At 43.1% G+C, this 288,358-nt stretch overlaps 2 protein-coding genes across 6 annotated transcripts; both read left to right on the forward strand.

Moving 5' to 3' along the window:
• The first annotated feature begins 41,966 nt into the window (after nt 1–41,966).
• Nucleotides 41,967–185,263, forward strand: hbs1l (HBS1-like translational GTPase). Of its 5 annotated transcripts, XM_055635958.1 has the most exons (19): nt 41,967–42,123; nt 60,719–60,784; nt 63,293–63,433; nt 66,989–67,183; nt 71,051–71,437; nt 138,384–138,486; nt 143,256–143,500; nt 148,888–149,053; nt 151,377–151,494; nt 154,163–154,309; nt 154,432–154,506; nt 155,528–155,645; nt 155,782–155,850; nt 165,651–165,755; nt 170,999–171,089; nt 173,234–173,342; nt 177,015–177,115; nt 182,817–182,961; nt 184,546–185,263. In XM_055635958.1, exons 1-19 carry the CDS (start codon nt 42,081–42,083, stop codon nt 184,555–184,557), a joined length of 2,436 nt encoding a protein of 811 aa, XP_055491933.1. In that variant the 5' UTR covers nt 41,967–42,080; the 3' UTR covers nt 184,558–185,263. The 5 variants fall into 5 exon arrangements, with proteins under 5 accessions (XP_055491933.1, XP_055491934.1, XP_055491935.1 ...); XM_055635959.1 differs by lacking the exon at nt 71,051–71,437; XM_055635960.1 differs by lacking the exons at nt 41,967–42,123; nt 60,719–60,784; nt 63,293–63,433 and having other exon boundaries at nt 66,993–67,179.
• A 26,963-nt stretch (nt 185,264–212,226) lies between these two features.
• Nucleotides 212,227–252,506, forward strand: aldh8a1 (aldehyde dehydrogenase 8 family, member A1). Its single transcript, XM_055635964.1, is given in 8 exon segments — nt 212,227–212,482; nt 234,697–234,844; nt 238,472–238,530; nt 238,533–238,629; nt 245,006–245,155; nt 245,951–246,207; nt 249,293–249,454; nt 251,209–252,506. Coding segments are annotated over 8 exon segments (1,473 nt in total). The 5' UTR covers nt 212,227–212,335; the 3' UTR covers nt 251,662–252,506.
• The last annotated feature ends 35,852 nt before the right edge of the window (nt 252,507–288,358 follow it).

The raw sequence follows: 288,358 nt of genomic DNA on the forward strand, positions 1-288,358 counted from the left end.
ACTAAGTAGGAACGCGGCGAATCGTCGACCCCCACCACGGTAGCGAGCCTGGAGAAACCGGTAGACGTCTGCAAACGGACGACCTGGCCTGGCAGTAGTGGGGAGAGAGGACGGCTGGACTTGTCGTGCGAGCGGCGTTGGATTTCGTGCTTCTGAGCAATTCGCTGCTGGACGGCAGAAGGCTGCAGGACCCTGGGCACCAGAGTTTGCTGGGCAATCGGCATCGGAGGGCGAATAACGCGGGACATGAGCCGTTGGGCAGGCGATTTCATGGTACAGTCTCTGGATATATTCCGAAGGTTCAACAACCCCTGGTAGAAATCACCATTAGAGAGATAGGACTGTTCAAGCAGGTGCTTTGCACTGCGCACAGCGCGCTCAGCCAGGCCATTGCTCTGCGGGTACTCTGGACTGCTGGTGTAATGATCGAAGTTCCACTTTGTAGCGAAGGCTTTGAACTCAGCGCTGGTGAACTGGCGGCCGTTGTCAGTCTGTAGCCGGACAGGAGATCCAAACGTTGCGAAGTGGCGACGGAGCTTGCTGATGACCATCTCCGAGGTGATGGCAGGGAGAAGGTCCACCTCGAACCAATTTGAGTAAGAATCCACCAAAACGAGGTATTGCTTTCCACGCCATTCAAAAATGTCGGCAGCCAGCGAGGACCATGGCATGTCAGGGGCAGGCTGTTGTAGCAGCGGCTGACGCTGCTGATGCGGGGCAAGAGAGTTGCAGTCCGGGCAGGAGGCCACTCTGGCCTTGATGTACTTCGCCATGCCAGGCCAATAGTACTGTTCCTGGGCATGCGAGACGGTGGCGTCAGCCCCAGGATGCCCCATGTGGGCAGCATTGAAGTACAGGTCGTATAGTGAGGCAGGGACGACTACTTTGTGGCCCTTGATGATAATGCCATCGATGAGCACCAGCTCATCACGAACCAGGAAGAAGGGGTGAACGCCAGCAGGTAAAGAGGTGCGTTTGACAGGCCATCCACGCCTGATGACAGCGGCAAGCTGTTGGAGATCGGGGTCGTCGGCGGTGTGTGCAGCCAGGCATTGGAGCTGCTTGGAAGGGACGAAATTCACGTTCAGAACCTGTAGGTCATCCTGTTCGAAGGGGTGCTGGACATGTGAGGTCCGGGGGGCCCGGGACAGCGTGTCAGCCACATGCATCTCGGTGCCCCTTTTGTAGACGATTTTAAAGTCAAAGCGCTGCAGCTGCAGCATCATCCGCTGCAGCCTTGCTGGAGCAACGTGGATAGGTTTGTTTAGGATCGTCACCAGGGGTTGGTGATCCGTCTCCACAGTGAAACTGTTGCCAAAAAGGAAGTCTCGAAACTTTGAACAAGCGAACACAACTGCCAGCAGCTCCTTCTCAATCTGCGCGTAGCGCTGCTCCGTGTCCGTCATGGTCCTAGAGGCATAGGAGACCGGCTGTAGGGAGCCATCATCGTGCGGCTGCAGGCAAGCAGCACCCAGACCAAAACGTGAGGCGTCACACGTCACCACCACCGGACGCTGCAAATCAAAGAACCTCAGAGTGGGTGTGCTGATCAGCTTTTTCTTCAACAGGTCGAAAGCTTGCTGGTGGTGTGGGAACCAGGACCAGGCAATGTCTTTTTTAGTAAGCTGTCTTAGGGGTGCGCTCAGCTCGCTGAGGTCAGGAATGAACTTGCCCAGGTAGTTGAGCATGCCCAGGAAGCGCTGTAGACCGGCAATATCCGTGGGGGCAGGCAGTTCAGAGATTGCGTTCGTCTTTTGGGGGTCGGGCTTCAACCCTTTTGCCGTGAAAATGTGGCCAACGTACGGGACCTCAGGTACACGGAAACGGCATTTTGACGGGTTCAACTTGAGATTTACCTGCCTGGCGCGGTCCAGGATTCTGCGGAGGTTGAGGTCATGCTCAGCCACATCTCTGCCGTATACCAGAATGTCGTCCACAATAATCGCACAGGGCAGACCTGCAAACAGTTGCTCCATGGAGCGCTGGAATACCTCGCTAGCGGAGTTGATGCCGAACGGCATCCGCAAGAATTTAAACCTGCCGAAGGGTGTACCGAAGGTTGTTAAGTCAGAGGAGCATTTGTCCAGGGGTATTTGCCAAAATAAACTCCTGGCATCGAGGACGGAAAACACCGTTGCTTGTCCGACTTGAGCGGCGACGTCTTCAACGGTCCGCATTGGGTAGTGGGGCCGCTTGATTGCCAAGTTCAAGTCCTTGGGGTTGATGCACACCCGTATCTCATCCTTTCCTTTCTTCATCGTGGCGACCATGGTGGAGACCCACTCGGTGGGCTCGCTGACTGACGCCAGAACACCCATATCGACCATGTCCTTTAGCATAGCCTCCACCTTGCCCTTCATGGCGAATGACACTCTGTGCGGCGGGCGAATTACAGGCATCACGGAGGGGTCAGTTGCAATCTTATACACTAGCGGCAGCTTCCCCAGCTTACCGTCAAAAAGGTCTGGATACTCGGATAGCGGATCCATCACAGCTTGAACCTCGTGAACTGTCCGGTCGAAAGACACCAGACCGAGATCCTGGCAGGTCTGGTTGCTCAGCAAGGTGACACAGTCGCAATCCAGAATAAAGAACGACAGGTCACAGGATGATTTCTGCAGCACACAGTGGAAAGTGGCCCTCCCCACAGGTGTTAGTTCCTCTCCCCCATAGGCACGCAAAACAGAGCGATCGGCAGTCAACAGCTCATTATTTCTTATCTTGTTGAACAGTGATGTTGACATAACATTCACTTTTGCACCAGTATCGAGTTTAGCAGAGAATGACTTGTTATTCACCGTAATGAGCACAGAAGGATCGGGGAGGCTAGAGTGGCTGTGAAGGAGAGTGTAAACACTTGACTCTCCCATGGAATATTCGATCACAGAGTCGTGGGCAGTGTCGGCAGTAGACTGAGAGTCCATCTCACTATCAAGTTGCTGAAGGTTGTTTAGGATTTGCCTAGTAGCTGGTGGAACTTTCCCACGGGAACGGCATGCGGCAGCAAAATGATTCATTTTCTTACAGAAATTGCAGGATTTTCCGAAAGCCGGGCACGGAGACTGCACGGGGTGGGCATAGTTACAATTGGGACACTTAGGTCCCCGCGGGTCCCGAGACGGACGGGCGGGCCGCGGTGTAGGGCGGGAGCTGTCCTGCAAACGTCGTGGCCCTGTAACACTAGTTACACCAGTCAGATTGACAGCGTGGCTGTCAGATCCCCTCACTCCATGCGTAGGGGCTACCACCTCGGCGAAGCGACACGCATGCATTGCCTGAGTCAGGGTCAGGTCAGGTCGTTGCAGCAAATCAGCACGTAACTTCTGGTCTAACATGCCAGTAACTAGAATGTCCCTGGTGAGCTGATCACACATATTTTCGAAACGGCACCGCTGAGCAAGATAGCGCAGGTCAGCGATGAAACACTCGACAGGTTCTTCTGGCTGTTGCTTCCGCGAGAAAAACCTAGCCCGCTCCAATATGCGGTTGGAGGGCAGGTCGCAAATCTCGGCAAATTTACGGAAATGACATACCGGGTCGGCGGCAGATTCAGCTGGCACGACGAGCTGGCCGTTGACATCCAGGACCTCTGGATCATAGACGAAAGCCCGAGCTCTCTTCATGGCATCGGGACCTGCTAGATTAAGCAGGAGGGAGGCACGGACCGCAGCAGGGTCATTTCTGTGCGCAATATTGACGAAGTGAGTGTAGTCCATTACAAAAGTAGCCCATCGCTCCGCAATGTCCGCATCAAAGACAAGGGGAGAGGGTTTCCTGCACGAGGAGGCCATCAAAACTGATAGGGAATACTGGTCAAAATATAAAAGAAAAACCGGTAAACGGGAGGCGCGAGTCTAACTAACTTTCTGACACCATGTAAAGGGACTTAGTCTGACACACTGTAACCTTTACTAGAGTCTTTATTATAGCACATGGCACACACGTCCCAGTACTGGCTGCACCCAGCCTTCAGGCGTACCAGGACAAAATGGAAGGAGGAGAGTGGAGGAGATCATAGTTATACTGATATGAGAGGGCATGTTAATGGTGATGAGGTAGCTACATTATAGGTTGCATGCATAAACCATCTACACTTAATAACTCAGATAGGCGCTGAGTCTCCGTTAATACCCTTATCAGCACTGGTGGCGCTGGTGCCAGCAACCTCCACCTACAGCCCGGTATCTTTTTGTTTTTTTGTTTATTTAGTTATGTATAAGTGTGTTTTTTTGTGGGGTTTTTTGGTGTTTTTATGTGGGGGAGAGGGCACGGTGCGGGGGATACCGTCCTTCAGCCGCTTCCTGGTGAGGACGCGACTATTATTTGAGTCGCGTCCTCGCCCCCCCCTCCCCCCACAGCGGCCTACCTACCTGGATTGGCGCGGCCTTTCCTGCCGGGATCGACCAGAGCTCCAGCAGCGGCGGGACAGCGCTGGAACATCGCGGGCTGGCGATGCCTTACCGGGGGTCGCCGTCTGGAGCCCGGAGTGCTGGACCTGCTGCACCGCCATCCTGGAGCTGCGGTTTGCAGAGCTCCCAACGCGGGCGGCGCTGATGGACAGCGCGGGGACCTGTGACTCTGCCCGGCTCGGCCTGTGGACTCAGGAGCTGCAGACTCCGGCAGCGGGAGGCGGCTGATCAGGAGGTCCGGGCCGCTGAGGAGGAGGATGCTCACCGTCGGGGTTCGGCGTCGGCGTTCCACCAGCCCGGGGTGAGGGCCTGAACATCGGGCCACCCGGGGCGGCGACTGCGGGTGCTCGGAAGGCCCCGACCACGGATGAACATGGAGGGGAGGCTGGCTGGACTATGGTGCCATCCTCACGTTGGTGCCATTTATGTTATGTTGTGTCGTGGACTTTCTGTGTTTGTGCTTTTTTTAAATTTAATTTCAATTTTATTTTTAATATGTTTTATTATTTATTATTTATTCATTTTTTAATGATTTTTTTTATGATACTGCCTGTAAGGGAAATTCATTTCGTTGTCTCAAATTGAGACAATGACAATAAATTTGAATACTATACAATACAATACTTGACTCAGTTAGTGTTTCCAATTCACGTATAGCCTGATCATGTTGATTCACTGTCTCGATAATAGGATCCAACTTGCTGTTAAAATCGAGTTTCAACTTTTGAAAGTTAGAATTTACCTCCACCATATGTTCGTCCATTTTTCCACATATCACGTCCTTCACTGTGGATATTCCTTCCCGGAGAAAAGATGACAATTGTTCCTTCAATCCTTCTTTCAATACTGATGATATTTCTTTACTGATGTTAGTTGATATTTCTGCCTTATAATTCTTCAATTCCTCCTTCATAGTTGGGGAAGTTCTTCCCCAACTATATTTCGAAATTCATCCATTCCGACTTTTCTTGGCTTTACCTTTGGAAGCTGTTTAGAAGCTTCTTCTTGGGCCGACGCTGAAATTGAGGCTGAGGCTTCAGTCGGGCCTGTTCGTCTTGTAACAGTTTTCGACGGGGGGGTGGGACCAACTGGCATTTAAACGGCCGGAGTCACGGTCTGATGATGTCACTCACCCCTCAACGCAAGCTGCCGGTAAGTTTCAGCGGGCACGTCCAGTTTTTCTCCCCTTTTAGTCGGGTTTTCTCTGAGCTAGCTGGCGCGTGGCTTTACCCCAGCATAGCGCCACTGGAATTCCTGACGTTGGTCATGTTTAGGGCTTGGATGAGCTGTTAGATTGTCTGAAGGATGGAAATGTGCAATCATTGAATGTATCGACTGCTGAGATTGATAGTTGTTTGAACTTCATTGATTGCTGTTTTCTTGTCGCTTAAAGAGGACTTCTCAAACTGTCTCAGTAGCTGGGATAAGTTCCCACTCTGGTACAAGGTACAAGGTCCAAGGTCCTGACATTCCAGGTAGCTATTCTCGGAGCAGTTTTGGCAGAGAAGATGTTACTCTTTTTCGGGGCACAAGCGTCCCGGAGGCTTTGGCCCAAGCCCGTCATAATTGTAGAGGGCAAGTTCCATCACGCATGCCGATTTCCAGTATAGTTTATGCTTGCTGTTTCCGTAGCGGGTTTTGGGTTTTACGGGGTAGGGCTGCTAGCCCTACGCCCAACCTTGCTCCTTTAACCAGTGCTTGGGGTGTCCATAACCAGAGGCGGAGTTCGCACATGGAGGCGAACATTCCGGAAGGATTTGGAGCCGGGGACGCAAGGCTATTGAGGGTGGAAGACTCCACACATAACCGAACAGAATGGCGAAAGTTTGCTGCCCAATGCACTCAACAGTGTGGGAGGAACTAAGTCTAGGAGGAAATTAAATCGGGCTTCTGAGAAGTGCTAGTATTCTTTTAAAACAAGAAGTCAAATTTGAAAGTGTTTAAGTTGATTACAAATGGCAATTTATGCAAGACTTACATTTGTCACATAAGATGTTTGCTTATACCTTGATGTGATGTGAATCTCTTGTGACATCTTCAGAGCAATCTTCAATTTAACTTATCTTATACTTTTCTGTTATGTGAACTTAAAATCCCACGTCCAATAAACACATTTGAAAGGTCAGAGAGGTAATCCAGATGCTGGTTGTGTGCTGCACCAGCACATGTGAACCACATCAAAAATTATAGTAGATTCAAATGTTCCATTTTCTACATAGAATTATAAATAGAGACGTACTTTATATAATATACTCTGTTCCCAGTGTATCAATCATATAATATCCATGTTATGTAACTGAAACATTTCCAGAATCTTAAATCGTGCGTTATAATTTGAAATACCAAACTAAACAAACATTTTTAGATCTTCATAATAAGACCCATGGTTGGATATCTGTTGAAAGAAATTTAAAGATTCATACCACCATTTTTAACTTCCACTTTCACCCCAACTTTACCTTTTACCAAGTGTGGCAAGGGTAACATGTTCAGGGCTTCAGTTGGTGCATCTAATAATGCCTTGAAGCAGGAAAGAAAACTAGAGTTAGAGACATTTTGGAGTGAATTCGAATGTTCTTTTAGGTAAACCTATGGGATGAACAGTGAATTAATTCCACCTGAGTTTTGTAGGTTCTGAGGTGGCTGAAGAGTGCAAAGTGGTTCAGAAAATTATTTTTGGCCAATTACACAGAATGTTATGGGTGACTAAATTGAATCGATATGAAACCGTGGTAGGGGTGAGAAACAGATTGGAGTAATTCAGACAATGTTTGAAAAAGAAGGGATTGAATTTGAAAAATTTATGAACATTCAAAGTCGTCAAAGCGGAAAGGAATGGAATAGTTTGCAAGAATTGCACATAATCCTGTGCTTGGTGTCAATAGATAATAGACAATAGGTGCAGGAGTAGGCCATTCGGCCCTTCAAGCCAGCACCGCCATTCACTGATTATCCACATTCAGTACCCCGTTCCTACCTTCTCACCATATCCCCTGATTCCGCTATCTTTAAGAGCTCTATCTACCTCTCTCTTGAAAGCATCAAGAGAATTGGCCTCCACCGCCTTCTGAGGCAGAGAATTCCACAAATTCACTACTCTCTGGGTAAAAATGTTTCTCCTCATCTCTGTTCTAAATGGCCTACCTCTTATTCTTAAACTGTGGCCCTGGTTCTGGATTCCCCCAACATCGGGGACATCTTTCCTGCCTCTAGCTTGTCCAATCCCTCAATAATCTTGCGTGTTTCAATAAGATATCCTCTCATCCTAAATTCCAGAGTATACAAGCCTAGCTGCTCCATTCTATCAACATATGTCAGTCCCGCCATCCCGGGAATTAACCTCGTGAACCTATGCTGCATTCCCTCAATTGCAAGACTTGCTGACTTGAACACCGTGGAGCTGTGGTTTGCGGAGCTTCTAGCCACGGGCGGCGCTGACTTTAACATCGCGGAGTCCTGGGATCTTTTGACGAGGGTCGGCATTGTTGAATCTCCGCCCAGCTCGGCCTGTGTACTTCAGGAACCGTGGTCTCCGGTAAGAAGTGGCCGATTCGGAAACTCCAAGCCACTGAGTGTGTTCTTCCGTTCCGACACCGGAGTTCCGATCATCCGGCGAGAGGGCCTGAACATCGGGCAATCCGTAGCGGCAACTGCGGAGGGCTCAAAGGCCCCAACCATGGGTGAACAAAGAGGAAGATGACAGAACGTTATTGCCTTCCTCACAGTGGGGAAAAGTTAATTCTGCTGTATGGGGATGTTCATGTTAAATTCTATTGTGTATTGTGTTCTTTTATTCGTATGGCTGTATGGTAACTCAAATCCCACTGTACCAATTGGGGCATGTGACAATAAACGTAACTTGAACTTGAACTTGGATGCCACCTCCACTAATAACATCATCAATACTTCAACAAGAGTGTATCTACAGGGCTCGAAATTAGCGGTTTTCCCTGTGCCATTGACCACCCAAAGTGCCGCCGGGCAACCTAAACACTGACTCATTTTGCCCGGCTTGGCACTGGAGATACTGGTTTATACTGAAGATAGAAACAAAAAAACTGGGGTAACTCCATGGGTCAGGCAGCATCTCTGGAGAAAAGGAAGGTGTCGGCTATATTGCGGGGCAAAGATGCTAGGTGCAGGGTGACGAAGGGTCGGAGCGAATGACGGGCCCCGCACAGCGGCAGTGGCAGCTGCGACAGCAGCTCCATCTCCTCCTCCTGCACCCCGCCTGCCCTGGTAAAGGCTGCTACTTGCAAATCCGCTCACGGCGCTTTCAAAACAAACCCTCCTGCACGCTGAGGTGGGGGGGAGGCCTCGGCGTGGCGATATCATGGCGAGCAGAGTGGTCGGAGGAGGAGGTAATGGAGCCGCTATCGCGGCCGCTGCTGCCGCTGTGCGGAGCCCATCATTCGCTCCGACCCTTCTGAAGCAGTTGCACCAAAGATCCTATGGCTATCTCTCTCTCTTGTACGCCCCCTCCTCCACAACCCCCCCCCCCCCCCCCCCCTTATCCTGGGACCCCTCCTCTCCATCCCGTGCTGATCCCCATTCCTTCCTCTATTCAGTCCTCACTGACATCCCCCCCCATCTATTCATCCTGTGCTGATCATCCTATCCACCTGGCATTTTCTCCTGCCACCCCCCCCCCCCCCCCCCCCCCATCCATCCTGCGCTGGTCCCCCAATTCATCCTGTTCTTACCCCTCTTCCCATCCATCCTGCACTTCTCCACAATCCATCCTGTACTGATCCCCCATCTATCCTGTACTGACCCACCCTCCATTTACCCTGCACCATCCCCTCATTCATCCTGTAGTGATCTCTCATTCATCCTGCACAGACCCACACTGTACTGTTTTAACAGCTATTATCATAAAATGCCTATAGAAATTTCCTTGCAACCTGTATATTTTGTTGTGGATAAATTATGTGGGAAGCGAGAGTGTTTCTGTACCAATAGCAATAACGACTCGTGCTATGGCCATGTCATGGTAATTTTCGGTCCTTCACAGAAACCATGCTTGCATCAATCTGTAGTGTGCATGGTTAAGCATATATGTTACCATGGTCCAGGATTTATTGACACAGGTTGATCATACGCTGAATAGTCCAGCCACATTTTAGTTTGGAAGTGGAAAGAACTAATAGAAATTGCATTAATTGCAATGTGTAAAAAGAGTTGAGATACTGTCATAATTTTGCTGCTTGATTGGTGAATATGTTTAGTTTGTGACTTTATTTGAAGCAGAAATAATATGTGAATGCTTCATTGAGCATAATTCCGACTGGTATCTACGCACTTCGTCCGAGCACATTATCGCACGCGTCATGCAAACCGTCCTAAATAACCACCTAAACTGTCGTTTGGCAACCTAAAAAGCTGCCAAGGTTGCCTGGCTGACAACAGGGAAAAAAAATTAAGTGAGAGCCCTACTCCACACTAGCTCTTACACTTGTTATTAACTCTTTTAAAGTTCATTATTTGCAATATTTCAATCCTTTTACTCTACTACATATTCCTTGTAACCTTACAAGGTCATAGAACAGATGTCATCTGCCTCTTGCTCCGCAGTATTATTGTTAAACATTTGTTGCACAGGCAATGTTGTTATTGTACTTAATTTTCCTCTTTATTTCTTCCTTGACGAGAAGGTCCTCTCTGTGTTGGGTGCAATTCCACAAATACTTATGGTCCTGGAAAGAGATTATTTAAAACGGCAAACTTTTATAAATGAGTTGAGCTTTAAAAATAATGAAGTAACTGTTTTAACAAGACGTAACCAGATTTAATTCCCGCCATGTTTTGACGAGTTTAGTAAATATCGTGTAGTTTTCCAGTTTAAACCCGTAGACTAAGATTACTCTAAGTGACATAAGCAGTGTTATAGACAATAGATTTCTTAATTCACCAAGTAAAATAAACCAGACACAATTAGTGAGGATACATGACAAAACAAAATCATTTCAACTTTTGGGTTTTATCTCAGGAGTTCCTTAGGGTAGAATCCCAGGTCTTCAGATGCTTTATCAATTACTTTCCTTCTATCATAAGGGTCAGAAATAGGTATGCAAATCTAGGCCATACTCAGACATGCTGATGTAACAATATGAAGGCAGTGACGTTTTTCAACAAGAAAGTCTAAATGCCTGTCCTTAATATTCAGAAAGGTATTATTATAAAGTCTCCCACCTTCAATATCTTGAGTCACCAAAGGTCGTAATCTCATTTGAACCAGCCACATAAGTACTGTGGCTGCAAGAGAAGACCAGAGTCTAGATATTCTGTGATGAGTAACCTGGCATGCTTAAGGAGCTTGACATCATCTTGGACTACATACCCATATGATAGGGACATGCTGGCACAATAGGTTAGTGCTATTGCCTCACAGCTTTAGGGACCACAGGTATTATTTATGTGGAGTATTTATTTTCTCCCTGTGAAGAGACTTCATGCTGGTGCTCCATTTTTCTTTCACCTCACAAAATGAAAGTGAAGTTGATGGGAATTTGTAAGAGAATAAATTATAAATATGCAAACAAATATTGTGAGGGAAATGGGAGTAATAAAGTTTATTTCCCCCCTGTGAACTGGCAAAACCCTGAGGTGCAGAAGGCCTTCTCCAATCAATCAATCAATCAATCAATCAATCAATCAATCAATCAATCAATCAATCAACCTTTATTGTCATCTTGCAAGCAACAGTTGTACAGTGCAAAATGAAAAGACATTTCCCAGGGAATAGCGGAGCATCGCATATGAAATTTAAAATGTTTCACACATAATAACACTAAAAGCAATCCAGTCCCTGATGGAACAGTATAAATAAATAGTTAAAAGCAGGTAAATCACAACGTTAAAATACAATAAACCAATCATAAAAATGTCCGGGGCAGCTGATTTGAGTGGCCAGTGCCAGTTATTAAAGTGTCCGTGCCAGCTGCAGAATCAAGTGACTGAGTACAGAGTGACTGTTTAGCAGCCTCACAGCCTGTGGTAAGAAGCTGTTTAGCAGTCTTGTAGTCCGGGCTTTGATGCTTCGATATCTCTTGCCTGATGGCAGGAGATCCAGGTGTATGTGGAGGGGGTGCAGTTTGTCCTTAGCAATTCTCTGAGCTTTTTTCAGACAGCGGCTCTGGAACAGTTCTTGTACCGAGGGTAGGGAGACGCCAATGATCCTCTCTGCTCCCCTCACTACCCTCTGCAGAGCCTTCCTGTCCGAGCAGTTGCAGGTGGAGTACCACGTATTTATGCAGTACGTGAGTACAGACTCCACCGTACACCTGTAGAAAGTCCTGAGGATGTTGGTGGGGAGTGAGGCCTGTTTTAGTTTCCTCAGGAAGTGCAGTCGCTGATGGGCCCGTTTGACGGTCCCAGTGGTGTTCCTGGACCAGGTGAGGCTGTCTGTAATTTGCACACCAAGGAACTTTATGCTCTCCACTCTCTCCACTGCAGTGCCACTGATGTTGAGGGGTGTATGCTTTGGCTGCGCCCTCCTAAAGTCGACAACCATCTCCTTCGTTTTGTCGACATTTAATTCTAGATTATTTTTGCCGCACCAGTCCACTAGTTGTTTTACTTCCTCTCTGTACATTGATTCGTCATCTCCGCTGATGAGTCCCACCACTGTTGTGTCATCCGCGAATTTTATGATCTTATTGTCCCTGAATCTGGCAGCACAGTCATGTGTGAGCAATGTGAACAACAGCGGGCTGAGCACACAGCCTTGAGGGGAGCCGGTGCTCAGCATAACAATCCTGTTATGTGTAGCAGGTACCACCCTAAATATTTATTCCCTCTACCATAGGTGCACATTTCTGTAGGGTATATCAATAGCAGAATGCACTGTAATTACTTGTCAGGGCTCATTCAACACTACTCTCCAGTCTCCTAATCGTTGCCACGAAGAAGGACAAGAGCAGTAGGTGCATGGGAATACCACCACCGACAGGAACCCCTCCAGGTCATGGACGATTCTAACTTAGAACTAAATTGCCGTTACATCATTATTATTGGGTTAAATGCTGGCTTCACACCAAATAGCACTTGAAGAACCGTCACCAGAAGCATCGCAGCAATTCAAGAAAATGGCTCACCACCTTCTTTTCAAGGGCAACTGAAGTTGGGCAATAAATACTGGACTTCTCAGCAACATCCTGAAAAATATGTAATACAAACTTCTTATTGTCTGGGCATTCCCTTTTAACTGATAATTAAACAAAATTTGATAAAGCGTTGAAAGTACATTTTCTTCATTAGGAAATTAAGAACACGTTGAACACCGTCACTTCCAGGTATCCCTCCAATTTGTGCACTATCCTGGCTTATTTATATTTGACATGGAGACAATAAATTACAAGTGGTGGAACCTTGAGCTGTAAACAAAGTGTTGGAAGTTACTCAATTTGTCAGGCAGTATTTGTAGAGGGAATGGATAGTTGACGGGACATTTCTTTGGACTTATACTTTACCGTTTTACCTTTGTTACTTAGGCAAAGTTTTCCAGTCCCTTATACTTATACAGTAATGGGAGAATCCTAATCTTAAGAATGTAGCAGCTGAAGGAGCAGACAGAACCAAATTCTAAGGGCAGCTGGTGATAATCAAGGAATGAGGTCTTAACAGCAGCACCCACATGCTGATAATGAATAAATTACAAAAAGTGCATTCCTATGCTGTGGCAGTAGATGGAGCTTCTTCCCCTGTACCATGGAACACGTATGTATTGGATACTCTTAACAGGAACAGTCATAAATTCTCTACCTCACGTAAATGATTTTCCTGGTACATGTATTGTTTTCAATGGACTTCAAATTGTAAATATCCTCTGAATATCCTATAAACTTAATTTGCGCTATTAACAGCTTTCCCTTTATGCTGTGATATGGCAAGGATTTTATCCTAGAACCTGTTTTAAGATATATGTGCCTCATCACTGATACTTAAAAACAGATTTTCTTTCATTTTATGTTTGTCTTTTTATCATGAAATCTAATTTTACTTCTCTGATCTCTGTGCAATCCTGGGTTGCGCTTTCTCTTATCAGCTGTGCATCAAAATTTGTAATGTGGAACTTTATCTCGTATTCCCAAACTATATCTCTACATCACCGTCTATATCTCTCGTTTCTCTTTCCCCTGAATCTCAGTCTGAAAAAGGGTCTCGACCCGAAACGCTACCTTTTCTCCAGAGATGCTATCTGACCTGCTGAGTTACTCCAGCTCCTACAATAATAGTAAAGTTAGCTCTTTCAAATTAGCTGGAATTTTATGTCAGCAGTGAGATTTTATAAAAGGACCAAAAATCTAGGTGTATTTTTTTAAAGGTTGACCAATTAAAATGCATTAATTCTGCCGTATTCCAGATTTCAGTTAGAAATTCAGGACACTGGAATATATTACAGTGACTTCCAGATCTTCTCCATCATTTATATCCATACTTCTCTGCGAAGAGAAATTTGAATATTCTATCTCGGAAAAATAATCTTGTTGATATCAATGAAATACGTATCCCCATGGACTCCTCTGTTCAAATGATAGCTGAGACAGTCTCTTTACTTGACGAAAATTCTTTAATCTTGGCAGCATTGTGGTAATTCTCTCTTGTATCCTCTTTTCTTCTCCAGTCCAACCATATCCTTTCTTAAAGGTAGTGTCCTGAACAGCATGCAGAGCTTTAACTGTGATCTAACTTGTGTTCCCTTCTTTTAAACCAAGAGTGTTATGTTTACTACTATGGCTTGGCCAAAAAGTGAACGTATCTTCTTAATAATCTTTCTCTTCTGCCATGCTTGTCCTCTGGGAACTGCAGACATAAACTTCATTGTGCCATTATTCTACACTTCTTAGTACCCTACCATTTACTGCATATTCCTTTGCTGCATTTGCTCTCCCTAAATGCATTATCTCACAGTTCTTCAGATCAAATTCTTTCCCACTTGGCCAGTCAATTGATAATTTCCTACAGCTTTCTTCCTCACAGCTAGCTTCTATATGATAAGAGTTTGTTTTAAGACCTCCAACGTTTCAGAGTGATACGGTAGTGGCCTGGTACTGAGTCCATGGTCAAGTTCCTTCAGTTACTAATACCCAAAGGCCTTTGCTTCCCACCTCAGAGTCAGTTTTGGATTCCTGCCGTCAGTTTTGGATTCCCACCTTCAGTTCCTATGGATCACTTTTCTGATCATTCTGCAAAGGGGACTTGACAAAACGCATGTAGACTGCATCGCACATATTTCCCTAATCAACCCTATTTGATACCCACAAAAAAAAAATCAACCATCCCCTTAATAAATCCAAGCAGACTGCATTTAATTTACTGCATAAATCTGAGAAATGTTTCCAATAATTTCTCCACACCAGTTCGACTAACTGATGTGCAGTTACTTAGTCTATTTCTTTCCTACTTTTAAAACAACAGTTATGTTAGCAATCTTTCAGTCCTCCAGCAAAACACCTGCAGCCAAAATTAAAATTGGAAATTAATAGTCGGTGCTTGTGCAATTCTATCACCTTCCTATCCACCCCCTCCCTTGCTTATCTTAACAGGCTGTGGTACATATTTTCTGGACCTGGTGAATTGCCTCATGTAAAAGAAGCTATGGTTCTGTATATTTCCTTTGTCATTATGATATGCTCAAATATATGCTAGATTACCATCTTTCTTAAAGGCAATATTTCAACTGTTTGGTTCCATTCACTGTTTGAAGATATTTATCTGTTAGTCTGTCTTAAGTATCTTAAAATAGTAACTCTTTGAAGAGAGAGGGGCTTCAGATCACAGACACTGAGAAAAAAAAGAAAACTATTTGGTAAAAATAACATTTTTATGATACTGCAGCAGAACTGCTCCAAGCTGTATTATTTTGTATTATAAATGGAACTAACTGAACTTAGCAACTGGTGTAAAAATATAAATTGTGTTCCAACTTCTATTCTTCATCAGATTATGTAACACCAAACAAAGTCAAAGTGTTAATCTGTAGCTTTCTGAAGAAGAGGAAATGTCAGATTGCACATTAAAATCAGCAGTGAAGATAAGGTGAAAAAATATTAATCCTGTTCCTAGCGTGATATACTAAATAGTTGGAATGAAAGCTCAACTATAAATAATGAAATTGAGAAACCAAAAATATTCAGAATACAATGTAAGTGAACTCCGAAAATAATACAGGCCTTTTTGAGGAGATGGAACAATATAAGATAAAGCCATGTCCCAGGCTTTCTGTTAAATGCAAAAGCAGGGCATCTGCGTTAAGGGTCAGTGGTAAAAATGACAGACATACATGCAAAACTCAATTTTGCTTGTATCTACTGTATGAACACTGCAGGATTAGAACTACCTGAAATGTTTCCATGCAGAATATTTTGCTTTGCAAATGACTTAGCAGATTTAACCAGGATTGTTTTGATAAAACATTAGCTAAAATATCATTTGGTACAAAGAAATAATTTAAAATTCCAGCAATATATAATTAAAAAAGGAAAATGTAGAAACAGAAACTAAAAACACATAAAGCATCAGGTTCAATAACAATCAAATACACCTGTAGTAGAAAAATATTCAAAGGCCTGCAAAACAGTTTCAATTAATGAGTATAATGAATAAAGTTATTGGATTAAAAATAATTATTGCCTGTGGCATAGGAACATTTTGCATATTTTAATGTTGGGCCACCAAAAGGTTAACCTTTATTCCAGTGAATATGTTCGTGGTATATTAACAATTGTTTTATTAGTCTGCATCATTTTCTCTTTTTGCTAAGACTTGGTAGCTCAGTAGTAAGCGACTTTTAACTTGTTGGATAATGAATGAACCCATGTGAAAGCAATGCCTGGCTTTCTGCATGTCTGTATTCTGCTGGAAGCATTGAATAGATGGGACAGAGGTAGGACAAATGACTTTTGTGTCATTATTCTGCTAGTAAATATTGCTGTTCTAATGTCAAGTGTTGATTGGCAATATGTGGCACCACAAACCATTTCCTCTTTTTCTGCTTGGAATTGTCTGCAGATGACCTGCACTTTCTGACTTGTTCTTCCCACGGGTCAACACTTGGTACTGTACCATGTTGTATGGTGTGTGCCATGGTCATCCTGCAGTCTTTGGGTGGTGCATACTAAAGAGCATCTTAAGATTTGTCTGAGTATGTGAAATGCACGTTGTTCGATTACATCTTCGGTCATTTGACCTTCATTACAAATGTGTTAAGATTCATTGATCAGGTTTCTGGCATGTGATCAACCAAATTTGAACTGGATTCCCTTACCAAATATAAGTCTGTTTGCAGATCTAAATAGTTTGCAGACCTTGAATTTTAGCTAGTTGAAAGTCATGGAGACCTGCCCAAAAATTTAACATCCACTGGCAGAAGTTTATTTTTGTGATTGTATACCAAAATGCACATTGATGGAGAGAAGTCCATTGTTGTACATGAATGTTCACAATTGAGCTAGAGGTACACAGATTGCTACCGGTGTCAAGATGTTGACATACTGCATCAATTGGAAGCCAGCCAGAGGGAAAACCATTTGCTCCTTGTTCCTTTCACCAGCGAAAGTGATATAATTGCCAGTATTGGCATGTCAATAATAATCAATGACTGGCAGAGACAATAACCATCACCTTTGTCATAAGTAATGGTGATATGGAGGGAAGGAGGTGTCTGTTATTATGGCCACCCGTTGAGCTGAAATATTATTTTCTTCCAGGAGGCTTTAGCTGTCCTCTGCTATCTGATGTCACCTCTGACTTGTTGAAGAAATTCAATTTTCACCCATGTACCCTTGCAGCTTCTCCTTCCAACTCTATTGTTCAGGAGCAGGAAAAAATGACTTATTTCTATAGTACTCAAATCCAAATGTACAGTTTCTTCAGGTTAAAATATACCTTTGAAATTGTGACCCTGATCTTTTGCTCTTTTCTGAGTAAGAAGAGGAGACAGCACAAAATGTTGTCGTAGTTTCACCAGATGGCAAATTTCCTAAATATCCAATGATGGCACAGCTGTACCCAACTAGATTACATAAATAGAAACATCTTTCAGTCCATTTTGATACCATTGGCCTTTCATTATTTTGCTAAACTTACACAAGTAACCCTGGAGCAAAATGTACATCCTGTGGCAAAGGGTAGGAATATGAAAAAAAAAAGGAGATAATGTGTGACAGAAAACCTCTACGTCTATCATGGGTTGATTCAAGTTTTATCTTGATCTGGAACTCGGCCATACACAGACTCAGTTCATTGCTGAAAGCTAAAGTAGTCTTATATACATCCTTCCCTCCAATGCAAACATCTGTGTTTTAACCACCACAAATGCATCATTGTATCCTGTTTTAAGATTATCTTCTCCAGAGAACACCCAGAACCAAATAAAATATAAAGTGAAACCAGCTAATTTCCTTAATAATGTTCTGTCCCTGTACTGTTAATGTTTGCTTCCCTGATACTTCCCTATGGTGGTAACAAGTTGCATGCCTTCTGCTATCTGACATGACCAACTGAGTCTCTCATGAGGGAAAGTAGTAAATGAGTTGGTAGTTACTCATCAAGACTCAAGAAACTTCTATATTCAAGTATTTGAAATGAATTTCCATTTAAATGTCTACTTTATCTTCTTGGCAAGTTGAGCATGATTGCATTAAAATGTCTAGCAATTACCCAAAGATATTGCTGCATGTTGGGAGAAAAAAGAGACAGTTTATGAGGTAGTTTGCCTCTGCTAATACCCTTTTCAGAGAAAATACACATTTCTTCATTAAAGTGGACAATACAATTTTCATTATTTAATTGGTCATCTGGTACATTTCTTGGCCATCCAGACTGGGAGCAACGGCACTTAAGTGCTGAAATTTGCAAATTAATACAACCCTTACAATAAATTGCACTCTTGCTCGGATATAAAATGATTATTTAAATAATATTTGTGAGCTTACACTGACACTAATAAAGTCACAACAGGAGCATGACGACCTTGAAGTGGTCCTTTCATGAGCTCAATTCTAAAGAATTATGCTAAATGAGACCATTTAAATATAGATTATGCATGTAATAGTACTAGTGAATTTATTTTTATGGCCAGCTTGATTACATTTCATAATGTGACTCCTTTTTATACAGAAAGCATTTGCAAAGGCATGATTGATGAACATTTGCTGGATTCCTGTCTTAATGATTTGAAATTAATGCAGGGAATTGTCTCTTTTGAGCTAAACGTAATTTTTACAGCTATTATGGTCCCAGCATTTACAGAGTGGGGTTGGGCAGTTTGGAGGGGCAATGGGGAAGCCCTTAATGACAGAGGAACCAGTTACAGCCGGGAAGTAGAGCTAATGGTCTTTCTTTTATTCTCTTTCCTATCCAGAAGTCGGACAATTAGGCAGGACGTTGTGGTTGGCAATCCTGAAGTCATCTGCACAAACATAAACTCGGTACAGGTATAATGAACATTTTGCTTGCAGTAACATCATAGGCATACAAACCCAGACAACACACAAAAACATAAATTATACATAAATTATTCATAAATCAGAAATAAATTCTGCAAGAGTGAAAAAAAGTAAAACAACGACTCCCGGAAACCATTGTTATAATGGACCATGATGGTGGTGGTGGGGGGCTACGATGAAACCATCCTCACAGTACATCTGTAGAGGTTTGTTGGAGTATCTGACGGCATGATAAATATTTTCAAACTTCTAAGACGACGCGCCTTTTTAGTCCTTGCCTTTTTCGTGATTTCGCCCATTAATTTGGAGGGCCGGGATGTAGATTGGTACTGGGAATTTGTGGGGATCTAATGGGACTGGCTCGAGATTGGCTTGGGGAGCCTTGGTGTGGTTGGAGAGAGGGAGGGAGGTTTTGTCTTCCGTTCCACTGCTGAAAAAAGCACTGCTGATATCCAGGACAGAGGGATCTATTAATCAAACATTTCATTTGAAAGAGGTTGCCACACCTCTCAAAAAAAGTATATGTGGGTAATTGAATAATTAAATAGTTTTATATTCAAATTATATAAATATCTTTTAATAGTTCTTAAATATATCTGGATATTGACCATATCCTATTTAAATGCAGTTAGCTGGTACTGTTAAAGCAGAGGGCATTAGCATGTCTTAAGATTCATTCAGATTAAGTATTTTTAACAGCACAATTAAGTAGCAGGTCAATATTACTGGGTAAAAGATTGCAAAACAGTCCAACAATAGTTGGTAACTCATTCCGAGTTAAATAGTTAATTATTTTAATATTGAAAGTATGCAGCCTGTCTTGCTATTGTCATGATTACTCCATTAACCAGGTCAACCTGGGTCCTGGCATTCCAACAGCTATCAGATCTGCACTCTGATTGAACTATTGAGGAAAGAACTCAGATTGGAGAGATATAACCACTGATGTTACTTGTCTTCTACAATATGAATCATCTCAGGTAAGCACTATGCTACAAATTTGTTTTAAGTTGCTTGTGAGCAAGGCCAGCATTTGTTGTCCATCCTTAAATGTCAATGAACTAAGCAGGCGGTTAGTTAGTGGCAGTGACTCACATGCAAACCAGACTGGCGAAGGATGACACATTACTTCGCTGAAGGGCATTAATGAACTACATAGCTGTTGATGGTAATTTTGTAATTACTGTGGGGATCTTAAAAAAAATGTAAATCATGAGTTATTTAATCATTTAAAAAATTCCCCACCTGTTATGATGGGATTTAAACTCAAAACTCAGGCTCAATGGACCAAATCATTGGGCATTAACCACTATTCAACTGCAACCCCTCAAAATAGACAAAAGTTCCCAAGCAGAACCAGGTGAGTTCAAGTTTCTTGCAGCTTTGTGTAGGAGTATGCTGCAATAATAAAAAAAATAATAAAACATTTCATCCTTACTTTGATGTAAACATTGTAGCACCTTACTGAAATGCTATGTACACATAACTTTTTCCTATGTGGGAGGATTTGTTGTTGCTAAAGTTCACTGTTTGGTTTTGTCACATCCTGTAAAAATGCATGATGATGTGTGTCCCTTTCTGTGTAGCTGATATTCTTTCGAGAAGATATTTAAAAAATAGATGAAATAATGTAAAGCAAGAGATCATCATCTGTATTTTGAGCCAGTGCAATAGTATTTCCTTGGTGGTGTATTTATACAACTGTGTCGAATTGTCCATAAAGTAACTAACACAAATACTTTTTCCATTACATTATTGAAATTTACATAGATGTAAAAGCTAAATGTGTGCTATCTAAATGTGAATGGTGAGCTTGGAAATATTCTCATAATAGGTCACGGAAATCAGAAAGTAATGTCATTTTGGCATTGCCAGATAGTTAAAATGCAGAGTAAATGTGAAGTTGCGAACAGTCCACATGTAAGAAAACCTTAATGTAAAATGTTTATTTTTCTATCATATATTTATTTAGCTTTGTATTAACTAACTCCATGCCAATTGTTTCAACAGCTCCCTGTGCTAACCTGTACCACATTCTCACTATAGCCTGAAGACCCTTTTGAATCTACCGTGATACATGATAATTATAAACTACAAACTGATGCTTCACAAGTAGAAATATCTTATTTACATCTATCTTATAAAAATCTCAAATGGCAGATGATTTGAAATTGCCCTTCAACATTCTGAAGAAGCTCAGACAACTAAGACTTTGTAACCTCTGTTTTGTTTCATTATAATAAGCCAAGTGAATATTGTGATTTTACTGTGAGGAAATGGGATCTAAAAGTGGGGAAGTCTTTTGACTACCATTTTTGGAGAGGTGACACTTAGAGGACTGTGTGCTGTTTAAGTTGCTTTATTTAAGGAGGGATGTGATGGAAGTAATCCACAGAAGTTTCACTAGGTTGATCACTGGGATGAAGGGTAAGGATTGTTATATGAGGAAAGCGGATTGGGCCAAACTTTAAATGGCTGAGAGAGCTGCCAAGTAGATGATAGTAGTGTGTTTCCCATTGTGCAAGAATCTAGAACCAGGTGGATCATTTTGGAATAAGAGATGCTCATTTAGAAACATAGAAAATAGATGCAGGAGGAGGCCATTCGGCCCTTCGAGCCAGCACCGCCATTCATCGTGATCATGGCTGATCGTCCCCTATCAATAACCCGTGCCTGCCTTCTTCCCATAATCCCTTAACTCCACTAGCCCCTAGAGTTCTATCTAACTCTCTCTTAAATCCATCCAGTGACTTGGCCTCCACTGCCCTCTGTGGCAGGGAATTCCATAAATTCACAACTCTCTGGGTGAAAAAGTTTTTTCTCACCTCATTCTTAAATTACCTCCCCCTTATTCTAAGACTGTGGCCCCTGGTTCTGGACATGCCCCACATTGGGAACATTTTTCCTGGATCTAGCTTGTCCAGTCCTTTTATATGACTAAATCTCTGATCTTGACCGCTTTGGGCCGACTGTGCTGCAATTTCCGAGAGAACACCGCCACCTACGGCCGTCATTTTCGCCATCTCGCTCAGAGCCCCCCTCCGCTGTATGAGTGCGGAGGATTTTTTCCGTAGATGAAAAATGAGAGAGATATTAATGTTTTTCCAAAATTCCCCATTCTCTCTGCTGCCCCCCGCTGGTGACAGGGGAAGGGGACTATTGAACCAGGAAGTGTCGTGCCTCACTCAGTCTCTGCCAGACCCAGGAAGCGAGAGGGTCACGGCTCTCTGAGCTGCGAATGACACTGAACGCACGTCTACTCCACGGTGAGTCCCCTCGATGCGGCTGTAAAGTGGATGCAGCCCTTTGTAAAAAGTGTGTGTTCACAAAATGAATTTTGGTTGTCGGGTGCCTGCAGCCCAATTGTTTGCCTTGGCTTGGCTTTTAAAATCCTTGCAACAGTTGGATGCCTGCCCATGCATCCATACGGCCCACAATGTCTATACTAGCCCTCTGGAAACCAGTACATTCAGCCCGCAACACCCATACTAGCGCGACAGACAACCCCCCCCTTCACTGTATTGGAATTGGTGGAGAGGTGGAATATTGCGTTGGTGACCAGCCCTCCCGTGAGATGAAGGCCAACATTCCATTAGCTTTCTTCACTGCCTGCTGTACCTGTAAGCCAACCTCCCCCATACCTAACCTAATCCCATTGAGATAATAATCTGCCCCCTTGTTTTTGCCGCCAAAGTGGATAACCTCGCATGTATCGATTATACTGCATCTGCCACGCATCTGCCCACTCACTCAACCTGTCCAGGTCACCCTGCAACCTACTAACATCCTCTTCACAGTTCACACTGCCACCCAGCTTTGTGTCATCCGCAAACTTGCTAGTGTTGCTCCTAATTCCCTCTTCCAAATCATTAATATATATGGTAAACAGTTGCGGCCCCAACACCGAGCCTTGCGGCACTCCACTCGCCACTGCCTGCCATTCTGAAAAGGACCCGTTCACTCCTACTCTTTGCTTCCGGTCTGCCAACCAATTTTCTATCCATGTCAACACCCTATCCCCAATACCATGTGCTCTAATTGTAGTCGCCAGTCTCCCGTGCGGGACCTTATCAAAGGCTTTCTGAAAGTCTAGATACACTACATCCACTGGCACCCCTTCATCCATTTTACTTGTCACATCCTCAAAAAATTCCAGAAGATTAGTCAAGCATGATTTCCCTTTCATAAATCCATGTTGACTTGGACTAATCCTTTTAATGCTATCCAAATGCCCCTCTTTAATAATTGACTCCAGCATCTTTCTCACCACTGAAGTCAGGCTAACTGGTCTGTAATTCCCCGTTTTCTCTCTCGCTCCTTTCTTGAAAAGTGGGATAACATTAGCTATCCTCCAATCCACAGGAACTGATCCTGAATCTATTGAACATTGGAAAATGATCACCAATACGTCCACTATTTCTAGAGACACCTCCCTGAGGATCCTGGGATGCAGACCATCAGGCCCAGGGGATTTATCATCCTTCAGTCCCATTAGCCTACCCAATGCTATTTCTCGCCTAATTAAAATTTCTTTCAGTTCCTCTACCCCCTTAGATCCTCTGTCCTCCAGTACATCTGGAAGATTGTTTGTGTCTTCCTTAGTGAAGACTGATCCAAAGTACCTATTCAACTTTTCTGCCATTTCCTTGTTGCCCATAATAATTTCACCCGTGTCTGTCTTCAAAGGACCCACATTTGACTGCTACTCTTTTTCCCTTAACATATCTAAAGAAGCTTTTACTGTCCTTCTTTATATTCCTGGCCAGTTTCCCTTCGTACTTCATCTTTTCAGCCTGTATTGCCCGTTTTGTTTCCTTCTGTTGTCCTATGAAAGTTTCCCAATCCTCTGGCTTCTGGCTACTCTTTGCTGTGTTATACATCTTTTCTTTTAGTTTTATTCTATCCCTAACTTCTCTTGTCAGCCACGGTTGCCTACTACTCCCCTTAGAATCTTTCTTCCTTTTTGGAATGAAATGATCCTGCGTCTTCCGGATTATGCCCAGAAATTCCTGCCATTGCTGTTCCACCGTCATTCCTGCTAGGATCCTTTTCCAGTCTACCTTGGCCAGCTCCCCTCTCATGCCTTCATAGTCCCCTTTCTTCAACTGCATCACTGACACTTCCGATTTAACGTTCTGCTTCTCAAATTGCAGGTTAAAACTAATCATATTATGATCACTACCTCCAAGCGGTTCCTTGACCTCGAGTTCTCCTATCATATCTGGTTCATTGGACAACACTTAAATCCAGAATTGCCTTTTCACTGGTCGGCTCCATTACAAGCTGCTCTAAGGCATTCTCGGAGGCATTCTACAAACTCTCTTTCTTGGGATCCTGAACCAACCTGATTTTCCCAGTCTACCTGCATATTGAAATCCCCCGTCACCACAGTGGCATTACCTTTGTTACATGCCAGTTTTAACTCCTGCTGCAACTTACACCCTACATCCGGGCTACTATTTGGGGGTCTGTAGATAACACCAATTAGTGTCTTCTTGCCTTTACAATACCTCAACTCAATCCACAGTGACTCTACCTCGTCAGTCCCTATGTCTTCCCTCGCAAGGGATGAATTTCATCTCTCACCTGCAGAACTACCCCCCTCCTCTGCCCACCTGCCTGTCCTTTCTATAGGAGTATAACCCTGAATATTAAGTTCCCAGGCTCGATCCTCCTGCAGCCACGTCTCAGTAATCCCCACAATGTCATTTCTACCAACCTCTAACTGAGCCTCAAGCTCATCTACTTTACTTCTTATACTTCGCGCATTCATATACAATACTTCTAATTCCTTACGCATCTCACCTTTCACATTGATCCCTATTACACTTGGCCATACTCTCCTATCCCTTTGTGAGCTCCCTTTCCCGTTAATTCTGGGGTCATTAACTATCCCTTTACTCTCTGTCCCTCCATCCTCGACTATCCCATTTGACACCCGACCCCCCTTATTCAGTTTAAAACCACCCATGTAGCAGTGGCAAACCTGCCTGCCAGAATGCTGGTCCCCCACCTGTTAAGATGCAATCTGTCCCTTTGGTACAGTTCCCCCTTACTCCAAAACAGATCCCAGTGGCCTAAGAATCTAAATCCCTGCCCCCTGTACCAGTTCCTCAGCCACACATTCAGATCCCTTATCTCCCTGTTCCTGCTCTCGCCAGCACGAGGAACTGGAAGCAAACCGGAGATAACCACCCTGGAGGTCCTGCTTTTCAACATTTTTCCGAGCTCTCAAAAGTCACGCTGCAGAATATTCATCCCCTTCTTTCCGAAATCGTTTGTGCCGACATGCACTACCTCTTCCGGCTGTTCACCTTCGCCCTTGAGGATTTTCTGCACTCTGTCCGTGACATCCTGGATCCTGGCACCAGGAATGCAGCACACACATCGAATCCCGTCTGTTGCTGCAGAAACCCCTGTCCGTACCTCTCACAGTGGAGTCTCCAACTACAATGGCAGAGATCAAGAGGAATTTCTTTACTTGGGGATCCTTGGAAATTGCTATGCCAGAGAGCTGTGGTAGCTGAATATATACAACAATGAGATAGACAGATGTTTCATCTGTAGGAGAGTCAAGGGATAATGGAAACCAGTTTGAAAATTGAACAGAGGCCAAGATCTTAATAAATGGTATGAGGCCTATCCCTGCTCCTATTTCTTATGTTCATTGCACACCAGCAGTGCTTCTGTATACTTTCAGATGGTTTTGTACAATTGATTCACAGGAGACTGGCAATGTGAGTGAGAGAAGGATCATCTGGCGATGATACGATACGATAGAACTTTATTTATCCCAGGAGGGAAATTGGTCTGCCAACAATCATAAAACACACCAAGATACATAAAACATGAAATTAAAGTGATGAGTGGAAAGTCCAGGATTGGGAATGTATAAAAATTGAGGTGGGGGGAGAGATGCAAGTCAGTCTACCCCACGACAGAAGGGGAAGGAGTTGGACAGTTTGATAGCCTCAGGGAAAAAGGATCTCCTGTGGCGTGCTGTGCTGCATCTTGGTGGAACCAGTCTGTTGCTGAAGGTGCTCCTTAGGTTGACCAGTGTGTCATGGAGGGGGTGAGCTGTATTGTCCATGATGCTCCGACAGCGAAGAAGATGCCGCTGGCCACCACTGATTGACAGAATGTGTTAATGTGCAACTTGCCTGAATCATATTAGAAGGCCAGTCACAATATATTTCCATGGTCTGAATTGAAGGACAACTTGTTGATGTCCCTATAAATTCTCAGTTTTGAAGTTGCTGTTGAAAGAAACCCCGTCACAAATTACAGGATTGAATCTTGTAAATAATATAACTTGCAGCTCTATTGAACTTGTGGCGGAGGAGGCACAAGTGTGGTGAATGGGCCGATTAAATTGAATGCTTTGTCCTGGATGGTGTGGATTTTCCTGATTATTATAGGTGCTGCACTAATTTGATTAGAAAATAAGTTTGTAACTCGCGGCAATCTACTTAATTTATAATCTGTTCCTGAAAGTGCAGTATTTATGTATTATGTGGCAGGTCCGTTAAGGATTCTGATCAATTCGTATCCCTCCCAGATATTGATGGTGGGAGACTTGAACATTGTAAGGTTATTGAAAATCATTGCCTGGCACTCGCATGGTGCAGATATTACAAGTCATTTATCAGACTATGACTAAATGCCATCCATGTCTTTTTACAGCCTGATTTTTTAAATGAAGAAATATGAATGCAAACATTCATTTACATGTCTACATCTGATCTAATGATGAGGGAAAATAATGTTATTTCACTTGAACCCCTAAGTTTTACAACACTCCCCGAAATACAACATCATGCATTTATCTGAATTAAACTTCATCTGCCATACCACAAGTGTGATGTGTTGCACTTTGAGAGGTCAAATGTAAGGAGAAAATATTCAATTAACGGCATGACCCTTAACAACATTGATGTACAGAGGCAACACAAATAGATAGAGTGATAAAGAAGACATATTGGATGCCTGCTTTCAAAGGTATTTTATTGTCACATGTACCCAGGGGTAGAAATCGCTATGAAAACATGCGGGGGACCCAATTACCTGGTGGCCGCATGCGCTCGCGCGCGCACACACACACACACACACGCACACGCGAGGCTTCAACCGTGGGCCCTGTGGACGATAACATCGGGAGCTGACCTGGTTGGTGACCGATTCCGAACTCCAGAAACAGCAGCTTCGTCCGCCCCGAATCGTGGGGCTTCAATCGGCCCGTTTGTGGGGCCTTTCATCGCCCGGCATGGCTTAAAACCGGCCACGGGATCTTCCATCGCCCGGCGGGAGTTTCAACATCGGGAGCCTCAATCGCCTCGATGCAACAATTTGACCGCGGGTCAATGGAAGATCCCGCGGCCAATTTTAAGCCACGCCGGACAATCAAACGCCCCGCGAACGGGCCGATTCAACCTCCGCTCTATGATCTTTGCTACACCCGGACGTCTCCCTCCTCCAATCGCCGCGCTCTATCCTCAGTCCCACCCACCTACTACCGCCTCTCACCGACACCTCCCTCCTCCAATCATCGTGCTGAATCATCATGACCCCCCACTGCAAGCTGACCGACATCTCTCTCGTCCAATCAGCACCCTCGATCATCAGTCCCACCCCCACTGTCTCGCTGAAAGCGGAGATTATTAATCGATTTTTTTTTCACCGAATTTCAAAACCGGATTACAAAACATGGAGGGGGGGATTATTAGCCACCTCTCAACACATGGGGGGGACGTTGCCCCCCCCGGGATTTCCGTCCATGCATGTACCAATTAAGGTACAGTGATATGCGAATTACCAAATAGCCATACGAAAATAAAGCAACAAGACACACAACTGCATAAAAGTTAAAATAAATATCCACCACAGCGGATTCCCCACATTCCTCACTGTGATGGAAGGCAAAAAAGTCATAGGTCGGGGCATTGAATATAACAGTCAGGAAGTAATGATGCAGCTTCATAGGACTTTACATTTACATAGGACAGCATTGGGAGTATTGTATGCAGTTCTGGTCACCCCGTTACAAGAAAGATGTGGAGCTTTGAAAAGGGTGCAGAAGAGATTTAGCAGAATATCTGGATTAGTGAGTATTGGCTACAAGGAGGGGTGGAAGATTGCAACCTTCACGTGGTCCGCCCTGTTTTGACTAATGCAATCAACTCGACATGCACAAACGGAAGATCAAATAGAACAAGTTGTCCAACAACTTTAGGCTGTGCACGCCACACGAAAGAAGAAGAAGAAGCTGCTACAAGGAGAGTTGGACACACATGGATTGTTTTCTCTGGAACACCAGAGTTTGTGCGAGACCTGATAGAAGTATCTAACATTATGGGAGGCATAGATAGGGAAGACAGTCAGAACCTTTTTCCTAGGATGGAAAAAAAAATACTAGAGGGCTTAGCTTTAAGGTGAAAGAGGCAAAGTTTGAAGGAGATATATGGGTCGTTTTCTTTTACAAGGGTGGTGAGTGCCTGGAACATGCTGCCATGAGTGGTGGTTGAGGCAGATACAATAGTGGCATTTAAAACCCTTTTGAATGTACATATGGATATGTAGAGGATGGAGGGATATGGATTATGTGCGGGCGAATAAGATTTGTCTTGGCATCATGTTTGAGGCAGACATTGTGGGCCAAAGGGCTTTTGGTTGTGCTTACTGTTCTCTGTTGTTTGTGTGTGGCCCACCTGCAATCGAGGTTCAATTGTAATCTTAGATGGCCTACTACATTGCCCACCTGTGGGTCTGGGTTTGAGTTACAAGGAGAGTTCTATAGGTTTAGTCCTATATCCTGGAGCATAATAACCTGAGGGCTGTAAAAGCACCCTTGTCAAAATGCCAAAAGTTAAATTTCAGCCACTGAAAGTATGTTTACTGATTATTAAGCTTTAACTTTAGCTGCATTGTTCAAATGGGTTGTGATTTGAAAGGGAAATGATTGTGCTAAGTACCCCGTGGGACTGGTCGTCTTTTGTTATGTTCTAGGATGGCCTGCAGAGAATCTTTGCAAGATAAATGTATCATGACAGTTGGTTGGGTGACCTGAACAAGTTAAATATGTCTCTTTCTATTATTTCAGCAAATCTACACTATATGTATTAGTTCTTTCCTGTTCACAAGGGCATCTGAATAGTGCTTGGGTGATTTCAGGGCAGCCTGTTTGCTGTCAGTTAAATTCTGGATATAAGCTATTGTTAGAAATTGACAAGTTCTTGTTGAGTAACTTGCTTAATGCATTTTCTGCAGATGGGGAGAATTGTAACAGAGCATATTTAAAATAACCCATGTTAAAGAAGTCTCTTTCTGAAGACCAGAAGGCCGGTTGCAAAGACTGACGATGTCAGCTTACCTATTCAATTCAATTCAATTCAACTTTATTGTCATTGCACAAATACAAGTATAGGTACAACGAAATGCAGTTTAGCATCTGGTCAGTCATAGTGCAAGATAGTAGAAGTAAAAATACAAAGTTGGCATACAATAAAAGTTAAAAAAAATACTGGTTAACAATGTGTGGATTGTGGATGAATTAAAACTGATACATAGGCAGATAACTGTATACGTGGGAGAGTCTAAGGATGGCTAGCGTCGGGACTCCGAGTTCAGCAGTGTAATACACAGCTGCCTTTGATGTATGGCTATTAATCTGGATTCAAGAACTTGACACTGGATCTTTAAACTCGTTGTGCTGCCTGTGGCTTGGTAAGGGCAGCAGTGAATTTTCTCCTTTAAAACAATTTTAACTTTTGACTAATCTATTAGAATCACACCTATATTTTTGGATGCCATTTCTAATGAATATCACTGTACCTTAATTGGTACGTGACAATAAAAACTCTTTGAAACCTTTAATCGCATTCTTTAACAATTTTTTTCCGCATTTGTTTTCACTTCCTCTCACCTTCAGACCCAGAAAATTAAAAGAGGAATTTTAAATAATTGTACTTTCTCTACACTACTTTAAAAATGGCCAAATATTATTATGTAATATAAATATGGCCAAATGTTATCCCAGAAACACTCTTATTCACATTATTAGCATATTCACTTTATTTGTAACCTCCAGTACATTTGGATTTTTCTTCCATAAATAGGTTTTTGTGTAATATTGAAAGTTACAATTTTTAAACGATTTTGCTGCCAAAGGTTAAAGCACAGGTGAGGAAGGTGGTGGTGGTGATGCTGGGAAGGGATGTTGGGTGGTGGACTTTTTTGAGTGAAAGAGAACTTCTTGTTTCTAAAGCAGTTTAATTTTAGCAATGCATGTAATATTTCTACTCAAATTTGTGCAAAGGCTTCCAGCACCTGGATTTTTCCAAGTGCTACTCTCCTACTGATCACAAGAGACTTCAAGATGGTGGCAGTGACAGATGGAGAAATAGGGTGTTGTCGATGAGCTAACTGGAGGCTCACCTCCCACATCCTCACAGGTGCTTTGGGTGCTCTGAGGTCAGCTGCGGCAGGCGGCAGTCACCAGGGCACAAAGGTTAAACAATGGCCACGTGAAGCAAGGGACTGTGTGTTCGCAGTCCGACGTGCCCAGATCGTAGCATTGGTGGAGTGAGTCACTGGCAGCCCTGCTGCAGCTTGGGCTCGATTGAGTGCTGCTCCAAGAATGCGCAGATTGCACATGGCTTGCAGCATCTCAAAGTGGCAGTGGAGGGATTGAACAATAATGCCTGGTCAGACCAATCCTGCAACTCCAATCCTGTGCTGCCTCTGGGACAAAGGGCCAAGTTGAGACTAACATTTTTAACAACTTTGAACTTGAAAGATACAAGATGGTGTCAGATTTTTGTGTACTGCCTCAGTGTAATCTACTATTCTTAAATTCATAAATCATAGGAGCAGAATTAGGCCATTTAGCGCATCAAGTCTACTCCACCAATCAATAATGGGTAATCTATCTTTCCTTCTCAACTCCTTCTCCTGCCTTCTCCCCAAAACCTGTGACACTCTTACTAATCAAGAATCTGTCAATCTCCACCTTAAAAATTCCCAAAGACAGCCTAGCTGTCTGGCAATGAATTCCACAAATTCACCACCCTCTGACTAAAGCAGTTCCTCCTCTTCTCCTTTCTAAAAGTATGTCTATTTATTCTGAGGCTATGCCCTCTGGTCCTAGAATCTCACACTAGTGGAAACATCCTCTCCATATAGACCTTTCACTATTTGGTAAGTTTCCCCCTCATCCTTTTAAACTCCATCGAGTACATGCACAGTGCCGTCAAACACTCACCATACGTTAACCCAATCATCCCCGGGATCATTATCGTGACCTCCTCTGGACCCTCTCCAATAGCAGCACTTTCTTCCTCAGATACAGGGCCCAAAACTGCTCACAATACTCCAGATGCGGTCTGACCAGTGCCTTATAAAGCCTCAGCATTACATCCCTGTTTTTATATTCCAGTCTATCTCAAATAATTGCCAACATTGCATTTGCCTTCCTTACTACTTATTCAACTTGCAAATTAACCTTTTGGGAATCCTGCACCAGCACTCCCAAGTCCCTTTGCACCCCCATTTTCTGAATCCTTTCCCCATTCAGAAAATAGTCAACACCTTAGCAAGACTTTACATTTTGTACGTTGTATTCCATCTGTCGCTTCTTTGCTCACTCTCCCAACCCATCCAAGTTCTTCTGCAGAACTTCTTTCTCTACACTCTATTCTTACACTCATGTACTTGAGTATGATTTACTGAACTGTATGCAAAAGAAGGAATTTCCCTGTACCTGAGTACATGGGACAATAAAGTACAACTGAACCATTGGAGGTTCTATAGAACAACCCTGGTCATCTAGTCAACCAGTTAGAAATCTGGAATTTACATAGGAATCTACATTCACAAAAATTTTATTTTCTGAGAAGGTTTGGTTGTGAAAATACAATTTGCTTCTTAATCAGCCAACAATCTTGTCCTGGTCTGTTCTCCAGCAATGAAAGGGTGCCAGATGACTTAAATTCAACGATATTTACCTACAAAGATAGACACACAATGCTGGAGTAACTCAGTGGGACAGGCAGTATCTCTGAAGAGAAGGAATGTGTGACATTTCGGGTCGAGACCCTTCTTCAGACTGATATTTACCTCCACTCAGGCTGTTAAGATTTGCCAGTCATTTCCATTCAACTCCATTGTTTCACCAATCTTCGGATCGCTTACCTTGTCGTGGTGAAGAGACTTGCGTGCCCCCATCATTCCGAGAGCGATGCCGTCGGAAGCACCAGCTTCTGGTAGGGCCACCCATGGCGGCAAGGTCGAGGATGAGGGTCCTGACTAAGAACGATCCAACCTACAAGACCTCAACGGTGGACCAGGCGGACTAAGTTATCTTGAACTCGACAGCTGTGAAGGCGGATGAAGGCTGCAACAGATCTATCACCTCCATTCGTCTTGACTCCCTTGCCATTGGAATTAGTTGATTGATTTGTGAAGGACCGTGTGCTTCTTGGAGTGCAACATCAAGTACACGTTAAATAAACACACGGACAGGCGTCTTTGTCCTGTGAGCAGCACAAAACTTCTCAAGAGTTTCGGCAATCGGGGAAGGGTGACGGGAGCAGGCCACATGATGGCTGGAAGCTCCTAGTCTAGAACATGCACGGTAGTAGCGAATACTTGATTCAATCGTTCAACTTTGGACAGAAACGGGAAAGTTGTTCGGTAGCAGTATTTATGTCTGAGCAGCTCTATTTAGGATCCACTCTGCTCATCCTGAACTGGGAAGGGGCTAGAAAAGGTGCCCTAAAAATAGTCTGCTTCGCCTCGTCCTGTCTGGAAAACCGCGTCCAGAGGGATCACCATAATATGGTCGAAAACTATCAAGAAGCGAAACATTGAAACTTGGAACTTGGAATATACGAACTCTGATGGACAGCCCAAACTCAGACCGACCAGAGAGAAGAATCGCCTTTGTTGCTCTAAAACTCCAAAAATTCAGCTTTGACGTAGTTGTTCTGAGTGAGACCTGCAGAGCTGGAGAAGGGCAACTAAAGGAAGAACAAGGTCAATACACCTTTTTCTGGAAAGGCCTTGATCCTGAACAGCCGATGATTCACTGAGTGGGTTTTGCCATCCAAAACAGCCGACTTCAGAAGCTGACAGAGCAACCACTGGGAATCAACGAACGTCTTATGTCTCTATGAATCCAGCTCGTGAAGAACCAATACACCATCATCAGTGCCTATGCTACAACTCTGGACACTGAAGACGAAGTAAAGGAGAACTTTTACCCCCAACTTGACAGCGTCCTTTCCTCTGTTCCCAACAACGACAAGATCATTCTCTTAGGAGTCTTCAATGCCAGATTCAGGAAAGATCATAGGCTCTGGACCAGAACAATCGGCAAGGAAGGAGTTGGCAAAGTCAACGCCAATGGAACACTCCTCCTCACCAAATGTGCTGAACACAACCTGGTAATTACAAACACCTTATTTCACCAGAAAAACAGGCACAAAGTCTCCTGGCAACATGCACGTTCCAAACACTGGCACCTCATCGACTACATCATCGTACAATCCCGTGACCAACAAGATGTACTGAAAACAAGAGCCATTACTGGTGCCGACGAGTGCTAGACAGACCATCGTGTCATCTCGTCCACCATGAGAATGAAGATTTGGCCCAAAAGGAAACATCAAAACCAGAACACCTTCAAGAAATTCATTGTTGACGCCGTTCAACACATGGACCATGTACAGAAGTTTCAACAAAAACTTCAAGAACAACTGCCTCGACAAATCCCACCATTTGTCAAAGAATACTGGAATCTATTGAAGTCACTTTCAAGTCAAGTCAAGTCACTTTTATTTATATAGCACATTTATAAAACAACTCTCGTTGACCAAAGTGCTTTACATTGGTGGAGGTACTAACGTTATACAACAGTGGTTCATAGATTTACATACATAAATACATACATATAGCCCTCCCTCAGAGGATATCAAGAAAGGCTTGAGAGTAAAGATGAGTTTTAAGTTTCGACTTAAAAGAGTCGATGGAGGGGGCAGTTCTGATGGGAAGAGGGATGCTGTTCCACAGTCTAGGAGCTGCAACCGCAAAGGCGTGGTCGCTCCTGAGTTTATGCCTAGACCGCGGGATGTTCAATAACCCCAAGTCGGCCGATCTGAGGGACCTGGAGGTGGTGTGGTGGGTAAGCGGACTTTTGATGTAGGTGGGGGCAAGCCCGTTAAGGGCTTTGTAAACATAAAGAAGGATCTTGAAATTTATTCGGAACTCACAGTGGAGAGAGGCCAGAATCGGGGTGATGTGGTCCCTTTTTTGGGTGCCCGTCAGGAGTCTCGCTGCGGCATTTTGGACCAGTTGCAGGCGGGACAGAGAAGATGCCAGTGTAAAGGGAGTTGCAGTAATCGAGACGGGAGGAGATAAATGTGTGGATGGTCTTTTCGAGGTCGTCAAACTGGAGGAATTGTTTTATTTTATCATCCGAAGCTGGGAGAAGGTAGCTTTTACCACGGCATTGACTTGTTTGTCAAATTTCAATGCTGAGTCAAATATCACGCCAAGGTTTTTGACGTGAGGTTTGAGTAATGGGGTAAGGCTTCCAAGTCTGCCTGCTATCATTTTGATTGAGTCCGAGGGGCCGAGAAGGATGACCTCAGACTTACTCTCGTTTAGTTGGCGGAAGTTCTGGACCATCCAGCACTTTATATCCTCGAGGCAGTGGATAAGGTTGATCGGCTGTTGAGCTTAGCAATGGAAGGAAATGCCGTGCCTTTGAATGACTTGACCTAAGGGGAGCATATACAGGGAGAAGAGAATGGGGCCAAGGATGCAACCGTTGAAGAACACTATCATCGCAACCTGCAAGGAAACAATTGGGTTCAGGTAAAAAAAACATCAGGATTGGTTCGACGATAATGAAATAACAACTCCAATAACTCATCGGTGAAAAGAGAAAAGCTTTCATCACCTTAGAAAATGACAAACAGTAGGCTACCAAAAGGAAGTGCTATGAGGAATGCAAGGCTGCAGTCCAGAAGAGCACCCGAAACCTGAAAAACCAATGGTGGAGGAAGATAGCTCAGGAAATCCAACAACTAGCAGACGCCAACGACCTTGAGGCTTTTTCAATGCAACCAAGCCATTTTTGGTCCATCCACTCACGGTCAAGCCCCTCTCAAAAGCAAAGTTGGGTCAACCATCCTGAAGAGCAATGCTGACATCAATTCTAGATGGAGGGAGCACTTTGATGATCTTCTAAATCATAGCGCCTCATTTGACAGGAATGTGATCAACAACATTCCAAAGCAGCCCATTGACGACTCCCTAAGCATAATACCCTCACTTGAAGAAGTCAAGGAAGCCATCAAAACCTTGAAAAACAACAAGGCAGCTGGACTCGACGGAATACAAGCTGAGGTCTACAAAATTGGAGGTAACCTGCTACATTACCAACGACATCAACTTCTAATCAAAATCTGGATAAATGAAGACGGACCAGGAGACTTTAGAGACTCAACAATCGTTACCATCTACAAAAGGAAAGGCGATCGATCTGAGACTCCTCCACGATGACATGCTTGCCAGTCATGGCCAGCAACAGCAACTGTGAGCTGTTTCAAGTCAGATCAGGAGCGAAACAGGGATGCGTGATTGCCCCAACACTGTTCACCATCTTCATTGCTACAACCATCCACATCATCAAGGACAACCTATTCCCAGGAATCAAAATCGTCTTTAGAACAGGTGGCAGACTTATCAAACTTGCCCGTCTCAAGTCCAAAACTAAGACATCTATGAGCTCCCTCATCGAGTTCCAATACGCAGACAATACGTATTGCAGCTCTCTCAGAAAATCATCTGCAACAGATTCCATACACGAAACTTGGACATCAACTCCAAGAAGACTCAGGTTATCTACCAATCGTCAACAACTGAGCCAAATCGGAAAGAACCATCAATTCAACTTGGTGAAACAACCCTGGAAAATGTGGATCACTTTTCGTACCTTGGAAGTCATCTCTCCTCCAATGTCGACCTTGATGACAAGATCCAACATCGTCTTAAGTCTGCTGGAACAGATTTTGGACGTCTTCGAATGAGAGTCTTTCAAATCGTGACATCCAAACAGACACCAAAATGTTAGTGTACAAAGCAATGGTGCTTCCAATGCTCCTGTATGCATCAGAAACCTGGACAACATACCGACGGCATCTGAAAAGTTCCATCAACAATGCCTTAAAGGGCTTTCTCACGGTGCGACCTGAAGCAAGACTTTTTTTAAAAATATTTATGTTTTGTTTATTTTATTAGAAGTTAATACGTAAAGTGGAACCTAATTTTAGGTGACTACTATGTAATACCGTAATCCATTCTATGTACAACCTCTAGTTTTATGTTATGAGAAGGAAGTAAGCAAGACAAGAAAAAGAAAACAATAGAAAGAGGAAAAAGTGGAGAAATAGATGGTAGAAAGAAGAAAAACGTGAAGTATGTATATAAAAAAGAAAAAAGAAAAAGAAAAAGTGGAAAGTAGAAATAGAAGAGAAGGCCCCTTAAAAGAGAATTTTCAAATCTGTATTCGGAGATGTAGATCTATCCGCGTCATGAACTGAAATCAGCAATCTTTACGGTACCGCTGCATCACATGATTCCAAAAGGTCGATGAAAGGAGACCAACTCCTTAAGAATTGGTCATATTTATCTATTAGTCGGAGTCTCATTTCTTCAAGGCGTGCTATGTCCATCATATTCCTAATCCACATTTTAACAGTTGGTATGGTTGTATTTTTCCAAAATTTAAGTATCAATTTCTTTCCATTTATTAACCCATAATTAAAAAAACCATTTTGGTCTTTATTTAAATTGGTATCTTCTCCTATTATTCCAAATATAATCCATTCCGTTTTGGGTTCTATTCTTGACTTGAAAAGCTTTGTAAATATATCAAATATATCACTCCAAAATTTATTCAACTTTGTACATCCTACAAATGAATGTGTTATATTAGCGTTTTGAAACAAACATTTATCGCATCTGGGAGAGACGTTTGGATAAAATTTATTCAACCTCGTTTTTGAATAATATAGTCTATGTAATAATTTGAATTGAATTAAATTATGTCTTGCATTAATAGAACAGTTATGTGTATTCATCAAATACTTTTCCCATCTATCCTTCGAGATCTTTATCATTAGCTCATGTTCCCAATCTTCCCTTAGTGCTTCTGTTGAGGGCGATTCTCTATTTAATATATTATTATAAAAGTATGATATTAATTTTTGTGAATCAGCCTTAATATTCATTGCTTCTTCTAAAGGGTCTAAAAATATAGTTTGAAATGTGTATATTTCTTGTGAAGTCACATACCTGTATATATTTAAAATATTGATTATCCTTCAATTTAAATTTTAATTTTAATTGTTGAAATGATAACAGTTTGCCCACTTCATACATATCCCCTACTTTCCTAATCCCCAGTCTATCCCATTGTTGATATGGGTTGTCGATGAGAGAAGGTTTGAATGCGGGGTTGTTCAATAGTGGGGTTAGTACTGATAAATTATTTAATTTCAAGGATACTTTTATTTGTTTCCAAATTCTTATTATATTGTGAATAATCTTCTTATATATTATACTATTCAATTTTATCAGTGAGAGCAGGATCGTTCCTATATCGTGCGGATAGCACTCCTCTTTCTCCATTCTTATCCACTCCAACTGCTGAGTGGAACTATCCAGCCAGTACATTATGTTCTTAATATGCACTGCCCAGTAGTAATACAAAAAGTTAGGTAATGATAAACCCCCAACTTCTTTAGATTTGCACAAATGCTTTCGTTGAATTCTAATGGCTCTTTCTCACGGTGGCCTCTGGCATCCTGCTTCCAACGCTCTGATACCTGGAACTGAAAAGGATTTGCACATAGAACTCAAGACACATAAAAACATAAATTACATAAAACATTTAAAAAAGCCAATGCCAAAAAATTTTCAAAGGCGTAAATCTGCTTCTCGATGGCCTCCTTTCAGCCGGTGTTGTGCTCAACCCATATTACCGTTCGCAGGAGTTCCCACGGTACCCGCAAGAGTCATTACGGATATCGCACTGGCATCTGCGTTCATACAATGTTGCAACGCTGCTCAAATCACTAATGTTTGAATTTTCTCCCGACCTTAACAAGTTACACGACTACCTGCCGTTAGCGCCACGGAGGTCCTCGGTGGTCCACGAATGCCGTACTGTTATCGCAGGAGGTTCCCACAATGTTAAGTCTTGTTAAGTCTTGCTTCAGGTCGCACCGTGAGAAAGCCATTAGAAGCAGCTTAAATATCAGCTGGGAAGACAGAAGAACCAACGTCAGCGTGCTGAATGAACAAAAACATCTAGCATCGAAACCTTCGTCATCAAGAACCAACTAAGATGGGTCGGTCATGTTGTTCGGATGGAAGATGAGCGTCTACCGAAGCAAACCTTCTTCTCCCAGCTTTAAGAAGAAGAAAAGAAATGCATGAAGAAATGTGAAATCGACATTGACAGTTGGGAAACCAATGCCAAGGACAGGAAACTATGGTGAACCATCATCCAAGAAGGAACAGCGACCTTCGAAGCCAACAGATGCGCAGAATTAGAAGAAAAGAGAAGAAAAGTGAAAGAGAGGCAGCAACAACCAAAGCCCGATCTGCCATCTGGAATTACCTGTCTTGAATGTCGAAGAACTTTCAAAGCCAGGATTGGACTCATAAGCGACCTGAGAGTCCATAAAAACAATGGAACGTGGACCATCATCCTTGACCTCGAGGGATAGCCACGACGGAAGTGGGCAGGTGCTATAGACCAGCACAGGAAGATAGATGCTCCCGCCCCCATGAGTCACGGGCAGATGGGGCTCATCAGCCTGGGCAGGCAGTCCATCTAGAAGAGGGAAAACTGATTTAAAATCTCCACTGCCTTGTGGCCATATCCAGTCATGGAAAAGGCTCCAGGAGTAAACCTCAAGAAAATCCGGAGTCGCAGCCCCTAAGGCAGTTCGTCGTTGTCTACAACCTTGCTCTGGCAGCTCCTGTGACAGTGCTGGTGCCAAACTGTAACGGCCATGCTGTTCCTTTGGATCGATCAGCGAAGTGGAGAGGGGGGACGTGCTGCATGAGCAACAGCCTGTCCTCCATATGACATCGCCCAGGCTTGCATCCAACCAGGATGCATCACCCATGGCCAGTCATGACCGAAGGGGGTCTAACTACTAATCCTGCAAACAGTGGTCCTTGTCTTTACAATTGCAAAATGTTAGAAATCAATGAAAGAATCAAAGGGTATGGCGCGATAATATAACAGTACAGGTAAGAAAAGAAAAAAAAGACATTTATGGAAAACTAAAATAAAACTAGGGACCGCTGGAATATTCACCAGGTTAGTCAACAGAAGTAAAGAGGGGAGGATTGGACATCATAAATTATTAATAATGTAGCATAACAAATATCAAGAGAAATGAGTTGGAACAGAAGGACAGCCATAGACAAGATCAATAGTACAATTACAGGAAGGTGGCACATGACTTCAAAAATATTAAACTATACTAACAAAATATACTAAATGGCTTTAAATTAATAGAAAATGCTCAAAATACTTAGCAGCTCTTGATGCATTTGTAAAACTTAATGTTTTGGTTTGATAACTGATTAGAACACTTGAAGCTGTATCTCTAAACTAAACCTACCTGAAAGACGTTGAAAATAATCTAATTTTAAGATGGATAAAGATGAGAGAGTAAGTGTATAATAGGGTAGAATGCATGAGAGATTAAATTACAAATGGGATAAAGGTACTAAATGTAGCAAGTGGCTGTGCCTGTTGGATTTAATGTAAAATCATATTGGCTTGAAGAATAATACGATACTGACAAATTGAAATTTTAGGCATGGCTTTGTCAAGATGCTCAGAATGGTGGATCAGTGTATGGTGATGTTGCAGCAAGATACTTTGGGAGCTGGGTAAGATTACCTGGCCGCCAAGGTATCTTTCAGCTGATTCATAAGGAGTCACAGTCTTTGGAGTCCCTCAATAACTCATTTATAAAAGCCAACCACATTTTGTTTGGAAGTGGAAAGAAATAATAGAAATTGCATTAATTTCAATGTGTAAAAAGAGTTGAGATACTGCATTATAATTTTGCTGCATGTCATTGTGGTATATATCATGTCTTGATTTAGTTTGTGACTTTATTTAAAGCAGAAATAATATGCGAATGCTTCATTGAACATAATTCCGACGGGTAACTACACACTTCGTCCGAGCACATTATTGCATGTGTCTCTCTTTCTCCCAGATCCCCCATTCCAACTGTCGACAAAGTCTGACTGAGATGAGAAAAACATTAGTTACACAGAGTGGTGAATCTCTGGAATTCTCTGCCACAGAATGTAGTTTAGGCCAGTTCATTGGCTATATTTAAGAGGGAGCTAGATGTGGCCCTTGTGGCTAAAGGGATCAGGAGGTATGGAGAGAAAGCAGGTACAAGATACTGAGTTGGATGATCAGCCATGATCATATTGAATGGCGGTGCAGGCTCGAAGGGCCGAATGGCCTACTCCTGCACCTATTTTCTATGTAAGCACTTACCATTGTTTCCAGCGTAGCGGGCCCGTTAAAACCCACCGAAATTGTCAATTTGTGCGCTGTAAATAATTATGGAAATCAGGATAAGTGTGAGAGACATTTAGCCTACTTCAGAATTCCAAAAATGAGGTGAAATGACGGTAGAGGCGAGAGCTGAAGGGACAACAACAGCCAAAGTGCTTGGTGAACATTGGCCGTTTGCTCACTGCATTTCATCAACTAAGGCATTATTTTTGTTTTTTCTTGATTCCTTTGGCATCTAAAAAGTTTCAGAAGTAATAAATCTGGCTGTAAATTTTTTAAATCGCTCATGGTTCTCAAGTGTGTTTTTACATACAAAAAGAAAATGCCTCTGAAGCAAAATTTACAGCCAGATTTATCACTTCTGAGACTTTTTAGATACCAAAGGAATCAAGAAAAAACACAAATAATGCCTTAGTTGAAATGCAGTGAGCAAATGCGAAAATTCCCAATATTTTCAATTCCGATATCTGCACTGCCAATGTTCGCCAAGCACTTTAGCTGTTGTTCTTTCAGCTCTCGCTTCTCTTTACCTTCATTTCGCTTCACTTTTGGAATTCTGAAGTTGGGTACATGTCTCTCACGCTTGCCCCGACTTCCACAATTTTTTACAGCGCAAAAATTCAACATTCTGGCGGTTTTTAACAGGTAGGAAAGTACGCGTTTTGTGTATGAACAATATATACCGGAAGCTGCGATGTCCTCCAGATGGATTGAGCGGTTCCGTGCGTCAAGCCCTGTGACCTTACGTGCAACCCCCCTATTGAGTCAATAATCTAAATAGATACAATTGTGGATTTGTGCAGCCTGCAGTATGCTGTGGCCTACTGCTGACATATTTGTCAGATACATTTATTTATAAATCTCATTGAAATGAATACGCAGGTCTGTACACACACAGCTCAGCTGGCGAGAATATTTATTCCGAATGACCCATGACCTGGGCATGCGCAGTTGAAATACCGAACTCACTTATTAAGGTGCAACCCGTCCCTTTTGTACAGGTCACCCCTGCCCCAGAAAATATTCCAGTGATCTAGAAATCTAAATCCCTGCCCCCTGCACCAACTCCTCGGCCACACACTCGGGTCCCCTATCTCCCTGATCCTACCCTCATTAGGTACTGGCTACTGTAGATACACGAGGAGGGAATAAGTTTAGTACAGGGTCGGCGTGGACTCAGTGTGTTGAAGTGTCTGTTTCCATGCTGCATCTCTGAAAATAAATGCTTCATTCATTCATTCATTAATGGCCAGGCATGTGTCACTCACGCTCTGGGAGCGCACCGCCGCCGGCCGCGCGCGGTCCGCACTCACTCACTCGCGCGTGCGCGCGCGCCCCTTCCCTGAGAGCGAGAATGCCACGTGATGGACATGCGCACAGGTAGTTGGGAGAGCTGGAGGTGGCCGGGGGAGGGCGAAGCTGCGCGTGCGCGAGTGGAGGAGGTTGGGTCCGTGCGCCTGGCGACGGGAGTTGGTGGCCACGCGCGTGCGCGTGCCCGGCCGCTTGGTGGCCTGCGCATGCGCGTCCCTCTGGTCCGGGAGACATGGCGACAGCGGCGGCCTGAGCATCTCGCAGTGTGTGTAAGCCGAGAGCAGAATGGCGCGGCATAGAAATGTTCGCGGGCTCAAGTACGATGAAGGTATTGAGCACTAGGAGTGTCGTGGGCTGGATTTGTTCTCCCGATCGCCGGCTGGCAGAGGGTGGTGGCGGCAGCGGCTCCGGGCCCTGTGTCCGTTTTACTCGAAGTGGGAGGGGAAGCTCGGCCTTGGGTTTTACATCCAGCACTGATTTGTGTAATTAAAGCTACCTTAGTGAATTGCTGCAAAATAATAATTAATTGAATTAAATTATTTATAAAACCTATCATGAGGGGATGTTAAACACATTTCGAACTCGGTTTTGATTTTGTGCACAACAAGTAAAGTTGTTGCAAACCACATTTTCCAAGTGGTGGATACAATTAAAGAATTGCTTGCATATATCACTTTGATAACTAATAGGATAACTGCTTTTGAGACTGCAGTTTCATTTAATTACTGGATACTATATTTGCTAATTCCTGCAAAATCTGTTGGGATTTGACTGCATACTTTATTTCTTAATTATGATCCTTCATAGCACTGAAACTTATCCTGATGTTTAAGGTGTAATTTTAAGTGTAAACGCGTGTTCAGTAAAGTGATACTTTACTTTTTTTTTTTAAATACTCTGCCAATGATAATCTCAGTGTGGTACCTTATTGTAAGGGTGCTGTGAAGTTGATTACATTTCCACATGTCACACAAATGTTCTTAAGTTTGACTCAACTACTCAAACAACAACCCAATTGAATCAATATGTATCTATGTTTTCATATGATTGCACTTTAACTGATGGACTTAACATAGGAAGATGTCCTGAATGATGATAAAAATGTCCAAAGATGTATACAAGCAGAGTATCTTAGTCAAGAGTGTTTAATTGTCATATGCATCAGCAAAGTAAGAATGAAATTCTTACTGCATTTTATAGGTCCAATAATGCACATAATTATACAATAATCAATAACATAATAATAATCAGTAAAACTGAACAACCAAACTGTAATAGTGCCAAACTGAAGGATAAAGTGCAACCAAAACAAAGTCCAAGCAGATCATTGTTGTTGCTGAGGTAGGATTGTGTTTAGTGCTGTGCAGTGTTCAAGAGCCTGATGATTGCTGGGAAGAAGAAGAAGTAGTGGTCATGATTTCTCCTGAACTACCTTCACGATGGAAGAAGTGAGTGTGGTTCTTTGATGTTTAGAGATGCAAACTGGAAACAAGCCCCACAGCCATGCTGACCATTGATCACCCATTCACACTAGTTATCCCATTTTCTCTTTCACTTCCTACTAGGGGCAATTTAGAGGCCAATTAACCCACAAATCCGCACGTCTTTAGTATTTGGGAGGAAACCGAAGTCGACGGAGAAAACCCATGCAGTCCAGGGAGAATGTGCAAACTCCACAGAGACAGCACCCGAGATCAGGATCGAACCTGGGTTTCTGGCGCTGTGACACCTTTACCAACTGCAGCACAGTGCTGCCTACTGTATTAGCTGCCTTTTTCAGGCAGTGCTTCCTATCAATGGTCGGGAGGACAGTACCGTGATGAACTGTGCAGTGTCTACCACTTTTTGCAGCCTTAGTTCTGAGCGTTCGAGTTACCGAACGAGACCATGATGCAACATGTTCTCTATCTTCAGGTCAAGTCCACACACAAGATTAGTTGTTCAGCCAGAGCTGCATACAATGGTGTCTGTCTTGTGCTTCTTGTGCGTGGTGGTGGAAAGGGCCACGATGTGAATGCTCTTTCCTTCACCCCATGTTCTCTATAATAGAGAAACAAGGAACTACAGATGGTGGTTTACAAAAAAAGGCACAAAGTGCTGGAGTAACTCAATGGGTCAGGCAGCATTTTGGAGAAGAAGATAGGTGACTTTTCGGGTTGGGAAATCAAAATGTATTGTCTTTCTTCTGACTGGTTAGCATGCAACAAAAGCTTTTCGCTGTACCTCAGTACACGTAGCAATAGACTAAACTGAACCAAACTGAACTGGGATTCTTCTTCGGACTGATCGTCTTCAGAGAAAAATTGAAAAGAAAATCGGTGCCAGAACCGTGAAAGACAGAAAATACTGGTTCGTGGAAATCTGAAATGAAGAATTCTGCAAAAACCCAATGGCTCGGGTTACATCTGTGGAGAGAAAAAAATACTGAGTTGCATCATAAATAGTCAGGGATTACAAGGCAAAAGGAATCTGAAAAAAAAGTATGCTGGAAACACCAAACAGGTTAAGCAATATCGGCAGTGAGAAGAATAGAATTAGCACTGACTGTCAGTTACTCCAAACGCAGGGCTCCTTGATGAAATATCTTCGATCTGAAATGCTGACTATATTACTGCTTCCCAAAGATGTTGACCTTCCCACTAAGCGCACCAGCATTGCCTGCTCTTGCACTGGAACTAGCCAGGTCTGACACCGGAAATGATGGTTAGATGAATTGTTGAATTCGCTGTTGAACTGTTAATCTCATGAGATGAGATTGTTATTCTTCAAACTTCCTTTGGGATTCATTGGAAATAAAAGTTAGATGCCAAAGTTTGGTTCAGAGCGTACATGAATCTCAAATTCTCTGACCTACAGTATCCTCCATAATGTTTGGGACAAACACCCATCATTTATTTATTTGCCTCTGTGTTCCACAATTTGAGATTTGTAATGGAAAAAATCACATGTGGTTAAAGTGCACATTGTTAGATTTTAATAAAGGCGGCTAACCAGTGGTTTGCATCTTGCAGTGTAGCCTCTGTATTTCTGTTCATGAAGTCTTCTGCGGAAAGTGGTCATTGACAAATCCACACCTGAAGAGTGTTTCTGACAGGTGTTTGGGGATTTTTCTTTATTATAGAGAGAATTCTTCTGTCATCAGCTGTGGAGGGCTTACTTGGCTTGCCAGTCCATTTGTGATTAGTAAGCTCACCAGTGCTCTCTTTCTATTTAATGATGTTATAAACAGTTGATTTTGGTAAGCCTAAGGTTTGGCTGATGTCTAACAGTTTTATTTTTGGTTCTCAGTCTCACAATGGCTTCTTTAACTTTCATTGACACAACTTTGGTCCTCATGTTGATAAACAGCAATAAAAGTTTCCAAAGGTGATGGAAAGACTAGGTGCTGAGAAATCTCTTATACCTGCATGAAGGAGGCAATTAAACACACCTGAGCAATTACAAACACCTGTGAAGCCATGTGTTCCAAACATTATGGTGTCCTGAAATGGGGGGACTATGTATAAACATAGCTGTAATTTCTACATGGTGAAATCAAAATGTATAAAAATGGCCTTTATTAAAATCTGACAATGCACTTTAACCACATGTGATATTTTTTCTATTACAAATCTCAAAGTGTGAAGTACAGAGGCAAATAACTAAATGATGGGTCTTTGTCCCAAACATTATGGAGGGCACTGTATCTTTGGCCTCAAAGATGAAAGGCAATTAGAAGCTCAGGACGGTGGAAATGTTCTACAAAGAGTTCATTCAATTCTGTGTTTGGGGGATTTCTCCAAAATAGAGTAAATCACATTGTGAGCACTGAAGCGGAAGGGCTAATGAATCACCCCTTCACCCGTAAGCCGTATTTTGGTCCATGGATGGTGTAAAGGAAAGAGATAAAAAGTCCAGGTTTACATCTCTCACGGCTGCAAGGTGTGCCTGGAGAAGGGGAATGGTTGTTGGCAGAAGTGGAAGAGCGAACCAGGAGTTGGGAAGGAAAAGTCTGTGTGAAATGGGGGGGGATGGGGGGGGGGGGGGGGGGGGGGATGTCATTGCAAATCTTGGAAATTATTGATTTGCATGTGGAGGCTGATGGGGTGAAAGGCAAGAGGAGATTCTTCTCTTGGTCTAGGTGAGATGAAAGAGGGTGAGAGTAAAAGATGTGGTAATTTGAACAGACTTGGTTAATGCCCTATCTGGTGGAAGGAGACTCTTTTGTAGAAAGCGTTTTCATTAGATCAAATGTGATGGAGCCGTGGAAATGGAATGGAGTCTTCAAAAGCTGTGTATGAGGGAGTGTCAAGATATTCTAACAGGAGGCAGGGTGGGAGAAGATTACATTAGCTTTTAGTTGCCTTGTCATTTTAATTTTCCAACCCACTCCCACTCTGACCTCTGTCTTTCATTTCTCGTACTGTTCCAATGTAAGCACGAAAAATAACAACTCATCTGATGGTGAGGTTTACTATAGCTTTCACGGGTCAACAAATTCAGCTATTTTGGATAATTGTCCTTTCCAGCTTGTTGGAACTGGCCCATTGTAGTGTAAGTACAGGGAATGTTGGCAGTTTTCGAGGGATGGATGCCAATTTTGAGAAGGAATGATGGGTTGGCATTTGGGGTCAATGACCTGTTTTGGTGAGTGGAGTCACTGGCTCTATTTCTCCCTTGATGGATGCTGCCCAGCTTGCTGTGTGATTTTAGTATGTCCCTTTTTTCAGATTTGCATGATGTTGTAGATTTTCGCCTTTCAAACTAACATATGTAACCTGTCCTGCATAAGCTGTATTCTGTATCTCACACATTTTCGCTTGGTTTCCATTTATCACAGACCTTCCCTTTGTCTCTCCACTCCTTTTCTTTCACTGACAGGAAATATACCTGCATTTGTTAACCCAGTTCTGATGAAAGGTCATTGGAGGCAATCTTGCCGTAAGAAATCTATTTTCTTTTTTTATCCGTGATGTGCCTTTCTAAATGAATAATTTATAATTGATTCTAAAAATTTCCCTTCCTCTAAACTAACTGGCTTGTAATTACTTGGTTTGATGATTTTACCAGTCGTCCAGTTATAGAACATAGAACAGTACAGCACAGGCAATAGGCCCTTCGGCCCGCCCACAATGTTTGTGCTGAACATGATGCCTAGCCAGGGCTTTCACTTCACTTTTTTTCCCTGTTGCCAGCCGGGCAACCTCGGCAGCTTTTTAGGTTGCCAAATGACAGTTTAGGTGGTCATTTAAGACAGCTTGCATGACGCGTGCGATAATGTGCTCGGACGAAGTGCATAGTTACCAGTCGGAATTATGGTCAATGAAGCATTCACATATTATTTCTGCTTCAAATAAAGTGGCAAACTAAACAAATTCACCAATCAAGACATGATATATACCACAATGACATGCGGCAAAATTATAATACAGTATCTCAACTCTTTTTACACGTTGGAATTAATGCAATTTCTATTATCTCTTTCCACTTCCAAACAAAAATCTGGTTGGATTATTCAGCGTATGATCAACCTCGATGACATCAAGTGCAGGCTTGGCGATCGCTTCGCACAACACCTCCACTCAGTTCGCAATAACCAACCTGATCTCCCGGTGGCTCAGCACTTCAACTCCCCCTCCCATTCCGAATCTGACCTTTCTGTCCTGGGCCTCCATGGCCAGAGTGAGGCCCACTGCAAATTGGAGGAACAGCACCTCATATTTTGCTTGGGTAGCTTACACCCCAGCGGTATGAACATTGGCTTCTCAAATTTCAGGTAGTCCTTGCTTTCTCCTCCGCTTCCCAGGTCTCCCTCAGCCCACTGTCTCTGCCTCTTCCTTTTTTCTTCCCGCCTCCCCGCACCCTCACATCAGTCTGAAGAATGGTCTCGACCCGTAACGTCGCCTATTTCCTGCGCTCCATAGATGCTGCCTCACCTGCTGAGTTTCTCCAGCATTTTTGTCTACCCATTCAAACAAGTTCGGTTATCCCACTTTCTTCACCCACGTCCTGCACATTAGGGGCAATTTTACAGCGACAAGTTAACCTACAAAGCCAATGCATCTTTGGGATGTGGGAGGAAACCCACATGCTTGCAGGGAGAATGTGCAAATTCAACACAGTGCCCAAGAACAGGATCAAACTCAGATCTCTGGCGTGTGAGGCAGCAAGTCCACCAGCTGTGCCACTATATTTTATTTTCCAACACACAAAAAATTTTAAGTTGATAACTTTGGTTACTAAAAAAAAAGAAACCATCCATTTTCAGTCCTAAATCTCTAAGTGACGCTATGTCCCCCTTTACAGCTACTGTATGTTTTAATTCAGTTCAAGACTATGGGGCAATAGATAGGCCATAAAGTTGCGGCCTAAAATTGCCAGAGACCCGGAATTGTACTGAATAACACCACGCTCCATTTCTCATCAGTCCAATCTTTATATTTCAAGGCACATGGGTGTCCAACACTTAAGTTGCTTTTTTCATCGGTCTGGCTATACAATTGGCTTCAATGAGGCTCTGGTGCATGGTGCTTGAGCTTATTGAGACTCCTGCTGCCTCAATCTATTTTCAGGACATCACTTGTCTTACTCGGATCCTTACTTTCTCGAATCAGCAAGGCCTAATCTCTTGCAGGTGTCTTCCTTTTGCATCTGATCAGCCCATCCTCTTGGGCATAAGTGATCTGGTTTGATCCCTTGCATGACAGTCCTGGCTACAGAAGCTTAGTTCGCCCCTACCAAATTTTTCTATTTCTGTTGGGATTCCTTCATTTACAGTGTTCTGATTTGGTGCTGTATTATCTACACATTACTAAAACTATTTGTTTGCTTGTATGCGTGTGCGTGAGTGACGTTGCAGAACTCCGCCAGAATGGTACACGATAGCGCTACAATTTTTGGCCCACCTTACTTGCCGTTGTCCTGGGATGTAAAAGAGACAAGTTTTCTTTGGATTGATGGTATATTTTACAAGTTATTGACATTTGAAACTTTACAAAAGCCACTTTTCCACTTGCCATGCCCTTCAGCCGCGTCACAATGACGTCACAATGGGCTCCCGAATCTCATTTACTAAAAAATCGCGATTTCCAAAAAAACTCAGTTTTAATCAAATTCTTCCATTTTCATTAATGTTTTGGTTTTTAAAGAAAAAATGTGATTTTCATTGAGAATTCCATTTAAGAAAATAACGTTATTTTCATTGTGGGTAGGGGGGAGGTGAGGTGTGGAGCAGGGGGATAGAGGGAGAGGAGGGGGTAGGCAGGGGAGAGGGGTTATGGAGGGATTGACTGAGGGTACGGGAAAGGAGAAAGGATGAGGGGAGGGAGGATGAGAGGGAAAAGAACAGGGAAGGTAAAGAGGCCTGGCATGGGCCAAGCCCCGGGGCTGCAGCCGGGCTTTCGGCGCTGGGGAACGGACACAGACACGAACTGGGCCCTGAGCTCGGCTCCAGGTCCTAGGCTGGGGTTCGAGCCGGTCTGGGGGCTGCTGCTCCGGGCTCGTGGGAAGGGAGAGGAGCGGGACCCGGGGCAAGGACTAGGCCACAGCCTCGGCCTCCCCCTCCCAAGGCTCCAGGCCGCTCGGCACGTCCCCCCCGACAGCCTCCGCCTCAACTACAACTTAATTGCCGACGTGGTGGAGCAAATGGGGCCGGCGGTGGTTTACATTGAAATACTGGGGAGGTGAAGAGGGAGACTGGGGGGATCGAGGGAGAGGTAGGTGTAGGGAGGGGGAAAGTAGGGGAGGTGAGGAGGGAGAGGAGGGTGGATAGAGGGAGAGGTGGGGGAGGAGGGGGGGAGTAGGGGAGGTAGGAAGTGGGGGATAGAGGGAGAGGAGGACAGTGGGGAAGGTGAGGAAGGAGAGAGGTGGGGCGGGATGGGGGGAGGTGAGGAGTGGGGGATGGGGATAGATGAAGAGGAAGTGGGTAGGAAAGGGAGAAGGGTACTGGAGTGAGGGTAGGGGAAAGGAGAGGGAGGGAGAGATGAGGGAGTGGGGGAGGGGAGGAGGATAGGGGAAAGGAAGGAAGAGGGAGAGTGAAGAGGAGGGGAGGGAGTGCTGGGGATGAGGGGAATGGAGGAGGATAGGCGTAGGAAGAGGAATTGTGAAGTAATGGAGGAGGAGAGGGTGAATATAGAGGAGGGGAGGGAGGTAGTGAGGGGAGGAAGCAGAAGAGGGTGGGGAGAGGGAAGGTAATGGAGGAGGGGAATAGGGGACTGAAGAAGGAGAGTGAGATGTGTTCACATTGATATTATATTTTACAAGTTATTGCCAAACTTTAAAAACGTCGCACGCCTCGCTCTCACTTGCTGACCGCGCCTGCTCAGTTAGGTGAGTGTTACTGGGGGACTATTGCGTTGGGGAACGGGACCCCGTTAAAAAATAAAAAAATACTAGACCAAGTGGGCCAATACTAGACCTGTTCCCCAACGCGTCCCACTTGGCCTAGTATTTATTAATTTTTTGTATACGCCACTTGGATGATGCAATCTTGCATTATTCATCCAACAAGTGAAATTTCACATAAATCACTGGTAATGAATACCGAGAGAATGACAAATGACTACAAGAACTTTGTCAGAGAAGTTTTTAGAGATTCAGACAAATGTAAGAATAAATGGTACGTTTAGGAACTCATTATATGAAAAAAATAGCAACATCAGCCTGTGTTTCAATTAATTTGTACAAAGATGTATTTGTATAGACTCAGGATCAGTTCCTGTGGATTGGAGGGTAGCTAACGTTATCCCACTTTTTAAGAAAGGCGGGAGAGAGAAAACGGGGAATTATCGACCAGTTAGCCTGACATTGGTGGTGTGGAAGATGCTGGAGTCAATTATAAAAGATGAGATAGCCGCACATTTGTATAGCAGTAACAGAATCGGACCGAGTCAGCATGGATTTACGAAGGGGAAATCATGCTTGACTAATCTTCTGGAATTTTTTGAAGATGTAACTAGGAAAATGGACAAGGGAGAGCCAGTGGATGTAGTATACCTGGACTTTCAGATAAGATCCTACATCGGAGATTAGTGGGCAAAATTAGGGCACATGGTATTGGGGGTAGAGTGCTGACATGGATAGAGAAGTGGTTGGCAGACAGGAAACAAAGAGAAGGGATTAACGGGTCCCTTTCAGAATGGCAGGCAGTGACTAGTGGGGTACCGCAAGGCTTGGTGCTGGGACCGCAGCTATTTACAATATACATCAATGTTTTGGATGAAGGGATTCTAAGTAACATTAGCAAATTTGCAGATGGCACAAAGCTGGGTGGCAGTGTGAACTGTGAGGCGGATGCTATGAGAATGCATGGTGACTTGGACAGGTTGGGGGAGTGGGCAGGTGCATGGCAGATGAAGTTTAATGCAGATAAATGTGAGGTTATCCACTTTGGTGGCAAAAACAGGAAGGCAGATTACTATCTAAATGGCGTCAAGTTGGGAAAAGGGGAAGTACAACGGGATCTGGGTGTCCTTGTACATCAGTCTATGAAAGTAATGCATACAGGTACAGCAGGCAGTGAAGAAAGCGGATGGCATGTTGGCCTTTATAACAAGAGTAATCGAATATAGGAGCAAAGAGGTCCTTCTGCAGTTGTACTGAGCCCTAGTGAGACCACACCTGGAGTATTGTGTGCAGTTTTGGTCCCCTAATTTGAGGAAGGACGTTCTTGCTATTGAGGGAGTGCAGCGTAGGTTTACTAGGTTAATTCCCGGGATGGCGGGACTGTCATATGCTGAGCAGCTGGGTTTGTACACTCTGGAGTTTAGAAGGATGAGAATGGATCTCATTGAAACATATAAGATTGTTAAGGGCTTGGACATGCTAGAGGCAGGAAACATGTTCCCAATGTTGGGGGAGTCCAGAACCAGGGGCCACAGTTTAAGAATAAGGAGTAAGCCATTTAGAACGGAGACGAGGAAACACTTTCTCACAGAGAGTGGTGAGTCTAGAATTCTCTGCCTCAGAGGGTGGTGGAGGAAGGTTCTCTGGATGCTTTCAAGAGAGAGCTAGATAAGGCTCTTAAAAATAGCGGAGTCGGGATATGGGGAGAAGGCGGGAACGGGGTACTGATTGGGGATGATCAGCCATGATCACATTGAATGGCGGTGCTGGCTCGAAGGGCCAAATGGCCTACTCCTGCACCTATTGTCTATTGAATAAGGATACCTCTCATTCTAACTTCAATAAATACATATGTGATCAGTATGTCCAATTGGTTATTTTGTTCATATTTTATTGGATTGGATAAACAATGAGTGCAGCCCAAAAAGTTCGAATATTCGAAAGCCTTTTGCTTCTTTTTAACAGCAATGGTGTTTGGATTTTTCATCCGAGCTATATTGTATGTTCATGTAAAGTGGCAAATGTATTTCTGGGACTATCTATTACTGCTAGGAAGGTGATGCCATTACATCAGCTATGGTTGTCATAGGTTGGTTGATAGCCCTTTGGCTTTTTGAGTCAAAAAGTTGTCGACTTGAGTTCCACATCGGATGCAGAGGTAGAAATATCTGGTTTGACACTTCTTCACTGAAGGAGTCCTGTACAGTGAAGGTGTCATTTTTTATGACATCTTAAGCCCCATCTTCCCTTGGGTAGTTATAAGAGTTCCAATAACACTCTTTGAAAAATAACAAGGATTTATCTCCAATTATTTAATTATGTTCTGGGTCATATTTATCTATTAATGAATTTACCCCCAGAATATTGCAGTGATTATTATATTGTTGTTTGTGCAAACTAGCTCCGGTCCTTTATTTCCGTGCAGCATTCACAGAGGCCATTTCAGGTCATCGCGCCTATATTGCCTCAAAGGTCAACCCAAAATCTGTTTATTTTCACAATAACATTAAGAGTTTCATTATTCTGTGTTTGGTTCATATGACAATTCATTACTCTTGACTCTTTTACCTCTATATTTCTTTCAACTTTTTATTGCCCATCCCATATTCCACCACTCCATATGTAGGGATAAATATACAGTGGTGAATTAATCAACCACATGTCTTTGTGGAGGAAACCCTTTAGATCACAGGGAGAAGATACAAACTCCATGCAAACTTCACAGCTCAGGTTTGCATCAAGTTTGTGGAACAGAGGCAGCAGTGTTCCTCCCTTTGTTGTTTTGTATCCTGTCTCTCTACTTTTACTTCTTGTATTATATCTAAGGCTCAATCATGGCATATTATGTTCCTATACTCTGACACAACAAATACAAAAGCAGATTAAAAATGGACCATATTTTGTGGGAGTAAAATTGGAAAAGACAGTAACTATAAGATGGAGAATGATGGGAATAAACATTTGATCTTTCAGCAACTATAAAAGGAAAAGTCAAATGTTGGGACTGAATTTGAAAAAAAAGAATAATATTAAAACTATTTAGACGTTTGTGTTTTCTGTGGTTGGCAGATTGGTCAAACGTTTTTACCCAATTAAAAAAAAACGTTTTGTATCACTTTAGCTTGAAAATTAACCTGCTTATTTTCAATTGAACATTTTGTTCGGCAGATGATAGTACTGCCAGGGTATTTTATTAAAGCTAGATCATAGGTTTAGATCGAATGTTCCAAAGCAGTAATTATATAATTCCATGTCAGGATCATTTATAACGTGGATAGGAACCTGCTGGTGGCAGTGTTCCTGCACAACTGCTGCTATTCGCATTGCAAGCAGCGATTGTGGGATTTTAAAGTTGCTGTTAGAGCTGTCTCGGTGAAAAACAGGAGTGCGTGGAAGAAGCGAAAGTGCTGTATGGTTGACGAGATAACAGCTAAGTGGACTGCTTTGTCTTGCATGACATTGAGGCTGGTGTAACTGCACTCATCTGGGCAAGTGGACAGTAGATTGCGTTGCGTGTAATAGCTATAGATATACTAAAATTAGGAAGAGAAAATATATATCTTGGAAGGGGTGTATAGTTGGTGTACCTGTGGGAGAGACCCTATGAAAGGATAGATTGAAGTAGTAGAAATTTGAACGGGGAATATAGATATAGAGGAAATTTGAACGGGGAATATAGCGGTGGAAATGTGTTTGCTGCTAACAGTTGAAGTGGATAGAAATTGGGAGAAAGTGATTTGATGTTGAATTAGATTGTGGAAGGTGAGGACAGGGAAATTGGTGCATTCTCTTATTTTGGCATATTTGCTGTATAACTAAAGGTGCTGTGGTCTACAGGTTCTTTGGTGTTATCATTGCAGATTGTAAGTCTACCCAACTCTACAGCATGCTGAGTGGACCGCACACAACAAAAAACATTTAATTGTTCCTCAGTACATGTGACAATGATAAACTAAACTAAGATATCCAAGGTTATGTAGATTTTCAGTGGACAATACATTAAAACATTTTCTAATATCCCATTAGTAATTTATTTTCATTTTTTGCCCTAATTCTAGGCTGAGCAACCGGGCATCCTCGTTGTAAAGAACAATATGGTGCGCAATCAAATTGCTTGATTGCGCACCAGGTTGTTCTTTAGAACGAGGATGCCCGGTGTGCTATGTTCCATGATATAATATTACTTATGTTCTGTAAAGAACTCTTCACTTTTATTGTTGTGGAGAGGTTCAATTTCTCATGATTCAATAAAATCTCACCTGACAAGAGTTTATAAATTATGGTCTCCACCGCTCAGCAAACATTATTTTAAAATGAGAGAAAAAAAAACTAGAGTACACATCTTCCTCGGGCACATGTAAATTTCAGCTTGTATATTTCAGGTTGTCTAAACAAGCACAGTTTGCTTTTAATTTATCCTCACTGGGTGGAAATTGACTTCTCTTCTGACTTTTCTGACCAACCATGGTAACTGGTATCCCCAAAGAAAAATAAAGCTTTGCTTGGCGTGAGCATTTGCATAATGATCTTTAGTAATCCTTTCTACTAATCCCTTTGTTATGGATGAAGGCTTGAAGCGGGATAGTTTTTGATAGTAGGTTTATGTTGAACATGACATGAAGGTCTTTTTGCTTGTATGTTGAGCTTGATTAAAATCACGTGGGAAGATTAGGTCAGAATGGGATGGGGAATTATTGACATGCAGCTCGTCGCTCAGTGTATGTTTGCAGACAGAGCAGACCAGAAAGAAATTAAGGGTGCCTCTACATTTAAATATTTTAAATGTTATGCTTTGCATAACCGCAAACACCCATTTTTAACACTGACACAACTCTGGCAAAGTATGGAGTCTTATTCCTTAGCATTTTATTATTTGTAAAGATTTTAAAATTATAATTTTACTGTTTACTTCCTCCTCTATTATATTATGTCACTACCTCATTGTTTTTTTATTTGTTTTGCTTTTTGAATTTGAATTACTATTGGCCTGCACTTACATATAAGATAGAAAGTTCCAGGCAACAATTTTCTCACAGCACCAGCTTCTCCGTCAAGTGGGTACCTTTTCAAATTCTACCTGCTATACCTATTCATGAAATATCGACTGTGTTGACAAGCCTGATATTTATTGCCATCACTGATTATAGGACCATCCATCTTATTATATTACTAAATGTCTAACCTTGACCACTTCCTATTGTTCTGTGTATTGATTTTAGAAAAAACGCTGCCACTTACGGCTGTGATTTTTGGCCATCTTACTTAGAGTCCCCCTCCGCTGCGCAGGACAAGAGGATTTTTCCCATCAATTAAAAATAAATGAGTTATTAGTGTTTAAAAAATGTTGAGAATCTCCCTCCTGAAGGCCACGCCCCATCCGGAGGGACTATAAAAATGTTCAGTGCCTCAGTCAGTCTCTGCAAGATGGGGGAGCGAGAGGGTTACGTCTCTCAGTCTGAGTTGTGAATAACACTTCTTCTTTTCGTATCTTTGAAGCTGGTTGGTTATATGACAGTTTCCCATTCCTTTACACAGTCCTTTGCGTTTTTATTGAACACTGCAAGATCCTCTGGGCTGCACTGGTTGGGTAGTAGGGGGCAGACAAGGCAGTGCTGCATTGTATGACCCTCTTCTCCACATTCACAGGTGGTTTGGCCAGTTTCATAGCCCCATCTGGCCATGGCAGCTTTTGATCGCCCTGTTCCTGTTCTCAGGCGGTTGAGTGTCTTCCACTGGATCCATGGTGCTTCTGAGCCCGGAGGGAGGGCTTCAGAAGGAGGTATACCCATGTCAGTAGGAGGGGGGTCGTCCTCAAGCCTTTTTGTCCATAGTTGGAGTCTGGTTTCTTCCCGTGATGCTATTAGGGGCTGGACATGGCTGAGAAAGCTTCTCCTGGACTTCAGCCGTTGTGCCGGGGGTATACGTCCGTAGAGGAGGTGGCGTTCATCACTGGTGGCCTTGGTCATCTCTACTCGGCTGGCGACTTCCCGTCTCACATCAGCAGGGGCAATGCCAGCGAGGAGGTGCAGGTTGTTTATGTTGGTGGGCTTCAAGCAGCCAGTGATTGAGCGGCAGGTGTTATTCAACACTGGGTCTAGTTTCTTGGCATGGGATGATCTCTCCCAAAAGGGACACCCATACTCCGCAGAGGAGTAGCACAGGGCCAGAGCAGTAGATCTTAATGTGTGTGCTGTGGCTCCCCATTTGGAGTTGGTCGGCTTCCGAAGGATGTTATTTCGGGAGTTAACGGGAGTGAATAACACTGAACACATGTCTACTAAACTGTGAGTGGTTTTACTGACCTGTCAGTGCCCTTAATGTGGTTTGAAAATATGGTTTGGAAATGCTAAAGCTGTGTTGCCTTTGGTTTGGAAATGCTAAAGCTGTGTTGTCTTTGGTTTGGAAATGCTAAAGCTGTGTTGCCTTTGGTTTGGAAATGCTAAAGCTGTGTTGACTGATTAAAGTTGCCTTGCCCAATTAAAGTTGCCATGCCTAATTAAAGTTGCCTTGCCTAATTAAAGTTGCCTTGCCTAATTCAAGTTGCCTTACCTATATAATTAAAAGTCTAATCTTGACCACTTTTTGTTTGCGCTTACGGCTGTGCTTTTTGGCCATCTTACTTAGAGTTCCCCTCCGCTGCGTAGGACAAGAGGATTTTTCCCATCAATGAAAAATAAAAGAGTTATCAGTGTTTAAAAAATGTTGAGAATCTCTCTCTTGAAGGCCACGCCCCATCCGGAGGGACTATAAAAAATGTTGAGTGCCTCAGTCAGTCTCTGCAAGATGGGGGAGCGAGAGGGTTACGTCTCTCAGTCTGAGTTGTGAATAACACTGAACACATGTCTACTAAACTGTGAGTGGTTTTACTGACCTGTCAGTGCCCTTAATGTGGTTTGAAAATATTGAATTGAATTGAATTTATTGAATTGAATTGAAGTTATTTGCCACACAACCAGGGTCGGTGGTATTTGGGTTGTCAGCAGCGGTACAATAATAAAGAACACACAACCACAATAAAAATGTAACACAAACATCCACCACAGCATTCATCACTGTGGTGGAAGGCACAGAACTTGGCCAGTCCTCCTCCATTTTCCCCCGTGGTCAGGACCTCCACCTTCTGCAGCCGTTGCTGCGGGCGTCCAGATGGTAAGGAACAAAGTCAAGGCAAGTCCAGGATCAGCTCTTCCCCACCGGAGACCGCGGCTTCAGGCTGGTGTAAGCCGCAGGCCGGCGGTCGAAGATTTAAGGTTCCCGCCGCGCCGCAGCCAGAAGCACCACAGACCGCAGGGCCGATGGTCGAAGCTCCCCTCCAGGGGTGATGGTAAGTCCATGCCGCACCCGCGGTAGAAGTTGGCCGCGGGCCGGCCATGATGGCTTCTTCTTCCCCCGGGTCCCCCACGAGGGATCCCGGGCTGTGGACGCCGCGCCATCTGGAGCTTTGTAGACCGCGGCTTCAGGCTGCCGCGAGCCAGCGAAACGGAGCGCTCTCCTCCAGCGAGGGCTCGCCCGCTCCACGCCGAGAGTCCACGCTGCGCCCGCCGATGAAGCCCCAGGCGCGTCTCCGGAAAAGGCCGCGCCGATCCTCGTTGTTAGGCTACGGGGCAAGCGACCTGGAAAAAGTCGCCTCTCCGTGGAGGAGGCGACCGAAGCGGTTTCCCCCTTACCCCCCCACACAAGACACACAAAGGAACATTAAAACAAACTTTTAAACATACTAAAAATTGAAAAGACTAACGCGCTGCTGACAGGCGCAGCCGCTGCAGTGCCCCCTATATGGTTTGGAAATGCTAAAGCTGTGTTGCCTTTGGTTTGGAAATGTTAAAGCTGCGTTGCCTTTGGTTTGGAAATGTTAAAGCTGCGTTGCCTTTGGTTTAGAAATGCTAAAACTGTGTTGCCTTTGGTTTAGAAATGCTAAAACTGTGTTGCCTTTGGTTTGGAAATGCTAAAGCTGTGTTGCCTTTGGCTTGGAAATACTAAAGCTGTGTTGCCTAATTAAAGTTGCCTTGCCCAATTAAAGTTGCCATGCCTAATTAAAGTTGCCTTGCCCAGTTAAAGTTGCCTTACCTTCTGTATAATTAAAAGTCTAATCTTGACCACTTATTATTTGCGCTTTATATTGATTTTAGAAAACACACTGCGACATACGGCTGTGATTTTTGGCCATCTTACTCAGAATCCCCCTCCGCTCATCAGCTACCAAGGATTTTTCCCATCGATGAAAAATAAAGGAGTTATGTGTTTTAAAAATGTTGAGATTCTCTCCTGTCAATCGCGCCATGAAGGCCACGCCCCATCTGGTGGGAGGGGGCAGGGATTATAAAACCTAGAAGTGTGGGCGTGGCTCAGTCCCTGCAAGATGGAGGAGGGAGAGGTCATGATTCGCTGTCTTTAGCGGCCTTGCACCCTGCTTCAAATGGTATGAAACTGCACTTGAATTTGGTGGCCTTGCACCCTGCTTGAAATGGAATTTCAAGAAATAGCCGTGAGTCAACTGCCAGCCCACCAGCCGTGAGTGAGTGAGCTGCCAGCACAACAGGCTTGAGTGATTGAGCTGCCAGCCCATGAATCCATTCGGCCCACATTGTCCATACTAGCCCTCTGGAAAGCCCCCCCCCCCCCGCCACTGGCTGCCAATATTGGAATTGGTGGAGGTGGAATATTGCGTTGGAGGAACCAACCCTCCTATGATGCTGGGACCCAACGGATCCCACTTAGTCTAGTATATTACTAAAACTCTCATCTTGTTTTTTTGTTTGTTTGTTTATTCGTATGTATGTGTGTGAGTTCTGGAAACTGCGCCACAATGGTATTGTCCTGGGGTGTGCATTAGCCAAGTTTCGTTCAGATTGATGTCATATTTTATGTTATTGACATTTTAAAATTTACAAAAAACACCTTTCCACTTTGCCCGTCAGCAGCGTTCAATGTCACAATGATGTCACAATGGGATCCCAAATCACTTTTTTTTAAATTATCGCGATTTTCATTTACATTGATTTTATTCTTTAAAAAAAACCTTTTAATCAAATTCTTCCATTTTCATTAACAGCTAACATTGTGCTTAGGTTATTTTAAAGAAAAATGCAATTTTCATTGAGAATTTCATTTATTTAAAAAAAATCGCTATTTTCATTGTGGGGGGTTGGGATATGTGGGAGGTGAGGAGTGGGGGAGCAGGGGGATAGTGGGAGATGAGGGGGGGGAGGGTGGGGAGGTGAGGAAGGAGAATGGGGGAAGAGGGGGGATAGAGGGAGAGGAGTGGGGGAGGTAGGGAATGGGGATAGAGGGAGAGGAGGGCATTGGGGGAGGTGAGTGGGGAGGGTGGGATGGGGGGGGGTGAGGAGTGAAGGAGCAGGGGGATAGAGGAGGGGAGTAAGGAGGGAAGAGGAGTTAGGAAGGGAGTGACGGGGGAAAGGAGAGGGAGGGAGAGGTGGGATGGAGTGGAGGAGGAGAGGGGAAAGAAGGGAGAGGAAAGAAGAGGGAGGGGATGGGAGTGCTGCGGGATGAGGGGGAATGGAGGAGGATGGGGTAGGAAGAGAGATGGCGAAGTAATGGAGGGTGGGGAGAGGGAGAATAATGGAGATGGGGAATAGGGGATTAAAGAAGGATAGTGAGGTGCATTCTCATTGATCTTATATTTTAGAGGTTATTGTCATTTCGAACTTTAAAAAAGTCGCAGTCAGGCCCCGACTTGCTGGCCGCGCCTGCGCAGTTGTGGGAGGGTTGCCGTGACCCGCGTCACAACGAGGATCTCTGGCGTCACAATGGGAACCCGACAGCCGCGCCTGTGCAGTTGTGGGCTATGGGTCAGTGGTGGAATATTGCATTGGGGGACGGGGCTCAACAGGTCCACAACCTCTTCCGCCAAGGGGCCAGGACACGTGTGTGAGCGGATAGCAGGCACATGGATCCCGCCCCGGATGGCAGGCATCATACTCACTTGTTCCTGGCCTACTGACAATCCCGATCCCGATAGCGAAGCCCAGACACAAAAGGTGCGCGGCCGTGCCGGCGGCTTTGCACAGGATGCGGTACCGCCAGAGCTCGGCACTTGTCTATTGTGGCCGCCAGCGCAGGTTTCCTTGCGTCACCGTGCCTGGGCCGGGAGGAGGAGCCCGGCCTCACGCAGGGCGATGGGCAGCACTTTTTCAGTGTTTCACCCTACCCTCGGTCCAAAAATCACCTTCCAGGTACCGGAGGTAAAAAAATATGCTGGAGAAACTCACTCCAGCATTTTTTTCCACCTTCAATTTTTCCAGCATCTGCAGTTCGTTCTTAAACATTCCAGGTACTGGAAATGACGGAAGTCTGTGGACCGGATGATTGAGGATAAAAAAACGCCTGCGGGCCAGATGATTTTGGGTTACGGGCCAGATTCGGCCTGTGGGACGTAGGTTGCGGACCCCTGGTTTAGTGTGTTAATCGAGTGCTGCCTGAAAGCTCTTAACATCCTTGTAATGGCTTCATGAGCATCATCTTTTAGTCTACTGTGGCCGGAGGGGGTGGACTTGTAATTACAATGTCAGAATTCTGGAAATAATATTTTTTTGTGTTTGGACTCTACAACATTTCTGAAAATGAATGCTGTTTATTTTTAGACTTTGAAGATGATGATGTCTATGGCCAATCAGTGGAAGACGACTACTGCATTTCACCTGCAACAGGTTTGTCAATATTATCACCTATCTTAGAATTGTAAAAACAGGGTAAATCTGATAGTCATTTTTCTTTATAACCAAAAAATAAGTCTCTTTGCTAGCATATTTTCATATGTATGTTTGTGATTACATATCATTTAAGATACTTCTCGTTTTAGAAGTGCCCTGACTAATCTATCTATCTTCTACATATACTTAAAAGTCTGATCTTGGATGTGTGTGTGTGTTTATTTGTTTGATCACATCGTCTCGAAAAAACGACGCGCTAATGGTAAAATTTTTACATGTTTCGGTAGAGATTTTTCCCTTGGAGTCCGAAATCGCCTTATCTGAAAATTTCATGCTTTATTTCTCGAGTTATTTCTGAAAATGTTCAAAAATCTGACAAAACTTTGAATTTAAAAACTACTGTCTTTCGCTGATGACGTAGAAAATGGGTCTGCACGCCCCGCTGCCGAGTCCCTTCTTCCTCTCACTGCTCAGTGACGTCACCCCCCCCCCCCCCCGTCCCTCAGGTCCTCTCAATCTCACTCCTTCCCCCCCTCTCCTCCCCCCCCCGTTATTCAAGACTGCTGCCTGCACCGCTCCAAAAGACGCAGACGTCTTGTCCCCCCCTCTATGAGCAAGTCTCTGGCCCCCCCCCGCTCGCCGAGTCCTCTGTCCCCCTCTCTCTGCCCTCATTGAGGGGACGGGACCAAGCTGTCCCGGGTCCTCGGGTCTCTGCCCCCGAGTCACGTCTTCTGCCCTCCCCCCTCTCTGCCTCTCTCTCTCTCTGCCCCCCCCCTCTCTCCCCCCCCCCTCTCTCTGCCCCCCCTCTCTCTCTGCCCCCCTCTCTCCCTCTCTTTCTCCCCCTCTCTCTCCCTCTCTGCCCCCCTCTCTCTCTCTCTCTCCCCCCCCTCTCTCTCTCTGCCCCCCCTCTCTCTGCCCCCCCTCTCTCTCCTCCCTCCCTGCCCCCTCCTCTCTCTGCCCCCCCCTCCTCTCTCTCTGCCCCCCCCTCTCTCTGCCCCCCCTCTCTCTGCCCCCCCCCCCCCTCTCTCTCTCTCTGCCCCCCTCTCTTTCCCCCCTCTGCCCCTTTCCCTCTCTCTCATTCTGCCCCCCTCTCCCCCCCCCCCCTCTCTTCTGCCCCCCCCCCCCCTCTCTCTGCCCCCCCCTCTCTCTCCCCCCCCCCTCTCTGCCCCCCTCTCTCCCCCCCCTCTCTCTGCCCCCCCTCTCTTTGCCCCCCCCTCTCTGCCCCCTCTGCCCCCCCCTCTCTGCCCCCTGCCCGCCCCCCCCCCCCCCTCCCCCCCTCTGCCCCCCCCCCCCTTGCCCCCCCCTCTGGCCCCCCTGCCCTCTGCCCCCTGCCTCTCTGCCCCCTGACCTGCCCTCTGCCCCCCCCCTCTCTGCCCCTTGCCCCCCCCCCCCCCTCTCTGCCCCCCCCCCCTCTTTGTACTGTACCTGCCCAGTACTTTGGTTCTGTCTTTACTAAGGAAGACACAAACAATCTCCCAGAAATACTAGGGAACCGAGGATCTAGTGGGAGGGAGGAACTGAAGGGAATTCACATTAGTCAGGAAATGGTGTTTGGTAAACTGTTGGGACTGTGACATCTCCAGTTTGCAGATGACACAAAGCAGGGTGGCAGTGTGAGCTGCGAGCAGGATGCTATGAGGCTGCAGGGTGACTTGGATAGGTTGGGTGAGTGGGCAGAAGCATGGCAGATGCAGTATAATGTGGATAAATGTGTTATCCACTTTGGTAGCAAGAACCGGAAGGCAGATTATCTGAATGGTGTCAGTTTAGGAAAAGGGGAGGTGTAACGAGACCTGTACATCAGTTACTGAAAGTAAGCATGCAGATACAGCAGGCAGTGAAGAAAGCTAATGGCATGTTGGCCTTCATTGCGAGAGTATTTGAGTTTAGGAGCAAGGAGGTCCTACTACAGTTGTACAGGCCTGGTGAGACTGCACCTGGAGTATTGTGTGCAATTTTGAAGAAGGACATTATTGCTATTGAGGGAGTGCAGCCTAGGTTTATCAGGTTAATTCCTGGGATGGTGGGACTGACATATGATGAAAGAATGGGTCGACTAGGCTTGTACTCACTGGAATTTATTTGGATGAGAGGGGATCTCATAGAAACATAAAATTCCTAGATGATTGGACAGGCTAGATACAGGATGTTTTCAAGAGAGAGTTAGATTTAACGCTTAGGGCAAAAGGAATTTAGCTCTTGGGGCTAACGGAATCAAGGGATATGGGGAAAAAGCAGGAACGGGGTACAGATTTTAGATGATCAGCCATGATCATATTGAATAGCGATGCTGGCTCAAAGAGCTGAATGGCCTTCTCCTGCACCTATTTTTCTGTTTCTGCACCTATCCTATCCATGTACCTATCTAAATGTTTCATGGACGTTGCGATAGTACCTGCAAATGTTTTTAGCAACCATAGAATTATAATCATTTGTATAAAAGTTATAAATTCACTTTTGCTATATTATTGAAAACTATGCTTTTGTATCTATTTTAAATTGCAGCTGCGCAGTTCATTTACAAAAGAGATGACCACAACACCAGAGCCTTTGCAGAGGAGCCTCTGGAAGAAGGTGATGAGTGTCTAGAAGAAACGATTAAAGAGTCTTCCCACAATAACCAGCCTACAAGCACAGTTGACCAAGGTACATTAAATAATTTAAAATGGGTTTTTAATATTTCAAATATGAATACTATGTTGTACTTTTAAACATCAAGTTAAGTAAATAAATGAAAATAAAAATGCCATAAGTCTTAGTAATGATACCGAATTGAATATGTGCATTCAACTAAGTTGAAAGCATGGAATAATCTCCACCCTACTATAGTTACCCAACCAGATGCAACTAAATTTAAAGTAGCTCTTTCTTCCCAATAACCCTTTCTGGCTTAAGTCCTCCCTCCACCACCTCCAGTTTAAATTCCATTTGGAATATTTTGGAGGACTTTACACTCTTATTGGGGGATTGGTGTGCTGATAATCTTTAGTGGGGGCTAAGATTATCATTATATCTGAATTTTATTCTAACTCGTGCATGCATTTTGGCTAGCCACAAGAAAGGAATAGTAGTGGTAAAGAAGAAGGACTACGAGCTCCTGGAGTATACAATATATTCTAGTCCTTCCATTATTTGCGTGGAAACTGGCCCTTCGGCCCAACTTGCCCACACCCAGATGCACTAGTCCCATCTGCCCACATTTGGCCCATTTCCCTCCAAACCTGTCCTATTCATGTACCTGTCCAACTGTTTCTTAAATGTTGGGATATGCCCTGCCTTAACTACCTCCTCTGGCAGCTTGTTCCATACACCCACCACTCTTTGTGTGAAAATGTGACCGCTCAGATTCTTATTTCAATATTTTCCCCTTCACCTTAATCCTCTGTCCTCTGGTCCTCGATTCACCAACTCTGGGCACAATACTCTGTGCATCTATCCGATCGATTTCTCTCATGATTTTATACACCTTTATAAGATCACCCCTCATCCTCTTGCGCTCGAAGGAATAGAGTCCCAGCCTACTCAACCTCTCCCTATAGCTAGGACCCTCGAGTCCTGGCAACATCCCCATAAATCTTCTGTATACCCCTTACCAACTTGACAACATTTCTATAACATGGTGCGCCAAACTGAACACAATATTTTAAATGCGGCCTCACCAACGTCTTCAGATTCAAACTTTATTATCATTGTGCAGTGTACCGTACAGAGACAATGAAATGCTGTTAGCATCTCCGTAGAAGCGACATAGAATATGAGCAATAAATAAATATATTTACGTGCATTCAGTCATAGTAGTGCAATTCTTTTTTTCCTGGTGGAAGGAGTGTCCGGGGGGGTGTGTGTGATTGGCAATCATCGAGGTACAGTGTTGAGTAATGTAACAGCTGCAGGGAAGAAGCTGTTCCTGGACCTGCTGGTCAGGCAACGGAGAGACTTGTAGCGCCTCCCGGATGGTAGGAGGGTAAACAGACTGTGGTTGGGGTGAGAGCAGTCCTTGAAGATGCTGAGCGCCCTTCGCAGACAACGCTTGCTTTGGACAGACTCAATGGAGGGGAGTGAGGAACCGGTGATGCGTTGGGCAATTTTCACCTCCCTCTGCAGTGCTTTCCGGTCGGAGACAGAGCAGTTGCCATACCATACTGTGATACAGTTGGTAAGGATGCTCTCGATGGTGCAGCGGTAGAAGTTCACCTGAATCTGAGGAGACAGATGGACCTTCTTTAGTCTCCTCGGGAAGAAGAGACGCTGGTGAGCCTTCTTGACCAGAGTTGAGGTATTGTGGGTCCAAGAGAGGTCATCGGAGATGTTAATCCCCAGGAACCTGAAGCTGGAAACACGTTCCACCTCTGTCCCGTTAATGTGAATGGGGGTGTGCGTGCCGCCCCTAGACTTTCTGAAGTCTACAATGAGCTCCTTGGTCTTCTTGGAGTTAAGGGCCAAGTTGTTGTCAGCGCACCATGCTGCTAGGAGCTGGACCTCCTCCCTATAGGCCGACTCATCATTGTTGCTGATGAGGCCAATCGCCGTTGTATCATCTGCATACTTGATGATAATGTTAGTACCATGTACAGGTGTGCAGTCGTAGGTGAAGAGGGAGTAGAGGAGGGGGCTCAGCACACAGCCCTGTGGAACGCCAGTGTTCAGGGTGAGGGTTGAAGAGGTGTGCTTGTCTAACCTAACAGACTGGGGTTTGTTGGTTAGAAAGTCCAATATCCAGTTGCAGAGGGAGGGGTCGATGCCCAGGTCACCGAGTTTGGTGATCAGTTTAGAGGGTATAATGGTGTTGAATGCTGAGCTGTAATCGATGAACAGCATTCATACGTAAGTGCCTCTGTTGTCGAGGTGGGAGAGGGCGGAGTGAAGTGCCGTTGAGATGGCATCCTCCGTACTCCTGTTCTTGCGGTAGGCGAACTGATAGGGATCCAATGTGGGGGGTAGGTAGCCTTTGAGGTATGCCAGGACCAGCCTCTCCAAGCACTTGGTGATGGGAGTAAGTGCAACTGGGCGGGAGTCTTATAGAACTGCAACATGACCTCCCAACCTCCGTACTCAATGCTCTGATGAAGGCCAATGTGCCGAAAGGCTTGTTACCACCCTATCTACTGCATCTTCAACGAACAATGCACCTGCACTCCTAAAGTCCTCTGCTCTACAACACTCCCCAGAGCCCTAGCATTCACTGTGCTTATACAGTAGCCCTTTATATTTTTATCTTCCAAGTACAAATTTAATTCCCATTGAAGGTACATTATAATCTGTCTTCACCTTCTGGGTTCCAAGAATTAGCAGCAATTTAAAAGAAAAAACATTTCCATGTTGCCTTTGGTTCTTTTATCAGTTGCCTTAAAACTCTTTCACCAGTGGGAATAGCGTACTAGGCTGTCTAAACTCTAGAACAAAAAAGCAAGTTAATAGGTTGGTCACTCAGCATTTAAGGAGCACCATTTTCTCAAAGAGTGGTGCTTACATGGAACAAGCTGCCAGACGAAATGGTACAGGTGGGTATCCTACACCCACTAGGGACAATTTTTACATTTACCAAGCCAATTAACCTACAAACCTGTGCATCTCTGGAGTGTGGGAGGAGTGTCTGTTGAAACTGAAGATCTCGGGGGGAAAAACCCATGCAGGTCACGGGGAGAATGTACAAACTCCGTACAGACAGCACCCGTAGTCTGGATCGAACCCGGGTCTCCGGCACGGCATTCACTATAAGGCAGCAACTCTACCGCTGCACCACCGTGCCGCCATTGAATTGCATTGAATTTTCCACTCCCTTGTCTCAGCTCTCCTTATGATTCCCCTTTGGTCCCCCCATCTTTGTTCCTTTTTCCCACATCCCATCCTCCCATCACCCTTTTTTGTTTCCTCTCTCCCCAACTCCCCCCCCCACCTTCCCCCATGCCCAGGTTTCATCCATGCACTACCCAGTCACACACTTGAGCTCCTGTACTACCTTCCCCATTGTGGGAGCAAGATGAGAACATGGTCAAGGTGGTGCAGATATTTGTTATCAGTTGCTGTCTTGAGCCAGTGCTTTCCGTAGATCCATTTGGTGGGTAGGTCAATACCCATGATAGAACAGACAATGTCCACCACCAACACATTTTTACTCACTTTTGTATTGAGATGTTCACTTTGCATTATTCTGAAGAAATCTGAACCAGAAACTTTTCTGAACACACTTCTATATTTCAGTTCGTTTGTATGCCTGCCTGGATAAAATGCGCGAAGTTTTGGGAGAATCTGTATCGGAGCAAATAATGGTGGATGCTGTGCTGAAATGTCAGTACGATGCGTGTAAAGCCCTTGAGCTTGTACTTTCTGAGGAATGCAAGCCAACCCCAGAAATAAAGAACCAAGTTGCAGCCCCTTCAAAGAAATCCACAGTAGGTATGTGAAATATTGGGTTATTTTAGTTTGTGATTTTTTTTATGAAGTGCCTTACTGACTTAAATTAGTAAAGTACTAAATCATATCATTAAGTTGTATACTGTGTGATGAAGAATGAAACTGAACTTATTTCAATATGAATATTGTTATCACAGTTAGTGTTATTTCAATGTAAAATTGTGCCAATGCATGCTATATGCAAGTGCATAAAATAGGGAATTAATCATTCCAATTATTTTTGCTCAAATTTCAATTGATTAGATGATTATGATAATGAGCATAGTCGAAGGTAGAGTTTTTGTTACCTAAATCCATACTTTAGCTAAATGTTTTGAATTTTGTTTTGTGGCTCCTTAATGGCAAAGAAGTGTGTTTATACTCTTGAGACTGAAGTGCCATGAATTGGGATCAATTGATGAGATTCAGATTCAGATTCAACTTTAATTGTCATTGTCAGTGTACAGTACAGAGACGTGTAACAGAATGCATGTGTAATAAAGGCAACATTTGAATTTATCAGTCATACAGCATGGAAACAGGCCCTTTGACCCAACTCGTCTGTGGCGACCAAGATGCCCCATCTAAGCAAGTCCCGTTTTGCCCATATATCCCTCTAAACGTTTCCTACGATGACCTCTCAACGTGTATTTTTAATGCTGTTATAGTATCTGCCTCAACTACCCCCTCTGGCAGCTTGTTCCATATACCCATCACCCTCTGAGAGAAAAAGTTGTTCCTTGGGTTTTAATTAAATATTTCCTCTCTCACCTTAAACTTGGTTGCACTTGGGACTTTGGACTTTATTTTGTTTTGTACCATATTGTTTTTTATTTATTTGTTTAACTTTATTTTGTTTCTTTATTATCCACTGAGTACTATGTTTACAAACCTGTTGTGCTGTTGCAAGTAAGAATTTCATTGTTCTATTTTGGTACATATGACAATTAAACACTCTTGACTTGAACTCTTTCTTGCTTAATGATATCCTTCCTACAGCAGGCTGACCAAAATTGAACACATTACTCCAAATGCAACCTCACAAACGTCTTGTACCACTGTAACATGACGTCCCAACTTATTTGCTCAATACCATGACTGATGAAAGCCAATATACCAAAAGCCGCATTTACCACCCTATGTGACATCCCGTTTAAGGAATTATGTATCTGTACTCTTTGATCCGCTCTACAACACTCCCCAAGACCCTACCGTTCAACGTGAAGGTCCTGCCCTGTTTTGACTTCCTAAAATGCAACACTTCGCACTCATCTGCAATAAATCCATTAGCCATTCTTCAGCCCACTTGCCCAGCTGATCAAGACCCTGCTGTGAATTTTGATAAACCATCATCACTGTCTAAGATATCACCTAATTGCTTTGAACTCTCACCATCACACTTTTATAAGCATCCCACTATCCCCCTAAACTTATCCATAACTATTTTAAAGCTAATAGAACTGTAGACTTTTACCAACTGCTTTGATATCTTTTAATTTATGCCATTCTTTTTCTTTTAAGGAATTTATTTAGGCTCAGTACAACTGCGAGTGCATTGACTTTTTTTTGCTTTGGCATAATAATGATTAAAAACCACACTAATCATCATTAATCAATTTCCAAGATGTTTGCAGATTTACTGAATAAAAACTTGATAGTAATTATTTGTAACTATATTTGCAATCAAACATATCTTTTCAGCTATTGTTTGTAGTGCAAGAATATTATTCAGTTCTCCATATTAGCCATCAGTTTCTGACATTTTCCAGGTGTTTCATTATGTCAATGTTGCCATTGGTCATCAATTAGCTTTTAGAGTGAGAGAGGCTAATATGCAAAATTTTGTGTCAGAGCACAAGTGTGTTATCAAATAATCAATATTAACACCACACTTCAAAACCCTCACAGATACTTTAAAGATGGCACCACCATCATGACATCAAACTATTTTCTTAGTTGGACCTTGTTTTGGAACTATTTGTTCTATTTGAAAACTTTGGCACTTACACCATTAGTAGTTTTCCAAAAGTTCCCAGTTCTAGAGATCTAGAACATAAGTCTTGACAAGCTTGCAAGTTGCAATCTTGAAATGTAATGACAAAAGTGAAATAAATATTTCCAGTTTCTATTGAATGATAGTGGGAGCGAAGGTGATGACTTGCCATGGCTCGTTTAATCTAAATAAATGGGTGGACAATAAAGCAGTTAACTTTTCAGATTGATGAAAGATCATTCATTGACTTAACTTTACAATTTTGGCAAATGATGTCTGACATGAATTTACAGCATTTTTTAATTTACATTGGGCACATGAACTTGGATTCTGAGTAGCACATTGTTAGCTTTGCAATGAGCAGAAATTCATTGAAACGTTGTCATGTCATTTTCTGTAGCATTCTTCAAATTTTCACTACATTTAAGAGACCAGGGCCTCGTGTTGCACTTTTTAATTAACTCCGATTACAGATTAGTATAAAAATGAAGCAGTGGAGTGTTGCTTTACAGTTGAATCAATTCATTGTATCATGTATGTCATAAAGATCGACCTTTATGTATTAGATGGTTGTTCATGATTTTTGTGTGTAAAACCATTACAAGGCTTTTATACTTGGGCAGTTACTGAGAGTAAGCCTGCATGTGTTTTCTGCTATAGGCATCCAAACCATTAAAATAGTTGTCTTGAGTTTTTGCTTTTCCTTTGTTGAAGGCAGCTGCCTGTTATGGGAACTTTGGTTGTTCTGCATTTGGTAGATATTATTAACTGGGGACTAGGTAGTTAAAATTATTAAGTATTCATTGCTTATATTGATAGGTTGCAGATAATTTTTACAAAGGCTTCAGTCATTGAGGCATTGGTCAATAGAATGAGAAATAAGATGCCACTGTACATTCACCTGCTTTACTTCAGCACTTTGTTTTTCCTTTCTGGGTAGTTCTGTTCCTTAGTAATCAAGTTTTATTCCTTATTTTGTATATTTGCCTGGAGGGTGGGATGAAGCGGGGATGTTAGCTTCATATTAGAACATTAGATCACACCAGTATTACCAGTGCCCAAGAAGAGTAAGGTGACATGCCTCAATGAATACTGACGGGTGGCACTAACATCTGTGGTAATTAAATGCTCTGAGAGATTGGTTATGGTGTATATCAACTCCTACCTTAGCAAGAACCTGGACCCACTACAATTTACGTATTGCCACAGTAGATCAACGGGTGATTCGATCTCGCTGGCTCTTCATTCTGCACTGGACCTCATGGATAATATAAACACATTCGTCAGGCTGTTGTTCATCGACTACAGCTTGGCATTCAATGTCATCATTCCATCCAAACTTGTTACCAAGATCAGGGAACTGGGTCTCTGCACACCTCTTTGTAACTGGATCATTGATTTCCTCATCAACAGAACACAATCGATATGAATTGGCAACAACACTTCCTCCACGATAACCATCAGCACCTCAAGGTTGTGTGCTCAGTCGCCTGCTGTACTCCCTCTAGCCTACTGTGGTAGGTTCTCAGCTCATTTGAGAGAGCAACTGTTTGGAGATTTAAAGATCAGGCAACTGTTAACAAAACAAATCTAGCGATTAATTGATTTTAAATTGGGGTGAAGTTGGTATTTCCATTAAAAATTTTGAGAAATATTCCATAATATTTAACTAAGTTATATGTGATAACAGAATGTTTTATATTTAATTGGATTTTAGACTTTTTTAAATACTTGATTAATAACAAATGCCTTTTCCTTTTGCTTCCCTTGTGGCTCCATCTTCTTCCAATCTGATGAAATTGGAAATTGCCATTGGGCTCCTGAATTCCTATTTGGTTTCTTGTCCATCTGACCATTTCTGGCTATCGTAAGGTAAGGAGACCTATTTCACTCATCAAAATTAGTAGCTCAGAAACATTCAGATTCATGTTTACCAATGACATTATTAGATGATACTGATAATTCTTCAACGTTTGTTACTGATAATTCTTCAACTTTTGACTTGAGTATCCTACTATCGACTCAGTCTGAGCCAAGTTATACGTCTGCTCCCATGATTGCTTGCGAATCTATTAATAATGAAAGTGCAAATGAGGGTGAGGAAACCCGAACACAGAACATTTCATTATTGGAAATGATCAAAAAATCCCCAAATGTGTTGCAGACACATACAAGGGCACAAAATGGCCCATTTGCTGACCAGACTACAATAAATTCACACCAAAGGGGTATTAATCTTGCAGACCTGATTAAAGATTGTGAAGGTAATAACAAACAAAATTTGAGTCCAACTATTTTACCTGTGATGCCTAATGTGATGAACTCTGTTAAGCCTGTCACAGACATTGCACAGTTGTCTTTTTTGGCACAAAGTAAGACTGAAGGAATCTTGCAACCTTCCCTCACAGAATTGCCTTTTAAAATAGTGGATCCAAATTATAGCCAATCTAGCTATTTAACCTTGTCATCAGAAAACCTTGGCAATCTACCATCTTCACTTGAGTGTTTGCATCTAGCTGAACAGCTAAACCAGAAGAAAAGTAATGATCTTCATGATACACTTGATACAATAGATCAAAGCAGTCTGAAAGGTGTAGTAGAAAAGCATAAAAGCTTGTCCTTTCATCCATTTGGAAGTCCTTCACTAGCAGATCTCATCGAAGAACATAAAAAAAGTAGTTCAAGCATTTCTAATTCTCCCTCGGTTCCTCATTGTAGCTCAACGGACAGTGTAATATTACCATTAGGGTCTTTATCATTAGCACAGTTAGCCGGTGAAAGTCAAAATAAAACTGCTGGGCCTTTGTCATCTTTAATAAAATCGAAACCTTTGAATACTTCTGAATTGGGAAATATGTCACTCTTTGATTTAATAACAGAAAATATTCAACAGGTATCTGAAAATTCAAAGACACAATGTGTTCATTTTAGCTCATGTAAAAGTCAGCAATCTAAAGGAAAAACTATTGGGCAGCAATCTACTGATTCAAAGGGGATCGTCAAAAAGAAATCCTTGAAAACAACGATTATTGAAAACTCTACACTCCAAAGTAAAAAAACAGCAAATTTGTATAAAGCATTCAATGGGAATGTGAGCATTCGTAATCGTAAACCTTCAAAGAGGACAAGGACCACTTCATGGACAAAACGTTGTTGTGCTGAGCCATCTTGGTTTGCTCTTGCTATGTGTTTTCAGAATCCTACGAGGAAAAATAAAAATTCATTGCTTATTCATAAATCATTTTTATATAGCAGACAAGTTCCAGAAAGAATAGGAAAAGATCAGGATACTTTATTAGAAATACAACCATTTGACTTCAGTACACCTTCTCCAGATGATATTGTAAAGGCCAGTCAGAAAAAAATCTTTCATTAGAGAATAGAATCAGCATAACGCTGCCTCACTTTGTATTGATATTGAATTGTGAACTGAGTCATCAGAAGGAAAGATTTGAGCATCAAATGATTACTTTTGATTCGCAAATATTGGCCATATTTCAGGATGTTAATACAGATTGAATAAATTTTCCACTGTAGAACATTGGATGTTATTGTAAAATCTTCCGAATAGTGAATTCAACCAGTAGTCATTGCCTGTACACAGTTGAACGTTACCTCAAAAGCTAACAAAGTTTTAAAGTAAAGCTTTGTTCTTCTGAAAATATGGTTACATTTCTCAAGACCAATCTTTATTAAGCTTAAAAAGTTTGTTTTTATTTTTCTAACATTCTTGGGCATATATTACAGAAGTGCAGCTTCTATGTATTTTTAATCTTTGTATATGTTCAGTTTTTTATTGTAATAGCAAAAAAGTTTCCCAATTTTCAATAATTTCTTTGGTTTAAACTGGCAATAATAAGAAAAGATAGACTATTATTGCAGAAAGTTATTTGTAGTTGCTTTTTGTATCAAGAACACTGCATCAGACTTTAATTGAGCTATTTATTTATTTAATATTTTTAAACTAAGTAAATAAAACCAGCCAGAAGAGTACAGCTTATGGCATTTTTGGTGATGATAGTGAAGGGATAAACTGGTTGTGTTTTTCTGTACTTTTCCTATTTAAATAGGATTTTTCCTATTTATATTACAGCTGATGAACACGCAAACATATTTTCACTGACAGTATTTTCTATGCAAGTCTAGAGTGGTTATTTTTAAGATCATCACTTAAATTTGTGGCAATTACTGTCAGACTTTCAATTCTAAGATGACTGTCACATTGTCATACATCTTGTGCTCAGTTTGAGATCATATTAAATATTTCGTTTTATATCGGTGCCATTTGAGCCTGTAAAGAAAATGCTGGTATATGTACTATGCATGTCCTAGCTTATACCATTAAAGAGAGATGAATCTACTTATTAGTAACAGTGATCTAGCCTTCTCCTGTTTCTCTCCAGTCAATTCTTAAGATGTAATTATGGTTGAAGTAGATTGAGCTCTTAAATGTATGATTTCCTCCTGTGATGCTGTGTTTACTGCCATTTTTCGTATGCCATATGTCATTCCACTGCTTAAAATTCTCATTGGACCTAATGTATTTGAACCTGAAAATTATTCCAAACCTGAGATTTTAAGCTTCAACTCTTTTTCCTGCTGTTGATCTGAGCATATGTTATGCTTCAGTCTTAATGTATTGACAAAAGGAATGACTTTTGATGAAAATTGGAAAACTAAGAAATAAATATTCATAGAACAAGATTTTTAAATACATGCACATTTGAAAAGATTTATTTCACTTGCTAGTATGTGTATATGTATATATTGTGCATTTATAAATGTTAAATGAGTAAATTCAGATGGTGATCTTTTTCTTTTTTGCATTTTGAAATATTTCAATTCTAGTGCAATTGCAATCACCCTTTTTAATTCTGGACTGAATGAATAAATTCAATTAAAAAAAGAACCAGCATTTGTGTGGGAATAACGATGAGGCTAACAGTAGTTATTGTTTTATCTGGTGTGTGTGTGTGTGTGTGTGAGGGGGGGATTCAAGATTCAAGCCATATTCGTACAAATAAAGGGCTGCTGAGTTGCCAACAGGTACTCCAAGCAGACACCTCATCAATTGGATGTAGAAGAAATCTGTATAAATCTCTGGTACATAGCAAACGTTGAATGAGTGCATGTTCAAGAAGGCTGGAAAATCGAAGGTAGACAAAAATGCTGGAGAAACTCAGCGGGTGCGGCAGCATCTATGGAGCAAAGGAAATAGACAATGTTTCGGGCCGAAGCCCTTCTTCAGACTCTTCAGAATTCAGATTCAGAATGAGCGCATCCATGTAAATGATTTTTAAATTGTAAAAACAATTACAACTTTCTGGTCCTGAAACTTTAACCATGCAAGTAGAAAGCCTTGTTTCTTGAGAACGTAGTATTGGAGATTTAACAAACCTTTCTGTCAATTTGTTTCATTTTTCTTTTTGACTTCTTGCTTTACCGATCTTTATTTCTCTTTTCATTATATGATTTATGTCTGGTTTATAATTAGTTTGGAGTGTCAGTGTTTATGATTAGTTTGGACAGTACATTTCCTGCTAAATGCATATGCCACTGGCCCCCTGTAGATAATGTTGTACCGGATTAGTGAATCAGTGCTTGCAAGAATGAGAAAACACTTAAATAACTGTCAGTGTGATTTATTTTGTATCTACTCTTCTAATACCAAGCTATTGTTGTTTGGGGATTTTGGGGATGAAATTCCTCCTCCGTTGTATGAGCTATACGTCGATTGCCATAACGAGATGTGCCTTTTGCTCCGCTTCTCAAATTCACTTCCTTTGGCTTCGGTGGAACTGAAATTTGTTGGCTGAATTCAATACACAGCTGTTACTATATTTCACATTTACCATCAATTACTAATTTTTTAGTTTCAACTATTAGTTAACTAAGAAATTATTGTTTTTTTAAAAGGCGACTTTGGATGAGATCAAGGGCTTGCGTATATGTAATCACCTCCACCTCAATGAGAATAATTGCCAACCCCCAGTTACCCACATCTCAGATAAATAAATCTCAAAATGCATACCTAACAGTATCCGGGTAGATTATGTGTATCTCAACATTAGTTTGTATAAAGATTTTGTAGATTGGTTTATTTCCAAGCTGTTTCTAAAATAAAGAAAAACAGGTGCCCTATATCACTAGCATAGCATAAATCAACGTTGTTAAGCTTCTAATGCAGGGGCCTCCGAACTTTTCAGCATGAGGGCCACATTAAATATTTGGCACATTTTTGCAGGCCGTAGGAATAAATAAAGAAATCACACGCACACGCACACACACACACACACACACACACACACACACACACACACACACACACACACACACACACACACACACATGGCACACACACTGGCACGCACACAGTGACATACACACACACACACACACACACACACACACACACACGTGGACTCCCACATACCGAAACATATACAGACACGGAGCCGCACACCGACACCAACACAGACACACAAACACAAGACTCACACAGATTCACGCATACAGCCTTTTTCACACTTTATCTCTCTCTCCCTCTCATACACACACACACACACATGCACTTTGATCACCCCTCAGGCATATTAACAGACCCACGCATGCATAATGCTCACCCATCGGGCACACACTCACAGAGCCAGCTACCGATCGGCCGATCTCCGTAGGGCTGGCGAGAGAGATGGAGGGAGAGAGAGGGGGGGAATGACAGAGATGGGGTGAGAGAGGGGGAAGGAGAGAGATAGAGAGGAGGGGAGGGCAGGGGAGGATTCCCCTGGCTGCACCAGCACGCGTCGGCAGAGACCCGGTCAAAGGGTCCAGGCCAGTATGGCGCCCCGGAGCGGGAGCTGTTCACGGGTCACCCTCACGGGGGGGAGACCGCTACACGCCGACCCAGCCGCCAACTAGCTCACCCCCCTCCCCATTGCTCCACTCCCCACCCCATGCTACCACCTCGCACAACTTGCCTTTGCAACACAGGAGCAGCTGCACGGTGGTGCGGCAGTAGAGTCGCTGCCTCACAGCCAGAGACCCGGGTTCCATCCTGACTACGGGTGCTGTCTGTACGGAGTTTGTACCTGCATGGGTTTTCTCCGGTTGCTCTGTTTTTCTCCCACTCTCCACATTTGCAGGTTCATTAAATTTGGCCTGAGTGTGTGTGGGATAATGCTAGAGTGTACAGGCATTGCTTCGATGGGCTGAAGGGCCTGTTCCCACGCTGTATCGCTAAAGCTGCGCTACTAAAAAAAACCCGCCCGTCGCACAGAACGTGTTAAGAGCTTGCTGCAGGAGCAGGCCAGATAAAATCTTGTGGCGGGCCGGATGTGGCCCGCGGGCCATAGTTTGGAGACCCCTGCTCTAATGGAACAAAGAGAACAAGGGCATCATATATAATTACATGGCATTATTTGTTTGTGTGCAAATCTTTGGTTTCAACAAATATTTACTTTCAAATTGAAAATATTGCATGTAACATAACACTAATAGAATTTCTAACCAAAGAAAAATAATTCAAACACAAAATAGGTGTCTTTAAAACAACTGTCCATACATAAATATGAATAAGGCAGTTCCTTGAGGAAGTTGGAGACCAATGAATAAGTAAGGGAAATTAAAACAAAAATTATTCGGCTTGTATGATCGTGTACTAAACGTTTCGTAAAAGCTTATATTTATCATGAAGAGAGATGACTAAAGGTTTAGCATGGACAAAATGAAAGTAAACCCCAGAAATGTTCAGTTCTAGTGTTTTATTTGTTATACTAATTATATTTAAAAATACCCAATGTAATATGTGGATTTCTATTTATGTGATAAGAAATCACTTGTTAAAAATCGCTTGTTGAGCAAACACGCCTAGATTTTCCTGAATTATGTTTATTTGCTGTTGGTTTCCGAGTCCATGTAATTTAAGTCAATTTTCGAGAAAGAAAAAGCTGCTGCAGCTTGCATTTGATTACAATGCTTTCTCTGACTTTTTTGTATTCCCAATCCTTGTCATTACCTACCTTCACCCAATTGTGGCAGCTCTGGCTCACTGTCCATTCCTTTTATTTTCCATGTCATTGGAGCAGAATTAGGCCATTGAGTTTACTTCACCATTTGATCCGGAAGTGGCGGCGCTGTGAAACGGCTGCGGCTCGCCTGCAGTCTGTCTGTTTTTCCTTTTTTTGTGTTGTTTTTTTTGTCTAGTTCAGTTAAACTTTTGGTTATTAGGTGGTGTTTGTGTGTGGGGGGCTGAAACAGGGCTTTCTGTCTCTCCCTTCGGGGGAATGCGACTTTTTTGTCGTATCCCCCTTCTCTTCCCCCGCCTGAGCTGAGGCCTAATGGCTGAGCTGGCAGCCTCCAACCTGCAACCGACCTCGAGGCTCCGGAGGTAGACCCAGCCAGGACTTACCAACGCGAGGCTGGCCTTCTTCGAGCTGCGGCGACGTTCGGGCAGCGGCACGACTCGGCGCTCCAGTGAGGGCGGACGGCGCGGGGCTGAGACACTCCTGTGTGGGCGGCCCGGCTACCGGCTGGAAGGCGTTCCCGTGTGGGCGGCCTGGGTCCCGGCTGAAAGGCACTCCCGTGTAGGCGGCCCGGCTCTCGGCTGGAATTCGCTCCCATGTGGGCAGCGCGGTGCGGGGCTGAGACGGTGCTCAGGTGGCTGAGGCGGTGTTCTGGCGGCGGCGACCTGAATCCGGGGCTGGCCGCGGGCCAGTGGACGACATTGTCGGGAGCTCGCAGGTCACACAGGCTGTTTTCCGGAGCTCCCGTGGCAACAGCTGCGTCCGCTGGACTGGAGGGCGGCAGCTTCGACCATCCCCGGGCCGCGGAGCTTGAACCGCGGGACTTACCATCGCCCGGTGGGGTATCGCCTCAGCGCAGAGGGAGAAGATGAGGGAAGAGACAGTAACTCTAAGACTTTTGCCTCCATCACAGTGAGGAGGTGCTTGGTGAACTCACTGTGATGGATGTTAATTTGTGTTTATTGTGTGTTGTTATTATTACGTGTATGGCTGCAGGCAACAACATTTCGTTCAGACCGAAAGGTCTGAATGACAAATAAAGGATTCAATTCAATTCAATTCAATCACACCTGGAGTATTGTGTGCAGTTTTGGTCTCCAAATTTGAGGAAGGTCACTCTTGCTATTGAGGGAGTGCAGCGTTGGTTCACAAGGTTAATTCCCAGGATGGCGGGGCTGTCATATGCTCAGAGAATGGAGCGGCTGGGCTTCTGTACTCTGGAATTTAGGATGAGAGTGGATCTTATTGAAACATATAAGATTATTAAGGGTTTGGACATGCTAGAGGCAGGAAACATGTTCCTGATGTTGGGGGAGTCCAGAACCAGGGGCAACAGTTTAAGAATAAGGGGAAAGCCATTTAGAACGGAGATGAGGAAACACTTTTTCACACAGAGTGTTGTGAGTCTGTGGAATTCTCTGCCTCAGAGAGCGGCGGAGGCCGGTTCTCTGGATACTGTCAAGAGAGAGCTAGAGAGAGCTCTTGAAGATAGCGGAGTCGGGGGATATGGGGAGAAGGCAGGAACGAGGTACTGATTATGGATGATCAGCCATGATCACATTGAATGGCGCTTCTGGCTTGAAGGGCCAAATGGCCTACTCTTGCACCTATTGTCTATTGTCTATTTTTCCCCCTCAGTCCCATTCTCCCCGCCTTCTCCGTGCAACCTTTGATGCCCTTACTAATCAAAAACCTATCAATCTCCACTTTAAAAAATACCCAATGACTTGGCCTCCACAGCCATCTCTGGCAATTAATTCCATATTCACCACATCCTGGCTAAAGAATGTTTCCTGCCCCCCCCCCCCCCCCCCCCCCCCCCCCCAGGAAACATTCTCTCCACATCCACTCCATCTATGCTCTAGCAAAGAGTAGCAATAAATGGGTCCTTTTCACAATGGCAGGCAGTGACTAGTGGGGTACCGCAAGGCTCAGTGCTGGGACCCCAGCTATTTACAATATATATTAATGATCTGGATGAGGGAATTGAAGGCAATATCTCCAAGTTTGCGGATGACTAAGCTGGGGGGCAGTGTTAGCTGTGAGGAGGATGCTAGGAGACTGCAAGGTGACTTGGATAGGCTGGGTGAGTGGGCAAATGTTTGGCAGATGCAGTATAATGTGGATAAATGTGAGGTTATCCATTTTGGTGGCAAAAACGGGAAAGCAGACTATTATCTAAATGGTGGCCGATTGGGAAAGGGGGAGATGCAGCGAGACCTGGGTGTCATGGTACACCAGTCATTGAAGGTAGGCATGCAGGTGCAGTAGGCAGTAAAGAAAGCAAATGGTATGTTAGCTTTCATTGCAAAAGGATTTGAGTATAGGAACAGGGAGGTTCTACTGCAGTTGTACAGGGTCTTGGTGAGACCACACCTGGAGTATTGCGTACAGTTTTGGTCTCCAAATCTGAGGAAGGACATTATTGCCATAGAGGGAGTGCAGAGACGGTTCACCAGACTGATTCCTGGGATGTCAGGACTGTCTTATGAAGAAAGACTGGATAGACTTGTTTTATACTCTCTAGAATTTAGGAGATTGAGAGGGGATCTTATAGAAACTTACAAAATTCTTAAGGGGTTGGACAGGCTAGATGCAGGAAGATTGTTCCCGATGTTGGGGAAGTCCAGGACAAGGGGTCACAGCTTAAGAATAAGGGGGAAATCCTTTAAAACCGAGATGAGAAGAACTTTTTTCACACACAGAGTGGTGAATCTCAGGAACTCTCTGCCACAGAGGGTAGTTGAGGCCAGTTCATTGGCTATATTTAAGAGGGAGTTAGATGTGGCCCTTGTGGCTAAGGGGATCAAGGGGTATGGAGAGAAGGCAGGTACGGGATACTGAGTTGGATGATCAGCCATGATCATATTGAATGGCGGTGCAGGCTCGAAGGGCCGAATGGCCTACTGCACCTAATTACTATGTTTCTATGTTTCATTATTCGGTAGACTTTAAGAAGACCCCCTAATTTTTTTTTCATCTTCCCCTCAATACCTTTATTCTCTTCCTCTAGCACTTTTTATTGGACTACTTTTAAACTAGTTTGGCATGCAGATAAAAGCCTCAAAGGGAATTCGGGAAGGAGAAATGCAAAACTGGAAGGGGAAATTACAAAAACAGTAACTGTAAGAAACAAATGATAAAAACAAAGAGGGTGAAGGTGCAATAAAATGTTGAAATAATTAGCATTTAAAGAAATAATGCATGAGTTGCAAAACAAAATATATTTAAGGCACAAGAACTAACATGTTACAGTTTTGGGACGAGACCCTTCTTCAGACTGATATGGGGGGGGGTGTCAGGAAAAAGAAAGGAAGAGGCAGAGACAGTAGGCTGTGGGAGAGCTGGTAAGGGGAGGGGAAGGAAGGAGAAAGCAAGGACTACCTGAAATTGGAAAAGTCAATGTTCATACCGCTGGGGAGTAAACTACCCAAGCAAAATATGAGATGCTGCTCCTCCAATTGCGGTGGGACTCACTCTGGCCATGGGGGAGGCCCAGGACAGAAAGGTCGGATTCGGAATGGAAGGGGAAGTTGAAGTGCTGGGCCACCGGGTGATCAGATTGGTTAGTGCATACCGAGCGGAGGTGATGGACGAAGCGATCACCAATCCTATGCTTGGCCTTACCGATATAGAGCAACTGACACCTAGATCGGATGCAATAGATGAGGTTGGAGGAGGTGCAGGTGAACCTCTGCTTCACCTGGAACGACTGCTTGGGTCCGTGAATGTAGTCAAGGGGGGAGGTAAAGCGACAAGTGTTGTATTTCCTGCGGTTGCAAGGGAAAGTGCCAGGGGAGGTGGTGGTTTGGGTGGGAAGGGACGAATTGACCAGGGAGTTACGGAGGGAGCGGTTTCTGCGGAAAGCCGAAAGGGGAGGAGAAGGGAAGATGTGGCCAATGGTGGGAACCCGTTGGAGGTGGCGAAAATGTTGGAGGATTATCTGTTGTGTACATTTGTTGAAGTCAATGTATTTGCATGTATATGAATTGGAAATGAAGGACTGGTTTTGCACTAACTGAAGGATTTTTTTAAATTCACAATAAAAGCAGTAAATTATACACAAAATTAGCAATTTGAGATGCGAGTGCTTTGCTTGGCAGTAAAATTTAAGTGACAATAAGCTGAATCTTCGGTTCAAAACTAAACAATCTATGCCACCACCCTCTTTAAAAAATGAACTTGTTGAGCACCTTTATAAGGTTTCCTGCTTTAGTCAGCAGATGGTGAATCTGTGGTCTTTAGTCAGAGGGTGGTGAATCTGTGGGATTTTTTGCCAAGTCAGTGGATATTTTTAATGCAGAGATGGATAGATTCCTGATTGGTACAGGTGTCAGAAGTTATGGGGAGAAGGCAAGAGAATGGGGTTAGGAGAGATTGATCAGCCATGATTGAATGGCGGAGTAGGCTTGATGGGCCGAATGGCCTAATTCTACTCCTATTCCTTATGACCTTATAAGGATTTATTTTATTTCAAAGAGAATAATAGAGGAGTGCACAGAAGGATAGCCAGTGATCCCATGGAGATTGTGCTGCTGCCGAGGAACACGTTTTGAGGCTGTATTATATTCATACCTAGTGCAGGAAAATGGCACTGACTTAAGAGATAATGTGATCTTTTAAAATGATAGACCGCTTTGCTCTTACCATTGCTTATTTTCTTTGATCTATTATGGAATTGAGGTGTATGAATTATGTGCAGGAAGAGGAGATTAGTTTATCTTGGTATCATGTTCGGCACAGCTATTGTGGGCCAAAGGGCCTGTACCCATGTGTACCTTTCTATGTTTTATATTCTGTACACATTCATTCACTGCAGACATTATCTTGGAATTTGATTTGCAACGTGCACATTTTGTACAATGGAACGCCTAAATGAACTATTGCATGGAACCAGATTTGAATGGTCTTTAAAAACTGAAACAAATGTAGAAATGTTATGCATTGTTAAAATGCATTTGATCGAAATATTAATATCAATTTTTAATCTCTAACCATTAAGTAATTTATGCTACTCATTGACCACCAAATGTTCTAAGTAATTTCAGTCTTTGAATCCAAACTATCGTGTCATAATGTTAAAAATAGGGTAGAGCAAAACATATAACTATTTTTGCACAATCAGTCACACTTCTGATTGTTATTGCACAATATTGCAAGATAATTTTTGCCCCCTCCATTGAGTCTGTCCAAAGCACTTCTGCGGATCAGCATCGCCAAGGACTGCACAATCACCCCCAAATGGACTGTTTACCCTCCTACCATCCGGGAGGCGCTACAGGTCTCTCCGTTGCCGAACCAGCAGGTCGAGGAACAGCTTCTTTCCCGGCCTGTCACTCTACTAAAACAACGTACCTCCTGCCCACCACCCCCCCCCCCCCCCCCCCCCCCCCACTTATTATTTTTTTTTAATTCAATCGTTTGCTATGTCGCTCTTCAAGGGAGATGCTAAATGCATTTCGTTATCTCTGTACTGTACACTGACAATGACAATTAAAATTGAATCTGAATCTGAATCTGAGCTCCTCCTCCTTTTTCCTTTCTTCTCCCCCCCCCCCCCCCCCCCACCCCCCATCAGTCTGAAGAAGGGTTTTGGCCTGAAACGTTGCCTATTTCCTTCTAACCATAGATGCTGCTGCACCCGCTGAGTTTCTCCAGCATTTTTGTGTACCATTGCAAGATAATTGTTTAGTTGGTAATTAAAACCTTTCAATTCATATTTCAACTTCCACATAGTTTCTCTTTGAGCATACTTGAATTAGTATTTCATTTGTATTATTTTCAGCTATGTAGTGTTGTAACACATGCTACTTTATTGTTAAGTGACAGAGATCAGCCCTCAACCCTCTTTTCTGAACCAGATTGATAGAATGTTGTTCCTGTCCGGAAATTTGGCCACAAACTCATTTCATTTCAAGACTGAAAGAATAGGTGGATCTTATGGGAAACATAGCAGTGGTTATTAATTTATATGCTGTGCCTGATATGGACTTCCATTTACTGTATATAACAAACACCATTCTGGTTGTGCACACATTGCACCGTTCCCATGATGAATTGCCACTCCTTCCTTTCTGTTCTCCAATTTGTAGATCCTTGGCTGATGCTCTCACGTTGGCCAGCTGCAAGTATTCTGCAGGTGTTTGGAGTCAGAAGTCTTTTTAGGTTATTAAAAACATGTCCAAAAATATCCTTTAGTGTAGTTGCTGGGACTATAACAATTAGATCAAAGTGATAGGGCTCAGTAGAACTGTTCCTCTTATTGTCGTTCAAAATTTTACACTTCTGTTTATTTTGCTGGAAGGTGAAGGTAACATCTCTGTTCTTCATTCACTTGCTCTGCTGTGCAGTGGATCCATCTTTAGCAGACCACTGATGTTTACCCTTATCTGAGGGGGTATTACAACTTAGGCTCTTCTGATTGTTAGGTAATAAAATGCTTATTTAGTAAAACACAAAACGTTTTGTTCTGGGAATGTTTCTCGCTGGTCCGGCTGCAACTGGAGAATATGGATGGGCGGCGTTCCGGGTCGGAATCCTTCTTCACACTGCAGTTCCTGTGTCTCCAAAATATTTATGTACTTGATCTGACTGGCGTGTTCTTTGTTGAACAATACACCCTGGTGTGAACAATTTCTTCATTATAAAATTGTCCAAACTATGTTACTGTAGATAATATTTTTCCCACCAGCATCTAATAGTGAATTCTCAGTTGCTATATGTGCATTTTTTAAGATTTATGTCTTAAGTTCCTGGGCAATTGATTTAGCACAGCAAGGTGGGAGAAGGCAATGGAATTAATTGAATCTTGGTGTTCAGCCTGTCTGGGTTTTTGTTCAGGAAGTGGTTCTTCAGATTCAAAGAAAAAAAGTATGCCATTGACACATTGTCACTTTACTTTTTTACACCTACATCGGAAAAAATGTAACACTAATTTTGGCTATTTTTGGAAAGAAGAAACAACTGACGCAGACGAGGTCCTTTTATGAATCCTTGTACAAGGTTTGTTTTGTTGTTGTACTGGAACTGCACCACTGAATTCATTGGTACTGAATTGATCTTAATCTGCTCAGGAACTATGTTGTGGACAACTTAGTTTTCACTTTAAAGTCATAGACACAGAATAATTCCCCTGTAAGATAGGATCTGTTAAAAGTTGAGCATAAAACTTCCGTGTGTTCAATTTAAAAACAAAGCATGCAATCTTTGTATGATTTAGAATATATTATGCAAAGAAAAATGAAGCAAAGTGTTAAGAAGGAGCTTGACCCGAAACGTCAACCACTCCTTCTCTCCAGAGACGCTGCCTGAGTGGCTCCAGCATTTTGTGTCCACCTTCGATTTGACCCAGCATCTGCAGTTCTTTCCTACACAAGTAGATTTTTTAAGTTCTTGGAAATGGCACTGCACGATTAGATTTTTATGCCGACAAATACAAAAAGTGTGTGTGCTGATATGCCAGCTAGGAAGGTAGATAATATGTTGGCCTTTAGTGGGGAGGGCTTGTCCCTGAACACAATATTCCACCACTCACTCATAGGTCCCTATACTCACCACTCCCGAGAGAGGGAGGAGTGGTAGAGAGGGAGGGGTGGTAGAGAGGGAGGGGGGTGTAGAGTGAGAGGGGTGGAGTGTGACGGGGGTAGAGAGTGAGGGGGTATAGAGAGGGAGAGGGAGGGGAGTAGAGAGGCAGGGGGAGGGGGTAGAGATGGAGAGGGGCAGAAGGAGGTGGGGTAGAGACCCTATCCCATGTCCCTCCTCATTTCCGTCATCCTCCTCCCATCTCTCTCATTCCCTGCCCCAGGACCTACCCAGGTCGTAGAGCATTGCCAGGGCCTAGAACTCGGCCTGGTTCTCGCACTCGACCCGGCTCGGCCCTGGCTGTAAACCCAGGCTCGTCCTTGGTTCCAGCGGCAACCTCCAGCCGTCAGCTCGGCCACCGCCTGGGCCACGGTGCAGGTTCCGACTTCACCATCTCTGACCCTGGACCTAGGCTCGTCCTTGGTTCCACCAGCGGCTTCTTTCTCGGCCCCAGTCACGGCCCCAGGCTCGGCTCCAGCACGGGCCCAGTCGCTGGGCTCGGCCCCGCGGCAGCAGCCTCCCCACCAGGCACCGGGCGGCCGGCAGCCGCCTCCAATCCTCATTTACTGTGACCGTTGGAGTGCCACTCCCTCCTGGAGTGTCCCGTCCAGCCTTGCGAGTGCATCGTGATGTCAATCGGGGTTTTTTTTCTCTCAAAATGTGTGGGTTTGGGCTGTTCAGAAATATAGGTGGAGGTGCGACGGGAAGATGTTTATCGCCTGCAGGGGAAAAATATGACGTGTGAAAATGGGAAGGTTGTGGCCTAGTGTTTGGAAGAAAATAGGAATTAACCAGATTGTGCCCACACACACACACACACACACACACACACACACACACACACACACACACACACACACACGCGCGAAGAGTTTTAGTAATATAGAGAGATGCTGAGAATGTTTGTTTAGGGTCGTAGGTAAAATACGGCTGGTCACTTGTGTGACATCACACGGAAGCATTATACACTCTGAATTTTAAAAAGCTAGAATGTTCATATCTTTAGCAGACATGCATTATAGTTCTATAGGTAGGAAAATAGCAATGAATAAGACTCATCTTTTACAAGAATTTTTTAATGTTGTCTTTTCTGGTCATTTCAAGTCAACTCATCCATATATCAAAATTCCCTTTATCTTAATTACACAATATATTTTCCTTCTTTCTGCAGCTTTGGTGCAAATGTATCTGCAGCCTTACCCAAGGACATAAATTTGTACAGATGCCAAACTTTTTATTTTGCAATGCCCCACTGAAATACTTGAGATGTTTTACCATGTTTAAAACACACTTAATACACTTTTATATTGCTGTAGATCCCACATGCCTGTCCCACTTAGGTGATTTTTTTCGGCGACTGTCAGCGACTGTCACAGTCGTAGCAGGTTGCCGAAAAAATGGCGACTGGACTACCCCTTACGACAGTGTCTACAACAACCTACCATCTAGTCGACGGCAAGCTACCGACAACCGGCGACCCAAACATCGCGACTTAGGACATCCACCTACGACGACCTACCACCACACAGGCGACAACCTACCACCACCGAAGTCAACCTACTTCCACAAGCTACGACAAGCAACGAATCTGTCGGCGACAACTGAAGACAAATCAGTCACCGGTACCTGCTGCCGCTTGACGTAGGTAGTCGCCAATGGAATTCACCGAAGTCAGCACCGACAACCAACGTCACCTGGCATCATCCTGGCGACAACCTACTACAACACCTACGACAGGAGAAGACAGGCAACGTCAAGCCCACTGTCGCCGAAAGGCTTTGAACATTTAAAAATCTAACGGCAACAAACAAAAAGTTACGGCATTTGAGGAGACAACTCACAACAATACAGGCGTCATCTCGCGACCATGTGGCGACAGCCTATTTTCCGGCACTCACCTAAGTTGGACAGGCCGTTTATGTTCCCTATCACACTGATTTAATAAATATTTGTTGTGTCAAACCCAGTACGGCTACAAAGTGAACACTAACTATCTTAAAAAATATGTAAATTGATTCCAACATGTTTTCAGCCTTATTGCAACAAATTAGCCGCTGAATTTCATTGACGTGGGAGAATATGCTAAACACTAAAATGCATGGCAATGAAATGCATGGCAGGTCATAAAACTAAAATATCTCTTTCTTTGAATATTACTGAAGCAGAAAAGATGATTATGATCCATTTAAAAGGCTGGTGAAAAATGGTCCATTTGAACAGGCTAAGTTGAAAAATAGTATTGGTATTACTTTATTATTGTCACGTGTACTGAGATACAGTGAAAACGTTGTTTTGCATGTTATGCAAATCATACCATACATATAGTAGGTAGTGCAGAAGAGAAAATAAACAGTAAAGAATATAGGTGCAGGCATAAAAAGTATCAGGGCCACTGTGAGCTAGATTGGAAGATCAGGAAAAGATACTTTGCCAATGAGAAGTCTGGTCAAGAGTCTTTAAAAACAGGGATGAAGCAATTTTTTAATCTGATGGTATGTGCTTTCAAGATTTTATATCTTCTGCCTGACAGAAAAGAATAGAAGTGAGAATAGCTAGAGTGTGAGTGGTCCGACATTCTGGCAGGCAGGTTTGCTGGTGCTATTCGGGTGGGTTTAAACAAAAACGGGGGGGGGGAGTGCAGGAAAGGTCACGATTAACTAACGGGGCAAGGGGATGGGACCCAATGCAAAGAGACAGAATGCCATAAAAGAAGGACAGAAGCAAAAAGTAGAAGGAAGAAAAGAAAAACAAATATGAAAGCTTTGTGCCTTAATGCGAGGAGCATTCACAATAAGGTGGATGTATTGAATGCACAGTTAGTAGTTAAGGGATATGATATAGTTGGAATTGCGGAAACATGGCTCCAGAGTGACCAAGTCTGGGAGCTAAACATGAAGGGGTATTTCAGGAAGGAAAGAGAGAAATGAAGAGGTGGGGTGGCATAGCTGGTTAAATAATGCAATAACAAGGAGAGACATTAGCTTGGATACTGTAGAATCGGTATGGGTAGAACTGCGGAATAGCCAAGGGCAGAAAACGCAGGAGGGAGGTTCGGGGTAGCATAAAGCACAAAATTAGGGATTCGCGTAGCAAAGGTACAGCAGTTATCATGGGTGACTTTAATCTATATATAGATTGGGCCAACCAAATTGGTAACGGTGCTGAGGAGGAGGATTTCCTGGAATGTATACGGGCACTGGATTTCCTCACCAACAGACCACAGTCTGTTAGGATGAATAACCTCACCTCCTCCACTCTAACACTGAACGCAGGGCTGTGTGCTCAGCCCTCTCCTCTACTCCATACTAAGTATGGCTCCAACGCCATCATAAAATTTGCCGATGACACCACGGTGGTAGGACTGATCAGCGACAACAACGAATCAGCCTATAGGGAGGAGGTCCAGAACCTGGCAGCCTGGTGTGCCAACAATAACCTCGTCCTCAACTCTAAGAAGACAAAATAAATAATTGTTGACTTCAGGAAGAACAGAGGGGGCAGACATACCCCCATCCACATAAACGGGACTGAGGTGGAGCGCGTCTCCAACTACAAATTCCTCGGGGTACACATCTCAGAGGATCTGTCCTGGGCCCTCAATACCACCAAATTGATCAAAAAGGCGCAGCAGCGCCTTTACTTTCTGAGGAGGCTCAAGAAAGCTCACCTGTCCCCCCAGATCCTGTCCAACTTTTACCGCTGTACCATCGAAAACATCCTGACCACCTGCTTCACGGTATGGTACAGCAGCTGCACCACAGCTGACAGGAAGGCACTGCAACGGGTGGTGAAAACCGCTCAGCACATCATCGGTGCCCCGCTCCCTGCTATGGATGCCCTCCACCGAAAACGGTGTCTGAGACGGGCCGGGAAAATCATCAAGGACCCCTCTCACCCTAACCATGGACTGTTTGCCCTCCTCCCATCAGGGAGGCGGTACAGGAGTCTCGGGTCTCGCACAAGCAGGCTGAGGAACAGCTTTTTCAATAACACCATTACACTGCTGAACTCGGAGTCCCGACGCTAGCCATCCTTAGACTCTCCCACTAGTATACAGTTATCTGCCTATGTATCAGTTTTAATTCATCCACAATCCACACATTGTTAACCAGTATTTTTTTAAACTTTTATTGTATGCCAACTTTGTATTTTTATTTTTACTTCTACTATCTTGCACTATGACTATGACCAGACGCTAAACTGCATTTCGTTGTACCTATACTTGTATTTGTGCAATGACAATAAATTTGAATTGAATTGAATGTAGAGGAGCCGACTAGAGGGCAGGCCATCTTAGACTGGGTATTGTATAATGAGGAAGGATTAATTAGTGATCTTGTTGTGTAAGGCCCCTTGGCCAACAGTGATCATAATATGGTGGAATTCTGCATTAGGATGGAGATTGACACGGTTACTTGAATACAAGGTCCTGAACTTGAATAAAGGAGACTTTGAAGGTATGAGACGGGAATTGGCTAGGATAGACTGGCAAATTATACTTGAAGGGTTGACAGTGTAGATGTAATGGCAAAGATTTAAAGACCGCATGGATGAACTCCAGAAATTGTTCATCCCTGTCTGGCTAAAAAATAAAACAGAAGGTGGCTCAACCGTGGCTGACGAGGGAAGTTAAGGATAGTGTTAAAACCAAGGAAGAGGCATATAAATTGGCCAGAAGACGCGGCAAAACAGAGGATTGGGAGAAATTTAGAACTCAACAGAGGAGAACAAAGGGGTTAATTAAGAGGGGGAAAAAGAGCATGAAAGAAAGCTTGTGAGGATTATAATAGAAATAGTTCCAGGAGTAGGCCATTCGGCCCTTCGAGTCAGCACCGCCATCAATATGACCATAGGCTGATCATTCAGTACCCCTTCGAGATCTGACACCGCTATCTTTAGAGCCCTATCTAGCTCATTGAAAATATGACCATCCGAGGCAGAGATCACAGACTCACACAATCAATGGCTTACCCCCTATTCTTAAACTGTGGCCCCTGGTTCGGACTCCCTCAACATCGGGAACAGGTTTCATGCCTCTAGCATGTTCAAACCCTTAATAATCTTATATGTTTCAATAAGATTTCCTCTCATCCTTCTAAATTCCAGAGTAATCAAGCCCTGCTGCTCCATTCTCTCAGCATATGACGGTCCCGCCATCCCGGGAATTAACCTTGTGAACTGCACCTCCTCAATAGCAAGAGTGTCCTTCCTCAAATTTGGAGACCAGAACTGCACACTATACTCCAGGTGTGGTCTCACTAGGGCCCTGTACAACTGCAGAAGGACCTCATTGCTCCTCCACTTAACTCTTATGAAGGCCAACATGCCATTTGCTTTCTTCACAGCCTGCTGTACCTGCATACTTACTTTCATTGACTGATGAACAAGGACCCCAGATCCCATTGTACTTCCCCTTTTCCCATCTTGGCACCATTCAGATAATAATCTGCCTTCCTCTTTTCGCCACCAAAGTGGATCACCTCACATTTATTCACATTAAACTGCATCTGCCCACTCACCCAATCTGTCCAAGTCATCCTGCATTCTCATAGCATCCTCCGCACAGATCACACTGCCACCCAGCTTTGTGTCATCTGCAAATTTGCTAATGTTACTTGTAATCCCTTCATCTAAATCATTAATATATATTGTAAATAGCTGTGGTCCAAGCTTTGTGGTACCCCACTAGCGAGCTTTGTGGTACCCCACTAGTCACTGCCTGCCATTCTGAAAGGGACCTGTTAATCCCCACTTTGTTTCCTGTCTGCCAACCAATTTTCTATCCATGTCAGCACTCTACCCCCAATACCATGTCCCCTAATTTTGCCCACTAATCTCCTGTGTGGGACCTTATCGAATGCTTTCTGAAAGTCCAGATACACTCCATCCACTAGTGGACAAGTGTACAAGGCTCTCCCTTGTCCATTTTCCTAGTTACATCCTTAAAAAATTCCAGAAGATTAGTCAAGCATGATTTCCCCTTCATCCATGCTGACTCGGACCAATCCTGTTACTGCTACCCAAATGTGCCGATATTTCATCTTTTATGGTTGACTCGAGCATCTTCCCCACCACCGATGTCAAGCCAACTGGTCTATAATTCCCTGTTTTCTCTCTCCCGCCTTTCTTAAAAAGTGTGATAACATTAGCGACCCTCCAATCCACAGGAACTGATCCTGAATATATAGAACATTGGAAAATGATCACCAATGCATCTACGATTTCTAGAGCCACTTCCTTAAGTACCCTGGGATGCAGACCGTCAGGCCCTGGGGATTTATCAGCCTTCAGTCCCATCAGTCTACCCCGCACCATTTTCTGCCTAATGTGGGATTTCCTTCAGTTCCTCTGTCACCCCAGATCCTCTGGCCACTAGTACACCAGGAAGATTGTTTGTGTCCTCCTTAGTGACGACTGATCCAAAGTATCTGTTCAACTCATCTGCCATTTCTTTGTTCCCCATAATAAATTCACCCTTTTCAGTCTTCAAGGGTCCAACTGACAGTAAACGTTTCTTTAGGTATGTAAAAAGGAAAAGATTAGTGAAGACAAATGTAGGTCCCTTACAGGACTAGACAGATGAATTTATAAGGAATTGGCAGAACAGTTAAACGAGTGCTTTGGTTCTGTCTTCACTAAGGAAGACACAAACAATCTGAAATATTAGGGGTGCGAGGATCTCATGGGAGGGTGGAACTGAAGGGAATCCACATTAGTCAGAAAATGGTGTTAGGTAAACTGGTGGGACTGAAGGCAGATAAACCCCCAGGGCCTGATGGTCTGCATCCCAGAGTACTCAAGGAGGTGGCCCTAGAACTCATGGATGCATTGGTGATCATTTTTCAATATACAGTTAATACAGAAAATATACAGTTAATAGCAAAACCCTTAACAGCTTTACAAACCTGAAACATTAGTACAGAGGAATCTTGGGTCCAACACAAGATGGAATTTCTTTAGTCAGAGGAATTCAGTCAGAAGGCTGCGGAGGCTATGAATGGATATTTTTAAGGCAAAGATGGATAGATTCTTGATTAGTACAGGTGTCAGGGGTTATGGGGAGAAGGCAGGAGAATGGGGATGAGAGGGAGAAATAGATCAGCTATGATTGAATGGCGGAGTAGACTTAATGGGCCGAATGGCCTAATTCTGCTCCTATCACATGAACTTATGAACTCCATTGCTCCCTGAAAGTGGCAATACAAGCAAATAGTGTGGTAAAGAAGATGTATGATGTGCTTTTCTTCATTGATTGCGGCATTTGGTATAAGGGTCGGGAAGTTATGATGGCATTTTTGCGGAGCTTTGTTACGCTGCATTTGGAGTATTGCATATACTTTTGATCATCCCATTATAGTCTGTGGAGGTTTTGGAGCGAGTGCAGAAGAGGTTTACCAGAAATCTGTCTGGATTAGAGGGTATTAGCTTTTAGAAGAGGTTGGACATACTCAGCGTCCCAGTACTAAATGGCTTTATTTCTCATTCTAAAACTGACTTCAGGTTCTTGTCTCATTAGTCAGCGCAAACATCCTTGTTCAACCAGCCTATTGATTCCTGTAAGAATTTTGTACATTTCAATGTGATCTCTCTTTAAATTCTGAAGAATGCATCTTGTAACAACATCTCAGATATTATAGGAAACAGAGGATGAATAGAAAGGATATCAATACTGACCAGCTTGATTTTCTTCATCAAACCCACCATTTTCGCAATCAGTTTTGTAATAAAGGCCGTCACACATTTGTCTTCCCGATCACTTGCTGACGTGGACGTTAGCTCTCAGTCGTTTGCTTAGATCAAAGCTTGGTCCCTTTGTATTTTCAAATCTCTCGCCATTTCAAGAAAAATCTGTTCTGTATGTCCTTGGCCTAAAACTCGGTTTATTTGTATACTCTTGAAACTACTTCACATCTTCGCCTCTCTCATACAGCGTGGAACCTGACCCTTTGGCCCAACTTGCCCACACTCGCCAACATGTCCTAGCTACAGTAGTCCTACCTGCCTGCATTTGGCCCATATCCCTCCAAGCCTGTATCATCCATGTACCTGTTAAGCTATCTATTAAACATTGTGATAGTCCCTGCCTCAACTACCTCCTCTGACAGCTCGTTCCATACACCCATCACCTTCTCGCCTAGTTTTGTGTTTGCGTTCCATATAACCAATACATAATGCAATGTACAGAACAAGGTGGTCCTCAGCTAATGAATCAAAGCTCTTCAATCCTTCAACATTGTGTCATCAGTGATGGTGGACAGTCAAAGAGCTAGTGGAAAAAGGTGATTCCAAGAACATTCCCAGAGCTCATAATAGATCATAGTTGCAGAGGTACGGTTATGGTTAGTGTCCTGAGTGTTAAAGAGCCTGACAAGAAGTTTTTCTTGAATCTGGAGGCCACAGTTCTTGGGCTCCTGTTCTTTCTTCTTGATGGTAGTAGCAAAATGGTTTGGGTGAAGTGGAACTTTGTTGATATTAACTGCCTTTTGAGGCAGCCAGTGCCTTCTGTCTACCCCCATTGTTGGGGAGGTCAATAAGCATGCTGGACCAGACAATGTTTTCTATTTTTTACAGTCTCTTTCATTTTTACATTTGATGAATGTGGTCACAATGAACCCTAGTAAAACTAAAGTCAGTAGGCCTCAATGGTTGAGGTCATAACTCAAAAAAGAAGATATTTATGTTTGCTTATCAGCTATTCCAGCCCCAGAATTTCCGAATTTGCTCATGATATTGTTATTCACCTGCTTCATCAAGAACCTTATCATCATCTGTCATAAAGTAGGAGTGTTTGTTAGTGATTGCACAATTATCATTTTGAGCACCTCTTAAGCAAATGAGGCAGACCATACTTGCATTACTAAGGGCCAGACTACCTCAGGCACAATTTCCCTGTGCCGTTTCAGCCAGGTCATTACCATAATAATAATACATTTTATTTATGGGCGCCTTTCAAGAGTCTCAAGGACACCTTACAAAAATTTAGCAGGTAGAGGAAAAACATGTCAGGGGAATGAAATAAATAGTAGAGACATGACTAACACACAAAGTAAATACAGAATTCAATACAAAACACAATATGAGGCAATTAATGCACAGATGAAAAGGGACGGCACGTGGGGCTAAGGATAGGCAGAGGTGAAGAGATGGGTTTTGAGGCGGGACTGGAAGATGGTGAGGGACACGGAATTGCGGATCAGTTGGGGGAGGGAGTTCCAGAGCCTGGGAGCTGCCCTGGAGAAGGCTCTGTCCCCAAAACTGCAGAGGTTGGACTTGTGGATGGAGAGGAGACCAGCTGATGTGGATCTGAGGGACCGTGAGGGTTGGTAGCAGGAGAGCAGGTCAGTGAGATATGGGGGGGGGGGGGGGGGGGGGGGGGGGGGGGGCAGATGGTGGAGGGCTTTGTAGGTGAGGATCAGGATTTTGTAGGTGATCCGGTGGGAGATGGGAAGCCAGTGAAGTTGTTTGAGGACTGGAGTGATGTGATGCCAGGATTTGGTATGGGTGATGAGTCGGGCGGCTGCGTTCTGGACCAGTTGGAGTCGGTTGATGTAGGTGGAGCTGATGCCAAGGAGAAGTGAGTTGCAATAGTCCAGTCAGGAGGAGATGAAGGCATGGAGGAGTCTTTCAGCAGCAGGGCGGTATGAGAGAGGGTCTGAGTTTGGCGATGTTGTGGAGATGAAAGAAGGAGGTTTTAATGACATGGCGGATGTGAGGCTCAAGGGAGAGGGTGGAATCAAAGATCACACCAAGGTTGCGGGCCTGGGGAGGCAGTGGTGCCGTCGATGGTGAGAGTGGGGTTATTGATTTTGTTGAGTGTGGCTTTGGAGCCTATGAGGAGGAATTCTGTCTTATTGCTGTTGAAATTGAGGAAATTATGTTGCATCCAGGTTTTTATAGCTGACAAACAGGAGTTGATATGGGAGAGTGGGGGGGGGGGGGTTGTGGGGGGATTTGGTGCCAAGGTAGATCTGGGTGTCATCAGCGTAACAGTGGAAGTCCAGGTTGAAGTGGCGGAGTATCTGACCAAGGGGGAGGATGTAGATGATGTAGAGGAGGGGGCCGAGTACGGAGCCTTGGGGAACGCCTTGAGTGACTGTGGCTGTAGCAGAGGTGTGGTTGTGGAGAGAGATGAAGTGGGATCTGTTGGAAAGGTAGGAACGGAGCCAGCTGAGTGCAGAGCCTTCAATGCCGAGGTCTTTGAGTCTGGTGAGCAGGATGTTATGGTTCACTGTATTGAAGGCTGCGCTCAGGTCGAGGAGGATGAGGATGTTGAGGGAACCAGTGTCAGCAGAGGTGAGGAGGTCGTTGAGGACTTTGAGGAGAGCAGTTTCTGTGCTATGGAGGGGGCGAAAGCCAGATTGGAGGGGTTCAAGTAGGTTATACGCAAGGAGATGTACAACAATACACAATCTCACCACCCACAAATCAGTCACCCCCTCCTAATCATCATCATCTGTGATGATGAGAGTGTGTTATCATTGATCAGAAATGCAAATGGACCACAAAAAAGCTGGAAGCTGCATATATACTATGGCTACATTAGCAGGTCAGATGCCAGGAAACATTCAGTGAATGTTTCACCCCCAGGCATTTTAAAGTTTATCTGTAAGGCACAAGGATGATCGTTTCTTACCTGGATGAGGTGTTGGAATGGCTTAATCAGGTGATAAGCTTTTCTGTGACAGTTTTTGGAGATGTGGCTTATTAAATCTCCCATCTCCCAAACCTGGATAAAGCATCATGTCACTTATATTGCAAAAAGCAATCATGCTGTGCAAGGCCTCATTGTAGCAAGTTTGGGTTGGAGAAGGAGGTCAAAGTCAGAAGCCTCTTGAAGTCAAAAGCATGCAATACTGAAACATCATTCCATTTGTCATTTATTTTTGCACTTCAGTCTGTTGATACATTCCACAGTGTGTAACTTCCTCAACTTAATCATATTGGCAATTCTCATAAGTATCATACAAATAGTTGATTTATGCAATGATAACTGTTGTGCAGCAGTTAAATTATTGTACCTATAATTTAGAAGTCTGGCCTTAAAATAGGAGGTATGTTTAAATTAATTTGCATAATTAAAATTGAGCTTCAATAATTTTGAAAATGCCAACACCACTCAGGACAGTTTGAAGAAGGGTTTCGGCCCGAAACATTGTCTATTTCCTTCGCTCCATAGATGCAGCTGCACCCGCTGAGTTTCTCCAGCATTTTTGTGTACCACTCAGGACAAGACAGGAGTCTGAAGAAGAGTCTCCACCCGAACATTTTTCACACAGAGAGTGGTGAATATCTGGAACTCTCTGCCACAGAGGGTAGTTGAGGCCAGTTCATTGGCTATATTTAAGAGGGAGATGTGGCCCTTGTGGCTAAGGGGATCAGGGGGTATGGAGAGAAGGCAGGTACGGGATACTGAGTTGGATGATCAGCCATGATCATATTGAATGACGGTGCAGGCTCGAAGGGCCGAATGGCCTACTCCTGCACCTAACTTCTATGTTTCTATGAAACGTCACCCATTCCGTCTCTCCAGAGATGCTGTCTGTCCTGCTGAGTTACTCCAGCATTTTGTGTCTACCACCCAGGACAATGCAAATAACTGGATTGGTACCTCGACTATTAATCTAAATATTCACTCTCACCTTGACTCTACTTCCTATGCTGCAGTGCTGCCATCTAAAAGATGTATAATAATGAATCACCAAGGCTGTTTTGACAACATCCTAAACTTGTTCTACATAGGATAGCAATAGTAGACACAAATGGCCTCTGCTACCTTCAAATTCCCCCTCACACACCATCAAAACCATGCCACAGGTGAGAATTAGGATATTTGCTGATTTTTTGAGTTAGCGTGTTGCTCATCTATTTCTCCAGAAGCTATATCATTTAATGTTATTCTTCACTTTGTTCTATTTTCTTTGCTGCCACCACTTTGTAGTAGTACAGCCATTAGTATAATTCAAGCTTCTTCTTAAATACTTATGCAATTTCTGATTCAATTGTTGGTGTTTAGATCATCCAAACACCATATTATGACCTTTACTAGAAAGTTTAGTGTAGTTTACACTATTACACCTTCAGGGTTCTCACTTAATTTTTTTCCCCTGTTGCCAGCCGGGCAACCTAAGCAGCTTTTTAGGTTTCCAAATGACAGTTTAGGTGGTCATTTAAGACAGTTTGCATGACGCGTGCAATAATGTGCTCGGACGAAGTGCGTAGTTACCAGTTGGAATTCTGCACAATGAAACATTCACATATTATTTCTGCTTCAAATAAAGTCACAAACTAAACATATTCACCAGTCAAGACATGATATATACCACAATGACATGCAGCAAATTTATAATACAGTATCTCAACTCTTTTTACTCAATCGCTCAGACCCTTCGTCACCCCGCACCTAGTATCTTTGCCCCGTATACAGCCGCCGCCGACATCGTCACGTTCCTTTTCTCCAGAGATGCTGCCTGACCCGCGGAGTTATCTTTGGTATAAACCAGCATCTACAGTGCCAAGCCGGGCAAAATGACTCGACGTTTAGGTTGCCCGGCGGCACTTTAGGTGGTCATTGGCACCCGGGCAACCGCTAATTTCGAGCCCTGACCTTATACAAAACAGTATAAGGTACACTAAACATTTTAGCGAAGATCAAAATACATTTTCTCACTGTTAACTGCTGAGGCAAAGTGGAAGAATAAGATACAATTCGAGTATGTTGTCAAGCTGGAAAGGGTACAGAGATGTTTTACGAGGATGTTGCCAGGACTGGAGGGTCTGAGCGATAAGCAGAGGCTGAGTAGGCTGGGAGCCTATTCCTTGGAGCGCAGGAGGATGATGTGTGATCTTATAGTGCATATGATCACAGAGTAGGTGAATCGAGGACATAGGTTTAAGGTGAAGGGGAAAAGACTGAATAGGAATCTGAAGGATAACTTTTTCACACAAAGGGTGGTGGATGTATCACATGGGTGGAAATCCCGGGCGGGGGTTTTATCCCCCTCATGTTTTGAGAGGTGGGGGACAATCCCCCCCCCCATGTTTTCTTGTATGTCGAAACGTAACTTAGGCCTATTCTCTGGCCCCTTTACCCCCCTAAGTGCTCACACCCACCACGGAAGGAAGCTAGCGCTATACTCTTCCCAATTAAGCCAGTGCTAACTGCAATTACCGTATCGTACGTACGTATGTGTACATCAGGGGTCTCCAAACTATGGCCCCCCAGCCACAACAGGCCCGCCACGAGATTTTATCCCGCCCGCAGCAAACTCAGCGCAGGACGGAGCGTGTGTCAGGCGTCGAGTCGATGCGAGTCGGGGAGCACGGCGGCCTGGACCTGCTCTTAGTGTTGTTACCGGGTAGGTCCCTCGAATTGTCAGAGCCAAGCCGTCACAGGGCCTCCGTGAAGAAGGGTGCAATTGAGGGGGAGTGGGGGGGGTGTTGTTCGGCGGCGGCCAAAATGGGTCTGCGGCGGGAGGGGTCGTTCGGCGGCGACGGTCAGAATGCGGCATGTTATAATGTGTGATCGTTCCTCTCTGCCCTCTCTCTCCCCTCTATGCCCTCTCGCTTTGTGTCCCCGTCCCCCCCCCCCCCATGTTTTCAAAGCGATTTCCGCCCATGGTATGGAATAAGCTGCCAGAGGAGGTAGTTGAGGCATGGACTATCCCAACATTAAGAAGGGGTTAGAAAGGTACATGGATAGGACCGTTTTGGAGAGATATGGACCAAATGCTGACAGATCGGACTAGTGTAGCTGGGACATGTTGGCTGGTGTGGGCAAGTTGGTCCGAAGGGCCTGTTTCCACACTGTATCACTCCATGACTCCATAAGTTGAAGGCGAGTGTCGTTGCAAACTGTAAGGTTTTTAATGCACATGTGTGTTTTAATTTTGTAATGAGAAAGAGAGGCCAAAACGGTACAAAAAAGCAGTTCAAGTCCATGTTATCATGACTACTGCTTGGGTGGAAGTGTGGATCTAAAGACTTGTTTCCAAGCTGCTATTTCTAAAAAACTACACATTGTTTAAACTTTCTGATATGGATGTTTTTGCTGTTATTTATGGTGAATGGTAGAAGCAATGTGTAAGCATCCAAATATTGTATTTTAAACAACAGGAAAGATTATTTACAAGGTGTCTTTTTTAAATATTGTATATATTCTCACAACTATTATCTTGCCTATTCAGTTGTGGTTGGATTTAGCATGGCCTTTATGATGGTACGGACAAATTCTGAGGACTTACCAAATTGCTGACAGGGACAATAGTCTTAATGCGTCACAAATGTCATAATTTTAATTGTTATTTGCCAAGCTCAAAGAATGCAATTTGTGAGGAATCTTCCCAAGGGGACCAAACTACTGAAGGAGAAAAAAATTAAAAATTCCACAATGAAATTGCAATCTGAATGTGCATTTGGAAATGATCTTTCTTGTTGATAATTATTAAAAAAAAGTGCTCGGTACAGTTAGAAATTTGTAGATTCTATGCGAACAGTATGATTGCAACTTTATAGGAACTGAAATTATTTTGGGGGAACTAATTAAACAGGTGTAGTGATAAAACGGAAATATGTGTGGTGTGGTTTGTCCATTTCAGACTTATAACCACCCTTATGTAAGGTTTGTAATACTATTAAACGGAGATGAGTGTTTAAATCTCCAAAGTTATTTATAAGCATATTTAACAAGCTACAGAAGGTTTCTGAAGGTTTGTTTTTAGTTTCTCCCAAAAGTATTTTCATTCTATAGACTTCACCTGCTTTTTCTGGCATAATTATGTGGAAAGTACTCATTCAAGTTTTTTTAAATTCATTCCAAGTACAGAGTAAATGGCATTTGTCTTTTTTAAGAGTAAATGCCTTTCGATAGACTTGAGTATAGATTACACCTGATGTTCAGGAACAGCACCTAGGGTTTGCCATTTCCCGCGTAATACCATCACAGACAGGCCATCGAAACAACTCTGGTCCAGTGAAAAGCACAAAAGGCTGTCAGGTGAACCTCTGGAAAGCATCTGGCCCTAATTATATTCCTGACCGCATTCTTAAAAGCTGCGCAGAATAAATAGCTGGAGTTTTTACAGGCATCTTCAACCTCTGACTACTAATGTCCAAGGTCCCTACCTGCTTTACAAGGAAATTCATAACCAAGAAGAGCAAGGTGATATGACAACTGATAAACTCAAGATCATATTTATGGTGCTTTGAGAGGTTGGTTATGATGTATATTAATTCCTGCCTTCATAAGGACCTGGACCCACTATAATTTGCCAATCGCACAACAGATCAACAGTGGATGCGATTTCACTGGCCCTGCACTCTCCACTGAACCACTTGGACATAATAAAATGCACGTCAGGCTGTTATTCATTAATTACAGCTCAACATTCAACACCATCATTCCCTCAGCAAAGAACTATTATGAACTTTGTTTACGTTGCTCTACATACTTCAGTTTTGCACTATAATGGTCTAAAAACCCTAGTATTAATTTATTATATCTTTGATCATTGTACATTTATTTGTGTCATTTGCATTAATGGTCCCGTGAAGGTGCAGCAAGGAAGAATTCCATTGTTCCATTACCTAGTAGTAGTGCGCCCCCCTCGGTCATGACTGACCATGGGTGATGCATCCTAGTTGTTGGCTGCTTGCTCCAAACCTTGGCTAGAGCAGCGTCGCTTCTGGCTAAAGTGTCATTTGCATTAATGGGCCTGTAAAAGTGCAGCAAGTAAGAATTCCATTGTTCCATTACCTGTATGTATGACAATTAAACACTCTTGACTTGATCAATATTGTCAGGTACCTGGTGAAATCGCTACATAGGACTTGCTTGTGTGCAAAAGCAACATGTACAGAGCTAAAGATTCCACAACCGTCAGACCAGTCATGTGATATCTAATCATCTAATCATGAATGGTTATGCAAGAGACTGCAGATGCTAGAATCTTGAAAGAAAAAGATCAGTTGAAGAAAGGATCCGATTCAAAATGTCATTTTGTCCATTTCCTGCCTGACCCATTGACCCACTCCCCTACAGTTTTTTTTTCAATCGCAAATAGTGATGGACTGTTAAGCAACTGATAGGAGGAGGTTGTTCCACAAATAACCCCATTCTCAACAATGTTAGTGAATGAGAACAGATAAAATAGCTGCGGGATTAAGCCACCTGGCCTCTCAAGCCACCTTTGCCATTCATCAAGATTGTTTGCTGATCTTTACCTTATCTCCAGTTTCCTGTGCTATCCCCATATCTCCTGATTACCTTAATATTGAGAAATCTATCTGCATCTGCTTTTAATTGACAACTTAACTGAATATCATAAGGAATAGGAGTAGTATTAGACCATCCGGCCCATCAAGTCTACATTCAATCATGGCTGATCTATCTCTCCCTCCTAACCCCATTCTCCTGCCTTCTCCCATAACCTCTGACACCCGTACTAATCAAGAACAGGTACTATCCATAACTCTACGGGGCAGAAAATTCCAAAGACTCACCACTTGCTGCATGTAAAACAAAATCATATTGGGATTTAGCAATCATTCCCTTATTCTGAAACTTTTTAACTGTTAGTATACACTTCAGCCAGGGGAAACATCTTTACAACATCCAGCCTCCAATGTCTTGGAAGCATGTTGTCACTTTCAGTGAGATATTCTCTCATCCTCTCAATTCCAGACAGGCCAAATCTACCCAATTTTCTAAATGTCAGATTTGCCAGCTCTGAACCCTGCTAGTGCATTGTTGCAGCACTCCCTGTTTGGCAAGTATATCCTTCATAGAGAAGGAGCCAAAAAATGTCAATAATACTCCAGGTGCAATCCCACTCTCAGTTATCAGGAAAGTGATTGAAAATGACCTTGACTGTGATATCAACTGGCATTGATTCACAGATAATCTGTCTATCAATGCTTAAATAGGACTTGCCAGGACAACTTGACACCAAAACTCTTTGTAGCCTCAGTGCAGTGCCCTAGCTCTTATGTACAGGTTATTTGTGTATTTTGTAATAAATATTCTGCAACTCTGCATCATTGATGAAACATGCAATAGTTGCCCATCCTGAATTGTCCTTGAGAAGATGGAGATTAATCACCTTTTTGAGCCAATGCAGTCCATAAGATGAATGTACCCTTACAGTGTTGCTGGGCAGGGAATTCCAGGATTTATACTTGCTATCTTTGTTCCAAGTTATGTTTCCAAGTCAGGATGATGAGAACCTGGTATTAGTGTTCACACTTGCTCGGATTAAACCCCATCTGCCATTTCTCTACCCATTTCTGTAGCAAATTTATATCCCGTTGTATACTATGACTGTATCCACCTGTATACTGCTTGTAACCACAATATTTATATATTTTTTCCAGTTTAGTTTCTGGTCAACGATGACCTCCAAAATATTGATGGCATGGGATATGAAAATGGTATTCGTTGAATGCCAAAGTTAGGTGGTCTGATTCTTAGTTATTGGAGATGGTCTTTATCTGGCATTTTGTTGTATGGATATGCCAATACTGTTGTTTAGGTCTTTTTGCTGGCAGGCATAGGCCATGGACTTGCAAATACAGCACATATATGGAATTGAACAAGTGAATTGAATATCCAGAAATGTATATATAATCAACACTTAAACATCCAAAAGGTTTTATTTTGAACCACAATAAAGATTATTTAGCCACAGCCTTTTCTAAATATTAATAATTGTTCCCTGATCTCACAACATTGGTCTTACCTCTCCAATTTTGTTTGCATAGCTTTAATAACGATCAGGACAAAGTCCAAGTATTTATCAAATTGCTGAAAGGGTCACTGCAGAGTAGACTACTTGGGAAGGGTAGATTGCATGGGACCCAGGGAGAACTAGCAAACTGGATTTAGAATTGGCTTCACGGTAACTAGTAGTGTGCCTCGGATCAGTGCAGGGCCTTCTGCTGTTGGTCATCTAACTCAATGATTTGGATGACAACAAATAAAGCATGATTAGGACGTTTGCAGATAACGCTAAGATAGAGGGTATCGTTGACAGTGAAGATGGTTATCAAGAATTACAGCGGGATCTTGTGCAGCTGTGGAGTGTCAAATGGAAACTAATTCAGGTAAATACGGGTTGCTGCATTTTGCAAAGTCAGGCCAGGGCAGGACCTTCACAATGAATAGTAGGATCATGCGGAGTGTTGTAGAACAGAGTGATCCAGATGTCAAAGTACATAGTTCCTAAAAAATGGCATTGCAGGTCGATAGGGTGGTGAAGAAGGCTTTTGGCACACTGAACCTTCATTAGTCAGGGAATTGAGTACAGAAGCTGGGCCTGTACTCGCTGGAGTTTAGAAGGATGACGGGGCACCTCATAGAAGCTTACCAAATAGTGAAGGGTCTGGATGGAATGGATGTGGAGAGGATGGATGTTTCCACTAGTGGGAGAGTCTAGGACCAGAGGGCACAACCTCAGAATAGGATGTACCATTATAAAGGAGATGAGGAATTTCTTTAGTCAGCAGTGAATCTGGAATTCATTGCCACAGACAGCTGTGGAGGCCAAGTCATTGGTTATTTATAATAGACAAGAGACAATAAATGCAGGAGTAGGCCATTCGGTCCCACGAGTCGGCCCCTGAGCCCCTCAATGTAATCATGGCTGATCATCCACAATCAGTACCCCGTTCCTGCCTTCTCCCCATACCCCTTGACTCTGCTATCTTTAAGAACTCTGTCTAGCTCTCTCTTGAAAGCATCCAGAGAACCAGTCTCCACCGCCCTCTGAGGCAGAGAATTCCACAGACTCACAATTCTCTGTGTGAAAAGGTTTTTTCTCATCTCCATTCTAAATGGCTTACCCCTTATTCTTAAACTGTGGCCCCTGGTTCTGGACTCCCCTGAAAGAGCTAATAGTCAAATCTATTAGTCAAATCTAAAATGGAGTAATTCTTCTACAAAAGCATGGACTAGTAGAACAAAAGAATGGCTCAGTGCCAAGTTGGAATGACTTTGTAAATTGAATGAACACAATATGGAGGACAGGTTATCTTTTCAATAAAGACATTAAGATGGCAGCCTGCGGTAATAACATGTGCTTCTTTTCAAGGCTATAAATAAGCCATTATTGAAAAAAATAGCTGACGCTCCATAAATAAGTAATAACTTGTTATTGGAAGAGCTTGATTTCAGTCATGCCATATTCAGACTTCGCAGGAGTGTTTTACTGATAAGAAAACATTATAATTGTGCTAACTAGCCTTTGTTCTGAGAGTGGAAGCCTGAGAAGCACTGAGCAACGTTTGTGCTCATTATAGATCTATTGCCACTCCCGTCTGACAAATCAATTAAAGATTGCCATGGTTTTACCTTTAACAGTTTTTGTTGGTATCTGCTTTTAAGAAACAAACTATGACATTTGGCTGGAGTCGGCAGGGATCTAGGTGGGACCAGCAACAGATGACTGAGTAAGAGGGTGCAGTTGACTGGGATCTGAAGGGGAGAAAACTGAGCTCTAGTTGGACCCTTTGAGTCTGGCCTCCCGAAGAAGCTCCCAGTAAAAAAAACTAAGGTCCCTCTGAGGTTGGCCTGGTTCCAGAAAAGATCCTTAGAAGCAGACAGCAAAGGTAAGACCACGTGTAAAGGATTGGCGTGTGTTAGAAATGAGTAAAGGATTGGCTTGTGTGTTGGAAATGATTAAAGGATTGAACATGGCAGACTACAAAGTTTTTGTCACTAATGTGTATTGGAAAGACGAGGTGTCTTGAAAAAATGTGTATTGAAAAGATAATGTGTCTTGAAGAGACAGTGTTTTGAAAAGACTTGTGAATTTGCTACCAGAGAGAGTAGCCAGATTGGCCTTTACAGACTGCAAAGGTTTGTTACCAAAAAGGATAGGGCTTAACAGGCTGAGAAAAGTTTGTTACAATTTGTCTACTAAGTTGTGTACTAAGAAGTGATTGGATAAACATGGAAATAATTTGGATAAGAGTGACGGAAAGACGGCTGTACAACACATGTGTTATTTGTTTCATAGAACATGGTTTATAGAATTTTGAATTAAAAATTGACCAAACGTTTGAGTAATGTGTCTTGACCAGTAGGAGGCATACGGAATGTGGAGACTATTGAAGGCAGAGAGAGAGAGTGAGGCAGAAAAGAAGTGGGTGGAAACGCGAGATAGTAGTTAGATGGATTATGCTTGTAAAAGAGGAATTGAATTGTGGAATAAAGACAGTACCAATAAAAGAATGGAAAGTACTTCAGATGGAATGCCAGTGGGCAGAGGAATAGGAGATAAGGGCTGGCAGAGAAAGAAAGCGCTGATAAGAGTTGAGAGACTCAGAGACTGCTGCTGTCCTTTTATCGGTGCTCCATTGAGAGCATACTAACATACTGTGTATGCGTGTGGTACACCAGCTGCACAGCGGCTCAGAGGAAAGCGCTCCAGAGGGCCATTGACAACGCCCAGAGGATTGTCGGCTGCCCTCTCCTTACCTTGGAGGACTTGAGTTCGCTGCACCAAAAGAATCCCAGAATATCGGACATTTCCCACCCCGGACACTCCCTGTTTAAGTCGGTACAGATCTACGAGGTCCTAAAAAACTCGAGACCCTAAATGTCAAGGGCAAGGGGCGCGACTAAGGGACCCTGTACACTGTGAAATCGACAGAAGGATGGGGTTGGGGTGTGGCCTTTGTTCGTGATATTTATTTGTTGATCTTTTAATATTTTACTGTATGTATCAGCAGCTTTGAACCACTGACATTTTAAATTTCGTTTTGTTCAACATTATAAAGAAACTATTCTAGAGCCCATCATTACATTGAACCCTATACTCCCTTTGTTCGACCCTGTTTAGAAGAAGGGGGATTCTCACAATTTGGATCACTGACCAACAGAGGACCACTCCTATTTTTTGCCCACCATTTTGAACTACTCCCTTTGTTCATTTTAAATTCTCACTCCAACAGAGGACGACTTTTGCAATTTAAAAGCCAAGCCTTAAACCTCCCAGTCCTAGTTCACAAATTCTGCAAATTGGTTCCCATAGAAACAAAGGTTATTTTAAACAGAACGGCTTTTGTCAGATAAGGGAGGGGAATGTCAAATTAATACAGAGAGACGTCTCTAATGTTTTACACAATTTTTTTTGGAAACGAACGAGGGGGGCTAACTGCTCTCGGATTAAATTTGTGTATTTTGCCTGTTTTTTTTGTACTCGTTTTCTTTCAATGTTCGAAGGGTGGTATGTTTTCAAAACCAAAACCAAATGCTCTCTAAAAAGGTATTTTAAAAGGTTCTTTCAAGCTATCACTCATCCAAGTTCTGGCTCTTACCTGATTACTCAGATCTCCATGTTCTTTCGAGTTGTCATTCATCCAAGTTCTGTTTCTTGTCTAACTAGAGTGCTCAGTGTTCTTTTCAAGGCTATGCTACCAAGATACTAGCAGCATCATTTTCCTGTGTTCAAGATTTTGCTGTCTCTTTAATTTCTCCCAAAGCCTATCGGGATACTTGACATTGAGTCCCAGGCTATATTTATATATTCATATATATGCCCCTTTTGATTACATGGTCCATGTCAGATGAAATAGGATGTCATTGAATGAGCTTGCAATCTATGAAAATGAATTGTTTATTCTTTGTTTTCTCTTAACTTTAAGTTTTTTTTTCCTATTTCTTACCTTTTGAATTCAAATAGAGACCTGAATTCCACAATGGTCACGTGGCATACAGCTAGATGTGTTAGATGAGATTGGAGATGTCTTTATCTCAGAACAAACATCTGTTAATAATGATCTATTTTTAAAGAGTCAGCCTTCTAGATAGTTAAAGAGTGATCTCACATCCCCCACCGCCCGTAGAATTCTGGATTAGTGGAGGGAATGAAATGGACACTAAAGAGTGTGGAAGTTAGTTATGACCTACAGGCCTACAGCAATGAATTAATTACAAATGAACAGCAATTAAGCACAACCTTAACAGTCTTGCATTGACAGGGGTTGAAAACGTAGAAGCCACTGCCAGTTGAACACAGACGCAGTCCATACTTCTGGGATCGGACAAAATTGGGACTATGTTGGAGGGGACTGTACCAGGTGCTACTACGACACCAACCGCCGTGAAGATTGAAGATTACTCCCGTTGGGGACATCTGATTGATTGACTGTAAATGGAGGAGAATCCAGAAAGGACAATGGGGCTATTGACCTACTTTTTATCCTGAGGTTGGCCCATGATGGACTGGACTTGGGGAAACATCCCCTGCACCAAGACGTTCCCGAATAAGGCTGACAACTGTCCTTACGTTTGTAACACTGACCACGATGGATCCATTACCACAGGTTCTTGAAATAACCAGAAAAAGGTGACAGCTTATCCTGGAGCTACAGACCGAGCTGAAAAAGATGAGAAATGTGCTCACCAATGCCCAGTCTGAAAATGACCATCTCGCTTCCATCACACAGCAGCTGAAGGAGAGTAATCAGGTTGTGGAGGTGAAAAGCCTTGATTTTGGAGTGCAACTCAGTTACAGAACTGAATTGAGGTAAATCCCAGCTGGGATCAAAGTGAGGAGCTGAGTTGGGATGAAAAAACAACTACATTTTTGAAAAGAAGCTACATTTGTGATGAATGTGGACAGACTTTCAAACAGCGGAAACAACTGTCAGTTCACCAAATGCGCCATACTGGAGCAAAAACTTTGCAATGTGAAGTTTGTGGTTTCCAGTGCAGGTAAAGAGACATCCTTGAAATACCATATGACCAAACACATGGCAGAAGCTGAACTTGGATTTGCTTGTGACCAATGTGAGAAGCGGTTCGAGAAGGCTCACAATTTGAATGTTCAGATGTTCATGGTTCACCCAGAATACAGATAGATACAAACCTATTGAAATTGAATCGTCAGCTAAGTTTGGAGACATTAATTAAACAGGAACCCAGTTAATAGTTATTCAACAGCTAAATGATGAGTCTAAAAAATCTTGCACCCTTTTTCAATGTCAGCATGACACAAAGGATTAACATGAATAAATGTAATCAAGCTAGGCTCACCTAAAATAGGTAGAGCAAAGGAAAGGTTAGTGTGGAGAACATGGTTCTGAGCATTATAGCATACCAGTTCCAGAGACAAAGCCCCATGTCAGCAATGGGGTGGAGGTGCATCAGGCAGAATACTAGCAATTGGAAGGACTGTTCAGAACTCTGATAGCAGAGGGCCACAGTTACATCCTAGACGTGCATTTAAATCACAGCGTTATTTTGAATGAGGGACAGTGCCCATCCAGTAGAAATAAGGACTCAAATAGGGGAAGTTTTGGATGGTTCAATAACCCTTTCACATTGGAATGGTGCAGTGACTGAAAATGGTGAGGGTGATAATGTTGCGAAGCATCAACCTGTCCTAGTGTTAGCAGCCTTTCAGCCTTGTACATATAATGGAGCCACTTTGCGGCCGGTAAAGAAAGTGCAAGGATGTGGACAACTGGGAATCCCCATTGAAGAAGGATATGATCCTGAATATACAGAGTGCTCTTGGGAAAAAGTTCAGGTACAAGATGTAACTCATCCATTAATTGTGAAAAAAAACACAGTTAACTGCAATGAAGCATCTTGTTCTATAAGAAATGATGTTGTGGATGGATTGGAGTCCAGTGATCTTTCTGAATGGTATTTATCAAGTGAAGATGACAGAGAAACAAAAGTTAAGAATGGCTCTTCAGATGAGTCTTTTCAACCATATTGGAAGAAGAAGAGTAAGTTACCAGTTAAGAAGTGCAATATTAAGGATGTGCAGAAACAATCTGGACAAAAACATGGCTGGAAACCAAAGTCAAACTTGGAAAGGGAAGATTTCCCCACCGTGTATCGATGTCAGTATAAGGGTTGTGGTGCTGTTTACAGAAGAGTTGACGGACTTAAGAAACATATAAAAGAGCAGCACGAAGACGTGCGTGAAAGACCTTGCCCCCACCCAAGATGTATCAAGGTGTTTCTGATTGATCGCTACCTGCAGCACCATGTAAAGCTGATCCATACGGAAGAAAGAACATCTTTACAGATCAGGAGGAAGTGCAAAGCCTTTGGTCACAACTTCAGATAGGCAAACCACATTTGACAACAATCTTGAAGCATTTTGAGCTCTATCGTATGAGAGTGAGAGGGTCTAGAGAGTGAGAGAAGCTGGACATTTTGAAACAGATGGACCTCTTGAAAGAGATTATGCCTAATCCTATCCAGGAAGACAATCTCAGACCTGGTGGGTAATCAGTGTGATGACAATCAGGACATTGATGAGGATGGCAATTATGGCATTATTGCCGTTTTGTTCCCAACCCCAACCAGATCGATGCCGATGGTGACAGCAGAGGAGACACCTGCAAGGACTTTGACAACAACATCCCAGATATCTATGACATGTGCCCCGAGAGCAGCGCCATCAGTGAGACTGACCTGAGGAAGTTCCAAAGGAGACGATACAGATCGTTCCTTACTGGGTAGTGCGCAACAAGTTACTGCAGACCGCCAACTCTGACCCTGCCTTGCTGTCCGATTTGAGGAGTTCAACGCCATCGACTTCAGTGGCACCCTCTACATCAACACAGAATGCAATCTAGGCAGGCTTTGTCTTTGGCTTCCAGTCCAGCAGCCGCTTCTACATGGTGATGTGAAAGCAGGCCACCCAAACCTACTGGGAGGAGATGCTGTCCAAACCCACGGATACGCTAGCATCTAGATCAAGGTGATGAACCCACCACAGGACGAGAGGGGAGGGGGGGGAGGGAGTGGCATCTCACCTGTGTAACGATCTACAAAGAGACTGGCAACACCCTCAGACAGATGCAAACTTTATGACACAACCTCAATATCAGCCGAAAGGATTACACCACCTACACATGGCATCTGATCCATTGACCCTAAACAAGCTTTATCAGGATGGTTGTCAATGAAGAAAGTGAGAACTGGTTGCCATACCATTGGTTTGATGGACTTTGGGGTACTATTGAACTGGTAGCCATACCTTCGATTTGGTGGACTTTGGGGTACTGTGATACATTATGGCTCGATCATTCAGCTAATCATTGCTCTAATACTTGGGACCATTATGTGTACCTACCGAGGACTGTGAATGTTATCACGTTTGATAAAACAGAATGAAAGAGCTAAAAGTCAAATTTAATAGTGAAATCTAATAGTCAAATATAAAATGGAATCGTTCTTCTACAAAAGCATGGACTAGTAGAACAAAAGTATGGCTCGGTGCCAAGTCTGAATGACATTGTAAGTTGAATGAACACAATATGGAGGACAGGTTGTCTTTTCAATAAAGACATTAAGATGGCAGCCTGCAGTAATAACATGTGCTTCTTTTCAAGGCCATAAAGAAGCCAAGATTGAAAAAAATAGCTGACGCTCCAGAGATAAGTAATAACTTGTTATTGGATGAGCTTGATTTGGAACCAGCTTTCCTATATTGTGAAAGGCTACAAAATTTTTCAGTCATGCCATATTCAGACTTGGTAGGAGTGTTTTACTGATAAGAAAAATGTATAATTGTGCTAACTCGCCTTTGTTCTAAGAGTGAGAGCCCGAGAAGCACTAAGCAACGTTTGTGCTCATTGTAGATCTATTGCCACTCCCGTCTGACAAATCAATTAAAGATTGCCATGGCTTTACCTTTAACAGTTTTTGTTGCTCTCTGCTTTTAAGAAACAAACTTGGACATTCCAATATCGGGAACATGTTTCCTGCCTCTAGCGTGTCCAAACCCTTAATAATCTTATATGTTTCAATAAGAGTACCTCTCATCCTTCTAAATTCCAGAGTATACAGGCCCAGCCGCTCCATTTTATCAACATATGACAGCCCTGCCATCCTGGGAATTAACCTGGTGAACCTACGCTGCACTCTCTCAATAGCAAGAACGTCCTTCCTCAAATTGGAAGACCAAAACTGCACACAATACTCCAGGTGTGGCCTCATAAAGTAGAGATTGACAGATTCTATATTAGTAAGGATGTCAAGGATTATGAGGAGAAGGCAGGGGAATGGGGTTGAGAGGGAAAGGTAGATTAGCCATGATTGAATGGTGGAGTAGATTTGATGGGCTGAATGGCCGTGTTCCTATGATGTATGAGCTTACAAAGTGATCTTGTGTATACAATCATGATGGGAATAGATAGGTCTTTTTCCCATGATAGGGGAATCGGGAATTACATGGCATAGGTTTAAGTTGAGTGGGGAAAGATTTAATAGGAACCTGAGGGTCAACTTTTTCACGCAGAGGCTGGTGGACATATGGGATGAGCTGCTGGAGGAAGTAGTTGAGATGGGTACAATAACAACATTTAAAAGACATTTGGACAGGTACATGAATAGGAAAGCTTTAGAGGGATATGAACCAAACACGGGTGCATAGGACTACCTTAGATAGGGCATTTTGGTCAGCATGGGCAAATTGTGCCAAAGTGCCTGTTTCCATGCTGTGTGATTATGGTCACAATATAAGTTGTGGCAAATCTTTACAAGGGGAAGAAACTACTGAAGGAGAAAACTATTAAAAATTCCAGAATGTGATTTGCAATCTGAATATGCTCTGGAAAGCCATCTTTACAATTAATAATTGTAGAAAACTGCTTTGTAGGGTTAGAAAATTGTGAAAGTCTGCAGATTTTATCTTAGCAGTTTGATTGCATCTTTACAGGAACTGAAATTCTTTTGGGGGAACTAATTAAAAAGGTATATAGATCAAACTGAAACCTCTATGTTGTGTGGTTTGACCATTTCAGACATTACTATCATCCTCGTAGGTACACATAAATGCTGGAGAAACTCAGTGGGTGCAGCAGCATCTATGGAGCGAAGGAAATAGGTAACGTTTCGGGCTGAAACCCTTCTTCCCGAAACATTGCCTATTTCCTTCGCTCCATAGATGCTGCTGCACCCGCTGAGTTTCTCCAGCATTTTTGTGTACCTTCGATTGTCAAGCATCTGCAGTTCCTTCTTAAACACTATCATCCTTGTGTATGGTTTGTAATGCCTAAATTGGTGGCCATTGAATTCAGTTTTACAAGACACTTTGATATTGCCATTGGTCAAATGTAGTCTTGATGCCAGTCTCTAGAATTCAGTTCTCTGATCTGTGGTGAGGTCTGGAGCCAAGTGATCCCGGTGGCTGCCAGCTGGGCTGAGTAGTAGGTTATTGATGTTTAAATGCCACTTGATAATACAGTGGATGCCACTGTGGTAACATGATTGGAACCACTTGGCTTGCAGCACCGTTAGTTCAGAAATTCAAGTCTTTGGTGCTACAGCTGGGACATTGCCTGATCCCATAGCCTTTGTTCTATCAACTCTCAACAATTTCTTGATGCCACTCGGAACAAATCAAATTGGTTGGAAATTCTGCTCAATAATGGGTCTCTTTAGAAGAAGCTAAGATTGAGTTTATTGTCACATGTATCGAGGTACGGTGGGGAAAAAATATATATAAATCATCAGTTTGGCACTTCAGACCAAACATAGTTACAAATCCTTCACCTTTTCTTTGGTACTCAGTTCAAAGGTTCATTTATTGCCACATACACCAATTGGTGTAGTGAAATTCGAGTTGCCATTGCAGTACATTAATAAGAATACAACATAACATAAAAAAGAAATTTAACATAAAACATAAAAACATCCCCCCACAACGGTTCCCACTGTGAGGGAAGGCACAAAGTCCAGCCCCCATCCCCTTGTCGACCCATAGTCGGGCCTATTGAGGCCTCCGCAGTCGCCGCTACGGGGCCCGATGTTTCAGGCCCTTCTCGCCGCATGATGATGCTCCGGCGTCGGGATAATCCTCTCAGCGGCTTGGGATGCCTGGAACGGCCTCTTCCTTACCGGAGACCGAGGCTTACGAAGCCGACAGGGAGCTCCACCACTGGTGATCTCGGCGAGAGATCACAGGCTCCTGATGTTAAAGTCAGCTGGCCGCTCCACAGACCCGCAGCATTGCGATGTTTCATCGACGGTCTCAGCATATGGAGCTCCAGCACGGCGACCCGGGCAAGGCATCGCCCGCTCCGCGATAGCGCTCCAGTGCTGTGCCGCCGCCAAATAAGTGGTTCTGGCCGGAACCCTCAGGAAAGGCCGCTCCAGACCCGATGGTAGGCCGCGAGGACGGGTTGAAGAACCCCCCCCCCCAGAGGAAAGCCGCCTCCCCCCCCCCCTGGTAGGGACCCCCCCCCCCCCCCCCCCCCCCCCCCCCCCCCCCCCCCCCATTCCCCGCATAAAAAGACTAGTCCTCCAAAAACAAAACACTATTTAACATACTAAAAATGTAAAAAAGAAGCGAAAAGACAGACAGCTGTAGGCAGGGCAGCCATACCCAACTGGACAGCGCTGCCATTTTACATTGAAAAAATCAGATAGAGATTGAATTACTATATTGGAGATCGTCTCTGTTCAGTCAATATGGGTGATATTAAGCCTCACTTAGTTGAACGTCACTTTAATTCTTCACCCCATTCCCCCTCAACGTAAGCTTGAATCATTTTCTATCTGAGAACAGTGCAGCCTTGTGCTCCAATATTGAATAGAAGGGATCCGATCTACAACGTCACCTTTCCATGTTCTCCAGATATGGTGCTTGATCTGCTGAGTTACTCCAGCCCTGTGTCCTTTTTTTTGGGATAGAACAATATTTGTTAACTAGCCTTTTCCAGTTTATTTCAGCTTAGATCAAAGAGACTGTCAATGTTTTCTCAGTGTTTCTGTGAACAAACATTACCAGGTAAGCACTCATGATAAATTGAAGGATTTGCAACCATGTTGAGTATTTCTTACATTCTCTTTCCTCCATTCCCCCCATTTGCACAATCTACACAATCTACAACCCTTAACAATCTCTCAGAAAGCACTGACATCATCTGTGTCAGCTGAATTTGCATGATCTCCATTTAATTTCAGACTTTTACTCTGTCCTCTCCATCATACATACAGAGACTTAACAAATTTACGTTTTCTCACTTTGTCCAATTCTGATAAACTGTCATCGACCCCAAATCTTAATTCTTTCTCTCTTCATAAATACTGCATCACATGTTGAGTGTTTTCACCATTTTCTGTGTTTATATCAGTAAGTGGAGATGTTGTCATTCAGTTGTATTTAGCTCCATTATTTGCTGGAGAGAAAATGAAGCAACACGTGTCTGCATGTCGCAGGAACTGGATAACATTCATCAGTGGGCTGATGATTGCCATGTAATTTGAGATTATCATTTAGAATTTCCTATCTATAGCATCCTGAGCCTCATCATTGCTCATGAACTCAGCAGGCTCATAGTCATGCAGCACGTAAATAATCCCTTTGGCCCAACTTTCCCACGCCAACCAAAATGCTCCATCTACTCTAGTCGTACCTGCCTGAGTTTTGCCCATATCCCTCCAAATCTTTCCTATCCATGTACATGTCCAAATGTCTTTTAGATGTTTTTTTAGTACCTGCCTCAACTACCTCCTCTGGCAGCTCATTCCATATACCCATCACCCTCTGTGTTATTCATTAAATAAATATTGTGGCTGCAAAACCAAGTCATAGCAACGCATCAGATACCCTAACCTTTTCTACCACCCCAGGGACATGATTGAATGCACTCCACTTGCCATGAATATTTGAGGAACTCCATATCACCCAAGCCAAACTAGTCCATTGAATAGCCACCACATTTAATGCTTTGAAGAGCACCTCATATTATATTTGGGTAGCTTACAACCCAATGGTATGAACATTTAATTATCCAATTTCAAGCAGTACCACCCCAAACCCCACTATCTTTTCTCTGCTCCCACCCCATTGCGCACACATTTCCCCTAACACTAGTCGCCCTGTTTCTTTATCCTCCACCGAGCACTCATCTCCCATTCCCGTCCCATATTAACCCTTTCATCTCCCCCTCTGTCCCTACCACCCATATCCTTCTAGTTAGATATTAGAGTTTGATATAGCTCTTCGGGCTAACGGAATCAAGGGATATGGGGAGAAAGCAGGAATTGGGTACTGATTTAGGATGATCAGCCATGATCATATTGAAAGGCGGTGCTGGCTCGAAGGGCTGAATGGCCTACTTCTGCACCTATTTTCTATGTCTATGTTTCTCCCCGGGTTATCTGACCTATATTTTTGTTCCCTTTTATCTCGAGCCTATGTCACATCTGCCAATTACTTGAACCCACCTATCACTCGCCAGGCTTTGCCACACCCCTGCCTCAGTTTTCCAACTTCCTCCCCACCTCCCCTCCCACTCCCCCCACCCCCCATCAGCCTGAAGAAGGGACCTGACTCGAAACGTTGTCTGTTCTTTCCCTCCACAGATGCTGCCTGACCTGCTGTGTTCCTCCGGTTTGTCCTTTGTATCACTTTGAACGTTCACATCCTCCTATATTGCCACACCATCTGCAATAGGCACATCAGTTTCCTGTGGATAAATTGGCTGTAGCACACCTGCTGACCCACCATTCAATATGATCATTGCTGATCTGTCAGGCTTCAGCTTCTCTGCTAATTCTCCATAGTCCATGATTCCGCAATCTTTGAAGAATTTACTGACATCCACTTTCAATACCTTAATTCATGATTAATTTAGTTTTAGTTTAGAGATATAGTGCGGAAACAGGCTCTTCGGCCCATCGAGTCCACACTAACCAGTGATCTCCGCACACTAACACCATCCTAAACACTCAAGGGACAATTTTACATTTATACCAAGCCAAATACCTACAAACATGTACGTCTTTAGAGTGTGAGCGAAAACAGGAGCTTCCTGGAAAAACTCACGCAGATCACGGGGAAAACGTACAGACAAGCGCTCATAGTCAGGATCAAACCCAGGTCTCTGGCGCTGTAAGGCAGCAACTCTACCGCTGTGCCATCACTAACGTCCTAATTTGTTTATGATATTTCGGGTTGAGACCCTTCTTCAGTCTAGACCCGAAATGTCATCCATTCCTTCTCTCCAAAGATGCCCCCTGTCCCGCTGAGTTACTCTGGCTTTTTGTGTCTATCTTCAGTTTAAACCAGCATCTGCAGTTCCTTCCTACACATTACATTAATGTTAATCTGATTGTTTGTTTAATTTGTAAACTATTCATTTTTTTTTAAATTGAGTGAATCTCTCACTACAAATGGTAAACTAGTAAAGATTTTTTTCTTATTTGGATATGTTAATCTTTATGGTTGAATAAAAACCACACGTTAAGGGGGTAAGAATGCAAATATTAATTTTCCCCCAATCTTAATTTTGATTTTTGTTTCTTGCCCTTTACCTGTGAGAGAGAGCAGGTTAAAGGCCAGTTAATTGTGGCTTTCAAATTCTCTTATCGAATAATCCTCGGAGTGAAACAGATCATGTCCTGTATCAGTTTAACCTAACAGAAAAATGTGGTTACTTCAGTTAAGCTGAATTTGCATCTTCTATCAACTTGACTCAAAAAATGCATTTGCTTAATTGGAAAGTTTATATTTAAATATTATTATTCTCCTTTTACAGATTAATCGCTTTAATAAGGCAAGACAGTCTAGGGTATTTGGAAAATGTCATTAAACACATTTTATGGCAGCCAACTGTTAATTTTGTGATTATCCTCTGCTGTAAACCATTGTTGTGAATAAGGCACCATGTGCAATAGAATAGGGTTTGCCCGCACATTGCACTGATAATGCTATCAAAATCCTTTCTTTTGACTACTCCATGCTGGCAGATTGAGCAGAGAAACTGGGTTATGGTTCTGCATTAAGTTTGGTTGAGGTCTGCGGGAGATGACAGTGGGGGAATATGATCAGGAGGTTTGGTGCTTTATTTGGAAGATGGGAGCAAATTGAGTTGAGGCATCAGGAACATTGATGGGCTACCGCAGCTGAACATAAGTCAGCTGCTTGGAGATCAATAGGGTGAGATTGAGTAAATCTTGTGAGATCAGAACAAGAGTGGTGTCAAGAAATACATTTGATAACAAAATTGATTTGATTCTGACTCCACAACATGAGACCTGTTTCTACAGGATTCCCTTTTGACGTGTAGAATTATGTCTTATTATGATGATCTCCTTCTGCGCAAGTGCTCCTTGTTTCCAAGTGAATAAAAACAGCGAACGTGTAATCCAGACAGGCAATACACATATTCATGGGCATCAATAAGTGAATAAAATGAAAATAGTGGCCTTTGCAATGCAACACTGATTTCAGATAAATTAATAGAGAAAACAATTGCATAGTGCATGTATGTTGCACTATCTGTAATTCTAGGTCTAAATTCCTTTTTGACTACCAAAAATCTAAATTTCCCAAAATCTTAAGAGTAGTGTTTCAAAATAATGTTCCCCTTACGAGGTGAGCTGTTCTTGATTTGGATTTTTCGAATTCTCAGAGTCCGAGAACAGGCTTTGATTCTGACCGTAGGTACTATTTGTGTGGAGTTTGCACGTATTGTCTATGACTGAATGAGTTTCCTCCCACATCCGAAACATATGCTGGTTTGTGGCTTAGTTGCCCTCTTGTAAAATTGCCCCGGTTGGTTAGGGAGTTGGTGAGAAAGTGGGATAACATAGAACTAGTATGAACGGGTGATCGAGCGTTGGCATGGACTCGGTGGGCCGAAGGACTGTTTCCATGCTGTATGTTCAAACTAAACTGAGAAAAAGTCCAATTTTGAGGCGAATCGAGGACCAGAGGAGATAGGTTCAAGGTGAAGGGGAAAGGATTTAATAGGAATCTGAGAAGTAACTTTTTTACACAGTGGTGAGTGTATGGAATAAGCTGGCAGAAGAGGTAGTTGAGGTTGGGACTATCCCAACGTTTAAGAAACAGTTAGACAGGTTCATGGATATGACAGGTTTGGAGGGATATCGTCCAAGCGCAGGCAGGTGGAACTAATGTAGCTGGGACATGTTGGCCGGTGTGGGCAAGTTGGGCCGAAGGGCCTGTTTCCACACTATCATTATACAACTGCTTTCTTGCTTTGTAAGGTTGCTGGAAAAATGAATTGCAGACAATGGGTTAAGTCATAACTCTGTTGATGAATCACATTTTGCAACCCTTTAGTAACAATATGATATATTTGTTAATAATTTTAGGTTATTTGAACAGAAATTCGATTGTGATAGTTCAATGAGGCTATGGCCTTGTGATTATCTGAAAGGCCTTTGGGTCTTTGATTGTGGAGGTTCTTCATTGGTAACAAGTGGCTTCAAACGAGTTGTTATCAGTTTATCGACCCCTGCACACCTGTATCTATATATCCCTTGCTAGCTCTTGCCTCACCCTACCTCTACTTCTTTTTCCTGGTTACATTATCTCTACTCTTTCAGTGTAGATAAAGGATATTGACCGAAGATGGACACAAAAAGCTGAAGTAACTCAGCGGGACAGGTAGCATCCCCGGAGAGAAGGAATGGGTGACGTTTAGGGTCGAGATCCTTCTTCAGATGTTCGGGATATTGACCAACGTGTCAACTGTGTACTTCCTTCTGCAGATGCTGCCTGACCACCTGAGTTCATCCAGCTGCTCTTTTTTTCTTTGCTGTACACTCTAGCATTTGCAGTTTCTTGTGTCTCCATTATAAGTAACACATTGTTGCACTTCAGTCAAATGAACCAAAGTAGTTAGTTTATATAAGATGTTACACATTTCAAATCTACTTATCCTCTCTTCCATAATTCGCAGCCCAAATTGCCAAACTTCTGATAAACTTAAATTGCTGGAGTTGAAATTAATATTGTCTCTGAGAACACTACCTTTTACATAAAGTTGATGATGCGATCAACATTATCAATGTTCTCTTCATAAAAAGAGAAGGGCAAAAATCTGCAGATGTGAGAAATCTGGAAGAAATGCAGGAAATATGCAACAGTTTCTAGTTTGCTGACTTTTGAAAAATACATTGTTTTGAGTTGCAGAAAAGGATATGCACAGTTTAAAATTGCAGACTGACTTTGTAGCGGTCATAATGTCATTTATTTCCCCTTCAAAACAGCTTTTGTTTAATTTTAAATTTACACAACGATTGACTGATATGTGCTCCAATCTGTAATGTTGGCAGTAAACAGTTCCCCTGTTTTGTGCATGAGAGTGGACCTGCAGATTTGCCCTCTCCTTCAAAGTAGTTATGTTTTTTTATATAACCAAGGTGAAGGGCCATATTACACACGCATCAATGTCGATGATGAAAGACTGGAAGATCAATTCTGAATCAGTGATTCCAAATGCCAAATTCGAGTTTTAAAAGCTTAAACTTTGCGGGAGATAAATACTGCAGGAGGAAGGAATTGTGTGAAGAGTTGCTGTGTTTGAGAGAGACTTGAGAATAAGTTTAGAGGTCTTTGGGGTGGAATTTTTTATTAAATACCTTGTACGTGTATCCCAAAGAAAGAGCAAAGATTTAGGGATAACATTATGAAATCAAGAAAAATCATAGAAGACAATATTTGGAAAGAAACATTTTCCTTTAAGCTATATTTGGTTCAGCTGTGTTGGAATGGTACAAGAAGATACACTTGGAATTTTACAGCTTTTCTGCAGAACTGTGCTGTTGGGGTAGAAAGCAGCATTTTGCATAATAAAGGTGACAAACTTAGTTTTTAGATTTAATTAAAATAAGTAATAAAGGAAATGTGGAAATAAGAATAATACTTTTAAACATTGCGATAGAATTGATAGGTTTTTTTTTAAACCACTGTAAAATGTAGAAGAAACAAGATATTTATTGCTATGTTAACAGCAAAGTGATTTTGAAGATATAGGGTCAGGTTTGATACTATCAGAACTGAACTTAATTCGAGATGAAATAAAGGAGACAGCCAGTTCTACACGAAAGTGAAAAAATTGCTGATAGAGATGTTGTACCTTCCCCTATTCTGGTTTTGGCATTTATATATGTGGGTGTGAATGTGTGATAGTTGTGTGACAGATACCCACTAAACATTGCAGACTGAGTCCAGCCTTTTCACTTGAGAATGTGAGCATTCAATGACATGCTGTCAAAATGACTGCTAATTCATTTCTCCATCATGGAAAAAATTGTTTGCCCTCCCATGTTCTCAATCCTTTGCATTTTAATTAATATTAACATTTTCTTAATCCAATACATTTTTGCTTATTTATCTATGTTTATTCTTTTTCAGTGTTAATATTGCACTCTGTACGCTATGTGCTCAATTAGTCATCGTCATACATTGCAGAAATAACCCTTTCACTCAACTCCTCCATATCGACCAAGCTGTCCCATTTAGGTGAGACCCATCGACCCATATCCCTCAATCTTTCCTATCATATAGCTGTCCAAAATATAGCCTTGGTTCAAAAGCTTATAAAGTTTGTGTAAGTTGTCAGTAGTATTGCTGTTCACTGCAAAATTCAGGGTGCGGTATTTATTGCTTGATAGGATTTTGGCATTGTTCCTGAACCACCTAAAATGTGGTTCTCGATTATTCAGAAGATTGTAAATGTTACTATTTATTTGGTGTTGTATGCAGGTAAGGGTGATAGAATTCGTCTTCTAAAGAATTTAGAAAGCAAATTAAAGCACTAAATGCCTAAGTAACTCAGTGGGTCAAGCAATATCTCTGCATGGGTGACATTTTGGGTCAGGTCCCTTCCTCAGACTGATTGTGGTGGAGTAGGAGGCTAGTGGGGGGGGGAGGCAAAGCTGGAAGAGAAAAGGGGCAGGACAAAGCCTGTTGAGTGATAGGTGGATACAGGTGAAGGGGTTTCTGACAGGCAGATAGTTGGACAAAGGCCAGAGATGAAAAGATAAAAGATATGAGAAAAGGTTAGAAGATCAGGAAGTATCCCAACCTGAAATGTCACTCATCCATGTTCTCCGGAGATGTTGCCTGACCCGCTGTGTTACTCCAATACTTTATGTCTTTTTTTGTAAACCAGCATCTGCAATTCCTTTGGTCTATATTCATATGCATATAGTTTGTTACAATTAATTTTGGGGGACAATAAGAATCTTCCTTTGTGCCATCTAACTCCAGCCACAGGAACGTTTTCACCCTTGATTCCTATTGACTTCAAAGTTCGTCCCGTGCAGCTTAACATTATTTGTTAATATTTCCGGCTTCCAGGTCGGTATGCTAACAGTAACAAGGGTTAAGAGTGAGAGATATATCAGCCATGATTGAATGGTGGAGTAGCCTTGATGGGCCGAATGGCCTAATTCTATTCCTATCACTTATGATCTTATGATATAAACACTACTTTTATACAGTGGCGGACTGGGTCTAAAAATATTGGTTGCCAGGAGACAAAGGGGGCCCACTTCATCAGGAGCCCGCTTGATATAGGGGGCCCACTTCATCAGGGGCCCACTTGCCAACGGGCAAGCTGACACCCTGGCCAGTCCTCCACTGCTTTTATATCATTCCCATCTGGGATCTGGCTCTTCTATTCCAGTTTTGCCATATGCTGTAAAGAAATGTCAGTTGTATTTTTATAAAACGAGCATGGCTTCTCCTTGCCTTCTGCCTTAAAATTGCTTGTCAAAATCATTGGGCTGCAGACCTGGAGCAGCACCTTCAAGCCTATTTCCCCAGCATTAATACTGAAGAGTTCAGCATGACCCTGATGGACTTAAAAGGCTGAAGTAACTCAGCGGGACAGGCAGCATCCCTGGAGAGAAGGAATGGGTGACGTTTCGGGTCAAGACCCTTCACGTCACCCATTCCTTCTCTCCAGAGATGCTGCCTGTCCTGACTTACTCCCACTTTTTGTGCCTATCTTCAGTTTAAACCAGCATCTGCAGTTCTTGCACATCAGCGTGATCCAGGACTGACTTTGGACTTCCTGGGAAATACAGCAGCAGAGCACGTGGGAGGGTAAAAAGCATGTCAATTATTGCTGAATAAGGTTTGGACTTCTATTTTTGGCTGTGTTTGGCAGGTGTCCCAGACTTGTTAGACTTTAAACAAGTAAAAGATCAGTGTTTAAATTCCCCGGCATTCATCAGCAAAACCCTTTGTGTCATAATTGATCTGTCAGTGAGAATTGTTGGTCTTTTCTAGCTCTATTGAAAGTCTTTGCTGTTTTGAACTAGGTTCATATCATTAGTGGGAATAAAATCTGATGATTACAATGAATGAATAGTTATGTTTGGACAGGCTTGGCTGCCAATGCCATCCACGACCTACAGTGCCATCCTGGCCACTTTCAGGCTGGTATGCTGACGCCACCCCCGGCCCGCACTGCTGATTTTCACTGCCAGGCCGGGCTGCTGGCACTGGCCTGGCTGCTTCCAGACCGGACCCATGATCACTACCGCTGACTCTCACAGCTTCCTCGACTGCTTCCAGGCTGTGCTGACAGCGCGCCCCCACCAATGCCACTCCCACCGCCGACCCTTACCTGCACTCCGGCTGCTCGTGACCTACGAACAACAACTCTGACGATTCTCGCCTCTCCATGGCTGCCAACAGGCCGGGTTTGTCGACTCACCTGGATTCCAGGCACAGATCCAGACCGCAAATCTCAACCTGAAACTTCACCTTCCATGTTTTCCAGAGCTGCTGCCTGACCTGCTGAGTTGTTCTAGCACTTTGCTTCCTTTTGTGTATAACCAGCATATGCATGTTCTTCGTTTCTACTACTTAGTATAAATATTCCCTTACTCGGTTAGAGCAGACAATTAGCATTAATGGACACCTCCACCCCCCCATGATCCATTATAATGTGGGTTTATTGTACTGTCAAAAATACTTGACTGGTCGGGCAGCATCTGTGTAGAGCGAAACAAATGTTAATGATATAATTACCAAAAAACACAGGGGTCATTATAACACATTAACATTTGTTTAGGTGAATTAAGGAATAATGCTAAAATCCTATCAAGCAATAAATAAAAAGCACACTTTTAATTTTGCAGTCAGTGGCAAACAAGTACTGACATCTTATATAGTCGTTGTGAGCTTTTGCATCATCCCCATTTCGTTGTCTAATGCATTTCGTTGTCTCTGTACTGTACACTGACAATGACAATTAAAAATTGAATCTGAATCTGAATAAAAGTTTTAACATGCTGTGGAAGTGTATGGGATATGCTCCACATGGAATCCGACTGAAATTCCACAAATGTACTTTTTGTTGCGGACAGGTTCACTCATATATGATCTTGAACTGATACCTCAGAAGCACCGTCATTTTTTCTTAAACCTATCCTGGTCTAGATGACCATGTTATACTGGGTCCCTTTTAGCACAAAGCTTATTTTCTTTTCATTTGAAAATGCTATGTTCTAATAAAATGTTAACACCTCACACTGCAAATGCAGCTTGACCCGTTGGTTAGTAGGATCAACTCTAGTATTTTGATGTTGTCCTTAAAATTAGAATTTGGTGCAGAAAAATGAGCAAAAATTGTCAGATTTTACTTTTGCAAATAAAACTTATAGATGGGGGAGTGGACAATGAAAGATTGCATACGTTTTGAGAGTCTTAGTTCAGGCTTAGCTACTAATGGGGGAGAACTTAGTCATTGTTAGTTCAATTATATAAGTGGCTTTAATGGTAACTAACATAAGTTGCTTCCATTTAATAAACAGAATTATTTAGTTTACTCAATGAAAGACTTGGATGGATAATGGGGCAGAGTCAATGTTGCAATTCAGGGAAGCTTTGAGCACATCCTTGAATCTTTACTGTCTGCCAGGTAAACTCTTCCAATGACAGAGTTCAAAATAAAATATATGTTTCCAATGTCGGGCCTGCCAAGGATACTGCCTGTGCAGTAGAGTGAACGGAGACCATGTGGGATCTTGTTGCTAAGGTTGTTGACCCTAGCGTGAAGGCTGACTGGTTAATTTTTACTTCCAGTTACTTCGTAGGATTTTGGGGAGATAGCGTTGATGTATTTTACAATGCCTTGAGAAGGGACACAAGTGTTGTCTGTCTACTGAAGATCAGCTACAGTCATTTGGGTGACCTTGATTGTCGAATGCAGTTGCCATAGACAGTACAGTTTTCCCTTTAGCTTTGAAGAATAGCTTCAATTCCACTGGAAGTACGTTGGGACATTGTAGTGAGAATGGTTGAGAAAAGTGTTGGTGCAATGCTACAGCCTTGTATGACATTGGCCTTCACTGAGTTTTGGTACTGTGATAGATCCACCATTTAGTGATTGTGGTTTGTCTACCTTTATGAATATCTGTGGGCATGAATTTGAGGAAGTTGTTCCATGGTCCCTCACAGGTCACTGAATCAAAGCTTTAGAAAATAATAGCTCAAACTTCTCTTAAGAGTTATCGTATTGTGGAGATCAAGTCCATTTTGCTCTGGATGGATAGGATCCACACAATTTTGTGGAACAACTGATATGTGATATGTTACTTATAACTGATATGTGTTATTCGGCACAGAAAAGTTATTTCCTTCGCTCCATAGATGCTGCTTCACTCACTGAGTTTCTCCAGTATTTTTGTCTACCTTCGATTTTCCAGCATCTGCAGTTCCTTAGAATATATTTCTCTTCACTGATGTGGATGAAGAGATTGTGGATCAATGACTGAAGCTTTTCTCCATCACAGAAAACCGTTCCCATACTGATCTTTGTCCAGGGTTGCCTCCTTTGCCAGAATGAGGTCACATGCAAATTGGCTCATATTCAGCTGTGCAACCTAGTGGTATGAACATTAAATTCTACAATTTTAGGTAACTACCTACAAACATCCTTTTTTCTCCTCCCCCCACTCCCTTCCCCCTTCCCTGTGCGCCACCTGGCCTCGCACCCATTTCTCCACTTCCCATCCCCTTCCATCTATATTCCCTCCTCTGGCATCACAATTCCAATCTCTTCTATCCTTATGGTAGACACAAAATGCTGGAGTAACTCAGTAGGTGAGGCAGCATCGCTGGAGAGAAGGAATGGGCGCCGTTGCGTGTCGAGACCCTTCTATCCTTATCTCGCACACCTTTTGTATTTACCTTACCTTTATCTTACCTTTATCTATCACTTGCCAGGCTTTGTCCTACCTCTCCCCTCTTCCAGATTTCCCCTTCCCCCCTCCACCACAATTAGTCAGAAGAAGAGTCCTGGCCCGAAACATCACCCATCCATATTTTCCAAATATGCTGCCTGACCCACTGAGTTACTTCAGCAAGCACTTTGTGTCTTATTTTGCAAACCAACATCTGCACTTCCTATATCTATAGGGAATTATATTATTGTTTGACATCAATCAATAGAGTTGCTGTGTATCTGTAGGTGCAGATTAAACTTCTATTTCCTAAGAATGGTTGTTTTGTCCAAAGCCTCTTGTGTTGCTTTTTAAAAAAACAAATTACAGACTTATCCTTTGTTGAAGCCAAGAAGTCAGAGCTTCTTAAGTTTTAGGAGCAGAATTAGGCTATTCTGCCCATCAAGTCTGCTCCACCGACTAATCTATTCCTCTCAACCATATTCTCCTGCCTTCACCCCATAACTCCCAACACATTTACTAATCAAGAATCTGTCAATCTCAGCCTTAAAAATATCCATTGACGGCCTCTACAGCCATCTGTGGAAATGGATTTCACAGATTCACCAACCTCTGACTAGAGAAATTCCTTCCCATCTCCTTTCTAATGGTACGGCTTTTTATTCTGAGGCTATGGCCTCTGGTCCTAGAAGCTGCCACAAGTGGAAACATCCTCTCCACATCCACTCTGTCCAGGCCTTTCACTATTCGGTAAGTTACAATGAGGTTTCCCCTCATCCATCTAAACTCAAAACTCAAGCAACAGTATACCACAATGATACTGTCTGATACCACAATGTATCAAGATCATACTGTGTAGTACACTTAGTTGCTATATACTTTGCAGTGGTGATTTCTGATGGGTAATTAGTTGGTTAGTGTAGATTTGAGAAATATGTTTCCTTGATAGTGATGGAAAAGGTGTAGCATCATGCACATTAGTAATACAGGTGGGCAATATTGATAGCCGTTGAAGAAAGGTGGGGAACAGACATTTTAGTTGATCAAGGCCGAAAGCAATTTTATTAAATTAAAAATTATTTAATAGGTATTTACAAATTCTTTGCAACAAATTGGTTTTGTGGAAGCATGGAAAATTGTGATGCTTTGGTTTCAATGGAAAATGCAATGGGATGATTGACAAATAGAAATATGCAAGATTTCAAGAACTATCAAATATTATTGAAGCATAGGTTTAAAGCAGCAGGTAAGCAGTTATATGTGTTTGAGATCACTAATAGCATTGTACAATTGTTTCCTCAGGTAGAGGCCATTAGGCTTATTTACTGGATGCCCAGCGTTTGGTAGAGAAATCCTGTCGCTCCTGTTATGCAAGAGTCAAGAGTATTTTATTGTCATATGTCCCAGATAGAACAATGAAATTCTTACCCGTTTCATTTCCCACTCAACTCATTTCCCACTGATTTGCGTGTTATTCTGCTTCAATCCTTTTCTCAATTGCAAGTCTGTCTCCGTCAACTAAATATGCAGGCTCAGATCATACATACTCGATAAAAATGTTTTCTCTCATAAACCGCTTGTATCTATTACCACAGATTTTAGATTGTGCATTCTGTTCACAACATAGGAACATCTTCCCTTTATCCTATTTACAACTTTTTATACCTATCAATTAAACTTTCGATGGAAGAAAAATGGAAAGGTCATTTCATTGTTAAAGCAATGATTGGGAAAGTAATGGTCTTGACATAGAAACATAGAAAATAGGTGCAGGAGTAGGTCATTCGGCCATTTGAGCCTGCACCGCCATTCAATATGATCATGGCTGATCATCCAACTCAGTATCCTGTACCTGCCTTCTCTCTTGACCGTGTATCCAGCATCATTGACAGCACTTCAGGAGGCTTCCTCAAGTTCTGTCAATCTGATCTAACCTCAGACTTTTTGTTTGGTGCATTATATTCCTTTCACATTGGGCAGTAATAGAGTTGAGCGGCAGGATAGCTGTTGCAAAATCAAAGAACAGAGTAGATGCAAATAGAATGTTGCAGAAGTATAAATGGTCTCCTGACAAAAGATGATTCTTTTAAGACATTCAGATTGTCTTAAAATGTTCATTGGCTAATTTACAGAAATTATATCTGCCAATTGCTCAGGTATCTTCCATATTTTTTATGGTCGGATTAGAATTGAGATATTATCCATTTTGTACATCAGAATTTTTATTTATTTTTCAATGAGACGTACGAACATTTGTGCAAATACATAACATTTCAATTATTTGAACAAAAATTTGACTCTGAATTTTGCTCAATGTGATGACAATTTAATTGTGTTTTGTCTTATGCCACCTGTTGTCACCAAAACAGTCGCACTTCATCTTTGTTGGTTTTACAAAATGTGCCCTGGATTTTTTGTTTTCATTTTATGCCACCTGTTGTCACCAAAACATTCTCCATCAAATTGTTCTATTTCTTCACATAATCCATGTAGTAATGATTCACACTGCAAATTGTTTTTTAAATGACAAAGTGAGAACAAATAGTCAGGGGACAACTCGCCTTCCTCCACTGACACCAATTAATAAGAAATAAAACCATCTAATTGTGCACCAGTTTACTAGTCTGCTTATCAGGCAAACACAGGAGGATTCATATTGCATCACTCTACTTCAGATGGCTTCGGAAGGAGTAAGAGACTAACATGTAGCTGGCTGGAAATCCCCTGAGATATATTTTGTGTGCAGGAAATAACCTTGTTTATCAGTACCTAATCTTCCCAGTATTTTCTTTGGTTGGCAATAGGGTGTAAGAGGCCTTATGGCCAGTTTAAAGGCGAGATCAAGTTATAGTACTAAGCTAATCATGAAGAATGGAACAAAACATGTGCAATTTCATTTTGGACCATGTTTAATGGAAAACATTGTTTTTATGAACCATATCCTACAAATTGCTGCCACCGATGTACATTAAACCAAATAGCAAACCTCTTTCTTTATTGTTTTTGGTGATCATCAAGATCAGTCAATCTGCTACAGCTTTGCAAAAATGCCGTGGAGATTATTATTTCTACATTCACCAAATTAAATTCATTTTTTATTAACACTTTTTCAGGGCAGGTCGGCGGGAGTTCCCCCCGCCACGGGTACCATGTAATCTCATGCTACCTGCTCCATGGTCGGATAGTCGGCGACTAAACCGTCTCCCCCACCTGGTTTGCCAGGTGATGCGGGAGCAGTAGATCCCCAGCAGGACCAAAAACAAGACCTATCAAAGGGCGGATAAGCTTCTAGTGAGCCACCAGCCATCCACACTTCAGTAGAAGTTGCAACCACTGTCATACATAGCATTGTAAGGAAAGATGATAAACAACACACACACCAAAATCTTATACTTCCAGTGGCGGAAGTCCGCAGGAACTGGACGACAGGGATGTGTGGTGCTTCCGCCACCGTTCCAATTGGAAACCAGCACCACCGCGTCGCTAATGTTTTCAACGCTGAAAGAATGAATTATTATCACTTCCATAATTAATTTCCAAATATTTTGTTTTAAATAACTTATTGATCAAAATCATGGAACATTGAATTCAAAAGTGTTCATGATGTCATCAATTTCTAAAGTAGTGAAAAGAAAACTCAACCAGTCTGGAAATTTACAATCTTTTGTATATTCTTGTGTTGCCAAATCAAAGGTCCCACTTTAGAAGCATTCTTGATTCACCCTTCTAAACACTATTATAAATTCATTGTTTAATATTTGTAAGATCTTTTGTAATGCATTTGTTTTGCCAAATATACAAAAGTGGTATTGATTGATGTGTGGTTTTGTACAGTTCAAATGAAATAGCACCTCCATGTGAGCATTGAGAGGATTGCTTATAACGTGAAAGCTTCCAGTAGTAGAGCTCTCAACATTCTTTTTAAATTGACAACAATAAATAACTTTCCCCAAAGCATGTGGAATTTTTTTTTCAGAATTTGAAGACAACGTATACCTAATTAGAGATAACATTCTAAGTGAGTTAAAAATAGATCAGCATGGTACTTGAATGTTAACCTGTATTTTTAAATAGATAGACTGATAGCGCAAACAATGAAAATGATAGTTTGTGTACACACTATTTTCTGCAAAACAGTTGTGGTTTACAGCAATGAGCTTTTGTGTTATCTGTGATAAATGAACATATCAAAATAATGAATCTACAAACAACACTTCATAATATTTTGGTTAAACCTAACTATTGTTTAAGGCTCTAATGGCACATATGTTTACTTTGTTCTGAATATAAGCCAAGGTTGGGATTCTTCACAGACGATAGGTTTTCAGTGTGAATTTTACAGAGCAAGGGACTCTGTGGTATTTAATTTCCCCCACCTGAAGCATATCTCTAACAACTTTGACCACAAGCCGAGCCTATGCAGTGGTTGGTATTGTGGTTTGCAAGGTGTATGGTAAATTTTTGTGAACCTTGTTACCATTTGGGTTTAGTCTGCAAGTCCTTCCTGACAAGGTGCGTGCAAGAGATCTTAGTTAGAAAAAATAGTTTTCAGAGGTGATGCTTGTTGGAACCAAATCACATAAATTCACCAGAACAGTTTGTACGAATGTGTTTTGATTCTAGGTTATCAGTATCACGAAGGAAATACTGAATTTAATACGTTTGGCAGGAGCAAAAATCATGATACCATGTATTTAAAATGAGAATCATTAATGCGTTTGACACTTTCCCCCTTTACATCTGTCTGTTTTGGTTTCATTAGTGGAAAAAGCCCCAAATCAGTTGACATTTCTGCATGTAAAATCATGCATTTTGGGCTTCTCGAATCCTAAAGTTGCAGCTGAACTGTGACAAGTATATTGGCTATTTGGATAACTGTGCAGCATTGGCTCTACTTTTCTCCTTGGCTCAGCACATCCTGATCAGTTGGACATATTGCAGTACCCTGTACTTCAAAACTTTGATGCTCTTTTGTTTCGTATTCTTAGTATTTAACTGCCTTCATGTCGTGCCTTGTGTTATTTTTCTTCCTCTGTCGGGCAGCACAGTGGTGCAGCAATAGGTGCTGTTAAAGCAGAGTTGTACGTTCTCCCCGTGACCGCGAGGGTTTTCTCCGAGATAATTGGTTTCCTCCCACACTCCAAAGACGTATAGGTTTGTAGGTTAACTGGCTTGGTATAAATGGGTCGCTGGTCGATGTGGACTCAGTGGGCCGAAGGGCCTGTTTCCGTGCTGTATCTCTAAACTAAACTAAACAGCCTCAATAAAACCCAATCAACTAGATGACCTCCATCACTTATCTTTCTGGCAACTCTGTTTTGACCCACACAGAAATATTCCTAGCCCAATTTATTCACCCCACCCCCCTCACATAACAACAAAAATAATTAGTTTTCTCTCTTTTTTCCAATTCTGACAGGATTTCGATCAGTGTTTCTCTTGTCTCAGTGGTGACTGACCTGCTGAGTATTTATAGCATTTTGTGTTTTTTTTCAGATTCTCAGCATATGCATTTTTTATTTGCTCTTAAAACCTGTGAAGCTTTAACCACGTCACTCAATTTTCACCTCAACACTATCCAGAATGTGCCCACTTGACAAGCACTCCATCAAGTCTGTGCATGATGTCTCTGATATATCCTGCAGTTCCTCCCAAAGGCTACTCCAACACCACCTCCCAACCCACAACCTCTACCACCAAGATGCTTGGATGAGGGCAATAGATGCTTCGAGCATCACTGCTTGCAGGTTACTGCTTGCAGTTGTACACCATCCTGACTTGGAAATGTTTAGTGAGTCCTTCATTTGTAGGTCTAATTCTTGGAGTTCCTGATCCACAGCACATGGGAGCATGTTGGTTTAGGCAAGAAATGCTAGGTTGGATATTGATTAATCCACTGCCACTCAGACCAATCAATACCAATGTAAAAGTTGACTTTTTCAAACAAAAAAAGCTCTTGAAAATGCCCAGATCTTAAAAGTGAAGTGTAATTTAGGTTAGAGATACAGTGTGGAAACAAGCCCTTTGGCCCACTGAGCACGTGCCGACCAGTGATTTGCCCGTACACTAATTCTATCCTACACCCAATTTACAGAAGCCAAATAACCTACCAACCAGCATGTCTTTGGAATGTCGAAGGAAACCAGAGAACCCAGAGGAAACCCACGTGCCAGAAACCCATGAGGGAGAACGCTCGAACTTCACATAGACAGCACCCAAGGTCAGGATCGAACCCGGGTCTCTGGCACAGATAGGCAGCAATTCTACCGCTGTACCACCCTACTGTCCTATTTAAGAAACATTATTCTGACTATCATGATCCTTTATCTTTTACAGTAATCATTAAAGTCAAAGTATACTTTATTGTCATTCAGACCTTTCGGTCTGAACGAAATTTCGTGCCTTGCAGTCATACATATAATAAAAATAACAAAAACACACAATAAACACAAATTTAACATCCACCACAGTGAGTTCACCAGGCACCTCCTCACTGTGATAGAAGGCAAAAGTCTTAAAGTCTTTGTCTCTTTCCTCCTTGTTCTCCCTCTGCGCTGAGGCGATCCAGGCTTCCGATGTTGTGACCCCGCCGGGTGATGGTAAGTAAGTCAGTCCCGCGGCTGAATCCGAGCTCCGCGAACGGGCCAGTTCAAACTCCGCGGCCCGGGTGGTCGAAGCTGCCGCCCTCCAGTCCAGCGGACGAAGCTATTGTTGCGGGAGCTCCGGAAAAACAGGTCACCAACCTGTGACCTGCGAGCTCCCGACGATGTCGTCCACTGGGCCCGCGACCGAGCCTCCAAAGTTGGGACGTCGCCGCCGGAACACCGCCACAGCTCTGAAGTCGGGTCTGCCGCCGGAACGCCGCCACAGCCCCAAGGCCACCAGCTCCGCCATAGACCTCAATGGAGACGGGGGACACGACAAGAAAAAAGTTGCACCCCCCCGAAGGAAGAGACTAAAACAGTGTTTCTCTCCCCCCCCCCCCCACACATACCCAACCTAATAAACTAAATTTAACTAAAACAGCCAAGAAAACAACAACAAAAAAGAGAAAAAACAGACAGACTGCAGGCGAGCCGCAGCTGCCAGGCAGCGCAGCCACTTCCAGTTTTTCCGGAAATTCAATACAAAAAAAGATGCACCCCAGTAGAGGACATGACTTCAGAATTAAGGGACAGAAGTTTAGGGGTAACATGAGGGGGAACTTCTTTACTCAGAGAGTGTAGCGGTGTGGAATGAGCTTCCAGTGGAAGTGGTGGAGGCTGGTTCGTTGGTATCATTTAAAAATAAATTGGATAGGCATATGGATGAGAAGGGAATGGAGGGTTATGGTATGAGTGCAGGCAGGTGGTACTAAGGGAAAAAAGTTGTTCGGCACGGACTTGTAGGGTCAAGATGGCCTGTTTCCGTGCTGTAATTGTTATATGGTTATTAGTACTAACTTCAAAGAACACTCCTAAATTTTTCAAGCATGATTTTCTTTTTTTGTATCTTATTTCTAACAGTATTGAAATTCATTTTTGCAGGAGGGTGGGGGGGTTGTAGGGGGCAGAGGGGGGTGGAGGGAAAAGGATTGGAGACAATTTTTAAGAAGCCAGAGATACACGGCTGTGAAGCTCGGCGGACATTAATATTACCGGTAGGTTATCCTTGGTTCTGAAAACTACTGCTTACGTTTTTTTTTTCCAACGAACCAATGAAGTTCACTGGTCAGCACCAGCTACAACCTATGAGAACCTTCGACCTGCTGGCAACCAACTAGGACCTCCTGGCAACCCACCTACAGCATGAGAATTCTCGCTACTCTCCATGACGGCTTAATTCTGGTTGCCGTTCATTTTTCATCATGTTGAAAAATTTGCAGCGACCATATTGAGGACGCGACTAGTTCCCAGAATGCGGGAACTCCTCACGACCATGAAGGCGACTCCCCACCAACCATCCGCGAACATGTGGTGACTGCATAGTCTCCTGCAATCGCCTAAAATGTCGCCTTAATGTGACAGGCCCATAAGGCTCTGTTTTAGTCAATTATTCAGTTGTGATGTATTTATTCACTAGAGAACATTAGATACTTCTTATATCAAGGATACATTTGGCAATGATATTTAATGATAGATTTTTCACCAAATCTATCATTAAGTTTATTTTTACTCATTAGTGTAAGGATTTAAATATTTTTTAGCTTTGGCAAATTAGTGTTAGGAACATTGTTGCATTGTCGGATAAATAAATGTAGGTTAAACATCCAGTGCAGAAATCCACTGTTGCTTCTGATACGGTAATACTTGACTGGTGATCTTCTTTTGCTATTCTGTTTAATATTTGCCAAAGTTACTATGGTGTTGTGATTGCCAGACATATTTCATGTTGGATTATTAAGCCAGCAAACGGAAGATCTTTGCAATTCTGGACTGGATCTGAACTAATCCATTGCCATCCAGACATCGATGCTGGATATTAATCATAAACCTCGTACACAAAGCTGAAGTGAATTTCACTTCTGCCATTGGGAAGAAGGTGTAGGAGGGTGAAAACTAACATCCAGGTTCAAAAACCGCTTCTTCCCAACAACTATCAGGCTAATGAACACCACAAACTCCAACTGAATTCCAAACTACCGTAATTGCACTGGGGACTTTGGGCTTTGTTGTGTTTTGCACTATGTTGGATATTTTGTTATTGAACGGTGCGCTTGGTCTCATCGATGTAGAGCAGTTGACACCTGGAACACCGGATGCAATGGATGAGGTTGGAGGAGGTGCAGATGAACCTATGCCTCACCTGGAAAGACTGCTTGGATCCTTGGATAGAGTCGAGGGGGGAAGTAAAGCGCCAAATGTAGCATTTCCAGCGGTTGCATGGGAAAGTACTAGGGGAGGGGGTGGTTTGGGTGAAAAGGGACGAATTGACCAGGGAGTTACGGAGGGAACGGTCTCTTCGGAAAGCTGAAAGGGGAGGATGTAACCAGTGGTGGGATCCTGTTGGAGGTAGCATTTGAAATATCCGAGGATTATCTGTTGTATGTGACGGCTGGTAGGGTGGAAGTTGAGGACAAGGGGAACTGTCCTTGTTACAAGTGGGGCGATGGGGAGTGAGAGCGGAGCTACGGGATATATGGAAGACCCTGGTGAGAGCCTCATCTATAGTTGAAGAGGGGAACCCCCGTTCCCTAAAGAATGAGGACATCTCCGATGCCCTGGTTTCTCTTTACCTCCCCCCTCGACCATCCAAGAACCTAAGTAGTATTTCTAGGTGAGGCAGAGGTTCACCTGCACCTCCTCCAACCTCATTTATTGCATCTGCTGTTCCAGATGTCAACTGCTCTACATCGGCGCAGGCTTGGCGATAGCTTCGACCAACACCTCCGCTCAGTTCGCAAAAACCAACCTGATCTCCCGGTGGCTCAGCACTTCAACTCCCCCTCCCATTCCGAATCCGACCTTTCTGTCCTGGGACTCCACCATGGCCAGAGTGAGTCACACTGCAAATTGGAGGAGCAGCACCTCATATTTTGCTTGGGTAGTTTACACCTCAGCGGTATGAACATTTACTTTTCCAATTTCAGGTAGTCCTTGCTTTCTCCCTCCTTCCCCTCCCCTTACCAGCTCTCCCACATCCTACTGTCTCTGCCACTTCCTTTCTTTTTCCTGACCCCCCCACCCCCCCATATCAGTCTGAAGAAGGGTCTCGACCCAAATTGTCGCCTGTTCCTTCACTCCATAGATGCTGCCTCACCCGCTGTGTTTCACCAGCATTTGTGTTTACAAACCTGTTCCTTTGCAAGTAAGAATTTCATTGTTCTGTTTTGGTACAAAGGACAATAAAACACTATAGACACTTGATGAATATCACAAACAGCAAAGATCCTTTCCATTAGCATGGATCCCTTCAGAATACCACTGGCCACAGAACTCCAACCAGAATCACATTCTACCACCATGTCACTCTGATCCTATGGGTAAACCAGTTCTGAATCCAAAATAGCAAGTTACCATGAATCTTATGCATCTTACCACAACTAATTTATTGTGCATATCTGCTGAATAGGTTCACTTTAGAACTTTTGCTCAAACATAATTTATTTTGAAATACCAATAAATATCAGAAGATATGTTAATTTTTATAATACAAAGGATGCTTCCCACATTTCTATGGTTTCTGACAGTCATTCAAAGGGACTATCATGGGAGATTAATTATTTTGAAAATGAATAGCTGGTGCCTTAATTATTGTTGAATATTCAGCTTATTTTTTACTATTATTTACAATAATATAGTTTTTAGTTTAGTTTCCTTCCTTTAGTTTTTCAACAGTCTTGTGGTCCTGTACACAGAAAGAAATTGAGCGTATAATATGTAATTTTTCGAAGCAGGTATGGACCTGGTTCAAGTACCATCTATCATTGTTCCCAGCTGCATCAATGGATAGGGAAGTGCTACAATATGAAAGTGAGATGTTCTTTTTTTTTTGCCCTCGTCCACGATGCCTGATTTAAATTTCACTTTCTAATAGTTTAACAAAGAGATAGTCGTTACAAATAAAACCATAATATTTAAGTATTGTTAATTGATATTGGCCAGTGGGAAAATGAAAAGAATCTCCAGATACTATACGTTTATCTGTGGTTACTCTTTTTTGGTTTTCCTATGTTTTTGGACAGTATCAATGTGTAGATATACTATATTACTCATGCCAGTGTGTGTAAAGTTTCAAAACAAAGTCCCACATTTCCATGACAGGATTAGAATTGAAGACCTCAATAGGGGGAAATGAAACTTGAAATGGCGGTTTTACAAAGATGACCTAAATCCTTTTTCATCTGAATATGTTCCGACATTATAAAAAATGTTAAGTGTGACAAGTTTGCTGCTAAAGTTGAAGCCCATAGTTTTCTAGGAATTCTGCATGGGCTAACTTTTTTTGAAGTTTAGATGGGTTTAAGTAGCTGATTCTTGTGCGGTAAAAGTAACATGCAGTGAATTTAAACAACGCGTTAGGTAGGGCATTTTTAATTAAATCACAGGCTCACTTTCAGCTGCAATATCAAGCAGAGCCTCAAAGATAATGAAACTCACTCAAAAACATATTTTTTAAGGAATAATAAAGGTGAGAGTTGAAGGGAAACAGAAGTTTAGGGGGATAATTTTGAAGCTTTGGGTAAGGAAAATCATGGATGTTGGTGTAAAGTAAAACTGACCAAAACTGCAAGCCAGGGCTGCAGAACTCTTAAGATTCACAACATTGATGCTGGAATCTTGATCTAAACACAACGCTGGAATTCCCGCCACGTCTGATCCTGCTGACTTCCTCCACCAGTTTATCTTTCAGAATTCTAGTCTTATGCGGAGATCGGGGCAAATGGGGACATGGTCACAAATTGAGGAGATTAATACTAAGGCATTGGCAGATTGATGAGCAGCATTTGTTTCAATGTGGGAAAGGAGTGACGGAGCTTTTGGTCGGCTCAGGCTGCTGAACTCAGTGTGGCAAACTTTGCTGCAGTGATTCTTATTCCTGAAGCCCGAACAGTGATCCTTCATGAAATCATGTGTTTGATATTTGAATGTCAGAATTGCCACACACACACACACACTCGTTAAGGGCGGCTGTTAATTTGTGATAAGAAAAAATTGCAATTCTGTTAACACATGGAAAAACAAAGTAGAAATGTAACTTTGAAACAGTTTACCAAAATTTAACAGGTTAAATGAAACAAAATGTTATGTTTATAAGATAAGATCTGGTCATAAATAAGATCTGGAAAGTTAGTTAATTAACTAGATAATTTGATGTATGGGAGAGGGACACATTGAACCCTCGTTATAATTGACCATTGGTGGGGAGAGGGGGTGGGGGGCGAGGAGAATGGTGTCTGTTATTACCGATTGTCCACTCCAACTGAGTAAGGGGTGTAAATGTGTGCAGTAATTGAAAAACAGCCATTAAAATTGCACTGAACAAGACACACAATAAAACACTGCCGTTCTGTTGATGCTGTTTGTTGCGATACTGTCGAGCCGTGGCTACCACCAGTTACTGTACACATGGTATATCGTGTGCTAGCACCTCTATAAAGTTATAAACTAAACATTGTTAATATGAGGGTGGCACGCTGGTGCAGCGGTAGAGTTTCTGCCTTACACCTCCAGAGACCCGAGATTGAGCCTGACTACGGGGACTATCTGTATGGAGTTTTGTAAGTTTCCCGTGACCTGCGTGGGTTTTCTCCGGGAGCTCCGGTTTCCTCCCACACTCTAAAGACGTACAGGTTTGTAGGTTAATTGGCTTGGTATAATTGTCCCAAATGTGTGTAGGATAGTGTTAGTGTGCAGGGATCGCTGATCGGCATGGACTGAGTCGACCGAAGGGCCTGTTTCCACACTATCTCTAAACTAATCAAAAAACTAAAACAGTTACTGAAATTTAAAAAAATAATATTTATTAATTGCTCTTCTTATCGAGTCAACACATAAGATTAGAAGTTGTTCAGCCAGAGCTGAACACACATCTCTGCATCTGCACACAATGGTGTCTGTCTTGCGCTTCTTGTGTGTGGTGGTGGAAAGATTGGTGAAAACAGGACCGCGACGTGAACACTCTTTCCTTGACCCCATTTATTAAATAAATTAGGGGGTCAGGTCCTTAGGCAGCCAATCCAGCGTATAGTTCAACGATCTGCCAGAGACACCAACGAGACACCAACAAGAACAATATGCGTGCCGGCAACTTTTGTCCACAAGGCAAGCACTGGCTACTGTATCAAGTGTCCTATGTGTATTTTTTGACGTGTTAATATCTGTAAAAGCCGAACCCGTTTGTAACCCGGGATGCCCGTGTGGGCTACAAAAGGTGTAGAACTCATTTGCATCCCAATATAGTGGCGGGAGCAACACAAGGCTGCTGCTTGTTGCCTTTCCAACGGGACACTGGTAAAGTGAGGCAGTTGATCTCTGACCCAGTGCTCAGCCTTTGTTTCCGATATGATTGGACGCCTCAGTTGCAACAGATTTTGTCCACTACAACCAAATTCCGTTACAATCAAATAAAGAGGTCTGTAATGACTAGGGTAGACGGTAGGAAAATATCTGAAAGATCAAGGAATTCAGGGTTGAGGGGAACTATCACAGGAAAGTGGTTGAGGCCAATATAGATTGACCATTATCAGCTTTAATGGGAAGCAAGCTTGAGGGGCCTGGTGGCCTACTCCTGCTCCTTTTTCATGTGTTCTTGTGCATGTATGATAGTATAGTATGATAGCAAAATGTTTGTCTTGTGTTTACCTTCTGGTTTAGGGCCATTTAACACTGGTGACAGGATTAAAAAACGTGTAATAGTAGTTCATGAAATGTAAAGCTCTTTCAGACCAGGTACTTTATGATTAAAACAGAAAACGCTGGAAATGCATCTATGCTGTTCAGGCAGCATCTTTCGAGAGAAAGAATGAATGAGAGAAATAATCATTACTGTCCTATGATCAGGTGTGAGGCAAATTTCTTTTGAAGAGGCATTGCTTAGCTTGAACGCTCATTAAGAACATGATTCCATATTTTTATCCAACTTTTGTATCAGAAACTATTGAAACAGTTTTGTGAAAATGCAAAAATTGGTTGTCATAATGGCATTTTTACTTGGTGTGCTTAATTTTCACTACTCCTTTCTGATTTCATTATGTTTGTACCTTAGGCAGAGCAAAGGAGCAACCAGCTAGAGTTGATGCGGACATCATACCAAAAGTAGCAAAAATGACAGTATCTGGAAAACAAATAACAGGCTTCAATATACCAAGGTACCTTTCTTTATTCCCTCTCTTGTACTGTTTAAATGTGCTAAATCGCTGCTCTTGGAAGAGCAGATAACGTGTAGATATTTTAATAAAAATGAATGTTTTCGACATGAGTGTCGTGGGAAGTACAGCACAGCGATAGTTTGCAGAGATAAGTAGTGCTTATCTTGATTAGAGCGAGACTGTTTTTAAATCCGACCAGTCTTGCTGAAATAGTTAACATTTCACTTTTGTTTTTGCTAAAATGGTGTGGGAAGGGATATGTGTAGAAACGGACGAACATCTGAAAATGTACAGAATGTTGTCTGACCTTTTCTTAAAAAGGTAGAGAATAATCGTGCAGCAAAATGTCACAAAAATTCTTCTGAAAGAGAAGTACTCGTTTAAAGGCTAGGGGAGTAAGGGTGGGAGGGCACGGCAGAATATGAAAAGAACCAGAGTTCAAACTTTCTTGATGCAACTAAGTTATATTGTTAATAAAGTTTAATGTACTACAAAAATGTTATGAGCCTTAATGCTTTTTCATATCTGCAAGACCTATTTCAGTGTTTTTTTGAGGTATGGTAACCGATACTATGTCTTGGCTGCATGGCCAAAAGAAGTACCAGTTTTACTAAGCAGTTATGTGCATTTGAAACACAATGTAAAGATTCTGAATCATGAGTAATATTGAGAAACTGTTGTCTTTACCATCTTCCTAATTGAAGTTGATTTAGTGACCTCATTTTTTTTGTATTTAAAATGTGCAGATTGGTTGCCATGGGCACAGGTTACTCTGCATTTATAGTTATTGTGTAACTAAAGAATGAGTGTAAAACTCAGCATCAATTCAAGTCAATTCAAGGATAGTCCGAGGTTCCCCGATAAGGTAGACTGCAGTTCAGGACTGCTCTCTGGTAGCAGTAGGATGGATGGCAGCTATCATTGATTAGATTTTACGGGCTTTACCTTGCACTAAATATTATTCCATTATCATGTATCTGTACACTGTGAATGGCTCAATTGTAACCACGTATTGTCTTTCTGCCGGCTGGTTAGCACGGAGCAAAAGCTTTCCACTGTACCTCAGTACGCGTGACAATAAACTAAACTGAAACTGTATTTGTTTTTCATGTGCACAATTACAATGAGATACGGGTACAGTGAAAAGTATTGCATGCAACACCATTGCAGGCATATCGACTCAGACAATGCATTAATTATACAGAACTGGAAATAGAAGACAATCGCCATCGCCAGCCGGGGGCTTTGACTTTGACTCTGACATCGGGGGGGGTGGAGAGTGCAGTGGAAAACATAAGTTTTTTTTGGCCTTCCATCACAGCTATGTGATGGATGTTTTAAAATTTATGTTAAACATCATTGGTGGTGCAAAAGGTGATCTGTACTGTTCTGTGCTGAGGTAGGATTAGGTTTCTGCAAGGAAGTGTCAAGAATCTGATAGTTATAGGATAGCAGCTGTTCCTAAACCTGATTGTATGGGACTTCAAGCCTCTGTCGGGACTTCCTGCCCGATGGTATCAGCAAGGAAAGGGCATGTCCATATGGTGGGGATTCTTGAAGATAGATGCCGCCTTTTTAAGGCTGCATCTCAGAGAAATGCTTTTGATGGCGGGGAGGGCTATGTCTACCACTGTCTGCCTCCTCTTGCATTCCTGCAAAAAAGTAACAATGGTAAAGGAAGCTGGCCATTGTTAGCTGTTTGTTAGTTGAAAACGAGAAGTTAGTGTGAGGTGGGTGGGGTTGGGATAGAGAGAGGGAATGCCAGGGTTACTTGATGTTAGAGAAATCAATATTCATACTAATGTACTGCAAGCTGCCCAAGCGAAGTATTGCCTTGCTCTTCTTGGCCACCGGTATTATTGAATCCCTTCTAAAGCAAGTGGAAACTTTGGTCCTTAAGGCTGGTTCTCACGTTGTGAGTTGAGACAAGAGGTACCCCGAGTGAAAGACTTGTGGTTGTGTACGTGATTGCAAGTGTATGATCAAGAGTTTAACCGAGTTCCCACGGGTATGACAAGTTTGCCGTTTACTTCTCATTTCTGCGATGTTCCAAGTTCGTCTCCCGGGTTACTCTTGAGCCAATCCTGATTGAAGGTTTGTTTTAATAAGCAACAGTGTTATGTTTTAATAAGCAACAGTGTTAAAGAAGACCTCTCCATCCTGTGGCTTTGTTTTAAAGATATAATTCAGAGCGGCCGCATCTATTGATGTGACCTACAAAGGGAAAATGCGCACCATCCAGTGCCAGAGCAGTTATACTTATGATTTGTTTGAAACACACAGGTTTGATATGTTTTAATTGAATTTACTGCCATGTCTACACACTGCGGGGAGACGGGAGATTAAATCTTTGAATGTGGACGGATGTGCACATCAGATTGTTGTGAGACGGAGCTCAGGGTTCGCCTCCTGAGTTGCTTCGGTGCCCAGGCGTGAGTTGAGATGGAGAGAGGTTGGGGGGGGGGGGGGTCATTAATCTGTCTGGGGTGACATGGCTCTTGGGTTAGGCTGGGATCATTCTCTGCGGGATGATCTTAGTGCGGGAGACAAGTGCAGGATAGGTGTACTGACTGTGTGGGCAGAACTTTGGAAGTGATTGCCCACCAGTCTCAAAAGCCGCTGTGTCTCCCTGTCCCTGGGATAGTAGGGGGCGATCAAACAGCACAATACCCCCCTCCCCCTCCACGCCAACACGAAGGGCAACGATCCCAAGGCTTTAGCGTCAGAAACAGCGGGCAGGCGACAATCACCTGCCATTACGCGAGAGAGATCATGCACTGTTGTAGGTCTCCTTTGCACGTCGGTGTTTCTGTCTTTCTCCACTCATTGTTGGCCCTATCTATCACCACCCCCACCTACACCCCTCTGCTTCCCGGCCATGTGTGTGACCCCTTCCCTCCCCTCTCCAGCTCCCCGCCCATTGCACCGGTGCGGGGGCTTTGCACTGTTTCACGTCGACGATGCCAGCAGGTCGATGCCAGTCGCACCAGGGCAGTCGCTCCCTTCAGTTTCCCAGGGGGTCGGGACAGGACTGGAGTTTGGAGGGAAAGGTGGGTGGTGGGGGATGGGTGGGTTAGGTGAGCAGGAGAGTGGGGTTGTTTGCAGTTGCAGAGGGAGGGGGCAAGGGCGGTACAGTTCCCAGTCTCAGCTCCTGTCCAGGGGGGTGGCCGGAGACGTCAGGACCAACGGGACACCGACCCCCAGGCCCTCTTGCAAGAGTCGACAAGTTACACGAGTACCTGCCGTTAGCGCCACGAATCTCTAAGTTGCGTCCACGAGTTCCGTACGTTAATCGTACGTTATTACCACGGGTTTTAACTCGTGTTACCTCTTGTGTCAACTCACAATGTGAGAATCAGCTATTAGTATTGAAAGGTTGAAGATGTCCACAAAATCTCCAGCCAGTTGGTCATGAATGCCTGGGCTTTGGGGAGCCCCACTCTTCACTGCAGGTATGTGCTCGTTTTGATTCTGTCTGCTCTTGCAGCTGAACGGAGAAAAATATAATTTTTTTCCTGCTTGTGAATGGATCTTGAATAATTTGCGTATGAAACTGAGAAGTGGCAGTGGCAGTCTGGAATGGTTCTGAGAATAGGAAACTGATTGTGATCATTCCCCTTACCTCCAGGGCAAAGCAGAGTGGTACACAAGGATTGTATTTGAGGTAATGGATTTCACTGAAGATAAAAAGCTCAATTTGAATGCTGGCACTTTAAGTCGTAGAGTTTAGGGGCAATAGAGGTTACACTTTAGAGACATACAGCCCCTCGGCTCACCAAATCTGCGCCAACCAGCAATTACCCCGTACACTAGCACTATCCTGCACACTAGGGACAATTTACAATTAACAGAAGCCAATTAACCTACAAACCTGTACATCTTTGGAATGTGGGAGGAAACCAAAGCACACAGAGAAAACCGACACGGAGACAGGGAGAACGTGCAAACTCCGTAGTCAGGATTGAACTCAGGTTTCTGGCACTGTAAGGCAGCAACACTACTTCTGCGTCATTGTGCCGTTTAATAATAACATTTAATAAAAAGGTTAAAATTTGGTTTTGGTGTGTAATTAACAGCAGAGGGTTTGAAAACTTTGGATAGATTTTGTATTTGGCACCAGTTGAAATGCTTTGAGCTTGCAAAATGTGCAAGTGTGAACAAAACTCTTACAGGTTGGATGCGTTTTATTATTAAGAAAGGCAGGCATCTATATATAGCTATTATGATCTCTGAACATCTCAACATTTTACAGCAATGAAGCACTTTTCAAGTGTTGTTTTCCATATAATGCAGGATATGCTCAGCCAACGTGATTTCCAAACATGACACATTACATTTTACATGTTGTAAATTTCCATCAGTAAAAAGCAATTTACTGATAACCATGTAATCTATTTCGAGATATTAATTCCTAAAATATTGTCCAGATTAGAGGGAAACTTAGTCCACCTTCTTTGAAATAGTGTCATAGAACCTTTAGAAACAAGGATGCTGGTTTACAAAAGAAGACGCAGAGTGCTGGAGTAACTCAGCAGGTCTGGCAGCATCTCAGGAGAACATGGTGAAGTGATGTTTTGGAACGGGACCCTTCTTCAGTCTTGGAGATATTGTTGAATGTAATTAATGTGAATTTTGTTCACTATCACGGGTTAGGTTGGACTTGCTTTCCAGTCCTCAATGTGCATTACGTTTGAATGTGTTCTAGAACTAGAAATATGAGTGTATTTGGAAGTGTGTGGTACTAATGCTGTTTACTTCATTGGTTACAGCGCTAACACGGATGAGAATGACCATCTCCGAAAGGGTGCAGTGCCTAATGAAGTTTTTCCATCTGTAATGCCGGAGGCTTCACCTAAGCCAAATTCTGCATGTCCTGGTCCCTCTTTAACTGAAGAAGCAACAGCGGTTCAGACTCCAAGCAAAGTCTCTACCAAAACGAGACAGCAGCTTGATGTAAAAGCCGAGCTTGAGAAAAGGCAAGGGGGAAAACAGCTGCTTAATCTTGTTGTCATTGGTAAGGAATCGGACATGCAGTTTACTGCTGGAATAGTTGTTGGAATCTTTATTACAAATGAGAATGCACCTTATCAATAATTAGGTAGAAGGTTATTGTATTTAGCAATATTGTATTTAACTTTGGATACAGTTGGAGTGTTGAAGTTTGTTTCTTGAATTCCAAAAACAATATTTAAGATTACAGTGAGGCTGGAGGCAATTTGGTCTATTAAGCCTGTACCAGCTCCTTGCCTCATATTCTGCTTGGGCAGCATTTTACCCAATGGTATAAACGATGAATTCTTCAATTTTTAGTAACGAGCTAACCTCCATCCCTTCACCTGACTTCCCATTTTGCATCTCTTCTCTCCTTATCTCGTTCTCTCGCAGCCTCTTGTCATCTTAACCATCTCTGACTTTTGTCCACCCATCAACCAATCAAACCTCCCCCTCATTCACATCCACTTATTATTTGCCATGTTTTGTCCCTTCCACACCTCTATTCCAAGTTTCTCTCTTCAATCAGTCTGAAGAAGTGTCCCGACCAGAAATGTCAACTATCTATGTTCTCCAGCTGGACCCGCTCAGTTGCTTCAGCAACGTGTGTCTTTCCTTGCACAGTAATCTCTCAATTTTGTTCTGCTGCTCTGAAGTTATGCAAGATATTTTCTCTCAAGTGCCTAAGCTTATTCTTTCTGTCAAGATGTCTCACTTCCAAATTCTCTGTATTAATTAGTTTTTTTGCTGTTTGTCTGCCACTTCTGCGTGCCTGTCCATGCTCGGCACAGCGGTAGAGTTGCTGCCTGTCAACGCTTGTAGCTCCGGAGACCCAGGTTCGATCCTGACTGCAGGTGCTGTATGTATGGATGTTGTACATTCTCCCCGTGACCGTGCGGGTTTCTCCGAGATATTCAGTTTCCTCCCACACTCCAAAGATACATAGGTTTGTAGGTTAATTGGCTTGGTGTCAGTGTAAATTGTCCCTAGTGTGTATAGGATAGTGTTAATGTGCGGGGATCGCTGGTCGATGCAGACTCGGTTCGCCGAAGGGCCTGTTTCCACCCTGTATCTGTAAACTAAACTAATCATGCCCTCAATACTATTGATGCTACCACGATACTATTCAAGCATTAATGTACAGACAAAGAACACATGTATTAAAAGAATACTCATTAATGCAGAAGCTTACTGTAATTTGCAGAACATTCCATTTTGAATGCAAATTTGATTCAATAAATGTAACTCTTGGCTGTATCAGCAGTAATTTGGGAGTTCAATGTGCCAACTCCACAAGGCACATTATATTGTGGTGTCATCACAGGCTCACCAAGATGAGGTCCTTGAGTCATTTTTCTGCCCAGTCAGTCAGATTTGGGTTTTTCCTTTGGAATATCGGTTTAATTTTTAAAAATCTCTTGCATGTCTTCCAGACAGTGGGGACTAACATAAGATCTATATAAACAAACACAGTCATTCTGGAGTATAGCTCGCATAGAGTATAGCATCTTGCATAGTTTATTTGCAGTGACCCATGGTGAAGTTTTCACGCATAGAAGGTTCAGGAGCCTGAAATCTGCAACATCCAGGTTCAGGAACAGCTTCTTCCCCACAGTCTATTAAACACAATTTCAAACAAACTCTGAACTGTAACAGCCTATTGCACTTTATCTGTTTATTTATGTGTACATATATGGTCTACGGTATATAGACACACTGAACTGTTCTGTATTTATGCCTACAATACTCTGTTGTACTGCAGCAAGCAAGAGTTTCATTGTCCTATCTGGGACACATGACAATAAACCTCTCTTTTCTCTTGAAATACTGACTGTTAAACAGTCAGATTGAAAATACAGACATGTAATTGTTAATTTAGGAAGTACCATTCCTGCAACCAACACTATTGCAATAAGCTTGAATTGGGTCTGCCTTATCTTGATGCCAATGAATTGCCTACAAACCTCGATTTCTACAGATCACTGTCACAGCCAGAGGAAACTTTTTCCGTGTCATCCCACTTCCTAAATCCTGGGATGTCAGGACTTTCATATGAAGAAAGACTGGATAGACTCGGCTTGTACACGCTAGAATTTAGAAGATTGAGGGGGATCTTATAGAAACTTACAAAATTCTTAAAGGGTTGGACAGGCTAGATGCAGGAAGATTGTTCCCGATGTTGGGGAAGTCCAGAACAAGGAGTCACAGTTTAAGGATAAGGGGGAATTCTTTTAGGAGGATTTTATGAGGAAAACATTTTTCACACAAAGAATGGTGAATCTGTGGAATTCTCTGCCCCAGAAGGTAGTTGAGGCCAGTTCATTGGCTATGTTTAAGAGGGAGTTAGATGTGGCCCTTGTGGCTAAAGGGATCAGGGGGTATGGAGAGAAGGCAGGTACAGGATACTGAGTTGGATGATCAGCCATGATCATATTGAATGGCGGTGCAGGCTTGAAGGGCCGAATGGTCTACTCCTATTTTCTATGTTTCTATGTTTCTCCTTTGTTTTGTTGATAACTGTCAGTAGTGGCAATAAAAAGGATGGGGTTTTTTTCAAGTAAACAAATTTGCACGGGGAAAAAGATTCAGCAGAATTTTCTTGCACCTGGAACATTCCGTGCATGGATTGCATTCAGTCAATTTTACAGACATGTCCATGTAGAAAGTTACATTTGTTGTTACTTAAATAGTAATTTGCTTTTGCTAGTAATGGAAACTGATTCAAATGAAACTTATGGTTTCAGGTACTATTTTTGCATGTCTTCCTTTCACATTTACATTTAAGAAAAATATCCCTGTGTACAACACATCACTTTGTTTGTAGTGGTGTGTCTCTAGTAAATGTATATTGCTCACTCATTTAATCTTTTATCGAAGCAGAGATTTGCATTTACTAATTTTGAAGAAAACTTCAAGGATAATATTATGCAATCAAATTTGATACAGAAATGATTTATTTTGTTTAGTTTCATTTACTCTACCGTAGAATAGAATTAGATTCCGTAGATTTCAGCCCTCTATTCAGATTCAGATTCAGAAAACTTTATTGTCTGTCGTAACAGAAAATCTTCTTTGACGTGGCTCAACATATATGTAACTATTTCACTGAGAGAAATAAAGCCAAGCTCCCCTTCAGCAGATGTTGGGATTCCAAATTGACAATACAGTCATCCAATGCCCTTTGGTCCCACTTGTCCATGCTGACCAAGATGTCCCATCAGACTACCCCTATTAGCCCGCATTTGGCCCATATCCCTCTAAACCTCTCCTATCCAAGTACCTGTCCAAGCGGCTTTTAAATTTTGTCACATTACCTGCCTTAGCTACCTCCTCTGGCAGCTTGTTCCATGTACCTACCACTCACTGAGTGAAAGGTTTGTTATTAAATCTTGCCCCTCTCACCTTAAGCCTATGTCCTCTGATTTTTGATTCCCCTACCCTACGTGAAAGACTCATTCACCTTATCCATATCCCTGAAGATTTTATACACCTATATAAGATAACCCCTCAGCCTCCTGCATTTCAAGGAATAGTTCTAGCCTGCTGAGCGTCTCCCTAATGGGCCTTTTTAGGCAACTGCAGGAGACTTTGCAGTCACCACATGTTCATGGGTGGTTGCCGGGGAGTCGCCCTCATGGTCGTGAGGAGTTTCCACATTTTGTTGCGGCCTCATTATGGCCGCCGAGAATTTGTCAACATGTTGAAAAAATAGCGGCGACTGGAATAAAGTCGCCATGGAGATTAGCGAGAATTCTCGAGCCATAGGTGGGTCGCAAGGAGGTCCTAGTGGGCTGCCAGGAGGTTGAAGATTCTCGTAGGTTAGAGCCCGTGCTGACCGGTGAATTTCATTGGCTCATTGGGGGAGAAAAAAGGTAGGCAGTAGTTTTCAGAACCAAGGAACCGACCGGTAATGTTAAATGTCCTCCGAGCTTCACAACCGTGTATCTCTGGCTTCTTAAAAGTTGTCTCTACTCCTTCTCCCCCCTTTCCCCTCCTCTTTTAAAGGACTTACCGTACACTGAGTTTTAGTTGTCTTAATTACAACGCCAACCTTCCTGTTCATCGCGGTGTGGGCCTGTATCACCTTGGCTTTGCACCGTGGGAATTTTTTAGACTGCGCTCTCCCGCTTGCCCTGGCCCCCACCTTTGCGATGTGTGGGTGTGTGTTCCACTCTGGCAGTCGTCTTTCCAGTTCCCGGTTTTTCAGGCGACTGCCGGCAACTTGACAGTCGCCAGCAGTCCGCTGAAAAATCGCCTAAATGGGACAGGCCCATAAGGCTCAGCTCCTCGAGTCCTGGAAACTTCTTCGTAAATCTCATCTGCACTTTTTCCAGCTCAATGACATCTTTCTTATAACAGGGTAAAACCTAAACTGAAGCTCCAAAGCAGTAGTCTAAATGTAGCCTCACCGACGTCGTGTACAACTCTAAAATAACGTCCAAACTCCATCTCTGAGAGCAATCTTAATAACATCAAACGATGTGGGTTAAATCATATGGATAATAAGATGTAGGTTTGAACACAGATATATGGTGCAGTAACTGGTCTGATCTAGCATGGATGAGTTCATGACAATTGGTACATGACTGGTTAAGGAGATGAAAAGAATGGAGTTTAAGAGGGAACTGCAGATGCTGGAGAATCGAAGGTTACACAAAAAAGCTGGAGAAACTCAGCGGGTGCAGCAGCATCTATGGAGCGAAGGAAATAGGCAACGTTTCGGGCCGAAACCCTTCTTCAGACTGATCGGGGGCGGGGGTGGGTGGGGACAAGAAAGGGAAAAGGAGGAGTAGCCAGAAGGCTGGGGGATGGGAGGAGACAGCAGGGGGGCTGAGGAAGGGGAGGAGACAGCAAGGACTAACAAAATTGGGAGAATTCGATGTTCATGCCCCCGGGGTGCAGACTCCCCAAACGGAATATGAGGTGCTGTTCCTCCAATTTCCGGTGCTGCTCGCTGTGGCCATGGAGGAGACCCAGGACAGAGAGGTCGGAGGCGGAGTGGGAGGGGGAGTTGAAGTGCTGAGCCACCGGGAGGTCAGCTTGGTTATTGCGGACCGAAGGTGTTCGGCGAAACGATCGCCCAACCTCCGCTTGGTCTCACCGATATAGATCTGCTGACATCTAGAGCAGCGGACGCAATAGATGAGGTTGGAAGAGATGCAGGTAAACCTCTGTCGCACCTGGAACGATTGCTTGGGTCCTTGAACGGAGTCGAGGGGGGAGGTATGGATGTTGTTTCATGGATTATTCTTATCAGCTAAATTTGAAACCTACAAATTGCTCCATTTTTCATTTTCATGTAATTTGCAAAATGTGAGTACAATTAGTTGCCTTTAGCAATGCAAAACATTTAATTTGTTGAAAATAAAAACAATTCATAAATTCAATCATAAATGTTTTCCAACCCAGGTCATGTAGATGCTGGCAAAAGTACTTTAATGGGCCATGTACTCTATCTTCTGGGAAATGTAAACAAACGTGTCATGCACAAATATGAACAAGAATCAAAAAAAGCAGGAAAAGCCTCATTTGCCTTTGCTTGGGTTCTGGATGAGACAGGCGAAGAAAGGGAAAGGTAAATATATTTTTCACACGGAAAAAAAACCTTTTATAAAATATGCATTTTTCAGACCACTTTGTATTAACTATGCATTTTCAAAGGATATTTGGCTGCAAGTAACAAACCTTCACTGTTTTTGCATCTGTAACCATTACCATTTTCATTATTTAGTCTCTCTTGGTCTCCCCCATCAGACATATTCTCTTTGTTCTTATCACTCCATCCCCTTTTATCCAACTGTAAAACATTTTCCAATTCTGATGCAAGGTCATCAACCTGAGATGTCAACTGCTTCTGTTTCCATGGATATTCCCGTACCTACATTTTTGTTTTGTATTTCTCACAGAATAAAACAGGATGAATACTATGACATTGTAGGTCTTGGATGATATTTTCTACCAACATATTTTTGGAATATGTTTTAAGTCTTATTAGTGTTATAAACATAAGATCTTGATATAATCTCAGTTGTTCTGAAAACATTGAACCTAGTTTTTTAGGCTCTACTAATTAATACACCTGAAGCAATTAGAACAAAATAAGATTCAGTTTGGACCAGTAAAATGTTATGGCCCAGAGCATTGGCATAGATCATGAATTAAGACTCTGTCCCCTGATTTGCTTAGCTGCTAATTCCAGTTGTTTAATAGTTGCAGATTCCCATAACCTGCACTAATTCCATTCAAAAGGGCACAAAGTAAATCAGACCAAGGTATGTTGAAATTGAATATGTGGGAAGGAACTGCAGATGCTGGTTTACACCAAAGATAGACGCAAAATGCTGCAGTAACTCAGCGGCTCTGGCAACATCTCTGGAGAAAAGAAATAGGTGATGTGTCGTGTTGAGATGAAGTCTGTAAAAGGGTCACGACCAAAAACATCACCTATTCCTTTTCTCCAGAGATGTTGACCGTTGAGTTACTGTAGCAAGGTACCCAAATGAGCATGAGTTTGTAAATATCAGTAAAAATGTAAATGTCCTTGTTTTATCGCTATTTTAGTTCAGTCAGTTTTTTAAAAATTTGCACATACCATATTTCCCGGCAATGAAGACGCACCTGCGTTGAAGACACAACCCCAATTAAAGTTGCTAAATTTTGAAAAAAGGATGGCGGGACAGGATCGAGGGTTTGGTTTAGTCCAGGGGTCGGCAACATCGCCTGCATGCCCTGGGATTGGCTGCAGTTTCCAAAACCCCTTGATTCCCCGGGTCTAACTGCAGTTCCCAGATCGCCAGCCCCGGGACTGGCTGTAGCACCAGATTGCCTGCCCCGGGACTAGTAAAGAGAGAGAGAGAGAGCCCGGGACGGAGCAGCCCGCCTTCCGCCCAGTAGCTACCCGCCAACCGCCACTTCCACCAGTTGCGCCTGTGCCGATGGACACCATGGCTGGCTGGCGGGCCGGCCGGTAGAAGGCGCTGAGGTGGCGGCTGGTTCCGCTGTCTTGTCCCGGCGGCCACTTGCAGCCACCTGAGCTAGTTCCCTCCATGGCCACAATCCGGTGGCTCCGCGCCCGTTTCTGTGAGTTGAGTGAGTTGCTGACATGATCCCCGACCTCCTCCTTCCCAATGCTCCTGCCCTCCCCACAACTTTACCCCTGGTGGCCCAGCCAATTTGTGCAGCCCAGGCCGTGCTGACCCGGGCCAGACTCCCCACACGCTGTGAAAGGAACGCTGTCCTTTTACAGCCGTTTCCCACTTGACAGCCGCTTCCCATCAGCTGCCAGCAATGAGGGATAGACTTGGCTATATCTCAGTACAGCAACATCGTTCTTGATGTTGAGGGATAGCCAAGTCTATTTTTACTGTCTAATAACCTAACCTTCGGTCTCCAAGAAGCAGGTAAATTTCCGTGCCTTATTTTTGGGTAAAAAATAGCGTCTTCATTGTTGGGAAATACGGTAGCTTAAGACATTTGTCTTACCATACTAAACATAGGCATTGAATGGAGAATTTTATCTTGTTCCCATCAAGTTCAGTATTGAAATTTGATTGTGCTGAAGAGTCAGAGCCAATCGTCCTTATGTATTATCAGTCTCATTCCTAGGGGCATGAATCCACAATACAATACTGGTGCCAATCAGTAACAAATTCACAATCTCAATCAGAGAAGTCGCAGTGCAACCTGTGCTGAAATACAAACTGGTGCAGTTGTGGGTTATGTTCTGGGGTTGTAGTTGAGAGCAGTTATGACACCTGTAAGTATTGCACAAGAATACAATGCCATCCTCCCCATACACCTTGCAACATAGCATTAGATAAAAGGTGTACATCGTGATGCATTGTATAGCATTTCAACATTTAAAGATTGTTTTTAAATGACATTTTTGTGAATTTTAGAGGTGTAACAATGGATGTAGGAATGACAAAGTTTGAAACAAAGACGAAAGTGATCACTTTAATGGATGCACCAGGTCACAAAGACTTCATTCCAAATATGATTACAGGTGCTGCACAGGTAAGCAAAAGTATCTGGTCATACTTTTAGCCTGCTGCCATCCATTAAGTTTATATTAAAACTTGCACTGATTTTTTAAAGTTTATATTTGATTTAACCCTTCAAAATCCCAGATTGTTTTTTTCTAAAGCTCTTAAGTATTTATAGATTGTTTGCCCTTGCTTGCAACGGAAATTAAATTTATCTTTTTTGATCAAATGATTCCTGTGCTGCTCTGGGGTTTTTTTGCCAAATTAATTCCATGTGATCACAGATTTCTGTCTGTTAAGCTGCCATGTTTGGACCAATGATCCAAAGTGCTCATGTTGCTCTCTCCTATGGGTGGCATAGATAGGGTAAACAATCAGACCATTTCTCCCCAGGGTGAAAATGTCCAACACTCGAGGCCTTAGCCATAGGATGAGATGGGGAAAATTTAATCGAGATGAGTGGGGTAAAGCTTCTTTTTTACTCAGTCATAACCAAGGTCCTTTGCTTTTGGTAAAACTGTGCTAGCTTACACACTTGCTGCTTTGACGGAACATCGCATTTCTGGGCTCACTTCCTTGATGACTTGCAGCATATTCTGTTTGATTAACTTTCCCTGTGAGGAGAGTTTGGCCCTCACTACTGTCAGCTGAGACACTCAGTAATTGGCATTAGCTGAGGCAATGTTTTCACCTAATTATCTTTTCAAGAGATTGTGCTGGCCTGCAAGGGATTTTTTTAAACTATTCAGATTTTATCCCATATAATTGGAGAACCTGTGTTAGTGTTTTGTCACATAATGTCTTCTACTGTCATATTGCTCGTACACTGCAATGTTTTTTTGGCATTTTGGGCAAATGTTTTTATCAATAACAAGGGACATGTAAATATTATTTCTAACTAAAATGGCAAACTTTTGCATGATGTGAGAGTGGGAGAGGGAGAGGGAGAACGTATTAAATGAGCATGGGAGAAGGCGGCCTGGGAAATGCAAAAGAAGCTTGGGAAAAGGCCCAAGAAGCTTTGGAGAGTAAGAGAGAGCGACCTAGTGAGTGTAAAGGGAGGCAGCAGAGATCTGGAAGTATAAGTGAACGTGGTAAATTGACCCTTTGAACATGGGCATTTCTGATGGAGAAAGATGGTGACTGCACATTCAGATTTATACCCATTTTCTCCAGTATGAAAAATAATTCTCTACTAAATAACTTAAACTCGTATTTTCTTTTATGTCAAGGAATGTCCTAGATTAACTACTTTCATTCATTACAATATTTCAATATCTCACACTTCCTTTACAGGCTGCGTTGTAATGTTGCAATACAGAGATACATAGGTTTTATTTATGAATAAATAAATTCTAATATTTATTTCCATCATCGTTTGCAATATTGAGTGAGGATCTTGTGCCATGCTGTGAGGGTGCCATTGGCCAATGAAGCAAATTATTTTGAACCCCATTGCACACCTTGGGACTCGCTACCTCTGTTTAAGATGTTTAAGATGATTCAAAATATACTTCAATGATACACTTGCTTTCTTTAGCAAAAGCAACACTAAATCTGCCTAGTAGAAACAAGGAACGACAGGTGCTTGTTCACAAAAGAAGACAAAAAGTGCCGGAGTAACTCAGCAGTCAGGCAGTATCACTGGCGAACATAGATAGCTGACACCTGCAGTCGGGAGCCTTCTGCAGACTAAATCCACTAAATCTACCCAGATGGGTATAATTTTCATCTACTTTATAAAATGTATGTCAAAATACAGATTTATTATTTTCTGTTCATACAGGTTTGTAGATTGATTGGCTTCGTAAAGGTTATAAATTGTCTCTAATGTGTAGGATAGTGCTAGTGTATGGGAATCGCTGGTCGGTGCAGACAGGGTGGACCAAAGGACCTATTTCTGCTCTGCATCTCCAAACTAAACTAAACTAAACTAAACTAATGTTTTGTTAACTGCAAAATTAAAAGTATTTAAAAGCTGTTATAAAGGTTCAAAGATCTTTTATTGTCACATGTACCAATTAAAGGTACAGTGATGTACGAATGTCCATACAGCCATACTAAAAATAAACAACAAGACACACAACTACATAAAAGTTAACATAAACATCCACCACAGCAGATTCCCCACATTCCTCACTGTGATGGAAGGCAATGAAGTCCAATCTCTTCCTCTTTATTCTCCCGTGGTCGGGGCAGTCAAACCATCCATTGGGGCGATCGAAGCTCCCGTAGCCAGCGGTCAAAGCCCCCGCGTCGGGCTGATCAAAGCCCCCTCATTGGGGCGATCAAAGATCCCGCGTCGGGGAGGTCGAAGCTCCTGCGGCTTGGAGTTCCCAAAGTCGGTCTCTAACCAGAGACCGTGAGGTCGCCAATGTTAAAGTCTGCAGGCACCCGCGATTGGAGCCCCAAAGTCGATCCCTGACAGGAATCACGAGCTCCGTGATGCTAAGTAGGCTCCTGTGGTGGAGCTCTTGAAGTTGGTATCCAGCAAAGGCCGGCAACTCCTTCATGTTTGGCCGCAGTGCGGACGGAGATACGATACGGAATCTCCGTTGTGGTAAGTGATTAGAAAAAGTTTTCCCCAACTTAAACGTTAAATTATTAAAAAATGTACATTTAGCTGTTAAGATTGTAAATACATTATCTTGTGAATTTTGCAGAGACTTTGTAATTTCTTTTTTGTCTCCGTTTTCTAGGCTGATGTTGCAATCCTAGTGGTAGATGCAAGCCGTGGAGAATTTGAGGCTGGATTTGAGGCTGGTGGGCAGACAAGAGAACATGCGTTGCTAGTTCGCTCTCTTGGTGTTACACAGTTGGCTGTTGCTGTTAATAAAATGGATCAGGTAACTTTAATGAGTCGACGTCTAGCACATTATCTCGGTTCGGTTTATACCACAGTTTCCTGTATCTCATGAGAAAATGGTTACGTCGCCCAACTGTGACAATCTTTGGTTGATTTTTGCAGGTGAATTGGCAACCTGAAAGATTTAAAGAGATTTCTAACAAACTTGGGCAATTTTTGAAGCAAGCAGGTTTCAAAGTAAGTAATAAGATTGCCATATTGATTTATTTTTTTCTCTCTCAGACTGAAGAAGGGTCTCGACCCGAAACGTTGCCTATTCCTTCGCTCCATAGATGCTGCCTCACCCGCTGAGTTTCTCCAGCATTTTTGTCTACAGCCAATTCCATTTGCTCATTTTGAATAAAGAAATGGTTGGCAGTGCATGAAGCAGATGAGGCAGGGTGGCCAGATGACAACACACTTGTTGCAGTAAAGGCTTCTGTTCAATATTAGCTGCACCTTTATCTAAGCAGAACTAATACAGTTACAACAGGGGCATCTAACTGACAAAGTGGAAAATTGCCCTGATATGTTCTGCTCACTAAAGCCACGACAGATCCAATGTGGCAAATGGGCCTATCAGTCTATTGTCAATCATCTGAAAAATGTCAATAATTCTGCCAAGTGCCACTTATACTCCTACTCCCAGTTTAGATTGTGGCAGAACCTCTCCAAACCAGACCTCATCACAATCTTGGTCCAAGCATGTACACTGTCCATGCTAGTAGACGCAAAATCTAGGAACCCCTTATCTTGTAGCACTATGGACGTACCTATACCTCAGAGACTGCAGTAACCCACATACGTTTAGTACGGCAATTTGGGATGGGCAGTAGCTACAGTGATGTCCACCTTCCATGAAGGAATAAAAAAAATTGCTTGGAATAACATTATGACATTTATTTCTCCCCCTTGTTTGAATATTAGCATTTTTTTAGAATTAAAAATGATTTTATTTAGGTGCTCAAAGAAAGAAAATAATTAGTGTTTTATAAAAATACCTGAATAGGAATGAATATTTTTGTTAATGTTTGTAGGTATTTCAGTTTTTCTCATTCCATCAGAATAGTTATAAGTAAAACAATTTCTTTAACTTGTTTAACTTGTAATTAAATCATAGTATGTTTTTTGAGTGCTAATTCTTCCATACGTTTTTTTGAAAAAGAAAGATGGTATGTTGAACTCTAGTAATTAACGTCTGTACTTCTGTATCTATCAGGATTCTGATGTTGCTTACGTCCCCACAGCTGGACTGACTGGCGAGAATCTAACCACCAGAAGTCAAGTCCCTGGGCTCAGAACCTGGTACAATGGACCTTGCCTGTTGGAACAGATTGGTCAGTATTATGTGATACTGTGACTACATTTATACCTACATCCTCGTTTAACTATAATAAAATTACTTTGATAATCATGATCATTTTAGTGGAATAATTTCATTACTACATTTAATTCACTATTTTTTTCTTTTAGATTGTTTTAAGTCACCTCAAAGACCGGTAGAAAAACCATTTAGATTGTGTGTGTCGGATGTTTTTAAAGGTATGTATTTAAAAAAATAATAGATTGTTCTTCCTGGTTATCTTTCGATCTAGTACCACTTTATTTGATGATGCAAGGTCAAAAGATTTAAATTTGCATGTTTCTTTGTTATTAGCTAGTTTGATTAATAAGGGCAGAGTGATCATTCCATATGTATAGTGAGAAGCCTAGGTCTGAAAATTGTCTTAAATTTTAGCAAAGGCAGTTGTGAAGGTATTTAGACACAGTTGACTAAAGTGGCACAGAGAAATAGATTCAAACGAGATTGCAGATACAAGGAGATATTTTAATAATTCTCAAAAAAAATGTATTTCATGGGAAAATTTTTTTTATGAATTATTCATAAATGGCCTTCTGTGTCTGACTGAAAATTAAGATGATATAAAATCCAATGATAGGTTACATCATTGAATGTAGTACTTTGCAGATTCAGTCGAATGCTATGTAAAAGGTGTTCCTCATTTCACTCCAAATTCTCTTTATTGAACACCTGTGATCTTTACATTAGCATTTAATTCCCTCGTCCATCTATTAATGATTTGGATGAGGGAATTGAATGCAATATCTCGAAGTTTGCGGATGACACGAAGCTGGGGGGCATTGTTAGCTGTGTGGAGGATGCTAGGAGACTGCAAGGTGACTTGGATAGGCTGGGTGAGTGGGCAAATGCATGGCAGATGCAGTATAATGTGGATAAATGTGAGGTTATCCACTTTGATGGCAAAAACAGGAAAGTAGACTATTATCTGAATGGTGGCCGATTAGGAAAGGGGGAGATGCAACGAGACCTAGGTGTCATGGTACACCAGTCATTAAAAGTAGGCATGCAGGTGCAGCAGGCAGTGAAGAAGGCGAATGATATGTTAACATTCATAGCAAAAGGATTTGAGTATAGGAGCAGGGAGGTTCTACTGCAGTTGTACGGGGTCTTGGTGAGACCACACCTGGAGTATTGCATACAGTTTTGGTCTCTTAATCTGAGGAAAGACATTCTTGCCATAGAGGGAGTACTGAGAAGGTTCACCAGACTGATTCCTGGGATGTCAGAACTTTCATATGAAGAAAGACTGGATAGACTCGGTTTGTACTCGCTAGAATTTAGATGATTGAGGGGGGATCTTATAGAAACGTACAAAATTCTTAAGGGGTTGGACAGGCTAGATGCAGGAAAATTGTTCCCGATGTTGGGGAAGTCTAGAATAAGGGGTCACAGTTTAAGGATAAGGGGGAAATCTTTTAGGACCGAGATGAGGAAAACATTTTTCACACAGAGAGTGGTGAATCTCTGGAATTCTCTGCCACAGAAGGTAGTTGAGGCCAGTTCATTGACTATATTTAAGAGGGAGTTAGATGTGGCCCTTGTGGCTAAAGGGATCAGGGGGTATGGAGTGAAGGCAGGTACAGGATACTGAGTTGGATGATCAGCCATGATCATATTGAATGGCGGTGCAGGCTCGAAGGGCCGAATGGCCTACTGCACCCTATTAGTTCTTGACCCTCCAGCAAAGTGAACCTCCTCCCACTGTCCACATCGTTGAAGCCCCGAATTTTCATTCCTCTAATTTTATATACACCTATCAAATCTCTTAGGTAGACACAAAATGCTGGAGTAACTCAGTAACTCAATGGGTGACGTTTCAGGCCAAGACCCTTCTTCAGATCTGTTAGTTTAGTTTATTATCATGGGTACCGAGGTACAGTGAAAAGCTTTTAAAAAGTCTCTATCTCTTTAAATCTTTATCCTCATAATTGTAGTCCCCCCACCCCTGGAACAAAGATTGTAATTTTTTTTTTTGGATCCTTTCTAATGCTTTCATATCCTTCCTACATAGTGGCAATCAGAATTGAACACACTGCTTCAATTGTGATCAGACTGGTATTTTAATATGACCTCCCCATTTTTTATTCGTCGCTTCTGTTGATAAAACATAAAATTCTTAAATTGCCCTACTTCTTTAAGTGATTTGTGCTCCCATCCCCAGGGGTCACACTGCTCCTCAACTTTTGTCAAGATGAGTATCCCTTTTCATTGTATGGACTCTCTTCATTCTCCTTACTGAAATAAATCACTTCCCATTTCTCCACATTATATTTCATCTGTCGTGCATCTAACCTTTCCACCATTCATTCATTCATCATCGTTGAAAACATTAGCGATGCAGTGGTGCTAGTTTCCAATGGGAACGGTGACAGACGCACCACAAATCTCTGTCTTCCAGTTCCCGCGGTCTCCCGCCATTGGAAGAGTAGGATTTTGGTGTGTGTGCTTTATCATTATTCCTTACAATGATATGTACGACAGTGATTGCAACTTCTACTGAAGTGTGGATGGCCGTTGGCTCGCTAGAAGCTCATCCGCCCTTTGACAGGTCTTGTTTTTCGTCCTGCTGGGGATCCACAGCTCCCTCCTCACCTGGCAAACCAGGTGGGAGACGGCTTAGTCGCCGACTATCTGACCATGAACTACCCTTCCACCAGCCTATTGATATTTTTCTGCAGTTCACACAATACTGCCAGTCTTATGCTGTATGCAAATTTTCAATTGTAGCTTGCATTAGAAGTTGAGGGGCTTACAGTACAAAAAGCAAAGGCCCAACATCAACTATTTTATCGCCTCGATTCACTTTACTGCAGTCCAAAACCAATCATGCACTGCAGCCTACTTCATCTGTAAAAGTCAAATTGCAGGAGGAGGCCATTCAGCCCTTCGAGCCAGCACTGCCATTCATTGTGATCATGGCTGATCATCCCGTATCAATAACCAGTGCCTGCCTTCTCCCCATATCCCTTGACTCCACTAGCCCCTAGTGCTCTATCTAACTCTCTCTTAAATCCATCCAGTGATTTGGCCTCCACTGCCCTCTGTGGCAGGGAATTCCATAAATTCACAACTCTCTGGGTGAAAATGTTTTTTCTCACCTCAGTCTTAAATGACCTCCCCTTTATTCTAAGACTGTGGCCCCTGGTTCTGGACTCGCCCAACATTGGGAGCATTTTTCCTGCAACATGTGTTTCATCCTTACTGATAAGCCAGCATGTGCCACCTTGTGTAAAGCCTTTTGGAAGCCCATGCATGAGCCTCACATGAACTGCATTACTTCATCAATTCTGTCTGTTATCTCAGTAATATGTTGTATCATCAGTTAAATGTGATTTGCCCGTACAAAATTATCTTGTCTTTCTTTAATTTATCAATTTTCTGCCAATAATTTTTATTCCTGTCCCAGATCAATGTTTATAAAAGCTATCCCAGTATGACGATTGAACTGACCAGCATGTAGTCGCAGGGCGTTTTCTTACTCTCTTTTTCGACAAGGGAGTAACTTTCACTATGCTCCTGTACCCAAATGCACCTCTCATATCTAAAGAGCATCGGAAGATTATGGTCTGTGCTCTTGTGGTTTCGTCACAGGTTCTCTTCAAATACTAGGATGCCCCATGTCTGGTAAAGGCAACTTACCTACATAAAAATTAAATAGCTTTAAAAAAATTATTAATGTACCTAGTGTCTCAACCATTCCTTTCCTTCGCTGGTATTTTTGATGCACTGCACCTTACAAAGTGCTCAGTTAGGTCGCTGCCCTCAGCATTATGTAGTAGTTCTAGTTTTGTCGTTGATTAGCCCGATAGAATAATGAGAGGGGGTCTTATTGAAACATATAAGATTATTAAGGGTTTGGACACACTAGAGGCAGGAAACATGTTTCCGATGTTTGGGGAGTTCAGAACCAGGGGCCACAGTTTAAGAATAAGGGATAAGCCATTTAGAATGGAGACGAGGAAACACTTTTTCTCACAGAGAGTTGTGAGTGTGTGGAATTCCCTGCCTCAGATGGCGGTGGAGGTCGGTTCTCTGGATACTTTCAAGAGAGAGCTAGATAGGGCTCTTAATGAAAGCGGAGTCAGGGGATATGGGGAAAAGGCAGGAATGGGGTACTGATTGGGGATGATCAGCCATGATCGCATTGAATGGCGATGTTGGCTCGAGTGGCCTACTCCTGCACCTATTGTCTATTGCTTAATGTTTCACTTTGTGTAGAGCTATACAGCATGGAAACAAGCCCTTCAGCCCAACTTGTTCATGCCGACCAAGATGCACCATCTGTACGAGTCCCACCTGCCCGCGTTTGGCCCATATCCCTCTAAACTTTTCCAATCCAAATTTTTTTTTTAATGTTGTTATAGAACCTGCCTCAACTATCTCCTCTGCCAGCTTGTTCCATATACCCATAATTAATTACCATTCATGTTATCAGCTAATCTTTTCCTGTGTTCTCACTTCTCTTTTTATTATTTTGTAATCAGCCTGGTTCCAGATGGTATTTGCAACCTCATTCTTGTCATATACTGCCTTCGTGTCAAAGATTAGAATGCATAGCTTTAAAGAAAATATCAAAGAGGGCATAGCTTTGAGGTAAGAAGGGCAAAGTTTAAAGGAGTTGTGTAGGGCAGGCTTTTTACATAGGCACGTGGATATGCAGAGAATGAATGGAAGGATATGGATTATGTGCATTCAGAGGATATGAGTTTAATTTAGCACCATGTTCAGCATAGACATTGTGGACAAAGGGCCTGTTACATAGCTGTACTGTTTTATGTTCTAGGTTTAATATATTTATATTTTCATCTGTATTTCAATTGTCATCCAAGAATGAAGACATAATTTTCAAAATGTCAGTGATCAGATTGAAGAATGGGAGAACTTTAGAAACCAGATGAGGAAGATTAAAAAATAAAGGAAGACCAGATTTAGAGAGCAAATGAGCAGGAAATATTAAAAAAAAAGGGGATAAGAATTTTTACATGTATATAAAAAGGAAGAAAATGGCTTAGATAAATACTCATCTCCAAGCACGAAACTAGAGAAATCTGGAAATGGCAGAACTTTAAACAAATATTGTGTATTTTTCTTCAATGAAGGAGCACACTTTAACCAGTCTAATTCATAGTGGGGACAAACTAAAGGGGCTAAATTCTTACCAGACCCTAATAACATGCAAACACGGGTCCAAAGAAATAATTGCAGAAGTTGTGGATACCTTGTCTTTTGATCTTCCTAAATTCCCTAGATTCTGCAAAGGCTTCAGTGTATTTGAAACCTACAGCTGTTTAACAAAGGCAGGAAACAAAGCAGGAAATTCTAGGCTAGTTAATCAAGCATCTGTCATTTGTAAAATGCTGGAGTGCATCATTCAGGAAATAATTATGGGATATTTGGAAAACCATAACACAATTGAGCAGAGTTAATGTTTGTCAACTTTCTGATCTATGAGAATGCAATGACTGGGATGGAAAAATGAGAACTAGTGGCTGTGGTGAATTTGGATATGCAAAAACATTTGTTAAGGTTTCATATAAAAGGCTGATTATGCAAGTTAAGAGTTCATGGTTATATTCATCTTGAGAGTTATGATAAATGGTGCATTTTCAGATGGACAAAACTAACTGGTGAGATCCATAGTGATGAATGCCCGAGTCATCTGTTCACAATATATATCAATGCCTTGATGAATAGACTGAGCGGCCAGATTTGCTGATATTACAATGATAAGCACAGAATACACTGTGAGAAAATAGCATACACTGTGAGAAAAAAGTATACAGTTCTGGTGACCCCATTATTGGAAGAATGTGGAGGTTTTAGGGAGAGTGCAGAAGAGGTTTACCAGAATACTGAGCAAAAGACAAAATGCTGGATGGCCTCAGCATGTTAGGCAGCATCTGTAGAGGAAATGGACAGACAAAAGTTAAGGTTGAGACCCTTCTTCAGACAAATGAAGTAGTGGGAGAAGAGTTGGATAAGAGAGGTGAGGGATGTGGAAAAGCCTGGCGTGACACTCAGTCTGAAAAAAAGTTCAAACCCAAAACATCACCTATTCCTTTTCCCCAGAGATGCTGCAAGACCTGCTTAATTACTCCAACATATTTATGCCTATCCTGGCAAGTGATAGGTGGATACACATTAGGGGGGTGGGTGGTGATTAGCAGATGGGTGGAGTAAATGAGAAAGGCAAGAGGCGAAAAGGAGACAAAGGCATGTCAGATAAGAAAAGAAGTGAAAGAATTACATGTAAAGCCGGAGGGATAGATACAAATTAGGTAGCAAACATTTCTAAATGCCTATTTTTGCTTTTTTTAATTATGGGGTATTGTGTGTAGATTGATGATACAGGTGCACAACCTTTTATCCGAAAGCCTTGGGACCAGATACTTCTCGGATTTCGGGATTTTTCGGTTTTCCGAACGGAAGGTTTTTAGCGTAGATTTTAACATGTGGCTCAGTGGTAGAGTGCTTGGCTCGTGGCCGCAAGGTCGCGAGTTTGCGCCTCGATCCTCGCAGTTACCCCGGTCAGGGCCGGCCTTTAGCCGATAGGAGCTATTTCTCCCAATTGGGCCCCGCGCCTAAGGGGGACCCGCGCTAGAGTAATCAAATCAATTGGAGCTAGGGTCTTATAGCGCGCAAGAATGTCCACTCCTGCGAAATACAATGAACTGATGCGTAGTCCGCACCGGAGCGTAACCTCCGTCATTTCAGTAACCCCGACCCGACTTCAATTATGCCTCTCGCAGCGTTGCGGGGGAACAGTTTAGGTGTTGTTAAATGGTTTTTATCACTTCCTTTTTAAACGGCACATGCCTTGTACTTTTTAAACGGCACATACTGCAGATGCTGATTAAACCGAAGCAGACACAAAAGGCTGGAGAAAATCAGCGGATCAGGCTGCATCTCTGATGAGGAATACGTTATAATAGGAGGAAATAGGTGATATTTCGGGTTGACTTTTTCAATAGCTGCCATGAGGGGAGAAGCGCCGGCACCAAGAGCGAGCGACAGCGTGGATGGACGGACGAAAGCAACGTTCATAGAACGGCGTTGGTAGACATTTCTGGTCGAGACCCTTCTTCAGACTGATAGTCAAGGGAAAGGGAAACGGGAGATATCGGCATATCTTCCATTCACTTGTCCTTAGTACCGTCCATAGCTCTTGCTCCTCTTTCCCCTGAGTCAGTCAGAAGAGGGGTCTCGACCCGAAATGTCACCTACAAAGATCTTTGGTCACCTATTCCGACCTATGATTGTTGCTTTTGCCCGTTCTGTCCGCACGTTGGCTCGCTCTTAGTGCCGGCGTTTCTCCCCTGAGACTCTGCCAAACAAACACACACACACACAGCATGTCCGGCAGATCGCTGCGGGCCGAGAGAGAGTAGAGAGGTAGAGGGGGAAGAAAGGGGTAGATTGGGTGGGGGGTGTGAGGGGGGAATGGAGAAGGGGGAGGTGCCCTCACGCTCCCGGGGCAGCTCTCCCGTCCCTCTAGTCGCCGTGCTTCACGCACGCAGCCTCGGCTCCCGCCCTCCCCCCTCTCTCCAGGAAGACGTGGTGAACAATACACGGAGGGCCGGGCCGGGGGTTCCAGCAACGTTTACAAACCTCGGCCACAGCTCACGCCCGGACCCAAGCATCCGTTCCCGCCGCTGGACCTCTCCCTCCCTTCCCTCCCTCCCTTCCTTCCCTTCCTTCCCTTCCTTCCCTTCCCTCCCTTCCCTCCTTCTCTCCCTTCTCTCCTTCTCCCCTCAGACTCCGCCAAACAAACACACACACACAGCATGTCCGGCAGATCCTTCCTCTCTCTTTTCCCTTCTCTCCCCTCCCTTTGCCGAAACCCTTCCTCAGACTGATAGGGGGGACTGCTAGGGCAGTCTGAGGAAGGGTTTCGGCCCGAAGCGTCACCTATTTCCTTCGCTCCATAGATGCTGCTGCACCCGCGGAGTTTCTCCAACATTTTTGTGAATCCCTAGACCTAGTTCAGTGAGCATCCACCGAGGGTCACCCGGAGAGGTGACTGCGGAACCTCTCTCCGGGCGACCCTTGGTAGACGCTCACTGTACTAGGTCTAGGGATTCCTACTCTCCCGGGCAATATACCCTCCCTTTTTTCCAGGACCGAAAATGTCCGATTTTCTGAGCTTTTCGGTTTCCGGAATTTCGGATAAAAGGTTGCGCACCTGTAATAAAAATGAATTTAATCCATTTTAGAATAAGGCTGTAACGTAACAAAATGTGGAAAAAGTGAAGGGGTCTGAATACTTTCTGAATGCACTCTATGTGTGGAAGGGCATGAAGGGAGGGGGAAAAGAGGGATAAAAGGGAAATATGGGACACCAAGATTAGTGCATACCTGAAAAAGAAACAAGGTACAAGGATAGCGGGAGAAATGTATGCACACCGAGTAGGAGGGTGGCAGGGAAAAGAGGGAGAGTATTACTCAAAAACTGGGAATATTATTTTCATCCTGATTGTAGGGATGTGGTTGTTCTTCCAGTTTGTGCGTGATTTAACTCGTAATGGATCAGGCTAAGGACGGAATGGTCAGTATGAGGATTGGAAGGGCAGTTAAAATGGTAGTAACTGGAATGCTGCCTAGATAAGAGGCTATCAGCCTTAAGAGGAGGTTGGATAAGCTTGGATTATTTTCTCTGGAGCATCAAAGGTTGAGGGGAAACCTGATAGAAGTATACACAATTATAAAAGGCATAGATACGGTGGACAGAACTATTATCCCAAGGTAAAAATGTCAAATAGTTGTGGGATTGCTTTAAGGGTCATATGGGGAGCGTTTTGAAAAATACATGGCAAGTTTTTTTACATAGAGAGTGGTAGGTTCCTGGAAATTACTGTCAAGAATAATAGTGGAAGCAGACACAATAGTGGCATTTAAGAGGCTTTTAGATAGGTAAATGACTGCAAGGAAATGGGAGGCTCTGGATCACTGCAGGCAGAGGATATTAGTTTAACTTGGATGCTGAAAACAATATTTTGTATGAGTTGCTGCATCTCACTGTACTTGTGCATATGGCAACAAACTCAACGTAATTCAAGACCTCTTTCCAGCTTAATAACATCATTCCTGTATCTGGTCTTGTACTGTTGTAACATGATGTCCCAACTCTCTTACTCTTTCCCTGAGAGATGAAAGTATGTGTACCAAACACATGTTTCACCACCCTGACTACCTTTCAGGGATCTATATACCTGCACCCCAGGTATCTGTTCTAAAACACTCTCCAGTGCCCTACTATTTACTGTGCAAGTCCTACCCTGGTTTAACTTTTCAAATGACAACACCGCACTTGTCAGTTAAATCTTGATCTAATTTCTTGTTTTTTTTGCACAGTCTTTTTCTTTTAATTATCTTGTCAAAATTGTGTGCGATGTGTGTGTAATGTATGTTTTTGTGTATTGTCTCTCCATGTAGTTGCAATGCTGCTGCAAGCTAGATTTTCATTGTCACTGTATGGCACCTTACTTGTGCATATGCCAATAAGCTTTGCTTGGTCAGAGGAACTATTTTTGGTAAAGAAGACGAAATCCGTATAACGGCTTGTGTAATACTTGTAGGGCGGCGCAGTGGCAGAGTTGCTGCCTTACAACACTAGAGACCTGGGTTCGATAGTAACTACAGGTACGGAGTTTGCACGTTCTCCCTATGATGGTGTGGGTTTTCTCTGGGTGCTCCGGTTTCCTCCCACATTCCAAAGACGTGCAGGTTTGTAGGTTAATTGACTTCTGTAAATTGTCCCTAGAGCATAGGATATAACTAGTGTATGGAGTAATTATTGGTTGGAATGGATTTGGTGGGCCAAAGGGCTTGCTTCCGCACTGTATCTCTAAACTAAACTCAATAAAAAGACTTAAGGATGGAGAATTTGAAGGAAAAAAAAATGATTTTATAGCATAGAGAAGGTTACTTTCAATTCTTACTGATCATGGTTATTTATACCACAATAACTCTAATTTTGCAGATCAAGGATCAGGATTCAATGTTACAGGTAAAATTGAAGCAGGATATGTTCAAACTGGAGATCGAGTTCTGGCGGTGCCTCCAAATGAAACTTGCACAGTTAAAGGTACGTGTTACTGATTTTATTTTTGTTTGGCCCCAACAGGTTCTTTCCTGAGTAGGTAACAATAATAAGCAAATATTTGGAATTATACATGTGCTATAAATATATATTTGTATTGTTGTTCAGGATAATTAACAAATTATGGTAGTATGCTGGGATCAGTATAAATGGACATCACTATAATTTTTGCTTAAAGCAAGGATGAAATAATGAATAAAATGATTTCTAATTATAGTGAAACTTTATTTTACATTATATTAATACAAATTTTGACAGCTGTATGACTAACCCGTATTAAAAGATTAACTTGAAACAATGGCCTCAAAGTATTTTATTTGATCAAATTCAAGCAGGTAATTGAATTTCAAAAAATATGTGCATCTGAGCTTTATAATTTAGCATTCTTGTATGCTTGATGAGAAGTATACATGGCTGCATACTTAGTGCAAGTAATAAGTGTGCAATTGTTTTATTCATGCAAGAAAATATTCAGTAGCAGGTGTAAAGCACTTAAAATTAATTGAGGTGAAAGGCAAATTATTAGAGTTTACAAAGGCGCAGATGGATGTATGTAATCTCTGTAAATTATTTAATTTTTAACTTAAATCATTGGTATCACCTACCTTTTTTTCAAGACAATTGACACTTTGCTTTTCTCTTGATGGTGAACTGTTTTAGCCATGGTTCACCCGAGAATACGATTTGGTGCAGCTTTTCAAACAATCTCTTAATGTTTATTTTAGCTCTATTATAGTCAAATCTGTAATTTCCTTATAGTAGCTAATAACGTTATGGTGTTGGATTTGTCCTTGTTTGTATATTACTTTCCCTTACATTTCCAACAAAGAGTTTTTGCCTAACTTTGTCTATTTGGCAACTATACCTTTAATGATCAGTGTGGAATTCTGTTTACACTTTGATCAGATCGTTTTTGCTCATTCACAAAATTTAGAGCAGACAGAGAGTAAAGTTCAACCTCTGCTATTCATGTGTGCGTTTGCATGGACATGTTTTGATAAGTTCAGCAAGCATCTTTTATGTCCATCAATGTTAATACAGCATTGAAACGGAACTGTGGCACTGAGGCAAATCCTGATCTTTTCTTTACCAGACATCCCTTTTGGGTATGAATCCCAAATAAATGTCAGGAATTGTGCTCTCCAGCCTCTCGTGGCTGAATAGAAACATAGAAACATAGAAAATAGGTGCAGGAGTAGGCCATTCGGTCCTTCGAGCCTGCACCGCCATTCAATATGATCATGGCTGATCATCCAACTCAGTATCCTGTACCTGCTTTCTCTCCATACCCCCTGATCCCTTTAGCCACAAGGGCCACATCTAACTCCCTCTTAAATACAGCCAATGAACTGGCCTCAACTACATTCTGTGGCAGAGAATTCCACAGATTCACCACTCTCTGTGTAAAAAATGTTTTTCTCATCTCAGTCCTAAAAGATTTCCCCTTTATCCTTAAACTGTGACCCCTTGTTCTGGACTTCCCCAACATCGGGAATAATCTTCCTGCATCTAGCCTGTCCAACCCCTTAAGAATTTTGTAAGTTTCTATAAGATCCCCCCTCAATGGCTTGGTACCTTCTCACATTGTTCTCTGATGTCTGAATACTTCACGGCATTTGTGTTTTTAATTTTGACGGTAATCTAGTGCACACACTGTGAATTCATTGTGTTCAGGAAAACACAGTCATCTCAGTCATTTCCACAGAAGGTTGCACTATGTTAGTTAGCTGGAAGTGGGAAATACAGGCTAAGAAAACACATTTTTTCTTTGTGTTTCATATAAATGTGAGAGAAGTGCGTTGTTATTTAACATCACCAATATTTTCAAAGCTAAAATCTTTAGTGGAGTATACATGCATATATGTCTCTGTCATTTCAGTTCCTTTTAGCAGCAGCGATTATATATCGGATTATGCATTCCTTTGTGGTGAGCTGCTGAGTATGGTTGTTGCTGATTCTTTAACCATTCTAGGAAGTGTTGATTGTGGAAATTGCTGAACCAGTTGGGGTTAAATCGCACTGCTGTGCTATCACAATGCTTAATCAGCTTTCATTATTACTTTTTTTGACGTACCTTTTTGTCAGTTCTATCACAGTTGATTCCATTCATAGCTATCAGGCTGAGTTATCTCAGAATTACATTATTTGTACATTAGAGTTTATTTTAACGAGTAACCTGCTGAATAGCACTTTTGATGTGGAAAATCACCCTTGATTCAATTTTACCACATCAGAACTGTGGACTGGCCATTCCAAAATGGTGATCCATCATTAAATACACAGTTACGGAACACTTTGCAAATCATTCTGGGTTCTATCTTGCTAGTATTTACAGCAGCTTCAGCCTAAAACGTGATTGGAATATATGGGTTATTTTCAGGTCAGTGTACTATTCCTAGTCATAGAGTCATACAGCACGGAAACAGGCCCTTAAGCCCAACGTCCATGCCAACCAAGATACTGCATCTAAGCTTGCCCCATTTGGACCATATCGCTCTAAACCGTTCCTATCCATGTACCTATCCAATGTTACAGGGAAGGATGCAGGTGAAGTATAATGTGGGAAGCTGTGATTTGGAGAAATAAAAAATCAAAACATTTTTAAACAATGAAAAGATGAGTAAATGTAGGTGTACAAACAGTCGTCAAGTTTTGTGTCATATGCACGTGCAGTGAAGTACATATACGATGAAACTCTTGCTGTGCTGGTTCATGGGGTTCAAAGTAAACGGTAGATACAACAAGCAGTTAGGAAGGCAAATGGTATAGAGTCATAGAGTGATACAATGTGGAAACAGGCCCTTCGGCCCAACTTGCCCACACCGGCCAACATGTCCCAGCTACACGAGTCCAATCTGTCCTATCCATGTATCTGTCTAACTGTTTCTGAAACAGCCTCAACTTTCTCCACTGGCAGCTTGTTCCATACACCCACCACTCTTTGTGTGAAAAAGGTTGCCCCTCAGATTCCTATTAAATCTTTTCCCTTTCACCTTGAACCTATGTCCTCTGATTCTTGATTGTTGTCCTTAATTGCAAGAGTTGGAGTTGAAATATAAGTCGCATTGGACTTTGTGAGATATCTAAAGAGTACAACATACAGTTTAGTCTCCATACTTAAAGGAGGACATACTTGGCATTTGGGTACTGCAATATGCATCAACTAGACTGATGACTTGGATTAAGGAGAGTGTGTGTAAAATTAGCTTAAACTTGCTAGAGTCTAGAACTTATATCCTGTCAATGAACCATTTCAGATTCCAAGCGGAAAATGACAGTGTAGATTGCGAGAGGTTTTTTGCTCTCGCTGAAAGTTATAGTTAGGGCTGTGGTCACATGATAATTTAAGACTGAAATGAGAAGACATTTCAGTGTGGAGACTATTGCAAACTTTTTGAATTCACTGTTCCTTGGGAGAGTTATTGATGCTTGGCCATTGAGTGTATTCAAGGCTGGAATCGATAATCGATGTGCTTGAGTCGCAGGATGGAGGACCAGGCGATAGACACAGAAAGGGACGGGCAGCATCTGGATAGAAGGAATGGGTGATGTTTCGGTGATGCTTCAGTGTGAATATTATAAAAATGGAGGACCTGGTGTGGGGGGATCGCTGTGTGGAAGGGGGAGGGGTGGAGAACAAAGGGGGTACATTGTTACTTTGTAAGCCCCTTTATGGAAGACTATTTTCATACCTTGGGTATGCAAGCAAAGAATTTCACTGTGACTTGTCATATGTGACAATAAAGTATTCAATTCAATTTTATTGAATGGTAGAGTGGGCCTGAAGTCCACGTGGCTTGTTCCTGATCTAACTCTTATTTTTGATATCCGTAGCAAGCAATGATCATTACACGGCATCTTGTCTGCACTGATCCAACGTGATGACATGATTCTCCAGTCTGAAGAAAGGTCTCGACCCGAAACGTCACCCATTCCTTCTTCCTGCCTGTCCCGCTGAGTTACTCCAGCTTTCATGATAAAAACAAATTGAATTTGCTGATCGATACACAAAATACTGGAGGAACAGCGGGTCCAGTGGCAACTGGGGATGAATGGAAAACAATGTTTGGGGTCAGACTTTTCATCGGTCTGGTGAAGGTTTCCGAGCCGTAACATGACTTGTCCATTCCCTCCCCAGATGCTGCCTGACCCTCTGCGTTCCTCCAACAGAAAGATTCCAACATCTGCAGTCTCTTGTGTCTCAGATTTGGCGATGTTGCATAATTGTTCCAATATGAATTTGAAACTGGTCCAAATGATTTAAGAAATATGAATGATAAGGATGTGGACTAATCTATCTTTTAGGTGGATAACTGGATTAAAAAGAAGATTGAATAATTCCAGTCTTTGTATGGCAAAATATTTGGAGTAATTTGTTAGCAATTAACGTTATCATAAAGATTTACACTTCAGCTTTAGTTAAATGTTATTAATTTTCCAAAACAGAATCAATATTTTGCCCACTTGGATTTGAAGCACTTCCATCCAAAACCAGTAATAGCAGCTGCTTGAAAAATCTAGGAGTCAGAAATATATTATTTAAATATCCAAAAATTATATTATCTGTTAATAATGTAGATTTAAATACAAGTGGATATCAAAGGTACTTACTTTAAAGAGGTTTGCTGCTGGTCTAATAATGGTTAGTGATTAACGGTGTGAGGTTTGTGGTATCAAGTGTGGTAATGTGCACATTCACTTCGTATTAAAAGTGGTGAGCTTTCATTGGGGTTACTCATTTGTACCATAGCTCCATAAACGCGCATGTATTAAAACGTTTAGTGGTATTTTTTTTACATACTTGGAAGATGATACTTGCAAACAGTTTGGCCTAATGAAAAACAGAACAGAAAAGTTGTCTTGAATATCAGCCAGGAAACGCTGCGTAAGAACGACTGAGATGTGAAAAACAGACTAACGAACAAAAAGTGGTTTCACGAACTGTTCAGAATTTGGTAATGAATTTGACCACTTTCAAATTCATATTGGGAGCATTATGCAACATTTGCAAATCCGATGTGCTTTTCTCATGTCAGATCGGAACAGACAGGATGCTGTGTAATGATCGTTGCATACCTCAATACTGCTCATTCATGTTGAGAAATTATGACTCAGATTGGTGTCAACCAAAGTTAAAAACAATTTTAAATACACGTTTCACTCATATGGCATTCCGTATCATAACTCAAAAAGCTGACAATGGGGGTTACAAATTTACTCACTTCCAGGAATCACCTTGCATGAGGAGCCACTCGATTGGGCTGCGGCAGGAGACCACGTCATTCTCACTGTCACTGGCGTGGATATTATAAAAATAAAGTAAGTTTCTGCTTGATTTAAATTTTCCTTCTAAGGTGTCAATTGTTTTTTTTACTTTGGTACCGCAACATTCCATTCGCATGAACAGTGCAGTGAAAAGTATATATTGGGTTTTTCCTGCTTTCAATAAATGTACACTTTTCTCAAAACTGCATTAAAACATATATTCTAAGAAGCGAGAACAAACAGGACATAAACTGCTGAGGGTCGAACGGCATCTGTGTGGGAAAAGAATTGTGGCTGTCTTGGGTCAAGACCATGCAGCAGGTTCTGGTGCAAAATCTCAACCTGAAACATTGACAATTCCCTATCTCTTCTGATGCTGCTCAACCCGCTGAGTTTCTCCAGCAGTTTGTTTATCACTCAAGATTCCAGCATCAGCATTCTCTTGTGTCTCCAACAAGCCAGACATGATGGATGAATAAAGAAACAAAAAGCAAGGCATCTGGTGAGAACAAGGTCAAAAAAGGAAAGGGGGACAAAAATGGAAATTAAAAAGTTTTGGAAGGAAGTTTAAATCGTTAGTTTGAAAGGCTTGTTTTTTAACCAGATACAAAGTGAACATTACGTTTGAAAAAAAGTCACAAAGGATAGCAAATTACATTTTGCACGGTAACAACAAACATGATGAACTGGATAAATGATTCGACTTAATCAACTTGGGGCGGATAGAACACCAGCTCCTATTAGCAACAACTATCAAAGGGGCGTTGGAACCAATTAATGCAAAAGTTGACTTGTTATGTCACGTTAAGAACAATATTGGAATCTTTACTCAAAGGTTAACTTTAAGCCATTAGACAGGAACTTGCTGACATCAAACATTGAGTCAGAAAAAGGGTCTCCATCTGAAACATCACCCACTTCTCTTCAGAGATGTTGCCTGGCCCGCTGAGTTACTCCAGCATTTTGTTTTTATCCAGGTTTGTAGTGACATTGATTGTGAAAATTAGTCTCTGAAATAATGCAAAAGAAACGTTGTTATTAAAAACCAAGCAAATATTGACCAGTGAGAAATGCTGGAAATACCCAGCAAGTCAGGTCACAACTGTAGGAAAAGAAACAGTTGACATTTTAGGTTGGAGAACCAACTCTCACATAAACTATAAACATATTGCTCGATTCCCTCCCCTAACTCTCAGTCTGAAGAAGGGTTTTGACCCAAAACATCATCTATTCCTTTTCTCCAGGGATGCTGCATAATTGCGGTTCTGCAGTTCCTTCCTACACTTGCTGACATTAATTGAACAAGGTTGTTTGCAGGTAAAGGGTCATCGGAGTAGTGGGAGAGTTTTAAAAGGTTGACAGAGAAAGTGTAGGTAGAACGTATTCCAGTTTGGGGTGAAGGGCCAAAACTGGCAGGATTAGGGAACCGTGGATTAGAGAACTCTGGCTAGACTTCTGGAAGCCCTGAGAATGATAAAACTTCTAATATCCACCTAAAAAAAAGTTAAGTATAAATATGTAGGATGGAACTGCAGATGCTGGTTTACACCAAAGACAGACACAAAAAGCTAGAGTAACTCAGCGGGACAGGCAGCATCTCCGGAGAAAAGGATAGGTGACGTTTTGGGTCGAGACCCTTCTTCAGATTATTTCTTCAACTTTAAACACACCAGCACTTTCATTCTGAGTGTTTAATATAAAGCAGTGTAACCATTAAGTGGGCGGAAGAAGAGTCTCGACCCGAAACATCACCCATTTCTTCTCTCCAGAGATGTTGCCTGTCCCGCTGAGTTATTCCTGCTGTTTGTGCCTTTCTTAAGTATGATAGATGATCTAAGTATCAGTGTTCAGGAGATATAAGGAACTGCGGATGCTGGAATCTTGAGCAAAACACAGGTGCTAGTGTCAGGCAGCGTCTGCAGAGGGAATGAACAGATGACATTTTGGCTTGGGGCCCTTTTAGGACTGGAGTAGAGAGGGAGAATGCTGGGAAAGAGAAATGTGGATGGGACAAAGTGTTAAGGTTTTTTTTGTAATAATATCTGATTCCTTCCTAAATAAAATCATAATTGATCATAAAATGTAAAATGACAATTTCTGGCAACACATTGGGATAAATTACAAATGTTGTTTGTTTTCAATTGCAGTCTGAGGCTGTCAAGTTCTGCTGACATGTCTTTTATTTTTTTCCCCTCTAGTGTGGGATGTATTTTTTGTGATCAGAAAGCTCCTATAAAAACATGCACAAGGTTTAGAGCAAGAGTTCTTATTTTCAATATTGAAATTCCAATCACTCAAGGTTTACCAGTAAGTGCATTTTCATTTCTTCTGCCACATAAATTTAGAATTTGCAATTTAGAATTGCACCTGGAAGCACAGATTACATATTTGAGGTTGTGTTTTAATCTATATGCATGGGTTTAGTGTGGAAACAGGCTCTTCGGCCCAACTTGCCCTCACCAGCCAACATGTCCCACCTTCCTGCGCTTGGTCCATATCCCTCCAAACTTGTCCTATCCAAGTACCTGTCTAACTGTTTCCTAAATTCTGTGATAATCCCAGCCTCAAACATCTCCTCTGGCAGCTTGTTCCATACAACCACCACCTTTTGTGTGAAAAAGTTACCTCTCAGATTCCTATTAAATCTTTTCCCCTTCTCCTTGAATCTATGTCTTCTAGTCCTCGAATCCCCTACTCTGGACAATAGATGAAGGCCTGACCTTTGATATACCGATGATAGTTTCTGTTCCCAAGCCTACAGTGTTAACTATGGTGTTCCTCAAAGATCTATCATTTACCCTACCTTTCCCGCCCTATTCACCCTCCTCTCGCCTTTTTTATCCACCTGCTGCCCTTTGGCAACACCAGGTTGTTTCCAGGTATACACTGTTGTCACACAACCTTGCTTTATCACCACCTTTTTTCGTCACTACATAAATAATCAAATTACATGACATTAAGTGTTGGATGATCAAAACTCAATTCTGACCCTGCAGAGGATGCAGCTTCTAATATCCACTGACCTGGCCTCCACAGCCTTCTGTGGCAAAGAATGCCACAGATTCACCACCCTCTGACTAAAGACATTTCTCCTCATCTCCTTCCTAAAGAAATGTCCTTTAATTCTGAGGCTATGACTTCTTGTCCTAGACTCTCCCACTAGTGGAAACATCCTCTTCACATCCACTCGATCTAAGCCTTTCACTATTCTGTATGTATTTTAGTAAGGCATTTGATAAAGTCCAACATGGTAAAATGATCCAGAAGGTTAAAACGTAAGGATTAACAGTGACTTGTTCATGTGGACTCAGAACTGGCTTACTGACAGAAGACAGGGTTGTGGTGGAAGGACAATATTCAGGCGGGAGATGTGTGATCAGTGGAATTCTGCAAAGATCTGTGCTGGGACCTCTGCTCTTTTTGATATTTATAAATGACTTTCTTGTAAATGTAGACGGGTCGATTAGTAAGTTTGAAGATGACACCAAGATTGCTGGAGTCATGGACTGTGAGCAAGGCTCTCGATATATACGACAGGATATAGATCAGCTGCAGAAATGAGCAGAGAAATGGCAGATGGAGTTTAATCCAAGCAAGTGTGGGGTACTGGACTATTGGAGGTCAAATGTAATGAATGGCATGACCTTTAACAACATTGATGTACTGAGGCAGCACGTGTAGATAAGAGTGGTAAAGAAGGCTTATGATATGCTTGCTTTCATAGGTCAAGGCATTGAATATAAGAGTCAGGAAGTCATGATACAACTTTATAGGACTTTGGTTAGGCCCCATGTAAAGTATTATGTCCAGTTCTGGTCGCCCCATTACAGGATAGGTCTTGACCCGAAATGTCACTCTCCAGAGATGCTGCCTTTCCCGCTGAGTTACTCCAACATTTTGTGTCTATCCACAGGATAGATGTGGAGGCTTTGGAATGGGTGCACGAGGTTTGCCAGAATGATGCCTGGATTAGAGAGTATTAGCCACAGGAGAGGTTGAACAGACTTGGAATTTTTTCTCTGGGATGCCAGAGGTTGCAGGGAGACCTGTTAGAAGTATATAAAATGATAAGTACTCTGTTCTATGGGATAACAGCGATAGTTGGAATGGGCCTGTCTCCATGCTTTATCTCTAAACAAAACGAAATAGGATGTTGGCAACACAAAAGCACAAATATTGAAGCTTAATAGGTGTCTAATTGCCAGAATAAGTCATTTGGAGTCACTCAATCAGAGGTATTCTCATTGTTCTGCCTCTTCCTTCCTCACCTTCTCTGCATCTTGCAATTCGCATGCTTTCTCTCTGATAAAAAATCCTGGACATGAAATATTAACTATTTCTCTTTCCACGGATGCTGTCTGACCAGCTCCGTTTACAGTATTGCTGTTTTTATTATCTCATGATGTGAATTGATATCAGTAGTTTTCTGTTTGTTAAGTCAATTATGCAGACCCTTGGGATATTTATTCAGCATAACTCAGATGTACAAATAATTAAGTCACTAGATTTTTTGAGCAATAAAGTTCCAAGTTTGCAGATGGCAAAAATTGGCGGGATGTGAATAGCAATGTTTGCAAAAGGTGAGTGGAGCAAAATTTAAAGATGTGCAGTGCAGGCTTTTTACACTGAGAATGTTGGGTGCCTTGAACGTGCTGCCAGGGGTGGTGGCAGGATAATGATATTTAAGAGGCTTTCAGAGAGGCACATGGATTTGCTGGGAATGGAGGGATATGGATCATATGCAGATAGAGAAGATTAGTTGAACCTGAAATCATGTTGGGCACATATTATTTCTGTGCTGTACTATAGACAATAGACAACAGGTTCAGGAGTAGGCCACTTGGCCCTTCGAGCAAGCACCACCATTCAATGTAAGCATGGCTGATCATCCACAATCAGTAACCAGTTCCTGCCTTCTCTCCATATCCTTTGACTCCACTATCTTTAAGAGCTCTATCTAACTCTCTTTTGAAAGCTTCCAGAGAACCGGCCTTCACTGAGGCAGAGAATTCCACAGACTCACAACTCTCTGTATGAAAAAGTATTTCCTCATCTCCGTTCCAAATGGCTTATCCCTTATTCTTAAACTGTGGTCCCTGGTTCTGGATCTATGTAGAAACAAGGAATTGCTGTTGCTGGTTTATTTTTTTTAAAAGACACAAAGTGCTTGAGTAACTCCACTGGTCAGGCAACATCCCAGGAAGATATGAATAGGTGATGATCTGGGCGGGGTCCCTACAGTCTGAAGAAGGGTCCTGATGCATCACCTATCCATATCTTCCAGGGATGCTGCCTGACCCGCTGAGGTACGCCAGCACATTGTGTATTTTTGGTTCTATATTCTCTGTTCAATGCAAGGACAGTTTGAAAAAAAATGTTTGTTTTGGGAAAAATAACAATTAAGAGCTTTTTTAAAATGGTTTTAACTGTGTTTTGCTAAAATTAGTTGTAATATTTAAGAAACATTACAACTAATTAAAGATGAAATTCTAGGTATCAGCCTCTGAATGGTCCACTAAATTGCTGATTCTTAAACAGACTTTTGATGGTTTCAGAATTTAAAGGAGATTTATTTTCTCTCGCTTCTCTTTCCCAAAATTAATAAACCTTTGCTTTCATCATTAGGCTTAGACCTCAGTTTCCTCAAATCTTGGTTATGGACGCATTTATGTTTTGTATCATTCATCGTGTAATGAGTTTGAAACCGTGCTTTTTTATCAATCATTGGAAAAATATTGAGTAAACTGAGAAGCGATGATATATTGACTAAAGGCGAACTTCCTCAAATAGAACAAAAACAGAATGCAATGTGCTAAGTGGATAGGAAAGGTTTAGAGATGGGGCATCTTGGTCAGAATGGATAAGTTGGACTGAACGGTCTGTTTCACTGCTGTGCGATTCTATGCTTTTTCTTTCAAAAATATGTATATGCCTACTGCTGTGGGATGAAGTTAAAGTTTACAATACCTTTATCAACAGGTTTTGTTACACTACCAAACATTAACTGAACCATGTTCAATCAGAAAGTTGGTGAGCATTCTGCACAAGAGTTCAGGGGAAGTGCTGAAGAAAAGACCAAAGTAAGCAATGTTTATAATGTATATATTTTTAATTATTATCCCTAACAGACCATTTGTATTTTTCCTGTAACTGGATATATCTGACAGTCCTGGACTTAAAATTGTTCTTTTTTCTATATTTTTTTCTATTTTAATAATTGGGTAATAGTTAGAATTTCACTGCCTATTAAGAAATTGTACTGTTTCCAACATTAGTTATGAGTCCATTTAATAGTTGCCAGTTCTGAAGCATGCAACCCTTTCAGTATCATTGTTGTTAGCAGCACTGAGATTGGGACTTTCCCACTCAAATTAGAGCTGAGGTTTTGGTGGAATAGTGTGAAATTGGAATTGGTCATATAACATTTCATGTAGAGAAGTTAAAAACTGAAGTATAAGTGCAAATTGAATAATTGCATTTTAATCTAATTTACACCCTGCATTGAATAATCCTGCTGGTACCAGCCATTGTATGCAGATATCTTTGATTATACTCGACCTGCACTTTGATTAAAAGATACAGTATGGAAACATGCCCTTCGACCCACCAAGCCCTTACCAACCCTCAATCATCCACCTTTGCATCTACTCCCCATGCGCAAGGACATTTTACAGAGGCCAGTTAACCTACAAACCCGCACGTCCTTGGGATGTGGGAGGTGACAGGAGTATTTGGAGAAAACCCACAGTGAATGTGCAAACTCTACAGAGGCAGCGCATGAGGTCAGGACTGAACTCGGGTCTCTGGCGCTGTGATCCAGCAGCTCTACCAACTGTGCCACTGTGCTGCCTATAGATTTCTTTCCACAAAAGGAAACAATTGTCTAATTGGAATCATTACAAAAAATTCAATTCAATTCAATTCAATTCAACTTTAATGTCATCGCACAAATACAAGTATGAGTACAACGAAATGCAGTTTGGCGTCAGTCCGTAGTAGTTGTGCATAAAGAAATTAAAAAAAATAGAAAGAGAGAATATACAGAATAATCAAAAAATACATAATAATTAAACAATGGGGACGGAGGGACCAGAGAAATCTATCGGCGGGACTCCGAGTTCAGCAGTGTAATTGTATTATTGTAGAAGCTGTTCCTCATCCTACTAGTACGTGACCTGAGGCTCCTGTACCTCCTCCCTGATGGGAGGAGGGCAAACAGTCCATGGTTGGGGTGTGAGGGGTCTTTGATGATCTTCCCAGCCCGTCTCAGACACCGTTTTCGGTGGAGGGCATCCATGGCAGGGAGCGGGGCACCGATGATGTGCTGCGCGTTTTTCACCACCCGTTGTAGTGCCTTCCTGTCCGCAGCAGTGCAGCTGCTGTACCATACCGTGAAGCAGGTGGTCAGGATACTCTCTATGGTACAGCGGTAAAAGTTGGTCAGGATCCGGGGGGACAGGTGGGCTTTCTTGAGCCTCCTCAGGAAGGTAAGGCGCTGCTGCTCAAAAGCATTCTTCCATTTTGGTAAAAGTGCAAAAATAAAAGCATATTTGGCTTTCCTACATAGTTGCTGGTCATGGCTGCATTATAGCTGAATACATGCAATTAGCAATGGTAGCTGTCCTTCGGATTTTGAAAAAGGCGGCACAGTGACACAGTGGTAGAGTTGCTGTCTTACAGCGCCAGAGACCCGGCTTCCATCCTGACTACGGGCGTGTCTTTACGGAGTTTGTACGTTCTTCACGTGACCTGCGTTGGTTTTCTCCGGGTGCTCCGGTTTCCTCCCACACTCTAAAGAAGTACTGGTTTGTAGGGTAATTAGCTTGGTATAATTGTAAATTGTCCCGAGTGGATGTAGGATAATGTTAGTGTGCCAGGGTCGCTGGTCGGCGCTGACTTGGTGGGCTGAAGGGCCTGTTTCCGCGCCATGTCTCTAAACTAAAACTATACTAAATGAAATAATCTAGATTTCTACTGAAAATTTTAAAGAGTTCATTTACTCTTAATGTTCAACATACTGATATGCAAACCAATAATTTTCTTTGACGTGATATCAGACTACAATTTTTTTGAAAGATTTTATACTATCAGCAACATTCAACAATGCTTAAGTAACAAGGCTTTTGACTGAGGCTGTCCAATTCATCCATGGTGAAGCCCTGCAGGGCCACAGAGGCATGAATGCACAGGTACCAGCCCTGCTAAAATGAAAAACACAAGCAGACAGGTAGAAAATACATACTGGCCTAGGTGTCAATTATGTCAAAGTATTTGAATGTATCTCTCATTTGAAAAGGTTCCAAATTTCAAAATAAATCAAGCAAAACACTGAGTAAATATTATAATATAAATAAGATTAACTAAGTAGTTACTCCAAAGACCTACAGGTATGTAGGTTAATTGGCTTGGTGTATGTGTAAATTGTCCCTAGTGTGTGTTGGATAGTGTTAATGTGCAGGGATCACTGGTCGGTGCGGACTTGGTGGACCGAAGAGCCTGTTTCCACGCTGTATCTCTGAACTAAACTAAACTAAACTTAATTAATTCAAATGAATGAAGACACTTCCCAAGGGATTCCTTGGAGTAGTGAAACAGTTCAAGTACCAACTCCAGATTCTTTGTTGGAGCAATTAAAGTCCAGACAGTAAGGTGAGGACTTCTGCACTTGTGCACACTCACGGGACATCCACATCTGGAAGCACTTGCGCAGGCAATGGAAACGTCAGTATTTTCACATACGGCGTCTTCACATTAAATATAAATTGCAAAATAAATTGGTTTTGGGGTGCATGTGAATATCTAAATCAATTGTGAGGTTTTGCACGTAAGGGGAGAATACACAATTAATGACTAGACCATTAACAGCTTGATACGCAGAGAGGCCTTGAAGTCCAAGTTCATGGTATGTTAAGGTATTTTATTTGCCGCACGTACCGAGGTACAGTGAAATTAATTTTTGTACACAGTTCAGTACAAGTATCACTATACATAAGCACTTGGGTACATATTAGATAAGCATCTCAGATACAGTAAAAGTGTATAGCGGTAGTACACTGAGACAGTACCCAGAGTCACCAGTATGGTGCTATTTTCAAGTCCCAGTTGTTGTAAGTGCAGGGTTCTTCACCTGACCATGAAGGTTTATTGTCCTGGCGGCGTTGCAGGGTCGGCCTGGCCAAGTGTAGACGTGGTGTCCTCTGCCACTGCTCCACCACTGAAGGCAGTCTGGTTCATGCGTTCGATCTCTTGGAGTGGCGCCCGGTCCAGCCGAGCCCCAGTTTGTTGCAGGGCCTCCAGCGGCCCACTCCACCGTTGAGGCTCTGCTCTCCCTCCCACAGCCGGTCTGCTTACCGGCCCACCAGGTGGGCTGCTGTGAGTCCACCACGGCGGGTTAGCCGGGCCTTCCAGGCGGGTCCACGTGGCGGGTTCACCGCGGCGGCAGCTCACTGAAGGTGACGGTACAAGTAGGGTGGTATAGAAGGCGTATGGTATGCGTGCCTTCATTGCTAGGAACATTGAATATGAGCCAGGAAGTTATGATGCAGCTCTATATGATTGGTTAGGCCACATTTTGAGTATTGCGTGTAATTCTGCTCGCCCCATTACAGAAAAGACGTGGAAGCTTTGGACAGGGATATCCCTGGAGTAGAGGGTGTCAGCTACAGGGAGAGGTTGAACAGTCTTGAATTGTTTCTTCTGGAAATTTGAAGGTTGAATGGGAGGCTTGCTGGAAGTCTATAAAATTATGAGAGGAATAGATAGGGTAGGCAGTGAGAATCTTATCCCAAGGTGGAAATACCTAGAGGGCATAGCTATAAAGTGAGAGAGGGAAAGTTTAATGGAGATGTGCAGGGCAAGTTTTTTTACACTACACTGAGTAGTGGGGGATTGGAACACATTGACAGGGGTGATGGTGGAGGCAGATATGATAGTGGCATTTAAGAGGCTTTTATATGGGTACATGGAAATGCAGGGAATAGCGTGATTTGGATCACGTGCAGACATATGAGATCAGTTTAACTAGGCAACATGTTTGGCACAAACGTTGGTTTACAAAGTATTACTAAAATCCTATTAATTTAATTGGAGAATGGTGCTTTCCAGAAGATCATTGCTCCATTTAGACCTCAATACAATGGGTTTACCTTTCAATGTCAATGTGTTCCAATTGTGCAAAGGCAGAGGTTCATAATCATAATAATCATAATCATAAAAATACTTTATTAGCCAAGTATGTTTTGCAACATACGAGGAATATGATTCGCCATACAGTCATATCAATAAAGAGCAACAAGACACCCAAATACATTTTTAACATGAACATCCACCACAGCGACTCCCACATTCCTCACTGTGATGGAAGGCAAAAACAGTTCAATCTTCTTCCCTTCTTTGTTCTCCCGCGGTTGGGGCACTCGAACCTTCCGTTGTCGGGGCGATCTTGGCTCCCGCAGCCGGCGGTCGGGACCTTCGCGTCAGGGCGATCAAGCTCCCGCATTGGGGGGGATCTCAGCTCCCCCGCGCCGGGCGGTCGGTCCCTAGGTCGGGACTGGTCGAACCGTCTTCGACTTTGGGAGCTTCCCAACATCAGCCTCTACCCGAGACTGCGAGCTCCTTGATGTTGAAATCCGCAGACAATCCATTGGAGCGTCGATCCCAGGCAAGGAATCGCAGGCTCTGATGGTAAGTCCACGGCCCCACGGTGGGGCTCAAAGTCAGTCTTGAGCAAGGCCTCCAGCTCCATGATGATAGGCCGCAGAGCGACTGGAGATACAATCCGCATCTCCGGCAAGGTAAGAGTTGAAAAAAGTCTCCCCCACCCCTCCCACATCCCACATAAATCAAACCAGAGAACATTAATACATACTTTCAAAACACACTAAAATACCCAAAAAGACGAAAAGACAGACTGTTGGCGAGGCTGCCATCGCTGACGGCACCACCCGGTTACGAGTAAATTCAGTGATTCCTTTATTGTCACTGTACCAAGATACCATGAAATTAATTTTTTGCATACAGATCAGAAGATTATTGTCATTCATTATCAATGACAGGAAAAATCTACTTTGAAGAACATAATTCCAAAAATCTAAAAATTCTTGCAATAAAATTAGTTGCCGATTGATTGTCAAAATTCTTAATGCAGAGTTGTGGGTGCAGCCCAGACCATCACACAAAGCAACTTCCCTTCCATATGCTCCATTTACAACTCATGCTGCCTCTGCAAAGCCACCAGCATAATCAAGGACGAGTTGCACCCTGGCCACCCTCTTCACCCCACTCCCATCAGGTAAAAGGTATGGAAGTGTGAAAAAGCACACCTCCAGATTCAGGGACAGTTTCTTCCCAGCTGTTATCAGGTAACTGAACCATCCTACCTACAACTAGAGAGTAGTCCTGAGTAGTGACTACTATCTACCTCATTGGAGACCCTTGGACTCTCGTTGATCAAACTGTACTGTACTTTTATCTTGCACTAACCCTCATTCAGGTTATTCCTTGTATCATGTATCTGTATGCTGTGGATGGCTCAATTGTAATAGTATTGTCTTTACGCTGACTGGTTAGCATACAACAAAAGCTTTTCACTGTACCTTGGTACACATGGCAGTAAACTAAATTAAACTAAATGATGGATTGACACAAAAAGCTGGAGTAACTCAGCGGGACTGGCTGACAGCCTGAAAACATTTTGAATCTTGTTCAATCTTGATTAATGAACACAAAGATCTTATTTCTGATATCTTACTGTTTCCATATTTTGATTATGATCCTCTTCAGATGTTTGACTAAAGGGCAGAATGCCTTGATCGAGCTGCAGACCCAGAGACCTGTTTCTCTGGAACTCTACAAAGACTTCAAAGAACTGGGTCGTTTTATGTTACGTTACGGCGGCTCCACGATAGCAGCAGGAGTGGTCACTGAGGTAACTATGGATTGAAATTTAAGGATATGGCCTTTTTTACTGTATCGTATTAACATTTATGTTTCACGCAAAGGAAAATCATCTTCATCAATAAGCGTCATAAGTGATAGGAGCAGAATTAAGCCATTCGGCCCATCAAATCTACTCCGCCATTGCATCATGGCTGATCTATCTCTCCCTCCTGAACACCATTCTCCTGCCTTCTCCCCATAACCTCTAACACCCGTACTAATCAAGAATCTATCTATCTCTGCCTTAAATATACCCATTGACGGCCTCCGCAACCTACTGTGGCAAAAAAATTCCACAGATTCTCCACCATCTGACTAATGAAATTTCATATCATCTCCTCGGACTAAAGGAACGTCCTTTAATTCTGAGGCAATTACCTCTCGCCTTAGATTCTCCCACTAGTGGAAACATCCTCTCCACATCCACAGCCTTTTTAAGTCTAATTGATTCAGTTCTTCATAGCTGGGGGACTTCCCCTTTTTATTTGAAAAGGAAAGCCTGAGGGCCAAGTTAGCATTCTTTCATTGTTCTCCTCCATACTTGAATCTAGATAAATAGATTGAATCTTTATAAATAGAAATCTGTTCTGTTGTTATGAGTTTGGGCAGCATCTGAGCAGTGCTCAGTGGGTGCTTGTTCACAGAAACTAACTATTGCCTAATTGGTCATAATTTGCAATCTTTCTCAACAGATAATTCATTTTCTACGTGGCACGTTATGGCAATAGGAGATTTAGAATAGTTGATGTTCATGTTCCAAAAGAAAATTGGTGGATATTTGTATGCTTCTGCTAATTAGCACATCGCATTTCACCCACGGAACAGACGTTGGCCTCAGCAGGCTTTTCTTTCCATTAGGTTTCTTACTTTTTTCCATTAAGGTCTTTTTTTCATATCTGAAATATTTTGAGACCTTGTCATATATAAAACTTTAGTTCACTGGTTTTCGGACAAATGTCTTAATTTTTCATTCAGTTTTCTATCCTGGAGAGATGCCTGAGTTGTTGGGGTACTATTCTTATAGCTTTAATAGCCTTGTGGCACACAATCTTAGTGTAGAAAGGAACTGCAGATGCTGTTTTATACTGAAGATAGACACAAAGCACTGCAGTGACCCAGCAGGTCAGGCAGCATCTATGAAAAAATGGATTGGGTCATGTTTCAGGTCTTGTCTGAAGAAAGGTCCCAACCCAAAACATCACTCATCCTTTTACGGCAGAGATGCTACGTGACCTGCTGAGTTATGCTAGCACTCTCTGCCTCTCTACACTATCTTAGCGCCTGTTCTTCATACTTGCTTCTAGGCAGCTGAGTCACTCATTCCATTATGTGCAGCTCTTTATTTATTTGTCAAAAGGCTCAAAGTATGACATAATTTTATTTTTTTTGCTTGATGACTTATAACATCCTTATTTGATTCAGTTCTGTAGACTGAAAAGTATTTTCAGTGGTTTTAAAACTGAAGTGGAATTACAAAGTTATAAAATTATTTTAAGTGAATTAACATGAAATAAGTTTTCATTCTCTGTGTCCTTCAGTAATCTACAAGTACAATTTTCTCTCTTTGTTACAGATAAAAGAATGATTGTAGAGAGGAATTTCCTACTTCTCGACCGGCTTTCCATCCTAATTAAGAACTGGTCAATGTGATGAGCTCCTGCAATTCTAAAGGCTGCAGGAACTGTAGTTGACAAAACAAAGTGCAATTTATAAGAATCCAAAATGAACTCCAACTAATGTGAATTAGCCCTTCTGCAATATTGTATTCAAGAAAGCAACTGACGGAATGATCTTCTAAATGTATTGACTCATATTGCCAACAATACCTCCTCAAGCACAGTTGCACTGCATCTGCCAAGCATCTCTGCAGCTCTGCATAATTGATTTTCTTGATTTTTATCAATATCCTAGAAAATGTGCATAAAATGCATTTTTTTTTTAAATATCGACTTGTTGTCTGCATGAAGACCTGGTTGAACGTTTAGTGGTCCAGAGTGGACAAATTCTACATCTGTTTGCCTGCCTCCTGTTTGTATCTCCATTAACGTGCCATGATTTCTCAGTGTATTTATGATGATCTGCTGACACTGACAGATTGTCATTGACAGGAACTGTAAGTACCGTACTTACAGCCAGCCCTGTTGGGTGGGGGAAACTAATTTGCAGTACATCAGGTAATCCGATGTCATACTCTAACTCCCCACTTTCATATCAGTAGAAAGTGTTCCAAAAATATTTATCAAGGTGCAAGTCATTGAAGCCGGTTCTGAATAAAATATGGTTAAAGCAAAGCATTTACCTCAAATAACGTCTTTTATTCCCTTCTTTATGCTTCCGACAGGATTGTGCAATTGTCGCATGGTTTATATCAGCTCAAAGTATTAACAGTTTTAGCTGCAAGAGGTTTGTTTTTTCACATTGTACAGTAGTTTCATTCTGATACAGATGTCCCTTTTTGATAATAGTACTGATTCTAAGTACCTGAATAGTCATTCCTGTAGTTTGTTGCTCTAGTCTGGTACAGTAGACTTTTTAAAAGCTCTTGAATTGACCAACCAAGAGCTCCTAAACTTTAAATTATCCATGTAAGGTGCCACTTCATGCACTGTTTAGGCACTTCTCAATTTCCTGTATGGTTCAGTGCAGAAACCCAGAATGTTTGAAAAACATATATTTTGGTCCTCTCCTCCACAGATGGCTCATTGAGTGTCATTTAGATAAAACATACGCATATGCGGAATATGCAAAATATGATCCCAGACCTTGTTTTGAAAGATGGTGGCAATAATTGATCTTGAGGCGCTGTTTGGTGGGGAGGAGAGCATTATATACATCTTTGATGGCAATCCACTAACCTCTACACATAAAGGTTTAGTTTATTATTGTCATGTATATCAAGGTACAGTTAAAAGTTTTGTTTTGCATACTTTCCAATCAGATAAGGTAATCCTATACATAAATACAATCAAGTCAAACTCAAGTACCATAGGTAGAGCAAAGAGTAAGATACAGCCTGCAGTTAGTTCTCAATATATTTTGAACATAGTTCTCAGCATTGTGGCTCATCAGTTCCATAGACTGAGTCCAATGTCTGCAATGGGGTGGAGATGAATCAGACAGTACAATAGGCAAAGGAACGACCGTTCAGAAGCCAAATAGCACAGGGGAATAAGCTGTTCCTGAGTCTGGTGGTGCGCATCTTCAAGCTTCTGTACCTTCCGCCCAATGGGAATGTGGAGAAGAAGGAATAACCGGTGGTGGGACGAGATTTTGATAATGTTGGCTACTTTTCCGGGGTATTGTGAAGTGTAGATGGAGCCTGGTCTGTGTGATGGACTTGGCTGTATTTACAACTCTACAATTTCTCACCGTTTTGGGCAGAGCTGTTCCTAGAGCAAGCATAGTTTAGTTTAGAGACAAGGCATGGAAACAGTCTACAGAGTCCATGCTGACCATCAATGACCAGTTCACAATAGTTCTATGTTATTCCACTTTTGCACGAATTCCCTGCACACTGTGGGCAATTTACAGAGGCCAATTGACCCACAAAACCCACACATCTTTGGAATGTGGGAGGAAATGGGAGCACCTAGAGGAAACACATGTGGTCACTGGGAGAACATGCAAACTCCACACATACAGCACCCGAGGTTGGGATCATTCCCGGGTCTCTGACATCTGCAACGGTGTGCTGCCAAGCTGTGACGCAAGCCAACCGTATGCTTTCTATCAAGCATCTGTACAAGTTTGTAAAGGGCCTGTCCCACTTACGCGACCTTGGCTCGCAAATTAGGCGACCTAGTGGTCGCTTGAGGCGTACGGGCACCGTATGGCCGGTCCCACTTAGAAGTGCGGAGTTGTGCGGGGCTGGTCCTGACATCGCGCGGGGCTCCGAAATTCTGTCAGTGGCCGAAATCTCCGCGCGCCAACGGCCAGTCGGCAGGCAGGCGCATTGCGGTTGTACGCAGTGTCTTGACGGCGTACGCATCGTCTTCACGGCGTACGCAGCATCTTGACGGCGTACACATAGCGTGTGGTGTTGCGTGATGACGTCACCGCCCGCCGTGGCGTTGCTTGATGACGTCACCGCCCGACGCCGTGCGACGCCCAAATTCAGTCGGCCTGCCTCCTGCCCAGCTGATTGGTAAGCATGACGCAAATTACGTCTAGCGCGAACTTCGCGTGAACTCTTAGCGCGAACTTAGCGCGAACTCTGCTTCCGTTTGGTCGCGCCAAACACACGCAATCGCATGCAAGTGGGACAGGCCCTTAAGAGTCATTGGAGACCTGCTGAATTATCTCAGTCTCCTGAAGAAATAGAAGCGTTGGTGTAACACCCAGGAACTTGAAGCTCTCGACCATGTCCACTCTGGTGCCATTGATGCAGGTTGGGGAATATATTCTCGCCAAGCTTTCTGAAGTCGATAACTAGCTCCTTCATCTTGCTGACATTGAGGGAGGGGTTAGACACAAAGTGCAGGAGTAACTCAGTGGGACAGGCAGCATCTCTGGATAGAAGGAATGTGTGACGTTTTGGGTCTAGACCCTTCTTCAGAGCGAGGGGATGTTGCCCTGACACTACAGTTCTTGATCTCCTTCCTGTACACTCTCGTTACTGTTTGATTCAGCCCACACAGTGGTGTCATCTGCAAACTGCAGAAGGAGTGAGAGCTGAATTTGGCCACACGGTCGTGAGTGTACTGGGAGTATAGTAGGGGACTGACAACAACTCCTTGTGGACCCACTGGTGTTGGGAGTTATTGTGGAGGAGGTGTTGCCACCTATCCTCACGGATTGTGGACTATAAGTCCGAAGGTTATGGATCCAGTGGCCGAAGGGGGTGCTGATTCCTGGGTCCAGGAGTTTGGAGATGAGTTTGGATGTGATTACGGTGTTGAGGGTGGAGCTACCATCGATAAATAGTATAGTCTAACGTATGAGTTCTTAATGCCTGGACATTACCAAGGCATGGGTGAAGATGGATATAGCTCGGCTATAATTTAAAAGTGCTTGTAAAGCCAAGACAGAAAGCTGTCGGCCATTGTGGGGACAAGTATCTAGATGAGTGCAATGAGCGTTGTTGGATAAATGCCCTATTTCTGTCCTGTATGACTATCAGTCTCTATGATGCTCCTTGAGAAGTTCACTTAGTTAGGAAAGAATAAAAACTGACAAAATGATAAAAGGATTTAACATAGAAAGTGGTGGTGATGATCTTTGGAATTCTGTCAATAAATGGTGGATCTCGGCCATTTTCTGAGAACAGTCGTATTAGTTTTCATATATAGAGCAAGCTGAGCAAAGAATCCGCAATAACTGATTGCCCAATGCAAGTAAACGTAACCCAGCAAATAAGCCAAGGCGTTACAGATCAAGTAATGAACTTTTTCACTTGCAGGAGTAGGCCCTTCGGCCCTTCGAGCCATTCAATATGATCATGGCTGATCATCCAAAATCAGTACCCACCCCGTTCCTGCTTTCTTCCCATATCCCTTGATTCCGTTAGCTGTAAGAGCTATATCTAACTCTCTCTTGAAAACATCTAATTAAATAAGATGGTGGAAGAGTTGCGAGACAAACTTCTCAAGCTAATTCTGTGGAAAATGACCAGAAACTGCACTACGCTGTAACACAGTGTCATAGCAAAACTAAATGTGAAATTTGGGTGTTGTGATAAATGGTAACACAGCAGACCAAAACTTCATGACAAGGAGTGAAGTTCATTCTTAGAATAGGGGCGTCATTTCACAGGATGGGAATTTCTCGTTTATCCTTAATTAACTTTGAGCAGGTAGTTTTAGACTTTTGATGTTGAACCACTGAACTCAGTGTGGTGAAAATACTCTTTGACAAATGACTAGGTAGGAGGGTACATTGATGATGAAAGACTGATGTTGTATGTCAAGGCAGTGAAGTGTGTGACTTGGAAGTAATGTTTTACCTCCGACCCTGCTGCCCGAACCCTCTTGAAGGTAAAGACTATGGAAATAGTAGGCTACTCACTGTCAATGTCAAACAAATCTTGCTGAATTTCAGCACAGCCTTCTGTAGATGGTACACCAGTGGCAGAGGAAATGAATGTGTCAAATGGTGAATAGAAAGCTGATCATACGGATTGCTGTAATCTGAATGGTTTTGAATTACTTTGCAGACTCACTCAATCTGGCAAGTTGAGAAAATTCCACCGCTGCAGTTTCTGGAAATCTGAAATAAGAGATGGTAATACTAGTACTTTAGACTTTGGAAATGTGGAAACAGGCCCTTCGGCCGACCGAGTCTGCAGTGACCAGCGATTACCCCGTACACTATCACTATCCTATACCACACACTAGGGACAATTGTTAAAAACCAATTAACGCTCAAACATGTATGTCTTTGGAGTGTGGAAGGAAACCCGAGCACCCAGAGAAAATGCACGCTGTCAACATACAAACTCCGTTCATACATCACCCGTAGTCAGGATTGAATTAGGGGGCCACTGTGCAGTTCTAGTGTATAGGGGGCAGAGCATGAGAGTGCTGAATGGCAGGAGGTGGTGATGCTGGTGAATGGTTCGTAAATTGCAAATTATCTACTAGCAAGAGTTGCATGAGAACAGAGGAGGTAGAAAAACAATTCTATTTGCTGGCCTTTGTGCAACTATTTCCATCTCTGCTGACAGATCAGCTGCAATTGATTTGCCTTCACAGGCTTTTCTCAGCGAACAACACCAGCATTTTTCATTTAGTTTGTCTGTGATTGACTTTGTTCCCCCCACCCCTACCCTTCCTTTTCAAATTAAAATATGAATATTTTCTAGTTCTGAAGAGAAGCAATTTACAATGTTGATGACATTTCAGGGTCGTGGGTATATAGATCAATAGGAAAGGTTTGGAAGGATATCGGCCAAATGTGGGCAGATGGGACTAGTGTAGATGGGACAAATGGGCGGCATAGACAAGTTGGGCTGAAAGACCTGTTTCCGTGCTGTAGGACTCAAGGACTCTATGACTACGTTAATTTATTTTTTGTCCATTGCTATTACCTGAATCTTCCTTGAAGATGGATGCAAAATATTCACTAAATTTCTCAGCCTTTTAATCAACATTAAAATTTCTTCTGTCTCAGTCTCGGGATCCATGTTTACTTTTACTAATCTTTTGCTTATCTACAGAATCGCTTACAATGTGTTTTTGGTTCGTGCAAGTCTACTTTCATGTTCCACTTTCTCTTTCCTTATCAGTGCTTTGGTCCTCCTCTGCCACTCGCATGCAATTCTTGATAATGAACATTGAGACCCCTCAGTTAGAATACATTGTTCTCCCTGGTACTTTATGCTTCAGCCAATACTGATAAGGATTGATTGAACAGCTGAAGGAGGGAAAAGGAAGTTAAATTAACAGGAATGCGTGGCCACATTTTAATTAACAATCTCTCATAAGACACTTAGACTAAAGTTTTGTTTAGTCTTTTACGCTATTATGTGGTTTTCCATCATTGTTCTGGATGTCAGATCTACAAACAGCCAAATATGTTGAAAGTCGGAGAGACCCCTTCTGAAGGTTACCTTTCATGATCAGTATTGAGTTAGAATTGAAAACAACAATTAAAGTATATCAATCAATAGGTGGCTCTTTAACTTTGAAATACAAACCCATCACTGTATAGCGCATACTACGGAACGTTGGTAAGTGAAGCCCACTGTGAAGATGTTCAGTGATCTCCGTTAGTTGTTGGGCTTGAGAGGCTTTTCAGCCCCCAGACACATGGTATAACTTATTAATGTTCCCTGACCTTTCGGTCTGAACGAAATTTCGTGCCTTGCAGTGTTAATAAAAATAACAAAACACACAAAAATTGAGGGCAGCATCCCGTGCAAGAAATCCGCGGCTCAAACTCCCAGCCCGGTGGGAGTCCGCAGAACGGGCCGATTTCAAACTCCATGAACTGTCGCCCTCCAGACATGTCGTCCACTGGGCCGGATGAGAGTGACATCGAAGCCCCAAAGCCCGTCTGCCGCCGGAACATCTGGCGGTAGAGTTGCTGCCTTACAGCACCAGAGACCCAGGTTCGACTCTTTTGACTACGGGTGCCAACCGCTGTTTGTATAGAGTTTGCACGTTTCTGCGGAGGGCCTGCATTGAGCCCCGCGTTCTCAACCCAAATCGGTTTTTTCTTCAGCACAGTCCTCTAGTTGCCGGAACGCCATCAGCCAGCTCCTGGTACCTTACTGCCAATCCCACGATCGTTTTTCCATGCCAGCTCCGCCAAAAACGTGCACTGTCACTGATGGGGGACATGACAAGAAAAAGTCGCATCCCACCATAGGACTAAGAATAAAACAACAACAAAAGAAAAAATACAGAAGAGCCGCAGCTGCCAGGCAGCGAGCCATGCCTTTTTTTGGCATACGTGGGTGAGTGGGGTGTAATGATCAGTTGTATAGGTTTTTATGTTCAATTTTTGATGTACAGCAATTTTATGGGATTGCTGCAGGCGTGGATACTTGTTTCATGAAGAGCTGATCAATGTGGATTGGAAAAGTTGACACTTTGGTGTGAGGTGGGGATTGGAAGCCAGAGTTAGGTGAGGTAGTGTTCCGACTGGAAGATGGCCTCAAGACCACCACAGAGTTGACCTAAACCACATCTGGTTTATAGGCCTGGGGAATTTATTATGAAGCTCATTTAAGTACTAAGGCTTAGAAACATTTCTGAGGATTATGCAGAATATTAGTCTCCGTGAGGCTGGCAAACTACTTGATAATGGTTGATGTTTCATTTCATATCCATCGCGTCGAGTGATGTGCGTGTAAGTGACCCATCAAGATACAGCTGGAGAAAATCTGCCTTAAACCCATGACCTAGTCCGATTTCTGATGAATGTCAGTGAATGCATCATGCCTGTGGTTAACAAACACACAATCAAACACAAATTTTTGTGTCTATCCTAACTCCTTACTGTCAGTTAACTTTATGGGGATGAACACCAAATGTTGACAGTTTATCAGTGAATCTATAAATGAATAATGTTTTGTAAAACTCGCAGCTTTCATGATGACATCAGAGTTTCCTGACGGATTTGAGGAGCCTGCAGAGATGGCAAACTCTTGATCCGACCGGAAGGCATGGTTGATGTTTCATTCATATCCATTCACGATTTCTATCCAGCACTGTTTATGTGGTGGTGACATCTGTAAATGATAATTTTAAAACTCGTACATCATGATGACGGATTTGAGGAGCCTGTGAGATCTCAGGATTCACCTAGAGCAATTTATGTGGTGTGTTGATATTCTGTTCACCTGGTCTGCTGCTCCCCCTAGTGGGCGAACAAGGAGGGAAGGCTGATTCTGTTTCCCATCATCTCTTCACACTTGGCTGGATTCAGAAAACAATCTCACTGTCCAGTCTGAAGAAGGGTCTCCACCCGAAACGTCACCCATTCCTTCTCTCCAGAGATGCTGCCTGTCCCGCTGAGTTACTCCAGCGTTTTGTGACAATCTCACTGAGCCTGACATGACACTGTGTTCTACAAGTGGTTGATTACCTAATGGTACCGAAATGACATCAGGAATATACAAACCCAAAGGGAAGATCAACGAGTGTGATCTTGGAAAGTCCTGCCAACCAATATGCCCCAGCTTAGCAAGCCCCAATTGTCTGTGTTTGGTCCATATCCTTCTAAACGGTTCCTATCCATATACCTGTCCAAGTGCTTGTTTTTTAATGCTACTACAGTACCTCATGTAACTACCTACTTCCATATACTCACAGCCATCTGAATGTGAAGGTTGCCCCCATCAGGCCCCGCCTACCTTCACATAGATTATTAATTGATTGCTCTATTCTGAGTTTCTGGTTCATCCTATCCCTATTTATTCCCCTCAAGATTTTATACACCTCTATAAGATGACCCCTTGACCTCCAATGCTCCAAAGAATAAACTCCTCACCAGCCCCTCAAGTCCTGGTAACGTACTTCTAAATACTCTCTGCACTCTTTCCAGCTTAATGGCATCCCTGCCACAACAGGATGACTGAATACAGTAACTCCAAATCTGGCCTCACCGATGTCTTGTGCAACTCCAACTTCTCATGCCAGCTAGTGCACTCTTGTTAACACAAGTAGCTCAACAGTGCTCAAAAGTATGACAAATTCTCTCCCCATAACTCCAACTATGCAGGTTATTTCAATGATCAACCTACACCAGCTAATTGTGGGGTTTCCCCATGGTGGAAATGTCAAAGACTAGAGGCCACAGCTGTAAAGTGAAAGGGGGCAAAGTTTGAATGAGACCTGTGGGACACGTCTTTTTTTACACAGAGGGTTGTGGGTGCCTGGAACACACTATCAATCAAGGGTGGTGGTGGAAGCTGATATGATAGTGGTGTTTAAAGGGTTTTAGATAGGCATCAGGGTATGGATCAAGTGCAGGCAGATGAGATTAGTTTATCTTGGCACCATGTTCGCCACATACATTGTGGGCCAAGGGGCCTGTTCCTATACTGTACTATTCTACGTTAACTATTTGCAGGTTATTAATATTATATCAAGTGTGGTTGCTCCAGTTACATGGGGCTTGAGTTGCTTTCTTTTATTGGTTCAAGGCCCCAGTCATCTGGAACCAGTGTGTTGTCTGTGCAGAAGTACTTTTTTAATGAACACAAGCAAAATAAACAATTGCACCCAATCATGGGTCACCTGGTCAAACATCCATTGGGCACCCAGAAAACAAGGAGGCCTTGCAGGGCAGGGTCAGCTCCCAGCAGGGGTTGGAGGAGGAGAAGGAGGAAGCCATTGTCCCCCAGGGCAAAGATGAATTGGAGAGTGGATTATTGGATTGGCAGGCTGCCCTGGCACGACATATTATTGAAGGCCAGAATGGTTGCAGGCTTGAGTTCCTGTAGCAGCAAATCACTGACTAATTGGAAAATGTTCACAGATGTACTGTGGAAAGTATTCTGACTGGTTGCATCTGTAGGGCGATTGCAATGTGCAGGAATGCAAGTGGCTGCAGAGAGTTGTGGTCTCAGCATGGTCTCTCACGGCCACAAATCTCCCCTTTGCCAAAAGCATCTGCATGCGGCACAGTCTGACGAAGGCAGCATCTATTGTCAACAATCCCCACCATGCAACCATGCACTCTTCTCGCTGCTACCATCAGGCAGAAGATACTGAAGCCTGAAGTGCTGCACCACAAGATCCAGGAACAGCCATTTTCCTACAACTATCAGGCTCTTCAACTGCCTAATCCTACCTGAACAGTGGAACACTACGGACCACCTCTTGCACTTTCATGCGTTTGCTTTCTAACGCACTCATTTCTTCTTGTTGTTTTGCAGTTTTTTGCTTTTCACTCTCTTGTAGAATATTACATGTGATGTATGTATCATTTCAGTATAATCAATGTTTTTGTTTGTTGTCCAAAGGGCCTGTCCCACCTAGGGAATTTTTTTGGCATCTACAGGCGACTAGACTGTCGTTACCTGGTCGCGGGGTGATGCCTGGATGGTCGCGAGTTGTCTTATCAAGTCGCCTACAGAGTCGTAACGTTTTTCTGGTCGCCACTGGATTTTGAAATGTTCAAAACCTTTCGGTGACAGTGGGCTTGACGTAGCTTGTCTTTTCCTGTCGTAGGTGCTGTCGTAGCTGTGCCAGGATGACGCAGGTTGTCGCCAGGTGACGCAGGTTGCCAATGGGTGCTGACTTCGGTGAATTCCATTGGCGACTACGTACGTCACCCGGCGACAGGTATCAGCAACTGAATTGTCCTCAGTTGCCTTCTGTTGTCGCCGACAGGGTCATAGCTTGTCGTAGCTTGTCACGGGTGGAACGTAGGTTGACTTTGGTTGTCATAGGTTGTCGTATGTGTCATCGTAAGTTGTCGTATGTGTTATCGTAGGTGTGATCGTAGGTGGACGTCCTAAGTCGTGATGAATTGGGTTGCCAGTTGCGTAGGTTGACGTCGACTAGATGGGAGGTTGTCGTAGACATTGTCGTACGGGGGGGTCCAGTTCTCGTTTTTTCGGCGACCTGGTACGACTGTGACTGTCGCTGGCAATTGCCGAAAAAAACGCCCGTCAGACAGGCCCTTAAGTCTATGTGCCAGTGTTGTTGCTACGTGCATGATTTTCATTGTATCTATACTTCACCGTAATTATGGTTATGAGAATAAAATTGCTGAATAAAAGGAGGCGGCACAATGGCGCTGCAGTAGAATTGGTGCCTTACAGCGTCGGAGACCTGGGTTTCATTCTGACTACTGGTGCTGTCTGGATGGAGTTAGTACTTTCTCCTTGAGATCACGTGGGTTTTCTCCTGGTGCTCCTGTTTCCTCCTACACTGCTAAGACATACAGGTTTGTAGGTTAATTGGGTTTGGTAAAAATTATTAAATTGTCCCTAGTATGTAGGATAATGTTATCTTATTTCTGATAGTGTTATACTAAGGATCGGCGCAGACTCGGTGGGCTGGTGGGCCTGTTTCTGCACTGTATCTCTAAAGTCTAAAGACTTTACAACTTGCCATCAGGCAGGTGCTGCCTATGCAGCTGATATCTCAGCTGTCACACCATGCAGCACCATGAAGCAGAGTTGGCTCCTTAGGGACGGCATCTGTTAGATACTGGAAAGAATATGTCCTCTTGGATGCCTCGGTGTGGATTAATGACTATTCTCTCATGCCTTCTATTTGCATCGACCATTTTGTAATGGAAACCCATCAACTTCCTTTTCGAAGATTGTTCTGGCCTTACCTAGCTTCCAGTTCCCTCCCCTTTACATTCAGTCTGTAGAAGGGCCCTGACCCAAAATGCCACCCATCCTTTTTCTCCAGAAATGCTGCCTGACCCGCTGAGATACTCCAGCACTTTGTGCCTATCTTAGGTATGCATACACCAGCATCTGCAGTTCCTTTCTGCACAATTTCCTTTCGCAGCCTGGCACAATAAAAATCTCACTTGAGTTGTGTGCATCAGAACCAGTTTGTGATCTTGTCCTCTGGTGAGCTGCACCTACTCTTTCCTTCCCTTTGGCTGGTGTCTCACCTGCCCTCTATGTTAGGCATTAACTCAGCACCATTGGCTGAGTCGGGGATGCAAGAGGTTGTGTGGCTCTGCTGAGGTACAATTCTGGTCTCGAGATGGATTATATCCAAGAGAGAGAGGGAGAATTAGAAATGCATGGTTGGCCTTTCTCCAGCCTTTCTCCAATCTGACTGAGGGATAAGTGGAGATGTGAAATGAGAAGGAGATTCAGGGAGATAGATTCTCTCGTCCTCAATGGACAATGGCCACAAACTCTTCCAGTAATGACCAGCACTCTCTCCACCATATATGTAAAAAACAATGCACACCTCCCTCCCCTGATTGTTCCCATTAACTCCTGTTGATGTTTCCACCTCCAAAAACAAGAAGGAAGTGTGTGAGTGATGTGTAATGTTTGAGTCTTGTGAAATGTTTGGGTGACATGCCTGTCCGTGTTGTGTAACTATCAGAAGACACAGACTTTGAATTGTGGTTTGTGATTTTCATCACAACTAACTCTTGTGTTTTCGTGAAGTTGCATCCATGAATGTTGGATAAGCCCTGTGACAGAGATTGATTGTAGGCGAGTGGTGGGGCTGTAAGTACATTTGCTGACCTCAATAATTCTTGTGAGATCAAGAAACATCTTCCTGCACTGGCGACGACAGACGTAAGGAGTGGGTAAGGACGGTAGCAGAGTGGTATTGGCTCCAGCGGTTGCCTTGGGACACAGGGGCTGGCGGTCGGGTGAGGATAGGGGCGACGGTTGGTGGGCCAAGCCAGTTGAGGGCGATGGAGAAGGCCTTGCAACAGCCTGGGGCTTAACTGGATCAGGAGTTACCTGGATCCAGGGCATCCAGCATGTGGCCCAGACTTTGGACGTTTTCTTTTACATTTATAATTTGGGCCAAAATATGGTGATAGGTGACGATAAGAAACTGTTGATCCAGATCGGTGAGCTGCATTCCTGGCCTCCCCTGTTCTCTCGTGCCACACTCCCTTTAACTACATTCTGGCTCTGCTCAAGATGCAGGTCCTCTTTCCACTTCTTCCATCATTATCTCCAGCGCACTGCCCCACGCATGGCCCACGCACTGCCCCACGCACTTTCTCACGCATGGCCCCACGTACACGGCCCCACGCACACGGCCCCACACACGGCCCCACACACCTCTCATTTCCAGCCACGTTCCTCCACAGTATGATATTCAGGATGATCCCAACACCACTATTAGTCGCCTTCCACCTCCTCGTGAATGGTTGGGCCAAGTTTGGGGGTGTTAGGCCTGTGAGGTTACGTGCAACAATGAGGCATGGTTCCGTGCTGTATTTCTAAACTAAACAAAGTACCAAAGGGTGTATGTGTCCATTGAAAAAATGTATCCTTGGCCACCTGTGCTCAAAGGTAATAGTCAATGAGCTTGTGCAAAATATATAAAAAGCATTGCATGATAAACCCAAGCAGAACACAGTGAATGGCCTGGTTGATCTATAGGATCCCGGAACAATAGATTCCACTAAAAACAAGATGATGAAATCACATCGAGGAACAAAGAGAGTTGAGTGGAAAACTGAGGGTACATGAACACTAATGAGAGGCTCAGAAAAATAAAAGGACTGTTCGGAGCAAAAATAAAAAATGGTAAAGAAAAGAGCAACTATGAAATTATATAATCAAACAAACTAAAATGTAAAATATGCTATTGCCATATCAATAAGAGGAAGAATTTCCAGATAGGATAAGACCACTAAGCATTGCACAAGGTAGGTTTGTGTAAGTACAATTGTTATTGTTCCGTTTCGGTACATGGGTGGTGGGTGTATGGAACAAGCTGCCAGAGGAGGTAGTTGAGGCTGGGACTATCCCAACGTTGAAGCAGCAGTTAGACAGGTACATGGATAGGACAAGTTTGGAGGGATATGGGCCAAACACAGGCAGGTGGGACTAGTGTAGCTGGGACATGTTGGCCAGTGTGGGCAAGTTGGGCCGAAGAGCCTGTTTCCACACTGTGTGACACTGGCACTATGGGACAATAAAACACTCTTGAGCCTGGACACTCTCCATACTTAGTGACAAATGAACAGCAGAAAAACTGAAATGTGACTTTACTTCAGGTATTACAGGAGTGGGCATGACATTAACGGAATTCAGAATGATGCCAAGTCTTTTTCAGAATTGAATAAAAATCAATCAATGGTTATGGATGAGTGGAAAAATAATCCTTAGTTTGGACATCTGTACGTGCTAAAAGTTGCTACTAAGGGGAAATCGAATTTCACTGTACCTTAATTAGTACGTGACAATAAACAGACCTTTGAAACCTTTGATAGCAAGAACATTTTAACTTTAAAAAAATCATTAAAGGATACTAAGGCATCAGGAGAATGATGGACAAGTACTGTTGGTCCCTTATTTTAAATTGGAGCCTATACAAGCCCAGCGATGTATAAATCAGTGGGTTTAAGATGATGGACTCTCTATCCAGAGACGTTATAGAAAAGGGTCCAGAATGTAAAAAGCTAAGAGGTTGGCATGGATTTCAAAAGGCAGGATAATGCTTGTTGTTGAATTCTTTGAAGCAGTAATCGAAAGAGAAAATAAAGCTAATGCAGCAATGTAATTTATTTGGACAGTAAGAGTCCATTGATATGATATTGTATAGTGGACTCTTAGTAAAGCAGATAGTCAGTGAATAATGAGCAGGATGTATGACAAGCTGCTAAACCAGAATGGCGAGAGTAGGCATTATGTGTGTGAAGGAACTGCAGATGCTGGTTTACACCGAAGATAGACACAAAATGCTGGAGTAACACAGCGGGACAGGTAGTATCTCCAGAGAGAAGGAACGGGCGATGTTTTGGGTCGAGATCCTTCTTCATACTCAAAATAAACATCCCGAGGATTACAAGTGAAAAATATGAACCATTCTCTGGGTAAACAAGCTCCTCCATTTTATGGAGTCGAGTCGTGCAGCACAGAACCAGCCTTTTCTGATAACCTCAATGCTTTGTAGTTGGGTGATGAAAGTGAATGGGTGCATTGGTTAGAAGATCAGAGACTGAGGGTGTGCTCTCATGAAGTGGTTACAACCCTTGCATTGGTGGCACTAGAGGAGATCACTGGTGAGCTGTTAGGTGGAGTGGTTGGATGTGGGTACGAGGCTGTAATCTTCATCCTGTTGAGCTACTAATCTTAGCCACATCTTTACAAAAGGACTGACTGATGGTTACGCCTCTCCACGTTACACTGAATCACAGCGCAGAAACAGGCCTTTATGTCCAGTGTGATCTCGGCCCCGAATCAACCTCCTCTCCCTCTAATCTTACTCTAACAACATCTTCCACTTCACTCTCTCTTCCAAAATACTGAAGTACATTCACAACTTCCTGTGGTAGCCAAGTTCCACATTCTAACCACTCTGTGCAAACAGCTTTCTCCTTCGTTTTATAGAGTTATAGAGTGATAGTCATGCAGCACAGACTCAGGCCCTTTGGCCCACAGCCTCTACGTTAAATGACAGGCATTAACTTTCCCTTTGAAATGTTGGTATATTCCCTTCTATATGTTGCACTGCTCTTAAGCTCCACTCTGCCCACTCTCCACCCATTGACAAGTTGAAATACCTTCTTGACAGTTTCCCAACTAAATGATTGTATTAGCATGACGATTTCTATAAGCTATCCCTTATCTCGGGACATCCTAGGCTGATCCTTTTGCTCTTGTATTTTGTTTAATTCACATGTTTAATCAATAATGTTTTATTATTAATGTTTAATGTTTTATTTGTCATTCCTAACTGTCACTGTATGTCATGTATGTCATGTTGTCACTTGCGGGCGGAGCCCAAGGCACATTCCTTGCACATGAATACTTGGCCAATAAACTTGTTCGTTCATTTATTCATCTGTCTTTCCTGAAAGCTATAATCTCTCAGTTTTCATTTCTTCCTTACCCATATTCTCAAATGATCTTATAACCATTCCATAATCTGGAGATCAGAACTATGTACAGGATTCCAGATGCTTTCAACCAAGGTTCTTTACAAATTTGACAGTCTTTCTGATTATCAATTCTAATTTGCTATTTACATATGTTTGCTGCAACATATAATGGCGTGGTGTGGTGGCGCCGAACGGCAGCGGCTCGACTGCAGTCCGTCTGTCTTTTTTTTATTTTTGTCTCGTTATATGTATGTTTTGATTCCAGTTTTATTATTTTTTTAGCTGTGTATATGTGAGGGATAGCTGTGGGGGAAACCGTTAATCTCTTCCCTGTTCGTGGACCCGACTTTTTCCCTGTCGGGTCTCTGATGTCATTGGGCCTAACATCGTGGAGCCGGCGACAGCCTCTGGCCGGGACCAACCTGAGGGCTCCAGTCGCGGAGCCTGCGGACCTGCCATCGCGGAGCTGGCCGACTTTGGAGCGGAAGGAGCTGTGGTGGCGCGTGGCTGCGACCCGGTTTCGGAGCTTCGGAGGCTCCGGCTGCAGGCCTGGTAGACGGTAACATCGGGAGCTCGCAGGTCCCTGGTGGGAGACCGCTTTTCGGAGCTCCCGCAATGGCAACTTCTCCCGCTGGAATCGCGGGGTGAAATGACTTGGAGCGGGGCCTAACATCGCCCGGCGCGGCATAATGGCCACATGACTTACCATCGCTCGCCGGGGGCTTTAACATCGGGAGCCCCAGTCGCCTCGACGTTGCAGTTGGACTGCTGGACAAGGACAATTAATGCCATAACACGCAAAAATCCTTTTTTTTTTTTAGACTTTGTTGATGAAACCTCAAATGGCAAAATTTTGTACAGAACTTGGAATGGAAAGAGTATTTTTATTGCCTACTTGTATTGGTTATATTGTAACATGAAAACAGAGATCATATTGTGTGTAGCAATTCTCTCCCTGTTTAATCAATCCGCAGGTGAGATAAAGCCCCAGGCTGATTATGTCGAGGATGTCGTTTTTCTTAGCAGCTGCAATCTCCTCAACCAGCAGAGAATACTGGTCGGACATATAGAAACGTAGAAACATAGAAAATAGGTGGAGGAGTAGGCAATTCGGCCCAAGCCAGCACCGGCATTCAATATGATCATGGCTGATCTTCCAAAATCAGTACCCCGTTCCTGCTTTCTCCCCATATCCCTTGATTCCGTTAGCCCTAAGAGCTATATATAACTTTCCCTTGAAAACATCCAGTGAATTGGCCTCCACTGCCTTCTGTGGCAGAGAATTCCATAGATTCACAACTCTCTGGGTGAAAAAGTTTTTATATATATATATAGCAAATCGTACGGACTTAGAGGCGTTAATGCACTGAGGGACCTTGGAGTGTAAGTTCAAAGCTCTGAAAATAGTGCCACAGGTGGATAGAAAGGTGAAGAAGGCATTAAGCGTTCATACCTTCATAGACAAGGGTATTGAGCATAGGAGTTGGAGCATCAGGTTACAGCTGTACAAGACATTGGTGGGTGAGGAGAGGGACATTGGTTCACGGGACGATCCACTCGAAGGCAACGGAGGAAGGCCCTGCAGGAACTGCTCCCGTAGACTGATTGGGCGGATGGTCCGGACTTTGGACTTTGGAATTGGCGTCGAAACATGATGGTGCCTGCAAGTGTAAGTATGCAGAAAAGAATGTCACTGTGAGAAATGGAGCACCATTGAACCATTGGTTAGGACACACTTGCGGCAGTTCTGGTGAGCACATTTTAGAAAAGATTTTTGTCGAGCAAAAATGAGTGCAGAAGTGATTTACCACGATGTGGCTTGGAAAAGACTTTTAATTACAGTGAAAGTTTGGACTACTATCTACCTCTGATGCCCCTCGGACTATCCTTGATCAGACTTTGCTGGCTTTACCTTGCACTAAACGTTATTCCCTTATCATGTATCTATACACTGTAAATGGATTGATGGTAATCATGCATTGTCTTTCTGCTGACTGGTTAGCACGCACCAAAAATGCTTTTCACAGTACCTCAGTACACGTGACAATAAACTAAACTGAACTAGATTATACTTGCAGGAGTGCAGAAGTCTGAGGGTTAACCGTATAAAATTATGATGGGAATGGATAGAAAAGGTGGCCAGTCTTTTTCCAAGGAGAAGTGACTCTAAAACTAGACAACAGGTTCAAGGTGCAAGAGGAAAGATTTAAAAAGATCTGATGGTCAACTTCTTCATACAGAGGATTGTGGAGGAGGTGATAAAGGTAGATACATAGATGCATAGACAATAGGTGCAGGAGTTGGCCATTCGACCCTTCGAGCCAGCACCGCCATCCAATGTGACCATGGTTGATCATCCACAATCTGTACCCCGTTCCTGTCTACTCCCCATATCCCTTGATTCCCCTAGCCCTAAGAGCTCTAACTCTCTTTTGAATGCATCCAGTGAATTGGCCACCACTGCCTTCTGAAGCAGAGAATTCTACAAATTCACAACTCTCTGTGTGAAATTATTTTCCTCATCTCAGTTCTAAATGGCCGACCCCTTATTCTTAAACTGTGGCCCCTGGTTCTGGACTCCCCCAACATCGGGAACATGTTTCCTGCATCTAGCGTGTCCAATCCGTTAATAATTTTATATGTTTCTATGAGATATCCTCTCATCCTTCTAAATTCCAGTGAATACAATCCCAGTCGCTCCATTCTCGCTTCTCATATGACGGTACCTCCATCCCGGGAATTAACCCCGTGAACCCAAGCTGCACTCCATCAATAGCAAGGATGTCCTTCCTCCAATTAGGAGACCAAAATTGCACACAATACTCCAGGTGTGATCTCACCAGGTGGCACAAAGCAGTGTCTAAAGAGCTTTTGGACAAGTATATGGATAAATAAGGAATAGAGGGATATGTGTTAAACGTGGTAAAATGGGATTAGCATGGAAAGGCACCTCTGTTGTTACAGAGACGTTGGGCCGAAGGGCCTATTCATTCTATGAGCAATGTGTAAGATGGAACTGCAGATGCTGGTTTAAACCGAAGATAGACGCAAAAATCTGTAGTAACTCAGCGGGCCAGGCAGCATCTCTGGAGAGAAGGAATGGGTGACGTTTCGGATCGAGACCTGAAGAAGGGTTACTCCAGCTTCTTGTGTCTACTCTAGGGGCAATCATTTACAGAGGCCAATTAACCTACTGACCTACAGATCTTTTGAATGTGGAAGGAAACTGGAGCACCCACAGAGTATAAGGGAGAACTTGCAAACTCCACACAGATAACCCCAGAGGTCAGGAATGAACCGGGTGTCTGGGCCTATGATTTTACCAGTTGCTTCACTATGCCACCGTAAATCCATGTATTCAGAGAATCATAACATGGCAGCCCGGTGGTGCAATGGTGGTGCTGTCTTACAACATCAGAGACGGTTCACCAGACTGATTCCTTATGGATGTGACGGATGAAGTCAGGTTCAGATTCAAAAAACATATGTCAGGACTGTCTTATGAAGAAAGACTGGATAGACTTGGTTTATACTCACTAGAATTTAGGAGATTGAGAGGGGATCTTATAGAAACTTACAAAATTCTTAAGGGGTTGGACAGGCTAGATGCAGGAAGATTGTTCCCGATGTTGGGGAAGTCCAGGACAAGGGGTCACAGCTTAAGGATAAGGGGGAAATCCTTTAAAACCGAGATGAGAAGAACCTTTTTCACACAGAGAGTGGTGAATCTCTGGAACTCTCTGCCGCAGAGGATAGTCGAGGCCAGTTCATTGGCTATATTTAAGAGGGAGTTAGATGTGGCCCTTGTGGCTAAGGGGATCAGAGGGTATGGAGAGAAGGCAGGTACGGGATACTGAGTTGGATGATCAGCCATGATCATATTGAATGGCGGTGCAGGCTCAAAGGGCCAAATGACCTACTCCTGCACCTAATTTCTATGTTTCTATGTTTCTATGACTACAGCTGCTGTCTGTATGGAGTTTGTCCGTTCTCCCTGTGACTGCGTCGGATATTCCTGGGTGCTCCAGTTTCCTTCCACTCTCCAAAGACGTACAGGTTTGTAAGTTAAATTGACTTCAGTAAAAATTGTAAATTGTCCCTAGCGTGTAGGATAGTGCTAGTGTACAGGGATCGCTGGTCGGCGGGGACTCGGTGTACCGAAGGGCCTGTTTCCGTGCTGTAACTCTAAGCTAAACATGATAATCTAATAGCAAAAGGCAATCAGCTGACATTTGCATCTCAGCCTACAGCTTGAAAACGAGATGATCTCATTGCTGTCAGTGGCTCTCACTCTTGTAAATGGTGCCAAAATGGCACCAAAATTGTGCATGCTCACTGTGACTCATGCACGTGTGACCTATACAGTGCACACATGACCATAAAGCACCATTGAACCAAACGGATCCTCACATTTGCCTGGATCCGAGTGACTACACCTCAGAGGTTCTTAGGTTCTGGGATACTTTGGGTCACCTTATGGATGTGACGGATGAAGTCAGGTTCAGATTCAAAAAACGTTATTGTCATTGTGCAGTGTACAGTACAGAGATAACGAAACGCATTTAGCATCTCCCCAGAAGAGTGAAGATATAATATGAGCAATAAATATATATATACGTACATACAATCGTAGTAGTGCAATTATTCTGGGGGAAGGAGTGTCCGGTGGGGGGGGGGTGGTGATTGGCAGTCACCGAGGTACATTGTTGAGTAGTGTGACAGCCGCAGGGAAGAAGCTGTTCCTGGACCTGCTGGTCCAGCAACGGAGAGACCTGTAGCGCCTCCCGGAGGGTAAACAGTCTGAAGAAAGTGGCTCTTTATTGCCGCTCATTAATCTTTTCTGGAACAAGTATATTGCGAATGGTGTAATGATCAAATGGTCTCATTTGAAGTGTGTCCACCTGCTCGACCAATAAATCACTGCTTCCATAACCAAAGTGATCAGTCAATTGGTTCGAGTGCAGAAGTAGAGAACCCTCTAACTTCAGAGGAAGTATTCAGGAGATCAGATGAGCACAAGGTAAAATTGAAGCTATTTTTTTCCATGAGAAATAGTGAACCTTAGACCAAAGGCTGACGGTAAGGGTTGATGTTAAAAACCCACACCAGTAAAAGGTGCTTACCAAAGTGCCGATGAATGTAAATATTTCTTCTGTAGTGATAAGGGCCCTCAAAATGGTCCAATATTACCCCGTGATTGCTTTCTAAACTTGCACTGCTACTCACAGTGTTCTATCACTCATTGAAAGAAATGTGGTAAATGGAGCTGTATTTACAATAGGTTGTCATATGGGCCGCAGGGACAAATGAGGAAGGGTCAGAGGTGATAATACCTACTACTTTGAGAGAAACGCTTTTGGTGAAACTTCACGCAGAGCATATAGCAGCGGAAAGTTTGAAAGCAAATCGACCTTGGATTACTGATAAGTAAATGAAATATTTGTCAGCATTGCAGTAACAAGTTGACAAAAGCTCCTTTGCACTCATGATCATGACCTATGAGATATTGTTAGAGTGTACATGTGGATGGTGGAGAACAAAGAAATGCCAGTTCCCTGCATCCACAAAGTAGAAACAAACGCTTGAAAAAACGCACCACCAGATTCAGGAGCAGTTTCTTCCGTATAGTTATCAGTAGAGCCTGGATATTTAGGCACTAAAAAAAACTGAAATAGGCAGGCAAAAAGGCATGATAAAATTACTAAAAAGGCATCTATTTACCAAAAAAAAAAAATAAAAAGGCATGTTTTTTCACCACCAAAATATGGTTAAAATTGATAATATAAAGGTATACAACATTAAATGACCAAAGTTGCCTGGTTGAACATAATTACAAGCAATTTTTCCAAATTAACTGGTGTTTAACTATGCCGTCTGTCAGACAGAATATGCTTCAGATGTGAAAAACTTCTTTCTACCTCAGCTGAGGTCACTGGTGCATATCCAAAACAAGCTGCAGACTCTATATTCATGTCGATATCTTGTGCATTACAACTACCTTTGAGAACTTTAGCTATGTTTTGTATTTCTTTGTTTGCTAAAATGACTCACATTTTCCTTGTACCTGTATGTCTTTACCTACATCACCAGGAACTTTACAAATATTGTCAGTTACTTTGTTGAAAACCTGCAAGATGTTCACTAATGTTTCGCCATGTTTCTCAAGGGAAGTGGTAGCTTGTGGGAAGATTGCAACATTGGAAGCAATAAATAGATTTTGGAGACTGAACCAGCGGGCAGCGGCACGAATGAATGAACGACCGACGGTGGCATCCCGGTTTCCCCCCAGTGGCGGAAATGTTCTTGTAATTAACACGTTAATAATAACATTAATATTAACGTGTTAACATAGAAAATGTCATTGTAATCACGGTACAACTAGAGAAAATGGCACGACCTTTAGCAAAACGGCAAAAAAAGGCTGATTTAGGCACGATTGTGAAAAAGGCATTATCTTGGTCATCAAAAAAGGCATGAAAAGGCACATGGTAAAATCCTGGCTCTAGATTGGATTGCTGAACGGTCCTCTCATTCACTAAAGTGTAGTCTCAATTTCCCAACCTACCTCATTACACACCTCGCACTTTGATTTTATTTGCAGTTTTCTCTGTAAATGTGATGCTATAATGCTGCAACATTATATTCTGCACTGAGTTTTTAGAGATTAGTTTTAGAGATACAGGGCGGAAATAGGCCCTTCAGCCCACCGAGTCCACACCATCCATCGATCACCCGTACACTAATTCTATGTTATCCTTCTTTCACATCCTACATACTACGGGCAATTTACAGAAGTCAGTTAATCTATAAACCTGCCTGTACAGATCATGTACAGGCAGATGGGATCATTTTAACTAGGCATCATGTTCAGCATAAACATTGTGGGTCGAAGGGCCCGTTCCTGTGCTGTACTCTTCTATGTTCTCTGTTACATAAGCACGGAACATCTGGATGAACCACAGTAGGTTTTGTAATGAAACGCCACCGAGTGGCTAACAGAAATGTTGCTCCATATGATCAGACTTCAAAAAGGCCATCTTTTGACTAAACATGTTGGACTCCACATTAGCCAGCTATAATCATAGCTCTTATACAATTCCAATCACGAGTGCACGTGTTCAGTGAGATGCAATGAGAATCTTGCTTGCAGCAGCATCACAGGCACATACATAGGCTTTTCTGTTTGTCCATTATGCCCATTGGTCTCCCATCTGATGATGATGATCTTTCACCTTCCCTCACCCACTGCTCCACTTTTCCTGCCTCTGTATTTCCTTCTCCTGACACTTCTCCTAATTTCATCCAGTTTCGACGTGAGGGCAGGACTGCAAAATCTCCCACTTTGTGTTAGCAAGATCCTTTTTTTGTCTGCACTGAATTTGGATCCTAGTACCCCTTCCTGCCCGAGTACCTTGGGCACATAGCCAATTTGTATTCCATATCCTTACCTCCTCCAGCTAGTATAAGTTTATATTCATTCTTGTAGTGCCCTAAAGAGTGGTGATATTATGTACTGGATGGCATCATTATCAGGCACACCCAGCTTGACCTTTGCCCATGTTAGACCCTGCAAGTTATCCATAATAATCACAGAAACATGCTAGCCCCCAATAGCAACCCACATGGACCATTATGGATAATTAGTTTCCATTGTGTCTTCCTGCCCAACATCCCTTGTTATCTGTGTTTCTATAGCGACTTGGTGCAAGCTAAAGTTTTGCCATAAATCTCCTGGGCATGTACCTACCTGGTGAATCCGCCTGCATTGCATGAGAGTGTTAAATGTCTTCCTGGTAATCAGTTGGCTATGTCCTGGCCACATCTTAGTCACTTGTTCTGTAAACTCCTCCAACAATCCATTAAACCAGGGATGTTTCCTGCATCACCCGATTCATTATGAGCGATACAATGGATGATTTCCTAAAGTATTGTGATCTGAGGAAATTTATTTTCTGTGAATTTTTGGAGATAAAAATATTCTGTTAATCATTGCAGAACATTCTGATTTGTTGTGATTTATGATTTACAGATGGGAATAAAGGTTTATTGCAACAAGAACTGATCATTGCCCCCTTGAACCTGCTTTGCCATTCAGTGAGATTATGACAGATCTGTTATCCAACTCTCTGATTATTTTAGGCAAACAAAACCTATCAATTTCAGTTCTAAAATTAACATGTTAACTTCCCAGTCATTTCTATGTCAAGCTGACTTTATCACTGAAAGGCCTGGCTCTAAAGTTTAGCCTATGCTACCTAGACTTCAAGCTTGTGAAATAAATGCTCTATTCATCCTGAGCTTCTTGAAGGTTTAGTTTAGAAATACAGCATGAAAACAGGCCCTTCAGCCCACCGAGTCCATGCTGACCAACAATCACCCCATACACTAGCATTACTCTACACACTAGGGACAATTTACAATCTTTACTAAAGCCGATTAACCTGCAAACCTGCACGTCTTTGGGGTGTGGGAGGAAACGGAGCAACCGGAGAAAACCCACACGGTCACAGGGAGAAAGTACAAACCCCATACAGACAGCAGCCGTAGTCAGGATCAAACCCGGGTCTCTGGCGCTGTAACGCAGCAACTCAACTGCTGTACCACTGTGCCATCAGACTAACTCCCTGTATGGTAATAATCTTGCAGATCTGTATGCAAAACAAATATTTCACTGTACCTTGGTACATGTGATAATAAGAAATCAATGGACTATTGAACCACGAAAAGTCTCTGTTAAAACTTCATTTTTTTCTTGAAATAGGGTCTGGTACAATATGCATTGTTGGGATACAAATTCTTCCACTGACCTGGCCCCGTACTTATCCCATGCAAGAGTCAATGGAAATTACAGAGGTGCTGATTCATAGCTGCAGAAACCCAGGTTTAATCCTCCCGTGCCATCTGAAATTGATTAATTGAAGGATACAGCACGGAAGCAGGCCCTTCAGCCCATGCTGACCATAGATCATTAGTTCACACTCATTGTGTTATCCCACTTTTGCATCTAGTCCCAATTTACAGTGGCTAAATAACCTACAAATCCGCGCATCTTTGGGATGTGGGAGGAAACCGGAACACCCTGAGGAAACCCATGAGTTACTGGGAGAACAATATAAACTTGATACAGGCCAGGATCCAACCAGGGTCTCTGGTGCTATGAGGCAGCAGCTCTATCAGCTGCACCACTATGCTGCCCATATTTTAAAGTTAATACTTTATTTCATCACACATTATGGGATTCCATTTGACAGCATCCATATGTGAAGTTTACATTAAGTCCCTGTGTAGAATTTGCAAATTCTCCCTGTGAATTAATGGTTTCTCCCAGGGTGATCTAGTTTCCTCCTTAATTTAGTACATTCAGAAAGTATTCAGACCCCTTCACTTTTCCACATTTTGTTACATTACAGCCTTATTCTAAAGTGGATGAATAATTTATTGTGTCATCAATCTACACACAATACCCCATAATAAAATAGCAAAAATAGGTGTTTTTGCAAAGTGATTAAAAAGAAATAACTGAAATATCACATTTACATAAATATTCAGACCCTTTACTCAATACTTTGTTGAGGCACCTTTGGCAGCGATTACAGCCTCAAGTCTTCTTGGGTATGACGCTACAAGTTTGGCATACCTGTATTTGGGTAATTTATCCCATTCTTCTCTGAATATCCTCTCAAGCTCTGTCAGGTTGGATGGGGAGTGTCGATGCACAGCTATTTTCAGGTTCCTCCAGAGATGTTCAATCAGGTTCAAGTCCGGGCTCTGGCTGGGCCACTCAAGGACATTCACAGACTTGTCACAAAGCCACTCCTGCGTTGTCTTGGCTGTGTGCTTCGGGTCGTGGTCCTATTGGAAGGTGAACCTCCGCCCCAGTCTGAGGTCCAGAACCCTCTGAAGCAGGTTTTCATCAAGGATCTCTCCGTACTTTGCTCATTTCATCTTTCCCTCGATCCTGACTAGTCTCCCAGTTCCTGCTGCTGAAAAACATCCCCACAGCATGATGCTGCCACCACCATGCTTCACCATATGTATGGTATTGGCCAGGTGATGAGCGGTGCCTGGTTTCCTCCAGACACTTGGCATTCAGGCCAAAGAGTTCAATCCTGGTTTCATCAGACCAGAGAATCTTGTTTCTTATGCCTTTTGGCAAACTCCAAGCAGGCTGTCATGTGGCTTTTACTGAGGAGTGGCTTCCGTCTGGCCAATCTACCATAAAGGCCTGATTGGTGGAGTGCTGCAGATATAGTTGTCCTTCTGGAAGGTTCTCCCATCTCCACAGAGGAACTCTGGAGCTCCGTCAGAGTAACCATTGGGTTCTTGGACACTCTGAGTCCTGGTGGTTCCAAAGTTCTTCCATTTAAGAATGACATAGGCCACTGTAATCTTCGGGACCTGCAATGCTACAGAAATTATTTTATACCCTGACCTGCCACAATCCTGTCTTGGAGGTCTACAGACAATTCCTTCGTCTTCATAGCTTGGTTTTTGCTCTGACATGAACTGTCAACTGTTGGACCTTATATGGACAGGTGTGTGCCTTTCCAAATCATGTCCAATCAATTTAATTTACCACTGGTGGACTCCAATCAAGTTGTAGAAACATCTCAAGAATAATCAATGGAAACAGGATGAACCTAAGCTCAATGTTGAGTGTCATGGCAAAGGGTCTGAATACTTGTGTAAATGTGATATTTCAGTTATTTCTTTTTTATTATTTTGCAAACATTTCTAAACCTGTTTTCGCTTCTTCATTCTGGGGTATTGTGTGTAGATTGATGATAAAAATGAATTTAATCCATTTTAAAATGAGGTTTTAACGTAACAAAATGTGCAAAAAGTGAAGGGGTCTGAATACTTTCTGAATGCACTGTATAGTTTCCTTCCTTTCTCTCTCAGTATGTGTTTGTAGACTTGTAAATAATGAGAGGTACATGTTCATAGGTTCTAAGAGCAGAATAAGGTTATTCGGCCCTTCAATTCTACTCTGCTATTAAATCATGGCTGATCCATCATTCCCTCTCAACCCCATTCTCCTGCCTTTGCCCCATAACCCCTGGTCTTCTAATCAATAATCTGTCAATCTCTGCCTTAAAAATATCCATTGACCTGCCCTCCACAGCCATCTGTGGCAATGAATTCCACATCTCCACCCTCTTACTTAAGAAATTCCAACTCATGTCCTTTCTAAAGGTATCCAACACCTTACTCCTAAAGGATTAGGGTAGGATTAGAGTCATAGAGTGATACGGTGAAGAAGCAGGCCCTTCGACCCAACTTGCCCACACCGGCCAACGTGTCCCAGTTACATTAGCCCCACTTGCCTGCGTTCAATCCATATCCCTCGAAACCTGTCCTATCCATGTACCTGTCTGTTTCTTAAACGTTGGGATAGTCCCAGCCTCAACTACCTTCTCTGGCAGCTTTTTCCATACATCAACCACCCTTTGTGTCCAGTGTCCAGTTTTTAGGTCTTTATTGTCATTCAGACCTTACGGAAATTTCGAAATTTCAGGCTTCCAGTCTGTCAAAGAATTGATTTCAAAATATTACTGTTGGTTTATAAAGCACTGAATGGTCTTGGGCCAAAATACATTTCTGATCATCTGCTACATTATGAACCACCCAGACCTCTGAGGTCGTCTGGGACACGTCTGCTTTCCTTTCCAGTCAGAACTAAACTTGGTGAAGCAGCGTTCAGTTTTTATGCACCACATATATGGATGAAACTTCCAGAAAAATGCAGGTCCGCTCCAACTCTCAGTTCTTTTAAATCGGAGCTGAAGACATTTCTGTTTGACACTGCTTTTAATTAAATTAAATAATGATTCATTTCTTACACTGCACTGTAACTTTTATTCTTGTATTTTATACTTGTCTCATTCTATTTTTGCTTGTTTTTATTTTCTATTCGTTTTAATGACAGTTTTAATTGCTTTTGATTGCTTTGTGTAAAGCACTTTGAATGGCCTTGTTGTGGAAATGTGCTATATCGATAAACTTGCTTGCTCAGATTCCTATTAAATCTTTTCCCCCTTCACCTTGAACCTGTCCTCTGGTCCTCGATTCCCCATCTCTGGGCAAGAGACTCTGTGCGTCTACCCGATCTAGTCCTCTTATGATCTTATATACACAAGGTGCATCAGTGCAGGGATGAGTGTCTGCCGGCTCTTGCTGCCTTTGGGCGATTCTCCAAGACTCTGTGACAAACCTCAACCTCTCGCTGAGCTAGTGGGCGACTGACGTTGGCGGCTGAGGGCCGTGGGTCTGTGATTGGAGGCGGCGAGCGTCAGTCAGTGGCTTTTGCAGGAGCCGAGCGTTTTACAGGGGGCGGTCGCTGCGCTTGTCAATGTTGGGTTGCATTGTATCGCCGGGTCGGTGGGAAACAGCAGCAGCAGCAACAGCAAGGAATCATGCCCAAGATGGCTCACCAGAGGACACATTTAGTGCTGGAGAATTACATTGGAGGCAAATTTGTGCCGTGCTCCAGACACATTGATTCCTATGACCCTTCGTCCGGGGATGTGTACTGCAGAGTACCAGACAGTGGGAAGCAGGAGGTGAGACCACAGCACAGCGGTCGGCACAATATGTCTGTCAGCACCTCGAATATTATTTCATGTAAATCGGAATCAAAATAACCGGCTGAAATGGGTGACTAAAATATCGCATATGATCTGAGGGAGGGTTGATGCAGCTCAGATTTAGCTGATTCTTGATTTTTTTTTAATGTTGCTGTTGCAATTGCTGTTTATTCCCAGGACGCGTTCAGTCATGTATTTACTTTCCTATCAATGTACATTGAATACAAACTTAACCACGGTGGTAGTGCATTCGTGGCCTAAGCGTGGATAATGCAGCTTTCGTTTCAAACATGAACTCGTTTTTCATTTAATGATGCCTTTAATATGTGAAAACACAGACTCATGGACGGTCAGGCTTATAGTAAAGTTTTGCAGTCTAAAGCTGTTATTGTTTGGGGAGGATAATTAGCAAAATAATTGCAATCTTGCTGTTTATTTTGTGTTACCAGCGTGATTCTGAGTAGAAGATGTGATTTTGCCCCGTGCCCGCCGTCGTTTTTACTGGTTCGTCGATTTCAGTGGCAACATCTGACAGAGAGGGGGAAAGAAAACTATAAATCGGTGGAGGTGCTCCCTTTAGCATGCACACCTGCTTTCTGGGGCATTGTCAAGGAATGGCAGTCTATGAAAGTAAGCATGCAGGTACAGCAGGCAGTGAAGAAAGCGAATGACATGTTGGTCTTTAGGACAAGATGAATCGAATATAGGAGCAAAGAGGTCCTTCTGCAGTTGTTCCGAGCCCTAGTGAGACCACACCTGGAGTATTGTGTGCAGTTTTGGTCCCCTAATTTGAGAAAGAACATTATTGCTATTGAGGGAGTGCAGCGTAGGTTTACAAAGTTAATTTCCGGGATGGCGGGACTGTCATATGCTGAGAGAATGGAGCAGCTGGGCTTGTATACTCTGGAGTTTAGAAGGATGAGAGGATCTCATTGAAACATATAAGATTGTTAAGGGTTTGGACAGGCTAGAGGCAGGAAACATGTTGGGGGAGTCCAGAATCAGGGGCCACAGTTTAAGAATAATGAGTAAGCCATTTGGAACGGAGATGAGGAAACACTTTTTCTCACAGAAAGTGGTGAGTCTGTGGGATTCTCTGCCTCAGAGGGCGGTGGAGGCCGGTTCTCTGGATGCTTTCAAGTGAGAGCTAGATAGGGCTCTTAAAAATAGCGGAGTCAGGGGGTTTGGGGAGAAGGCAGGAACGGGGTACTGAATGTGGATGATCAGCCATGATCACATTGAATGTCGGTGCTGGCTCGAAGGACCGAATGGCCTACCCCTGCACCTATTGTCTATTGTCAGCGAAGATGGTTGTCCCACTATCTACCAGATACCCTGTAACCAGGGTTAAGGCAGACGGAGATAATGGACGGACTTCCTAATACAGAGACATAAATCTGAATCTCAGCTTTGGGCATTTCCGCATTTCTCAGTCAGAGTGGTGGTTGTGTTGTGAAGTGAGAAAATAATTCTCCTGCACCCTAGTTCAGAATAAAACAAAATAACACTGATGTTAGTGATGAGGGGGAAAAGAGTGACGGATTGCCCTGGAACAGGGAAAGAACTGCACCTGAACAGTTTAACGCTGATTTTTTTTTTGGGAGATGCCGACAGAGTAGCCTAGTTGAGTAAGTTAAAGTGGGTTTTGTAGATATACGGCCATAGTCATTATGTATCACTGGTGTATGGAATGGACGTTCAGAATGGTAGATGGGACACCAATCATGCTTTAGCCTGGATTGATGTTGATCATCTTGAGTATTAAACATAGAAAATAGGTGCCAGCACCGCCATTCAATATGATCATGGATGATCATCCAAAATCAGTACCCCGTTCCTGCTTTCTCCCCATATCCCTTGATTCCGTTAACTAAATCTAACTCTCTCTTAAACATCCAGTGAATTGGCCTCCACTGCCTTCTGTGGCAGGGAATTCCACAGATTCACAACTCTAGGTGAATTCTCAGTATTCTCAGTGCTGCAATGATCCAGGTTGGAAAGTATTCCAACACACTTCTGAGGGGGCCTTGTAAATGGAGGAAAGTCTTTAGGGGTAGACACAAAATGCTGGGGCAATTCAGCGGGACAGGCAGCATCTCTGGAGAGTAGGAATGGGTGACGATTTGGGTTGAGACCCTTCTTTGGATTGAGAGTCAGAGGAGAGGGAAACTAGAGATATGGAAGGTTGCAAAGAGAATGCATTATGTGAAAAGGACTGATCAAAGCAGATGTTGATCAAGGAAATGTAGAATGGTTGAGGGGAAGCTGACAACGAGGCATACAGATAGTAGAGTCTTAATCAGGAGGACAGTGAAACGAGTCGGAGAACTAGGTTGGGGAGAGGGATGGAGAGAGAGGGAAAGCAAGGATTACTTGAGGTTAGAGAAATCAATATTCATACCGCTGGGTTGTAAGCTGTCCAAGCATCGTCAGTGTAAACCAGCATCTGCAGTTCTTTCCTACACTCCAAAGGCTTTTGGGTGTCAGGAGGTGAGTCTCTCAACATAGGATTCTGAGTCTCTGAGCTGCTGGGGTATCTAAGTACAACATATGTGGCTAGTCCAGATGAGCTTCAGGACACCGATGACCCTTAGAACGTCATTGTGGGGTCTCGGAGATGGTAATATCATTGAATGTCAAGGCTGGGTGGTTAGACTCTCTTGAAATGGGGAAATGCCCGGCAGGTTAACAGTGCATGTGTGACTATCCTCTTATCTGCTCATGGCTGAACATTGCCCAGGCCTTGCTGCCTGCAGATACCCTCACTATGTCTTGCAATGAGAGGAAAGCCAGTGATGACTGTACCTGAGCCTAGCACACTGCACTGTAGATCTCTCTTGCATTGACGTCCTGGCACTGAGATGTTTGATCTCCATCAACCAGATCCATAGATGTATGAGCCGTAACTCCAAACATTCCAGTGCTCTCCCCTTGATGTCCAGTGATTCTAGTTGTACCACAGCTCCTCTATGCCACCCATATGCCCCGGTCCCACTTTTTTAGGTGACTACAGGCGACTAGACTATGGCCACATTGTCGCCGGGGTGTCACCTGTGTGGTCTTCTCAGCCGCATAAAGAATCATACCTTTATTCTGGTCGCCGCTGGATTTTGTAATGTTTTAAACTTTTTTGGCGACAGTCGGCACCCGTGGGATTGATGCCAACGATTGTAGCGTGACATAGTGTTGTCGCCAGGATCACTTAGGTTGTCGCCAGGATGACGTAGGTTGTCGCCGGTGTCGACTTTGGTGAATTCCATTGGCGACTACTCACGTCAATCGTGACAGATACCGGTGAATGAATTGTCCTGCCTTGTCGTTGCTTGTCGTGGGTGGACGTAGGTTGTAGTAGGTGTGATTGTAGGTGGATGTCCAATGGGTTGTTGGTAGCTTGTCTTCAACTAAGAGGTAGGTTGTTGTAGACATTATCATAGACATTGTCGTAGGGGGGTCCAGTCGCTGTTTTTTCGGTGACCAGCTACGACTATGACAGTCGCCGAAAAAATTGCCCAAGTGGGACAGGCCCATTAGTCAAATGCTGTCTGATTGCGACTAGATTTCATCGCACCTCTGGAATTCAGCACCCTATTTGGGCCACGGCTATGATGATTTCTGGAACAGTGGTCCAGTTAAAATCTCAGATTACTGCTAAGAGTCCCTCTGTTAACGGTTAACTAGACTTTAAAAAAAAAATCATCTTGCCGATGATCGAGAATTAACTCTTGACAGTCATTAGGAGAAACAAGCAACTGCAGTTGCTGAAATCTTGTGCAAACTACAAAGTGCTGGAGTAATTTAACAGGTCAGTGAACATCTCTGGAAGTCATGGATGGGCGATGTATCGGGTCAGCACCCTTCTTCAAACCGATAGGCGCGATTTTGGGTGGGGACGGTTGTTCAGACTCTGATTGTGTAATTACCCAGATTAGATTTGTTCTGCTTTTTTGTTAACAGGAAATACTTGAGCAATTTTCCACATTGGTGGTTTAGATGTACCTACACTGGAACAGATCACTCATTTGGCAGCTGGTTCTGGAGTGAAAACCTTCAGCACTACAGCTGGTGTGTTCATAGGTTCATAAGCTCTAGGAGCAGAATTAGGCGATTCGGACCATCAAGTCTACTCCACCATTCAATCATGGCTGATCTATCGTTCCCTCTCAACCCCATTCTCCTGCCTTCTCCCCATAACATCTGATACCCTTACACATCAACAATCTGTCAATCTCTGCCTTAAAATATATCCATTGACTTGGCTACCACAGCAGTCTGTGGCAATGTATTCCACAGATTCACCACCCCCAGACTAAAGAAATTCCTCATCTCCTTTCTAAAGGTACGTCCTTTTATTCTGAGGCTATGGCTTCTGGTTCTGGCCTCTGGAGTGTTGTCTGACCCTACAGCCTTTGCCATATTAAATGATCTCAGCCTTTCCCTGATTTAACATGGACTGAATTAAATTGACAGATTTCTATTTTGGGCTGGATCATGATTTCAAAGGATCATTGTCATAGAGAGACATAGGTTTGAGAAAGAATCCATCCTGAAATGGTCGTAATTGAAACCATGTTTTGCATTGACATGTAAATCATAGCAGGAAGCCCATGATAAAAGTTCTCACAAATACACTGAAAGTCATGGGTCATCTTCATCTACCAAATAAAACGCGTGTGTAGTTTTTATACCTTGCATAAAGGTGGGTGTTTTAGATAGGTTAAAGCTGTATTACTTTATTTTGGCCACTTGAAAGACGGCCTTAAAATGTGTATGAAAATGGGTAGGAAAGAACCGCAGATTCTGGTTTAAATCGAATAAAGACACAAAATGCTGGAGCAGCTCAGCGGGACTGGCAGCATCTCTGTCCTGCCTGTCTGTTTCTGTCTGCCCCGCTGAGTTACTCCAGCATTTTGTGGGTATGAAAATGGTTTGGACTTTACTATTCCAATATTTTTGGCTGGCCTTTCTTTTACTGATAATTCTGCTACCTGTGTCCTAACGTGTCCAGTCCCACCATCCCAGTATCTCTATTCTGCTGATTGGTTAAGCAATGCCTTGTTTTTAAAATTCTCACTCGTGGTTTTGAATCGCCCAGTGATGTTAACCCTCCCTATCTCTGTAACCTTTTCCATCCTGACAACCTCCTGACAATGCTCTCATCCAATTGGGATAAAGCGCAGAATGCTGGAGTAACTCAGTGGGTCTGGCTGGCGTGGGAGATTGCAACCTTCACATGGTCCGTCCTGTTTCCACGAATGCAATCAACCTGGTGTGCACAATCAAATAAAATCAAATCGAACAAGTTGTCCTACAACTTTAAGCTGTGCACGCCTTACGCAAGAAGAAGAGTGGGTCTGGCAGCATCTCAGAAAGGTCTAAAGAAGGACCTCAATCCAAAAGTAACCTACTCCTTTCCTCCAGAGATGCTGCCTGACCCGCTGAGTTACTCCACCATTTTTGTGTCTATCTTCAGTGTAAACCAGCATCTGCAGTTCATCCCTACTCATCCAATTGGCCAGTGTAGTTTAGTTAAGGATAGAGTGCGAAAACAGGCCCCTTGGCCTGCCGAGCCAACGCCAACCAGCGACCCCCACACATTAACACTATCCTACACACTCGGGCCAATGTTTACATTTATACCAAGCCAATTAACCTACAAGCCTGTACATCTTTGAAGTGTGAAGGATCCCGGAGAAAACCCACGCAGGTCCTGGTGAGAACGTACAAACTCCGTAAAGACAACACCTATAGTCAAGATCAAACCCGGGTCCCTGGCGCTGTAAGACAGTAACTCTACAGCTGTGCTGCCCCGTTCATTCCCATTTTAAATCAGTTCACCATTGCCAATCATGTTTTTAGGCTTTAAGGCTTTAAACTCCGAAACATTCTCCCTAAACCTCTGTGCTCATATATCATTCTTTCTAACATTTCTAACACTCTAACATTTCCCCCTTTCACAAAGGTTTTTATTTATCTGCTATAATAACTCCTGATATGCCTTAGTGTGAAATTTTCTTTGGTCCTACACTTGTGAGGTGCTTCAGAATGTTTTTTTTTTAATGTTAAGCTTGCAATATAAATGCAAGTTGTTTAAGCAGTAATGAAGTATATCAGCCTTCATTTCAAGCATGGAGATGCATATTTCATGCTGAATGATTCTGTTATAATAAATGACTGAACTGTGATACATAAATTAGCGTAGATAAAAGACTGAAATATAAGCAGCATTTATGAGTATAATATTAATTATGAAAAAAATGAAATCATATTTTAATGTTAGATTGCAATCTCAATGAGAACATGTACTTATTACATATTTTGCAAATTATTGACAGAACAAATTTAAGAGAACTTGTCAATAAAGACATCGTAAGGATAGTGAGGATGGGCCTGGGAAGTGTTACCGAATGCAGCTTCCTTCCCTCTTTCAGATTCTGTGAGAACACCTTGGTCGGGTAAAGAATATTATTTGAGAAGTAAAAATTGTTTGGATCAGAGGATATTGCTGGATATTTTTCATACAATTTTTTTACAGGATGTTGAGTCAGTTACAAGGCTTTGAGGTGCAGCTCATTCCTAATTAGCAATGTGCTGGTGAGTGGTCTCGCTGGCCTTTGGTGCAGGCACCGTGGATCAGTGGATATTTTTAAGGCAGAGATAGATAGATTCTTGATTCAAGGGCAGGAGAATGGGGTTAGGAGGGAGAGATAGGTCAGCCATGATTGAATGGTGGAGTAGACTTGATGGGCCGAATGGCCTAATTCTACTCGTATTCCTTATGACCTTCACATTGGAGAATTCCAGAATTTTGATCCAGTAACAAGAATGTCTTTCTAAACTAAGATGGTATTTGACTTAGAGAGGGACTTCACGAACGTTTCTGCCTTTTGTTCTTATTGGTGGTGACGCTTGTGGGCTGGAGTCTCCACTGACGAGGGTTGGTGAATTATTGCAGTCGACCTTGCAGCTGTGTCACACCACAGCCAGGGTGTCGATGATGGAGGCAGTGAATGGTTAGGGTCGTGAAGAGGTTGCCATTGTGTGGTATGAAGATTATGGTATGAAGATTTTGACTTGAAACAATGCAAGCTGGTGAGGTTTAGTATTTTGAAAGACTAGGTAGGGCTTGTTGCGGGTGAATATGTGGGCAATAGAAAGTAGATGTGTTGAATTTTACAGAGCGCTGAATGGCTCATGATGGGGGATGAGTAGATGATGCTCTAGTAAATCTGACCCTCGTGTCAACAAAAACTGGGGAACCCAGCTCCCTGTCTTTAATTGTATATCTGATGGTAATCTGATGCAGCAGATCATAAAATCATATGTGATTGGGGCAAATTTAAGCCATTTGGCCCATCAAATCTACTCTGCCATTCAATCAGATGTGAGTGTTCCTTTGTGAATAGTTTCTTTGTATGTTCAGTGAACTAAAGTAATGCTTAAAGATAGAGACAAAATGCTGGGGCAGGCCGCATCTCTGGAGAGTAGGAATGGGTGACGTTTTGGGTCGGGACCCTACTTCAGACTGAGACAGGGGAGAGGGAAACTAGAGATATGGAAGGGTACAAAGGGAATGTACTGTGCGAAGCAGACAATGCTCAAGGAAAAGTTAAGTAAGGCTTCTACACTGGCTGCAGACTGGGTTGAAGGCATGAGGCCAGCAGCACAGAGATTGGGGTGGCACAGCTGTTGCATTGCAGCACCAGACTGGAAGGCCAATCCTGGCCTCAGGTGCTGGTCTGTGTAGAGTTTGCACATTCTCTGCCATTGCACGAGTTTCGTCTGAATGTGCCCACATCAAACGGAAGAGAACTATGTGAGTTTAAGTCGTGATACATGTGACAGATTCAAGGTTCAAGAGAGTTTATTGTCATGTGTCCCAGATTGGACAATGAAATTCTTGCTTTGCTTCAGCACAACAGAATATAGTAGGCATAAATAAATACAGAACAGAGTGAGTCCATATACCATTATATACATATATACACACATGAATAAATAAACAGACAAAGTGCAAATAAACAGATAATGGTCTATTAATGTTCAGAGTTTTGTTTGAGTTGAGTTTAATAGCCTGATGGCTGTGGGGAAGCAGCTATTCCTGAACCTGGACGTTGCAGTCTTCAGGCTCCTGTATCTTCTACCTGATAGCAGGGAGATCAAAGTCAAAGTCAAAGTATCCTTTATTGTCAATCAGACCTTTCGGTCAGAACGAAATTTTGTTGCCTTTCAGCCATACATATAATAAAAATGACAAAAACACACAATAAAAACAAATTTAGCATCCACCACAGTGAGTTCACCAGGCACCTCCTCACTGTGATAGAAGGCAAAAATCTTAAAGTCCTTGTATCTTCCCTCCTTGTTCTCCCTCTGCTCCGAGGCGATCCACGCTTCGGATGTTGTGACACCGCTGGGTGATGGTAAGTAAGTCTGTCCCGCGGCTGAATCCGAGCTCCGCGAACAGGCTGGTTCAAACTCCGCGGCACGGGGTGGCCGAAGCTGCCGCCCTGCAGTCCAGCGGACGAAGCTGTTGTTGCGGGAGCTCCGGAAAAACAGGTCACCAACCTGTGACCTGCGAGCTCCCGACGATGTCGTCCACCGTGGTCAGGTCGCCGCTGCTGCTGTCACCGGAACGCCACAGCTCCGATGTCATGTCGCTGCTGCCGCTGCCGCCGCCGCTGCCGCCGCCGCTGCCGCCACCGGAACGCTATTAGGCCTCGCCGCAGACGGAGACGGACACGGGGGATATGACAAGAGAAGATGCATCCCCCCGAAGGAAGAGACCAAAAACACGTTTCCCCTCCCCCCCCACCCCACCCACACACATACACAACATAATAAAGTAAAACCAAAAAATGAACTAAAACAGGACAAAAAAACAAAAAAAAAAAGAAAAAACAAACGGACTGCAGGCGAGCCGCAGCTGCTAAGGCAGCGCCACCATCTTGGTGGCCAGGATGGTGTGGGTCGTTGATGATGCTTCCAGTCTTTTTGAGGCAGCGACTGCGATAAATCCCCTCGATGGTAGGGAGGTCAGAGTCGATGATGGACTGGGCAGTGTTTACTACTTTTTGTAGTCTTTTCCGCTCCTGGGCGCACAAATTGCCGAACCAAGCCACGTTGCAACCGGTCAACATGCTCTCTACTGTGCGCCTGTAGAAGTTTGACAAACCGACTCTCCATAATCTTCTCAGGAAGTAGAGGCGCTGATGTGCTTTCTTTATAATTGCATCAGTGTTTTTGGACCAGGAAAGATCTTCAGAGATGTGAACGCCCAGGAATTTAAAGCTCTTGACCCTTTCCACCATCGACTCGTTGATATAAACGGGACTGTGGGTCCCCATCCTACCCCTTCCAAAGTCCACAATCAGTTCCTTGGTTTTGCTGGTGTTGAGGGCCAGGTTATTGCGCTGGCACCATATGGACAGTTGCTCGATCTCTCTTCTATACTCTGACTCGTCCCCATCAGTGATACGTCCCACAACAGTGATGTCGTCAGCGAACTTGATGATGGAGTTCGCACTATGATCGGCTACACAGTCATGAGTATAGAGTGAGTACAGCAGGGGGCTGAGCACGCAGCCTAGAGGTGCTCCCGTGCTGATTGTTATTGAGGCTGACACATTTCCACCAATACGAACAGACTGTGGTCTGTGAATGAGGAAGTCGAGGATCCAATTGCAGAGAGATGCGCAGAGACCCAGTTCTGCGAGTTTGGTAACCAGCTTGGAGGGGATGATTGTATTAAATGCCGAGCTGTAATTAATGAATAACAGCCTGACATATGAGTTTTTGTTGTCCAAGTGGTCCAGAGTGGAGTGGAGGGCCAGTGAGATCGCATCCACCGTTGATCTGTTGTGGCGGTAAGCGAACTGCAGTGGGTCCAGGTTTTTGTCGAGGTTGGAGTTGATTTGCTCCATGATCAACCTCTCAAAGCACTTCATCACCACAGACGTTAGTGCCACTGGTCGATAGTCATTGAGGCACGTCACCTTGCTCTTCTTGGGCACCGGTATTATTGATGCCCTTTTAAAGCACATGGAGCCTCAGACCTTGGAAGTGAGAGGTTGAAAATGTCCGTAAAACTTCCAGCCAGTTGGTCCGCACAGGTTTTTAGAACACGACCGGGTATACCATCAGGTCCAGGCGCTTTCCGAGGGTTCACCCCTCTGAAGGATTTCCTGACGTCGGCCTCTGTGACTGAAATGCCATCACAGCGAATGGGGGCTCGAGAAGGCACATCAGTATTCTCCCTATCAAAGCGTGCGTAAAACGCATTGAGCTCGTCAGGGAGTGATGTTTCGCCGACATTCGAGCTACTTCCTGATTTCGCCTCATAGGAGGTGATTGTATTCAGGCCCCGCCACAGCTGCCGAACATCTGTCTCATCCTGCAGCTTGGTACAGAAGTCCCTTTTGGCCTTTTTGATGACCTTACCAAGGTCGTATCTGGACTTCTTATAAACCACTGTATCATCAGACATGAATGCCCGGTGTCTGGTCTTCAGAAGAGTGCAGATCTCATAGTTCATCCAAAGCTTCTAATTGGGAAACACTCGGAAGGTCTTTGTAGGTAATACAGACACCTGTATAAGCACTGTTGTGCCTGATTTGGGCAATTGGAAGAACACATTTATTTCAACTTGCCTCTGAGTATGCATTGGCCAGATGAAGCATGAATCCAGTGTTGATCAGATGTACTGAAGTTATCAGCTGAAGCAACAAACCTACCTGTACATTTAGAGTGGTGGTGCAGGAACTACCAGCCAAATAGATGGGTCTCGACCTGAAACATCACCCATTCCTTCTCTCCAGAGATGCTGCCTGTCCCTCTGAGTTACTCCAGCTTTTTGTGTCTACCTTCAGCCAAATAGATCCATGCTTTTGAAGAAATGGGGAATAAAACGGATTCATAATGGCACCATAGTGTTGGTGACGCAGCACTAAGACTAGGGCGGCACTTTGGTAGAGTTGCTGCCTTACAGCGAATGCAGCGCCGGAGACCCGGGTTCGATCCCGACTATGGGTGCTGTCTGTACGGAATTTGTACTTTCTCCCCGTGACCTGCGAGATCTTCGGTTTCCTCCCACGCTCTAAAGACGTACAGGCATGTAGGTTAATTGGCTTGGTAAATGTAAAAATTGTCCCTAGTGGGTATAGGATACTGTTAATGTGCGGGGATCGCTGGTCATCGTGGACCCGGTGGGCCAAAAGGGCCTGTTTTCCCCGCTGTCAAAAACAGGAATGTAAACCTGTTTCGTTTATTTCCATTTGAAAGATGTAAAGCTGCTTGGAGAGATAAGCACTGAAGTATGGGGTGCCAGGGCAGGGGTGAAATCTACAGGCACCAACATGTTCAATGACAGAGGTGGGATGTTTAGTAGCAGTTTGCAAGGAAGTACAGGTAGGTTGAGATGCAAGTGGTGAGAATGGTTTTGAAGGGGTGAAGGATGCTACTTGAGAGGCAGCTTATCCAACGACAGTTGGCATGGGACCCACACAGAACAATTAGTAGGCAGGCAGTTTAGTGAGTTAAAGGAATGTGCAGATAGCTCATGGAGGGAATGAGATCAGAGAAGGTACCGAGGGGGGCGCTGTCGAGCATGGCTGCTCTGCCTGCAGCTATCTGTCCTTTTCACCCTTTTTGTTTTTGTTTTTAGTGTCTTAAGAGTTTTTTGTTTTGGAGGCCTCGTCTTTTTATATGTGGGGTAGGGGGAAGAGGGAAACTGTTTTTTCTGAAAGTGTTCTCCAGACGCCGGAGCTCCATCATCCGGCGAGAGGGCCTGTAACATCGGGCCGCCATTGCGGCGACTGAGGAGGCCTCAATAAGACCATCTATGGGTGAACAATGAGGAAGAGGACTGGACTTTGTTGCCTTCCCCCACAGTGGGAACCATTATGGGGGGTTGGTTTTATGTTTTATGTTAAATTCTTTAATGGTGTGTTTTATTTTTATTGATGTGCTGCAAATGGCTCGGAAAACATGGCTGCTGGAAGCGAGAGTGAACGCTGGCGTGATTGGCTGCCGCTGCTCTCTCTCCGATTGTGTATTGCTGCTGTATATGTTTCTGTTTCATGCTTGTTTTAATTGTATGGTGTCACGCTTGTTTTAATTGTAAGGTGTCCTTGAGAGTCCTGAAAGGAGCCCTATAAATAAAATGTATTATTAGTATTATTAAGGTCTCCATTCTAGAGATAAAATCCTTGTTGGCTTTTTGAATAATCCTGCAGGAATCGTGGATGTGCAGGTTTTGGACTTTGCAGTCCGCAGTTCTTTCATCAAGGTATTTCCAGAAGTTTGTGGGGGGAGAGGGGTTTATGGAAATGTTTATTTGTGGAGAAATGAATCCAAGGGGTAGTATCATTTTTCTCTGTTATCTCAAACCAATAGAATCCTAGGCTTGTACACACACAGGAATCAGGCCCTTTGGCCCATTGTGTAATGCCGACTTTATACACATCTACACTAATCCTATATATATATATTATCTGATGAACATGGCTTTCTAGGTCCACTAGCAAAATTTAATTTTCCACCAGCCTGTGGATTTTGAGCTGTTGTAACAAATATCTAGTCTAATTCTCTCGCTCCTCCATTTTAAATAATGTTTAATGCAAAAGTAAAAATGCTTGAGTTCAGACCAATAGTATCTCAGTCGTGTTCAATACGTTTGAGTGAAAAGTAAGCAAAAGGTTTTATAATTTGCTGCAGTTATCTGAAATTGTTGTATAATAATCCATGTCATAATCACAATAATACTTTATTAGCTAAGTGTTTTGCAACATACGAGGAATTTCATTTGCCATACAGTCATACCAATAAAAAGCAACAGAACACAAAATACATTTTAACATAAACATCCACCACAGTGAGTCCTCCACATTCCTCACTGCGATGGAAGGTGGAAAAAAGTTCAATCTCTTCCCTTCTATGTTCTCCTGCGGTCGGGGTCCTTGAGCCTTCCGTTGATGGGGCGATCTTGGCTCCCGTAGACGGTGGCGTTTGGACCCTCTGCGTTGGGGCGATCAAGCTCCTGCATCGGGGGGGGGGGGGGGGGGGGAATCTCAGCTCCCCCACACCAGGCAACGTGACCCCGAGTCGGGGCTGGTCGAACCTTCCGCGTCGTATGGAGCTCCGTCATCGATCTCTACCTGAAACTGCGAGCTCCTCCATGGTAAAGTCCGCAGGCCACGGTTGGAGTGCGATCCCAGGCAAGGGATTGGCTCCAATGGTAAGTCCACGTCCAAGAGGTGGGGCTCAAAGTCAGTCTCGAGCAAGGCCTCCAGCTCCATGATGTCAGTCCGCAGAGTGACCGGAGATACGACCCGGAAAACAATCGCATATCCGGCAAAGTTAGAGATTGAAAACAAGTTTCTCCCGTCCTCACCCCCCCACATAAAACAAACCAGAGAATATTAACACAAACTTTTAAAACACACTCAAAATAACAAAAAAAGATGAAAGGACAGACAGACTGCAGGCGAAGCTGCCACCGTGCGGCGCCCATCGTCAATCGCCCAATCAGTAGGAAGATTAGAAGTCATGCAAGTCTCAAGGCCATTTCTTGTTCCTTTTATCAAATAGCATTTGAATTCCAAACTGGCTGTCTATTTAACTGTGTACTCTGAGGGAATGATTAATTACAAAGCATTGACCTGGTACAAAGGGCCTCTTCTGTTGACTTCAGAAGTGATTTATTTGCTTTTAATAAGTTTGTTATCAATTAAGGTAAAAATTGTCAAAGTAAAAAGCAAACATTGTAAAATAAAAGTCACTACCTCGGGAGTGGCCTCCATTCTGTATGGTTTTAGTTGGGCATTTGGGAAGATAAGTTTAGAACAAACAATGGAAATTTAGTTGTGTCTTTCGTTTCAAAGTAACTAGAACGCTTTAGTTCAGAAGTCTTACTTACTTTTAAAAAAGCTTCACCAGAGTTCTAGACAATTAGTTAAGCAGTCATGATATGCAGACTACAGTGCACATTTGCCCCCCTGGAATAGTTGATAAAATCAATTGGTAAGAGATGACACAGCATGCAGACTGCGATGTCTCAATTCTGATCAGTGGCCAAGCACCTCACACTGGAGTCTCTTCAGTTAAGCCTTTATCTTACCTGGGACATAGCTCGATCTACTGGAGCTGATCTGAGCATTTCATGATCATCTTGGCTTGGTACCTCAACCATCAATCCAGGGCCTTGTCTAAATTACGGAACACTGGGTACCTCCTGTGTAGGAAGGAACTGAAGATGTTCAAGAAGGAACTGCAGATGCTGGAAGATCGAAGGTACACAAAATTGCTGGAGAAACTCAGCGGGTTCAGCAGCATCCAAAGATAGATACAAAATCCTGGAGTAGCTCAGCAGGACAGGCAGCATCTCTGGAGAGAAGGAACAGATGACGTTTTGGATCGAGACCCCCGTCACCCATTCCTTCTCTCCAGAGATGCTGCCTGTCCCGCTGAGCTACTCCAGCATTTTGTGTCTATCCTCTGGGTATTGCAGGCTTTCTTTGTGTAAACCCATTGAAAACTTTGCTCCCAATTTTCTGTACTTAACTATTATGTAATATTATTCTCTTTTATCTCGCCTCTTAATTTCTTCCTCTACCTCTACCCCATGTCATTTCACATCCAGATCTACGTATTTTCCTCTTTTGTCTTTGTCAAGATCTGCTCCTGCCCTCTCACTTTTCTTCATCCATTATTCTTCAGTTCCCTTCTGACATTTCCACTCATTGAAGCCTGTTTAATAATAATAATAATAATAAATTTTATTTTCGGGCGCCTTTCAAATCTCAAGGTCACCTTACAAAGATCAAACAGAAGAGAGAAAAAAACATATAGTCGGAGAAAAATAAATAATAAGGACATCATCAATATATAAATTAAAGATAGAAATCGCTCAAAAGACACAAAATCAAAAAATCAAAAAAAACACAATGTGAAGAGAGAGCAGCGGCAGCTAAAGCGCGCCAGCGTCCACTCTCCCTTCCGACAGTCATCTTGGACACAGACTAACAAAGTACCTTACACACAGAAAAATCATCCCCCCCACAATGGTTACCACTGTGGGGGAAGGCACAAAAGTCCAGTCCTCAACCCCAGTTCTCCCAAAAGTCAGGCCTATTAAGGCCACCGCTGTTGCCTCAACGGAGGCCCGATGTTCCTGGCCGTTCTAGCCGGGTGGTCTTGCCCCGGCGTCGGGAGAGTCCTCACAGCGGCTGGGCCACCTGGAATGGCCACTTCCTAGCAGGGGATTGTTGGCTTCCGCAGCCGACAAGGACGCACCAAGTTGGAGCTCCCAGGCTCCCAAAGTTAATGTCGGCGCCGCCTGCTCCGCAGACCCGCAGCCCGGAGGTGTTGCTCTCGGCGGTCCAGTTCACCGGAGCTCCAGCGTGTCGATCCAGCGTTGCGACCCAGGCAAGGCATCGCCCGCTCCGCTCCGCGATGGCGCTGGCACTCCAGCGCTGTGCCGCCACCAGGAAACGGCGCTCCAAGCCCGCTGGTAGGCCACGAGGGCGGGTCGACGGGCAGCCCGGAGAAAAAGCTGCCTCACCGACCAGGTAGGGACCTAGAAGTAAGGTTACCTCCTTCCCCCCACAATAAGAAGTCCATTTCTCCGAAAAAAACGACGAACAAAACTAACTAAAAACTGAAAAAAAAATGAATTAAACGAACGGCTGCTGGTTAGCAGCCGTTCCCCAAGATGGCTCCTCCTCCCTAGAGAGTTTCACCCTCTTGCTCTTCCCGTGTGGGTTCATTTGCCTCACCTAGGTCCTGCTCGTGCTGGATAAAATCCTGCTGCCACATTGAGCTGGCCCATGGAATCATTATGGTATTGAAGTAGGATATCCAGCCCATCTATTCACTGCAGACTGTTTGTTGAGAAATCCAGTCAGTCCCATTGTACTGCTCATTTCTTGTAGCTGTGCAAGTTATTTTCTTTCTTGCCTATCCAATTTATTTTGAAAGCCCTGAATGACTGTCCTCTTATATGCAAATGCAAATGCAATGCTGGCTATTATTTCAAGAAGACTAGAATACAAAACAGGGATAGAATGCTGCGACTTTCTAAGGTGCTGGTCAGACTGCATTTATAGTATTGTAAATACTTTTGGGCCTTGTATCTGAGGAAGGATGTGCTGGCATTGGAGAGGGTCGAGAGGAGGTTTACAAGAATGATCCCTGGCATAATTGGGTTAACATATGAAGAGCGTTTGACGTCATTGGACTTGTGCTCGCTGGAGTTTAGAAGGATGAGGGGGAAACCTCATTGAAACTTGCTGAATCGTGAAAGGCCTGCATAGAGTCATTTTGGAGAGAATTATATCATTAGTGGGAGAGTCTAGGACCAGAGGCCATAATGTCAGTAAAAAAAAAAGGATGCACCTTTTGAAAGGAGATGAGGCAGAATTTCTTTAGTCAGAGGGTGGTGAATTCATTTCCACCGCTGGCTGTGGAAGCCAAGTCAGTGGATATTTTTAAGGTGGAGATTGATAGATTCTTGATTAGTAGGGGTATCAGGGGTTATGGGGAGAAGGTAGTAGAATGGGGTTGAGAAGCAAAGATAGATCAGCCATGATTGAAATGGCAGAGTAGACTTGATGGGTCGAATGGCCTAATTCTGCTCCTGCAACTTAAGAACTTATAGGCTGTGAGATTTCACCCACACTCTGGGCCTAATAGGGCCATGTTCTCCAGAGATGCTGCCTGACCCTTTGCGTTACTTTGTGCCTTTAAAGGGGCAGGTTCATCCTCTCAACCTCCTTTTTCACCCATTGCTTTAAATCTGTCCCCTTGTTCCTTGAAGCTATCACTAGTAGGCTCTGGGTCGAGCATCAAAAATGTGTCTAGAAATAGGATTTCATGACCCGTCACCAAACTACATGAAATTTTCACATATTGTGTAAAAAAAATATATAAATCACCCCTAAAACTCAATATGAAAAAGACTTGCACATTTTTATTAAATTAGAGAAAAAACGGAAAAATTTCGGGTAATTTTTAGTCCAATCAAAGCACGTTTAACATTGAGTTGTCTGCCAGTTGGCCAATCACGCGCTTTGTTTCAGGCTAGCACACAACATGGCTAAGGGGGCTTCACAGATGCCTGTTTTACTGGAGATTCCGATTTGTTGTTCTGTGGAATAAATGTTGTGGAAACTTGCAGCAGGTAATTGTATTTAGTGGGAAAAGCATTAAAAAGGCTGAAGAAAGTGCTGCTAAGTTGAGGAAGTGGAAGAAAGCCTTGAAAGCAAAGTCCCTGCTGAGGTCCTGGAACACAAAGATTAAGACAGCCAGGAACCAACTCTAACTAAAAGGTAAGATCTAAAGTCTGAATTTATGAAAATCTATCTGTATGGAGTTTAATTAATTTAATTGCACCCTTTTATAATGTGAATAAATTCATTAATTCACTTACTTCATTCATTCATGAAGTTGAGGGCCTAAACTATATGTTTCAATAACACAGTCAATTAAACATTGTCACTAATGCCAGCCTGTTGTAGAGTAATGTCTTTAACAGCTAATCTCGGAGCTGCCTGCGAAAAAATACCGGGAAAAAGTGCCCCGACCGCGGGACATAGGTACTCGCGGTAAAGTGAAGCCGCGGTCTCAATCAATAGGCGGCCGATTCACGAATGGTCAGATATCCCTCTGTTTTTTTCCCGTTGTCGGGGTCTGAAACGGCCGCTATAGACGGCACTATGTACAGCCTCCCCCCCCCCCCCGCCCGCCCGCGGAGATGATCTGCGGCTCCGTGTTCGCAAATCGGCCGCTTATTAATTGAGACCGTTGGCCTTCTGCTCGAAGCGAGCGTAGGAAGCATTCAGCTCATCGGGTAGGGTCGCGCTATCACCAGTGGTGTTGCCTGACCTGACTTTGTAGCCAGTTATCTTATTCAGATCGTTCCGCATTCTCACTGTGTCAGAGTGGTTATACTGGGACTCGAGTTTGTCCTGGTAATGTCTCTTGGCATCCTTGATGGTTTTGCGGAGATTATAGCAGGCCTTCTTCTACCGCTCGGGATGTAGAGGGGGGAAAAAGTAGGGCAATAGAGTTGGTGCAGAAGGATGAATGGATGGGAGAGTAGATTGTGCAGGGAGAAGGGGAACACTGAATTCATTTGGGATGGCAGAGTTCGGATAGATGGGAGGGGAAGAAATCTGAGATTGTGGGGAGAGTGAATCATGCACCACAGATGCTCTTTAACCTCCCACCTCCCTAGACCACCCATGTTTCATGTCAGGCATACTTTGTGCTCAGCATTGCGAGCAACATGCATAGATTACTTTATTGCATAGACATTGCTTTTACCTACAAAGCCACTGAGGGATGGTGCAAGAAAAATGTAGCTTCACTGGCTTTTTTTTTGGGTAATTCTTTTTGTGTAATTCTTTTTAGTTCCAAGAGGTGGCAGTATAACACCAGAAGTAGATTGTGGCATAGATTTGAAGCCACTGTGGCATAGCTTTGAAGTCACTGTGGCATAGATTTGTATTGTATTGTATTGTATAGTATATCTTTATTGTCATTTTCCTGAGTACTCACATACCCAGAGGAAACAAAAAAACGTTGCTCAACCCGTGTCCATTCAGTGTGCAGTAAAAAATAAATAGAAATAAAAATACATATATCATGAACAAATTAACACTCTACTCTCTACATTTTAAGCCACTATACAAATGTACAAATGATAAAGCTGTAAGGAATAACTGAACAAAGCATTAACCCTTTTTCAGTCACTTACCTCGACGGAGATGCGATTTTCTCCATGTCGCCGTTCCCCCCTGCGGCCTACAACATGGAGTGGTGCAGCCTTCCCGGAAGACTGGCCCGGAGCTTCATGCCGCGATTACGGCGCGGACTTACCATCGCGGAGCCTGGGATCTTTTGCTGAGGATCGCCAGTGTAGGGGCTTCGACCGCGGGGCCTGTGGACTTTAACACCGTGAAGCAGCGGTGTCCGGTAAGAAGCGGCCGACTCGAGAGCTCCATGCCGCAGAGTGTTCCGATCTGTCCCGAAGCCGGAGTTCCCATCATCCCGACGAGGGGGCTTGAACAGCGGATTGTGGGCAACTGCCCCGTTCAAAGGCCCCGACCACGGGTGAACAAAGGAGGAAGATGTCTGAACTTCCATCACAGTGAGGAATGTCGATTCCACTGTGGTGGATGTTTATGTTAAATTTTATTTTATGTGCTGTGTGTATTTTTGCTTTTTTACTTAGTATGGCTGTATGGTAACTCAAATTTGTACCTTAATTGGTACATGTGACAATTAAATTGAATCTTGATTGGCAACTCCTTTAGAATTTGATAAGTTGTCATTTGATTAAAAGTTCCAAAGAAGACATTGCACTTAAAACATCAACACCTCCTTTCTCATCAGATTTGATCTGACTTATTTTAAGTATCTATTGTCCCCTGTGACAGCTTGAATCCATTTTGATGCATTAAAGGAAATGCAGTCGTGACATTTCCAGTCGTTTGCAGTCTCTTGTCTGCAAGTGGAACTCAGCTGTAAATCAGATTTTGTCACTCGGTGGTGTCGGGGCTTGGCTTGGACTTGTAGACAAATGCCTGTAAATACAGGGCGAGCGCAGAGTGCTTGAGGGTCAGCAGTTGACCCGCTGACCACATCTTCTTTTCCAGGAAAAGGATAAAAGGAAAGCCCCAATGGAAAACTTGCTGTGTGTCTAACAATAGACAATCACAATACCATGTGAATACAGAGTACAGAAGCAACAATAGTAAAACATAGCAACACGATGTTATAGTACCTGCCTCAACTACCTCCTCTGGCAGCTCGCTCCATGTTCCTTCCACCCTGTATGTGAAAAAGTTGCCCCTCGGGTTCCTATTAAATCTTTCCCCTCTCACTTTTAAACCCCTGTCCTCTGGTTCTTGACTCTCCCATCCTGGGGAAAAAGCTATGTGCATTCACCTTATCTATGCCTCATCTTGCATGGTCAGCCCCTATTTTGATTTCTCAAAATGCAACACCGCGCACTTGTCTGCATTAAACTCCGTTAACCATCACTCAGTCCATTTGCCCAATTGATCAAGATCCTGCTGTAATTTTGACAACTATCTTCGTTATCTACGATACCATTCACTTTGGTGTCATCTGCGAACTTGCTAATCATGCCGTCTACATTCTCATCCAAATTGTTGATATAAATCACAAACAGCAATGGCTCCGATGACCTCTCTTGGACCCACAATACCTCAACTCTGGTCAAGAAGGCTCTCCAGCATCTCTTCTTCCTGAGGAGACTAAAGAAGGTCCATCTGTCTCCTCAGATCCTGGTGAACTTCTACCGCTGCACCATCGAGAGCATCCTTACCAACTGCATCACAGTATGGTATGGCAACTGCTCTGTCTCCGACCGGAAGGCATTGCAGAGGGTGGTGAAAATTGCCCAACGCATCACCGGTTCCTCGCTCCCCTCCATTGAGTCTGTCCAAAGCAAGCGTTGTCTGCGGAGGGCGCTCAGCATCGCCAAGGACTGCTCTCACCTCAACCATGGACTGTTTACCCTCCTACCATCCGGGAGGCTCTACAGGTCGAGGAACAGCTTCTTCCCGGCGGCTGTCACTCTACTCAACAACGTACCTCGGTGACTGCCAATCACCCCCCCCCCCCCGGACACTTATTATTATTTATTCAAATCATTTGCTATGTCGCTCTTCAGGGAGATGCTAAATGCATTTCGTTGTCTCTGTACTGTACACTGACAATGACAATTAAAATTGAATCTGAATCTGAATCTCCAGCACCGATGCCTGAGGGACACCACTAGTCACATGCCTTCAGTCTGCAAAAACAACCTTCCACCCTCACCCTCTGCTTCCTTCCATGATGACAATTCTCTATCCTGTCGGCTAACTCTCTCTGGATCCCATGTGATCTAACCTTCTACAGCAGCCTACCATGTGGAACCTTATCAAATGTCTTGCTTGAAGTCCATGTAGACTACATCTATTGCTTTGCCCTCATTAACCTTTTTTTGTTACTATGTATAGATGAAATAATGTTAAACTAGTGGAAGTAATGAAAAGTCACGCAACTCAATTTCATGGCATTATCTGAGATACTGTAGAACCATATAAAATTCTTAAGGGATTGGACAGGCTAGATGTAGGAAAAATGTTCCTGATGTTGGGGCAATCCAGAACCAGGGGCCACAGTTTAAGAATAAGGGGTAGGCCATTTAGGACTGAGATGAGGAAAAACATTTACACCCAGAGAGTTCTGAATCTGTGGAATTCTCTGCCATAGAAGGCAGTGGAGGCCAATACACTGGATGTTTTCAAGAGAGAGTTCAATAGAGCTCTTGGAGCTAACTGAATCAAGGGATATGGGGAGAAGGCAGGAACGGGGTTCTGATTTTGGATGATCAGTCATGATAATATTGAATGGCGGCGCTGGCTCGAAGGGCCGAATGACCTACTCCTGCACCTATTTTCTATGTTTCTATGTGCATCCATGGTGTGGGAGCTGCTTTCCAGTTGTAGAATGTAAATAAGAAAAACATATGGTAAGAGGACGGAGAACTTGAGTCCAGCCAGTTTTTCCTGCTCCACAATGCATGCCATGTGAACACAATAAAATATCTCTGGTTAAGAAATCCATACACCTATATGCAGCAGGGATACTTACAATAAACCTCTCCTGCCAGGAGTTAGTGCTTCTTATATTGGTCAACATGTACAAAGCTATCTTAACAAACATGGTGCCTCATTGATTCAAATGAAGTAAATTAAAGGGCAGCACAGTGGTGCAGCTGGTATAGCTGCTGCCTCCCAGCCTCAGAGACCCGGGTTCAATCCTGTCCTTGGGTGCTGTCTGTGAGGAGTTTGCATGTTCTCCCCGTGACTGTGTGGGTTTCCTTTGGGTGCTCCGGTTTCCTCCCATGTGTGAAAGACGTGCAGGTTTATAGGTTAATCGATATCTGTAAATTGTCCCTAATGCGTATGTGAAAGTGGGATACCAGAACCGGTGTGAACGGGTGATCAATGGTTGGCATGGACTCGGTGGGCCGAAGGGCCTGTTTCCATGTCATATCTCTAAGATCTCTAAATCGGTTGGCTAGTTGAAGAAAGACAAACGTAGCAAATGCACGCTAAAGAAGTGGATTGTTGTTGATTCCTCGTGACTTGGTTTGTTGCTTTAATCTTTCTTCACAGGTGGATGCGGCAGTAAGTGCTGCCAAAGGTGCTTTCCCTGGGTGGTCGGCAAAGAGCCCTTTGCAGCGATCGCAGATACTTCATAAACTGGCAGACCTGATAGAGGCTCATCTGGAGGAGTTTGCTCAAGCGGAATCAAAGGATCAAGGTAATCCAATCATTTCCATCAACACCCCAGAGGCACGGTGGCGCAGTGGTAGAGTTGCTGCCTTACAGCGCCAGAGACCCGGGTTCCATCCTGATTACGGGTGCTGTCTGTAAAGATTTTGTACATTCTCCCCGTGACCTGCGTGGGTTTTCTCTGAGATCTTCGGTTTCCTCCCACACTCCAAAGACGTACAGGTTTGCAGGTTAATTGGATAGGTATAAATGTAAATTGTCCTAGTGTGTGTAGGACTAGTGTTAGTGTGCGGGGGTCGGTGCGGATTTGGTGGGCCGAAGGGCCTGTTTCTTTCAGACGTTCCTCGGACCAGGCTTGATCGGACTTTGCTGGCTTTATCTTGCATTAAACGTTATTTCCTTATGTATCTAAATGCTGTAAATGGATTGGTTGTCATCATGTATTGTCTTTCTGCTGATTGGTTAGCACGCAACAATAAACGTTTCACCGTACACGTGACACTGAACTGGTTCCGTACTGTATCTATAAACTAAACCTGGGGTGCGAAAGCTGGGCTGGAACCATGTCAATGTACATCTAGTATCATGTCAATGTACATCTAGTAGAGCAGAGCAAGACAAGGGAGGAGTGGGCCATGCCGACCTTTGACCTGCTTTACCATTTAGTAGGTTCATGGCTGCACTTGTGTCTGTCACATTTCCCAGCCATTTCCCAAATCCCCTGAAAACACTCAGCAGTTCATGCAGCCTCTGTGGAAAAAGGTACAGAATTTATCTTGGGTCAAAGACTGTTATTTTACACTTTCATGTATTTGTAGTTATTAATTTTCATATACCTCTTTTCCCTTGTTCTACCAAAAAGATATGCATGTATAGGTGAAATAATATTTTCACAAGTTATAGTAGAATTAGGCCATTCGGCCCATCGACTCTACTACGCCATTCAATCTTGGCTGATCTCTACCTCCTAATCCCATTTTCATGCTTTCTCTCCATAACCCTTGACACCCCATTTTATTCAAGAATTTGTCTATCTCTGCCTTTAAAATATGCACTCTTGGCCTCCACAGCCCTCTGTGGCAATGTTCCGCAGATTAACTACCCTCTACCCTTCCAGAAGAGCGCCCTTTAATTCCTTTTTAAAGGAAAAACATATTTTTCACATCCGCACCTTTCATTATTCTGTAAGTTTCAATGAGGTCCCCCCTCAACCTTCTAAACTCCAACGAGTAGAGGCCCAGTGCAGTCAAGTGCTAACCCACTCATCCCTGGAATCTCTCTTGTAAACCTCCTCTGGACCCTCTCCAGACCCGGCATCATCCTTCCTCATATGGGGCCCAAATTTGATCACATTACTCCAAATTCAGCCTGACCAGCACCTTGTAGAGCCTCGGCATTACATCTCTGTTTTAGTATTCCAGTCCTCTTGATATAAATTATAGGGTAGCGCAGTGATAGAGATACTGCCTTAGAGTGCCAGAGACCCGGGTTTGATCCTGACTATGGATGGTGTCAGTATGGAGTTTGTACGTTCTCCCTGTGACCATGTGGGTTTTCTCTGGGTGCTTTGGTGTTCTCCCACATTCCAAAGAAGTCCATATTTGTTCGTTAATTAGCTTCTGTAAATTGTCCCTGGTGTGTCGGGTAGAACTAGTGTAACGGGTGAATGTTGGTCGTAGCGGACTCGCAGGGCCAAGGGGCTAACTCCAAATCCTCCCTCGCAATCACAAAGCACATTTCCCCTCATCAATGAGACACACACCAAAATGTATTGAAGAAAGTTTTCTGAGATACAGTGCATTCAGAAAGAATTCAGACCCCTTCACTTTTTCCACATTTTGTTATGTTACAGCTTTATTCTAAAATTGATTAAATTCATATTTTTTTTATCATCAATCCACACACAATACTCCGTAATATAAAAGCGAAAACAGGTGTTTAGACATTTTTGCAAAATAATTTAAAAGAAATAACTGAAATATATGTATTCAGACCCTTTACTCAGTACTTTGTTGAGGCACCTTTGGCAGCGATTACAGCCTCAAGTCTTCTTGGGTATGACGCTACAAGCTTGGCACACCTGGATTTGGGTAATTTCTCCCATTCTTCTCTGCAAATCCTCTGAAGCTCTGTCAGGTTGGATGGGGAGCGTCGATGCACAGCTATTTTCAGGTTCCTCCAGAGATGTTTGATCGGGTTCAAGTCCGGGCTCTGGCTGGGCCATTAAGGACATTCACAGACTTGTCACAAAGTCACTCCTGCGTTGTCTTGGCTGTGTGCTTAGGGTCGTTGTCCTGTTGGAAGGTGAACCTCCGCCCCAGTCTGAGGTCCAGAACACTCTGGAGCAGGTTTTCATCAAGGATCTCTCTGTACTTTGCTCCGTTCATCTTTCCCTCAATCCTGACTAGTCTCCCAGTTCCTGCCACTGAAAAACATCCCCATAGCATGATGCTACCACCACCATGCTTCACCGTGATGAGCAGTGCCTGGTTTCCTCCAGACATGACGCTTGGCATTCAGGCCAAAGAGTTCAATCTGGAGTTCATCAGACCAGAGAATCTTGTTTCTCATGGTCTGAGAGTCCTTAAGGTGCCTTTTGGCAAACTCCAAGTGGGCTGTCATGTGCCTTTTATTGAGGAGTGGCTTCCGTCTGACCACACTACTATAAAGGCCTGATTGGTGGAGTGCTGCAGATATAGTTGTCCTTCTGGAAGGTTCTTCCATCTCCACAGTGGCACTCTAGAGCTTTGTCAGAGTGACCATCAGGCTCTTGGTCACCTCCCTGACCAAGGCCCTTCTCCCCCAATTGCCCAGTTTGGCCGGGCGGCCAACTCTATGAAGAGTCCTGATGGTTCCAAATTTCTTCCATTTAAGAATGAGGGAAGCCACTGTGCTCTTCGGGACCTGCAATTCTGCAGAAATTGTTTCATACCTTTCCCCAGATCTGGGCCTCGACACAATCCTGTCTCGGAGGTCTGCGGTCAATTCCTTCGTCTTCATGGCTTGGTTTTTGCTCTGACATGCACTGTCAACTGTGGGACCTTATATAGACAGGTGTGTGCCTTTCCAAATCATGTCCAATCAATTTAAGTTACACTGGTGGACTCCAATCAAGTTGTAGAAACATCTCAAGGATAATCAATGGAAACTGGATGATCCCAAACTCAATTTTGAGCAAAGATTATATCTTTGATTTTGAGTGTCATAGCAAAGGGTCTGAATACTTATTCAGATGTGATATTTCAGTTATTTATTTTTAATTACTTTACAAACAATTCTAAACTGTTCACATCAAAGCAGGGGACTTTAATCACGCGGACTTGAGGGCAATGCTTTAATTTCGTTGTACATGTTTACATGTTATAATGACAATAAAGAACCTATACCTATAAAACCTGTTTTCACTTCTTCTTTCTGGGGTATTGTGTGTAGATTGATGATTAAGAAAAATGAATTAACTCCATTTTAAAATAAGGCTATAACGTAACAAAATGTGGAAAAAGTGAAGGTGTCTGAATACTTTCTGAATGCACTGTATGGTCTGTTATCAGATATAGAGGACATGTTCTAAAACCCAGCTCGGCGGCAAGATTTCATGGAAATTGTCCAATTATCGAATTTCATAAATGTTCATTTTTCCCTTTGCAAATTTTAGGGAAGACTATTACTGCAGCAAGAAGCATGGAAATACCTCGAGCAGTTTATAATTTCCGTTTTTTTTTGCCTCAACGATCCTCCACAACACCACAGAATGTTCAGAGATGGACCATATGAGCTGCACCCACTTCACCACACGGACACCAGTGGGAGTAGGTGAGGCAACAGAGAATAATTAGATATGCGGCACGGTGGTGTAACGGTAGAGTTGCTGCCTTGCAGTACCAGAGACATGGGTTCCATCCTCATTTCTGGTGCATGCCTGTTGGAGTTTGCACGTTCTACCTGTGACATGCGTGGGTTTTCTCGGGGATTTCCGGTTTCCCCCCACACTCCAAAGACTTACAGGTTCGTAGGTTAATTGGTTTGGTATAATTGTAAATTGTCCCCAAAGTGTGTGGGATAGTGTTAATGTGCGGGGATTGCTTGTCGGCGCGGACTGGGTTGCCGAAGGGCCTGTTTCTGCACTGTGTCTCTAAACTAAACTAGCACATGAACGATTCCTCTTCATTATTACATTTTCACCCTGAGAGTTGTGAATAATTTAAAAGAGAGTTAGGTCTAGGGGCTAGCGGAATCAAGGGATATGGGGAGAAGTAGGCACCGGTTACTGTTTGTGGATGATCAGCCATGATCACAATGAATGGCGGTGCTGGCTCGAAGGGCCAAATGGCCTCCTCCTGCATCTATTTTCTATGTTTCTACATTTTTGAAAGTCCTTTTGTGTGAAAATATGCTGACATATTTTGTTGATATCGGTGAGAAAAATAATCTCTGTCACCCGGAAGAAAATTTGTATTTGGATAGAAATTGTAAATATTTGTACGTGGACAGAACTTATTTTTACGTGGGAAAAATCTCCCTCATCCCACAGCGTAGACTAAAAAATATTAGCAGAGAGAAACCACTCTGCAAATATAGCATGAGGAATGGGCTACTCTGCCTGGGGCAGTTTAATCCTCCTCGGCGTCACCAGAAATGTTCTCTGGCTTTTGGTAATACAGGTAGTTACAGTTTTTCACCATTTCAGTAATATTTTCTTTTCACTTATTTATAATTACTGTATGGGAACCAGATAAAAATTAGACAAATACAAAACACTCCATTTGCAGAGAGCCAGAAATAAAGATAAAGAGCTGGATATATTCAGCAGATCAGTCAACATCGGTGATGAGCGAAAACAGTTGCAAACAATTCACCAGAAGGGAACCTCTGATTTATCTCTAGAGATACTGCCTGCTCCACTGACTATTTGCAACCTTTACTGCTTTCGTTAAACATCTTGCATGTTGCCTTTAAAAGATTACATAAAGAACTAGACTAAGTGGGACCCGCTGGGTCCCAGCATCACATGGGTCACCAACGCAACATTCCACCTCTCCACCAATTCCAATATTGCTCGAACAGTGGCGGCTGGGGGGGCTGTATGTTGCGCTAGTATGGGTGTTGCGGGCCGAAGGTACCGATTTCCAGAGGGCTAGTATAGACATTGTGTGCCGAATGGATTCTTGGGCTGGCAGCCAACTGTTGCAACGATTTTAAAAGCCAAGGCGAGGCAAACAATTGGGCTGCAGCCACCCGACAACCAAAACTCATTTTGTGAACACAAACCTTTTAAAAAGGGCTGCAGCCACTTTACGTACATTCAGTGTTATTCGCAGCTCAGACAGCCATGACCCTCTCGCTTCCTGCATCTGGCAGAGACTCAGTGAGGCACGACACTTCCGGGTATTATAGTCCCTCCCCCTGCCGCAAGCGGGGGCAGCAGAGAGAATGGGGAATTTTGTAAAATCATTAATATCTCTCTCATATTTCATCGATGGGAAAAATCCTCTGGTCCCTGAAGGCAGAGGGGGGCTCTGAGGGAGGTGGCCAAAAATGACAGCCGTAGGTGGCGGCGTTCTCTCGGAAATCACGCCACAGTGGGCCAAAAGCGGTCAAGATCAGACTTTTAGGAATATAGATGGCTGCACCGTGGTAATTTTGGGGACAAAGTCCAGTAATGGTGGTGTCTTGAGTTGGTCCTAGTACAGGGATCATTGTAACAACCACTAGAGATGGCTGCTCTTTATATTCTGACATCTTGTTTTGCAGCTGTGATTTATATTCAACGGTGATAATGGCAAAGGGCAAAGTCAAAGACGGTGTTCAGTATTTTATTCTTGTGGAGAACTGAAAATAGCCCAAGTCCTACTGTTACACTCATGGAATCAAAGTGCATCACTATCTTTTCACTTCAGTCTTTAAATAATCTAGAGTATGTATCACTGCACTATCAATAATTTTAATAAGTAAAAATAATCTATTTTGCTTTCTTCCTGACATTTTTGATAACTGGAAAGACTTCATTCAATCTCCCTTTAAATTCCTCCGTTCCTAAATAACAAACTTTGGATAGGATGGGTTTAGATAAATATGGGTCAAAAGCAGGCAGGTAGGACTAGCGTGGATGGGGCACTTTGGTCCGTGTGGGCTAATTGAGTCGAGAGGCCTGTTTCCATGCTGCGTGACTCAATGAAAGTTGATTTCATAAGCTCCCTGCACTACAATAGCATTTTGTTCCAACTATCATTAAAGCCTTGGCGTTTCTCTAAGATCCTTCCTATGGCAAGCTTCATGAACCTTATGCAATGCTTCAGCATGTGGCCGACCAATGCCGTTATATTTTAGTACAATGATTTATAATCACTGTCTGTCTTTACAATACAAAGGATTTGTTTTCCTTTCTATAAAAATCAATTTAACTGAACCCTTCAATCTCTATTGTGCCTGTTTAACAATTCTTTTGTGAGGAGTGCACGGCCTTTTTTAATTACAGGATGGGCAGGTTCACTGAGGGAGTTGACTGTGGGTGGTGCTATTGAAAGGATATTCATGTCTTCTGCCTGGGGTCAGGGAGTGAACTGGATTCTCTATCTCTACTCCACTCCGAACCTGGTAGACGGATATAAACATAGAAAATAGGTGCATGAGTAGGTCATTCGGCCCTTTGAGCCAGCACCTCCATTCAATATGATCATGGCTGATCAACCAAAATCAGTACCCTGTTCCTACTTTATCCCCATATCCCTTGATTCCGTTAGTCCCAAGAGCTATATCTAACACTCTCTTGAAAGCATCCAGTGAATTGTCCTCCACTGCCTTATGTGGCAAAGAATTCCACAGATCCACAACTCTCTGTGTTTTTCCCCCCTCATCTCAGTCCTAAATGGCCTACCCCTTAATCTCACACTGTGACCCCTGGCTCTGCACTTCCCCCACATTGGGGACATTTTTCCCGTGTCTAGCCAGTCCAATCCCTGAAGAATTTTATATGTTTCTACTATAAGATCCCCTCTCATTCTTCTAAATTCCAGTGAATATAAGCCCAGTCGACCCATTCTTTCATGTGGATGAAGGGAAAGGTGCATGGTGAATGTGAGAGAGGATCTGGAGTGGGCAAACCAAAAATTGAGTGTATTCTGTAGGTATCTTCTCCATTTTCTGCTAATTTGATTTATGCCTGATCCGCTGTCGAGCAACCAGGAAATAAAACAGTGGATATGCAGAGAATGGAGAGATATGGATCTTGTGCAGGCAGATGAGGTTAGTTTAGCTTGGCATCATGTTCAGCACAGACATTGTGGGCTGAAGGGCCTGTTCCTGTGCTGTACTGTTCCATGTGTATGAAGGAACTTCAGATGCTGGTTTAAATCTAAGATAGACACAAAATGCTGGGGTAACTCAGTGGGACAGGCAGCATCTCTGGAGTGAAGGAATGGGTGATGTTTCTGGTCGAGACCCTTCTTCAGACTGATGTCAGGGGAGTGGGAGGTATATAGATAAGGAAGTACATAGACGAGGAAGTGAAAGGTGTGAAAACAGGACAAAGGGAATGGTAATCAAGGAAAATGTAGAATAGATCATTGTTGGTTGGGAGAAGGGAACACCAAAACAAACAGAGATAAGATGGTCGGAGATAACAACTAAGTAAACACAGTCTTCAAGAAGGAACTGCAGATGCTGGAAGATCGAAGGTACACAAAATTGCTGGAGAAACTCAGTGGGTGCAGCAGCATCTATAGAGCGAAGGAAATAGGCGACGTTTTGGGCCGAAACCCTTCTTCAGACCAGTAAACACAGTCCTCGACTACATTTTATCTCTGTTTGCTTTGTTGTTAACTTCTCCCAACGAACAATGATCTAGTCTACATTTTCCTTTGTTTCTCCAGCATTGTTTATGTCTGTACTGTTCTATGTTCTATGGTAAGATTGTAGGGAAGGATGTTGGGGGTGAAGTATGAGGCTGTGACTTGGATTTCCTTGATAAATGTCCTTGGTAAATTGGAATGATTGGACTGTTGTTCCTCACAAGTGATTCTGTAGATGATCCATTTGAAGTCATTCTCATATCCCTTCAGTTGCTGGGTTTCTTGTGTCTGGTCGCCTACAGCAGTTTAAATAAAAGAACAGCCTCCTTTGAAATATTTCTTTTTATATGTCTCCAGGGTATGGATTGCATCCTTTGTTTAAATCAATGAACTGAACTAAAGATTTTTGAACATCAGCTCCTCTTCCCCTCCTTTCCCCTTGGACTTTATTTCTTGTAGTGCAGGAGGATGAGGGGTGATCACATAGAGGTGTATAAGATCATGCGGGGAATAGATGGGGAAATGCACAGTCTTTTACCCAGAGTAAGGGAATCAAGAACCTGAGAACATAGGTTTAAAGTGAATGGGGAAAGATTTAATAAGAACCTGAGGTGCAACTTATTCCACACAGAGTGTGGTGGATGTTGGAAAGCTGCCAGAGGATGTGGGGTGAACGTGAGTAATTAAGAGGCAGTCAGTTTTAAAAAAAAATTAAACCGCGCATCGATTGTGCTCTCTAAAAACAGTAACTCGGTTCCCCTACGAAGATCCAAGTAACGAAAACCCCTTGCGACTTTTTTTCTTGTGAAAACGTTGCAGAGGAGGATGAGGGGTGATCATCCATAGAGGTGAGGGTATAAGATCATGCGGGGAATAGATGGGGAAATGCACAGTCTTTTACCCAGAGTAAGGGAATCAAGAACCTGAGAACATAGGTTTAAAGTGAATGGGGAAAGATTTAATAAGAACCTGAGGTGCAACTTATTCCACACAGAGTGTGGTGGATGTATGGAATGAGCTGCCAGAGGAGGTAGGTGGGGCACAGACACGTGCCGTGAGTAATTACTCAAGGTAGGCAGTCAGTCGGCTTTAAAAAAAAATTAAACCGCGCATGCGCAGATTGTGCTCACCTCCAGAGGTGACAGCGGAACCTCGGATCGGTCCTGGAAGAAAGGGGAACTAAAAAGAAATGGAGGGTATAAAATATCGCCTACCTGGAAAACCAAAACAGGAGTGCACACAAGCTCACGTTTGGCGTCTCTGCTGCACACGGATATAAGAGTGTGAAAATGTCGCCTTAGGCCGCCTTAGGGCATGAAGCCCGCTAACAAGTGCGGGAGGTGATTCAATGCTGCGGTCACATTTACAAATTCAGGAAATGAACTGCTTATACACATTTATTCTGCAAGTACACTGAAGACTCAAACACTCCATTCTGCCGGGATCTCGCGACGGTTTACCCTAAGATAAAATCTACGCTTAAAAATTTTCCATCCGAAGACCGACAAATTCCAAATTACGAAAAGTGTCTGGTCCCAAGGCTGTCGGATAAAAGGTTGTGCACCTGTATTTAAAAACATAAAGTACCAACAAATGAACTTATCACATTATCGGTACATTCTTCTCACTGTTTCCTAAGATACACTTAAAATAATGACAATCCATAGTTGAAAAGCCTGTTACAAAGGCAGAATTTCAGCCCCGCTTGAAATTGACGGCTTGAAGCAGCGCCGACGGCACGTGGGCTGCACAGACCTTCAAGGGTTACAAGCGCTGCGGTTGAATGGCACGGAAAATTATGCCTACCTAAGAGATCGACATAACTCTCCCATGCCTTTACTATTTATATTTAGTAATTACCATTTTATAATTTTAGTCAGGGTAGGCAGTGCCTACCTTCCCTACCCTGACGGCACGTGCCTGGTGGGGCAGGTAGTATAACAACATTTAAGAGATAATTGGAAAGGTTCACGTATCAGAAAGGTTTAGAGGGTTGTAGGCCAAATGCAGGCAGGTGGGACCAGATAGGGCATCTTAGTCAGCATTGACAAGTTGGGCTGAAGTGCCTGTGTCCGTGCTGTATGGCACTATGACTTTAACACATACAACTACTTGTATGCATCCACAGAATGTGCAAAGCTCAAATTTGTCACCAAATTTGATATTTTTTAAGGCCTGAAGCCCTATTTAAACAAAACTGGAAACAAGAGAAATCACAGAATGGAGTCTAAGGAAATAGCATGGCTCTTTTGTTGCCAGCCTGACATGCATTAGGGCAAAACTGAGTATTGAAAATGTTTCGTCGGTAACTCGGCTACTTGCTGGACTTTAAGGTATTATTAATGGTTCTAATTTCACACATTGTGTAGTGGCTAATCTTAATCTCTTCTCCGTCCCTTCAGCTGGCCTGATCAGCCCCTGGAATCTCCCACTTTACCTCTTGACATGGAAAATAGCCCCTGCCATTGCCACGGGCAACACTGTTGTTGCCAAACCCAGTGAATTGACGTCAGTCACTGCTTGGATGATGTGCAAACTCTTGGATGAAGCAGGTAGAGTGAAGGCAATAGATAGACATGGAATGTCTTTGTGTCTCTTTAGGCACCTTTTGTTTTGAAGGGCAATTTCAATGTTTCCAGCTAATGCATAAGAAATCCATCATCACTGGCATAATTCTGAAGAGAAGTCGTCGATCTGAAACCTTAACAATGTTTTTTTTTCACAAATCAATGCTTCGTGACCAGCTGAATATTTCCAGATTTTCCTGCATTTATTCCCAGACTTCCAGTATCTGCAGATTTTGTTTTCCATGACGTTCATTGTTGTGGTCAGAATCATTGGCCTTAGTCCAACAAAGCTGTGAGAGACTTGTTCTACTCCTTTTGAGTTGGTGATATTCCGTTTTTGTGAACACTTATTTCTCTGTAGCCAATTCATATCATGTGACAGTAATAGAATTAGGCCATTCGGCCCATCAAGTGTACTCTGCCGTTCAATCATGGCTGATCTATTTCTCCCGCCTAACCCCCATATCCCTTATCCCCATGACCCCTGACACCCATACTAATCAAGACTCTATCTTTCTCTGTATACCCACTGACTTTGCCTCCACAGCCTTCTGTGGCAAAGAATTTCACATTCACCACTCTGTGACTAAATAAATCCCTCCACATCTCCTTCCTAAAAGAACGTCCTTTAGTTTAGAGGCTATGACCTCGAGTCCTAGACTCTCCCACTAGTGGACACATGTTACTGAGTGTCACATTGATTTCCTTCTGTATCATATCTTAAGTCATAAGCTTTTCCCATTCCTATTTGCTATTTAATGTTTCTTGTTCCTTTCTCAGGCATTCCACCTGGTGTAGTGAACATAATATTTGGGAGTGGCCCAAGGGCTGGGGAGGCAATTGTTTCTCACCCCGATGTGCCACTGATATCCTTCACTGGGAGCACACTCACTGCACAGCATATCCGAGAGAAGAGTGCTCCATACTGCAAGAAGCTCTCCCTGGAGTTAGGGGGGAAGAACCCAGCCCTTATCTTCGATGATGCCGACCTTGATGAATGCATCCAAACAACAGTGCGATCCAGCTTTACTAACCAGGTACAAAAAGCTCACCAGGCGCTGATTCATCCCTTGTACAATGGCAGCTGTTAAGGGTGTAAGATTAAGAACTCATGAATTGACTGCTTATAATTACCCTCTATGAGAAATGTAATTGTTGTTATATTATTGCATTATTTTTCCACGGTCATTGGGATGTATAAATGAATGGTTTCACTGCTTATCCTGACAACTGAGTGGCTTGGGAGCCTAATGTAAAGGGTAGGTCATCCACAGACAATAATCACTGCTGGACCAGACAAGATAAATGTGTTGTGTTGCCTATCCTGGACATTAATGAGCTAATTCAGTTTGTACAATAATATTTGTTCTGGTGATACGTTACAAATGTCCAATTAGGAAATTTTATTCCAAATCATCACTAATAGGAGTTGAATTTATGATTTCCCTTTCAAAAGACGCAGGAACAGAATTAAGCCATTCTGCTCATTGAGTCTGCTCTGCCATTTGATCATAGCTGATTTATTTTTCACTCTCAACCCCATTCTCCTGCCTTATCTCTGTAACCTTTCGACACCCTTACGAAGCAAGAATCTATCAATCTCCACTTTAAAAATACACAATGACTTGGCCTCCACTATCATCTGTGGCAATGAATTCCACAGATTTTCCACCCCCTGACTAAAGAAAATCCTCCGCATTTCCATTCTAATGGAACGTACTTTGCTAACCCAATACCATTTACACTATGCTAATCCAAGCAGTGCACAAAATGAAGAGGTGAAATAAGTTGCTTACAAAATGACCAATTAACAAATTATAATTAACTGTTTGCTATTGGTTTAACAAGTTAAATTTTCTGTTTTCATAACGAGAGGATTTGAGTATAGGAGCAAGGAGGTCTTACTGCAGTTGTATGGGGCCCTGGTGAGACCACACCTGGAGTATTGTGTGGAATTTTGGTCTCCTAAATTGAGGAAGGACATTCTTCCTATCGAGGGAGTATTGCAACGTAGGCTGACCAGGTTAATTCCCAGGATGGCGGGACTGATATATGATGAAAGAATGCATCAACTGGGTTTATTTTCACTGGAATTTAGAGCATGAGAGGGAATTTAAAGAAACATAAAATTCTTAAGAGTTTTGATTGGCTAGATACAGAAAAAATGTTCCCAATGTTGGGGGGAGTCCAGAACCAGGGATCACAGTTTAAGAATAAGGGGTAGGCCATTTAGGACCGAGATGAGGAAAAACGTTTTCACCCAGAGAGATGTGAATCTGGAATTCTCTACCAAAGAAGGCAGTGGAGGCCGATTCACTGGATGTATTCAAGAGAGAGTTAGATTTAGCTCTTGGGGTTAACGGAATCAAGGGATATGGGGAGAAAGCAGGAACAGGGTACTGATTTTGGATGAGCAGCCAGGATCATATTGAATGGCGGTGCTGGCTCTAAGGGCCGAATGGCCTACTCCGGCAACTATTTTCTATGTTTACTAAATGCTTGCCATTTTGGGTCTCTTTAATATTTCAATGGCTATTGACGCTGCTTGTGCTGAGTTCAGTTCATTCTGTACTTTTTCAACCATTGTGGTGGGACTTGTCCACTCCTATAACTTTGCTGTAGTCCTAACCCACTTCCTTGGGATGGGGATTACCTCTAGTGGAGAGTAAATTCCCATCAGGAATTTGGCTGACAGCAGGGAATTGGCCAAATGCCAACTCGGGAGCAGGAACACTGCTGCTGCACCAGAGAAATGGTGGGCTTCTGAAAGATTTCTCAGAATCCCGGAGTTAGTAAATTGGTTGTCCTTTTGCCCCATAGCGAGGTTTTTAAGAAAGGAAGAAATTGGAGATTAAATTTTGAGACCTGGGGAATTAATATATTCGGGGTCAATTGGAGATTCTATGACCTTTAGTAAAATTATGATAGAGGGAGCAAAGTGTGTGAGCCTGAATTTTCTCTCCTGAAATTATCATTATTATCATAATTGGGTGGCACGCACGGTGACGCAGCGTTAGAGTTGCTGCCTTACAGCACCACAGACCCAGGTTCCATCCTGACCATGGGTGCTGTCTGTATGGAGTTTGTATGTTCTCCCTGTGGCCTGCATGGGGTTTCGCCAGGTGCTCTGATTTCCTTCCACATTCCAAAGACATTCAGGTTTGTAGGTTAATTGGCTTTGGTAAAGATTGTAAATTGCCCCTAATGTGTAGGATTGTGCTAGTGTACAGGGATCGCTGATCGGCTAGGACAAGGTGGGTTGAAGGGCCTGATTCCATGTTGTACCTCTCAACTAAACTAAAAGAAAGCTGTATACATTCACATGTTACATTTAAAACAAGGTGCGATGGAGATGCGACTTATTCTGTATCGTATCTCCGTCCGCACTGCGGCCTAACATCGTGGAGGTGGCGGTCCCTTTGCTGGGGATCGACTTCGGGAGCTCCAACCGCGGGAGCCTGCGGACTTAACATCGTGGAGCTCACGGTCCCTTGGTTAGGGATTGACTTCAGGAGCTCCAACCGCAGGTGCTTTGACCGCCCCGATCGCGGGAGCTTCGATTGTCGGCTGCGGGAGCTTAGATCGCCCCGACTGTGGAAGGTTCGACTGCCCCAACCGCGTGAGGAAAGGATGGAAGAAGATAATACGTTATTGTCTTTCATATGTGTGCTGTGGTGGATGTTTATGTTAATTTTTATGTAGTTGTGTGTCTTGTTGCTTTTTTGGCATGACTACGGCAAATCAAATTCTTTGTATGTTTTTTGTCTTTCTTTGTAAACATGGTTAACTAATTCATTACAATGCAAATTCCCCTCTGAATTGTTCCCATCTCCTCGACATCCAGCAGAAAATAATTTTAGTTTAGAGACACAGCGTATCGGCCCACCAAATCCACACCGACCAGCAATCATCCATACACTCGTTCTAACCTACACACAATGGATACTTCACAGAAGTCAGTTAACTGACAAACCTGCACAATACAATACAATTACCAATACAATACAATAAATTGACTCTTTCTTTCTCTTCCCTTCTCATCCACCCCATCCGATGCCCCTGCATCGCCATTAATTATTTAAAACAGATTCTAGCTCATTAATCCCTTTTCTCTTTTGCCAGGGTGAAGTCTGTCTGTGTACAAGTAGAATTTTTGTGCAAAGGAAGATCTACAATGAGTTTTTGGAGAAGTTTGTGGAGGGAGCGAGGAAATGGAAGGTCGGCATCCCTTCAGACCCAACAGCCAACATGGGAGCTCTCATTAGCAGAGAGCATCTGGAAAAGGTTTGGTTGCATCATTGCATGCTGGAATTTCAAATAGATAGAAGTGGAATTTAAAAAAAAAATCTTTGCAAAATTTAATTTAAGTTATTTTCTGTCAAAAGCATTCATTCAAATATTGTTCAGTAAAAAAAGAATATAAAATATACTTGTGTGAATAATTCAATATATATTTACATGGTTTATTTGTAAAATCTCCAATCTTAAATAGGTGTGGCCTTTATAGCAATGTGTGTGGCAAATAGCCTAGGATTTGGATCTTAATTTTTTTTAGAAATTCTGGCATATAGTACCTATATTAGGATATTTCTCGTTTTCATGCCGAACTCTTGACTAAGACACATCTACCATTCATATGTTTACATATATTAAAACCCTTTCTCCTCTGTAGTTACTATTGATCATAATTTAATTTGTAATGCGCTCTGAACAAACACCTTGCCTCTATCAGTCCCAGATCTATTTTAGCTCTGACTTTTTTCACTTCGATCTCACACCATTTATGATAGAGCCGTTAGTTGCTTTGTTCTTGTATATTGTTTATCATAAGGTGATGTGATAGGAGCAGAACGTGGCCATTTGGCCCATCTAGTCTACTCCACCATTCAATCATGGCTGATCGATCTCTCTCCCTCCTAACCCCCATTCTCGTGTCTTATCCGCATACCCTCTGAACCCTGGTTATCCTGTCCACACCCACCTTGCCATTTCTGACAATCTTCAGAAAACTCTCAAAATATGTTCCTCTTTTTCAAGATTCAAGATTCAAGATTCAATTTATTTGTCATTTGGACCCCTTGAGGTCCAAACAAAATGACGTTTTGGCCATACATCTAAACAAATAGACCCAAGACACAACCATAAACATCCATCACATCGCTGTGATGGAAGGCCAAAAAAACTTATCTCTCCACTGCACTCTCCCCCCCCCTCGATGTCAGAGTCAAAGTCAAAGCCCCTGGCTGGCGATGGCGATTGTCCCGCGGCCATTAAAGCCACGCCGGGTGGTGCGAGGTCGCACACCGGGTTCTTGATGTTAGAGCCCCCGGCGTGCGCTCGCAGAGTCCCGCGGCCATTCCAAGCCGCACGGGGCGGTGCTGTGAGGCCCCGCTCCAGGAGCTCTTCGACCCCGCAACTCGGGCGGGAGAAGTCGCCGTTGCGGGAGCCTGAAAAGCGGTCTCCCTCCAGGGACCAATCTTCAGACCCGCAGTTGCAGCCTCGAATCAAAACCACCGCTCCACCACAGCTCTGGACTCGGCCAGCTCCGCGACGGTGAGATGAGTCGTCGGCACCAGAGCCCCCGGTCTTCCTGTTGGAGGTCGCTCCTCATTGCAGCCCCAACGACAACCGAGACCCGACAAAGAAAAGGTCGCGTCTCCCGTGCAGGGAGAGATTTAAAAAAGTTTCCCCCCCCCGGCCCCCCACACCCACACCCCAACAAAGAATAACAAAAACTACATAAAAACATAGACAAAAAAATAATAAAAATGCAGACGGGCTGCAGAGGCCGCTGCTGACGAGAGTCGCGCCGCCTACCGTTGTTGCAAAAGATTTTTGCTGTGTCTTCAGTTCTTTCCATTATGTCTTTTAATACTGCGTCGTACCTGATCTTGTAAAACACTAGTATATCATTTTATCGTGTCACTAGTACTACATGCATGTACGTTAGTGGTTCCGCAGTAGGTTGGATTGGATGTTTAATGTGAGTAATGGAGTGAAACTTTCTGTTCACAGTAATGTCTCTGTTTCCTGAACAGGTTAGGAGTTACATCAATCTAGCCGTAAGTGAAGGGGCTAAAATCCTTTGTGGTGAAGGAATTGATTCCTTGGACATTCCTGATAAAAACAAGACGGGTTATTTTCTATTGCCAACGGTGATCACAGAAATAAAGGACTGCTCTCGCTGTATGCAGGAAGAGATCTTTGGCCCAGTGACCTGTGTTGTACCTTTTGACACCGAGGAAGAAGTAATCCAGCGAGCAAATGATGTGAAATATGGATTGGCTGCCACTGTGTGGTCACGAGATGTTGGCCGGATACATCGGGTTGCTAAGAAGCTTCATACCGGTATGGTGTGGACCAATTGCTGGCTTATTCGTGACCTGAATCTGCCATTCGGTGGTATGAAAGCCTCTGGAGTTGGCAGGGAAGGGGCCAGAGACTCGTTTGAGTTTTTCACAGAGGTTAAAACTATTACAATAAAACACTGACCCCCCCCCCTCCCCCCCCACCTCATCCCATGATGAGCGACACATTAATTTGCAGTAATTAAAACAAAATTGCAAAAACACTATAGAAATAAATTGAAACGTTTACCGTCGGTTGTAATTGTGTGTCATGGAGCACCATTCGTGATGCTTGGAGGCAAAGGATCACCTCTCTGCGAATGTGAGGTGTGAAAGGTGGAAGCAGCCCTCAGTAAATGGCAGCTGGTGAGTCTAGAGTAACATTAATGCGCATGAGTTACTGAAGATAAGTTGATTCCTTCTTGTTTTAGTGACCAAATTGAGGGAACAAATTGGCAGGGATCAGGATCGGGAAAAAGATTGTTATTAAACAATAATTTGTAACTCGTAGTAATGTTTCGTAAAGAGTGATGTTCAGTAATTCTTCAGGAGGAAGTATAGCCTTACACTTGTGATGTACCAGTGAGGTACTGCACTACAGTACTGTCCATACAATGTAAAATGAGACAAAGCCTTAACAGTGTCATATACTTTATCACTGAAACATATTGATTATTAATATGTTAGAAATGTTAAGTGTAATTTTGAAAATTAAAGTCAATTATGAATTATGGTATCTCGACAATTTATTTTACGTTACTTGGTGTGGTGTCTATGAAAAGTTTATCTCACAGTATCAGATATTCCACTTCCTATGAGAGTTGAGATGATTAAAACCTCTTACCAAAATTGTCGTATTTGTACTTTTTAATGCTTGCTGTGCATAAAATTTGTTTTCCACATATTTTGAAGTATTTGCACCCATTTTCTGATGGTTTCATTCTTCAGGGAATTGTACTGGAGATTTCCATTGAACAGGCTTGAAGAGAGGGATTTAACAGCTGATTCCTATTCATAGCAATGTTACAAAATTTTGAGATTTAAAAAATCAAGTCTGCAATTTATCCCATCAGATAAAGCATAACAATAAGTTTAATTTGACACCTAATTCACTTTCATATCTCAAGTAATAAAAAAGCTATGGCCATTTTCATACTTGGAAATTAGCATCTTGTTCCCTATTGATTTTCTATGGACATAACAAAAAAGCTGTGATCGAGGACAGTCAAAATCCCATAACCTTCTTAAAAATTAAGAGAATTGAATTAAATTTTCAGTTATCATAGATTGAACCATTCTGAAACAAATATAAAATAATCTTACTTGGAGGACCTGAAATTAAAGCATATAATTAGTTAGTTACCCAATTGTAGCTAATTTCAAACTTCAATTACTCGATCTAAACATCTATCAATTTCTTAATAAATTATTAACATTTTTAAATAGCCTAAGTGTCCAAATAATATTCACAAATAATTCACAATAAAACATGATTTTTAAATCTCATTTACATCAATTTATAGGCCAAATGGAAGGAATTTAGTGTTCAATTGCTGTAAATTAAAGTCAATTTAAATCGGCTTTCCAGTGGGTTCCTGTGAACGCGCTGGTTTAGAACGTTCACATTGCGCTGGATTTGTGCCCTCAAATGCCCAGAAAAATACTGCGGGATATAAAGAGCCCAAAATGAACTATTCGCTATAGAAAACTTTATATACAGGGTTCTTAAGAAGCCCCTTTTAATGTAAAAATAAGGTACATACCTTTAATTGTTTGCTTTATAAAACCCTGGGGCTGCGAGAGGTTGCGGGTTGAGAGAGTGATTTTTAAACTACTATAACTATTATACAAGGCCATAAAAACTAATAATACCTTTTGCGACGGGGTCTTCCAGCGATTTTCCGTTAATGATTTACTAGGCTGAACATTTTCGATTGCAACAGCCTAGTAAAAATCGCGTTTTAAACCCGCCCCCTCTAAACAGCGCCAGAATCGCGCACACGGGGTGGGGCAGATACTCAGACACGATTCAGGTAGGTTTTGTAACATACCTACTATTCATAAAATAAAGGCAAGAACAAAACAGTAGGCAAAGATTAGGGCTGTTTCTATTCCGTGTTTACTGTTCAAAGCTGCTGAGTTGTTGCTGCATTTTTTGTTCTTCTTTCAAATTTCCAGCTCTCCAATATTTTTATTTTGAATTGCTCCTGTTCCCATCTCCGTGCCATTCAACAGAAAACAATTTTAGTTTAGTTTAAAGATACAGCGTATCGGCCAACCAAATCCACACTGACCAGCTATCATCCATGCACTCGTTCTATTCTACTTCACAGAAGCCAGTTACCCGACAAACCTGCACGTCTTTGGAATGTGGGAGGAAACCAGAGCACCCAGAGAAAACCTATATTGTCACGGGGAGAACGTGCAAACTCCACACAGATGGGACCCATAGTCAGGATGAAACCTGGGTCTCTGCCGCTGCGCCACTGTGCCGTTCCGTGTAGGTAAAAAACCCTGGAAATTTGAAAGAAGTACAAAAACTGATGATAGACTGGGCGGGGAAAAGCAGACATTTAAAACACAGGCCCTGGGTCTTGGGCTATGTTAACACCAAATCACCACAAACACCAGTGGCTAGCCACTGAAAGTAAACAAACACACTCCACTCCAAACCTCCTCAGTATTGCATCAGCTAGTGTTGCATCAGCTTGAAAAGCCTCCTTCTGCACTGTAATTTTGTAGAATCATAAAGTCGTACTGCATTGAAACAGGCCCTTTGGCCCACTAGCCTATGCTGACCACCATGCCTGCCCATATTAATCTCTATTGCCTGCATTAATTCCATATCCTTCTATGCCCTGCTCATATAAGTACCTGTCTAGATGCATCTTAAATCTAGTTCCTGTGCCTGCATCCACCACCTCCTGTGGCAGCTCATTCCAGATAACAATAATCCATCTCCTTTAACTCTGGGGATGTAACTGACATACTTGTGCTGAGTACTTCAATATGTGGCGATCATTCTGTTAATTGTCTAACCCACAGTAAACAGTGTTGTACATACTGGTACAAGTGAAGGGTTGGACTGCATATAAAGAGCATACAGTGACATGGCAGTTTTATTACTGAACCAGAAACCTGTTGAGGCCCAGACTAATGATTTAAAATCAAGTGCAAATCAAACTGCGTTAAATTGGGCATTCAAATGTAATTGTTTCATTACAATTAAGGGCAAGGGTGGCCCACTGGCGCAGCGGTAGAGTTGCTGCCTTACAGCACCTGCAGCACCAGAGATCTGGGTTCGATCCTGACTACGGGTGCTGTCTGTAGGAGTTTGTACCTTCTCCCCGTGACCGCTTGGGTTTCCTCTGAGATCTTTGGTTTCCTCCCACACTCCAAAGATGTACAGGAAGTAGGTTAATTGGCCTGGTATATGTGTAAATTGGCCATAGTATGTGTAGGATAGTGTTAGTGTGCGGGGATCGCTGGTCAGTGCAGACATGGTGGGCCGAATAAATCTGGAATTGAAAAAGCTGGTATAGTGAAGGATAGATACCATAAAGCTAACAGATAATAATAATAATAATAATAATAAGATCAAATAGAACAAGTTGTCCTACAACTTTAGGCTGTGCACGCCATACGCAAGAAGAAGATAATAATAATAATAAATTTTATTTATGGGCGCCTTTCAAGAGTCTCAAGGACACCTTACAAAAATTTAGCAGGTAGAGGAAAAACATGTAAGGGGAATGAAATAAATAGTAGAGACATGACTAGTACACAAAGCAAAGACAGAATTCAATACAAAACACAATATGAGGCAATTAATGCACAGATGAAAAGGGACGGCACGTGGGGCTAAGGATAGGCAGAGGTGAAGAGATGGGTCTTGAGGCGGGACTGGAAGATGGTGAGGGACACGGAATTGTGGATGTTGGGGGAGGGAGTTCCAGAGCCTGGGAGCTGCCCTGGAGAAGGCTCTGTCCCCAAAACTGCGGAGGTTGGACTTGTGGATGGAGAGGAGACCGGCTGATGTGGATCTGAGGGACCGTGAGGGTTGGTAGGGGGAGAGGAGGTCAGTGAGATATGGGGGGGGGGCAGATGGTGGAGGGCTTTGTAGATGAGGATCAGGATTTTGTAGTTGATCCGGTGGGAGATGGGAAGCCAGTGAAGTTGTTTGAGGACTGGAGTGATGTGATGCCAGGATTTAGTGTGGGTGATGAGTCGGGCAGCTGCGTTCTGGACATAACAGATGGCCATAAAACATCACGTGTGGGAGGAACTCAATAGGTCAGGCAGCATCACCGCTACTTTATAGACAATAGACAATAGGTGTAGGAGTAGGCCATTCGGCCCTTCAGCATTCACTGTGATCATGGCTGATCATCCACAATCAGTTCCTGCCTTCTGTTCCTGCCTTATCCTCATATCCCCTGACTCCGCTATCTTTAAGAGCCCTAACTTACTCTCTTGAAAGTATCCAGAGAAACGGCCTCCACTGCCCTCTGAAGTTCCTCCAGCACTTTGTGTTTTGCTCAAGATTGCAACATCTCTCGTTATTTTTGTTGCCAAATTGTCATAAACACTCAGTTCATTTATTAAAGATCTTAATGGGGCTGTCCCACTTGGGCGACCTAATTGGCGAGTTTAGAAGAGTAGGAGAGTTTGAAAAAGTGTCATGTTGACGACCTCCTTCAACCTCCTTCGACTATGTTGAAGACAAGCTTCGACTGGCTTCAGGAAAATTGGACACCGAATAGTGGAGAGTGAAGACGACCTCCTTCGATCTTCTTCGACCTCCCTTCGACCACGATGAAGACTATCTTCGACTACCTTCGACTACCCTCGATTACCTACGACTAAGATGCCAACCTACTACGACTAAACCTACGAGTAAAAAAAGTGTTGATTTTTTCCATGGCGACCTTTTTTTACTCGCGGGCATTTTTCAACATGTTGAAAAATACACCGTGACTGAGCTGAGGCCTTGAGTACACGGGGACTACTCTCAAGCATGAAGGAGAGTTACAAAGACCCTCCTACTACCTCGTGTCGACCATGCTGCGAGTATGAGTTGAGGGCAAACTCGCCAGAACTCGCGGATTAGGTCCCCCAAGTAGGGCAGCCCCTTAAGGCAAATATCTCCTTGTCTAATCTAGTTTACCTGTGACTCCAGAGCTAGAGCAGTATACTTGCAAGTAACCACCCTGATTTTTTTTTTAGTTGGAATTTTATCTAATCAAGCCTAGATAATTATTTGGTGAGCTAGTTGTAAAATTGGGGCTGGAGCAAAATCCTTGCATTTTCTGAGCTCGTGTTAATGTTCACTGCGAATTCGGTGGAAATTAGTTAATGCTATAGAGTACCTTTCTGGATTCATTGTCTGTTTGTAAAGTTTCGCCTTGTGCTGGATTTGACGCGAGCCTTTGTTTATCCATAACTTGGGGACTGGAAGGACTTCATTTGAAGGGGAAATATAGATTTTCTTCGGGTCTTTCTGAAGTGTTATTCGTTTTATCTATAACGCCTTTGATGTGCTTGACTGTTTGAAGATTATGCAGTAGCAGTTCCTCACTGTACCAGCTTGTATCTGATAATTCTATCATGCTCACCACTGTGATGAGAGAAAGTGACTTTTATTGTCTTTCCGATGACTGGTCAGCACACAACAAAAACTTTTCACTGTACCTCGGTACACGTGACAATAAACTCAACTAAACTAATTAAATAGGTGATGAATGGCAACTTTAGGATTAGGTTTAGGGTTATTATTGTCATGTTATGACAATACAGTAAAGTGGTACAGTGAAAAGCTTTGCATGCTATCCAAACAAATCAGATATGCCATGGTAAACCACAGGTATACCACAGATGCCACCATGGTTCGGATGTTAGAGTCGCTGCCTCCCAGTGCCAGAGACCTGGATTTGATCCTGAACGTGGGTGCTTACTATAGATTGCATGCTCACTCTGTGACTGCATAGGTTTCCCCCCCGGCTGTTCCAGTTTCCTCCCACATCCCAAAGACGTGTGGGTTTGTCGGCTAATTGGCCTCTGTGAATTGCCCCGAATGTGTAGGGAAAGTGGGATAATGTAGAACAATTGTGAACCGGTGATCAATGGTCGGCGTGGACTCAATGGGCCAAACGGCCTGTTTCCATGCTGTAGCTACAAAACCATACACTAATACAATCGTCAAACTCGAATACGATAGATAGAGCAAAGGGGAACTTGTTGCCAGGGATATGGAGAATGCCACGGTTAATTATAAACAGTTAAATTGAGTCCGGGCAGTTAAAAGTGGTGCTCTGGAGTGAGAAAGTAACTTGAGTGACTCTTCCACCATCTCCACTGCATCTTCCACCAAGATGCAGGACAGAACACCACAGGAGATCCTTCTTCCCTGTGGCTATCAAACTGTACAGTCTGGGGTAGACTGAGACTGACTCCACCCTCCCCCACCTCCCCAATCCTCTCCACTCATCACTTTAATTTCATTTCATGTATCTTGTGTTTTTATGACTGTTCGATGATCAATTTCCCTCCTGGGAAAAATAAAGTTCTATCGTATCGATTAGTTATGCATCGTATCGTAAATAAACGGCTTAAATAATCCTTCTGGTGTTCATTTTGTGTGGCGGAAGTATATTTAGTGAGTATGTTGGTGGATTTCTAACATGTTAGTTGTATTTGGTTTGTGGTGCAGTGTGCAGGAGGAGTTTGTTTGCGCTGATGTTTAAGGTTTTGTGGAAGTCTAGGCTTATGCGTACAGTCCTGTGAGTGAATGGTTTTGCTCTGTGGTGCCGCTGTGGCAACCTCATGATGAGACTCTTAGCAAATACTTCATCCGAGTGTGAGAAAATCATTTTTTGATTCAATCCAAATGTGATTACATCATCAAGTGTGATTAAATCATTTTTTGATTATACACATCAAAAATGTCATGTTCATAAATGATAGTAGCAGAATTAAGCCATTCGGCCCATCAAATCTACTCCACCATTCAATCATGGCTGATCTATCTCTCCCTCCTAACCCCATTCTCCTGCCTTCTCCCCATAACCGCTGACACCCGTACTAATCAAAAATCTAATTATCTCTGCCTTAAAAATACCCATTGATTTGGCCTCCACAGCCTTCTGTGGCAAAGAATTCCATAGATTCACCACCGTCTGACTAAAGACATTCTTCCTCATCTCTTTCTTCAAGGAACATCCTTTAAGTGATGATTTCTAATCCTAGACGCTGCCACTAGAAGAAATATCCTCTCCATATCCACTCTATCTTAGCCTTTCACTATTCAGTAAGTTTTAATGAGGTGTCTCCTCATCCTAAACTATAGCGAGAAGAGGCCCACTGCCATCAAACACTCATAAGTACCATTATAGTTCTACACAGGAGGAGAGATGTGAGATTTGAGAGTCAATATTTTTATGAATCATTTTGATGCATTATTTTTTATTAATCATGCAAAGCTGCTGCAAGCACAAATGTTATTGTTCCGTTCTCTGTGTGTCACAATTAATTAAATGTTCTCTAGAAACTGGAAATGCACAACTGTTTCATCACCCTTGCCAATGCTGTCCTGAAGAACTGTGTCCATCCTGAACCTTATGTACAGGTTGCATCAGAGGTTGAATGATATCCACAGTATCTGGGATTTTACTGGCCGTGTGTACATTTGAAACAGAGCTAAAGTAGATGAACTATGTGTGGAATTTGTCTTGTGCAGATGCCATGCCCACTGAGTTACAAAACAATGAAACAAGCTGCACAGTTTTCAGTTTTCAGAGCTTTTATCAGATTTAAATTTGCAGTGTGGACATTATTGGAAGTCTAGTAGGACGCTGTAGTAGGAGAAGAACATTGGTTCAATGTTTTTTACTAAATTGTGAATTTTCTAGATAAATTTACTGATTCCAAGCTCTCAGCTGGGAGTCAGGGTTGATAGAATCAGAGCGTGAAACAGCATCCATGTAAAAATTAATGGTTGCATTACTTTTGCTGCCACCCTGTCTCTTCCCTTTCTTTCCTGGATCTCCTTCTTGTCATCTAAAGGGATAAACCAGCTACTTGCATGTATTTCAAGCCTGTTGACACCCACGGCTATCTTCCACTCTCACCTTTCACCATTTTGCAGGGACTGCTCCCTTCGCGACACCACAGTCTATTTTTCCATCCCCACCAACCAACCAAAGATACAGTGCAGAAACAGGCCTTTTAGCCCACCAAGTTCCTCGCCGACCAATGATACCCGGACACTAGCACTATCCTACACACTACGGACAATTTACAATCTTTACTGAACCCAATTAAGCTACGAACCTCAACATCTTACGATACGATACAATAAACTTTATTCATCCCTGGAGGGAAATTAATCTGCAAACAGTCACAACACAAAAACTTGAAATTAAAAGTGAAAAACAAAGGACAAGCAACTGTTGGCTGGCTGCCGTGTATGCAGCGCCTAAACCAGAACCAACAAGCAAACGCACGATTGAACGCACTTTGGAGTGTGGGAGGAAACCCACGCAGGTCATGAGGAGAACTTACAAGACGGCACCCATAATCAGGATCGAACCCGGGTCACTGTGAGACAGCAACTCTACCACTGTGCCACCATGCTGACCCATTTGAGTAAAGTAGTGATGGACAAGGACAAAGATGAAATTCAATCTACAATAAGCCTCCTCTCTACATCTCTGTACTCAGCCTCTTTCCCTTTGTAGAGTTCATCCGGTCATTATCACCAGTCTCCACAATCGATATATTATTCTCCACAATCTCCACCACCCACAAAGAGATTCCACAAGCAGACTTGTCTTCCATTCTCCCTTTTTAGCATTTTGCAGGGACTGCTCCCTTCACAACATCCCAGTCCAGTCTTCAATCCCCACCAACTATCCAACTTATTATGACACTTTACTTCGCAACGGCAATCAATGCAACATTTGTCCTTTCACCTCTTCCTTTCCCCGGGGACTTGGATAGTGTTTCCTAGCAAAGCAGTGATACACTTGCACGTCTTCCTTTTCAGCGTCAGCCAGTCAGAGTTTACAATTTGGTTGGATGAACACTTTGCAGGATGCCTGTGCTCAGGGTTGCAAACTTTCTCACTCCCAAATAAGGGACAAAATGTCAAAAAAACGGGACAAACTCCCGACGGCAATTCGTTGACCGACTTGGCCATGGCTGGGTGAATGATGAGTTGGTCTGGGTGCTGGACTGCACACAAAGCCCAGCCAGCGGGCCAGCTGAGGAGTTTTGGCCCAGGCGCCCGACTTTACGCGCGACGTCCCACGGCCTGGGCCAAAACCCCTTTGTGTTCTGCTGCACGCAAAGTCAGACACCCCATCCAACTCATGAACCGATGATCGGCCATGAGAAAGGCGGTTGTGTCGGCAGTAGGAAAAGGTCGGACAGCTGGCCGGGTTGCCGACCGATGGGGTCATGGGCAAGGCGCTGCTGCTGCTGCTGCATTCCATGGGCTGCACTACGTCGGGACGGGTGAGGCGGGACACGGCGCTCCGACGTGACAGTCCCCTCGACCCGAGTGGTTGTAGTCAAATACAGGACAAGGGTAGTTCCGTATGGGCCAAACCAATTTAGCCCAATATACGGGATGACCCGGCTAATACGGGACAGTCGGCAACTCTACCTGTGCTCAGTCTGCAGGGAAGCCCTAGAGTTTCCTATTGCCTGTCACTTTAATTCTCTATCCCACCCACTCTGAGCGATTGGTCTGTGGCCTCTGTTATAACAAGGCCTAATGCAAGCTTAAGGAACAGCATCTCATGCTATATCTGGGCACATCACAGCCTTCTGGTCTCGGTATTGAATTCTACAACTTCAGGTAACGTCATTTCTCTGTCCATATCAATCACTGAATCAACATTCACTCATTAAACAGATAACAGTCAACTCCATAATGTCAGAACATTTTTCCCCAGGATGAAAAGTAAGAAATATTTGAGTGCATAGGTTTGTAAGTTTTAAAGGAGATGTACAGGGCAGGTTTTTGTACACAGTGTTGTGGGTGTCGGAAATGTGCTGCCGGGGAGTGGTGGTTGAGGCAAATATGATAGTGGCTTTTAAGAGTCTTTTGGATAGGCACATGGAATGGAGGGATATGGATAATGTGTTGGTATATAAGAGTTGGTTTTCCCATCATGTTCAGCATAGACATTGTGGGCCGATGGGCCTGTTCCTGTGCTGTACTGTTCTATGTTCTATGTTTTATCACCTATTACCTTGTTTACAACTTATCCCCAGGGGTCACCCAGTGTCACTCTATCAGGTAACATTCCTCTTCCCCCCACCCTCCCTGTCGCTTAACAACCTTCTTTTCTCCCCCTCCCAGTTCTGACAAAGAGTATTCAACCCACAGCATTTTATGTTTTAAGATTTCCAGCATTTGCAGGTTTTTTTTTCTTAGAACACAATTGGACATTATGCAAAAATTAGAAGTAATGGCATTTCAGTTCATTTGGCATCTTTTACTCTCCTCCCAGACTAGTATTGGAGTAGGAAGCACAAAATAATGCTGTACCTTGTTTTTGAAATTGAGAGAAAGAAAACATAACATTTCCCATGCTGAGAAGCACCAGATAAAGATGGGTATTACAATACATCAAACAGTGGGAATCAGGCCCTTTGTCCCGACTTGCCTACACCGACCAACACGTCCCATCTACACTTGTCTGACGCCTGTATTTGGCCTATAATCTTCCAAACTTGTCCTATCCATGTATCTGAGTAATTGTTTCTTAAACATTGCGATAGTCCCTGCTTCAACTACCTCCTCTGGCAGCTCGTTCCATACACACCCTTTGTGTGAAAAGGTTACCCCTCAGATTCCTAGTAAATCTTTTACCCCACTCTGGGCAAGAGACTCCGTGCGTCTCTCCGATCTATTCCTCTTTATTGAAGATAAATTGCACATGGTAGTTTTGTAGCAACATTGCTTCCTCTATCTTGAAGAATCATGCATGACTGAATAACTGCAAAAACAGTGCAAAATATCATCATCATTGAAAACATTAGTGATGCAGTGATGCTGGTTTCCAACGGGAACGGTGACGGACGCACCACACATCTCTGTCCTCCAGTTCCTGCGGACTTACGCCATTGGAAGTATAGGATTTTGGTGTGTGTGCTTTATCATCATTCCTTACAATGCTATGTACGACAGTGATCGCAACTTCTACTGAAGTGTGGATGGCCGTTGGCTCGCTAGAAGCTCATCCGCCCTTTGACAGGCCTTGTTTTTGGCCCTGCTGGGGGTCCACAGTCCCCTCCTCATCTGGCAAACCAGGTGGGGGAGACAGTTTAGTTGCCGACTATCAGACCACGGGAGCACAGGATTACATGGCACCCATGGCGGGGGGGGGAACTCCCCCCAACCTGACCTGAAATAACATCAGGAGGTGAAGTTATCTTGCAGGAATGACCCAACATTATTGGAACAGGGTGATCCAGATTGATTCTGTAGCTTTCTATGTAAAATGGGCCAAAAGATTACGGCTGCCGAACTGAAAAGAGGTAATCATTAGCAAATAAATAAATGTGAAGATTAATTGGTGAGGCACTGTGAATGTAATTACTGTGTGTCCTGTGGGTCCCTGCTTTCCTGCTATGGATTGGTAGAGTGTACGATTAGAGAAGAGAGGTTGGTTTTGATCAGCACAGAAAAACACAAATCAACCAAATCACTTTTCTTGCTGTGGTGTAGTCATTGTAAACCACTTACCGAATATGTTATTTGAAAGTTATTCTGGTATATGTTAAGATCAATGGAGGTGACCGATAATATAGTGGAGTGGATCGACAAAGAGAAGTTAACATTGAACAGAGTGCATCATGTTATCATTGATTAAAACAAAACCACACGTCTCTAGTTAAGTAATTGAAGTCCATCTGATCACTGTCAGGACAGGAGAAATAATGTAACCACAACCTATTTGAAATAAGATTTCATTGGTGGTTATCATGGGTAAATGTTATCCCTCTTGATTAGTGATTGACGATTTGTGAAACTCTGCCTTACGTTGTGACAAAGAATTAGGGAGAAAATGTTTAGTAAGTCCGGTGTTGCAAGGGATTAAGGGATAACTGGACTTATTAAATAGAAAGTGAGTTGTAATACTATTTTAAAAAAATGTTTGCTTCCAACATTAAAAACCGAGGAACGAATGGGGATTTCATTTGAATGAATCAACTGGGCTTTGCTAAATTGATGAGGTACAAGTTCTTGGAAAAAGTCATGATGAGCTCATGCAGCCCACTTAAAATGCGGGGCTGTGGCTAAAATGCCTTGCGACAGGAAACATTTGCGACTGCATGCTACGACTTTTATGCCAATGTAAATATTTGTAGTTCTTAGAAATTGGAGCAACTACATTCGAAAAAGAAATATTTTTCATGGAAAAAGATGAATGATACAGTTATATTAATGAAAGATTATATCTCATGGTTTTCACAGATTATACACAGTGCTGGCTTATGGTTCTACACCTTTATTAGAAGGAGGATTCCAACAAGCCTTGAAAACACCAAAGGCCTAGATTTTGGCTAGTATCTGCAAAGACACATTAAGGTGTCAAATGCAGACAAAAAAAAACAAGGGCCACACTAAAGGTAGTTTGGCATCAGGAAATTCATCCCAAGCGTATCAGGACCATTCTAGAGTCTGGTAACAGTGCGGGGGAAATGCTGCTCCCAAATTTGGCGGTGCATGCTTTGAAGCTTCTGTATGTTCTGCCTGACGGGGGAGAGGAGAAGAGGGAATGTTTGGGATGTGAGTGGTCCTGAATTGTATTGTTTGCTTTCATGAGGCAGTGTGAAGAATAGGTGGAGTCGAAGGAGACTAGTTTGCATGAGGACTGGGCTGCATTCAGAACTCTGCAATTTCTTGTGGTCTTGGTCGGAGATGGGATGCTCTCCAGGGTGCATCTGTAGAAAATAGCAATGGCATGGTAAAGGAGGGACTGGGCTTGTATACACTGGAATTTAGAAGGATGAGGGAGAATCTTATGGAAACATATAAGATTATTAAGGGATTAGACAGAGGCAGGAAACATGTTCTAGATGTTGGGGGAGACCAGAACCAGGGGCCACAGTTTAAGAATCAGGCCATTTAGACCAGAGATGAGGAAAATCTTTTTCACCCAGAGAGTTGTGGATCTGTGGAATTCTCTGCCTCAGAAGGTCCAGAGAGCGAGATGTGAAAGGAGATGTATTGTTGTTGGGAGGAACTGCAGATGCTGGTTTACACTGAAGATAGACACAAACTGTTGGATTAACTCAGCGGGTCAGACAGCATCTCTGAAGAAAAGAAATAGGTGACCCAAAACATCACCTATTCCTTTTCTCCAAAGGTGCTGCCTGACCCGATGAGTTACCCCAGCTTTTTGTGTCTATCCTATTATTGTTGGTTTACTAGTGCTGGCCTGGGATTCTCTGAGGTAACATTGATGTGTTTTGTAAAGCTGCGAAGACCTGACTGTACACAGGTTGACCATTGATTATAACGGATGGGGACCCACCAATAAAATCTAGGCAGGGACACTCAGAATGTTGCATGTGATGCGTTTGCTAATTTCCACATCTTGGTTGTTCGTGATCTTTCAACCTCAGCATCACCGATGGATGGGGAGGTGTCCACTCCCCTGCTGTCCCCTGTAGTCCACGATCATCTCTTTAGCTTTGCTGACATTGAGAGAGAGGTTATTTTCCTGGCACCAGCTGTTTAGTGCCTTTACATCCTCTCTTTAGGCTCTCATTATTGTCTGTGATGAGGCTCAGGATGGTCGTGTCGTCAGCAAACTTTAAGATGATGTTGGAGCTGTGGTTAGCAGTGCAGTCATGCATGAACAGGGAGTACAGGAGAGGACTGAGCACACAGCCCTGTGGTGTGCCTGTGTTGAGGATCAGTGAGGTAGAGGTGTGGCTGCCAATTCTCACCACCTGGGGCCGGCCCGTCAGGAAGTCTAATATCCAGCCGCAGATGGAGGTCTCCAGTTCAAGATCTAGGAGCTTGGGGACGAGTTTTGAGGGGATGATAGTGTTGAATGCAGAGCTGTAGTCAACAAAGAGCATTCTCACATATGTATTCCCATTGTCCAGGTGGGTGAGCGTAGTGTGAGTTGCCATGGCGATGGCATCGTCCGTGGCCCTGTTTGGTCTATACGCAAACTGAAGACAGTCCAAGGTGTCAGGGAGAGAGGAGCAGATGTGAGTTTTGACTAGCCGCTCGAAGCACTTCAGTGCGACAGGACGGTAGTCATTTAAACAGAAGATTAATGGTTTCTTTGGAACAGGAACAATGATGGATGCTTTGAAGGGAGTGGGAATCACAGACTGACTCAGGGAGAGGTTGAAGATGGTGAACACCTATGCCAGTTGATCAGCGCATGCCATGAGAGAACTGGAGTGAGAAAGCTTGGCTGGAGGTGCATCTAGTTTTGGAGTGCAGGTGTTCAGTATTACACCCAGCACATCGCTGGGTCTCATTGCTCTGCTCTTGGGCATTACCTGAATCCGTGTAGAGTGATGTGAGCTCGCAGGAGTGTGCCGAAAGGTATAATCTACTTATCTCGGATTAAAGATGCAGGATAAAGGTTGTAATGTTGAGTCTAGTTGTAGTTTCACTGGGTGGCAGTGTATGTAATTGGCTTCCAATCCAAGAGCTCAACATTTCTCTCAACAGGAGCTATGAGTGCCAAGGCCTTCCTTTCATTTGCCAGGTAACATGAATAACATTCCTCCCAGGAGCCTGAACTCACTCAGTTCAGCTTTATCTGGAAGAACGTGTGAGCTGACTCAGAAATCAAGCCTGCATGCTTCTTGTGGCTTCTTGATGTAGTGCCCAGCCGCTGTTCTTGGCTGCTTGCACCCTACATCTTGCAGTTGACGTAAGGTTAGAGATACATTGCGGAAACAGGTCCTTCGGCCCACCGAGTCCGCACTGACCAGCGATCCCCGCACATTAACACTATCCTACACACACGAGGGACAATTTACATTTATACCAAGCCAATTAACCTACAAACCTGCACAATGGCGGACAGGATCTAAAAATATTGGTTGGCAGGAGACAAAGGGGACCCACTTCATCAGGGGCCCACTTGATATAGGGGACCCACTTCATCAGGGGTCCACCTGCCATTGGGCAAGCTGACACCCCGGCCAGTCCGCCACTGAACCGGCACGTTTTGGAGTGTGGGAGGAAACTGAAGATCTCACAGCTCACGGGGGGAACGTACAAACTCGGTAGAGACAAGCACCCGTAGTCAGGATCGAGCCCGGGTTCTTTGGCACTGTAAGGCAGTAAGTAGGTCTACGGCTACACCACTGTGCTGCCATGTGTATTGCACAAAATTTGATGAGAGGTAGAGACAAATTAATTCCAACCATTTCCTGCGTCCATTTCCAGTATGTTTTCAAATTTCCAGCATTGGATTTTAAAATTTTAAAATATTGTTCTCTTTTGTTTAAAAGGTACTCATTATTTTTGCATGTCGAAAGATAAATTGCAAAATTGAGAAGTGTTTTATCTACTGTATAAAAAAAAAGCTTCCAATCATAAAAAGTTCCTTTAACATATTCAAAATGTTTCAGTCAATGAAATGCCAATACTGTGGTGACTCAGTAAATGTACAGCACAATGTAGAATATTGTCTTCCCACAGGACGAGCTGTTGATCCAGTATTTTACTGTGCATTTCACATTAATTTCTGGTTTTTGAGCCTGAACCAGGCACTGTGACAAGCAAGATTGATCAAAATATAGTTGCAGTATTTAGTTGATTTTCTGAAGATACTGGCAAAAGAAGGATGACGGGGGTAGAGTTGCAGCCTTATAGCGCCAGAAACCCAGGTCCAATCCTCTCTCTGTACGGAGTATGTAAATTTTTCCACGTGACCTGCGTGGGTTTTCTCTGAGATCTTCGGTTTCCTCCCACACTCCAGACATGCTGGTTTGTAGGCTAATTGGCTTGGTGTAAGTTTAAATTATCCCTAGTGTGTGTGGGATAGTGCTAGTGTGTGGGGATCACTGGTCGGTGCGGACTCGGTGGGCTGAAGACCCTGTAGCCGCGCTGTATGTTTAAGCTAAACTAAGCTTACTGCAGAATGGAGATAAACATTGGGTTTAAACATGTTTATGCTGCATAAAAATCAATGGGCTTGCCTAACATATATTTAATGCAATTTTAAACGTAGAAATGATGTCATTTTAAAACAACCCATTGACATATTCTTCTACAAACTTAATCCATTAGGATTTTATAGAATTCTAACCAGCAATTACTGTTAATTACTATCCTGCAGGCTCAGGAATGTGATTGCTGTCTCGGGGGTAATTTTGCCAGATCAGCTTGCCTGTATTCTTAACCCAGCAGAACTTTCAGTTTGACTTTCAAGAGGTATTTAAAAATATATATCATGCTGTATATGTTTATCACTAGTCATTTAGGTGGCCCTGATTTCTTCCAAATCAGAGGGGGCAATAAATGCATTTAATACTCGCCATTAATGGGCAGCCCCATTGCTATGGTCTTGGAGGCACTTATAAGCCAGGGAAGGTTGGCAGATGTCCTTTCCTTTGCAAGGCCAGTAACATCACCTTCATTCATCAGCGAGTATGTATGTCCTTCTGGTGGGTTCCCTCTATGGGTCTAAGAGCCATTTTTCAGTAAATGTCCCAGATGTCCCTAGTGCGTAGGTGTAAGATAGGTGTAGGGAGGATTGGAGCATGGTGGTGCAGCAGTAGAGTTGCTGCCTTGCTGCGCCAGAGACCCCGGTCCGAACCTGACTACAGGCGCTTATCTGCGGAGTTTGTACGTTCTCCCCGTGACCTGTGTGGGTTTTCTCCGGGTAGCTCTGGTTTCCTCTCACACACCAAAGACATACAGGTTTGTCGGCTAATTATCTTGGTATAAATGTAAACTGTCCCTGGTGTGTGTAGGATAGTGCTGGTGGCAGGACGATCGAGGGTCGGTGCGGACTCGGTGGGCTGAAGGGCCTGTTTTCACTCTGTGTCTCTAAACTATACTAAGAGGTCAACCATGGAGCCATATACTTTACAGGGATGTGCATGTGGTACATCCCTCCTGGTGGCTGCCTGTTTGTGACATCTTTTAATGTGAGGAGACTGGAGCTTGGACATCCACCAGCCAGACCCGGGTCCACCGGCATGAACTCCATGGGAGATTTTTTCTGCTGCAGCCACCTACTGCATACTCTGCCATTGTGGTGATCCACCTGTTGGTCAACCTCCCTCCTCTGACTGTTGTGTATGAAGGGACTGCAGATGCTGGTTTACACCTAATTTGAGGAAGGACATCTTTGCTATTGAGGCAGCACAGTGTAGGTTCACGAGGTTAATCCCTGGGATGGCGGGACTGTCATATGAGGAAAGATTTGAAAGACTGGGCTTGTATTCACTGGGATTTACAAGGATGAGAGGGGATCTTATAGAAACGTATAAAATTATAAAAGGACTGCAGGACAAGCTAGATGTAGTAAAAATGTTCCCAATGTTTGGGGAGTCCAGAACCAGGGGCCACAGTCTAAGAATAAAGGGGAGGGCATTTAAATGAGATGAGAAAAAAAACTTTTTTCCCCAGAGAGTTGTGAATTTGTGAAATTCTCTGCCACAGAAGGCAGTAGAGGCCAATTCACTGGATGAATTAAAAAAAGTTAGTGGAATCAAGGGATATGGGGAGAAGGCAAGCAAGGGTTACTGATTGTGGATGATCAGCCATGATCACAATGAATGGTGGTGCTGGCTCGAAGGACCAAATGACCTCCTCCTGCACCTATTTCTATGTTTCTATAGACACTACATGATACTGTGACTTTGTGCCCTTCCATATCTCTAGTTTCCCTCTCCCCTGACTCAGTCTGAAGAAGGGTCTCGACCCGAAACGTCACGCATTTCTTCTCTCCAGAGATGCTACCTGTCCTGCTGAGTTACTTCAGCAGTTTGTGTCTATCTCCTCTGAATGTTTCTACTTTGAGGTCTTCTTCAAAGTCACACTTTGTTGAGAACTTCCCCCTCGACCTGCCCACCATAGGTAACCCTGCCAGTAGCATAGTCCCAGATGGTTTAGCTCTCATGACCATGGGCACATGTAACCTTCTCAGCAACGGCAAAGAGGCGAGCGACCCTCAGAGAAGAAATATATTACCACAGTGGTACATATCTATTTTAAACCCGTATTCAAATGGTCACTGGTCCAGTAATATGACCACTATACAACCTTAGCTACAGGCTTGGTGTGTACATCTGTGTAGCATTGATTTCTTCCAAGGCAGAGGCTTTAATTTAGATTAGTTTATTGCCATGTGTACAATGAAATGTTTTTGTAATGTGCTAACCAGTCATCGGAAAGACTACGTATGATTATAACCCAGCTGTCCACAGTGTACAGATACAACATAAAGGGAATAATGGTTAGTGCAAGATATTGTCCAGTAAAATCTGATTAAAGATAGTCCGAGGGTCTCCAATGAGGTAGATGGTAGCTCAGAACCGCTCTCCTGTTGGTGATAAGATGGTTCAGTTGCCTGATAATAGCTGGGAAGAAACTGTCCCTGAATCTGGAGGTGCGCATTTTCACAGTTCTGTACCACTTGCCTGATGGGGGAGGGGAGAAGAGGGATTGTCCTGGGTGGGACTCGTCCATGATTATGCTGCTGGCCTTGACGAGGCAGCATGAATAGTGGATAGAATCAATGGAAGGGTAGTTGGTTTACGTGACGGTCTGGGTTTCGTGATCGACACTTCGTGTACTTATCTATCTCCCATGTGAGGAAAAAAAATGGGAAGAAGCAAAGTTACAATTGTCATGGAAATGAATGGTGATTCCTGAAAAAATAGTTTTCATTACAAACGCAGCCAACATGACACACCGGAAGAATATGTACATAACAGAGTATTTGCAGTGCAAACATTGCCATTTCTTCCAGCAAATTCACATTGGTGTTAGTGTTTCACACAAACTTGGTCTCTAACCAGATCAACATACCTTTCTGATACTTTCTTCCTCTTCTGCTGATCTGACTTTCCCTTGAATGTATCCATACTAATTGCTTTAACTACTTTTTGTGGTAGGGAGTTTCACATTTTGATCTCAATCAAACTAAAAACGTTTCTGATGAATTCCATATTGTTTTACTCCGTGAATATTTCTCCTCCATTTTTACCGTGGAGAAAGATATGAGGACTGGGGAACTTGGGAAAGTTAATGGTGATGTCCTGAGGATAGTCCGTATTACAGTTGAGGAGGTACTGAATGTCTTAAGACGTATGAAGGTAGTGAGTTGATTAATTAGCCAGATTGGATTTTGCTATTTATATATAGGATCTGTCTGGACAATGGGTAGATACAAAGTTTTGTAACTTTACTGAAACAGTTTGAGTTTAGCCTTTTGTTGCATGAACCGAGGTACAGTGAAAAACTTTTCTTGCATGCTAGCCAGGCAGCTGAAAGACAATACGTGATTACAATCGAGTCATTGATGGTGTACAGATACATGATAAAGGTAATAACATGAATACCATTTAATGTAAGATAAAGCCCGACCAAAGATAGTCCAAGGGTCACCAATAAGGTAGATAATAACTCAGGATTGCTCTCTAGTTACACAAAAATGCTGGAGAAACTCAGTGGGTGCAGCAGCATCTATGGAGCGAAGGAAATAGACAACGTTTCGGGCCGAAACCTTTCTTCAGACTGAAGAAGGGTTTCGGCCCGAAACGTTGCCTATTTCCTTCGCTCCATAGATGCTGCTGCACCCACTGAGTTTCTCCAGCATTTTTGTGTACCTTCAATTTTCCAGCATCTGCAGTTCCTTCTTGAACACTGCTCTCTAGTTGTTGGTAGGATGGTTCAGTTGCCTGATAACAGCTGGGAAGAAACTGCCCCTGAATCTGGACGTGTATGTTTTCACACCTATACCATTTGCCCGATGGGAGAGGAGGGGAAGTGGGACTGTCCATGGTGCGACATGTCCTTGATTATGCTGCTGGCCTTGCTGAGGTTGTGTGAGGTATAAATGGAGTCAATGGAAGGGAGGTTGGTTCGTGTGATGGTCTGGATTGTGTCCACAATTTTCGGCAATTTCTTGCAGTCTTGGATGGAGCTGTTCCTCGGTTAGAGGCACAGCTGGTTTTGAGAGTGCAGTTTTCCAGTTAATAATTGAGATTTCTCCTGGTCTATGTGTTGTATCCAGTGATCTGAGCTATTTCTTGATAACACATAGAGTGAAGCCAGTTGACTGATGGCTGGCTTCTATCATGCTGGAGATCTCATGAGGATGCTGAGGTACATCACATATTCTGCACTTCTGTGGTTACATTTGCTTCTGCCTTACTGTGAGTGCTCATATGCTGAGTCCCTCCACCATCGGAGATGTGGAAGTTCTTGGAGCCTCTTCCACTCGTAGCAGGTGAATTGTCCATCACATTCACAACTCCACGTGACTGGACAGTAGAGCTGTTGCCGGCCCTGTTCTGTTCTGGCCTTCTCTATCATTCAGTCTGAAGGAGAGTTCCTACTCAAAACGTTGCCTGCTCCTTTTCTCCAGAAATGCTGCCTGACCTGCTGAGTCATTCCAGCACTTTGTGTCAACCTTCGGTATAAACCAGCATCTGCAGTTCTTTCCTAAACAGTAGAGCTGTGATCCGTTCCTTTATTTTATAGGAACACCTTGGCTAAGTATTTTGCAGGCTTTTTGCTGTTTTACAGGGACGTTGTGGTATGCTGTTGCCTCATTAGGCTGGCATCTTGTTTTTAAATGGAAATTCTACATAATTATGTTGGTTTAGTCTTCACAGTAGGAGACAATAAAACATCCAATAATAGGGCGGAAATATTCTAAAATTCTAAAAATCATCCTTATTACTAGCACAAAGTTTTACAGAAACTAATGGGACTAAAGGCCAACATGTCCTCTGGCCCTGAAGGATTGCATTCTAAGGTCTTAACTGGCTGCAGAGATAATGGAAGTATTTTTTTGTAATTGGTTAAAATTCGCCAGATTCTGGAGAAGTCCCAGAGGATTTGAAATCAGCAAATGTAATAGTATTATTCATGAAAGAAGGGAGACAGAAAACAGGAAGCCAAGGACCAATTAGACTAACAACTGCCTTTGGGAAAACACAGGAATCTGTCATTAAGAAGGCAATAGCAGGACATATACAAAAGTATAAGGCAATTAAGTAGGGTCAACTTTATTCTTAAGAAAGGAAAATTGTATTGGACATTGCTAGAAAATGTTAAGGATCGAACCATTCTGGTGGATTAAAGGAGCCAGGTAGATGTAGTTTATTAGGATTTCCAAAAAGCAATTGCCATATTGTATAAGATATGAGCACATTAGTTTGTGGGTTATACAGTGGAGTGGATACAGGAGAGAGATAGAACAGCTGGTTGAATGTTGTTACATAAGAACCTTTTGCTCAACGTTAACAAACCAAAGGAATGAAACATTGACCTCAGAAAGGGGAAGTAGGGAGAACACCTGACATTTCTCATCAGTGAGGAGAGTTAGCAGCTTGAAATTCAGGCACTAACAACTCGTACGACTTGTCCTTATTCTGTAGTCAGTACATTTATGTCATAATGAAGAAGGCCGCCAGTGCCTCTATGTTCTTTGAAGTTTAATAGAGATTTGGCATGTCACCGATTACTCAAACAAACGTCTACAGATGCACTGTAGAAAGTATCCTGACTGGTTGAACCATTGCTTCCCCATCATCGAAAGCATCTACACGAGGTGCTGCCTCAAGAGGGTGGCATCTATCACTAAAGATCCCCTCCAATGCCACGTCCTCTTCTCGCTGCTACCAGCAGATGGGAGGTACAGAAGCCTTGCGTTCCATACCACCAGGTTCAGGAACAGCTATTTTCCCACAGCTGTCATAAGGTCATAAGGATAGGAGCAGAATTAGACCATTCGGCCCATCAAGTCTGCCATTCAATCATGGCTGATCTATCTCTCCCTCCTAACCCCATTCTCCAGCCTCCTCCCCATAGCCCCTGACACCCGTACTAATCAAGAGTCTATCTACCTCTGCCTTAAAATATATCAATTGTCTTGGCCTCCACAGCCCGTGGACAAGAATTCCACAGATTCACCACCATCTGACTAAAGAAATTCCTCATCTCCTTTCGAAAGGAATATCCTTTAATTCTAAGGCTATGACCTCTAGTCCTAGATTCTCCCACTAGTGGGAACATCCTCTCCACATCCACTCAACCCAAGCCTTTCACTATTCTGTATGTTTCAATGAGGTCCCCCCTCATTCTTCTCAACTCCAGCGGGTACAGGCCCTGTGCCGACAAACACTCCGGTTCTTGAACCCCAGTGCCCAACCCTAATAAAAGTGAGCCACAGGACACTACTGTATCCATAATCTTGGGACACTACAAAATCCATATCTTGCACTACTATAGATTTGTTTACGAAGTGTGTTTTTAAACTCGTGTCTTTTTAGTAGTCTTTTTCTTTTTCACTGTGTTGCAAAATTTACTTGTAATTTATGTGTAATTAATGTGGAGATACAAGGAACTGGATATATTGGAACCATCAATAAAGCACAAAGTGCTGAACTTTGTGTTTTGCTTATGTTTTTCTATGTTGTCTGAGTCTATGTGCCTACAATGCTGCGGCTAGTGAGATTTTAATTCTATCTCTACCTCACTGCTCCAGAGCATATGATAATAAACTTGACTTGACTTGACTAGGAGTGGCCAGCTAACAGAAAAGATTTTCAGATCGGAAATTAGTTCCTTGTCACTGCTCAAGGGTTCAGTGTTGGGGCCTCACCTATTTGCAGTCCATAGTTATGACTTGGATAAAGGACTGAGTGTACTGTATGTAAGTTTATAGCATGCTGCTCAGACTGTACCTGTATTAAATCATGAGGCACAGGTAAGATAATCTTTTTCTCCAGTGAAGATGAATCAAAAACTGGAGGGCATAGGGTTAAGGTGAGAGGGGAAAGATTTAAAAAGAGGCTGAGGGACAACTTCTTCACAAAGTGTGGTGTGCATATAGAACAAATTACCAGAGAAAGTGCTTGAGGCAGGTACAATAACAACTTTTAAAAGACATTTAGGCAGATGCATGAACAAAAAATGTTTAGAGGAATGTGGGTCCAACATGGGAAAGTGGGACTAGTTTAGATGAACATCTTTGTGGGTATGGATAAATTAGTCAGATGGGCCTGTTTCTGTGCTGTTTGACTCTGTGCATATGTTCACTGGAGCTCTGTTCCAACGTTTCCCTGAAACTAACTGGGTTCACCAGAAAGTTTATTTAGTTTAGTTTAGAGAAGAAACACAGAGTCTGCACCGACCAGCGATCCCCGTACACTAAAGCCCCTGTCCCACTTGGGCGACTTAAACAGCAACCTCTGGCGACCTTGCCTGCAACCCATGGTCACTGCAAGGTCGCCACAAGGTCGCAGGAGGTTTTGGTCATCCTCCCTAATCGTCGAAAGTGGTTTCCGCGTGGTTGAGGTTTCATCGAGGTCGCTGCTTTTTTTTCAACGCGTTTAAAACCGCCCTCGACTAAAAATAGGTTCATCTAAACTACTTTGTAACTTTGTCAGTGCCGTAGGTGGCCGCTATTTGTATACTTTGGCTATGTAGCAAAGCCTTGTCACATGTGACCGAGCATTCCATTCCATTTATTTTACAATAACAAGCAATATAATAGTGTAAGATCCAATGATTGGGATGCTAGGATATTGATAGGAATAACAGTTAACACACAGGAAATGTTCAAGAAGGAACTGCAGATGCTGGAAAATCGAAGGTACACAAAATTGCTGGAGAAACTCAGCGGGTGCAGCAGCATCTATGGAGCGAAGGAAATAGGCAACGTTTCGGGCCGAAACCCTTCTTCAGACTGATGGAAAACTAACACACAGGAAAACCTACCAGTCCAGCCCACCAAAGTCCCGAGCATGCTGGATTAATAGTTTTTCTGTGCAGCAAGGCATGTAAGTGAGAATCAGTGGTGATTTTTCTTTACGTTTGGAATTCCTTGTAAACGATGCTACAGCACATACATTCACATGCCTGAAAGCTGCTGTATCTACAAGCTCTGCACGTTGGTTGAAAACCAAACTTTGAAAGATTGGATCTTGGGAGTGCATCATAATGTATTATCTTGGGAAAATAGGTGAGGTTCCAAAATTGCTTCCATTTCTGAATTCTTACTTGAGATACTTGGTTTATTTCTTGCGTTTATCTTTTGATTGAGATGCGAGTCCTTTCACAATACCTCATAGATTCTGAAAGGATCTTGCTCCACAGATTAAACATTTCTACTGCGTCTGGATAATTTCCATCAGTGTTAATTTCCGTCGGTGTTGTGGGCAATTAGTGGAGGGTCAGTTCATTGCTGACAATAAGTTATAATTTCATTCAGAAAGCAAGTTAACCATTCCACTGCACTCCCATCTGTGTAGATTTGGATATTGATCTCTTCTTCCAAATTACATGGCCAGTGGTAAAAGTATTATTTAATCATCTATCTACTGTAAATGGCTCGGTTGTAATCATGTGTTGTCTTTCTGCTGACTGGCTAGCACACAACAAAAGCTTTTCACTGGAGCTTGGTACACATGACAATAAACTAAATTCAAATCCCCAAAGAAGAAAACTGTTGGCTGAATGAGAGAGAGTCGTGATTAATGGAAGTTAACCTCTTACTAGGCACAAAGCAGTAAAGTTTCCCTGTACAGGTAACAGCTCATAGCCCAGACCGACAGAATATAACCAAATCAAGTGAAGTAATGAGCAATGTGTAGGAAGGAACTGCAGATGTTGGTTTATATCAAAGATAGACACAAACTGCAGGCATAACTCAACGTGTCAGGCAGCATCTCTGGAGAAAAACAATAGATGATGTTTTGGATCAGAACCCTTCTTCAGACTGCAGAATTTCAGACTTCAGATAGCAGTCTGAAGAAGAGGGCCAACCTGAAACGTCACCTATTCCTTTTATCCAGAGCTGCTGCCTGACCTGCTGAGTTACTCCAGTAGTTTGTGTCTATCTTTAAAAATGAGGACTATGAGCACAATCGGAAAGAACTAACTTTCTTGACCATGGGAGATCCAATTGCATTTCATAGTCAATTAGTACAGTAACACGAATGGTAGGAATCTGGAATGAGAACAGAAAATCTTGGATGTTCTTGGTACATTATTCTTTGTGGAACGTGAAATAGGGTTAATGACCACTGAAGGGAGACACACGTTTGGAGAAACTCATCAGGTGCAGCAGCATCTATGGAGCGAAGGAAATAGGCAACGTTTCACGCCAAAACCCTTCTTCAGACTTAAAGGGGAAGCATGGGGCAACTTTTTATCCTGGAACACACTACTAGGAGTGGGGTTCGAATACATGCGGCCATATGTCCATTGGATCTTAACCACTCGGCCATCCTGGTTTTTATGACCAATGATGTATTTTGAGATTCTAGTCTTGATGTAAAGTTAGGAACATGGAGGCAACATTTTACTAACAGCTAGATGCCACAAAAAGAGTTGAGATATGGCTATATAGTCATAGCAATGATTTGGTTGAAAGGTTACCATAAACCATTTAGAGGTGTACAAAATTATGTGAAGAATAGATCAGGTAAATGCACAGGGTCTTTTGTCCACAGTTGGGGCATCGTGAAGCACAGGACATAGGTTAAAGGTGAGGGGAAAAAGATTTAATGGGAGCCTGAGGGGTAAGTTTTTTTGCACAGAGGGCAGTTGGTGTATGGAACGAGCTCACAGAGGAGGTAACTTGATGACATCACATCGAGTGACTGGGAGCACATTGCACTGGACAGGCGCTCCTGGAGGAAATCCATGCAAGAAGGAGCTGCACTTCATGAAATGGAACTACACCGTGTCACAGAGGCAAAGCGACAGCACTGTAAGGAGAGAGAGAAGGAGGCTTGACGACTACCAACCACCGTCAGTCTCCACTGCCCACGTTGCACCAAGGTGTATGGATCGGCCTCGACAGACATCTGCAGACCCACAAGTAGACGACCCTATGGGGAGGACAGTCATACTCGTTTCAAGTAACTGCCGATGATGATGAGTTAAGGTTCAACTGTTGGGTATAAATGCAGGAATAGCAAGATGGATTCAACAGTGGCTGAATGGGAGAAGCCAGAGGGTAATGGTGGATGGCTGTTTATCGGGTTGGAGGCAGGTGACTAGTGGGGTGCCTCAGGGATCTGTGTTGGGTCCTTTGTTGTTTGTCATGTACATCAATGATCTGGATGAAGGTGTAGTAAATTGGATTAGTAAGTATGCAGATGATACCAAGATAGGGGGTGTTGTGGATAATGAAGAGGATTTCCAAAGTCTACAGAGTGATTTAGGCCATTTGGAAAAATGGGCTGAAAGATGGCAGATGGAGTTTAATGCTGATAAATGTGAGGTGCTACACCTTGGCAGGACAAATCAAAATAGGACGTACATGGTAAATGGTAGGGAATTGAAGAATACAGTTGAACAGAGGGATCTGGGTATAACCGTGCATAGTTCCTTGAAGGTGGAATCTCATATAGATAGGGTGGTAAAGAAAGCTTTTGGTATGCTAGCCTTTATAAATCAGAGCATTGAGTATAGAAGCTGGGATGTAATGTTAAAATTGTACAAGGCATTGGTGAGACCAAATCTGGAGTATGGTGTACAATTTTGGTCGCCCAATTATAGGAAGGATGTCAACAAAATAGAGAGAGTACAGAGGAGATTTACTAGAATGTTGCCTGGGTTTCAACAACTAAGTTACAGAGATAGGTTGAATAAGTTAGGTTCTTTATTCTCTGGAGCGCAGAAGGTTAAGGGGGGACCTGATAGAGGTCTTTAAAATGATGAGAGGGATAGACAGAGTTGATGTGGACAAGCTTTTCCCTTTGAGAATAGGGAAGATTCAAACAAGAGGACATGACTTCAGAATTAAGGGACAGAAGTTTAGGGGTAATATGAGGGGGAACTTCTTTACGCAGAGAGTGGTGGCGGTGTGGAATGAGCTCCCAGTGGAAGTGGTGGAGGCAGGTTCATTGGTATCATTTAAAAATAAATTGGATAGGCATATGGATGAGAAGGGAATGGAGGGTTATGGTATGAGTGCAGGCAGGTGGGACTAAGGGGAAAAAAAAAATTGTTCGACATGGACTTGTAGGGCCGAGATGGCCTGTTTCCGTGCTGTAATTGTTATATGGTTATATGGTTATAGGTATTATCACAACAGTTAAGAAACAATTATAGGATAGGAAACATGGATAGGATGGGTTTAGAGGGACATGGGGCAAACGCAGACAGGTGGGACTAGTTTAGATGGGGCATGTTGGTCGGCATGGGCAATTTGGGCTGAAGGGCCTGTTTCCACGCTCTACGACTTAATGACTAACTTGGCGATCCCTTTTCCTTTTCTGAAGACGTGCCATGATATTTTTCATTAATCTAAGAGAATAGATGTGATCTCTGCTTATTTCTCAGCTACGTTTTGAGGACCACGAGACCAATGATACAGATTGATCTTCTTTCTCAGGAAATTAGTTTATTTAAAAAAAAAAGTTGACAAACTGGACAGCAGAATTACACTTAACCTTTTTATACCCTAAAATAAACATTTGGAGAATGAAAACATGGGCTATCTTGTTGTCCCAGAGCAATTATCCCATGCTACCTCAGATGGTAACATGTTCTCCAGAGATGCTGCCTGTCCCACTGTGGTACTCTAGCACTTTGTGTCTTTCTTTGGTAAACCAGTATGTGAAGTTCCTTGTTACTATAATATCAAATTAATTTCTGGTTTGCATTTTAACATAGCTTTTACAATACTGCTGCAAGTCTGCACTCGTTGTGTCTCAGGAATCTGAGTCATGAGCTTTCCTCTCCAGGAAACCAAGCACATGAAATGAAGTTGATGTTTCCACAGTGAGAAAGTGCCATCATGCTGAAGATGCCAACTTTTGGATGAAACATTCAGCCAAGTCTGTTTGTTTGCTGAGGACTCCTGAGACATAAAGATTCCAAGGCATTTGGATTTTGACGAACTGGGGTTTTATCCATGGTGTTTAGACCAGAATATATCACTCAATCAACATATTAACTCGGATTCAAAAAATAATGTGCTGGAGGAACTCAACGGGTTAGGTATCACCTGTGGAGGGAATGGACAGACCACGATTCGGGTCAGGATCTTTCTTCAACACTGTTTTTTGCTCAAGATTCTAGCATTTGCACTTCCTTGGGCTCCTGTAAACTCAGATTATATGATTATTGTTAAATTTGCTGTCATGCCAGAGTTTGCTGTCATGCCAATCATGCCAGTTTCTTTAGTTTCTAACTAGATACTACATTTCCATCCATTCAGTGCCTCCGCTTCGATAAGAGACCCTTTAGTTTTAAGCAAATACTTCAGGAGGTTTGTTCCGCTGTTTAAATGTGACACGTTGCAGATGGCTAAGAATTAATAGGGCAATCTGAAATAAGCATTTGCCGCTTTACTGACTGGCATCAATGCAAGGATGCAGAATCATGTGACCACGGCCTACTCTACCTACGTCAGAAGGTACCAATAAACTCAATGAACCTCCACTTATGCAGAAAAAGTTAATGAGAACTAGTTAAGACTCAACTTCGTGACGTAGTTTTGACACTAACGTTAGCAGAAAATAGCCTCATTAATTCTTCTGAGGTAGTTACGGTTCAGGAAAGACAGATGAGTGGCAGCAGCATTTTTATAAACACAGAAGAAAGATATCTAGTGAGATTGGAAATTCACATTAATAATAACTTAGATTCGCTTGAGTTTATCACAATCAGCAGATTCATTTTAAACCAGAGAGAGATGCTTCTGTGGTCAGGGAATGAGGGTAAATGATTGATCTCTTACTTCACGAGCTTCCTAAGAAAATATCAACTCCATTTTGTCAACTATGCAAGTCCAGGATAAAAAGAATGAGGTCTCGCATCCCCATGATAGCTCCACTTGAAGGGATATTTGGCGACTTTGGATCGCAAATTTCAGAGAACTTTCAAAACGAGTGCCATTTTGCCCTTTGTCATAGAGTGTGGAAACTTGCCCTTTGGCCCAACCTGCCCACACTGACCAACATGTCCCATCTATGCTAGTCCCATCTATGCTAGTTCCATTTATGCTAGTCCCATCTATGCTAGTCCCATCTATGCTAGTCCCATCTATGCTAGTCCCATGCTGGTCCCATCTATGCTAGTTCCATCTCTACATTGTCCCATCTATACTAGTTCCATCTGCCTGCGTTTGGCTCGTATCTCTCTAAACCTGTCCTATCCATGTACCTGTGTAAATGTTTCTTAAACGTTGGTCCTGAATTGCCATTCATTAGAAGGCTGACCTTCTAACTTAACATTGTCTTCCTGAATCATCTGACAAACCCATTGTCACCTACTATCCAGAAATCAACCTCTGAGGAATGATATCCCTCTGGGCTAGAAAACACAATCCCACTATTTTCCCAACTAAATCATCTGGCTGCATCTTAAACCAGTCCAGAGTCTTGGGCCACAATTACAGGAAATCCATTGGTTACATTCTGCACAAATTGGTATTGGTTTATTATTGCCATGTATACCCACATACAGTGGAAAAATATTGTTTTGTGAGCTATTTAGTCAAATCATAACATGCATGAGTACAAAAACCCCAATTCACAATGATAATAGGCGGTGCAAAGGGAAAAAGAACCAGAGTGCAGAATATTGTGCAGCAGTGTATAAGATTACAACTTCACAGTAAGTGCAGATTAAAAAAAAGGAAAAATATAAGGGCTGAAATGAGGTAGTTGGGGAGATTAGGACTACTATCTACCTCTTTGATGCCCCTCAAACTATTCTTGACTGGACTTTGCTGGCTTTACCTTGCACTAAATGTTATTCCCTTATCATGTATCTATGCACTGTAAATGGATTGATTGTAATAACGTGACAATAAACTAAACTGAACTGAACTGGACTACACCCTTACTATGAGAGGTCTATTCAGTAATCTGATAACAGGGAGAAAGACCTTATTTCTGAATCTAGTAGTAAGTGTTTTCAAGCTCTTGTATCTTTGGTCCAATAGGAAGAATTAATTAATGGAATGTAACCCGAAGTGTGGATGAGGGGAAGGCTGCTTTGTGTGATGGACTTGACTACATCAACCTCTTTGCAACTTTGTGTGGTCTTGGGCAGCGCAATTCCCAAAGCAATTTTGATTGACACATTCTATGATGCATGAGTAGAAATTGTTTAAGAGTTGTTAGAGATAAACTAATACAAAAAGTTGTTTTTGCCCACTGAAAAAACTCAGATCGTATTTCAAAATAATAGTTAGAAAATCATTGGTAACAGTTACATAAAACTTAACTATGTATTCCTCCAGTTGTGGCCTCCACTTCAAATGAAACGTTGAACATTGCCCCATAGTTTAAATGCAACCTCAGTTGTAATGCCTCATTATGGAATGTTTTGTGAGTGATAAGTATTGAACTCAGGCAAAATGTTTCCTTGTCATGCCTTTGATCTTATTCTAACATTTAATAGTACAGCAAAAAAGCAACACTGACACTGCCAGTAATGAGTGCTAACTCTGCTCTTATTTAATGGTTTCCTTTTTTCCCCAAGAGGAATAAATAATATAATTTCATGTACCAATGATACTTTGTTGGCTGCAAGGCATTGTTGATTAATCTGCCTGACATGTAGTCTGTTATACTTTCCTGAATACTATCCAAAGACTTGGCTACAGAAGAACAGAATGTCGTATCCAACTCCGTTGAATGAATGAATGAATGTTATATTTCCTGGCAAATGGTTTCAAGCTTCATTGATGTAAAAGTTATAAATGTGATTAACAAAAAGATATGCAGATTAGACAAAATGTTCATCTTCGATTAATTAACAAAGACTTTGGTTACCTTGGGGAAAGTTGAATACGAGACAATGCGATAGCCCCCTGTACAGATGTAACACCTTTGCCAAGAATCATACAACTGAGTCAGCTGCTATTACAGGCAAGCCATTGAGATGCTCCACAGGCTCTTTTCCTGTTACCCATATGACGCATTCATTATATTCCTTTAGTTATATGCTGCACGGTCATTTACAATATCTGTAGGAAATAGTCATAGTGTCATACAGTGTGGAAACAGGCCCTTCAACGCAACGCGCACTCCGACCAACATGTCCCATCTACACCAGTCCCACCTGCCTGCATTTGGCCCATACTCTTCTAAACCTGTCCTATCCATGTACCTGTCTAAATGTTTCATAAATGTTGCAATAATACTTGCCTCAACTACCATCTCAGGCAGCTTGTTCCATACTTCCACCATCCTTAGTGTGGAAAAGGTTACACCTCAGGTTCCTATTAAATCTTCTCCCCCCCACCTCAACTTAAACCTATGTCATATGGTTCTCGAATATTTGTTATACTTGCCCAGATTATATACTTGCCCCATTTTCACACAAAGGACAAAGGGTGGTGGGTGTATGGAACAAGCTGCCAGAAGAGGTAGTTGAGGCTGAGTATCCCATTGTTTAAGAAACAGTTGGACAGGTTCATGGATAGGAGAGGTTTGGAGGGATATGGACCAAGCACAGGCGGGTGGGACTAGTGGAGCTGGGGCATGTTAGCCGGTGTGGGCAAGTTGAGCTGAAGGGCCTGTTTCCACAATCACTCCATGAATCTATGAGTAGTGGAATTGAGAATCTTAAAATACTGCGCATGGTCACCGTTGTATTATTTGGCAGTCATCTTGAGTAACAGCAGATGGTGTGCATATACATCTCCAACATGAGCAGCCAGGTTTGGAGAGCTACAGTCAGCAGCTTGATCAGAGTTAGAGCCAATCTGCTCCTCTAACTGTGCCCAACTTGCACACTGTGATTATGCCCTACAGGTCTAATTCGATCTCCAGCAGCGCACATCTTCAGTGCTGCAAGAACTGCAGACATGCCTTGCCTTCTGCTAATTCAAATTGGTAAAGGGATTTGCCTGGGGGAGATATTCGAGCATGTCTTAGAGAGAAAATTGAGTTCCTTTTATATATAATTATAGAACACATTTGGATGTTTTTAGGTTATTAATGTCGGTATTACAAGGATCCTATAGATGCCAGGAACTGCAGATCTTGTTTACAAAAAGGGACAAGGTTCTGGAGGAGCTCAATGGGTCAGGCAGCATCCCTGGAAAACACGGATAGGTGGCACTTTGGGTCATCAAGCATGAAGAAAGGTCCTGACCTGAAATGTTGCATCTTCATATTCTCTAGAGATGCTGCCTGACTCGCTGAGTTATTCCAGCACTTTGTGACGTTTAGACCTTTGTAGGTTAGGCCACGGTGGCACAGCGGTAGAGTTGCAGCGCCGAAGACCCTGGTTCGATCCTGACTACGAGTGCTGTCTGTACAGAGTTTGTACGTTCTCCCAGTGACCGCGTGGGTTTTTCTCCGCGATCTCCAGTTTCCTCCCACAAAGAAGTACAGGTTTGTAGGTTAATGACTTGGTATAAGTGTAAATTGTCCCTAGTGTGTGTAGGGTGGTGTTAATGTGCGGGGATCGCTGGATGATGCACACCCGATGGGCCGAAGGGCCTGTTTCCGCGCTGTACCTCTAAACTAAAACTGAACTAAATAGAAAGTAATTCATAACGATTGCTGTTCTTTGCATTACCTTCCAGTCATGGTTGGAAAGAGTTGTATTCATAAGATGCATTTCCAAACAATTCAAAGTCCTTTGCAGCCAGTGAAGTATTTTAAATTGTAGTCGGTGTCATAATATAGAAGCACTGTAGGCAACCTTTGCATGGCAATGCTTTACAAACACCAATGCAATGATCAACAGATGATCTGGCCACACACTGCTGGTTTAGAGACAAATACCACTGGGCAGAAACCCGGGTAAAACTCCACTACTCTTGTTTGAAATAGCACAGATACATGGTGTCCATCTGAGAGATCAGATGTCAGTCTTGTATTTTCGCAATTCTGCACTTGCATTTGCATGTTGACGAGAAATCATAACTTTCCCACTCATGCCATATCAGACGCAAGAACCCCTCTGTTACGTCAGTTTCTTTTGAATGAGGGAGATCATGCGGTCACGTTTATGATGAATTCAATTCCAGGTCTCAGTAGGCAATAACCAACACACTGCAATATTCAGTTCCTTTCCGATCTCTATGCCTTCAATATTATGCAATAAGTAGCGGGCTTTTTTAGAGCTATAATGAGTGAAGGGAGGAGCCTGAGATCTAGAAGTAGGGACAACCAATACAACCCTTTGAGCCTATTATAGAGTCATACAGCATGGGAACAGGCCCTTCGTCCTAACCTACCCACATCAACCAACATGTCCCATTTCAACATGTCCCACCTGCCTGCGTTTGGCCTATATCCCTCTAAACATGCTCCATCTATGCACCTGCCTAACTGTACCCCTCTTCACACAAAGGGTGGTGGGTGTATGGAAGAAGCTGCCAGAGGATTGACTCGAGGCTGGGACTATCCAAACATTTAAGAAACAGTTAGACAGGTACATGGATAGGACAGGTTTGGAGGGATATGGATCAAGCGCAGGTAGGTGGGACTAGAGTAGCTGGGACATGTTGACCGGCATGTAGGATAAACTAGTGTATGGGTGATTGCTGGTGTGAACCGACTCAGTGGGTCGAAAGGCCTGTTTCAACACTGCATATCTAAACTAAACTCTTCCCATTGATCCAGCCTGACCTGTTGAGTATTGTTCTGCAGTTTCAGTCTTTATTTTAGATAAAGGAAAAGTGTCTGATAGGATGAGGCCAGGGTTACTGTGGAGATAAATTACAGGGGTCACCTGCTTACTGGAAAGTTTAGAGATACAGTGCAGACGCAGGCCCTTTGGCCCACTGAGTCCACGCCGACCAGCGATCCCCGCACACTAACGCTATCCTGTACACACTAGGGACAATTTACAATTATACAAAGCCAATTAACGTACAAACCTGTACATCTTTGCAGTGTGGGAGGAAACTGAGCATCCAGAGAAACCCCACGCAGGTCAAAGGGGAGAATGTACAGACAGCCCCCTTAGTTAGAATTGAACACGGGTCTCTGGCACTGAAAAGCAGCAACTCTATCGCTGCGCCACCATGCCATTAGAAAGGTCGAAAATGGACAAAGCTATGAAAAGCCAAGTTGTGCATCAGAAAACAAATTAAAGGAGTGTATTCCCAGTATTCCCAGTCTGAGGAAGGGTTTCCGACTCAAAAGACTTAAGACTTTTGCCTTCCATCACAGTGACGGCAAAAGTGCCTGGTGAGCTCACTGTGGTGGATGTTAATTTGTGTTTATTGTGTGTTTTTGTCATTTTTACTATATGTAGGACTGCAAGGCAACGAAATTTAGTTCAGACCACAAGGTCTGAATGACAATAAAGGCTACTTTGGCTTTGACTTTGAAAACGTCACCTATCCTTTTTCTCCAAAGATGCTGCTTGACCCACTGATTAAATTATTTCAGCACTTTGTGTCTATCAAAGGAATGTAAAGAAAAGCTAGTTTGTACAGCTCCTTCTCGTTTATTAATGTAAATATTAACTAGCTGAGAGCCTAGAATTGGCAGCTATGATGTGTGTAGTACTAGTAGTAGTAGTAATAATCCCTCAAAAGTCTGCCACCCAGAGTTCTGTATGTGATTATGAGAATTTACAATATAATTCACCTTGATATTGTTATTTTGTGATCATGCACTGGATTCAGCTTGTCACATCTCATTCCCCAAATAATACCTGAAGCTTTTCTGAACTTTATCTGGAGACTAATGGTGCGAAATCCCATCGATCTGCCACTGACCTTAAGGCTAGAAATTGCACAGAGTATGTTTGAGTAACATTCACAACCTGGTTTTTACAGCACCCGCTAAAACAGATCATAATTCAGCTGCGGCATGGTGGCCCCAGTGGCATTAAATATATGGATTAAATGGTGCAGGTCACTGAGAGACAGCTTGCTACTAGTGTTTCTTCATTTTTGAGGCCATTTTCCCCCCTTTTTGCCACTAATAGGAATTAATTCTTTAATAGACTGTCTGGTTTGACATTTTCAACAGCTACATTTTTGTGCTAATGATGCTTTGTGGCCTGGGTTCAATCATGCACTAGCTCATTTTCCTCTTGGGTATGGAAGGGATTAATCAAAGGAATAGCATCTCCCTTGGTAGTTCGCTGCTGGCTGTTCACTAATTGTCCTGCTGATTAGCTCATGCCTTTATTTCTCATCCAGTAGGCTGCACTTCTGCATCCTCAGCAGCAGAGGGTGCAGTAGAGGCACTAGACGCTGCGATATTCATCCTAGTGTCCGTTCTGGAGAAAAGGAGCAGGACAAAGAAAAGCCATATCAAGGAGAGCACATTTTTTCCCTTGTTTAACCAAATAATAGATGGTATTTTGTGCAAATCTTGGCACGTAATTAATGCAAGTCGAGAAGGATCCGTAGAGAAAGCGTTCACAGCTCCGGAGGTAGCGGCGCTCGCCTGCAGTCCGTCTGTCCTTTTCTTTTTTTTTTGTTTTCTTTTGTCTTGTTTGACGTATGTTTTAATTTATTTTTAGTTGTGTATGTGTGAGGGGGCGGGGGAAACTTGTTTTAGTCTCTTCCTTCAGGGGGATGTGACCTTTTCTTTGTCGTATCTCCGTCTGCGCTGAGGCCTAATCGCGGAGCTGGCGGCCTCCAAATAGGGCCGACCTCGAGGCTCCGGAGGCAGAGCCAGGACTCACCATCATGAAGCTGGCCGACTTCGGGGCTGTGGTGGCGCTGCGGCGGCGGCCCGACTTCGGAGGCTCGGCCACGGGCCCAGTGGACGACAACATCGGGAGCTCGCAGGTCCCAGGTTGGTGACCGATTCTCCGGAGCTCCCGCAACAATGGCTTAATCCACTGGACTGGAGGGCGGCAGCTTTGTCCGCCCCGGGCCGCGGAGTTTGAACCGGTCCGTTCGCGGAGCTCAGATTGCTCACAGTGAAGAGGTGTCTGGTAGACTCACTGTGGTGGATGTTAAACTGTGTTAATTGTGTGTGCTGTTATTTTATTCTCTGTCATGACTGCAAGGTACGTAATTTCATTCAAACTAAAAGTTTGAATGACAATAAAGGATACTTACTTAATTTATTGAAAGGACATAGATTTAAGGTGAGGGAAAATGATTTACTAGGAATCTGAGTGGTAACTTTTTTAGACAAAGGTTGGTGGGTGTATGGAATGAGCTGCCAGAGGACGTTGTTGAGGCAGGTACTATTGCAATGTTTAGACAGTACAATGAGATCTGGGGGTCCTTGTTCATCAGTCACTAAAAGTAAAGTGAAGAGGAAAACACTAGTTAAGGCCAAAGTTGAATCCTTGAAGACTGAAAAGGGTGAATTTATTATGGGGAACAAGGAAATGGCAGATAAGTTGAACAGGTACTTTGGATCTGTCTTCACGAATTAAGACACAAATAATTTCCCTGATGTACTTGTGGCCAGAGGATCTAGGGTGGCAGAGGAACTGAAGGAGATTCACATTAGGCAGGAAATGGTGTTGGGTAGACTGATGGGACTGAAGGCTGATAAATCCCAAGGTCCTGATGGTCTGCATCCCAGGATACTTAAGGAAGTGGCTCTAGCAAGTGTGGACGCTTTGGTGATAATTTTCCAATGCTCTATGAATTCAAGATCAGTTCCAGGGTAGCTAATGTTATCCCACTCCTTAAGAAGGGCGGCAGAGAGAAAACAGGGAATTATAGACCAGTTAGCCAGACACCGGTGG

This window comes from Leucoraja erinacea, chromosome 5, assembly GCF_028641065.1.
Source record: "Leucoraja erinacea ecotype New England chromosome 5, Leri_hhj_1, whole genome shotgun sequence".
In the NCBI taxonomy this organism is placed as follows: Eukaryota; Metazoa; Chordata; class Chondrichthyes; order Rajiformes; family Rajidae; genus Leucoraja; species Leucoraja erinaceus.

Coding starts and splice junctions, on each gene's coding strand:
- hbs1l (XM_055635958.1), top strand. CDS start 42,081: ATGGCGCGGCATAGAAATGTTCGCGGGCTCAAGTACGATGAAG. Junction 67,184..71,050: donor TTCAAAGAAATCCACAGTAG/GTATGTGAAATA, acceptor TCGTAAGGTAAG/GAGACCTATTTCACTCATCA. Junction 177,116..182,816: donor GTGCTGAAGAAAAGACCAAA/GTAAGCAATGTT, acceptor GATCCTCTTCAG/ATGTTTGACTAAAGGGCAGA.